Genomic DNA, 280842 nt, shown 5'->3' on the forward strand with positions numbered 1-280842 from the left:
GAGGAACACCCACCACAAAAAGGCCGACGTTGAATGACCTAACCAAATGGGTCATCCTGATGGAGATGTTGCTTCGAAATCTTGCAGAGTCAACAAAGCCGGTTCTCAAAGGGTGAGTGTGAGAACTGAGTTAAACATGTACGCAAGTGCTGACAGTAGTGCCTGGCTGAGAAGAAGGGCTCAAAAAATTAGTCTCTACTGCCTTCATCACCATCATCATCATCACCATAATCATCATCACCATAAACATCACCATTATTTTTAATCACCATCACCACCATCATCATTTTTAATCATCATCATCATCATCATCATCATCATCATCATCAATTTCCCCCTGTTGTTTCCTCCAGACGCCAGAAGAATGAACTCTTCCTGAACACAGAAGCTTGTATGGAAAGTCCTATATAATAAAGACATAATATGCAAATTGACCCTCACACCCTTGTGTCACAAGGTGGCCGGCAGGGGAGGGCAGTTGGGGGGAACCAGGCCTGCAGGGGATGGCAGTTGGTGGTGATTGGGCCAGCAGGGGAGCAGTTAGGGGGTGATCAGGCTGGCAGACAGAGTGATTAGGGGCAATCAGGCAGCCAGGCAGTTAGACATCCCCCAGGGGGTCCCAGATTGGAGAGGGTGCAGGTTGGGCTGAGGGACCCCCCCCCCCCCCGTGCATGAATTTTGTGAACCAGGTCTCTAGTAATAGAATAATTAATAACAATATAAGAATATACCCTGTGTTTCACTATAAACCTTCCTTTGCCTCATGCTATATTTAAGCTTAGAGAGGGTCACATCTTGGGCCTTTAGACCTGATGTCCCCCCTCCCCGTCCCCAGCCCCCGGCCCTGCTCTGCAGCTGGAGAGCTCAGTAGTGTGGACTTTACCCACGGGGACTCTCCCAGGCAGAGGGGGCCTTTATTAAGCACCAAGATGCCCAGAAACAGCGGCAGAACCCACTGAAGACGCGGCTGGGAGGCCGCACGTAGAAAGACGGGGCCACAGCGGGAGCCGGGCCGGACCCGGACCCCAGACCAGCACGACTCGGAACAGAGCACACAGGCAGGAGCCATGACGACACCCAGGGCGGTCACCCACGGAATTTTTCCTCCGATTCCCGGACCTCCAAGTGGGAGGGCGTGCACCGTGCCCGGAACAATGGCTCCTCTGAGCTGAAGGCCGAGCCGGAGCCGGCCTCCCAGCCACTCGGCCTCCTAGCTCGTCCGCTGAGCCAGAACAGAGGAGCGTGCGCTATATTTAAAGGAATAACATTACCGAGACGCCAGATCATCTGCCTCGCTTTTCCATACCCTCACCCCGTTGTGCAATCCTCACCACTGCGTTCAGAACCTCTCCATCCTCCAACGGAAAACTCCATGCCCTTAGCAAGCCCTCCCCTGGCAGCCAGGCCTGCCCCCTCTGCAGAGCCGTCTCTCCAGAGCATTTCACATCCACGGAATCGCACACGTGGCCTCTTCTGGCCGGCTCTCTCACTGAGCACGTTCCTCCGTGTGGTAACATGTATCTGTACTCCCTTTTCATTCTTCTTTTTACTTTAAAAATATTTTTATTGATTTCAGAGAGGAAGGGAGAGGGAGAGAGAGAAACATCCCTCCACCCTTGCAGTCTGTCTGACTGTTTGTGTGCAGGTTACTGACGCACGCGGACCCTCAGCGTGAGACCAGCGAGACCCGCTCAGCAGCCCCCACAACCCGCGTGTCCACCACCAGCCAGAGAAACACGACCAGAGCCGAGGCCACTCCACCCCCGGCCCTGACTCCACCCCCGGCCCTGACCTCCCACCCCCGGCCCTGACTCCACACCCGGCCCTGACTCCACCCCCGGCCCTGACCTCCACCCCCGGCCCTGACTCCACGCCCGGCCCTGACCTCCCACCCCCGGCCCTGACCTCCCACCCCCGGCCCTGACCTCCCACCCCCGGCCCTGACCTCCCACCCCCGGCCCTGACCTCCACACCCGGCCCTGACTCCATACCTGGCCCTGACTCCACGCCCGCAGGACTGCGCTGCCCGGAGCCTCACACAGGCTGACCGCGCCGTGGTGGGGTGGATGCTGAGATGTCACCCAGGCTCCCTCCAGGGAGGAGTGATTCCCCAGCTGCTGGGGCTGAAGGGCGGCCTGGCCTGAGGTCCTGTCTGCCTCCAGGGACAGCCTGCGCCCCTGACTCATCAATGGCTAACAGGCCCGCCCCTTGCGCAACTCTGCTGCCCTGCCGGCTCCAGGCCCACCATGGGGGCGCTCAGGGTACCCCTCCCAGCTGCGGGTCCTCTGACTCACTTCCTGCAAATGCCGGGAAGCACAGTTATCCGTGCCGGGGAGCTCCCCCAGCCGCAGCGAGTGCTGCCCCTTCATCCTCCCCCTTCATCCTCCGGCGGAATGCAAATGTAGCAGCCGTCCTGGGCCCTAAGGTGGGAGCCAGGACGGGGTGGGGGTGAGGTGGGGGGTGCAGCCACAGCTAACGGGAACCCTGCTCCCCGCGCGGTGGAGCTGCCACACCCGCCCGGCTGCCCGCCTCTCGGCTCCTGCGGCTTCTGCACAAGCGAGAGCCAAACTCCTGTCTGGTTAAAGCCACTCGTTCGCTGTTGTGGCTCTTTGCAGCTGACATGGATCCCGATGGACAGTCCTCACCATAAGTGGGGTCAGCACCAACCGGTCTGGGGCTGAGCCAGAGGCCAAAACAATGGAACCCGGCCCTCATCCATAAAGGATGTGAAGGGTGGTTTCGCAAAAGCCCGAGGGCACAGCGAGATGGGCCAGCAGTTTGTGTTTCTCCAAAATACTCTGCCAGCGCCGCCACTGTGAACTACAGAGGGGCCAGATGATGATGATCTCCGAACACATAATGATCTGGCCACTCTGTGTGTGTGTGTGTATACACATATGTATATGTACACACACACACACACACACACACACACACAAACATATTATATTTAATAGGCTTGGTGCATGAATTCGTGCATGGGTGGGGTCCGGCCAGCCTGCTGGTCGAATTCCTGGTCGAGGGGACAATTTGCACATTAGCCTTTTATTCTATAGGATAGACACTGAGTGGCCAGATTGTTATGCGTTCAGAGATCATCATCTGGCCACTCAGTGTAGTCCACAGATCTCAGTGCTGGTCTCAGAACGAGGCGGTCACAGGACGCCTGGGAAGGAGCTGTCCCTGGCTGGACCGGCAGCTCTGCAGGGACTGGCTGTGTGGCCTGCGGCAAGTCCCCGGCCTCCCTGAGCCGCTGTTTCCTCACATTTAAAGTGCAGACTGTCCCCGTCACAGGCCGGGGTGAGGGAAATCCTGGGCGGGAAAGATGGACCCTGGGCTGGGGCCGAGCAGGTGGGTAGAAAGTGCCAGTGGGCACAGGGGCTCCTTCCCCGCCGCCACCCCCATCCTCCTTCCGCTGCTGAAGGAAGCCTGGTTTCCTTCCCCCTCAGCTGAGCGTGTGCTGTCGAGGAAGTGGGCAATCGCAGCTCCTGAATCAGACCAACCTCAACTGGTGTAAACCAGACCCAGGAGTGCCATTCCCTCTGCTGGTCACTGAGTAAGAGTGGGCCAGCGAGTCAGGGAAGTGGTCTGAGCCAGGGGCTGCTCAGAAACTTCCCCCAGACACAGGGAGAAAGAAGCCTTCTCTTTCTGTCTTCGGCACGAGTGCAGGAGGGTGTGGTGGCGGGGCCGTGGCAGCCACCCTTAGGCCATGAGGAATAAGCCCAAGTCAACTCACTGGATCCCTGAAGATATAAAACTGTGGATGAGCCCTGGCTGGTTTGGCTCAATGGATAGAGCGTTGGCCTATGGACTGAGGGGTCCCGGGTTCTATTCCAGCCAGGGGCACGGACTCAATCCCCAGTGGGGGCATGCAGGAGGCAGCCGATCAATGGTTCTCTCTCATCATTGATGTTTCTAGTTCTCTCTCTCCCTATTCCTTCCTCTCAAAAATAAAAAAATAAAAATTTTTAAAAACTAAATAAAAATGTTGATGAGTGCTGAGTTAACTAACCCTGGAGGCCCCCTTCCCCCCCTTTATGTGTGGGAGACACTGTTCACAGTTCCCCAGTGCGCATGCTTCCTGTCACCCCCTTAGTGATGGAGCAGTGAGTTCTCCCTGGGTATTTGGCCCCCTAGACGCACACTATACTTCCCAACGTGCTTGGCAGCTGGCGGTGGCCACGTGACTCAGTCCAGGCCAATGGGATGTGAGCAGAAGTGAGGCTGGATGATCTTAAAAACATTTGCCTTGAACACCTCCTCCCCCCTTCAAACCTCCCATGAGCTGGGAAACAGCAACAGCTGGCGCCCGTGGGAAGCCCGTCTGGGGGTGAGGATGGCGGAGCGGCCCCAGGGACTGGAGCACTCACCTGGGGGCTGTGGGGGGGGAGTCTCCTCCCTGGTGGACGGGCTGTTTTGGAGTCTTTCCTTCCAGCAGTTTCCCCTGGGGCCTTGGCCGATAGTAACGTCCTCAAGGTTTCAGCCACCGAATGGTTTCTCTCCGCGGAGGCCTCTGGTCTTCTCTCTGTCCTTGGAAGCTGCTGGGGACTGGGGCTGGGTCCCAGTGTGGCTGGGCGGTGGGCGAAGGCCATGAGGAATGTCTTCCGATTGGGGCTGCCCCGCCCCCGCCCCAGGTGCAGTCTCACCCGCCACCTGGTTCCCCCCCCCCCCCCCGCCCCCCCGCTGCGGTCCTGGCCCGGCCAGCGGGTGCTCCCCCCACCCCCACCCCATCCCCGTAGCCCAGCTCAAACCTGAGTCCTCGACCAGCTGTCAGGCCCCCAAGCTGTGTCCAGGCCTGCCCCCCACCGCACAGCAGGACTCCCAGCATGCCTTGCACGGGCTGGCCTCGCAGAGACTCGGGAACAGTGAACGGTGAGGCCTGACTTCCAGGAACGCAGCCCGAGCTCCTCGCCCGGCCCGGCTCCCGGTGGGCACTCGGATGGAGGACGTCCCGTTTAATATTTAACAAGCTGAGTGTTGTTATAGCAACGAGGGACGGAGCCCCTTCCGCAGGGCGGCTGGGCCAGCTGGAGGGGTTGTTAAATGACTGAGCTTGCCCAGAGCTTGGGGCCTCATCCTCCTCAACCCCCAGACCAAAGCACCAGCCAGCACTGGGCGGGAGCCAGCCTGGGGCTCCGGGATCTGATTACTGTCCCCAGGGCAGCTTCCACCCAGGCCTGCCCTCCCTTCTCCTTCCGAGAACTAGGAGCTCCGCCTCCTACTCCAGGATGGAGGAGGTAGAGGGGGGGCTGAGGTTGCCGGGCACCAGGCACTGGGATGGGATGAGAGGGAACAAAGCCCAGGGCCTCCCTGGAATCAGAGCCAAGCAGGGGGTCTGCGGGGGGCGGGCTCTGGGCTGTTCCGTGGGTGCCCTCTCCAGCTCCGCCCCCTGGCCTCCCTGCCCGGAGCTAGCCCGCAGGATGGCCACGCCCTGGGCGCTAAGCCCAGTGCTGCCCCCTACCTGCTGAGCCTCAGTTTCCCCGCGCGGAGGGGAGGAGCGTTGTAACAAGGGGCTCCACGCCAGGGGCCGGCTCATTGGGTCTTCGCATCCATGCTGGGGGGCAGGCACCATCCGTCTCTGCAAAAGCCCCAGCGCTCCGGGCCGGCCCGCGGCCTCCCGGGAAAGGGGCTCTGGCTCCCCGACCTGCCCTGGGCACTGGGACGGCTGCCCGAAGCCCAGCGGAGGGTGAGGCCTAGTACTGGGGTGGGGGAGGCGGGGGCCCCCAGGCTGGCTGGCCAGGAGGGCCTGGACGAGCATGTCCTTTTCCTGTTACCTCGCCCGCCCACAAGCTCCGGGACGCTGCTGCTGTCCTGGCCAGCTGGCCCGGGGTCCCGGCGGGTGAATGGGGGCCTTCCTAGACCCCGGGAGGAAAACCAACCCAAACCTCTGAAGGCCACGCCCCTTTCTCAGAGAGGAGCGCGAGGAGCGAGGAGCAGGAGTCCTGCTTGGCCGCCTGGCAGGGCGGGAGGCCGGGCCAGGCTGCCTCCGGACCGCGTCTCCAGAACGCGCCTCCCCCCCCCCCCCCCGCCGTGAGGGCCCGGGAACTCGGGGGCTTGCATCCCGCAGAGCTGGCCCGGCCTGGCCCCGGGTCAGTGCCGGGCAGCTGAGGGCCCAAGGCTCTCCCTGACGCCCCCGGGGAAGTGGGGCCCAGAGCTGCTGCCTCGAGCCTCGGCTCTGCAGGGACGACAGGAACTTCTGGAGGCCCTGGCAAAGCGACACGCGAGTCCCCCACGGGGAGCCCGAGGCCGCCCCGGGAGTGACCCCGAGAGGGACTGGGCCCGGCTCTGCCCTTTGAGATGTTTGGTGGCGCGGCCGGTGTGGCTCCGTGGCTGAGCATCAGCCCATGAACCAGGAGGTTATCGGTTGTTTCCCAGGAGGGGGCAGTGGATTGATGATTCTCATCATTGACGCTTCTATTTCTCCCTCCCTCTCCCCGAAATCAATAAAAACATTAAAAAAGAAAAAAGAAAAAAAAGAAAGATGTTTAGCGGGACGGGCCCGGAGCCCCGCAGTCACGGAGGGTGCGGGCCGTGGGGCCTCCCGAGGGGGCAGCCGTCAGTCTTTGGGAAGGAACAAGAGTTTGAAGATGAAGACGTTGAGAAGGGCACTGCCGGCAGCAGCGAAGGCACAGAGCATCTACACGTGGACGTGAGGCGGGGACGGGGGTCAGGAATATCCAGTCCAGCCGAGACCGGTGTGGCTCAGTGGATGGAGCGTCGGCCTGTGGACTGAAAGGTCCCAGGTTCGATTCCGGTCAAGGGCATGTACCGTGGTTGCTGGCACATCCCCAGTAAGGGCAGCTGATCAATGTTTCTAACTATCCCCCTCTCTTCCTCTCTGTAAAAAATTCAATAAAATATATTTAAAAAAAAAGAAAAGAATATCCAGTTTAGTGTGGATGGAGGACAAAGCTCAGAGCTGGAGAGGGAGGCGGGGCCAGGCCAGGAGAGCCGTGACTGCTGGGCCAGGGGGTAGACACCCACTGCCTGACGACCAATGACTGACCAAACGGTGTGTGGCCCTCAGAGATCATTTCATTACGTGTGTGTGTGTGTGTGTGTGTGTGTGTGCGTGTGTGTGTAATTAAAGTAAAACCTACTTATTCTGAAGAAAATTAAGATAGGTGAAATGTGGTTGGAGAAATAACTGACAAGTAATCCACTGTTTGCATCAAAAACATCACCTGCTCTTGAATGCCCCTGGAGCCAGGGAACTCACCGCCTCACCAGGCTGCCCAAGAGTCTGCAGGCAGAACCCAGAGGCCTCTAAACACTCCCCCTCCGCTGGCAAAGAGCAGCACACGGAGACCCCGAGTTCCTGGCAGCACCCCCAGTCCCAGCGAGGCCGGTGCTGGGCCGCCCCAACACCGGCAGCTGCGGCCCGCCCTTCCGCCCGCCCAGAGCAGATTTCCCTCCGCAGGCCTCCGTCCAGGCAGGTTGCATGACCTCAGGGAAGTCTCCCCGCCCGGCGATCCTCCACTACAGAAGGGCAGCTGTGGGCCAGTCACGTGTGTTATGTTTATTATTTGCCTGTGTTTATGGCCACAGGGCGGGAGTGCTTCCTTTAAGATGCTTTTCCGGATCCAAAAATACTCCGCACCCCCAGGCCCTGGAGTGGACAGCTGCCATCCAGGCTACATCTGTGGAAAGAATCAAGGATGGGCGGCCGGCAGGGCCTCCCCCCGAATGCTCCTCAGGCCCCTCAGCCAGCCTCAGCCTCTCGGAAAACAAAACACAGAACCAGGAAGGGGCAGAGCGCCGCCCGCTTGGGGCTGGGGCCCGGGCTTGCACACGGCTCTCTGCCGGCCGCCTCTCCCTTCCCCTCCTCCCGCCTCCCTCTCCCCTGTCCCTGGGCTCCTGAGGCTGCGCCCTCACGCGCATCTGGGCCCAAACAGCCCATCTTCCCTGGGGTCTCGGGGAGGATCCTGTGACGTCCACGTGCCCACGAGCTGCCCAGCAGGCCTGGGGTGCCCCCTCCACCTGCTCACTCCAGCGGATTCTGGCTGGGGGCCCTCCCCCACCCCTTGTCGCCTGCACCCTGAGACAGCACTCCGGCCGAGGGAGGGGTGTCTCCCCAGCCCAGGGGTGCCCCCAGCCTCCCGCTGGCTTGGAGGGAGCACGCCCCAGGGCTTGCAGCCAGTCCTGCAATAGCACCTCCTCCCTGCCCTTCACCCCTCATCTCCCCGCTCCCCCGGGAAGGGAGACCAGCATACGGAGACCCCGAGTTCCTGGCAGCACCCCCAGTCCCAGCGAGGCCGGTGCTGGGCCGGGAAGGGAGCCCGGGCCCTCCTCCGGCCGGATGGGTGCGGGGCGCGGGCAGGCGGCCGGCCGGCCTCACAGGTACATCTTCATGGCCTGGTGCGTGGTGGGGCAGTAGCGGGCGTACAGCTGGGCCAGCAGCGCCCGGGACGTGGCCTCCAGCCGCGTGCCCTGGCTCTTCTTGTTCCACACGTGCACGGCGTAGGTGGCGTTGAGCAGCCGGGGCAGCTCGTCCGGGCGGACGTCCTCGAAGTACCTCTTCCAGTCCTGCCAGGGCACCGGGTAGAAGGCCTCGCGGGGCAGGGCGCGCACGCCGCGGCAGGCCCGGCGCTCGGCCAGGCTGCGGGTGCCGCACCAGCGCTTGAAGACGCGCGTGAGCAGCTGCGGGCCCTGGTGGCCCCACACCCAGCCGTTGTAGCGCGCCACGAAGTCCCGCATGCACAGCGCCAGGAAGGCGTGGCGGCGCTCGAAGGCCAGGAAGGCGCCGTTGAGCACGTAGCGGGACTGCGCGCCCAGCGCGTTGCTGAGGCTGCGCAGGCTGCGCAGCACGATGAAGTCCGTGTCCAGGTAGATGCCGCCGAGCTTCCAGAGCAGCGCCAGCCGCGCGGCGTCCGACAGCACGGGCAGCGGGTAGGGCTGCCAGCGGCCGCGCGTGGCGTCGTGCCAGGCGGCCAGCGGCGTGGCCCGGAACAGCGCGGCCAGGTCCAGCGGCCGCAGCCGCACGTTGGGGAAGCAGCGCAGCAGCGAGAGGCCCAGGCTGGGCGGGAGGGACGCGTTGGCGCCGCGGCCGAGCAGCCCCTTCATCAGCACGGCCACCCGCGCCTCGGGGTGCGCCCGCGCCGCCGACTCCACGGAGCACATGAACAGGAAGTTGGGGTCGGTGCGGTCCGAGGTCTCCAGGAAGAAGATGTTGGTGGGGGGCGGGGCGCCACCGGGGGGCGCCGCGGGGGGCTCCAGGCGGGGGCAGGGGATGTCGGCGGGCAGGTTAGAGAGCCGCGCCGGGCCCCCCGGCTCGCCCGCCACGTGCCAGTAGATCATGAGGGACACCAGGCACATGAAGTTGAAGCTGATGAGGAACAGGGTGCAGGCCCGCTGGCTCGGGGCGCCCCGGAGCAGCCCCAGCAGGCAGTCCGGGGGCCTGGGCATGGTCTCCCCCGCCCGGTGCCGCCAGGAGCCTCCGGCAGGAACTGGCTGGTCTGCAAGAGAGGACACCGCGTTCGGACGGGGCTGCGGGCAACCCCGACCCAAGAACACGCTTCCTTACACACAGCGGCCAAGGCCAAGGCCAAGGCCAAGGCCAGCTCTGGCTCCCGGAGCCCACAGGCCTGCCAGCCGCTCACTCCGGACACCCCGGTGCCATACCCCCTGTGGCCACAGCGGCCAGGGAGTTATCAGAAATCGTGCCTTTGCCTCAGGCCTCTGCCTGGCCCTGCCCAGCCCCTTGGCACGCCGGACTGGCAGCCTGTGAGGGGAGGCCCGGTGCCCGGACCCCTTGGCTCCGCAAGGCAGGCCTGGAGCTGGTCCAAGAGGGCAGGCTGCCAAGTAGCCTTGGCAAGAGCCTGGGCCTGGCCAAAACCGGTGTGGCTCAGTGGATAGAGCGTCGGCCTGCGACTGAAAGGTCCCGGGTTCGATTGCGGTCAAGGGCATGTACCTTGGTCGTGGGCACATCCCCAGTAGAGGGTGTGCAAGAGGCAGCTGGTCGATGTTTCTCTCTCATCGATGTTTCTCACTCTCTGTCCCTCTCTCTTCCTCTCGGTAAAAAAATCAATAAAATATATATTAAAAGTAAATAAAAGGGCCTGGGCCGGGGGGCCTGGTGCTGGCAGGCGAGCGAGCTCTCGGGCAGGACGGGTGAACCGCAGGCCCGGGGGTGCTCGCCAGGTCCTGAGGCCCCGGCTCAGGCTCAGACACGCAGGGTCTCCCGGCCCCTGGCTTCCCCGGGCGCAGGTCTGGAGAGGACGGGCCAGGGCAGTTCGCTGGCACTGCTGCCCGGGGCCCTCCCTGTCTGGGTCGCGCCCATGGGGCCAGCAGCCCAGGCCGGAGCATGCTGGGTGCCCCAGGTGGCTGGGAGGAACAGTCAGGCTTGGCCTCATCCCCCAGGGTGGGACTGCAAACGCCTGGGGTGCAGGGGACCCCACGTCTGTCTGAAGCAGCGGGGAGACCTGGGGCAAATCACTCAGCTGCCTGAGCCTCACCCTCCCCACCTGCAAGGCAGGAACACCAGCACCCACTCGTGGGTGAGTGCAGGTGTTTGTTCATTCGCCCGCCTCCTCAGGAGACACTGCCCGTCCGCCTGTGAGAGCCAGGCCACCTTCTCACACTGACATGTGTTCACTCACTCAGCCCTAACGCTGCCTCACCGGGTGGCAAGCATCACCCCACTTTACAGGTGCGGAATCGGAGGCACAGGGCAGACGGCTCATGCAGGGGGCAGGCTGGGTCTCTCAGCCCTGGCCGCCTGCTCCAGCGCCTGCGCTCTCACCACTGCGCCGTCCTGCCTGGGAGCGAGTCAGCGCAGCCAATACACACGTGCCTGGCGCTGGGGGGCGGGAGGGCCGAGCTCACAGGCCTGGACTCTGCTCCCCGTTAGCAGTTCCTCTGGGCCTGGGGCGCCCAGAGACAAAGCCACCCCCCCTTCACCTCCCCCTCAGCAACCCCAGGGGGCAGTTGCATCATTTCTATTCAGAGGCGTGGAAATGTGGGGACCCCGGGGGCCGGAGACAGCCCCTCCCGGGACAGTGGGTCTCACGGCCAGAGAGGGCGCCATGGCCAGCCTCCCCCAGGGCCCCAGCTGGGAACCGCACTGACCAGCCCGGGCGGCCCATGGCGGTGAGGCGGGGGTCGGCAGCCTGGCAGCCTCCTGCAGACACGCCTGGCTCAGCGGCCGGCCTCCTCCGCCAGGACGGACACGGCCCTTCCACCCGCGCTCCGTGCCCGCAGGTCCATCTGCAAAAGAGGAGGCGGGAGGTGGGCGCGGGCTCCTGTGTGCACCGGCTCTCCCCTCGCTCGGCCCCAGGGGGCAGTTAGGTGCAGCCTCCTCTGGGGGGCGCTCTGCCTGGGGGAGACCACTGGCCAAGAGCTGAGGACCATAAACGAGATGAGGGAGAAGTGCAGGCAGAGGCCCGGACTCCGGAGAAGGTGGCTCCCCAGGAAGGTGCATGCAGAAGGGAGCTGGCCGGATGGACCTCCCTGAGTCCACTGGCCCGCACACCGTCTCCCCGAGCCCAGCCCCGTGCCCCGTGCCCCGTGCAAATGGCCGTCTCGTCCACTCGCTCACTCGCTGCCGGACGGACACTGAGAGGACGCGGCGGCCAGTCACTCCTCCGCTCAGACCCTGATATGTGGGCGGCCCGCGGGGGCCTGGGTGTCCCCCAATCCATGACCGCACCCCCCACTTCTCTCCCCGTCACCTGCTCTGCCCCAGCCACACCCCGCCTCGTGGCCCTTTCCCAAACCCATCCCCCACGCCACCGCCTCGGGCCTTTGCAGCTGCTGTTCCCCCGCTGGAAACGGTTCCCTCCCCTCCCTCAGAGGCCACCTTCCCTAACACGTGGCTCCCCCGTCACTGCAGAGCCCCCGCCGAGGCCTGTTCCCCCCGGGGCTCAGGCGGCCATCCTGGGCTCTCTGTATGTGCCTGGGTAGTTATTTACTTGGAACAAACCCCGTGGGGCCAACGAACACTGTGCTTGGTGAGAAGAGAGTGGACGGAGCAATAGAGTGAGCAGATCAGTGGGTGATCAATGAGTGGATTAACAAGTGAGTGAGTGGGTGGGTCAGTGAGTTAGCACATCAGTGAGCAACCAAAGGAACCAGGTGAGTGAGGAGACGGGGTCAGACGTTGGGTGAGCTGCCCGGGAGACCCCCCCTGCCCGTGTCTCCCCCCCCCCCCCCCCCCGCTCCTGAATGGCAGAGCCCTGTGCTCCCCGCCCGATGTCCCCTGTGCTCCCCGCCCGATTTCCCCTGTGCTCCCCGCCCGGTGTCCCCTGTGCTCCCCGCCCGGTGTCCCCTGTGCTCCCCGCCCGGTGTCCCCTGTGCTCCCCGCCCGGTGTCCCCTGTGCTCCTCCCCTGGTGTCCCCTGTGCTCCCCGCCCGGTGTCCCCTGTGCTCCCCGCCCGGTGTCCCCTGTGCTCCCCGCCCGGTGTCCCCTGTGCTCCCCGCCCGGTGTCCCCTGTGCTCCCCGCCCCGTGTCCCCTGTGCTCCCCGCCCGGTGTCCCCTGTGCTCCCCGCCCGGTGTCCCCTGTGCTCCCCGCCCGGTGTCCCCTGTGCTCCCCGCCCGGTGTCCCCTGTGCTCCCCGCCCGGTGTCCCTGCAGGGCGAGGCTGTTCTGGTCCCGAGTCTTCTTAACCCGCAGTGAGCCATGCTGAGGAGTGGACTGAGGAGTGGGCGGACGGACAGAGGGATGGAGCGAGGCCCTGGCTGCTTGGTGGCCCGGGGCCCTGGGGGGATGGGGCTCTGCCAAGGTGTGGGGCAAGCCCTGGGCCTCCAGGGGAGGCGGGCTGTGCCACTGGAGCCAGGCCTGCCGTCGCCGAGGGCGCCAGAGGCAGGCAGCACCGTATTTGGTGCCTGAGCCCGGGACCCAGGAATAGAAACGGTGTGTGGGCCAAGCTGGCCACAGCCCAACACCGGTGTGACCTCAGGCCCCAAGCACGCTCCTGGCCCCCCAGACGGGCCTGGCAGCTGCGGCCGAAGCCCTGGGCCCCGTCAGACAAGCCTGGCACATCGCTGCCACCGCGCCTGCCCCCACCCCCCGCCCTCACCGGGAGGTGTTCCTGTTAGCAGTTCACGGGGGGGGGGGCACCCCTGTGGCCCCGTCGTCCCCCACACCCCATCGTTCTCAGGTGGGACGTGGGAGAAGGGGCGGCTGGCGGAGACAGAGGGCACGGGCCTGGCAGACCCCCTGGCCTCCCACCTCGGGGGCATCGGCATTAGGGTCCATTGGAAAGGCTCCCTCCGGGCACCTCATGGCCCACACCCAGCTCTGGCCCCGCAGGGGGCACCCCCCTGACCCTCTGGGGCTCCCGTGTCCCATCCAGCGCTGGCCGAGCAGGCCCCACCCGTACCCCACACCCGCCAGGCTGGTGCTGAACGCCAGGAGCCCGATGTTCAAAGGGGACAGAGGCCCAGAGAAGGGAGGGTCTCAGCCCAGGAGCCACAGCAGCGGAGGTGGCGCCTGCGCAGGCCTGGGGCGGCTCAGGGCCCCCAGGGTCCCCCGTCCCGCACCCACGGGGCTTCTGAGCAGCGCAGGAGGCAGGAGGCAGGAGGGAGGAGGCAGGAGGGAGGAGGGAGGAGGGAGGAGGGAGGCAGGAGGCAGGAGGGAGGCAGGAGGCAGGAGGCAGGAGGCAGGAGGGAGGCAGGAGGCAGGAGGGAGGAGGGAGGCAGGAGGCAGGAGGGAGGCAGGAGGGAGGAGGGAGGCAGGAGGGAGGCAGGAGGGAGGCAGGAGGCAGGAGGGAGGCAGGAGGGAGGCAGGAGGGAGGAGGCAGGAGGGAGGAGGCAGGAGGGAGGCAGGAGGGAGGCAGGAGGGAGGAGGCAGGCATCCAGAAGTCTCAGCCAGAAACCTGGGCCGCAGGGACCAGGCCCGGCGGGCTCGGGTTGGCTTCCGGCTGAGTCTGGGGCAAGCTCAGGCGCTGGTTTTTTCATCGCAGGACCCAGCCTGAGGTCAAGGTGTGGACGGGCCCTGTTCCCACTTCCTGTGTCAGGGGCTCTCGGCTCCTGAGCTCATATCACCTCGTCCCTCCGGCTTCGGCCTCTGTCTCTGCAGCCTCTCTGAGTCCCCGTCTCCCCTCTGTCTCTGTCTCTGTTGCTGGTGCCCACCTGGGCGACTGGCTCAGTCATATATATATATAATTTTATTTTATTTTAATTTATTTATTTTACAGAGAGGAAGGGAGAGAGCCAGAGAGCCAGAAACATCAATTAGAGAGAAACATCAATCAGCCGCCTCCTGCAACCCCCCCCCCCCCCCACTGAGGATGTGCCCTCAACGAAGGTACATGCCCTTGACTGGAATCGAACCCAGGACCCTTCAGTCCGCAGGCTGATACTCTATCCACTGAGCCAAACCGGTTTTGGCATAAAGATCTATTTTTTTAAATATATTTTTTTATTGATTTTTTACAGAGAGGAAGGGAGAGAACAGAGAGCTAGAAACGTGGATGAGAAAGAAACATCGACCAGCCGCCTCCCGCACACCACCTACCGGGGATGTGCCCGCAACCAATGTACATGCCCTTGACTGGAATCGAACCCAGGACCCTTCAGTCCGCAGGCTGATACTCTATCCACTGAGCCAAACCGGTTTTGGCATAAAGATCTATTTTTTTAAAATATATTTTTTTATTGATTTTTTACAGAGAGGAAGGGAGAGAACAGAGAGCTAGAAACGTGGATGAGAGAGAAACATCGACCAGCCGCCTCCCGCACACCACCTACTGGGGATGTGCCTGCAACCAATGTACATGCCCTTGACCAGAATCGAACCCGGGACCTTTCAGTCCGCAGACTGACGCTCTACCACTGAGCCAAACCGGCCTCGGCAAGATCTATTTTTTAAAATGAAAAAGAAGAGTCAGCCTGGAGAATCCAAGATGGCTGCATAGGTAAACACCTAGCCGCAGCCGCACACAACAATTTCAATAAACTACAACTAAAATATAAAATGGACATTACGCAAAACTACAGGAAAGTCGACTGACTGGAAATTCTACAACGAGAAGCAAGGAGAAAACCAGAAGGAAGTGCGGAGGAGCTGGAAAAGCCCAAGGTACGGAGACACGCGGCGCTCGGAGAGGACAGAGCCGGAGAGGAGGGCGGCCGAGTGCCTGGCTGGCGGTCCCAAGCGGGAAGGAGAGAAAAGCTCCGACTGTGCTGGCCCCAGTTCCGACTGCTCTGAACCCCAGTTCTAGGCCAGACCCTGGGGACCCAGGCTCACACAGAGGGAGCCGGGCTGTAAGGCGGAGCCCCAGGGGAGCGGCGAAAGGAGGTCCCGGGAGGCGCGCACATTGCGCGCAGAGAAGGGACGGTCGGCTGTGCCGCGGGATTGCCCCGGTGGGAAGGAGACTGGGGCTCCAGACTGCTCTGAACGCCACCTCCAACTCCACTTCCAGCTGAACTGAACCCCAGTTCCGGGCTCATTGGGGGAGAGCCTAGGCTGTTTGGTAGCCGGCAAAACTCGAGGGCACCTTTCTCTCAGAGGCGCTTGCAGCGAGTACTGAAGGACCCTGAGACCCAGGAGCCGCATAGGGCAGGGCTGACAGAAGCCAAGGCTGTAGGCTCCACCCTGAAACTCTGCCTCATCAGGGAAGCTGCGAAAATGTGACAACAAAATAGATCACAAACGAAAGAAATGGAGGATAAAAAGCGACTGGATATAGAGTTCAAATCTACACTTATAAGGTTTTTCAAGAATTTCCTAGAAAAGGTCGATAAGACCTATGAGGATATGAAAAGGGATCAACTAGAATTAATAAGGAATCAACGAGAAATGATAAGGGATCAACAAGAAATAAAGAATACATTGTCTGAAATAAAAAATATTATACAGAGTCCTAAAAACAGAATGGAAGATCGCAAGAATCAAGTCAAAGATTTGGAACATAAAGAGCCAGAAGACACTCCTCCACAGAAGCAAGAAGACAAGAGAATCCAGAAAATTGAAGATAAGGTAAGAAACTTCTGGGACAACTTCAAGCGAACCAACATCAGAATTATGGGGGTCCCAGAAGATGAGAGAGAGCAAGATATCGAAAACATACTCAAAGAAATAGTGAGAAAATTTCCCCCACCTGGTGAAAGAATTAGACTTACAAGTCCAGGAAGCGCACAGAACTCCAAACAAAAGGAATCCAAAAAAGACCACACCAAGACAAATCATAATTAAAATTCCAAGAGCAAAAGACAAAGAGAGAATATTAAAAGCAGCAAGAGCAAAGCAGGTAGTTACCTCTAAAGGAGCACCTATACGATTGTCAGCTGATTTCTCAACAGAAACCATGCAGGCCAGACAGGAATGGCAAGAAATATTCAAGGTGATGAATAGTAAGAACCTACAGCCAAAAATACTCTACCCAGCAAAGCTATCACTCAGAATCGAAGGCCAGATAAAGAGCTTCACAAATAAAAAAAAGCTAAAGGAGTTCATCACTGCCAAACCAGAATTATATGAACTGCTGAAGGGGGTTCTTTGGGAAAAGAAAGTAAATAAAGATAAAAATTATGAACAATAAATATGTAACTATCAACAAGTGAATGTAAAAAACCAAGGAAATTAAAAAAAAAAATCTGATGGAAAAAAGAAAAATGAAAAAGAAGGAAGCTTTGTCCTCAATCACAGCGAGGCCAGAGCAGTGCGTTTCCAGGTCCCGCCAGGGCGACAAGGAGTCCCGAGCGGAGCCTGGGCCCGGCCCGGGGCGGAGGCCCGCGGACGTGTGTGTGTGTGTGTGCGTGCGTGTGCACATGTGTGTGCGTGTGAGTGTGTGTGTGCACGTGTGTGTGTGAGTGTGTGCATGTGCGTGTGTGCGTGCGTGTACATGTGTGTGCGCGTGCGGTGTATGCGTGTGTGCGCGTGTGCACATGTGTGAGTGTGTGTGCGTGTGCACGCACGTGTGTGTGCACGTGTGTGAGTGAGTGTGCGTGTGATGTATGTGTGTGTGAGTGTGTGTGTGTGAGTGAGCGTGTGTGTGTGGTGTATGTGTATGTGTGTGTGTGTGAGTGTGTGTGTGTGCGCACGTGTGTGCGGTGTATGTGCGTGCGTGCATGTGTGTGTGTGCACGTGTGTGTGTGTGGTGTATGTGAGGTGTGTGCGCGTGCGTGCACGTGTGTGTGGTGTATGTGTGTGTGCATGTGTGTGTGCGTGTGCGTGTGCGCGTGTGTGTGAGTGTGTGTGCGTGTGCACGTGTGTGTGCGTGTGTGTGGTATATGTGTGTGTGTGATGTATGTGTGTGTGAGTGAGTGTGTGTGTGTGTGATGTGTGTGTGTGTGTGTGTGGTGTATGTGTGTGTGAGTGTGTGTGTGTGAGTGTGTGTGTGTGTGAGTGAGTGTGTGTATGTGTGGTGTATGTGTGTGTGAGTGTGTGTGTGTGAGTGAGTGTGTGTGTGAGTGTGTGGTGTATGTGTGTGTGAGTGTGTGTGCGTGTGTGTGGTCTTTAAGGGTCCCCTCTGCAGAGCGCCCCTCTGCGCCCATCCCTCTGGGTCACCCTGCCAGAGCTCCCGCCAGGGCCAGCACAGGCCCGGCCCCGGGGCTGTGACTTGGGGAGCCGCCTGCAAGGCCTGGGGGGGGGGACCCGGACCTGCCGGAGGAGCCGGTCCGGGAACCCTGGCGCCCGGCCTTCAGATGTCGGCTTCCCACCCTGACCCACCGGCCGGGGCTGTTCCCGGGACGGGGGCTGCATGGGGTGGGCCTCCTCCAGCCGAGGACAGTCCCCCCGCCCCTGGGGGACCAGTGCCCCCAGGAAGGTGCTCGCCCCACCAGGGAGACAGCGCCTGCCCCCGCCGGCAGGAGTGGGCACCGGGGAGCACACCGGGCGCCTTGTGTCCCCGCGCGGCTGGGGCTGCGGGCACAGGAGACAGTGGCATCCTCTGGGTTCAGGAACATATTTTTATTGATTTCAGAGAGGAAGGGAGAGGGAGAGGGAGAGAAACCTCAATGCGAGAGAGACACATCGATTGGTTGCCTCCCACACCCACCCCAACCAGGGCCAGTGTCTAAGCCCATAATCAAATCGGGGGCCCTTCAGTCCAGGGGCTCTGCCCACTGAGCCACACCGGCCAGGGCAGCCTGCCTTCTGAACCAGGTGGGGTTCTTTTTTTTTTTTTTTCCCCCTTAAGGGACTATAAGATGAGGTAGATAAGTAACAGGTTTCAAACTGATTGCTATCATGTAGAAGCTTGGTCTCTTGGAGCAAGACGATGGAGTCCAGTAGCCAATCTGCAATTAGTCGCTCAAATACTGCAATTAGTCGCTCTCCAGCGGGGGGCTCTTTCGGCTTCTCATCGGGTCCCACGGCGGCGTCACTCTCTGCACTCACCGTCCCACAAACGCGCTCGGACCTTCACGGTCACCGGTAACTTCTCGAAGGGCGGCTCCTGTGACGCAGCTTCGATTTCCTGCTCTGTCACTTTGGCGTTCAGTTCCTCGGTAGCTCTGTGATTCCTGGAGGTCCCTCCACGCTTTCCCTGGAACAGAAGAGAGGCTCTGAAAAGTTCGGGAATGCTTGTGGAGTAAAAGCAAGTCATGACCTTCAAGCTTGAGAATCCTGAGATACGGAAACGTGCCTTCAGCGTGCTGTTCCATAAGGCTCTTCTCTAGCTCGACAAACGACACCATCGGCGGTTACTGGCCGGATCCTCATAACTCGTGAGAGTCCATCGTTAGTAAGAGATTTAATTGCTAGCCGAAACCGGTTTGGCTCAGTGGTAGAGCGTTGGTCTACGGACTGAAAGGTCCCGGTTCGATTCCGGTCAAGGGCATGTACCTTGGTTGCGGGCACATCCCCAGTAGGGGGTGTGCAGGAGGCAGCTGATTGATGTTTCTCTCTCATTGATGTTTCTAACTCTATCCCTCTCTCTTCCTTTCTGTAAAAAAATCAATAAAATATATTAAAAAAAAAAAAGAGATTTAATTGCCAGGTATGGGGCCGTCTGAGCACACGACGAAAAGCGTTTGAGCTGAGTGACAAACGCTCTCGAAGCTGGACCTGGCAGGTCTCTAGCTTCGACGAAGAGAAGCTCATTCAGGACCTTCACACCAAGCTCCGCAGCACGTAACCATTCCGCAGACTCACGACGTGCAAGAGCTGGGCCCAAAGGAATTGCTGGCGCTGGAACTCCAGGAAGCACAGTCGCATGCCATGCGTTCAAACTCTCATTGACGGGCCGAGTGGGATTCTGCCGAGGTCTTTTATCCAGGTAACACGTTACCGCTCATGCTGCCTTCACGGCCTTCTTCTTCGCTACTGGCTGCTCCCTCTCAGCGCCGGCCCCCATTCGCCGGGCTCCGCGGTGATGTTGCTCACTCCTCTGTTATCATGGATAAACTTGTTCCGTGGTTTCCCTTCTAAGTCGTATCAGAGAGGAATGCTGCTGGGAGGCATGTGATACTAACGGAATCTCCACCGCCCACAGGCACCCGTTTTGAGAGGGCTACATCCTGGCAGTTCGCAGCTGCAGCTTGAGTACTGACTGCTTTGGAGGTAGATAAACCGTTACACCAGTACAACCCACCAACTCCACGTGAGAATACACTGTGTCCCACATGGGGTTCTGAGAGGCCAATGGGGAGTGGGTCCAGAGGGTCTTTTATTTATTTCTTTTTTTCCCTTTTTTCTTTCTTTCTTTCTTTTTTCTTTTTCTTTTTTTTTCTTTTAAGGGCAACCTTTTAAATTTATTCCCATAAAATCAGAGGAAGGATCCTTTCATCAGAGAGACCTCTCTCCCAGTTCCACAAAGACTTCCTGTTGATAGCTGATCCAGGGAAATTCAAATACAGGGGGGAAACCTGTTAAAGGAATAAACCCAGCAGCCATGCAAAGATGCCACACTGGCACACAGCAAATAAAAATTCTAATCCAGAATTATAACATGAATTAAAAAAACAAAACCCACAAACCTGAAGGAAGACCAAAGGGCAGGAATACAAGCGGAGAGGAAACGGAGAGGTAAGGTGAGACATGAGGCCGGCCGGGCGGGAGCGGACAGACCTCAGGGAAGAACCGAAAGAAAAAGACAAATGCATTTCAGAAGTGAAGACCGAGCTGTGAGAAACATAAGGGAGAGGCACTCCATACAAAGCAGAACAAGAAATAGATTAAAACAGAAAACTGAACAAAACTCGAGAGGCAACAGTCAAGGAGATCAAAGAATTCAAGAAGAAAAACAGATGGGAGATGCAATGATGGTATAACTGAAGTTTCTAAAGAAGAAAACTCTTTAAAAAATATTTTTACCTATTTCAGAGAGGAAGGGAGAGGGCTAGAGATAGAAACATCAATGATGAGAATCATTGATCGGCTACCTCCTGCACGCCCCCTACTGGGGATCAAGCCCGAAACCCGGGCATGCGCCCTGACCGGGAATTGAACCGTGACCTGGTTCATAGGTTGATGCTCAACCCCTGAGCCATGCCGGCCCGGCATAAAGAAGAAAACTCAAACAACTGAACCTAAGAAATGTTTAAAACTGTAATTCAGGAAAACTGTCCTGAAATGCAGAAGTCTTGATTTCAGGAATTGAAAAGGGACACTATGGCCCAGCGGGTGTGGCTCCAGGGCTGAGCATCGACCTGTGAGCCAGGAGGTCATGGTTTGATTCCCGGTCAGGGCACATGCTGGATTGTGGGCTTGGTCCCCGGTGGGGAGCGTGCAGGAGGCAGTCACTCAATGATTCTCTTTCATCATTGATGTTTCTATCTCTCTCTTCCTCTCCCTTCCCCTCTCTCTAAAAGTCAATAAAAATACCATATTTTCCGGCGTATAAGACGACACCCTAATTTTACAGTTAAAACATAGGTTTAGGCCTATATTCGCTGTATAAGACTACCCCCCACTTCCGAGGCAAATTAGTTCTTTTTTTTAATAGACCGCTCCCTGACTCTGGACAATCTGAGCAGGCTTTTTTTCATTTCAAAAGTCGTCTTATACGCCGGAAAATACGGTATTTAAAAGGCAGTATTGCCCTAACTGGTTTGGCTCAGTGGATAGAGTATTGGCCTGCAGACTGAGAGGTCCTGGGCTCGATTCCAGTCAAGGGCTTGTATCTTGGTTGTGGGCACATCCCCAGTAGGGGGTGTGCAGGAGGCAGCTGGTTGATGTTTCTCTCTCATCGATGTTTCTAACTTTTTTATCTCTCTCCCTTCCTCTTTGTAAAAATAAATTAAAACAACAACAACAACGTTTTCTTAAAAATCTAGGGCCATAGTCTTAAGGTCAGACAATGAGAATTCACGCCAAACATCACGAAGGGCCACTTAGAATCCAAATGGTACAGCTGAGAAGGCACGGAACCACACGGTGGCCGTGGTCAGGAAGACGTGGCAGAGTTCTAGGACAGACAGACAGAGCATGCTAATAAGAGACTTTAATTCACCTCTCAGCCCAAGGAACATAAAGTAGATCAAACATAAATACGAGTTCAAAAGACCTCAATAAAATGATCAGTGAAGTACAACATATCAAACCCTATGCTAATAATAATGTGCATTCTTTTTTCCCCTTTTTTATTTTTTATTAAGCTATTATATGTGTACATATCTTCCCATTGCCCCACCCAGCCCCACTCCCATACATGCCCTCCCTCCCCAGAGTTTGGCGGCCATTGGTTATGCTTATATGCATGCATACAAGTCCTTCGGTTGATCGCTTATCTCCCCCACCTCTCCCTAACCTTCCCGCTGTAATTGGACAGTCTGTTTGATGCTTTCCTGTCTCTGTATCTAACTTTCGTATATTCTTTTTTAAGAGCTGATAGAACATTCATGAAAACTGAAAAACCTCAAGAACATCCAAAAGTAACAGATTATTTTATGATCACAAGGCAGAATGGCTAGAAATTATTTTAAAAGTCCAGAAAATGGGCTGGGAGGGACAACACATACCTCTCTTGGACAATGCTCACATCAAAAGGGAAATACAAACGGAATTTGTGGGATTTCCACGAAATAATGGCAAAACAGCACGAGTCTTAATCGAAGGGAGGCCGCTGCGGCAGTCAGCAGTGTTTAGTTTCCAATACGTGTAATAATTACAACAGGACAGAGAAAATATTGGAAAAAGAATCATAAAGTAAACATGAAGAATGAAGGAAGCATTAGTAAAGATTAGAACAGAAATAAATTTGAAAAACAGAGAAGCCTACTAAGAAATATGGCAAAAAGCTGGCTCTCTGGGGAAAAGTCCAATAAAATATGAAAACCGCCATGAACCCTAATTAAGAAAACAAGGGGGCGGGGCGGGGAGCGGACCAAGAAATGCCACCTGGGAACACGGCCAAAGCAGGAGAACACTTCAATCATGATAGTACTTTTCAAATAAAACTTAAAACCTGGAGAGAAAAAAAACCATTTCTAGACAAATATCATAAATCAAGACCTTTCCTGGAAGAGATAGATCATCTAGACAGACAGACCAACGTCCACATGGAAAGAGAATGATAAGAGCATGAACACTGAAAGCGCCAGCCCTGCCTGCCATGGCTGAGTTGGCTGGGCATCATTCCATCCACCGAGAGGCCGCCGGTTCTACCCCTGGTCAGGGTGGGCGCCCGGGTTTGCAGTGTCAACCCCCAGTCAGGGGCAGGCAGGAGGCAGCTTGTTCTCTCCCTCTCTCTCTCTCTCTCTCTCTCTCTCTCTCTCTCTCTCTCCCTCCCTCCCTCTCTAAAATCAATAAAAACATTTTTAAAAAGCACCAGAGCAAGATATTTTTATTTTTTTATATAGCTTTTATTTTTTTTTTTACAGAGAGGAAGGGAGAGGGATAGAGAGTTAGAAACATTGATGAGAGAGAAACATCGATCAGCTGCCTCCTGCACACCCCCTACTGGGGATACGCCTGCAACCAAGGTACATGCCCTTGACCGGAATCGAACCTGGGACCCTTCGGTGCACAGGCTGCCGCTCTACCTACTAAGCCAAACCAGTGAGGGCTGGAGCAAGATATTTTTAGAGAAAATTTCTAGCAAACTCTTAAGTGACAGAAACCCAATGTTTTTTAGTGTTCAACAGCAAAACATGAGAGAAAACTTCAAAAAACTTTAAAGTGTAGTCTATGGCCATACCACCCTGAACGCGCCCGAAATCATCAAAAAACTTTGAAGTGTAACAGATATGAAAATCCAAAAAAGACTTCATAAGGTACCCTACTGCCCACTATCACTTATGAATATCTATACTAATAAAAGGGCAATATGCTAATTAGGCCAGAGACCTTCCAGGCTTCCTTCTGGACAAAGCCAGGGTGGCGGGGCTGAGGCAGAGGCGGTTAGGAGTGAGCAGACCGCAGAAGGGGGGCGCTGGGGGTGAGCAGGCCAGTGGGGGGGATGTTGGGGGCTAGCAGGTTGGCAAGGGGGGAGCAGTCAGGGGCAGTCAGGCTGGCAGAGGGGCAATTGGGGGCAATCAGGCCTGCAGGTGGGGCAGTTAGGGGTGACCAGACCAGAAGAGGGGTAGTTGGGGGTGATCAGGCCAGCAGGCAGAGTGGTTAGGGGCAATCAGGCAGGCAGGCAGGTGAGCGGTTAAGAGCCATCGGTCTCAGATTGCAAGAGAGATGTCCAACTGTCAGTTTAGGCCCGATCCCACAGGGCAGTTGGACATTCCCCCAAGGGGTCCAGACTGGAGAGGGACCCCACCCCCCATGCATGAATTTATGCACTGGGCCACTAGTTATTGTAATAATCCTAAATAAAACACAGCAAATAAAATTCAGCAGCATGTTACAAGAATAAAATATCAAAACTGCCCTGGCTGGTTTGGATCAGTGATAGAGCATCAGCCTGCAGACTGAAGGGTCACGGGTTTGATTCTGGTCAAGGGCACATGCAGGGGGTGGGGGCTCGATCCCCAGTAGGGGGCGTGCAGGAGGCAGCCGATCAATGATTCTCTCTCCTCATGGATGTTTCTCTCTCTCTCTCTCCCTTCTTCTCTGAAATCAATAAAAATACATTAAAAAAAAAAGGAATGCTGAAACGCGGACACACACACACACACACACACACACACTCACAAATGTAAACAAGCAGGTAGAAGCAGAAGTTGTAATGAAAGACCGACTCAGGCCAACCATCACCACGGTACTCAGGGGTCAGCGTAACCAAAGATGTTCGGAATCTGCGAGCCAGCGCGAGCAGCCCCCGGGAGGCACAGCCTGGGCTCGGACGAGTGGAAAGACCAGCCGTGGTTTCAGGACAGATGACTCGGCTTCACAGAGAAGCCCCCGTGTAAACTGTGTGTGATCCTGGAATGCGGCAAACCGATCCGAGAGCTCGCACAGAAAAGCAAACAAGCAAGAAGGAAAAATCTGAGCAGGAGGCGCCGACGAGGAAGGACTGGTCTTTCAGGTTGCGAAACGTCCCCCACAGCTTCAGTAATTGGAACAACATCATCCTATGAACCGTAAAACCAGCGACATCGCACAAGCCGTGCGGTACCGGCACAGCTGGCGAGGCGCCTCTCCCATCGGCGAGGCAGGCGGAGCTTTGCTCACAGATGCCAGCAATCGTTGTAGCTTTGAGAGCAAGCATGTCAAACCCGCGGCCCGAGAGAGGTATAGAAGCAACATTTTTAATAAAAATTCCATAACTTAATGTTTACTATATTCTGCTCGTCATAATTGTGAATAACGAACCCCGGCATTCACTGATGACTGATGACTATAAGCGTGTTGCATTCATTTCCCTTACGTGCAGACGCACCATTTCTCTCCACTAATACCAGCAGCAAATACGTTAGCAGCCACGTCATGAGTCCTTTAAAAAAAAAAAATTATTGATTTCAGAGAGGAAGAGGGGCAGTTGGGGGTGAGATAGAAACATCAATGATGAGAGAGAATCACTGACTGGCTGCCTCCTGCACACCCCCTACTGGAGATCAAGTCCACAACCTGGGCGTGTGCCCTTGGCTGGAATAGAACCCAGGACCCTTCAGTCCCCAGGCCAATGCACTATCCACTGAGCAACACCAGCCAGAGCATGTCATTCGTCTTGGACTGACTTGTTTGGTATGCACAACAGGAAATATTTCGCTTTCAGAGAACAAGAAAAATGGGCTTATTTGCGTTACGCTTATTAATTTGCGAAGTTATTCAGTGCCGGGTAAGTTAATGTTCAAGAAAAAATGTTAAGCTGAAACCGGTTTGGCTCAGTGAATAGAGCACCAGCCTGCGGACTGAAGGGTCCTAGATTCGATTCCAGTCAAGGGCATGTACCTTGGTTGTGGGCACATCCCTGACAGGGGTGTGCAGGAGGCAGCTGGTCGATGTTTCTCTCATCGATGTTTCTAGCTCTCCATCCCTCTCCTTTCCTCTCTGTTAAAAAAATCAATAAAATATATTTAAAAGAAAAGAAAAACTGTTAATTTTTATTAAAGTGTTCCAGTATCTTATGTTAAGGGTGACTCACGTATTTCAGCTTTAGTGCTTTTGCCGCCCACATAAACTGACGCCTTGTTTGCTTAGCCCGTGTTGGCCTTTTGTGTAACAGGCTTGTGCTGGAGGAAGAACACCTGAGTTCCTTGGCGGGCAGGAGGGAGGGTGGAGGGAGGTAACGAACCAAAGACCTTGTGCATGTAAACATTACCATGGACACGGCCGTGCGTGGGGCGGTGCAGGCCTGCGGCAGTGGGCTAGTGGGGGGCAATGGGAAGAAAAGGGGACCTATGTAATCCTCTCAGCAGTGCAGATTGTGAAAAATAATGAAAATAAAATTAGGAGCTCCATGATATGCCCCCCACAAAAAAGCATGCGCCACGTTCTCGCCTCAGAACACGCCCCAGGACAAAGCCCCAACGAAAACCCATAAAACTGGAGCACAAACCCGGTAAATTCCTTTATAACCCGAGAGCTGGCAACGGTTTCTGAATTATGCAGGGAACCCAGAAGCCGTGAAAGAAAACATGATTAAACTTGACTCCTTGAGAAAACAAACGTCTCCCCGTCCTCCCCCAAAAAATGCCGGCACGAAAAGCTCCCCCCGTCTGCCACACGGGACCCTGAAACCCGCCAGCCAGACGGGACCTTTCTGTGAGCGGAGAAAGGCATCTCCCGGGGCCGGCAGTCGGCCAGGACCTGGCCCCCGCCCCCGGGCTCACACGGCGGTGGACAGCTCCGGCCCGCTGGGGGGGCACGTGAACCCCACCCAGCGAGGTTCCGGGCAGCTGCCCTGCGTCATGCCATCCTGCGGTGACCTCGGCCGCAGAGAAGCGATGCTTGTCCAGGTCACAGATTATTTGTTTGCAACTGCAAGTGATTAGGAACCACCGTCAAGGTCTTTCCTGCGGGGACTGACTACACAGGCAGCGACATGCCTGGGACACAGTGTCAGCGGGCAGGGCCCGAGGCTGCTTTTCCTCACTGTCCAGTCCCACGTGGCCAGCAGACCCCAGCACACACACACACGCACGCGCACACACACACATGCACACGCATACGCACGCACACGCATCCATGCACGCACACATTTTGTCAGTCCTCACCTGAGGGTATTTTCCTATTGGTTTTTAGAGAAAGTGAAAGGGAGGGAGGGAGAGAGAGAAAAACATCGATGTGAGAGAGACACATGGATCGGTTGTCTCCTGCACATGCCCGACCAGGGCCAGGGATGTAGCCTGCAACTGAGGCATGTGCCCTGGACCGGAATCGAACCCGGGACCCTTCAGTTCGTGGGCCGACGCTCTACTCGCTGAGCCAAACCCACAGCTCACATACGTATTTTCTAAACGAAGAAGTAAATGACCAAAGCCAGGACCCAGGCAGTCCCTGGGCAACTGGGAACCGTGAGCCACCTGGGCTGCAGCGGGTCCCGGCCGGTCCTGCCTCGAGGTCCGAGGCTCCAGGTGGAGCCGCTCCCGGACCCTTCATATGGGAGCACCGGCGTGTCCACCGGCCCCACGACCGTCCGCCCTCCCCGCGCTGCACCCCGTTCCGCCTGCCCCCTCAGACCCTTCCCCTCCCCGAGGACAGCCCCTCCCCGGCTCACTCCGGCTCTGCCCCGAGGCTGGACTGACTTCGCTGCCTGGGGTGGGGCTGGTCCCGCTGCCTGGGGGGGCTGGTCCCGCTGCCTGGGGGGGGCTGGTCCCGCTGCCTGGGGGGGCTGGTCCCGCTGCCTGGGGGGGCTGGTCCCGCTGCCTGGGGGGGCTGGTCCCGCTGCCTGGGGGGGGCTGCTCGGGGTCAGCGTGACATCACCCCCCCCTGAGCTTCAGGCTGAGCTCAGGGAGCAGTAGGTCACCGTGAGCCCCACTCCCACCCGCTTGCTCTGGACACACACACACACACACACACACACACACACGCACGCACACACCGGGACCTCCTGGCGTGCCGGGTGGCCAGTGGGGCCGCGCTCCCTGTGCCGATCCCAGAGGCGTTCCAGCAGGGAAAGCTCCAGATCAGATAAACCGTGTTTGGCCAGTGAAATGCCGCGGCACCTGGACATTCTGGCCTGAACCAGGAGTCCCCGCTCACTCCCCGGGGGAGCAGTTCCCAGGCTGCCTCGCCCACCGTTTACCGCAGGCATCGGAGCAAAACATGCTGGGCAGCAGGAGGGCCCCCACCTTCACCCCAATCACACGCACAGCATGCCAATATGGGGCATTCACTAATATCTATATCTGTATCTGTATCTGTATCTGTATCTATATCTATATCTATATCTATATCTGTATCTATATCTATATCTATATCTATCTATCTATATTATTGTTTTCAGAGAGGAAGGGAGAGGGAGAGATAGGAACATCAATGATGAGAATCATGGATCGGCTGCCCCCGCACACGCCCCGCACACTGAGTCTGCAACCCGGGCCTGTGCCCTGATCGGAATCAAAGCAGTGACCTCCCGGTTCATAGGTAGATGCTCAACCTCTGAGCCACTCTGACCAGGTTCTTTTTAATTTTAATTTTTTTAATTTTAAACAACGATTTCTTGTTTCAGTGCTGACTGGTCTGCCCTGCAAACGGGGCGTGAGTGTCCGTGTGGCTGTCTCCGTGGCAAAGGGGGCTGTTCTTACTGTCTGGATCCAGCCCCCTTTGCTGCCCAGGATCCAGACAGTAAGAACAGCGAGCAGGGTGAGCGACCTAGTCTTGCTGACTGGATCCTGCCTGAGCGAGGGGCCTGCTTCTATCTGTCCACTCCGCTGTGACCTTGGAGTCTGACCCCTGCTCCCCGCGCTCCCATTCTGAGCCTCAAGTTCTCCTCTCAACATGAGGAGCTTGGAAGGACCGTGCCAACGGATCTGGGCTCCGGCCCGGCTCTGCCCACCCGCAGAGGCAGCCGTCACTGGACAGTCCCTCAGGGCCACCCGCCCGGGCCAGGCCCAGAGCAGACAGAGGACGGGCCAGAGGGACGGCTCGCAGGGGGCAGAGCATGACATAAAACCTCATCCCGGAAAGAAACTGCCCACGCCCTCAGCCTCACCCCCACGCCTCCGTCGTCCGTGCAACCCATGCTTGAGCACCTACTGCGTGCCGGCCCCACGCCCAGCCTGGGAGACACAGCGGTGCGCACGTCCGACAGAGGCCTCGGCTGCGTCCGCGGGGCTGACGTGGTGGTGGGAGAACAGGAACAGGAAAGAAATGTCTCAGGTGGTGAGACGTGCTACGGAGAAGGCAGCAGGGAACTGCGGGGGAGGACGTGGGGGGCAGAGGGGAGGTTTATAGTTAGGGATCCTCTCTGAAAAGCTGACATTTGTGCAGACCTCGGGGTGCCTGAGGGAGAGTCCCAGGAGGGAACGGTGAGTGCAGAGGCCCTGGGGCCATGCCCGGAGGGTGCTGGTGGAGCAGGGTGAGCAGGGCAGGGAGGGGGTACAGGAGGGTGCTAGTGGAGCAGGGTGAGCAGGGCAGGGAGGGGGTACAGGAAGGTGCTGGTGGAGCAGGGTGAGAGGGCAGGCTGGTGGAGCGGGTGAGCAGGGCAGGGAGGGGGTACAGGAGGGTGCTGGTGGAGCAGGGTGAGCAGGGCAGGGAGGGGGTACAGGAGGGTGCTGGTGGAGCAGGGTGAGCAGGGCAGGGAGGGGGTACAGGAGGGTGCTGGTGGAGCAGGGTGAGCAGGGCAGGGAGGGGGTACAGGAGGGTGCTGGTGGAGCAGGGTGAGTGGGCAGGGAGGGGGTACAGGAGGGTGCTGGTGGAGCAGGGTGAGCAGGGCAGGGAGGGGGTACAGGAGAGGAGGCAGAGGTACCGGGAGGCTGACCTGGGCGCTGGGACCAGGGAAGGACTTGCCTCTCTGGTTGGGAGGAGGTGCCGGGGGAGACCCTGAGGAGGGCAGGTTACGGTGACTTAGACCTCAGAGCTCTCTCCTGCTTGGCTGCATCTGAGACCGGACCACAGAGGACAGGTGGCAACAAGAAAGCGGTCAGAGGCCCCTGTGACAAACCAGAGGACAGCGAGGTGCAGGTGGGGATCAGGGGGGCCCTCTGGTCACACAGATCCCCCCACTCTCCCTCTCGCCAGCCCACGGCCCAGGTCTCTCCCTGTCTGTCTCGGAGCCCACCACCACAGCGGCCCTTCTAGCTTCCTGCCTCAGCCCACCGCGGGCCCCGGCTCCCAGACCAGCCACGCTGACCTCTGCTTCGCCGCTCAGACCAGGAGGCTCTGAGAATTGCAGGTTTTTTCAACAAGCTCTTTCCTCTTCCCCAAATACCCCTCCTCTCCACCCCCCGCCCCTGACAGGACCGTCCAACCACAGTCCAGAGGGAGAGCTTGCCGTCTGCCAAGAACAAAGCACGTGGCAGGCAACCTGGCCAGCCACACCGCCACCACTGCAGTCCCATTTTACAGAGGGGAAGACCGAGGTGCACAGAGGAAAGGGGCCTTCCCAGCTGAGTGGCTAGTCTGAGAGGAGGGTGTGTCTGCTCCCAAGCCTCAGGCCCTCCCCTTCTCTCCTGACCTGTGTGAGCAGAGCAGCCACCTCCAGGAAGCCACCTGGATTGCGGCACAGCTCCCACCAAGGCTGTGGCCTGGGGCCTGTGCCGTACACGGTAAGGTAGGAGCATGTGGCTCCTTCAAACTGAGTGTGATCCCTGGCCGGTTCGGCTCAGTGGATAGAGCAGCGGCCTGTGGACCAGAGGGTCCCAGGTTTGATTCTGGTCAAGGGCACATGCCCAACCCCCAGTAGGGGGCGTGCAGGAGGCAGCTTATTGACGATTCTCTCTCGTCATTGATGTTCCTCTCTGAGTTCAATAAAAATATATATTTTTTAAAATGGGTGGGTGAGTGAGCAGCGCGCCCCCACGCCCTGGGCCTCACCCACAGCCTAGGCCGGGGGTGGGCAAACCACGGCTCGCAAGCCACACTCGGCTCTGTGGCCCCGTGCATGCTGTAAGGCCACTTCTTCAAAACAGACTCGCCCAGGCCGAAAGCCGGCTTCTGCGCATGTTTCAATCGCACTGTACGTGCGCCCGCACGTGGCATTTTGTGGAAGAGCCACACTCAAGGGGCCGAAGAGCCGCATGTGGCTCGCGAGCCGTGGTTTGCCGACCCCTGGCCTAGCCCATGGCGGAGCCTCGGAGCCACGGGGGTGGGTCCCAAGGGGATGGCCGGTGACCTGGCCTCGGGTGAACGGGCAGCGCCGAGGACTGTCAGTGACGCCGAGCTGGGGAGGGCCTGGCACGGGCACCCCATGCCCGAGCGACGGGGCTGAAGGAAACCCGCCGGAGCCCTCGGTGCCCCTGACAGCGAAGGTGGAACATCGCTCCTCCGGCTCAGGCCTCCGGCTCAGGCCTCCGGCTTCGGGGAATTCTCCGCGCCGGCCCCCCTCCCCGCACCCCTCCCTCTGCCCGGCGGCCTCCGAGCCAGAAAGGTAAGAAGCGCTGCCGTTTGCCAAAAACCCACCAAAATGCCACGGCGGTTTCCTCCCGGCTGTTCGCACATGTGCGCACACGCCTAGCCTCAGCGGGCTGCCGTGCCAGCCTTACAGACGGGGCGTGCGGGCGGGGTGGGGGCGGGCACCACCCGAGGGGCACCTCCCGCTCCGTCTTCATCACGGAGGCCGGAGGGAGGCCTGAGACAGCCCGTCCGTCTTCCTGGGCCCTGGCTTTCCCGGCGCCTGACCCGGACCCGGACCCGCGCTCACCCAGCGCCCACTCGGGAGACCCACACAAGACGATCGGTACACATCCGTTCTACACCTGGATCGTGCTTCATTTATTTATTTTTAAAAAATATATTTTATTGATTTTTTACAGAGAGGAAGGGAGAGGGATAGAGAGCTAGAAACATCCATCAGCTGCCTCCTGCCCGCCCCCCTTGGGGATGTGCCAGCAACCAGGTACATGCCCCTGACCGGAATCGAACCTGGGACCCTTCAGTCCGCAGGCCGATGCTCTAGCCACTGAGCCAAACAGGGGAGGGAGGTGAATGTTTCATTTAAAAAGATGCTGGTGCCCTCGCCGCTGTGGCTCCGTGGACAGAGCGTCGGCCGGGGACTGAGGGCACTAGGGTTGAGTCCGGGCCGGGGCAGGCTCCTCCCGGCCGGGCACATGCAGGCCACCAGCGCGTTTCCGAGCAGCACCGGCCTGGCATCGCCTCCGCCCATCTCAGCGGCAGGAAACGTGCCGCGGCCGCTGGGCGTCTGCGGCCGCCACCGTGGTGCGCGCCTCGGCCACGTCCGCCCTCGCCTCTCCCCGAGGAGCCCCGCGCACAGGGGCCCTTCGGGGTTGACATGCCGGTCCGAGCGGGTCTCACCAGCCCACGCCCTCTCCCGTGCTGGGGCCCCGTCCTCCCACCCGGTGGGAGGCAGGCGGCCGAGTTCTCTCTCCCTCTCTCTCAGGCACGCACACACATGCACACACACACACGCACACACACGGGAAGCCCCCGCAGGCGTGGGGCTACGTGACCCAACAACGCCGTGTTCCCTGAGGGCTTCCCGCCGCGCTGGTCGCCGTGGTTTCACCGCAGCGCTCAGCGGGCCCGACCGCCCGGAAACCGAGGCGCCGCTGGGACTCGAACCCCTTTGCCAGGACAGAGGGTCTGCCTGGGCCCCCGCCTGGGCCCCCGGGGACCGCACCGGGCAGGCGCCCAGGGGCCCGTGACAAAGCAGAGCACTTACCCCGGGTCCCCGCTTTCTCACCTCCAACACGGGGTGTGTGTGTGTGTGTGTGTGTGTCTGTGTGTGTCTCTCTGTGTGTGTGTCTGTGTGTCTGTGTCTGTGTCTCTGTGTGTGTGTGTCTCTGTGTGTGTGTGTGAGCGTGAGTGTGTGTGTGTGTCTCTCTGGGTGTGTGTGTTTCTGTGTGTCTGTGTGTGTCTGTGTGTGTCTCTGTGTGTGTGTGAGCGTGTGTGAGTGTGTGTGTCTGTGTCTCTGTGTGTGTGTGAGCGTGTGAGTGTGTCTGTGTGTGTCTCTGTGTGTGTCTCTGTGTGTCTGTGTGTGTGTATCTGTGTGTGTGTGTGTCTGTGTGTGTGTGTCTGTGTGTGTCTCTGTGTGTCTGTGTGTGTGTGAGCGTGTGTGTGTGTGTGTGTGTGTGTGTCCCAAGTCTCCGCTTTCTCACCTCTAAAACGGGAACCGCAGCACAGAGCGGTGTGTGTGTGTGTGTGTGTGTGTGTGTGTGTCTGTGTGTGAGTGTGTGTCTGTGTGTGAGTGTGTGTGTGTCTGTGTGTGTGTGTGACTGTGTGTGAGTGTGTGTCTGTGTGTGAGTGTGTGTGTCTGTGTGTGAGTGTGTGTCTGTGTGTGAGTGTATGTGTGTGTGTGTGTGTGAGAGTGTGTGTGTGAGTGTGTGTGTGTGTGTGACTGTGTGTGAGTGTGAGTGTGTGTGTGTGTCTCTCTGTGTGTGTCTCTGTGTGTGAGCATGTGTGTGTGTGTGTCCCAAGTCTCCACTTTCTCACCTCTAAAACGGGAACCGCAGCACAGGGCGGTGTGTGTGTCTGTGTGTGTGTGTGAGCGTGTGAGTGAGTGTGTGTGTGTGTCCCAAGTCTCCACTTTCTCACCTCTAAAACGGGAACCGCAGCACAGAGCGGTGTGTGTGAGTGTGTGTGTGTGTGTGTGTGTAAGCCAGGCCAGGTGAGGAAGTGGGGTGTCCGGGCCTCACTGGGGCTCAGGGCGGGAGGCCTCCCTGCCCCAGGGGTTGCCTGGGGACGGTGGGAGGGAGCGACCTGTGTCCCCGTCAGGCCAGTGGCTCCTGCTCTTCCGAAGCCAGCGGCTCCCAGACGGAGACAGCTTCCCGTCTGACCGCGGCCTGCCCCCGGCTCCGTGTTGGCCGCTCGGACGGCGCAGGAGGGGGCGTGCGGCTCTGGAGCCACCGGCGGGGAGAGCGGGCGCCGGAGGGTGTGCGGGCGCCTGCCTGGGGAGGAAGGGGGCTCTCCCAGGCCCGGGTCCACTCGGCTTCTGCCGGATGCCCCTGCAGAAGGGGCGTCAGAAAGAAGACAAGGCCGAGGAGGGGAAGGGACAGGCTCGCCAGCGCAGGCAGGGAGGGCGGTGCGCGTCCCGTAGCCACAGGCGTGGAGGCGGGAGGACGGTTCTCAAGGGCGCCAGCCCTGCCACTCAGCAGCTGCCTGGCCCTGAACCAGGGCTCCCCCCCCCCCCCCAATCTGTCAAAGGGGCCGTAACACCTGCTGCTTCCCAGGGAGCAGGGAGGGCTCAGGGGACTGGGCCAGCAGGCAGCACAGGGAGCTGGGACTCGGTTCCAGAACCCTCTCTGATGCTTCCGCCTCCTCTCCAGGAAGATCAAAGCCATCTCATAAGGGGTCCTCCAGCCCCCCATTCATAAGGTGCCCTCCCAGCCCCGCCTCCTGTCCTCACCAGCTCAGGTCCCTCCAGACCAGGGCCCGCCCCTCCCACCTCCCCGCACGCCTGGGCCCTCGGTCTGTGTCCTGCCCTCCTCCTCAGCTGACCCCTCAGGCCCTTTCCCCTCAGCACCAGTGTCTCCTTTGTCACACAGCACACACCCAGATCACGTAAACCAAAGGCGAAACTGCTCCTTAAGCACACACCCGCGGCACAATAAAAGCTAAACCACATCCTGGGGGGAGCTGTCGGCTGGGGAGACAGAGGCAAGGACCTCGCTGACCACCCCAGCGAGGGGACCGGGACCCCCCGAGGCAGGGTCCTGCATGCCCAGAACTCCGTCCCTAGGAAGTGACGAGACGCACTCCGGCCCGAAGCACAGCCTCCGGAGCCAGTGGCTCCGGGCAGCCCTCCCAGGGGCTCCCGGGCCCGGAGGCCACACAGCCAGCAGCCTGAGCACTGGGCACCCTCAGTGCCAGCACCGACCTGAAAGCGCCACCCTAGCGGCCCTTAGCTGGATAGGGTGTAACGACAGGTAAGTGTTGGAAGATACAACCCTGTTGAGAGGTGAGGAGGTTGAAACATCTAAAGAGCCCATATTGGAGGATGTCAAAAAAGTATCCAGCAAAGGGGAGCATTGTAACCATCCTTCCCTCTGAGGGATGCAAACAAGGAGCGTCTTCCGCTGCTTCTGCTTCATTCCTTCGAGCACACAGGATGGCTGGGCTGGGCCGGCACCCCAGGCGCACACCGGGCGGGAGGAAGTGCATTCCAGACACAGGGCAGAGCTCCCGGGCAGGTCCCAGGAGGGCAGGTCCCAGGCGCAGCCCACCCCGCCCCGCCCCGCCCGCCCGCAGGAGACAGAACTGGAGGGACAGCAGCTGGGGGTAGGGTGAGGCTTTTTCACATCTCAAGCTTCCTTTTTAAAAGAATATATTTTTATTGGTTTCAGAGAGGAAGGGAGGAGAGGGAGAGGGAGAAAAGCGGGGGGAGGGGGGGACACACACAACACATCAGTATTGAGAGAGAATCACTGAGTGGCTTCCTCCTGCACACTCCCTACTGGGGATACAGCCTGCACCCGGACATGTGCCCTCGACCAGAATCGAACCCGGGGCCTTCTAGTCTGCAGGCCGACGCTCTATCCACTGGGCCACACCGGCTGGGGCCATGTTTCCGTCCCTTCTCCCAATCTGGCGGCAAATGTCCCAGGCAGCCACCTCCTCTCGCCCCGACAGGTCCCAGCACAGACCTGGGAGGCGGGGCACTTCCATCCTCTGAGGCCTGCGCACCTGGGCAGGGCTGCCAGGCAGGGCTGGTGTGGGGATGTGGGTCCGGACCTCCTGATGTTGCAAGTCACGTGAGAGACTCTGCACGCAGACCCTGCCACCCAAGGGGCTGGTCCCTCACACTCCTCCGGCTCAGCCCCGCAACCCAGGCGGCTACCCGTGTTTCCCCAAAATAAGACTTCCTCCGAAAATAAGACCCAGCGCATGGAAAGATAAGACATCCCCTGAAAATAAGACCTAGCACAACTTTGGGAGAAAAAATTAATATAAGACACTGTCTTATTTTCGGGGAGACAGGGTAGAAGGCTTCAAAACAAAACATGTTTCTAATAAGATTCACTGGGGCCCTAGCTGGTTTGGCTCAGTGGACAGAGCGTCAGCCTGCGGACTGAAGGGTCCCGGGTTCGATCCCAATCAAGGGCACGTGCCTGAGTTGTGGGCTCCATCCCCAGTAGGGGGTGTGCAGGAGGCAGCCAATCAGTGGTTCTCTCTCATCATTGATGTTTCTGACTCTCCTCTCCATTTTTCTCTGAAATCAATAAAAACATATTTAAAAAGAAAAGAAGAAGTTTCGTTTGGGAGTTTGTCCTCTGACGCAGACAAGCAGGGCAGGCGCTCAGGCTCCGGAGGACAGAACAGCAGTGAGGACTCCGTCCATCGGACGGCCCTTTCTTCCCTTTGTGTTGGGGCCTGACGGGGCTCCCTCTTGGGGGGGTCTCAGCAGTGGGAACCCTGAGTGCAGGCGTGAGCGCGGAGGGTGCAGGCCTGGCCAGCCTGGGCCCTGGTCCGTCAGCCGGCAGGGTGCTCCCCCTTCGGGAGGAGGGGAGCAGAGGGAGCCTGGGGCAGCCGGAGGCCAGGGCCGCCAGGTGGTGCTCCAGGCGGTGGTGGTGAGGGTGAGGCCCTGGGTGCCTGCGGGCCTGCGGGGGCCACCCCTCAGGGTCTGGGAAGGGGGAGGCGATGAGAGTCCCCTGGGAGCGGTGGGCGCCAGGGAGGTGGCTTTAACCCTCTCGGGGCCAGAGGCTCACTGAGGCTGGCAAGGCGGCGGGAGTGCCACCCCAGGGGTCAGAAGGGGAAACTGAGGCCAGGCCCTCCCCAGCAGTGAGGAGGGGGACTCCCCGCGCACACCCAGCGCCAGTCCCCGGACCTCCCTCCGGAGGCCGGAGCGGGAGAAGCCGCCCGGAGAAGGGTCCTCGCGGGTCCGGGTGGAGGCAGCGCCCAGGCCTGACTCCCGGCGGCCAGCTGCCCCCGGGCCGGCGCCCACCGGAGGCCGTTCTCCCAGCACCTCCCGCCCCGGGGGCCGCTGCCGCGCACGGGGGTCCGGCCTCCTGCGCCCCAGACCCCGGCCCCTCACCCCCACCCGCCTGCTCCCGCCGCGGTCCGCCGCGGGCTGGGGGGGGGGGCTCCCAGAGGGGCTGGGCTCCGGGCCCGCCAGCCGCGCTGAACTCGGGGCGCAGCGGGGGGCGCCCCCCGGTCCCCGGGGCAGGTGGCCGGCGGCGGCCGAGCCCTCGCGCCCCTCCCCGCCGGGCCGGGCGCGCCCAGGCGGCCCGGACCCCGGACGCTCCCCGCGCGGCCCCCGTACCTCCGGCTCCCGCGGCGGCAGGACTGCGAGCCCCGCCCGCGGCCCGAGCCGGGGCCGGAGCCCGAGCCGAGCCCGCCCCGCCCGGGGCGTGGTCAGCGCCGCCCCCGCGCCCGGCGCCGGGGCTGGACGGCCCGCGGGCAGCGGCGCCCGCTCCGCGGTGACCCTCTCCCCGCTCCGCCGGCGGGAACACGGGGACGGCGCGCGGCCGGAGGGGCCGTGTCCGTGGCGGAGGCCGGGCCGCCTGGCACCTGCGCCCGGGGTGCGTCCTGACCCCCGGACCCCGCCCGCGCCGCCGCCGGGACCCTGGGCGGCCGGTCCTTCCGCTCCCGCTCCTCCCGCCCCTCCTCCGGCCGCGGACACACGGACACACGGACACACGCCGTGGCCGTCCCCGCCCCAGAGTGGCCCGGTACTGGGGCGCCCGGGATCGCCCTTTGGATGAATGAACCGAAGAGAATCCCCCGGACCCGGCCGGCGTCCTGGCCCCTGCCCGGCACTCCCCGCCCTCCACCTGCTCCCTCTCCCACCTTAAAACCCAAACTGAGAAACAGACCCCTCTTCCCACCCCGCCCTCCCGCCAATAAAGAAAAGTTGTGATTGGTTTCAGAGAGGAAGAGAAACATCCATGCTGAGAATCCCTGATGGCTGCCTCCGGCTGGCCCGTCCTGGGGTTGGAGCCCGCAATCCCCGGGCCTGTGTCCGGACCAGGAATCAAACCCTGACCTTCGGGTTCCTAGATGGCGGCCCAGCCACTGGCCACGGCGCCTTCGCCTTTCGTTCTGGCCAGAGTCCCTCCGGAGCGGCCCTCCGCCCGCCTGCAGGCCCTCTCCTCCGCCTGCCTGCATCCCTCCCCCCAGCTGTCCGCCGCCCCCCCCCCACCAAACCGCCCTCTGCCCCAGCGGTGCCAGCACTGGGTGCGGGCGGTCTCCATCCCCTCGACGGACACCTCCAGGGACCTGCCCCGGGAGCCCCTTCCTCTGAGGCTTCAGAACACTGGCCCCTCCTCCTCCTCCTCCTCTTCCCCTCCTCTTCCTCCCCTCCTCCTCCTCCCCTCCTCCTCCTCCTCCTCCTCCCCTCCTCCTCCCCTCCTCCTCCTCCTCCTCCTCCTCTCCCTCTTCCCCTCCTCCTCCTCTTCCCCTCTTCCTCCTCCTCCTCTCCCTCTTCCCCTCCTCGTCCTCTCCCTCTTCCCCTCCTCCTCCTCTTCCCCTCTTCCTCCTCCTCCTCTCCCTCTTCCCCTCCTCCTCCTCTTCTTCCCCTCTTCCCCTCCTCCTCCTCCTCCTCTTCCTCCTCCTCCTCCTCTTCCCCTCCTCCTCCTCCCCTCCTCCTCCTCCTCCTCCTCCTCTCCCTCTTCCCCTCTTCCTCCTCCTCCTCTTCCCCTCCTCCTCCTCCCCTCCTCCTCCTCCTCCTCCTCCTCTTCCCCTCCTCTTCCTCCCCTCCTCCTCCTCCTCCCCTCCTCCTCCTCTTCCCCTCCTCCTCCTCCTCCTCCTCCTCCTCCTCTTCCCCTCCTCCTCCTCCTCCTCTTCCCCTCCTCCTCCTCCCCTCCTCCTCCTCCTCCTCCTCCTCTCCCTCTTCCCCTCCTCCTCCTCCCCTCCTCCTCCTCCTCCTCCTCCTCTCCCTCTTCCCCTCCTCCTCCTCCCCTCCTCCTCCTCCTCTTCCTCCTCCTCCTCTTCCCCTCCTCCTCCTCCCCTCCTCCTCCTCCTCCTCCTCCTCTCCCTCTTCCCCTCTTCCTCCTCCTCCTCTTCCCCTCTTCCTCCTCCTCCTCCTCCTCTTCCCCTCCTCCTCCTCCCCTCCTCCTCCTCCACTTCCTCCTCCTCCTCTCCCTCTTCCCCTCTTCCTCCTCCTCCTCTTCCCCTCTTCCTCCTCCTCCTCTCCCTCTTCCCCTCCTCCTCCTCTTCTTCCCCTCTTCCCCTCCTCCTCCTCTTCTTCCCCTCTTCCTCCTCCTCCTCCTCTTCCCCTCTTCCTCCTCCTCCTCTCCCTCTTCCCCTCTTCCTCCTCCTCCTCTTCCCCTCTTCCTCCTCCTCCTCTCCCTCTTCCCCTCCTCCTCCTCTCCCTCTTCCCCTCCTCCTCCTCTTCTTCCCCTCTTCCCCTCCTCCTCCTCTTCCCCTCTTCCTCCTCCTCCTTCTCTTCCCCTCCTCCTCCTCCTCTTCCCCTCTTCCTCCTCCTCCTTCTCCTCTTCCCCTCTTCCTCCTCCTCCTCCTCCTCTTTCCCTCCTCCTCCTCCTCCTCCTCTTCCCCTCCTCCTCCCCTTCCCTTCTTTCTCCTCCTCCTCCTCCTCCTCCCCTCCTCCTCCCTGGCTCCTCCCCTTCGAGCGCCCCCCCCTTGCTGTCGGGGTCCCCGGCTCTGGAGATGTGACCAGGAGATGCCACGCGTGTCCGGCAGCCACACCCCTCACTCCCCCCGTCCGCGCCTCACACCCTCCCCCGGCCGAGTGCAGGGAGCACTCTCGCGGGCAATCCTGCCTCTCCCGTGCCCCTGCCCCGTCCACACAGCACCAACCGGGGCGTGTGCGCCCAGGTCAGCTCCCTGCCCTCCGCGGCCCCGGCCCACCGGCTGCTCCTCCAGGAGCACAGAGCCCCGCTGCCTCCGACCCCTCCCTTCCTTCTCCTCCCGGCCGCCCTGCCGCCGACCGCCCGACCGTCCGACCGCCCGGCCTCCCGCCGCTGGTTCCGCTCAGCTCTCAGCCTCTCCGGGGCTCTCCCCGTGCCCGGCCTGGACAGCCCTGCCAGACACGGAGGGCTCCCTCCCTCCCGCCCTCACCTCCTCCAGCCGCAGGCGTCCATGTCAGCGCCTCTGGTCGCCCCATTTCAACCCGGACACACCCACCCTGCACTCCCCCGGCCGGCCTTCCCTCTGGGCCTTCCCTCCCCCTGCCCCCTGCCCCCTCCCATCCCCCCTCCCCACACCCATCCCCCCTCCCCACACCCATCACCCCTCCCCACACCCATCCCCCTCCCCACACCCATCCCCCCTCCCCACACCCATCGCCCCTCCACACACACCCATCGCCCTCCACACACCCATCCCCCCTCCCCACACCCCTCCCCCTCCCCACACCCATCACCCCTCCCCACACACCCCTCCCCCCTTCCCCCTCCCATCCCCCCTCCCCCCTCCCATCCCCCCTCCCCACACCCATCCCCCCTCCCCACACACCCCTCCCCCCTCCCCCACACCCATCCCCCTCCCACAACCCATCACCCTCCCCACACACCCTCCCCCCACACACCATCCCCCTCCCACACAACCCATCCCCCTCCACACACCCATCCCCCCTCCCCCACACCCATCCCCCTCCCCACACCCATCCCCCCTCCCCACACCCCTCCCCCTCCCCACACCCATCACCCCTCCCCACACACCCCTCCCCCCTCCCCCCTCCCATCCCCCCTCCCCCCTCCCATCCCCCCTCCCCACACCCATCCCCCCTCCCCACACACCCATCCCCCCTCCCCCACACCCATCCCCCTCCCCACACCCATCACCCCTCCCCACACACCCATCCCCCCTCCCCACACACCCATCCCCCTCCCACACACCCATCTCCCCTCCCCCACACCCATCCCCCCTCCCCACACACCCATCCCCCTCCCACACACCCATCCCCCCTCCCCACACCCATCACCCCTCCCCACACACCCATCCCCCTCCCACACACCCCTCCCCCCTCCCCCACAAAGCCCTCCCCCTCCCCACACCCCCCCCCCCCCCCCTCCCCCCCCCCCCCTCCCCCCTCCCATCCCCCCTCCCCACACCCATCCCCCCTCCCCACACACCCATCCCCCTCCCCACACCCATCACCCCTCCCCACACACCCATCCCTCCTCCACACACCCATCCCCCCTCCCCACACACCCATCCCCCTCCCACACACCCATCTCCCCTCCCCCACACCCATCCCCCCTCCCCACACACCCATCCCCCTCCCACACACCCATCCCCCTCCCCACACCCATCCCCCCTCCCCACACACCCTTCCCCCCTCCCCACACCCATCCCCCCTCCCCACACCCCTCCCCCTTCCCCACACCCATCGCCCCTCCACACACCCATCCCCCCTCCCACACACCCATCACCCCTCCCCACACCCATCGCCCCCTCCCCACACCCATCCCCCCCCCACACACACCCCTCCCCCTTCCCCACACCCATTGCCCCTCCACACACCCATCCCCCCTCCCACACACCCATCACCCCTCCCCACACCCATCACCCCCTCCCCACACCCATCTCCCCTCCCCACACCCATCCCCCCTCCCCACACCCCTCCCCCCTCCCCACACCCATCCCCCCACACACACACCCCTCCCCCTTCCCCACACCCATCGCCCCCAGACTGCTCCACGGCTCGGCCACGCATCTGTGAGCCTCGGGGCAGGGGCCGGCTGCGTGCTCACTCGGGGACTCGCTCCGGGAACAGGGTCTGGCGCGGAGCAGCGGCTCTCAGCAGACACGTGAGGCCCGAAGAAACGGAACAAACTGCGCTTTGGCGAGGCTCTACGGCGGCTTTTTCGCTCCGATGACCGCGTTTGAAAGGGAACTTTGCCTTACTGCCCCCGGGGAGCACCCAGCCACGACGCCAACGAAGAAGGCAACAGAGAGATGGCCCCACAGTGCCGGCGCCGCTCGGTGGCCGAGGTCACCTGCCGTGGGGCCCTTTCCCGTCCGCGTGGCTCAGGGTCCCGGCTCTGGAGGAGGCCGCACACATGAAGAGACCAGAAAAGCATTAACTTGGGAGCTGGGGGTCAGAGAGGACTGCACCCCGCTCTGGCCCGGCTGTCCTTCTATTAGATTATGGGATACACCCGAAGCCCCGAGGCAGGCGATTCCAATAATAGCCGATCTGCAAGGATCTACGGAAAACTGACAGGTGGAGGCTGCTTCAGCTGCCCAGTCCGCACTGGACCGTGGGTGACTGGCTCCGGCCGTTCAGAGCTGCCGAGGTGACCGGCCTTCCTGCTCCGCACCTTTCTGCTGGCGGGACAGTGATCGGTTCCCTATGAACCGGGCGGTCTAAGTGCGACTCCCAATCAGGCAGATGCCCAGTTTGGGGCTTGATCCCCAGTGTGGGGTGTGCAGGAGGCAGCCGATGATTCTCACTACGGATGTTTCTGTCTCTCTCCCCCTCTCTTTTCAATCAATTTTTTAATAAATTTTTAAAGAGGAGAAATGAGAACAGAGCGATGCTCTGGGGCTCTGGGGTTCCCGGCCCTGCCGGAGGCTGTGCCCCTCCTCCCTCTCCCGCTGTGAAGCCGGAGTCCCCGGCGGGGAGGAGGGCCACAGGTGGCCCCTGGACCTCCAGCCGTTCGGCCTGAGAAGGAGGCGCTTTCTCCTGGGGGCACCCGGGCTGTGCCAGCCCCACCAGCCCTTCCGGCTCTCCCAGCGGAACTGCCTCCCAGCCGGCCCCCCGCACAGGCTCTGAGGCCAGGCTGTCACCACTCCCGCTTTACAGGGAACGAACTGAGGCCACAGGGGGCTCGCCCAAGCCCCGGGCCGGGAATTCCAGTTTACCTGACCCTGAGTCCTCAGCAGACCCTGAGGCCAAACCCCTTCCAGTCAGACCTGGCCTGGCTGTTGGGGACGGTGTGGGGAAGGAAGGCATGAAGGAAGAGGCCTGCTCTGGCCTCAGTTTACCCATCTGTAAACTGGCCTTCCGTAGAAGCCTGGGGGACAGACGTGTCCTTCCTCCCATGGCATGGGCCCTGAGGAGTGGGGTGTGCACATTAGAGCTTCCGGGTTCTCGCCAGGAGCCTCTGTGCCTGAGGGGCCCTGGGCTCGGTTTAACCAGACGAACTAGATTCTTTGCCCTCAGAAGAGCCCTCCGGACACTTCCCGATGCCCGCATCCGGCCTCGCCCAAAAGAGCAAGCCCGCCCGCCTGCATAAGGAAGACAAAACAGGAAAAAGCACCCCACTCCCCCATCGTGACCTCTGACTCTCTCCTCCCTTCAGAAGGAGTCACCTCCTCTGCTGCTCTGATCCTTCTCTTCCCAGTACCCCCACCCCCGCTTCCTGCTCCTCCTGAGCCCCCAGACCTGGCCAGTGTCACAGTGACCTGCTCGCCGGCCCACATCCTGTCACTAATTGTTAATGACGGCATTGTTAACCTGTGTCACAAAACCACACGCTGAAAGAACTGCAAACTCCAGACCTTACCGACTCAGAGAGCTTCGTGGGGAGCGGCCCTCAAGCCAGTCACCTCGGCCCCACCTCCACCTCGAGGCTCTGAGCATCCAATGCCTTCTCCTTCCTCTGCCTTCTCCTTCCTCGAAAGGAGGATTCCTCGGAGCAAACGAGGAAAAGGAGGCCTGGAAGGGAGGCACCCTGGAACGTTTAGGGGAGCAGAGGAGAGTCAGGGGCCATGGGAAGTCCCCCAAGGCTGGCCAAGTAGGACGATGTGCGCTTCAAAAACCAGTCGTTGCAATAATGGCAGTTGATGTGAACAGATTCACTCGGTGAAAGGTGATGGCTATAAGGAAACTCAGAAAAGTGCTTGTGAAGCATTTGAAGAATTGTAATATAAGAAAGATGACTGTCATGTGACTCGTTTGAATTTTTATTGACCTTAAACCACGGGAGGGTGTGCTTTGCTTCTTTTATTAACAAAGTAGAGCCCTGGCTGGTATGGCTCAGTGATTAGAGTCACCCGAAGGGTCTCGGGTTCGATTCCTGGTCAAGGGCTGCGAGTGTCTCTCTCCCCCCCCTTCCCCCCCCACGTCTTGCATGGTTCAGGGTTCCGGCTCTGGAGGAGGCCGCACACAAATGAAAAAGAGACAAGAAAGTATGCATTTGGGAACGTTGGGGGCCTAGGGGAGCCTAACTCAAGGGGAAAGGACTCCACCCAGCTCTGGCCTTGCTACCCCTTTCATTAAGATTGTAGGATACACCCATAGCCCTCAGGCAGGCAATTCCAATGATAGCCAATCAGCAAGGGTTTACATAAACTAAAAGGTGGAGGCAGCTTCAGCTCCCGTCGTCGTCTCCACTAAACAGTGGGTGCAGACTCTGGCCTTTCAGAGCTTCAAGGTCTCCAGTCTTCCGGGTTCCTTGTCCGCACCTCTCACCGGGGAGGCCACCGGCGGCTTCCAGCTCAGGGCATGTACCTGGGTTGCAGGTTGGATCCTCGGCCCTGTTAGGCTAAGGCAATTTTCCCTTGCCTGGGACCAGGACCACAAGAGATTGATTCCCACTGACTCAGTAGCTTCAGGGATAGAAACTGTAGATAACCTTTAGAGACTAACTTCTGTGTTATCGCTATCGCAAGATAGGGCCACATTCCAATGTCCAGCAGGATGTGACTGGGAGCCGACCCTGCGGGCTGTCCCCAGTCTTTAGAATGTAGTCTTTAGGATTTAGAAGTTAGAACAAAGGAAAACTCCTGTGGTTGGAACCTACCCCTGAAACAGTGCAGTCCAATGGCGACCACCTGCGTGTGGTGCTCTCACCGCTGTCCTGGCCAGTAATTTCAATAAATCCTTGCCTGCTTTTTTAATTAATCATCAGCCTCTGGTGGTCTTATTTTGAACCCAGATTTCGACTCCACAACAGTATTTCTCTCCCGTGGATGCTTCTGTCTCTCTCCCTCTTCCCCCTCCCTTCCACTCTCTCTAAAATCAATGGAAACCATACTCTGGGGTGAGGATTAACAAACAAGCAAACACAAAGGCAGAGGCTGTTTGCCTTGCCTATGTAATCAAAGAGCTGAATTCGAGCAATGGGCTGGGGACTGAGGAGTGCTGAGGGCCTGGGGACGGGGTGTGCTCTGGAGCAGGACCTGTGTCTCGGAAAACAAGGACGGACTCATGGCCACTGATGGCTGCACCAAGCGGCCGGTGGCCCAGGCTCCTTCAGGCCCACAGAGCGGAGTCCCCTCGGCTGCCCAGCAGGAGGATTCACCAGGAAAGGCCCAACTGGACCACCTAGGAGGCGTCCCCCGGGGAGAGGCCTCCGCGCCCCGGCTCCCAGCAAGGCCGGAGGTCAAACATCCAGGCCGGTGACCTCAGCTCGTCTCGGGAGAGTATTTATCCCAAAAGAGAGGGGATCCGAATTCCAGCAGCCAAGCCCGGGGAGAAACCAAAACAAGCGCAGCGAATTCCTGAGCAGAAATAGAGCACTCAGGCTGAAAGGCATTCCAAGGAGTTTTGACAACAAAGATTCTGGCCGTATTTGTATTGTTCTCTCTTCAGCCCTTGAGAAACCTGTGATTACAGTTTATGTGCGGAAAGGAATTCACTTCCCGGTTTGGGATGGGGGTCGGAGCGCAGGGAAAGCTGGGTTCCTGAGGAGATGGAGGTGCTTCAGGGAAACCCCTGTCCCCTGGCTGCGCCCTCGGGGACCTCCATCTCCGGAGAGAAGCAGCGCTGTGGGTGCTCGCAGGCTGAGGCTCTGACTTCCCGGTGGCACTGGACAGCTGACCAGGAACACTCCGTGTCCTCAGGCTCCTGTTCCCACTGGTCAGCCTCAGGGGACTCTGGTTCTCAACCGGTCCCTCCCTCAGGGGGTCTCCAGGCCCTTCCCGGGGGTCCTCTCCCCGCGCCCAGCGGCACAGGCGGCCTCGGGCATGGTGGCCTGGCCTCCGTCCTGAGCGGAGCCTGGTGCAGCCGCCGGGAGCTGCTGGTTCCCACCGCGGCATCAGCCCTCTTGGGCCCTCGTCCCCCACATCCCCCCACCGGCCAGCAATCTTTCGGGTTTCACCTCTCCGCTCTCTCAGACACACCTTATCGTTTCAGTCTGCCCACGCCAGCCCTCAGCCCGTCAGTCCATCATTTGGTCATTGAAAAAATTAAAATACATTGCCCAAGCTGGTGTGGCTCAGTGGGTAGTGAGAGGGCAGGGCGGGGCGAGGATAAACTCAGACTCCACTGTGGGGCAGGGCGGAGTTATCCTCCATTAACTGGACCCTAGCCCTCACCCAACCAATCAGGGTCAGCAAAAGCAGTGACATCACCACCGGAGTAAACCCCAGGGCTTGCGAGCGCTCTCTTCCGCCATGCTGCCGGCGTGAGTCGGGGAGCCCATGCTAGCACGGAAAAGGCTCTTTTGTTTATTGCATCAGGCTCGGCTCCCTGGTGGTCCTTGGGGATCACGAAGTCTGGGCGTAACAGATAGAGCTTCGGTCTACGGACTGAAGGGTCCCCGGTTCGATTCTAGTCAAGGGCATGTACCGTGGTTGCGGGCACATCCCCAGTAGAGGGTGTGCAGAGGGCAGGTGGTCGGATGTTTCTCTCTCATTGATGTTTCTAGCTCTCTATCCCTCTCCTTTTCTCTCTGTAAAAAAATCAATAGCCGAAACCAGTTTGGCTCAGTGGATAGAGCATCGGCCTGCGGACTGAAAGGTCCCGGGTTCGATTCTGGACAAGGGCATGCAAAAGACAGGAGAAGGCTCAGTTAGGGCAAAGGTTGACCTAGGTCCGGGGAGAGATCATTACAAAACGATCATAAAGATTTATTGAAAAACAAAACAAGAACCACCTCCCCTTTGTTCCAAAGCTCGCAGTGACAGGAATGTTGTTAAAGGCACACGCCCCTGGGACGGGGGAAGCCGGAGAGGCGAGCGCTGACCGCTGACCGCTGGCCGCTGGCCGTGCGGGCGGAGTCCGGGGGCGGAGACCGGTGTGCCAGGTTGCGGGAGAGCACGAGGCCATGCACCCGCTTCTCTGCATCCGGCAAGGTAACTATGGATGTCCCGTCACTGGGACCTTCAGAACACTGCCCTCCACATCCTTAACTCCCGGGGGAGACTTGGCTGCATGTTGTGTGAGGAAAACCTCCCAGGTATATTGTTATATATTTTTAAATATATTTTATTGATTTTTTACAGAGAGAAAGAGAGAGAGACAGAGAATTAGAAACATCGACGAGAGAGAAACATCTATCAGCTGCCTCCTGCACAACCCCTACCGGGGATGTGCCCGCAACCACGGTGCATGCCCTTGACCGGAATCGAACCTGGGACCTTTCAGTCCACAGGCCGATGCTCTATCCACTGAGCCAAACCGGTTTCAGCCCAAGAATTGTTTGAGGGGGTGTAACACTTTCTGGGTGACAGTGTTTATGATCATTTTGTAAAATTAGCTTCTCTTTTTTAAATGTAATTTCACCTGCAGCCGGACATTCCTGAGCACTGAGCCCCCCATCAGCACCTGCCAAACATCCTGAGCCCCGATTCCCAAGTCCCTAGGTCCCTCCTCACAGGCCTTACAGGAAACCGCCAGTCAGTGTGTGCTGAGTGCCCTAAGCCCGGTCCCCTCTCCTCCCCTTAAAAGTACGTGGACCCCAGCCCTCGCTCTCTCCCTCTCTCTCTGGAAGCGGCCGGCAGTGGTACCCTTCTCTTCAATAAAGCCTGTGTCCTGGCACCCCGGTCTCCGCCTTCTCTATTTCATCTTTCAGAGAGGCGATGAGAGAACGGCTGCCCCCTGCACGCTCTCTATCAGGGATCGAGCCCAGAATCCAGGCATGTGCCGTTGACCGGAATTGAACCTGGGACCCTTTGGCCCACAGGAGAGGCTCCCTCCACTGGGCCACACCGGCTTGGGCTGTAAGTCTGTCATTGGAAGTATTACATATATTCCCCTCTCCCCTACCCCCCATCGATCCTCCCAGCCCGCCCCGCCCCCGCCCCGCCCCAGGCCTGCCCTGGAGGTGGGACAGAAAAGGAACTTTCTGCCTAGAAACAGGAAAGGCCCAAGGAGCTGTACAAACTGGGGGACTTTAGAGGCGGACGCTGGGGGAGGGAGGTGAGAAAGGTATCAGCCACAGAGAAGGAGGGCTGCCCAGGCAGGCACCGGTCTTGAGGGGGAGGGGAAAGGGTCTTAGGAAGATTACTGGGGGGGGGGGGGGGGGGGAGAGAGGCAAGGTAGTTGATCCAGAAATTCCAGGCTGATTGGTTTAGGGCAGCGGTGGGCAAACTCATTAGCCAACAGAGCCGAATATCCACAGGACAATTGAGATTTCTTTGGAGAGTCAAATTTTTAAAACCTAAACTTCTTTTAATGCCACTTCTTCAAACTAGACCCACCCAGGCCGTGGTGTTTGTGGAAGAGCCTCCCTCCAGGGGCCAAAGAGCCGCCTATGGCGTGCGAGCTGGTTTGCTGACCACGGGTTTAAGGTCAGTCCCGGGGGCGGAGAGCAGTCTGGTTGGCCGTTGGGGCCTGCATTTCCTTTCTCTTCGCACAGAATTTCTTAGATGTGTTTTCCCTGCGGGTTGGGCCCGGGGACGAGCGGGGCCTGAGGGTGACGTCGGAGCACCCAGGTGGTTCCTGAGCCCGTGGCCAGAAGCTGCCGGAGCGGGAACAGGAAGCGGGCGGGAGCAGAAGTAAGAAGGGGAACCCCAGGAGAAAGGGGAACCCCAGGAAGTCCGAGGGAAGTGCGGTCGAGGCCAGTGTGGCCTCCGCATGCTCTCTCCAGGAGGACCGAAGGCCACTGGCACAGCTGGCTCTCCATGGCAGAGGGCAGGGCAGAGGGGGGATCAGAGGCCTTGGCTGCTCAGGGCAAATCCAAGGCGAGGACCAGGAGCAGAACAACAGAGGCCATCGCATCCTTCCGAAAGACACCCCGGGAGCAGAGCCCGAGGCTGGGTCCTTGGGGAGGGGGGCCCCAGAACCCGTTGCCATGGGAGACGCTGCTCCTATTGCCCCCCTGACCAGCGGCAGCCAACCATGTGTCTCTCTCTCCCCCTCCGCTGTCCTCCCTTCCACTCTCTCTAGAAATCAATGGGAAAAATGTCCTCGGGTGAGAATTTTTTAAAAGTGCTAGCCCGGCCGCATGGCTCAGGGGTTGAGTGTCGACCCATGAACCAGGAGGTCACAGTTCGATTCCCAGACAGGGCACAGGCCTGGGCTCGATTCCCAGTCGGGGGCGTGCAGAAGGCAGCCGATGCCGATCCATGATTCTCTCTCATCACTGATGTGTGTGTGTCTCTCTCCCTCTCCCTCTCCCTTCCTCCCTGAACTCAATAAAAATACATTAAAATAGAAAAATAAACGGATGCCGCCTCCCTGGCCAGTGTTGACCACTGGGACAGGGACGGCTTAGCCTCACGCTCACCGACTCCCCAGGATCCAGTCAGGGGAGTATAGGTGAGCCATCCTTTTAATCTTTTATAGCACTTAATACCGTATTTTTCGGACCATAAGACACACTTTTTTCTCCCCAGCAGTGGGGGGAAAAAGTCCCTGCGTCTTATGGTCCAAATATAGCCTACACATATACTTAAAAAAAAAAGTTTTTTTACTTGCCCGGCTCTGTGTGGTCTCTGTGTGCTTGCCCGGCTCTAAAATGGTTCTAAATGCTGCTGTTTACAGCACATGTGTCAAACACAAGGCCCTCGGGCCAAATCCTTCCCGCCAGGCCTTTCAATGTGGCCCCCACCGCGCTGTCATCACTGCACTCCGCTGCGTTTCCATCACAATGACAGTTTATGACTGTTCAGTAAACCATTCGGCCCGCGATTTAGGCTGGATTTTAGATTTTGGCCCTTTCTCTGATTGAGTTCGACACCCCTGCTTTACAGGGTTAATTACATGTGTTTATGACTGTGATGTTGGATTTTAATGCACATAAAATATTTTAGGACACTATTTGTTTCAGAATCTTTTTTTCTTCATTTCCCTTCTCTAAAAACTGGTGCGTCTTATGGTCCGAAAAATACGGTGTGTGTGTGTGTGTGTGTGTGTGTGTGTGTGTGTGTGTATATATATATATATTTCAGAGAAGAAGGGAGAGGGGGAGAGAATCATTGATCGGCTGCCTCCTGCACGTCCCACACTGGGGATCAAGCCCGAAACCTGGGCATGTGCCCCGACCTTGAATTGAACCATGACCTCTTGGTTGATAGGTCTACGCTCGACCACTGAGCCACACTGGCCAGGCTAGTGCTTTTTAAAAATCCTCATCCGAGGACATTTTCCCCATTGGTCCCCAGAGACAGTGGGAGGAAGGAGGGGGAGAGAGACACATCCATGGTTGTCAGCCGCACGCACTTCTAATGGGGGACCTGCCAAGGAGGTACCGATCGGACCTGGGACCCTTCGGTCTGAGAGCGGCTGCTCTGACCACTGAGCGGCCGGCCAGGGCTTCGATGGCGTGTACTGTGCCCATCCTGTGCACAGGCACACAGGCAGTCACCGCTGTGTCACAGGTCCGCTCGGTCCCCACGGTAACTCGCCAAGCAGGCTGCAGCCTGGGAGCCGCACCTGAGGCCGCACCGCCTCTGCCAGAGCCCCCCTGCCTGGAGGGTGTGTGGCCGGGGCAGCGGCCGGAGGCTCCTGGGGCGGCAGAGGGCCTGCCTGCCTGCCCCTCCCGGCCACCTGGGACCCGATTTCACAGCGGGAACGTGGTCTGCTTTGCCCTCTTCTGGCCCCACTGACCAGAAGCTCCCGGAGGGTGGGCCCAGGTGTGGTCAAGCCCAGCACTGAACAAGGCAAGGAAGGAAGGAAGGAAAGAAGGTGAGAGGGCAGGGCGGGGCGAGGATGAGCTCCCGACTTCGCCCCGCAGGGCGGAGTTATCCCTAGCCCTCAAAACCCCTGGACGGGGAGAAATTCACTCTCTTCCGCCATGCTGCCGGCGTGGGTGGGAGGAGCACATGCTAGCATGGTGAAGGCTCTTTTGTTTATTGCATCGGACTCGGCTCCCTGGTGGTCCTTGGGGATCACGAAGTCTGGGCATAACATATGGGGGCTCATCCGGGATCCCCAGTCAGGACCATTAGGGAAACCCCGGTCCGGAGAGTCTGACTGGCCGCGGTAGGTGTGTGCGTGCTCTGGAGGGACGTAAAACCCCTCATGGAATTGGTGCCCGAAAACGCCTGGTGGACGCACCATGAAGGCCACGGGCAGGAGGATCAGACGTTCTGACCTCCCTGGAGGGCCCTAGAGGGACCCTCAAGGGGAGAAGAATGAATCCTCTCCAGGACGAGGTGAGCGGCATGAGCCGTTGCCTCACCTTCGGAAAGTGAGCCTTTCCCAGGTCTGAGTTTGGTATCTGTGGGCGACATGGCGCCCCAGGATGGAGCCGGCAAAGTGTGGCCGGCGTGGTGGTGCGGGGCCCCCTGGTGGCATTGGGTCGGAGGGGGGGCTCCCGTGGGGCTCAGTCTGCGCGGTGGAGCGCGGCTGGGCAGTGGTGGCCTCGCTCGGGGAGTAGGCACCTGGGTTAATTTGCTGGCTGCCTGGGGAAGGGGAGGCAGAGCCGGGAAGCCGCTGGGGCGACCCGCGCTTTCTCCTGGGGGCCGCCTGAGTAGCATGGCTGGGGCTGCGGCCGAAGCAGCCTCACTCAGGGGGCCTGGGCCCGAGGGGCCTGGGCAGGCGTGGAGGCATCTGGTCGCTGGCGACATCGGGTATGGGAGAAGAGCTCAAGGGCGAATCTCTGTGCTCAGTAAAGAGAAAAGGCCAGTTCAAAACGAGTGCGCATAGTTTTGGGCTGTGCTTAAAACTTTTCTGTGTTCAGAATGAGCTTTAAAAATGGTGAAGATAACCGGGAGATAAATTAAAACTAGTTTCCCAAATCATTGTAAGCAGCTTTTGAAATTCCCAGCCCTGAGGTAGAAACTAGATGGTAATGGCTGAGAGTCTTCAGGTAAAGAATGTGTTCATTTGCATTTGAATGCTGCTCCAGCAGCAGGGAGTGGCAGGTGATTGGTGGTGAAGCAGCCCACAATGGTTCGTCTTCCTTGTCATTGGTATCAGCTAAGCAGAGTCATATAGCTACTTAAGTATGAATTGTGATTGACCTATGATTTTCTGGCATTGTCTTAAATCCTAGTAAACTGCCTCTGGTGTGGAGAGGTCTAGGGGAGGCCAGAGAGCGCAAGACTATTAGCTCTCCTACAAAGAGATTATTCAGTGCTTTGTTTGAACTTCAGAAAAAAATTTTGAAATCTGAAAAAACTATATGATTAGATCTGTTGCTGAAACTTTACCCTAAATAAGCAGGATGTATTAGAAATGTAATGTTATTAATCTAAGAAGTGCCAAATTTATTTGACTTGCCAGCTTTAAAAGTTCAAAGTATAAATTGAATTAGGAAAAGTTAATTGCAGTAACTAGATGCCTAGAATATGGCAGGCTAAACTGTATTATATGTGTTTAGAATAAGCAGTAATGATCAAAGATCTCAAGGATTGATTTATTCTCATTTGTCAGATGAAAAAGTATGTAATGCTTACACTTAAAAAATTATTTTAAGTCAGTTTTTCTGAAGTAATGTTTAATGTAACATGAAACTTTTATATTTGATCTGTTTTGTTTTGCTTTGCATTGCTGTTGAATTTGGGCTTGTACCTGCATCTTGTATTTTGTTTAAACTTTGGGAATAATTTTTGGTTTCAGTCATGTGTATCTACTTTATAGGTTTAAGTAGACTTCATCACAAAGGTTTATAATTTATTTAGAATAGTGTTAAAACAATGTGAAAACAATTATTTGTATGATTTAACCCCCTGCGACTGCTTGGACAATTTTCACCGATGTTCTGCGGGGGGGTGGGGGGGAGTAGAGGGGGCTTAGAAATGCAGATAGATCTGTATCTGTAGGAAAAATGTGGCATTTTAAATTTCGAGAGGCCTGGGAACAGGTACTGGACCTGCTCCCTCCTCCCTTGCCTTTTCTTTAAAATTTGAGGCATGGTTATGTATTTTTGGAAGATAAGATTTTTATAAAAGTTATAAAGAGTATGTCCTGACAGGTTAGCTAGGAGAGGCAAGCCTGTTAGTTTCCTGATGGACATGGGGGCACCCTATTTAGTCTTGAGAGAGCCAATAGGACCCGTACATCAGCCCAGGAAGCCACCGGACAAACTGCCTGTTTTCCTTGGACATCAAGAAGGACTGTGGTCCTCGGAAGGAACACGTACTAGGGGAATGCAGTTGTTGAACTGGTCCAAAGTGGAACGACGGATCTTTGAGGAGCTAAAGAAGGCTCTCATCTCAGCAGCTGCCCTAGCCTTGCCGGATGTCGTGGAGCCCTTCCACCCCTACGTGAGTGAGGTAAGAGGCATTGCCAAAGGGGTTCTCACTAAGACTCTAGGTCCCTGGAAGAGACCTGTTGCCTATCTGTCTAAGAGACTGGACCCTGTGGCAGCAGGGTGGCTAGCGTGCTTCCAGGCAGTGGCCACCGCAGCATTGCTTGTACCTGCATAAGCAGACTCTGGGCCAGGAGCTAAGCTTTTCTCCGGGACCAGCCCTGTGTCTGGATACATAAGACTCTGGCCATCAACCCTGCCGGCCTGCTTCCAGATGATGATGGAACCCATTCATGACTGCACAGAGGTAACAGACGACAAGGTACTGTTCACGGATGGGAGCAGTTACGTTCAGGATGGGACCTGATATGCAGGGGCAGTGGTAGTCACCCTGGACCACACCATTTGGGCACAGTTCCAGAACTTTTGGCCTTAATCCAGGCCCTTTGATGGAGACACTGTGCCATCCACAGAGGAAAGAGGGTTACCAACTGCAGCCAGAAGGAATTGGCTGAACAGAAGCAAGCCACTGAAGGACCAGATGGTTGATGGACCCTCCAGATGACAAGACTATTGGTCCCAGAGGCTCTAGGTCAGAGTTGCCCGGTGACACCAGGTTAAGTGTCACCAAGACTTCTGAACTTCTGTGAGGCTGAGTTGCTAGAAGTACTGTCTGTGCACAGGTAAATGCTAAGCAAGGTAAGGGGGTCCCCCCTGGGAATTCAGGTCCCAGGGAACCTCCCCAGGAGAGCATTGGTAGGTGGATTTCAGAGATTAAACCACGAGCATTAAGGTCTAGTTTTTATAGACACTTCAGATTAGGTTGAGGTATACCCCACTATCAGATAACAGCCCCACCTTGGTAGCTAAGGTATCTCATAGCTCTAGCCTTAGGACAGGTAGGTGCGACTCGGGAGGAAGGGGGTTTAACTAAATGTGTCTTAGAATCGGTGAAAATTGGACCAACCCCCTGTCCTTTGCCCTCTTGAGGGCCAGGTGTACCCCTTACTGGGACAAGTTTCCCCTTTCTGGGAGGGGATCATGTATGGTAACCATTTCCTTGCTCAAGTCCTTACAGGCTCTGCAGTTTGCTTGTTCCAGATGCACTGCCAGTGCCCACCGCAGACCCTGTAGCCCCGGAACTCAATGTGGGTAAAGAAATTCGCTGCCCAAGGACTCAAAGGGATGCTGCACTGTTATCCTGAGCACGCCCACTGCTGTTGAAGTAGATGGCACCCAGACCTGACTACATGACTCCCAGCTCCGGCATGGCCTGGATCCTGGCAACTACAGGCCAGGAGGAGAACTGATGCCTGCAGGAGGGGAACTGGACTTCAGTGAGGACAATACTGATGGGAACTGTGGTACTAAGGGTCTTGATAACTGTATTTGTTGTTTATGCTGAAAGGAAGTAGGCTGAGTCAATGATTTGACTAGGCACATTAGACAAGGGGGGAATGAGAGGGCAGGGCGGGGCGAGGATGAGCTCCCGACTCCGCCCCGTAGGGCGGAGTTATCCCTAGCCCTCAAAACCCCTGGACCGGAAGAAATTCGCTCTTTTCCGCCATGCTGCCGGCGTGGGTGGGAGGAGCACATGCTAGCATGGTGAAGGCTCTCTTGCTTATTGCATCGGACTTGGCTCCCTGGTGGTCCTTGGGGATCACGAAGTCTGGGCATAACAGAAGGAAGGAAGGAAGGAAGGAAAGAAGGAAGGAAGGAAGGAAGGAAGGAAGGAAGGAAAGGAGGGAGGGAGGGAGGGAGGAAGGAAAAGAAAAGAGCCACAAGCTAACCTGACAAGCTCAGGGAAGGCCTGGGTGGCAGTCTTGCAAACCCAGAGACCTAAGATAACCACAAAAGATGGTTTGAAAATTAAATATCTAACAGGTTATAGTAGGTAGTCAGGTCCCAGATATTTTCCCAGACAAAGATCAACTTTGATCTTTTTACTGAGCCCATTTGCCTTTTTGCCTCTAAGATAACATATCTGTGAGATGTCTGGGTAACTTGTAACTTCCCTTTTTCCGGAGCCCCTGGGGAACAACCAAATGTGCTGGGCGCCAGGACAGATGCCTCAAATTCCTTCTTTATCATGTTAATTGTTCCTGCACTCACCTGAGTACAGGTCCATCATTTTACTTTTTATCCAATCCCAGGAGTTTCCCACCACTTTGCTTTCTCCCGCCTCCTTACTCCATCACCAATGGATTTCATGTAACCCACCTATGTCCCTCCTTTGATTTCAGTGTATAAATAGAGAAATGTAACCCGCCATTCTTTGGAGCATTATCTCAATCCCTTGAGGTTCTGCTTCCCGGCAATTGTCGACAATTTTGGCTCAAATAAACTCATTAAAAAATTCTTTACAGGTTTCAATGGTTTTTTCGTTAACAGAAGGAAGGAAGGAAGGAAGGAAGGAAGGAAGGAAGGAAGGAAGGAAGGAAGGAAGGAAGGAAGGAAGGCGGCTTCTCGGAAAGGGTCATGCCCAGGGCTTCCCGTGAGGAGGCGGTCTGGCCCGCTGCATGCCCTTCTGTCTCTGTGGGAAGGAACCCCAGCCTTCCTCCCGTGTACAGGGCCGGCCGGTCCTGCTCCTGCCGGTGGCCCGGGAGGCAGGTGCGATGGAAGGCAGGTGCGATGGAGGTTCCTGGCCCCGCTCCGCCAGGGAGAGGCTGGGCCGGGGTGCTGAGCCCCAGCCTGGGCTCCTGGCGGCCTCCTCGCCCCTGCTCCCCGCTCCCCCCTGCTCCCTGCCGCTCCCCCACTCCCCCCCTGCTCCCAGCTCCCCCCTGCTCCCCCACTCCCCCCCCTGCTCCCCGCTCCCCCCTGCTCCCCAGCCCCCCCTGCTCCCAGCCCTCCCCTGCTCCCAGCTCCCCCCCTGCTCCCAGCTCCCCCCTGCTCCCAGCTCCTCCCCTCTGCTCCCTGCTCCCCCCCTGCTCCCCAGCTCACCCCCTGCTCCCAGCTCCCCCCCTGCTCCCCAGCTCACCCCTCCTCCCAGCTCCCCCCCTGCTCCCAGCTCCCCTCCTGCTCCCAGCTCCCCCCTGCTCCCAGCTCCCCCCCTGCTCCCAGCTCTCCCCCTGCTCCCCGCTCCCCCCCTGCTCCCCGCTCCCCCCTGCTCCCCCCTGCTCCCCGTTCCCCCCTGCTCCCAGCTCCCCCCCTGCTCCCAGCTCCCCCCCTGCTCCCAGCTCCTCCCCTCTGCTCCCATCTCCCCCCCTGCTCCCAGCTCTGGCCCAGCACTGGGAGTTGCTGGTCAGGAGTCAGGAGTCGGAGCGCGCTGAAATCGGTGTCTGCCCCACCAAAGCCTTTGTGAGGTTCAGGGTGTCTGGGCCGCAGAGGGAGCAGGCCCAGAGGGCAGAGGCGGGGGCACGGCTGTGATGGCCACTCCGGAGGGGGCTGTGAGGGAGGAGCCCCTGAGCCTGAGGTCACAGAGCCCCCGGGGCTGGGCTGCCTACAGGGGCTGGGGACACACGGCCCTGGGAGGGGCGCGGGCAGAGAGGAGAGCCAGCCAGAGCCCCAGGCGGACCGCATTCCGGAACCGCCCGGCCGCAGGAGCCCTGGGGGAGGGGCCAGGAGGCTGATGAGAGAGACAGGAACTGTCCTCCGAAGACCCCCCCCCCCCCACACACACACACACACTGGCTCTGGCTGAAAACCAGCAGAGGCCAGCGCCATCCAGCGCGGTGACTAACCTCACCTGAAGGTCACCAGGCACCGGCTCAGGGAACGCACTATCAGGCGAAGGACACTCTGCGGAATCTAAATAAGGACACAGCCGAAACCGGCGTGGCTCAGTGGATAGAGCGTCGGCCTGCGGACTGAAGGGTCCCGGGTTCGATTCCGGTCAAGGACATGTGCCTTGGCTGCAGGAACATCCCTGGTCCGGGGTGTGCAGGAGGCAGCTGGTCGATGATTCTCTCTCATCGATGTTTCCAACTCTCTATCCCTCTCTCTTCCTCTCTGTAAAAATCAATAAAATATATTTAATAAATAAATAAGTAAGTAAGGACACAAAAGGCACACGAACTCCGCTGAGAAATCTCCACCCCTTTCCCAGGAAGGCCCCCCAGGCCCCCTCATTGAACAATCCCCCCTAAAATAAACCTCCAGAAGGAGGCACATTCTGCTCAGGGCCGCTCTGCCTCCGGCTCCACTAACCCACTCACCTCCGCTTCACAGGCTGCACTGGGCTGGCTGAGAACCACAGCGGTCTGGTCCTGGGACCCCACCGCCAGCGTGCCAGCCCCCTCCCCGCCAGCGTGCCAGCCCCCTCCCCGCCAGCGTGCCAGCCCCCTCCCCGCCGCCAACCCCCTCCCCGCCGCCAGCCCCCTCCCCGCCGCCAGCCCCCTCCCCGCCGCCAGGGTGCCAGCCCCCTCCCCGCCGCCAGCCCCCTCCCCGCCGCCAGCCCCCTCCCCGCCGCCAGGGTGCCAGCCCCCTCCCCGCCGCCAGCGTGCCACCCCCCCCCCCGCCGCCGGCCCCCCCCCCGCCGCCGGCCCCCCTCCCCGCCGCCAGCCCCCTCCCCGCCAGCGTGCCAGCCCCCTCCCCGCCGCCGGCCCCCTCCCCGCCAGCGTGCCAGCCCCCTGGGACCCCACCGCCAGCGTGCCAGCCCCCTCCCCGCCAGCGTGCCAGCCCCCTCCCCGCCGCCGGCCCCCTCCCCGCCAGCGTGCCAGCCCCCTCCCCGCCGCCGGCCCCCCCCCGCCAGCGTGCCAGCCCCCTGGGACCCCACCGCCAGCGTGCCAGCCCCCTCCCCGCCGCCAGCCCCCTCCCCGCCGCCAGCCCCCTCCCCGCCGCCAGCCCCCTCCCCGCCAGCGTGCCAGCCCCCTCCCCGCCGCCAGCCCCCTCCCCGCCGCCGGCCCCCTCCCCGCCGCCGGCCCCCTCCCCGCCGCCGGCCCCCTCCCCGCCAGCGTGCCAGCCCCCTGGGACCCCACCGCCAGCCCCCTCCCCGCCGCCAGCCCCCTCCCCGCCGCCAGCCCCCTCCCCGCCAGCGTGCCAGCCCCCTCCCCGCCGCCAGCCCCCTCCCCGCCGCCGGCCCCCTCCCCGCCGCCGGCCCCCTCCCCGCCAGCGTGCCAGCCCCCTCCCCGCCGCCAGCCCCCTCCCCGCCGCCAGCCCCCTCCCCGCCGCCAGCCCCCTCCCCGCCGCCAGGGTGCCAGCCCCCTCCCCGCCGCCAGCCCCCTCCCCGCCAGCGTGCCAGCCCCCTCCCCGCCGCCAGCCCCCTCCCCGCCAGCGTGCCAGCCCCCTCCCCGCCGCCTGCCCCCTCCCCGCCAGCGTGCCAGCCCCTGGGACCCCACCGCCAGCGTGCCAGCCCCCTCCCCGCCGCCAGCCCCCTCCCCGCCGCCAGCCCCCTCCCCGCCGCCAGCCCCCTCCCCGCCAGCGTGCCAGCCCCCTCCCCGCCGCCAGCCCCCTCCCCGCCGCCGGCCCCCTCCCCGCCGCCGGCCCCCTCCCCGCCGCCGGCCCCCTCCCCGCCAGCGTGCCAGCCCCCTGGGACCCACCGCCAGCCCCCTCCCCGCCGCCAGCCCCCTCCCCGCCGCCAGCCCCCTCCCCGCCAGCGTGCCAGCCCCCTCCCCGCCGCCAGCCCCCTCCCCGCCGCCGGCCCCCTCCCCTCCGCCGGCCCCCTCCCCGCCAGCGTGCCAGCCCCCTCCCCGCCGCCAGCCCCCTCCCCGCCGCCAGCCCCCTCCCCGCCGCCAGCCCCCTCCCCCTCCGCCAGGGTGCCAGCCCCCTCCCCGCCGCCAGCCCCCCCCCGCCAGCGTGCCAGCCCCCTCCCCGCCGCCAGCCCCCTCCCCGCCAGCGTGCCAGCCCCCTCCCCGCCGCCGGCCCCCTCCCCGCCAGCGTGCCAGCCCCCTCCCCGCCGCCGGTCCCCTCCCCGCCGCCGGCCCCCTCCCCGCCGCCGGCCCCCTCCCCGCCGCCGGCCCCCTCCCCGCCGCCGGCCCCCTCCCCGCCGGCGGCAGCGGCCGGGGGGCGGGCGGCTAACGGGGCCCTGAGCAGTCTGTGCGGAGGGGCCCCGGCAGGACCGGGCAGGGACGTGCTTTGGTTTCTGTGTGTTTGGGGGGGGGGGGGAGCCCTGGGGCCCCGAGGGCAGTGGTCCCCGTTTTCTCGTGGCTTCGCTTCCTGCCGTTACCCCCGCAGCCGAGAATAGTAAATGGAAAAATCAGGAAATAAGCAATTCACGTTTTAAATTGGGTGCCGCTCGAGGAGCAGGAAGAAGCCTTGTCAGTCCAGCTGCCAGTGCTCCCCTCCCCGCGGGGAGTCCTCCCTCGGTCCGGGGACCAGGCTGCAGACACCCGCCCGCCGGCCCCTGGCCGCCTCTGCCCGGTTTTACCGCCGTCACTGTCTGTGTAAACCTTAACACGACCCGCGTGATCAGGGCCCACTCAGGGTCCGGCTTCTGGAGGAGCCACACACTGAAATGAAGAGACTGGAAAAGAGTTAATTGGGGACAAATGGGGGGCCAGGCGGGAGTCCACCTCTAGTGGGAAGACTCTCTAGGCTCTGGCCTTGCCATCCCTTCTATTGAGGCTGCTGTGGGATACACCCAGTACCCTCAAGCAGCTTTGGGAAACACCCTTAGCCCTCAGGGTAATAAGCGGATCATCATATCAGTAGGGATTTACATGATTACAAGATGGGGAAGTTGCCTCAGTTACTGTTGTCTCTATTAGAGAGGGTGTGGTTGGCTCTGACCAGCCTCTTTCTATTAGTGAGACAATGATTGGTTTCGGGCAACTGTCATCTTCCGACTGGTTATAACCGGTTCTGGCTGCTGACCTCTTCCTGGGCCCGAACTGTAAGCTGCCCTTCCTCACACGCATGTGTGCACAGACACAGGCACAGCACACCCAGGCACAGGCACAGCACATGCAGGCACAGGCACAGCACAGACACAGCACACACAGACACAGACAGAGCACACACAGGCACAGGCACAGCACACAAAGGCACAGGCATAGCACATGCAGGCACAGGCACAGACACAGGCACAGCACACACAGGCACAGGCACAGCACACACAGGCACAGCACACACAGGCACAGCACACACAGACACAGACAGAGCACACACAGACACAGACACAACACACGCAGGAACAGGCACAGTACACACAGACACAGACACAGCACACACAGGCACAGGCACAGCACACACAGGCACAGGCACAGTACAGGCAGGAACAGACACAGCATACACAGACACAGACACAGCACACACAGGCACAGGCACAGCACACACAGGCACAGCACACACAGGCACAGGCACAGCACACACAGGCACAGGCACAGCACACACAGACACAGACACAGCACACACAGGCACAGGCACAGAGCACACACAGGCACAGGCACAGCACACACAGACACAGACACAGCACACGCAGGCACAGGCACAGACACAGCACACTCAGGGCTCAGGACCGTCACGGCTTCAGGCCCCTACAGGGTCTTGGAACGTGGAAGGGACCACGGCAATCAGGCGCCTTTTACTGTCAGCATGAGAACCTGCTCTGCCCGTGGCTCCAGGGCTGAGCATTGACCTGGGAACCAGGAGGTCACGGTTCGATTCCCGGTCAGGGCACCTGTCCTGGTTGCAGGCTGGATCCCGAGAGGGGCGTGCAGGAGGCAGCCCATCAGTGATTCTCTCTCATCATGGATGTTTCTCTCTCTTCCTCTCTGAAATCAATAAAATATTTTTAAAATATATTTTATTGATTTTGTACAGAGAGGAAGGGAGAGGGATAGAGAGCTAGAAACATCAATGAGAGAGAAACATCAATCAGCTGCCTCCTGCACACCCCCTACTGGGGATGTGCCTGCAACCAATGTACTGTACATGCCCTTGACCGGAATCGAACCCGGGACCTTTCAGTCCGCAGGCCGACGCTCTATCCACTGAGCCACACCGACTTCGGCAATAAAAATACATTTAAAAAAAGAAGGAAAAGGAGACCCGGTTCCCACGTGCCTGGACCCCGAGGGGACCCACTGGCTGGTGGACCTCGGGGGGTCCCGGCTGCAGGAGGAGCCGGGCCTCGGGGGCAGGCGGCACGGGAACAGGAGGCAGCACACGGGTCCCAGCCTCTCCTGTGCGCAGCGTCTTCTGCAGGAAGACACAGACCCGGGAGTGGGGCCCGAGCTCACTCCTTCTGCCCGGAGGGCAGCGCTCACGGGCCGTGACCGGCCAGGGGCGGGGACGGGTCGGGAGTTGGGGGACGATGACCAGGGCTGCCTGGGGGCAGTTTGCTGGGCGGCCCGCCTGGTCCTGACACGCAGCCCTGGCGACAAGAGCGCCCCTCCTGGTGCGGGAGGGCCTTCTCCGGGGGCCGGCACTGCCCACCTCAGGGCGAAGGGGGGCGAAGGGGGCGAAGGGGGCGGAGGGGGTGACAGAGCCCTCCTGCACCTGCTGCCCCCAGGGCCTTCGGCTCGGAGGGAGGCTGTGCTGACCCCCCACCGGGCCTCGGGTGCTCCCAGGGCGGCTGCGTGCCCAGCGGAGGCGAGGGCGGTCCTTCCCGGGGTGTCCTGGTCGCCTGCTGGCCGATTTCCTCGTCCCGCTCCCCCGTGGCGCCCGGGGACGGGGGCCTTGGCCGGCCACCCCTCCTCAGCTCCGGGTCTCCGTCCGGGCGGGGCTCCGGGCGCCGGGCGGGCCCTGATCCAGGGCCGGGCAGGCGCTCCCCGCTGCTCCGTGGCCTCCCCGGGAGGCTGCCGGCCGGCCCCGGTGAGGCAGGAAGGGGGAAGACGGACATGCGGGCCGGGCGGACCAGCGCGCCTCAGCCCGGGCCTCTCGCTGGCCTCCGGAGGACAGGCCGGGGGCTGCCGCCCTGCCAGTGCCCTGCCCGCCGCCTGCTGGGTCCCCACGGTCAGAGGGACACCTGGGGTCCCCACCTGGGCCCCCTCCCTGCCTCCTGGGCAGGAAGCCCTGGTTGGGGGGCGTGTGGGACCCCCTCAGCCCCTCAGGCTCGGAGGGGACGGCCCAGCAGGAGGCCGCCGGCCACAGCCTCTGTTCTTCGCTGTTTGGCCTTGTTTGTCCCCCGTCTCCTAGGAGATGTGCTCGGGGACGCCAGCTGGTTGGTCTCAGCCGAACGAGAGTGCGCACACCGCAGGGCTCCTGGTCCGCAGCCTATTCCCTGAGGAGCATCTGAGACCTGCTGGCCCTCCCCCCGTCTGGCTCAGTAAAGCTATCGGGAGGGTGCAGAACGGTGGCCACGGCCGGCCTGGGTGTGTGGGCGCCCCTGGCCGGGAGAGGGTGGGGAGGCCTCCCCTGAAGGGGGCTGTGGTGGCTCCGTGTCTGGCTCTGGCCCGGAGTTCTAGTTATTATTATTATTATTTTTAAAAATATATCTTATTAATTTTTTACAGGGAGAAAGGGAGAAGGATAGAGAGCTAGAAACGTCGACGAGAGAGAAACATCGACCAGCTGCCTCTTTCACATGCCCGCAACCAATGTACATGCCCTTGACTGGAATCGAACCCGGGACCTTTAGGTCCGAAGGCCGACGCTCTATCCACTGAGTCAAACCGGTTTCTGCTCTAGTTATTATTTAAAAACTGTGTCTTTATTGATTTCAGAGCGGAAGAGAGAGAGAAACATCCATGATGAGAGAGAATCGTTGATGGGCTGCTACCTGCACGCCCCCACTGGGGACTGAGCCCAGCACCCGGGCCTGTGCCCTGGCCTGACCGGGAGTCAAACCATGGCCTCCGGCTCACAGGCCAACGCCCACCCACTGAGGCGGGGGCTGGAGTGACCGTCTCAGTGTCTGACAGCTCCGGGGCGGTTGTTCCCATAATTCCCCTCCCTCAGAGCGATGGGCCGCCCTGCTCCCCGGAGGACGGCGGACACGGAGCCCTCCGCCCCCAGGAGAACAGTTACTGACAGACAGGAGGGACGTGAACGTAAGCCTCCTGCCCCCCGACAGCAAGACCAGCAAACGCTCGCTGGACATGGAGTGGGACCTGCGAGGCCAGAGCCTGCCCCAGGGCCCCTGGCCGCACACCTGCGTGCGCATCCCAGCCCCCTCCTCCCTCCCCCACAGCCCAGTGCGGCCCTGACCACCGCCCGCCGGCTCCTGGGCCTGGGCCTGCCACCATCACCCCACCCCCTGGGTCCCCACCCCCTTCCCTTCCCGCCAGTGAGTTCAATTCCCATCAGAAATAAACAAACAACACAGGAGGGCGGCTGGGGAGGGTGCCTGGCCCGGCTCGCCCTCCCCACTCTCCCCTGCCTCCGTGTAGGAGACCCGCTTCCCCCCCCTGAGCCCAAAGGAGCAGGCGTGTTGCTGACGTGTGGTGGGTGTGTGTATGCACAGAACCCAGTGCAGGGTAAAGGCTGACTTTTTCCTCCCCCTCCCCCTCCCTTCCCCTTCCCTGTCCCTCTCCACCATCCTTCCCGCCCTCCCTTCCTCCCTTCCTTCTTAGAGAATGTACCGCGTGGCACTGCTTTTAAGCTCAGATGGGATCATCCCGTTAAGTTGTCAAAGGGGCTGGAGGGGCCAGAGCTATGGGGGATGGGAGCGATGGGAACGATGGGGGATGGGGGATGGGGGCGATGGGGGATGGGGAGCCATGGGGGATGGGGGATGGGGGCAATGGGGGATGGGGAGCGATGGGGGCGATGGGGGATGGGGGCGATGGGGGATGGGGAGCCATGGGGGATGGGGGATGGGGGGCAATGGGGGGATGGGGAGCGATGGGGGCGATGGGGGATGGGGGCGATGGGGGATGGGGAGCCATGGGGGATGGGGAGCCATGGGGGATGGGGAGCCATGGGGGATGGGGGATGGGGGCAATGGGGAATGGGGAGCCATGGGGGATGGGGAGCCATGGGGGATGGGGAGCGATGGGGGCGATGGGGGATGGGGAGCCATGGGGGATGGGGAGCCATGGGGGATGGGGAGCCATGGGGGATGGGGGATGGGGGCAATGGGGAATGGGGAGCCATGGGGGATGGGGAGCCATGGGGGATGGGGAGCGATGGGGGCGATGGGGGATGGGGAGCCATGGGGGATGGGGAGCCATGGGGGATGGGGAGCCATGGGGGGTGGGGAGCCATGGGGGATGGGGAGCCATGGGGGATGGGGAGCCATGGGGGATGGAGGATGGGGGATGGGGAGCCATGGGGGATGGGGGATGGGGGCAATGGGGGATGGGGAGCCATGGGGGATGGGGAGCCATGGGGGATGGGGGATGGGGGCAATGGGGGATGGGGAGCCATGGGGGATGGGGGATGGGGGCAATGGGGGATGGGGAGCCATGGGGGATGGGGGATGGGGGCAATGGGGGATGGGGGATGGGGGATGGGGAGCCATGGGGGATGGGGGATGGGGCAATGGGGGATGGGGGATGGGGGCAATGGGGGATGGGGAGCCATGGGGGATGGGGGATGGGGGCATGGGGGATGGGGAGCCATGAGCGATGGGCGATGGGGGATGGGGAGCCATGGGGGATGGGGAACCCTGGGCGATGGGGGCGATGGGGGATGGGGAGTCTCTAGGCACCAAGTTGCTGCCCGCCCCCTCCAGCTGCCTTCTCTCCCCACAGACTCCTCTCTTCGGGGTGGTGAGTGTGTCCCCAGCTGTCCTTCCCCCCGTCACAGGCTGGCACACCCCCCGCCGGGCACCCCGTTGGAGTGCCAGCCTGAGGGTGAATCCACAGCCTGGCGCCCAGGGAGGTCCCATCGCTCTGAGCTGGGGTCCCGGTGCCCGGCCTCAGCCAGAGCCAGGCTCGGCCGTCATTCCCGGCTCCCAGCACCGGGCACCGGGCAGCTCAGCGCACGGCCTCTGGGCACCAGCAGACCGGCTCCGGGAGGCGAAGCCGGGAGCAGGCTCAGAGGGAGCAGCGGCCCAGGGGCTGGGCCCACTAGTTGCTCCGCGGAGCTGTGAGGCAAAGGAGGCGCGTTACTTCCTCCCACGGCAGGACCAGGACATAACTGTGAGAATAACGAAGGAAATTAAGAAAAGACGAGATAAGAAAGAAGGAGAAGGAAAGGAGAAGAAGAAAGAAGAAAGAAGGAGAGGAAAGGAGAAAGGATGAAAGGTAAGCATGGACGAAGACAAAGACAGAAAAAGACATATGAAAAGAAAGAGAGAGAAAGACGCACAGACAAGTAAGACAGGAGGGAGAGGAATGAAGAAAGAAAGAAAAGAAGAAGAATCCAGCAGCAGGCGAGAAGAAAGAAGAAGTCAGAAAGAAGCACGTAAGAAGGAGCGGAAAGCGAGCCGACAGAGCAACGAATAGAAGACGAAGATAAGGAAGAAGGAAGAAGAACCTCCTCCTCCCTCCTCCCCCTCGCCTCCTCCTCCCCCCCGCCTCTCCCTCCTTCTCTTCCCTTCTCCTCCTCCCTCCTCCTCCTCCCTCCTCCTCCTCCCTCCCCCCTCCTCCCTCCTTCTCTTCCCTCCTCCCCTCCCTCCTCCTCCTCTCTCTTCCTCCTCCCTCCTCCTCCTCCCCCTCCTCCTCTCTCTTCCCTTTCGCTCCTCCCTCCTCGCTCCTCCCTCCTCCTCCTCCCTCCTCCTCCTCCCTCCTCCCCTCCCCCTCCCTCCTCCTCCTCCCCCCTCCCTCCTCCAGTAGCTCTGATGCAGCTGGAAGTACAACCGAAGGCAGAGCTGCCTGCAAATCCTCTTAAAATGCTCTGCAGGAAGGGGGCGAAGGTCAAGCTGCCCAGATGCCGCCAACGCTTGGGAGCCAAGAGGGGACTTCCAGCTGCCCCTGAGCCGGCGGCCGGCCATGGAGGGGGTGACTGTGGGGGGGGTGGCCGTGGAGGGGGTGACTGTGGAGGGGGTGGCCATGGAGGGGGTGACTGTGGGGGGGGTGGCCGTGGAGGGGGTGACTGTGGAGGGGGTGGCCATGGAGGGGGTGACTGTGGGGGGGTGGCCGTGGAGGGGGTGGCCATGGAGGGGGTGACTGTGTGGGGGGTGGCCGTGGAGGGGGTGACTGTGGGGGGGGTGGCCGTGGAGGGGTGGCCATGGAGGGGGTGACTGTGGAGGGGGTGACTATGGGGGGGTGGCTGTGGCGGGGGTGACCGTGGAGGGGGTGGCCGTGGGGGGGGGTGACTATGGGGGGGGTGGCCGTGGAGGGGGTGACTGTGGGGGGTGGCCGTGGAGGGGGTGGCCGTGGCGGGGGTGACCGTGGAGGGGGTGGCCGTGGGGGGGGGTGACTATGAGGGGGGTGGCCGTGGAGGGGGTGACTGTGGGGGGTGGCTGTGGAGGGGGTGACTATGGGGGGGGTGACCGTGGAGGGGGTGGCCGTGGAGGGGGTGGCCGTGGAGGGGGTGGCCGTGGAGGGGGTGGCTGTGGAGGGGGGATGACCGTGGGGGGGGGTGGCCGTGGAGGGGGTGGCCGTGGAGGGGGTGGCCGTGGAGGGGGTGACCGTGGAGGGGGTGGCCGTGGAGGGGGTGGCCGTGGAGGGGGTGACCGTGGAGGGGGTGGCCGTGGAGGGGGTGGCCGTGGAGGGGGTGACCGTGGCAGGGGTGGCCGTGGCGGGGGTGGCCGTGGAGGGGGTGGCCGTGGAGGGAGTGGCTGTGGAGGGGGGTGACTATGGGGGGGGTGGCCGTGGGGGGTGTGACCGTGGGGGGGGTGGCCGTGGAGGGGGTGGCCGTGGAGGGGGTGGCTGTGCAGGGGGTGGCCGTGGAGGGGGACGGCCTGGGCTCAGTGTCACTCGGGCTGCGGGCCCTCGGAGCCCGAGCGGCGGGTGTCACACTCCCTCCCGGGAAGCGCTGGTGGGGCTGGTTACGTGGGGGCTGCAGGGCGGACGCGGGGCGGACGGGGGACCCAGCAGCCACGGCCTGTGGGCGCAGCCTGTGTGCCCCCCCAGGGCACCGGGCAGGCGGCGGGGACTAACCGTATTACCGGCCTCTGGCTCCGCTCGGCCCTCCCGGCCGCCCGCCTCCCCTCCGAGCGCTGGGCCGCGGATTGAGGACCAGTCATTTCCCGCCGGACCAGGCTTTCCCGGGGAGGAAGCAGAGGCGCCGGCCTCCGGGGGGCGTCCTGGGTCTGGGGAGCCCGGACGCTCCCCCAGGCCCCAGGCGCCTCCTGGGCTGAGCTCCGCCTGCAGCCGGGGCCTCTGTCCGGGCGCAGGGCTCTGCACCCAGCCCGCCCGGCCCCAGCCCTCCCTGCAGGCGGGGCCCTCCAGCCCGCCCGGCCCCAGCCCTCCCTGCAGGCGGGGCCCTCCAGCCCGCCCGGCCTCAGCCCTCCCTGCAGGCGGGCGCCCTCCAGCCCGCCCGGCCTCATCCCTCCCTGCAGGCGGGCGCCCTCCAGCCCTCCCGGCCCCAGCCCCTCCCTGCAGGCGGGCGCCCTCCAGCCCTCCCGGCCCCAGCCCCTCCCTGCAGGCGGGCACCCTCTGTCGGGGTGCAGCCCCAGGGGAGGAGGGGCCGGCTCCGGGAGCAGCCGGCCTGCTTCTGACCCCAGCGCCTCCACCCCCGTCCACCCCGCCCCCACACTCCATTCCCAGGGGCCGCGAGCGAACCCCAGCTCCGGAGGGAACGAGGGGTCACGCAGAGGCTGCAGACACCCCTCCCCGGAGGCGCCGGGCCTCGGCTCCGTGGGAAGGAGATCGCACTGAGCCCGGACCAGGTGTGTCTGCGGGCAGAGAACACCCGCTCCCTGAGACGAGGAGGAGGGAAAGCAGACAGGAGCCCGGCGGTGGCTCAGGCGTGGAGCGTCGACCTGGGAACCAGGTCACCTCCTGATTCCCGCTCAGGGTTGGGGGCTCAGTTGCCAGAGTGGGGCCTGCAGGAGGCGGCGATCCATGATTCCCTCTGGTCACTGATGCTCCTGTCTCTCCCTCTCCCTTCCTCTGAGATCAATACAAATATGTTTTATAAAAGGGAAAGTGGACAAATGACCTCACAAAACAGGGTCTGGAAATGGCCAACCAACAATGCGCACACGCATTTGTCATCGGGAACATGGGAATTAGACACACGATGCCCTCGCAACCCTGTATACCCCCTCCCCCACCCCGCCCCCGGGGCTCGGGGGAAAAGACGGTGCAGAGCTCAGGGGAAGGGGGTGGGTTGGAACACCTGCTGGGGTGCAAGTGGCTACAGCCTCCGGAGAACCTTCTGGCAATTATCTGCCAACCAACACACTCCGACCTGGCAATGCCGCCCCAGGTCTACACAACAGGAAGCGCACAGGTGCTCCCCAAAGCCTGGGACCTGAAGGTTCCAGCAGCTTCAAGCGTGATGGGCCCAGGCCAGAATCAACCGGAAGCTCTACAGGAGAAGGGAGACATTCAGGGGCGTTCACACAGTGGAGGGTGTTCACACAGTGGGGGCGTTCACACAGTGGGGGCGTTCACATTGTGGGGGCGTTCACACAGTGGGGTGTTCACACAGTGGGGTGTTCACACAGGGGGTGTTCACACAGCGGGGGCGTTCACACAGGGGGACTTTCACACTGGGGGGGTGTTCACACAGTGGTGCGTTCACACAGGGGGTGTTCACACAGTGGGGGGGCGTTCACACAGGGGGTGTTCACACAGTGGGGGGGCGTTCACACAGTGGGGGCGTTCACACAGGGGGGCGTTCACACAGTGGGGGTGTTCACACAGGGGTCGTTCACACAGTGGGGGAGTTCACACAGTGGGGGTGTTCACACAGGGGTCGTTCATACAGTGGGGGTGTTCACACAGGGGTCGTTCACACAGTGGGAGTTCACACAGTGGGGGCCTTCACACAGGGGGGCGTTCACACAGGGGGTGTTCACACAGTGGGGTGTTCACACAGGGGGCCGTTCACACAGTGGGGCATTCACACAGCGGGCCGCATTCGTGTTCACACAGTGGGCGGCAGTCGTGTTGAGAATACACAAACCACTCAGCCCCGTGGCCGAAGCCCGCGGACGGCGCGGTGAGCGAGGACAGCCGGGCCCAGGTCCCCGGCCGTGCGGACAGGGTTGTAGTCTGTGGTTGGGGAACATCTTAGTCGTTCAGAAGTAACAGTCGTCACCGAAAAGCCGAAAAGCCCTGGGCGCGTCCCCAGAGCCCGCTGACCGGAGGGCGGTTTCCCGGAGGCCCGGGCGGTCCCCGCAGCTCGGCCGCCGGAGGCCTGGGCTCCGGCGCCTCCTGCTGCCCAGCGGACAGCCCTGCGCTGCGGCCCCGGAGGCCAGGCTGTGCCCTGGGGCTCCGAGCCGGATCGGCCTAAAGCCACCCACGTGCTTGGCAGGAGCGATTGACCTCAAGCGGCCTTTTGTGGAGGAGCCGATCCTGGAGCCGTGGGCGGGCCGGGTCCTGCCGAGAAAGGCCTTCGAGCCAGACAGGGGTGTGCAGGCTGGGCCGCGGGGCGGCCTGCGCCCCTTCCTGGCGGCTCCCGCACAGTCCCCGCCCGAATTCCACTGGGCCCTCCGGGTGCCCAGGTCACATCTGGGCTCAGAGGAAGCGGGGCATCTCCCAGGAGACCATATGGAAGCCGCCCCCCCCCCCCCCCCGGACCCGGGTGTCCGCCTCTCCCGGCGTGCGGCTGTGGAGAGCCGCGGCCTGCAGGCACAGCTGGCAGGCGTCGTGGGTTACCCTGGCTGCAGGCGGAGGGGGTGGCGCTCCCGATGCAGAGGGGGCTCAGGGGCGCTGGCTGGGGCCCGGCTTCGCGGCTGTGGGCCGTGAGCAAGTCCCTGCCTGTGGCCGCACCTCCTCACCCGGAAACCGGACACCTGCCTCCCTCACACCCACACCCGGATTGAACGTGTGGAAATATGAGGAGCTCAGACAGCGCCCAGCACGTAGGAAAGAAGGCTTTGCTAAAAGTTAAAGGTATTGTTTAATATAGATATATATTTAAATATATTTTATTGATTTTTCACAGAGAAGAAGAGAGAGGGATAGAGAGTTAGAAACGTCGATGAGAGAGAAACATCAGTCATCTGCCTCTTGCACACCCCCTACTGGGGATGTGACCGCAACCAAGGTACATGCCCTTGACCAGAATCGAACCTGGGACCTTTGAGTCCACAGGCCGATGCTCTATCCACTGAGCCAAACCAGTTTCGACTGTTTAATATTTTATTTACTTATTTATTTATTTCCTTTTTTTATTAAATTATTATCTGTGTGCATATCTTACCATTGCCCCCCCCCCATACATACTCACCCTCCCCAGAGTTTTGTGTCCATTGGTTGTACTTATATGCATGTATACAAGTCCTTCCGTTGATCTATTATCTCCCCCAGATCTCCCTCCCCTCCCCGCTGTGATTTGACAGTCTGCTTGTTGCTTTACTGTCTCTGTATCTATCTTTTGGTTCATCAGTTTATAATGTCCTTTATTAAGCATAAATGAGTGAGGTCATGTGGTGTTTCTCTTTCATTGACTGGCTTATTTCACTCAGCATGATATTCTCCAATTCCATCCATGTTGCTTCAAATGATGAGACTTCCTTCTTTTTTATGGCAGCATAGTATTCCATTGTGTAGATGTAGCATAGTTTTTTGGTCCAATCATCTGCTGACAGGCACCTAGGCTGTTTCCAAATTCTAGCTATTGTGAATTGTGCTGCTATGAACATAGGGGTGCAAATATCCTTTCTGATTGGTGTTTCTAGTTTCTTGGGATATATTCCTAGGAGTGGGATTACTGGGTCGAATGGGAGTTCCATTTTCAGTTTTTTGAGGAAACTCCACACTGTTCTCCACAGTGGTTGCACCAGTCTGCATTCCACCAGCAGTGCACGAGGGTTCCTTTTTCTCCGCAACCTCGCCAACACTTGTCGTTTGTTGATTTGTTGATGCTAGCCATACTGACAGGTGTGAGATGGTACCGCATTGTTGTTTTGATTTGCATCTCTCTGATATATTTATTTTTTTAAAATATATTTTTTAAAAAATACATTTTATTGATTTTTAAGAGAGAGAAAGGGAGAGAGATAGAGGGCTAGAAACGTCGATGAGAGAGAAACATCAACCAGCTGCCTCTTGCACACCCCCTACCGGGGATGTGCCCGCAACCAATGTACATACCCTTGACCAGAATCAAACCTGGGACCTTTCAGTCCGCAGGCCGACGCTCTATCCACTGAGCCAAACCGGTTTCGGCTAAAAATATTTTTAAATTAATTTCAGAGAGGAAGGGAGGAGAGAGATAGAAACATCACTGATGAGAATCACTGATCCTCCTGCACGCCCCCTACTGGGGATGGAGCCCACAGCCTGGCATGTGCCTGGCAGGGAACCGAACCATAACCTCCCGGTCCACAGGCTGATGCTCAACCACTGAGCCGCGCCGGCGGCTCTAATCGCATTTTGAGGTCCTGGGGTCAGGATTTGGGGGGACACAGCTCGGCGCCTCACAGGCAGGCTCCGCTTTCTCAGCAGTGCTGGCCTGGGTTCGCCCCGCTGGCTACAAGGAGCGCGGCCCAACGTGTCTCCGCGGGTTGAACATCTTCTGCCTTTGGTGTCTGAGGGAGTCCGTTCTGTGCTGGAAAGAACTGTTTTGTTTGTTCTAGAAGCAACCTTACGGGTTCACCTGGGGAAGCTGGGGCCCCGCCTTTGCCCACGAGGTCCGGCCACTCGCCCCCGCTCGCCCTGGCACAGCCGCGGCCACTGCCCTGGGCCCCGGGCCCCGGGCCCACCCCTCGGCCTCACCCTTTGCCAGCGGCTTCGCGGAAGCAGTGCGCCTGCGGATTGGACAGGCTTCACTGGTTTGAGAGAGAGAGGGAGGGGAGGTGGGAGGGAGGAAAAGAGAGAGAGAAACATCGATGTGAGAGTGAAGCACCGATGGGCTGCCTCCTGACTGGGGAAGGAGCCCGCAGCCTGGGTGTGTGCCCTGACCGGGAATCGACCCACGACCTTCTGATGCCCAGAGGTCACTCCAACCACTGAGCCACAGCCGCCAGGCTCCCTGCCCGTGCACTTCTGTGCCTCCCGCGCCCTCACCGCCTGCCTGGGCGAGGCTGGCCACTGTCTGGGAGGATAATGCAACCCCACAGTAACAAAGAAAATGCAAATTCAACGCCCGGAGACACGACAGGCAAATGGCAGGGAAATCCACTGCGAGGGCCCTGGGACACAGCGATGACAGGAAGGTGTGGGGCGACGCCCTTGGCGGGCCCAGCACTGCCTCCTGCTGAACAGGGTTTGGACGGAGCGGACCCTGAACTACGGGCACCCCTCTTCCCGCCTCCTTCTTTCCTGGTTTCCCGTCACTGCCCTCTGAGCCATCGCCGCCACAGGCACCTGCGAGACCAGCCGAGAGCGCTTAAAAAAAAAAAAAAAAAAAAAAAAAATATATATATATATATATATATATATATATATATAATTGATTTTCCACAGAGAGGAAGAGAGAGGGAGAGAGTTAGAAACATCGATGAGAGAGAAACATCCATCAGCTGCCTCCTGCACCCCCCGCTGGGGATGTGCCCGCAACCAAGGTCCATGCCCTTGACCAGAATCGAACCTGGGACCTTTCAGATCTCTATCCACTGAGCCAAGCCGGTTTCGGCCTGACGGCGCTTTTTGAGCTTAACTCCTACTGCTGAGCAGCCATGGCCCCGCTCATCAGAATTCCCCGCGGAGGGGAGGGGAGTGCAGGCTCCACACCGGCTCTCCCAGGGCTGCTGTTTCTCCACCGGCTCGGCCCCGGAGGGCGTGGGCCCTGCCTGGCCAGCTGCCCAGGAGGAGCAGGAGGGCAGTGGCTTCTCGTAAAGATGCAGGCCGGGCGCCAGCCACGACCTCCCCCCGGACGGCAGGAGGCCCCCCCAATGAGTGGGTGAACGTCAGGGCGCCCGGAAGCCCTTGGTCCGGAGAGGAGCCGGACCAGGCCCTGCTGGACCTGCAGCTCTGGCTCTGCCCGCGCACCCTCGGCTCTGTGACGTCCTGCAGAGCCACAAGCCCCTGACCCACAGCAGGTGCTCAGGCACCCCCCACCTCCCTCTGGGGGGCCCCTCCCCTTTCCCCAGGAACACCCCACCCTACTGTGGTTCCACAGGAGCACATGCCTCGACCCTCAGGCTGCTCCTGATTGGTCAGGGCTGGGTCCTGCCTGGAGCGAAGCCAATCAGAGCCCTTTTCTGGGAGCCAGCGGGCTCCCGCAGAGGGAGACGCTGCTGGTGGTCCCGCCCTTGCCTGGGGTCTGGTGAGAGAATGAAGCCGGTGGCTGAGACCCAGGGAGGACGCTGCTGGCCCTAGAGATCCTGCTTCCAGCTGTTTCCGAGCCTCCCTCCCCCTGCTCCACTGCCCACCTCTTCCACGGCGTCTCTCACTCCCTCCCTTCCTCCCCCCCCCCCCCCCCGCTCCCAGGCCTCCTCCACTTCTGTCCCCCCCCCCCCCAACACAAACAAGCTCTGGGGAGAAGCCAGGTTCTCAGGAGACTCAGGTGAGATGTCGCCTGCCCTCGGCCCATTTCCTCTTTCTCTCCTTGCACCCCACACCCCCTCAGCCCCCTGTCCAAGTCTCTCCTCCGCCCCATTCCCCCCTGCACCCCTGCTCCCCCTGCACCACCTCCAGGGGCTCCTCCTGTCTGTCTGTGTCCACGTGCAGTAACTCAGCTGCACGAACGGCTGAGGCAAAACCGCAGCGACCCCTGACCCTGGAGACACTGGGGGCCCCACAGAGGCTGTGCGGGTTCCCGAGGCGGTCGGCACCCCCGCTCCCGTCACTAGGGCGATGCTTTCTGCGGGCCGGCTGGTCGGAAAGGGACCCTGCAGTGGGTTCTGTCGGGGTCAGTCTGCTCGGGCCTTTGGCTCCATGTCCCGGTGCTCAGGCCGCCCTGGCTCCTGGGAGGCGAGACGAGAGGGCCCAGCCCTGCACAGGAATGGACCCGCCTGCCTCCTGCCCCCACTGACTGCCTCCGCCTGCTGTGCCCTGGCTTGCCCCGCAGAAGGTCTCCGAGCGTCTGGTGGGTGGGGACCGCCCGCCCCAGGCCACCCAGGGGCCACGATTGTAACCGGAACTGGCTTTGTCCTCAGGCAGCGGCCAGCTGCCTCTGCGTCCTTTCCTGGTTTAGCCTCACGGACAAGAGAGGCGAGCGGGTGGGTGGCCTCCGGTCTCCATCAAGTCCTCACGTTCCTCCGAAGCTTCCCTCTGAGTTAAGGTGATCAGATGTCCCGACTTTTAACAATTTAAAGAGTGTTTTGGAAAAAATCGGGACTTCTTTAAAACGCCGCGGGACGCGGGACAAATTGTTAAAAGTCGGGGCTGTCCCGCCAAAAGCGGGACGTCTGGTCACCTCACTCTAAGTGCCGCCCGCACCTCCTGCCAGGCCGGCCCTCAGACCCGCTCCCCAGACCTGCTGTGGACTCCCCTCCTGGGCCCCCCGCTGATGTTCCTCTGGTCTGGACAGACCGTGAGCCAGAGCACTCTTCCCCGCCCCTTTCGAAGGCGTTGGGCCCGGGACCTGCGACTGAGCCCCGTGGACCCAGCCTCCTGGGGTCTGTCTGTCTCCAGTGCACCCCAGCCCTGTCCGGCGAAGACACCTCGGCAGCTCAGTTCCAACGGTGCCTCTGTGCCCCACCTCAGGCCACCGGGCATCCCGGGCTCCCGCCTGGACAGACTGCCCTGGGGTCACCACGGGGCGGGCCCCACGGGGCGGCCTGGGGCACCGGCCGGGCACCTGCTGCCGGCCGCTCGGCTGGAGGTCCGACACGGCATTGCTCTGCCTTACACACAGCCCAGGGCCTGATGGGAAAGCTGCTGCTTCTTTTTTGATTTTTATTTTATATATTTTATTGATTTTTTACAGAGAGGAAGAGAGAGGGATAGAGAGTTAGAAACATCAATGAGAGAGAAACATCAATCAGCTGCCTCTTGCACGCCCCCTACTGGGGATGTGCCCGCAACCAAGGCACATGCCCTTGACTGGAATCGAACCTGGGACCTTCACAGGCCAACGCTCTATCCACTGAGCCAAACCGGTTTCAGCTGCTTCTTTATTTTCCTTAGAAATATCCTTGTTACTTTCCTTTACTTTTTAAAAATGGATTTTAATTGATTTCAGACGGGAAAGGAGAGGGAGAGAGAGACAAAAACATCAATGATGAGAGAGAATCACTGATCAGCTGCCTCCTGCTCGCCCCACCCTGGGCATGGAGCCCACAGCCTGGGCACTTGCCCTGACCGGGAATTGAATTGTGGCCTCCTGGTTCACAGATCGATGCTCAACCACTGGGCCACACGAGGAGAAAGATTCTTGAACTTCTTTGACCAAGTGACCACAGCGCAGAGCCAGGGGGACAATGCCTACGGCTATTCAGGCGTTTGGCCAGCAGGAGGCAGTAACATGTAGATTGAAATGCCCTCAGCTGTCTGGCAGCAAGCAGTCATTTATGCATCCTTTTCAGGTTTGGGGAAAGGCCCTCAGCCATTTCCAGGCAATAACACAGGTCAGGGGTCGGCAAACTGCGGCTCGCGAACCACATGCGGCTCTTTGGCCCCTCGAGTGTGGCTCTTCCACAAAATACCACGGCCTGGGCGAGTCTATGTTGAAGAAGTGGCGTTAGAAGAAGTTAAGTTAAAAAAATTTGGCTCTCCAAAGAAATTCCAGTCATTGTCCTGTTGATATTTGGCTCTGTGGACTGATGAGTTTGCCGACCACTGACCTAGGTGATTCAGCTCTTGCTGAGTCCCCAAGTTCCATCAACCTTTCGATGAAATTGCGTGTATGACATGCTGCAATTAGCTTCCAGCAAGTTCCCACTGTCCCCTGGGGACGAGGGTGTGGGGACCTCCAGGGTCACCTGGACCTCCCTCTCCTTGGCAGTCACAGGGAGGGTTTGCTGGGGGCTCAGTGCCAAGGGGCTCGACTGAACCCACGGCAGGTGGGTGCTGCCCAGGGGAGGAGCCCTGCTGAGCCGCCCGCAGGAAGCGGGGAGAGTCACTGCGGGTCCCTCTGAGGCTCTCTAATGGCCTGGCCGTGAGCCTCTTCCCGTGCCTCGGTTTCCCCATTTGTAAAGGCAGCTGATAAGGTGCAACCACACAGAGCGGCTGTGAGGATGAAATGAATCAACAATGGCCCATGCCCTGCAAATCTGGTGAAAGCTCGATACATAAATGTGGGCACGTGTTCGCCACTCTCTCTGCTCTCGAAGGATCGACCCGTGGCTCTGAGCCTCGCAGGGACTTTTCGTGGGAAGGTGGGGGGAGAATCGCATCACCCTCCCCCACAGAAACTCCCGTCAGCACGCTCCTCAGCCATCTGTCCCCCTGCAAGTCTCCCTGCCCACCCTGATCTCCCTCCGCATCCCCCTCAGGGCGAGCCGGCGGGCACACTCGGCCCCACGCCAGCCCAGCCAGGTTCGGTGAGCCTGAGAGGGGCGTGAAGGACTGAGAAAAGACAGACGAGAAGAAAGCTGGGTCTGGGTGCGACGCTGTCCTCTGATGGAGAGCCAGCGACCGCGCCACGGACCACCAGCCGAGTCTTTATTTCACAGCACGTGCCACGAGGCAAAGTGGGGATGCGGTCAAGATGTTCACAACATCCAATCCTCCTCAACTACACGCACCTGGACTCTATCCCTCAGGCGGGGGCCCGTGTTCGGACCACAGGGTCACGCTGACAACCACAGCTGCTGGCTATCACGGTGCCGGGACGTGCACGTGGCTGTGAGAGGCGCCCTCTCACCAGTCCAAGGCTTGGACCTGTCCGAACACTGTAGCCTAGGGGTGTCGAACTCAACCAGAGAAGGGGCCAAAATCTAAAATCCAGCCTAAATCGCGGGCCGAATGGTTTACTGAACAGTCATAAACTGTCATTGTGATGGAAACGCAGCGGAGTGCAGTGATGACAGCGCGGTGCGGGCCACATTGAAAGGCCTGGCGGGACGGATTTGGCCCGTGGGCCTTGTGTTTGACACATGTGCTGTAGCCGCTCTCGGCACCCCCTCCCCCGAGGCCTCCTCATGCAGCGCCGTCCCCCCCTTAAGCCCCACCCTGGCCGCAGGCAGCTCCATTACTCACCACTCTGGCTTCCTGGCCCGGCCCCTCTGCCGGTCACATACAGGATGATCGGTTTCTCTCCCATGTTTCCTGCCCCACAGCCTGACCAGCTGGTTCTCGGGAAACCGTCTGCCGGGGTCGGCCTGGGGACCTGGGCCGTGCTTTTCTGGGCTTCAGTTTTGTGAAACAAGGTGGAGCGGGTCCTCGGATCCCTCCCAGTCCGCCAGGTGGGAGGGTGAACCCAGACGAGGTGGGGGCCCCGAGGTCTCGGCCTCTGCTGCCCCATCTCAGGTTTTCTGCATCCAACCCCACGCCCATCACCCAGGTCTGAGAGTGAAGACTGCGGAGAGCGCGCTGGGCCTTGGCCCGGACCCCGGGCCGCAGCTCAGGGGTGGGGGGAGGTGGTCCTGGCCGGGCTGGTTACGGAGGTCTGGGCAGGGCCCCGTGGTGGTGAACAAGCCCTTTAATACCTTGGTATCTCTGAACCTGTTTCCTCATCGCCTCACCTCGCCTAAGGGCCCAAGACTGTACACCTACTGTGTGCTGCGGCCCGCAGGTGAGCCCAGCTGTTTCCTGTGTGCTTCCCGCCCCGAGGAGGTGGCGGCACTGCTCTTCTCTCCATGGGAAGCGGTGTCTGCACCCTCATCCTGGTCACCCCCAGAACCAGCTCCTAACCCTCATGAGGGCTCCTGGCGGGCAGGGGTGTCTCGGGGACTGCTGGGCTGGGAGGGGCAGGTGGGGGGCGGCCCTGGGTTTGGGGGCCTTGCCGAGCGCCCAGGCTCTGGAGCAGGAGGAGGAGGGAGCAGGGTGTTGTCCCCGGCCCACTCGGGGCAGCTGGGGCCAGGCTGGATGGAGGAGGGAGACGCTGGGCCCAGGTCAGGTGAGGGGTGCGGATACTCAGGCAGTGCAGGCCACAGACCCACAGGCTGTTCCCATGGGCGGGAACGGGGGAGGGTGGGCGCACAGCAACTGGGCTGAGCAGCTGGGCAGGGGGTGGGGGTAGAGGGGTGCTCCAGGAGTAAGTGAGGGCTCGGGGCCCCACTGACCCAGTAGTGAGGCCGGTGCCCGGAGTGAGGACCTATCTCAGGCGGAGCCCTGGGTGCTGAGCTGGTCCCTGAGGGAGGCAGCAGCTGCCCACGGTGTGTGGTGACCGGGCACAGCCGCCAGGTGCTGAAAGGGCAGTGGGTGGAGAGAGGGAGTGGCTCAGGTGCAGGGTCGTGTCTGGAACAGGCGGCGCTGCAGGGACTGAGCAGTCTGACCGCCGTCCCCATGAAGAAGGGGAAAAGAGCCGTGTGCGGAGACTCCTGGGACACGGCCCGAGCCTGGCGCCCGCCAGCGCAGGACACCCCGTGGGAGGCCTCCTCACGGCACCGCGGGACTGAGCGCCTTTGATGCCCGCGCGGAGGCCCTGGCTTCCCGGTCTGTTTGCAGACTGGCCTCCCGATGGCACCTTGACCTTGGCCCTTTGGCCTCGGGGACGGGGGCACTGTTCATTCTGCTGTTGAAGCCCTGCCTGTGGGTCTTGTTATGACAGCACTTGTGGCTTGGAAGATGCCACTCTGCTCACCTCCTTTCAGCAGGGACAACGCACCTACTGTGCGCTGTTAGTGACATCAGGCCCCAGACGGACACCAAAAACAGAGCCAGGAGCCTGGCCCCGGGCACACGCCTGAGCTGCAGGTTCCACCCCAGCCCTGGCTGGGGCGTGTGGGAGGCAACCAATGGAGGTCTCTCTCTCATCGATGACTCTCTTCCTCCCTCCCTTAAAAAAAAAAAGGAAAGAATATCCTCAGATTAACAAAACAAGACACCAAATCCATCGGTAGTTTTATCATCATCCAAATGTACATCAATGTCAGACCGTGAGCCCTCACATACGATAACTCGTCTCATAAACTTTGGTAAAGAAAAAAGTCCCAACACACCTGCTGCAACTGTTTATTCAAAGTCTAGTCATCGGAGCTTTAAGAAAGATTCACAAAATATTCAGCTGAAACCATACTTCCGGTTCATCAAATTTCAAATACATTTTACTGTTCGGAACAATATGTTCTAATGCTGTCTAAAACACAGCCAAGTTATTTTTCTTTATACACATTCTGTAATTTTTAAAAAACAAATACTAAGATAAAAAATATTAACAAAACTACCCAATTACAACTACTATTTTCCCACATTCTGAAATGTTTTCCGTGAGTGTATCTTCTTATTTATTTTTAATTCTGTACACTATATCGATTTATAAATGCACTTAGGGAGTTCTTATATTTCTCAGAGATCAAACAGCCACACCTTGTCAAAAGATTAGTTGCCTCGGCAGCACAGAAACTTGTTTGTTAAAAGCACTCACTGAAATTATCTTTGAATTTATAGATCATAAAAATAAACAATTTAAAGGGGACAGGCGGCTTTAAACATTATTTTGAAGTCACCTGACTATGTGCAAATATAACAAAGTAATCCGTCAATGAGACACCATCTTGGTCTTTTGTTTTTATTTTTGCTCCATTTCTATTGAGATGTCTGTTGTGGTTTCGTTTCTCCGGCCCAGCTGGCGCCAGCTGACTCTGAGCCCTAGCCCCGGTGGCACACGCTGAGCCCCACACAAGGCTCTCTGTTCTCGGGGAGTGGGTGGGAGGGGCCGTGTCTCCAGGCCCCCAGCTGTCAGAACTAAAGATTCCAAAAAAATAAAGCGAGGATACGGAGGCCTGGCGGAGAGGGCATGTGCAGGAGGGAACACAAACAGAAATGACAGGAAGGCTCCTCCACAAAGGAAACGCGGAGTCAGCGTGTCTAAGACGGCGGGACAAGGAAGAGGGCCACCTGCAGATGGGCTGTCTGCGCTGCAGTCTGCGGAGCGGAGCGTGGTCCCTTAAGGAGGAACTTCTCCAGGAAGCAATGACGTCAGCATTAGGAACCATAGCGATCCTAGAGAGAGAGCCCGGATGAGTTACAAACACTCACCGCACTTCCTCATCCCGCCGCCTCTGCTGGGGCCTCTGCTGGGAGGTGTGGAGGGCGGCCTGCCGGCCGGCCGGCCGGGAAGCCCCAGAGGAGGTGTGCGGGACAGAGGAGAGAGGAGCGCGGGTGGAGTCTGAGCCTGACCTCTGGTTCGCTGGGGGGCGCACTCCAGCTCTCTGCCTCCACTGCTCACCTCCGGGGTGGGCGTGGCCGAGGATGGGATGCTCATCTGTCAGGACCAACAGGCTCCGCCCCCCAGGGACCTGAGCAGCTCTGACACTCCGGGCAGGGCCTCAGCAAGGGCCTCCGGAACTCTCTAGGGGCCCCTGCACCCACCTGGGGCCCCCACTAGGCCCTACTCCCAGGGGCCATGTCATACATTCATGACAGAATCCCCTGCAATACCCTGACATGATCAGAAGGTTCAGAGATAAGCCTTTCGCCCAATCAGAAGTGGCCTTCGGTTGTTATACAGGGTGGGCAAAAGGAGATATACAGGTGTGTGTATGAAAATACAATAATCTACACTAATAAAAGAGAAAGTTGCAAATTGTACCTTTGTGATGCCCACTAGCCAATCAGGAGTGGGTATGCAAATTAACCCAACAAAGACAGCAGGTTAATTTGCATACACAGGCACCCAGTAGCCAGGGACGGGGCTGGACGCTTGCATTGTTGCCATGGAGCAATGCAGGAGTTCCACACCACCCCAGCCACCCAGGGCCTCTGGGCAGTGTGGGTAGGCAGGGCTGGAGCGGAAAGGCATTGCAGGCAGCCAGGGAAAGGAAGGCTCATTCTGCACGAATCTTTGTGCATCGGGCTTCTAGTCTCCACATATAAAAGCCTAAGTGACCAGTCACTATGATGCACACTAACGACCAGGAGGCAGATGCTCCACGCAGGAGCTACCCGCCTGGTGGTCAGTGGGTTCTCAGAGTCAACCTCTCGCTGGCCCTTCCCCCCATTGGCCAACCTCCTGTGGTGCTGATCCGCCCAATCACCAGCCAGGCCAAAGGACCCCACCTGTGCATGAATTTGTGCACCGGGCTCTAGTTAATAAATAATAAGATAAGAATAAACTGTGAGCCTACTCTCCCCACCCTTATACAAGCTGGCCACCCTGGCCTCACTGAAGGTTAGAATACTCTCTCAAAAGCCAACCTGAAGAATTGTTACATAAATGACATGTATTTCCATTGGAAAGAATGTGGGTTTTGAAGAATTTTTACTTACATGGAAATGCTCATAACAAAATGTCATCTAAAAACAGGATTATATATACACAATGTAATCTTTTTTAATTTGGAAAAGATATGCATCGAATACCTTTATAAAGATCAAAGAATGTCATTTTTACTGTCTTCTTAGTATTTCTGTTCCAATGTAGGAAAGGAGTGGACAAGGACCACGATAATTCCTGTAACAATTCCCCTCCGGTCATAAGTTAGAAAATGTAAACAAGGAAGGAGTGGTCCTGGGCTACAGCAGCAAACATCTAAGTCACTGACATAATTTCCTAGCTACTGGAGAGTGGTCCCGGTCCCACTTTCACAACGAGAGCCCACCCTCCCCAGGCCCATCCCGCAGCCCCTGACCTGGATGGAGGTCATGACTCCGTTGGCGAAGACGGACAGCTTCCCGGCGACGGAGCGCACGCCCTCCTTCAGCTGCGCCATGTCGGGGGCGGTGGGCAGCACGCTCGAGAGGCTGTAGTTTCCTGCACACAGAGCGGGCGCTGGTCACCCCGCCCAGTGACGCCCCAATGATGACACACACACACACACACACACACACACACACGGCGGTCCCGCCCTCCCGCTTCCCAGGAGCAGGCGTGGGCAGGGCCAGGGCGCTGCATGGGCCAGGGCTTGGGTCCCAGCACCAGGTCCCCCCCTCCCGCGTCTATGACCAGCTGCACCACCCACACAGGAGGCCGTGTGGCCTGGTCTGAACCGTCCTGGGCCACTGCCCGCTGTTGTTTCTGCAGAGTCCCTCCCCGTCCGGCCCTCTTTCCTCCGGTGCCTCACGGGTCTGACAGGCCAGCGCCCAGGAAAGAACCGGTGGGTATTTGTGGGCCAGCACTCCCCCTTTGGGGGAGCCCTCCACCCTCCCTCGGGCGGCCTCTCCCCTTGACCCCATCCATCCATCCATCCATCCAGGGGTGGGCACCTGGCGCAGCCGGAACTGCGGAGCCGGCCCTGGTTAGCATGAGCGTGAGGAGCCCTCTGCGTGCTCTGGGGCCCGGGGGGGGGCTGAGGGCCCCTCCCACGCGCAGCTCACGCCCGGTGGGGAGCTGGATGGGGGGCTCTGAGCCGGAGCCCAGCACAGAGGCCCTGGCGCCCGGCCGCACTCACCTGCCGCCTGCTTCCGCTGCTCGTCAAACAGGTCGGCTGAGCTGATGGAGGAGCTTCCCGAGAGCCGCTCCAGCCGCGCCCGCGTTTCAAACTGGACGAGAGCGGGGAGAGGAACGTCAGCCCAACAGGCATCAGTCTTACAGCAAGAACCCGGGGCTGTCACTGCCCGTCCCCGGCTCCCCCCAGCGGATATGCACTCCTGGGGGCCCGGGGGATCCCCCACACAGAGGACAGAGGACGCCACGGCCACCCAGTGCGAGTGGGGACTGGGTGAGCTGTGGGCTTCAGAGCAGGGGTCCGGGGCTGGGGAAGCCTATGGCACGGGAACTGCTCTGACAATGCTGGAGGGAGCGTGCTGTCGCCACAACATAACCCGGGCTTCAGGGAGCGCTCCCTGACAGCCGAGGAGCTGCAATCCGCCCCCAGAGCTCCGCGCAGGCACACAGGCCTCCGCAGGAGGAGGCAGAAACCTCTGCGAGTCCCTATGCGTTTCACTGCTCAGCGAGATTCCACCGAGACCGGCAACAGCCGGAAATAAACACACCCGCCCTCCGAAACCTGCCCCACATCCATTTAACTCTGGTTAGAGAGCATTAAGTTACAGGTCTGTCAAAACGGCCTCAAGTTTATTCAAAAGCGATTGAATGGCTCTGGCTGGTTTGCTCAGTGGTTAGTGTGTCAGCCCTCAGGGTGGTGGGTTCAATTCCCAGTCAAGGGCATGTACCTCGGTTGCAGGTTTGATGCCCGGCCTTGGTCAGGGTGCATAGGGGAGGCAAACATCTCTCACATCGAAGTTTCTCTCTCTCTCTCCCCTTCTCTTTCTCTCCCCCCACTCCTTCCCTCCCTTTCACTCTCTCTAAAAATCAATGCAAACAATATCCTCAGGCGAGGATCAAATGATTGAATGGATGGCTATTGAGACACTGAGAAAGAGTGAGAGAAACAGACACAGTCCTGCCTTACGGTCGCCCCCAGGGGACAAGGTGTGGTGAGCAGCCCTCTCGCAGCCTGAGCCCATCCCACTCAGCGCCATCACCCGTTCCCCCGCCAGGCCCTCCCTCTGGCCCGCAGAACCCCCGGACGCTCACGTCGGCGTGGTCTTGTCTCCCAAAGTACATGTCGGAGGAAATGGCTTTGACATTGCCGAACTTCTTCTGGGCCTCGTCCGAGCTCCCGGCGAGCTCGCTGTCCGGCTTGCGGCGAGCAGGCGGCCTGCGGTCAGAAAGGGCGGAATCCGGCGACGTCAGCAGGAGGCGGAATCGGAGCTTCCCCATCCTGCTCCTCCAGGCCGTCTCCGCCCTGTGTTGGGTCCAGTCCAGCAGAGGTGCCAGCCCAGTGGGTTCAGAACCAAGAGGGGCACTGAAGGAGGTGGAGGCACAGTTTCCCTTGGCCCACGCTGTCCCTCTCCCAAGATGGCACAGCTCAGTGCCATGGGGACCCACAACTTCTCCCGTGGGGGAGGTGAGAGGGCAGTGAGGGTGCCTGTCTCCGGCTGTGGGGCACGGGCACGGCCACGGGCTGGGAGAGGCGGGCAGCACCAGGTCCTATAAACACCTGGCAGACTCCATGGGGAGCCCGGCCCACAGCCTGTCAACTGGCCCACAGGTGCCGTCCGTCCAAAGCTCTGCCCTCCCCCCACCACGGCTGGCACCCTGTATGTGCAGATGGTGGGTGCACGCCTTTGCAGACAGCCAGTGAGCAGGCGCAGAAATGCTCTCTTATATCTTACCAGAAGCCCGGTGCACGAATTCATGCACTGGGGGGGGGGGTTGTCCCTCAGCCTGGCCTGCACCCTCTCGCGCCCAGGGTCTCCGGGGATGTCTGGACCATCAGTCAGACACCCTCAGCGCTCTGCAGCCACGAGCCCGGCTTCTGTGGGAGCGCACTGACCACCGGTGTCTGCCCCTGGTGGTCAGTGAGCATCACAGTGACCGGTCATTCCGCCAATTGGTCATTTGCATATTAGCCTTTTGTTATATAGGACTAGAGGCCCGATACACGGAATTTGTGCAAGGGGCTTGGCCCTCGCAGCCACGGTGGCTGCCTTGGCGCTCGCAGCCCCGGCTTAGCCTGGAAGGTTGTCCGGACGGTCGCTCTGCTGTTTGGCCCAGTATAATTAGCATATTATGCTTTTATTATTATAGACTAGTAGTTGGTGTTGCTAAATGTCTTAATAATTTTGACTATTTTTGATCATATAATAGCACTTCTTTTTAATTTGCATTCCCATGATTACTAATGAAGATAAGCACATTTTTATGCAAGCTCATTAATCTTCCTTCTAATAAAAGGGTAACATGCAAATTGACCGTCACTTTAACACACAAGATGGCTGCCCACATGTGGACACAGTTGACCGCCACAACATGGCTGGCAGGGGAGGGTAGTTGGGAGAGACAAGGCCTGCAAGGGAGGGCAGTTGGGGGGGGACCAGGCCTGCAAGGGAGGGCAGTTGGGGGGACCAGGCCTGCAAGGGAGGGCAGTTGGGGGGACCAGGCCTGCAAGGGAGGGCAGTTGGGGGTGACCAGGCCTGCAAGGGAGGGCAGTTGGGGGGGACCAGGCCTGCAAGGGAGTGCAGTTGGGGGGGACCAGGCCTGCAAGGGAGGGCAGTTGGGGGTGACCAGGCCTGCAAGGGAGGGCAGTTGGGGGGGACCAGGCCTGCAAGGGAGTGCAGTTGGGGGGGACCAGGCCAGCAGGGGAGGGCAGTTGGGAGGAAATCAGGCCAGAAAAGGAGGGCAATTAGAGGCAATCAGGCTGGCAGGGAAAAGGTTAGGAGTGATCAGGTTGGCAGGCAGAAGCAGTTAGGGGCAATCAGGCAGGCAGGCAGGCAGGCAGGCAGGCGAGCGGTTGGGAGCTAGCAGTCATGGATTGTGAGAAGGGTCCCAGATTTAAGACGATGCAGGATGGGCTGAGGGACACCCCCACCCACCCGTGCACGAATTTCATGCACTGGCCTCTAGTCCAGTGGTTGGCAAACTCATTAGTCAACAGAACCAAATATCAACAGTACAACGATTGAAATTTCTTTTGAGAGCCAAATTTTTAAAACTTAAACTTCTTCTAATGCCACTTCAAAATAGACTCACTCAGGCTGTGGTATTTTGTGGAAGAGCCACACTCAAGGGGCCAAAGAGCCACATGTGGCTCATGAGCCACAGTTTGCCGACCACGGCTCTAGTCTATTAAATAAAGAGGAAGTATATGCTGAAAACAACAGCAAACAAACAAACAACTGCTGAAAGAGACCTGGCCGATGTGGCTCAGGTGGTTGAGCCATCCTCCCCTGCACCAACAGGCTGCCCGTTCAGTTCTCAGCGGGGCACATGCTCAAGTTCCAGGCTTGGTCCCCAGCAGGGGGTGTGCAGGAGGCAGCCGATCGATGTTTCTCTCTCACATCAATGTCCCTCTCTCTCTAAAAAAATCAATTAAAGCATTTAAAGAAAAAACAAACAAAAACAATAAGACACAGCTACAGGCTGCCTTCATTCTTAAGGATACACATAGGCTGGAAGTTAAGAGACAAAGGTGCCATGATGGTAAGGAGGTCCGGTCATCACGAGCAATAACAACTGTAAATACGTGTGCACCCAACGGAGCGGACAGAACAGACAGTGTGGTAGCACTGACAGACTTCACTGCCCCCTCTCAGCATGGACCCTCACCCAGACAGAAAGCCAGTGGGGGAAGCTGCACTTGAACTGTATGTTAGGCCAAATGGACCGACGGACACACTCAGGGCATTCCATCAGACAGCAAAGCAGCGTCCTGAGAGCACACAGAACATCCTCCGGTGCGTCCCGTTAGGTCACAGAGCAAGTTAAATCACATGTGAGGCCTCACAAATGTAAGACTGAAATCACATTAAGTGTCTTTTCCAACCACAATGGTTATGAAAGCAGAAGTCAACGACGCAGTTAAAGTGGAAAATTCACTAATATGTGGAGACTAACACATTCTTGAGCAACCACAGGGTCAGAGGAGAAATAAAAAAATGTCTTGAAACAAATGAAAATGGAAACACAACATACCAACACTAAGCAAGCGCAGTCTAAGAGGAAAGCTCACAGCCAACATGCAGGCACATGAGAAGGTCACTAATCATCTGGGAGGTGCAAGCCAAACCCAATGAGGCTTCATCGCTAAAAAGACAAGCGGTGAGCCCTGGCCAGCGGGGCCCAGCAGTCAGAGACCTGGTCCTTCACTCGAGGCCAAGGGCTCCATTCCCTGGGGTGCAGGTTCAATCCCAGCTCCATCGGGCTGCATGTGGGAGGCAACCAGGCAACGTGTCTCACATGGATGTCCGTCCGTCCGTCCGTCCGTCCGTCCCTCCCTCTCTCCCTCCCTCCCTCCTCTCTTTTCTTCTACTCCCTTCCACCCTCTCTAAAAATCAGTGGAAAAATATCCTCCAGCGAGGATTAACAAGAAAACAACAGAAAGAAGACAAGAGATAAGACTTGGTGAGGACGGGAAAGGGAACCCCTGCACACTGCTGGTGGGAAGGTACATTAATGCAGCTTCCGTGGGAAACAGTATGACAGTTCCTCAAAAATAACAGAAACATCACATGATCGAGTCATCTCACTCCTGGTGTGTGTTTACAGGAGACAAAGACAACGTCCTGAAGAGTGAGCTGCAATGCCATGTTCACTGAAGCTCTCACAAAGCCAAGATGTGGAGACCACCTCAGCCTCTGTGGGGTGAGAGGGCAGGACGATGTGGTGTGTACAGAATGGGACAGGATTCCGCCATAAACAAGGACACCGTGCCATTGTGACAACATGGATGAGTCTGGAGGGCGTTATGTTAAGTAAAATAAACCAGACGAATACTGTGTGATCTCATTTACAAATGGAATCAAAACTTCTTTAAAAAGGTAAAACTCAGAGAAACAGTGGAATGGTGGGAGAGGGGTTGGGAAACGATCAGATGAGTAAGTTCTGGGGACCGAATATGGGAGCTAGAGTTAGCAATGCCGCAGTGTATGCCTGACATTTGCTGGGTACAGCTTGTGTTCTCAGCACAAAAAAAACAACAAAAACCCCAGCAAAGTAGGTTAAACTAATTTGAGGTGAGGCAAATGTGTTTCTTATTTATAATGTATACACATGCCATTTTGTTTTTAAAGCCAACAGCAATAATTTTGTAAAAGGATTTCAGGCAACTTTTAAAAAGCCTGAAAATTCTAGTAAAAAAAGTCAGTACAAACCACACACCACTGGAAGGAATTTTCCATTCAAACAGGCTGTCCCCCCGCAGTCCTGCAGATCCCTCAGTAAACACAGACCCCACAGCGCACAGGGCGCCGCTCCCCGCCACGCGGACACAGGTGAGCAGGCTGAGCCAGTTCGTCACCGGACAGCCTGGGCATGCCTGCTGGCCAGCGTGCTGGCTGTGTCACCTTGCACCGCCAGCGTCCCCTGGTTTGGACAATAAACAAAGCAGCCCTTCCCTCACAGTCCCCACACTGGAGACGGCTCCGGCAGGTGCGTGGGTAACAGCTCAGCCATGCAGAGGAAGGAACTAAGAACACGGAAGTAAACCAGTCTACACAGGCGGTTACTGCACAATCCCGCTCAAACCACCTTCTGGGGAAGGTGAGGCCAGAACACCGGATGCCAAGAATATTCTAGAAATAGAACAAAACCACTTACTGTCCCGAGACTTCCCTTACACTCCGGTCAGTCCCACCGCTCTGTCCTCATACCTGTCAGAATAGCCTGTGGCTTTCGGAACCGTGTCGGTCTCTTTGATGCTCTTCTTTTTCCAGTAGAAATCGGAGCTGTCATCCCAGCTAGAGAAGGAGCTGCTCCGTAGCTCCATCGGCTCGTCGAAGTACCTGCTGAGAGAGGACAGTGCCGTGGAGGCTGCCTCAGTGACGTCGGGGGCCGGGGACTGGCCTCCGGGCTCCCTTCGGGTGGCGGGCAGCCCCGTGGCCTGACCGTGAGCAGGAGCAGACACGAGGGGAGTCATTTCCAGGACTTTGCTCAGCTCGCCCAGCCCTCCTCCCTGCTGCCAGAGGTGCCCCAGGCAGCCACTCAGACAGACAGACAGACAGCCAGCCTGGGCTGTGAGAGGGGCCTGCGATCAGAGATGAATAGAAAACAACAGGCAGAGACCAGTGAGCCAGGACTTGGGCGGGGGAGAGCTAAGAACACGCCAGAAAGGAGGGGGGGGTAAGCCGCGGCCTGAGCCGGGGTGGAGTTTACGTGGACACGGGAGGAAGCAGGACTCCGGGGTGGTCGGCCTCCTCCAGGCGGTCTCTAGGGGCCGACGGCGTCCCGCTCGCCGCTCTCGGGCAGGAACACACCGTTCGAAGCGCTCGGGCTCCGAGCTGACCAGCCCTCGCTGTGCTGTCAGCGGGAGCCCGGAGCCAGGGGGAGACCAGACGACGGAGTGACCTGACGTCACACCGGAGAAAAGGTCTGGAAGGCGGGAGAGTCCTGGGTCCGAGGCCCTGGTCTGTAAGGCCCGGGAAAGAACTGGCCTGTCAACTGAGGAATGTCAGGCCCCGTGAGCTGTGAGGTGAGGGTGCGGGCTGGCTGACTTGAGCTGGGAAGCCCAGGGAGATGGGAGTCTGAATGGCCTGAGGAGGGTGCTGCACGGCCCCCGGAGGGTGCTGGGTGGCCGGGGCACTGGCCCCGGGGTGGCTGGAATTTCCAGGCTCTCCACAACTCTGAGGCTGTGAACGTAGATTTTGCAGATTTTAATCGCTGTAAGGAAATACTCATTTATATAAACCAAAGTGCTGTACCATTGGGGCATCAGATTTTAAGAAAATGACTGAACTGTTCAAAAACAGGAGAGAGAAGCCACTCTGCTGGGATCTTACTGACTAGCAAGAGCTGGGCTGGGGGGACTCTGCTACAGGCGCGCAGCAGCTCACGCGGGACAGGCAGAGTCTGGCCAGGCCCCCACTGCTGCTGGGGGGATGGGCGACAGGATGACCATGGCCATTCCTCCAGATCTCACTGCCACATCGTTAGCGACCTTCCTTTTTGGTTTCTAGATCCTAGAGTTCAATGCTTCTTACTTTTTTTTTTTTTTTTTTAGTATTTTTATTGATTTCAGAGAGGAAGGGTAAGGGAGTGAGAAAAACATCCATGATGAGAGAGAATCATTGATGGGCTGCCTCCTGCACGCTCCCCCACTGGGGATCAAGCCCACAATCTGGGCATGTGCCCTGACTGGGACTTGAACTGTGACCTTCTGGTTCATAGGTCGATGCTCAACCCCTGAGCCAGGCCAGCAAGGCTCAATGCTTTTACTTTAATTCTGTCCTCCCACTCGGTCCTTCTCAGCCTGGAAACCTCCCTCAGGCCTCGCTGAGCGACCCGAGCATCCTGTCTGGGTTACGGCTGCAGACACTGCGCCCCCTGCAGGCCACGCTGACATTGTGAGGCTGAGCAAACTGCTCTGTCTCCTCCCTCTGTGCTCGGTATATAATTACATTGTCCCTGTCCTGGAAATAATGGACTCAATAAAAACAAAGAGATGGCTGACCTTATTTTTAATAGAAACAGCACTCTTTCATAATTCATAATATCCAAGTTCTAATGGGCTAATGAATAATTTGGAAGCAATGAGAGCTCTTCATGGAACTAATCTCTGGCTTTCCGAAGCCCTGACCGCCCAGAGGGGAGAGAGGGCGGCAGCTCCTCGCGGTGGGAAGCCAGCAAGTGTGGTCCCTGTGATAACACCACCTGCTCCCGTTCCAACCAGAAACAATGTGTCCTGGCAGCCGGGCTGCAGGCTGGCCCCCCGGCCAAGCTTGGGCAAGTGCGGGCGGTGGAGCTGTGCAGGGCCGGGCGGGCGATGCTCCCGGGTCTCTAGGGCCCTGTCCTTCCCAAGCGGCTACCGGCTGCCGGGCAGCGGCGCCCACGGGACCTCAAACAGACTCGCCGCGTCCCTGTGCTCTCCTCTGTGGGAGCGGCGCGCGAGCAGGGCAGTCACCAAAGGTTCGGGGAGCAGAGGCACGTGCAGAGCCGCGTGCCCAGGCCGGGGAGCCGCCCGCCGTCCCTCCGTCACACCAGCCGACGTGACCTGGCTGCCTGCGGCTTCCAAAGCAGGTTAACATCTCTCTTACCTCAGGGGTCCACAAACTCATTAGTCAACAGAGCCAAACATCAACAGCACAACGACTGGCATTTCTTTTGAGAGCCGAAAACCGGCTTCTGCGCATGGGCCACGAAGTTTCAATCGCACTGTACGTGCGCGCCTGCACGTGGTATTTTGTGGAAGAGCCACACTCAAGGGGCCAAAGAGCTACATGTGGCTCTCGAGCTGCAGTTTGCCAACCACTGCCTTACCTTGTAGGAAGGGATTGATTTAAATTCTCTCAAGAGGCATGACAGGGTGTTCCCTCTGAGTCAGTCTGGTGTGGTAACCAGGTGACTCGCAGGCAAAGAGGAAGCCGCCGGGTCGCTGAGTTCTGACTGGGGACACTACTGAGCGGAACCTCACAAGTGAGATGATTCAAGTTCAGACTTGCTCCCCGCTCCTGTGCCTCCCCCTGATCCTTCCCCTGCCCTGCCCCTGCCCTGCCCCTGCCCCTGCCCCTGCCCCGCAGGCCGCTGGAACCTGAGCCAGGGCCATCTCCAGGGTCAGCTTCACACCAGATGGTGGCGCTCAGGGGCAGGGAGCGGCTTGACCTGGGAGCCTTCAGGGTGCAGCAGTAATTATTAATAAACACGCAGAGCATTGGTTTATGCCTTGCCGACTGGAGACCCCTGAGCTGGGCTCAGAGTGAAACGTTCCAGCTCTGGGAATAAGGCTGTAACTGAATGTGCTCCTTCAGGAGTCTGCACATTCTCCACTTCCAATTTCCCTCCTTATTATCAAACATCTTTTTTTAATAAATATATTTTTATTGATTTCCGAGAAGAGGGGAGAGGGAGAGATAGAAACATAATGATGAGAGAGAATAATTGATTGGCTGCCTCCTTCACGACCCATACTGAGGAGCGTGGAGGTCGGGGCACAACCCAGGCCTGTGCCCTGACCGGGAATCAAACCATGACCTCCTGGTGCATAGGCTGAGACTGAGCCATACGGGCCAGGCCAAACATCTGAATGTCAGCAGACATTGTCTTCTTACAAATAGTTCCCCAGCTTTTTTCAAAGGACCCTGACTCCAGCCAAAGTGTTTAAAAACAGAGAAATGCCCAGCCGGGTGTGGCTCGGTGATTGAGCGTCAACCCAGGAACCAGGAGGTCACCAGTTCGATTCCCGGTCAAGGAACATGCCTGGATCGTGAGCTAGATCCCTAGTAGGGGCCATGCAGAAGGCAGCCGATCAATGATTCTCTCTCTCCCTCTCCCTTCCTCTCTGAAGTCGATAAAAAAATATTAAAAGCAAAACAAAACAAGAAGCAGGGAAGTAAACAAGTAAGTTCATTCTAGTCACTGCTTTTCAAAACAACACTGTAAGGACGATTTCTCACACACTACCTGGAGCTGGAGGTAAAGTATGAGTCATCGCTGTCATCGCTGTACTTTTTCCGCGGTTTGGCTGTGACTGGTGTTTCCTGTTCAATGGTCTGCATATCTGAGGTTGCTGAATGTGAAATGCCACTTGAGAAAACAGAGAATGAAATGGAAAAAAAAAGACTAGTTAGTTCATAAAGATACTATATTCACCAATGAGTGTCTTCATCTATCCTCTCAACAAAAATACATTGGTTGGTGGGATTAAAGACAGGAACAATGAAAACCATTTTGTTGGTATAAGCATTGAAAACCACTGGACCATAGTGAGGACTGGAACCAGTTACACACACACGGCTCTGCCGGGGGCATCCACTGAGGGACAAGCCAGACAGATTTCCGTTCTCTAGGAACCAGGTCTGGGAGTTCCCGTGCTGTCACCCACACAGCACACGGCACTCAGAGAGAGGAAGGGAGAGATGCTGCTGCCGGTGAGGGAACAGGAAGCTCAGGATGACACCGGCTGGCGTTCCGCCCAGAAAGCAGGCTCTGGCTCCGTACCTCCTGCAGTTCCCGAAGCCCATGCCCAGCCGCTCCGACTCCGCCTTCGTCTTCCCGCTCACCGTCATCTTCTCCTCCTTCTTCATCTGAAGCTCAAGGTCCTTGTAGGCCAGCCGTAAGGAGGAGACACTGCAAAAACAAGTGCTCCTCCACTCAGGTTAACTGCTCAGATCAAACACTGAGCAAAATGAAACATGCCACTCATACTTGTAGCTTTGTGCTCCTCTCCACGATTAACAATTCTGAGGGCAAGCTGGCACTTTTTAAGGTAGGTGCTCAAGAAAATGTGAGTGAGTTTATAGCCACCTTTTGGTTGCTGCTGAGCCTACATTCCTGTCCTGGTGTATATGACCTATTACCACATAGTAAGAATTTATATTACCTACTATGCACCACAATGCACACCAGAATTATTTCCATACAGAGCAGTAAAAAGCAGTTTCTTACTTGGACTGATATTATACTTCCACATTACACATCAAAAGTAAGAGGTTACTCTCACTGGTTTCCTTTGGTTTATGATAAAAAATATATATATATAACTTGATTTTACAAATAGACAAATTAAGAAAAAGATGCTTCAATTTACAAAAGCGTTCCCTGTCCTCTCTATGTAGTCAGGCCTCTGAGAGCGTTTCAAACGGAACAGGCCTCTGCCGCAGACTTCCTGCCTTCCAGTCAGTCAGAACCCCAGCATCTACTTTCCAAACGCCTGGGAAGAGCAAGGAACCAAAGGGGCAAAAAGGCCGAAATCGGTTTGGCTCAGTGGATGGAGCGTCAGCCTGTGGACTGAAGGGTCCCGTGTTCGATCCCGGTCAAGGGCATGTACCCTGGTTGCGGGCACACCCCCAGTGGGGGGTGTGCAGGAGGCAGCTGGTCGATGATTCTCTCGAATCGATGTTTCTAACTCTCCATCCCTCTCTCTTCCTCTCTGTAAAAAATCAATAATATATTATTTTTAAAAAGGGGGAGGCAAAAAGACGGACAGAGCACTGCCCTTACTCTGATTTCTAAAGCCGCTATAAATACTTAACTTCCACAAAGAAAACGATGCCCATGTCAGCAGTAGCCAGAGTCCGCACATCAGGAAGAGAGCAACACACTCGGCCTGAAACGGGAATGCTGCCACATGGTCTCACGCTCAGCGCTTACAGAGCTGCCAGAGGGCATGGCCCAGCGAGCGCCCGCCCCGCCCCGCGCACACGCTCCTGTGCGGGCAGAGCTTCTCCCGAAGGAAAGGCAGTCTCCTCTCCCTGCCTCCTTCCCCCGGGAGTCAGGCCGGCTTCTGTTTGTGTGTAGCTGGCAGACTGCCTCCTGACTATTTATTGGCCCTACAGCGCGGGCTGTGGCCACGTACCCGATGGGTGACTCAGAAGAGCAGCCTCTGTCAAGCGCATTTGGAAGGAAACATGGATCTGTTTGGAATCATGCATGGACGTCACCGGCACAGAGGCTGCTGGAGAAGGTAGCGGCTGGATGCAAGCCGAGTCCTTCTCTGAGGACCGCGGCGGTGGCGGCTGTCACTGACAGCGGGCACTGCACGGGGCTCGCTGAGCCATGCCCGCTGCTCAGAACTGCCGGCGCCTTCCCGTGCCAGCTCCAGGGGGCCTGCCAGACCCTCAGATGGGGGCAGGGGCACCTGCCGCTCTCCCTCTTCCTGCTGCCTGCGCACAGGCACCTCAGGGGGCCGGGGTGAGGCTGCGGCACGGGCAGTTCAGGTCACGGTCTGGGGGTCTGGGGTACAGGAGACAGCACTGCTCCTGGCAGCTGCTGGACCGAGCTCTATTTACTTAATCAAATGAGTAACTTCATTAACTGCAGAACAGCAGCGCATGTCCTGGGATAACACAGCGGCCAGGCCTGGACCAAGCCGAGCGCGATGGGCGGAGGCGGGAGTGAGGCGGGCACGGTGGGGCGGCTGTCCTGACCGGCCAAGGAAGCTGCCAAAGCGATGGGCTCTCGAACCAAATCCATACGCACCCCACACCCATCTTTCCTCCACAGTCCCTGGGCTGGTGCTGAAGAGAGACAACCACCCGGGTCCGAGCCCGGGCCCGCAGGAAGGAGCGTGCTGCCTACCCCGGGCTGCGCCCTCCTGGGCACAGGCTGGCCCATGCTCTGGAGCGCCGGACAGAGCCCCCTCCCCAGGTCTGAAAGCAGCGCACTCAGAGAGATCACAGTGAAGCCAGCAACCACAATTTTACATGAACCTTTTCAAACCACACGCAACCTAAATGCGGTGCAGTGCTGCCCCCTACGTTCCACCAGTTAAATGACAATCCCAAGTCTCCTGAGTTCACCACATAAGCTCCAGTTAGCGGAGGGTGAGTATGAGCAGTAAGAAATCAGGATGACTGAGCATTTACTATGTCCCAGGCGCGGCCTAATTACTTTAGTGAGCGGTAACTAAGTTGACCCTCAAAATAACTCATAAAATAATTATGATCGTCTGCATCACGCAGTCTGCAACCCCTCGAGCTAAGCCTGGTAAAACACAAAAACAACAGAGAACAGGCCTGAGCTGCCTTTCCTGTCAGTCACAACGTCACTCCCAGACGCCCGTGTTTCTCGTTTTCACACGAAGGAAACAGCCCTGAGTTCCCCTCACACGGGCCTCCTGGCTGGCCTCCTGGTTTCGTCTCCTCCCCATGCTGCCTGGAGTGCACCTCCCTGACAAACCCCCCGCCCAAATGCCACCGCAGCTCCGCCTCCTCAGACAGCACTGATCTACTCACCATCCTGCCGTCCCCACGCACCTGCTGCTCAGTTCCCTCCTCATCCCCGCAGACTCTCCCTGGCCCTTTCCTCTGTGCTGTGTGACTCACACCCACCGCTCAGGCCCTCTGAGCCCATAGCCGCCATCATACATTCAGAATTCAGCCTCCATGGAGCTGCACACGACACTTCCTCACTGCGGAGCTGTCATTCACACACCATACATGCAGCCCTTACAGTCCATAACCCACCATTACCTCATTCCAGAACATTCCATCCTGGCACAGCCAACCCCACACCGAGGAGCAACCAGCCCTTCCCCTCCCCGGCCCCAACTGCGAGCACCGGACTGCTCCCATCGCTCCGCGTCTGCCCGTTCCGGACATTCCCACCAACGGGATCCCACAGCGTGGTCCCAGCGACTGGCTTCCCAGCGAACTTTTCAAGGCCCCCCGGGCTGTGGTAGCGTGTGTCAGCACCGCACGCCTCTCTGGGCTGGACAATATTCCCGTGATGGGCCCACCACGCCCATCCCTCCCGCAGCAGATGGACATCTGGCCGTTTCTCCCGTCGGCCATCGGCACCAATGCTGCCATGGACACTTACGCACAGGTTTGTGTGGCCTAGTGGTTACCGTCTCGTAGGAGTGACGGCTGGGCACACTATAGCTACAGTTTAACTTGTACATGCCCACCAGCTCGTGTGAGGGACTCATTTCTCTCCATTCCCGCCGGGCTTGCGGCTGTCTTCTCGATCAGCCTCCTAGTGAGGGGGGGTCTCCGTGCCTTTCCCTCGTCACTGACGGTGCTGAGCATCTGCCCTGCATGACCCCACCCAGCACGGTCTTCCCCTCCCGCCCTCACTCCCTGGGGCGGGACCTGCCACTGCTCTCCTCGCCCGGCCTCCCTCCCTCCCGGCTGCCCCTCCTGCCACCCTGTCTGCACGGACTCAGCCTCGCACCGCCCTCCTCGCACAGGGAAAGGCAATGGCATCAGCGAGGTACACTGGGCGCGGGCAGCTCCGTCCGCTGAGTCACCGCGGCTGCCTTAACTCACATCGAGTCTTCCTTGGGCGCCGTCCTGGCCAGGTCTTCCTGCTCCTTCATCTTGTCCACAGCCTGGGCTTGCTTCTCCATCTCATTGAAGCATGTGCTCGTCAGCTTCTGGGCTCCCAGGCAGCCTTTTTTGGCCCCAAGCTGGAAGACACGCAAGATTACACGCTGCCCACCTGTTGACACGTTTTGTGCCAACAGCTAGCACTTGCGGGAGGCCCCGCGACAGCCCTGGACCCGTTCTCCTCCCTGGCCCTCACAACTCTAAGAAGTGGACGTGTGCACGCACGCGCAAGCGCGCGCGCGCGCGCGCGCGCGCGCACACACACACACACACACACATACCCCGTGTACAGAGGAGGAGCTGAAGCTCATGCAGGATAGCAGCCATTAGTGCGGTGCCTACAGACCCAGCCAGGACAGACACTCAGGGAGCCTGCGCTGCTGTGTTTTAAGAATTTCGTCACCGACAGAAGACACGTTAAACACCCATTCCAGAAAACCTTCCCTCGGCACAACAGTCCCGCACTGAGCAGAACCTGGAGTTTCACCCAGGCTGTACTCGTTATACTAGGGGTGTCGAACTCAATCAGAGAAGGGGCCAAAATCTAAAATCCAGCCTAAATCGCGGGCCGAATGGTTTACTGAACAGTCATAAACTGTCATTGTGATGGAAACGCAGCGGAGTGCAGTGATGACAGCGCAGTGCGGGCCACATTGCAAGGCCTGGCGGGACGGATTTGGCCCGCGGGCCTTGTGTTTGACACATGTGCGTTATACAGAAAATGGCTCAGAGTCGAAAGAACGCAGCGGCAGCGGCTGTCTGGAGGGCAGAGGCTGTTTCAGAACGGAACTACCGTATTTCCCACGCCATACTCACGCCTCGTTTGGCTGGGTTTGGTTTCTTTTTTATGATAGAGGAAACCTCTGTAAAAAAAACACAAAGGAGAAAGTCAGACCAACAGAAACACACACTTTTTCTATTTTAATTGTGTGTTGTTGTTGTTTTTTTAAACTCTGTGGTATTGTAAATTATTATTTAGGAGATGATAATACAATATTTCCCACATTAGTCTGTCATCCAGAAGAATCTCGTTCTCTAAATCAGAACATTACCTAGACCTGCCTTGGTCGGTACATTAAGACCTTCCACACTTGGTCCTTGCTCCGGTCCACCTGCAAGTTAAAAATATAATATTAAAACAGAAAATATACTCATCAAACTTGCTTTTGAGTAAGAAATATATTTAACTTGCTTAGTACTACATTTCTTACCCAATTTTGTCAATGATTCACTTTCTTTTTCTTTTTTTAAAATATATTTTATTGAGTTTTTACAGAGAAGAAGGGAGAGAGCTAGAGAGCTAGAAACATCGATGAGAGAGAAACATCAACCAGCTGCCTCTTGCACACCCCCTACTGGGAATGTGCCCGCAACCAATGTACATGCCCCTGACTGGAATCAAACCTGGGACCTTTCAGTCCGCAGACCGACGCTCTACCACTGAGCCAAACCGGTTTCGGCTCACTTTCTTTTTAGCTCCATATTCCATTGTAAGAATTTTTACTAAGCCCTGGCTGGTGTGCTCAGTGGTTGGAGCATTGGGCTACGAACCACAGTCTCGGGTTTGATTCCTGGTCCAGGGCACGTCCCTCGGTTGTGGGTTTGCTCCCCACCTCCAGAGTGCAGGAGGCGGCCAGTTGCTGTGTCTCTCTCACATCAATGTTTCTCTCTCTCTTCCTTCTTTCCCTGCTTCTACTCTCTCTGAAAAGCATTGCAAAAACAAAACAAAACAAAACAAACCCAGGTGAGGATTAAAAAAGAAAAAAATAACTTTGATTTAAAAAGTGCATTAAAATAGAAGTATGTTTTCTGTCAAGTTGCTTTATTGAATAAGATGGCAGGGGCCTCCCTAATTAATGTCATTCAGAATTCTGCCTATGACCTGGTGTTTCAAAGTAAACTGTTCGAGATACCTAGTCCATACGTGGATTATATACCCAACATATGTTAATATTTGGAAATTCTAACACCAATCACATCAATGATAGAAACCTAAATTTCCAGTTGCCAAGAAATCTGCCGTTTTCTAAGTGACCTAAAAAATGATTCTGGTTAGAACTCTTATTAAGCCTTTACTTAAAAACTTCTTGTTATTTTATTACTTAAAAAACGAGTAAACAAAATGTAGTATATCCACACAATGGAACGTTATTTGGCCATAAAAAATGAAATACTGGCACATAGAAATACTACAACATGGACGCTCCTTTAAAATATTGTGCTGAGCCAAAACCGGTTTGGCTCAATGGATAGAGCGTCGGCTTGGGACTGAAGGGTCCCGGGTTCGATTCAGGTCAAGGGCATGTACCTTGGTTGAGGGCATATCCCCAGTAGGGGATGTGCAAGAGGCAGCTGATCGATGACTCTCTCTCATATCGATGTTTCTAACTCTCTATCTCTCTCCCTTTCTCTCTGTACAAAATCAATAAAATATAAAATAAATAAATAAATAAATAAAATATTGTGCTGAGCACAACACATTGAGCCTACTTCAGGAAATGGCCCGAAGAGACAAAGCCTTAGAGACAGAAAGCAAACTGCTGGTTGCAGGGACTGAGGGAGGTAGGAGAGAAGGGGGAGGGGCTATCAGGGGTACGGGTTTCTCTGGAGGTGATGGGAATGTTCTGGAATGAGTGGGGATGGCGGTACAACATTGTGAATACACTAACCACCACTGGACTGCATACTTCAAAGGCTGAATTTTATGGTATGTGAATTATACGTCAATAAAGTTGTTATTAAAAAGTAGCAGGCCCAACAGAAGAAACCCAACCGTTTTCTTTTTATAATATTTAACAGGTAAACGCTAGTTAAGGCCTTTACATAGGCAAAGCAGGAGGAGTAGAACAATGCCGTTTTGTAGAAAAAGCGCTGACCACGTGCACAGATCCCCCAGGCCGGCCGGAACTGCCCTGGGCGGGGAGAGCAGCAGGCAGTAAGGCCCAGGAGCAGAGTATTCCAGGCCTGCTGTTCTCGTTAAAATTCTTTGTTCTCTCCTTTCTATCATGCAGTCCTTACATTTACTCCAGACTGCACCTGGTCGCCAGTGCCCACAAACGCAATTCCCGGTTAGGCCTTGAGACAGTGTCCCTCACCACCAGCTGCGTAAGAAAACTCTGGACGGGGAAGAGGCAGGAGGGTGCGGCTGCAGGCTGAGGAGAAGCTCCTCAGCGAACACGGAGTGAAAACAGATTTAAAGGCTGAGGTCTTGCTGTGCATTTAGCTACCTCAGTGTTCAGTCAGTGAAAAGGGCTGAGTGGCGGGACTGAGCGGCCACGGGGACCTCCCTGAGGCGCCTGCAGTCACAGCGGCCTCTGTGCTGGGCATTGTAAGGGTAGTGATGCTCACGTGACCACCTGACTTCCAGAAGTACAATCCCCACCTTTTCTGTTAGTGAGGTGAGTGTGGGAATTAGTTTTTCTCTTCTCTCTTATGGACAATGACAAACCAGTCACTGGCGCAGGAGATTTCTTCTCTTCAAAAGAATGTCTCCCTGGAGTTCACAGCCAGCGGAAGGAACACACATGGACATGGAAGCTCCGGGACACGTTAGTGCCCAGAACGGAGGTGTGCTGTGCATGAGGAAGACAGGCTGTGGCTGGAGTGCTGGGGTGTGGGGGTGGGAGCTAAGGGTGCTTCTCTGGGGAGAGGACTTGGAGCTGAGGCTCTGATAAGGAGGTGACCGCATGGTGACCAGGGTCAGAGTCCGAACAGAAGCAAGCACAGGGAAGGCGGGCAGACCAGCATGACTGCAGCGCAGTGGAAGGCGAAGAAACCGAAAAGCTCAGTGCCACTGGGGGATGTGTCAGTGTCTCCTATGCCAGCATTTAGGGTCACGTGCACGCGCGCGCGCACACACACACACAATCACAGGCTGCAAATCATACAAAACCAGTCCTGTCCGAGTTCTTTGCATATTAAGGAACCAAGCTTCAGGTCTAAAATGAATTGCAAATTTATATCGTCTTTGAAGCACTTCTTCAGACCCCGTGTTACATCGCCGGTGGTCAGACTCACTCATCTTTCCTTGCAAGAGGCGTGGATGTGCCCAGAAGGGCTTCCCACTCCAGGTGGCAGCAAAGCCTCCCCCGTTTCTCTAGCACCCTCATATTTTCATTTTTTAAATAAATATATATTTTACTGATTTCAGAGAGGAAGGAGAGGGCGAGAGAGGTAAAATCACCAGTGATGATAGGGAATCATTGATCGGCTGTCTCCTGCACTCCCCACACTGGGGATCGAGCCCGCAACCCAGGCACGAGCCCTGACTGGTAATCGAACCATGACCTCCTGGCTCATAGGTCAACACCCAACCACTGAGCCACACCAGCTGGGTCTCATATTTTCATTTTTATTTTTAAATCTTTGGTCCATTTCAATTTAGAATAAAGAAGTAATTTTGCTTTATTATTTTCCCCAAAAATGTTAGACATTTGTCCCACATTGATATTTCTCTCTCTCTTCCTCTCTCTGAAATAAATAAAAATCATTTTTTTAAAAAAGAACCAGCCAATGAATATATAAATAAGAGGAATAACAGATGAACGTTTTTCTTTCTCTGGAAATCAATGAATAAAATTTAAAAACCACCTTCATTGTTTGCTGGGGGGACGTCCACATTCCTGGTTGTCAGAGACGGCTCCGGGTGTGCAGAGGCCCATTCTGTGCCGCTCACCTGGAGCAAAGCGAGAAAAGTCATAAAAAACAAATCAAAGCAGGGGAAAACCGACTCACCTAAATAGTCATCTCTTCATACCTGGATTAGTGGGGAGGAAGGGTAATATTTAAACATCTATAATATTAAGTCTCTGTTTCAATGCTCAAATTCCGTATTTTTCCTTTAAAAAATATTTTATTGATTTCAGAGAGGAGAGCAGGAGAGAAAGAATCATTGATTGACTGCTTCCTGCACGCCCCCTACTGGGGAATGAGCCTGTGAGCATGTGCTCTGACTGGGAAATGCTCAACCATTGAGAACACCAGCCAGGCTTTCCTCCTTTTTAAAAATAAAACCTAAACTATGCAATAATTTCAGGTTTACAGAGAAGTTGCTAAGACAGTAGAGGTTTTTACTTTTCACCCAGCTTCCTTTAATGTTCAAATATCCATGGTGCATCTGTGAAAACACAGAGTTATGTGGCCCATTCCTAAGCTCCAGACCTGACCTGGATTTCACCAGCTTTTCCTCCAGGGCTTCTTTTCTGTCCCGGGACCACTCTGCATGCCTTCTCCTTCGTCTCCCTGCTCTGTCCGTTTCTCAGTCTGTCCTTGAACCTCTGAGGATACTGATCATGTATTGTGTAGAATGTGTCTCAGTTTGGGTCTATCTGATGTTTCCTCATGATTGGATTAGAGTTCGGGTAAGAAAGCCATGGAGGTGCGGCGCCTTCTCACCGCCTCATGTCAACATGGCTGACCTGGTGATGCCAACCCTGGGCACCGGTCAGGCAGTGCCTGCCAGGCTTTTCTCGGTAAGCTTCTGTGCTTCCCTTTCCACCGTCTAGTCTTGGGAGGCTGGTCACTGAGTCTGGCCCACGTTCAAGGGGAGGAGGATAAACTCTCCCTCCTGAGGGGGGTAACTATTATACATGATCTGGAATTTTTCTCTAAGGAGTAGTGTCCCTGTCCCCATTTATTCAATCATCCATTTATATCAGTATGATTATTGGAAAAGAGGAGAACAGGACATGGCTATTGATTTTATTCTTTGGACTGTAATTCAATATGTTCATTGTTTTTTAAAAAAATATATTTTATTGATTTTTCACAGAGAGGAAGAGAGAGGGATAGAGAATTAGAAACATCAATGAGAGAGAATCATCGACCAGCTGCTTCTTGCACACCCCCTACTGGGGATGTGCCCGCAACCAAGGTGCATGCCCTTGACCGGAATCGAACCCGGGACCTTTCAGTCCACAGGCCAACGCTCTATCCACTGAGCCAAACCGGTGCCGGCACGTTCGTTGTTTGTTTTGTTCAAATTGTTCCAGCTCTGACCACTGGGAGCTCTTTCAGGTGGTTCCTGGGTCCTTCAGACCCTGGCCCCCAGTTCCCGCGCCCGCCCCTCCTTCCTTCCTCTCAGCAGGGCTCCAGGCTCCCCGCCCCAGCGGCCCAGTCCTCCAGCCTGCACTTCTCCCCAGGCAGCCTGGCTCCTTTCCGTGGAGGAATGGTATTAGCCACCAGGACCCGGCTGCTGGTGTGCTTGCCATGTGCCCTCTCCGTGGACAGAGTCAGGCAGCGCTATCCCACCAGTGCACACATCTACAATTAGTTCTCCATCGTGTCTGTGTGTGTGTGGATGCAGAGACAGTAAAATGAACATGAGTTCATACTAACGTCTCCAACTCTAACCCGCACCAAACTAGCCATTGCTCTCCTTTTTAGCCCATCATTTCCATTCCAAACATTTCTCAGCTACTAATTATGGATATTCTGTATCCAGTTCTAAACTAAATAATAGCAAAGCTCACAACAGAACACATCCTGTTTTAAATTGTTTTCTGTTCTTTTGTTTGATAGTTATTTCTGGTAACTATTGATTGCATCAATGATTAACATGTATATGCAAGTTGTAATAGCAAAAAATCAAGGTTTAGCAATTTATAAAACACTGCACATTTTTTATTTGAAAATTAAATAAAGAATGTATTGAGCCCTGGCTGGTTTGGGTCAATGGTTTGAGTGTCTGTGGACTGAAAGGTCCCAGGTTCGATTCTGGTCAAGGGCACATGCCCAGGTTTGGGGCTTTATCCCCAGCAGGGGGCGTGCAGGAGGCAGCCAATCAGTGATTCTTGTATTTGATGTTTCTTTCTCTCCCTCTCCTTTCCTCTCTGAGGCTTTAAATCTATTTAAAAAAACAACTGTCTTCATTCTTTGTCAGTCCTGGAGCTCTGAACTGAACTGTGGCAGACGACTGGTTGTCACACTCCGCTTCACTGGAGCTGGGAAAAGACATGAGCTAAACCAGCCAACAGGACCTGGGCAGTGACTGGCGCCACCTCCAGTTGTGCCTGTACGAGGATGGGCATTGTTTCCTGGGGTCTGTCCTCTTCCCATGAGGACCCTGCGGGAGAGCCGCACACGAGAAGAACAGAATCCCTCTGTCCCCTGGACGGCTCCTCAGAACTGCTGATGAGAAACTAATTTCCCTCTTGGTTAAGCGGCTGTATTTCAGAGTTGTCACAGCAGCTTGGCCTGTACCCTAACTGGAACATTCTACGTACACACCCTTTCTAAATGTCAGAGTGAGCACACGGCACAGCCACGCAAGCACCGCACTCACCTCAGGAAAGGCATGAGAGGCAAAGAAGTCGTCCTCCTTGGGCGCAGGGGACGAAGGCGGCGACACACAGCCATCGAGCCACAGCTGGAACAACACGAGGTGCGCGTTAGCATCCCCTGGCTCTGAGGGTGCTACCCAATACTCGCCACTGCCTTTCTAGACCTGTTTGCCCGACACTGGCATTCCTGTTATTATAAAGTTAGCAACAGGCCTTTGGGGCCCCTGAGCGCATCTCAGTCAGGTGTCAGGCCAGTGGCACGTTTCCAGACTGAGGCTGTCACCCCGTCTGAAAAGGAGAGTTCGGGACCCAGACCTCAGAGCAGGCCCGGAAGGACAGTGAGCCTCCTGTGGGCTCCTCTGCAAACCCACACCCTGGCCACCCGCCTGTGGGCCACACCGGCTGGCGCTCCTGTCCTTCGCGGACGGACGTGCGCGGAGCGGCCAGGGCCCGGGTGGCCCCGGGCAGGTTCCCAGCTGCGGGGAGAGGCCTCCGCCGCCCTTTCCGGCTCCGCTGTGAACGGGGTCCTTTCGCGGTTCACTCAGTGCCCCGTGCCCACAGTTGTGCTCTGTGTCGGTGACTTTTGGTTTCAGATGGCCCTGCGCAGGCGGAGGGGGAGGCCGCTGGAGGAAAGTCCCACCGGGAGGGTACAGGGCCGCCGGCCCGGATCCATGTCCGCCAACAGCACGGAGCAAAGAAGGCGCCTCCGAACGGAAACACGGAAGGAAGCCCCGTATGGGCCCGGGCCTCACTGTTTGGGGCAAAAAGCACCTTTCCTTCTGAAACAGCTTGTTGCACTTACGTCAGTGCCGTGCTTACGTCATGCCGCACTTACGTCAGTGCCGTGCTTACATCATGCCGCACTTAACAGCACATGCTTGCGACAGTGCCACGCTTACGTCAGTGTCGTCCTTACGTCATGCCGTGCTTACGTCATGCCGCACTTACGTCAGTGCCGTGCTTCCGCGCAGCCTGGGCGGCCAGCGACTTGATCTTGTCCCGGTAGAGCTGCGCCGCGCGGCTGTTGTACTTGGCCTTGGTGTCGCTGGTGGCGCAACCGTGCTGGTCGAAGAAGGACGCCTGCAGAGGAAGCAGCGGTTACTGAAACGGCACTTCATATTGTGAAGGGTTTTTGAAAATACAGTGAAAACCAAAACTGTGTAAACCACGAAAAACTGTTAATAATCTTATCTTATAAAAAGGGAATACCCTCCACAGATGTGACAGTGCTATTTTGGTAAAACTGGACATGAGATGAATTACAAAATGGAATTACTGGCCCTTTGTTTCTTCATTAAACACCTCCATCACTCTGAATCTTATTCGGGGGATGCTTTCCACTCTGGACTACTTTTAATTCATGAGAAATCCATTTCAAGTTGGATTCCACTAAATCAGAAATTTTACAAAATCGGGTAGGAGCACCGCTAACCTTCACCTTGTCCAGCACTATTTACTCATTAACAAAAGAGCACAAGCAAGGTGACAAAATTAAACAGAGGGAACTGTTTCCAACCACCGTATAAGGGTCGGTGTGTAGACATGAATTACAGGATTCATATCTAACTAAAGCAGGCGTTCCAAAAACCTGTGCGAGCAATGCTTTCATTAGCCCAATCTGACTAATAATGGTCTAAGGCACCCACATGTACCAGAGCATCACTCTGGGAGGCCATGTTACCGGCTCCACTTTGCAGGGGGAACTCTGTCACCCAGGTGAGTGAGAGGCCGAGCTGGCATTCAGCCTCAGCAGGGCAGTTCCAACTCCACTGCTTCAGTGGAATGGCCTGACCTTCCCCCGCCCCCCACTGGGACCACCTCTGGCTGGAGACAGAAAGCTGCTCTCGGGAGGTGGCGGGGCACTCTGCCACCCTGGGAGGGCTTAGCAATAAGGACAGATAAAACCAAACTCTCAGTATTAAGTTTTGGAACAAGTGTGTGAAAATCATGATAATGGGCACGGGTTTCTCATAAGATGCTTGAAATAAAGGCATGTGTTCTTAACAGGGCAACTGTTTCTTAGAAAGCGAAAAAATCAGTTATTACAGTGGTTTGTGGCCCTCCAATGTTCATCCCTATGCCACAGAATCATATTCCTTAGTATTTCATTTCTCTCACTGGGGAAATATTAAAGCCAATTTAAAGTTAAGATAATCTAATTTAAATTTAATTATTCTACTTAAGGAACAATAATGAAAAAAGGTTGAGAAACACTAATTCAGGTAATCTGATATTTTAAAAACTACTATTTTAGATTTATAATTTTAAATATCAAATTGATACCAGATACAACTTTTATTTGAAATGTATACAAATTTGACTTTTTATACTTTGAATGTGTAATGGCGTCTATGGGACTTCTACTTACTAAACCTATACCATTTGGCATAATAAGGTACCAGTGCTTTGGGTGATTTTGCTGGTTAGACTTATAAGACTGCCAGTTTATTTTATTTATTTGTTTATTTTAATATATTTTTACTGATTTCAGAAAGGAAGGGAGAGACAGAAACATCAATGATGAGAGAGAATCATTATTTGACTGCCTCCTACACCCCGCCCCCCACTGGGGATCGCACCCACAACCCAGGCATATGCCCTTGACTGGAATCAAACCTGGGACCTTTCAGTCCCCAGGCCAACGCTCTATCCGCTGAACAAAACCAGCGAGACCAGGCTGCCAATTTAGAGTTTGAGGAGTCAGATATATTCAATTTGTAAATGAAATTTAGAATGTTTGAGGATCCTTAGTTAGGTTGGAAAGTAGGGTTACAAAAATCTGCTGGTTTAAATTAAGTGACCACTTAATTGGTTATTAATTTTGTATAGAAATTATTAAGTTTATAAGTGAATATATATCTTTATATACTGTACTTGAAAACTTGGAGAATAGGTTTTATTAAAACTTTGTAGGTTTCACAAATTAAACAAAATTCAGATGTAAGCAGCTGTAATCATTCATTCCATCCTAAGCACAAAAGTCACCGCACATATTAAAAAACTATATTATCATAAAGAAGCCTCCCAACCCTCTCTACCACCTCTTCCGGTTTTAATTTTCTTCCAAAGAACTCTCTCTGCCTGCTAGGTTCTTGTTTACTTGCTTCTTACTGACTCTGTCTGTGCCTCTCAGAGGGCTCTCATGTGTCTTGTTCACTGTCCCAGCACCCAGCCCAAAGCTTCACGTGGATCAGGTGCTCTGGATAAACAGCAGTCCAACTCCACAGCCCCTCCTGACTTCCTGTTAAAAGGGGCCCCACAGCAGAGCACACGTTCACACAGGACAACAATCCGAGAGAACTCACTGCGTTAGCGTTTCCTCCGACTTGCATGCAGCGCAACTGGAACCAAGACCAGTTAGAATCCAGCTCTGTAGATCTAAATGGAAAGAACATCCTAAATGTTAATACTTTTCTTCCCCAAAATCAAGCCACTAAACTTTGAGAACAAGCTTCCCTTGCTGTCAGAACCCTGAAGAATTCTGAGTGTGTTAGCCGGCACTCCGAAGTGCAGGACCCCTGGCACAGCGACTCCGGCCCCTCTCATCCTCCGTGGAAGCCAAGGCGCTGATGGCTCCAATCACCTGCTCCCCTCCACGCCGACCACAGACAGGCCACGCACGCCAGGCCATACCATGCCAGCCACACTTGCGCTGCCCACGCTCCAGCCAGCCACGCCCTCTGGGAGCAGAGATGACGGCCTGTGGGCTGTGGAACTCGGCCCCTGCCTCACACCCGTGGTGGGTCCTAACCTAAAGGTGGCCATGAGTCTCTGCTCAGCACAGATGGCCTGTTTGGACTTTTTCAGGGGCCCAGTTTAACACCTAGTAGGACCCCTGGAGGATGCTCATCATTTCACCATCAAATGGGAAGCACCCGCCATCACACAAGAGCAGGAGAACACTCAGGACGGAATGCTCCTGCAGTGACAGCTGCCTCCTCCCGTCGCACCTGTGCCTGTTTCCCTGAACCCTGAGGTCACCGCGGAGCCAGGTAAAGGCAGTATTTCCCAACAATAAAATTCCACCAGTGCTCAGCGTAAAGCAAGACAGGACAGCTCAACAATGCTGGAGCCCATAGAGCAAAAGCAGGCTCTCCGGGTCCACAGCGGCCCTCCTGCCCAGCTGGAAGGACTGTGGATGTGCGGGAACGGTGCAGGTGGCCTTTCCTTCACAGAAGGGCATTAACCTTTGTGAATGTTAAGATATTATTTTGCAGCTGAAACCGGTTTGGCTCAGTGGATAGAGCGTCAGTCTGCGGACTGAAAGGTCCCAGGTTCGATCTCGGTCAAGGGCATGTACCTTGGTTGCGGGCACATCCCTGGTAGGGGGTGTGCGGGAGGCAGCTCATTGATGATTCTCATCGATGTTTCTAACTCTCTATCCCTCTCTCTTCCTCTCTGTTAAAAATCAATAAAATTTATTTTAAAAAGATATTATTTTGCAGCCAATAGCTTCCTTAAGGTTAATAATGATACTAATACATGTCATTATTACATCTACATATATCTACTTCACGATGATATAAAAAGCAAATACTAACCCAAATACTAATAATTTCCCAAAGACAAAAGGAAATCTCCTTTTGAATTTAATTACCGAGTGAGGTGATGAAACGACACGTGTTGCTCTGAAATTCTCTTTCTGAGCGATCCCGCTTAGTCACACACCGTATGACCTGCCCAGACTGCGTGGGGTGCCACCCTCCCCACCTGTCACCGGTGGCTGTAACAGCAGTCTCTGGGCAGGCTGAGGGGACCCCCACTCTGCCATGACGAGCTGCGTGACCTTGGGGAGGTGGCTTAACCTCTGCGCTCGCTCTCCTCGTTGGAAAGAACCAGAGGCTATCTATGTCACTCCTGCAGAAAGTAAACACCATATGGCTAACGTTCTCACCGTCACCATCACCATCGTCATGGCGACCCTGTCACACCGTGGGATAAACACAAGCTCCGGAGGGCAGGCATAAAGCAGGTGCCTGACTTAAACTAATTCCAAAAACTGATGCTACAAGCCTCAGACTTACTCACCTGCCTAAACCTTTTAGTCCTGAAGTGTCTTTTAAAAAACAAAGCCAGACATTTGTTATATATTTCTTAGAAATAAAGATAACAAACACTGTTCTTTAGTCAAGCTGACAGAGATTCTCTCTCTCACTGGAATCTGAAACAAAAGGTGGTGATGACCATGAATAAGTCAGCCGTAAGAAGAAACCTGATCTGCTCAGCAGTGCCGCCCCACGAGAAGGGGACTCACTAAGTCACTTCCTGTCTTTAATTAGATGAAGACATGGTGAAGGTAAGGGCCTGAGCGAGGAGAAGAGAGTGAGCCGCGCAGGGAAGAAGAGCTGAAGAACGAGTGTCCCTTTAACAAAAGCTCCTGCTGACCAGCCGCTGGACAGGAGAAAGCGGTCCCTCCACCTCCACATCCTCCTGAGGGAATCCAACATTCCCCCAGTACGCTGGGGTCTGTGATTGTTCAAATCAGTGCACAAATGTTCAAAGAACAGCCTCCCACCTCTTTAAAAACAAAAGGCCACCAAGTGCCCTGTCATCCTTGACTTTGCCCAAATCCTAGACTATGCCCTCGAACAGGAGTGGTAGCGGTTGTTTTGAATAATTTATGACCTGTGATTCATACAGTTATATTTATCTGTAAATAGTTATATTTATCTGACTGCTAGAAGGCTAGTGACTCAACCTGCGAGAGCCCAGAGACTGCTGTCCAGCATGCCAGGCTCCGGTCTGTCCTCCCTCAACCTGGGGCGCCAGAAAACCACCTCATTTCCGGGAATGGTTTAAGCTTCCTTCAGTGGAGGAAAGGGAGGACCAGAGGAGAAGGGCGGGCGTGGCGGCGAAGAGGAAAGAACACAGCAGAGGGAGCAGACAGACAAGCAGCTGCGTGCTGCCTCGAGTCCAGCCCTCCGGGGCTCTGGGCAGGTTACCGGGTCACAGCTGATCTGTGTGAGGGAAGCACATTAAAGACAAAACGGTGGGGGTGGGAGGGGAGAGAGGACTCGGGGAATTCACATGCATATACGCAGAGCCCATGGACACAGAGCAGTGTGGTGACGGCCTGGGAGGGCGAGTGCTGGGTGGAGGGGGTCAATGGGAAAAAAGGGGATATCTGTAATACTTCCAACAATAAAAACAAATTTAAAAGAAGACATGAACAAACCCATCATAAAAACAAACAAACTCCCTCGCAACTAAATCCCTCAATATTTAAAGAGACAAGGACAGGATGTGAATTCAAACTATTCTGACAGCAGCAAAGAAAAAAGAAGACAGGAGACTGACAGGTTGTCCAAAGCCAATAAGAACAGAGAACTCCCTTTCCAAGGTGATCACCTTGGTGTTACATGGCCATACGTATTTAGCACGTCAGGCCTGTGCAAATCACTTTCTAAAAAGAGAACTCAGGAAAGTGCATCAGCAAAGTTTTTAAAAAAGATTATATTGCTATTATTACTATTTCTGTGCTATCATACAGAAATCTCGTTCTGAATTATAAGACTTTATCCTTTAGGAACAAATGCTTTTTATAGTCATTGCATTGTATCAATAGTCCTTAAGTCGACGTGAGATAAAATCGCTTGTCACAGTTACAGACAGCCGGCCTGCCTCTGGCTGCCTCCCTGGGGAAGACGGGCGGGAAGCAGGTTCGTGGTGGAGGTGGCAGTGACCACAGCAATGCCCAGGGCTGCAGAGGGGCCTGGCCAAGCCAGGGCTGCTGAAGCTCAGGCCTCCTCGATTACAAGCCCTGAGCCCATGTTCTTTCTTTTTTAAAATATATGTGTTTATTGATTTCAGAGAGGAAGGGAGAGAGAGAGACAGAAACATCGATGAGAGAGAATCATTGATCGGCTGCCTCCTGCATATCCCTACTGGGGATCAAGCCCGAAACTCAGGCATGTCCTTGACCGGGATCGAACCTGGGACCCTTTAGTCTGCAGGCCGATGTTCTGTTCACTGAGCCAAACCAGCCAGGGCTATTTTATTATTTCTTATATTCTTCTGTTTCTTTACCTCACACAGGGCCGAGCCACCTCCCATTGGACTGGGGGGCTGTGTGTGTCCAGAGGGGGCGCCGTTCTCTCTCGCACACAAAGGCCCCTTCCATATGGTGTGAGTGGAAGATAGCAACTTGTCAGAGGAGCCAACGCAGCTCACGACTTAAGATGACAAGAGAAGATGTTCATAGTGTAAGCATCGGAAGCTGCCACAAAACTCAAACAGAACCATCACTCAGGCTCTGCGGAGTCAGTGCCCTGGAGCCACAGCTGTACGACTGCTGGAACCCTGACGTTAGCTCTCCCTGACGGGGTGCAGGGTGGACCCACTGCACCTGAACCCCTCCTACAGGGAGTGCTCAGCGGGCCCTCTAAGAGAGGCCACGGTACCCCACTCACTCAGCGGACACTGTGCATGTGACTGGCGCACACAGAGTGGGCGCGTCCGGAGCCCACAGACTGGCAGTCCAGTCAGCAAGCAAGGACAGGATGAAACCTTTCCTGGACGGGACCAAGAGGCACTGAGATCTCAAGAAGAGTCTAGAAGGGCAGTCAGTGGCCAGAGCATGTGCAGAAATGGCCTGTGGACGGAGGTGGCGGCAGAGACCAGGTGTGCACGGCCCAGCGCAGGCCAGTCTGAGAGCATCCCGAGGCGGCCAAAGCCGGGCTCCGGGGAGAACGGTCTCTAACTGCTGTCACCGGAAGATCGTAAGGGAAAGGAAATACCGTCTCAAGCCCTCCATCCCGACAGTCCACGCCACGGCCATGCTCCGACACAGGACTCTATGTGCAGAAACTCGCTCACTGGCCCAGTGTTCTCCATACGGCACTTAATCTCCACAATCATAGCCCATCCCATTCCACTGGCGCCAAAGGAAACAGCAGGAAGAAGGGAGAGCGCTCCCTGTGACATGAACGCCCCACCCCCGGGACAGTCACTCACCGAATGAAGCTCAGGTGAACGCCCAGCGACCGGTGCGACCCCGAGCAGTCGATGCAGAGGAACACCCCGTAGGTGATGCTTGCCCAGCTGGGGTTTTTGGCGCCACAATCAAAACACACCTGAAAGGAAAGGTGAAAAGTCGACTTTAATTCCTTGATAGTGGCCCAGGGAGCCCTCCCACAGGACACAATACATGATTTAGCTTGAAAGCTGCTTAACTTTTACAGTTTAAACTGGGTAATAGAAACTACCTCATCTAGATATTTAAAAGCTGAAATTTCACCCTGGCCAGGTAGCTAAGGTGGTTAGAACCCAATATGCCAAGGTTGTGGGGTCAACCGCCAGTGGGCACATACGAGAATCAGCCAATGAACGCACAACCCCGTGGAACAACAAGTCCATCTCTCACTCTCTCACTACGCAAAGTTAATCCTACTTAATAATAGAGTAATATGCAAATTAACCACCACTCTGCTACACCCACAAGCCATGCCCACAAGCCAAGTAGGTCTTATTTTCGGAGGATGTCTTATTTTGGGGGAAACACGGTAGGTGGCATCACTGATCCCACAAACACGTGCTGAGCTGCTCTCCACTGCCAGGCGCGTGCTGGCCTCTGGGGGAGAAGGGGATGGAACTTCAGACACCCCATGGTACAAGCTCTTAGGGTACGGCCTCCCCTTCCGTGGGACTGGTCGTGCCAAAGGCACTGTCTTTCTACGAGAGGCCATGGTACCCCTCACTCACTCAGCGGACACTGTGCATGTGCCTGGCGCACAGAGTGGGTGCATCCGGAGCCCACAGACTGGCAGTCCAGTGGGCAGGCCGGTTAGTGACCAGGCTGAATCTCAGCAAGCAAGGACAGGATGAAACGTTTCCTGGACGGGACCAAGAGGCACTGAGATCTCAAGAAGAGTCTAGAAGGGCAGTCAGTGGCCACAGCATGTTCAGGACATGGCCTGTGGGCAGAAGTGACGTCAGAGATGAGGTGTGCAGAGCCCAGCGCAGGCCAGTCCGAGAGCATCCCGAGGCGGGCTCCGGAGGAGAACGGGTTTCTAACTAGGTGACTTCAGTATCCTCCTGCCCCGGCTCCCCTCCCTCCCACCCCTCCCCCCGCCACCTGAGAGGAGGAATTGCTAGAATGCAGTTCCACGAGGGGGCGCCCAGGCTGTCTTGGTCAGCTGAGCCGAGCACCGGCCAGCACAAAGTGGCATTAAACACAAATGCAGGGAGTGGGACGGGTTGGGTGGAAGGCAAGGAGCTGGGGCTGGGCTGGGGCCTGAGGCCTGGCAGGCGGGAGGCAGGTGGAAATCAGTCTGGTTCTCGCGATGTCGCCTGATTCCTGGCTTTGAGCACAGGGCTGTGCTGGGTTCTGATACCAGTCCCCACTCAGAGCTGAGACATGCTTATCTAAGCAGAAGATTCACATGCTTATCTGAACAGCTCTGTGGTGAGGACCAGAAAGTTTTGACTAGCCATTTGTTTTGCCTCCTGATGAGAACAGTTGCCATAGAAATAATAACTAATGTTGAGTGTTTGCTCCTGCCAGGCTCTGCCGGTGGCCAGCTGAACTTCCCAGCAACGCCGTGGGAAGGCGCACTGTGACCCCGGGCCTTAAGGCGGTGCCCCCGGTGCATCCCACAGGCCCGCAGGCAGCGGCTGTGGTGGTTAGTGCTCTGCTGTCTTCTCTCAAAAGTCTTACTTTCAAACGAGGCCCCCATTCTCATTCTGCACCCCCAGACTACGTAGCACGGTTCTGATTCCCATTTTAGGGAAAAGGAAGGAATTATGAAGTATCACAGCTAAGAATGGCACCTTGGGGACTGGGCCCAGCAGTCTGCACGGACTCTCCCCCCTCCCCCCCAGAGGCCGAAGCCGCTCGGTGAGACCACCAGTGCACCTCTGTGCCCAGCTGTGCCCAATGGCTGTTTGTTGGGTGAGTCACTCAAGCCATCAATGCCGGCCCAGGAACATACAGCTTCCAGGAAGGAGCCACAGACCAGGAGGCTGACCCTGGAGCTAAAACCCTGGTCCGCACACAAGGGAGAAACGGGACACTGCATTCTGAGAGCAAACCGAGCTGGTTTTCGGTCTCGTGTATCTCAGAGCTGCTTTTCAGAACCCGCTTTGAAAATGCTTATTGTCACCCAACTCATCCGCATCATGAAAACTGGCTTTCATCTTTGTTTAGGTCACTGTTTCTCACTGACGATCAAATAGGTGACCAGCAGGTGTGTTTGCTCGGCTCTCTGAGCAGTCCCGTTAGGGAATGGACCAGGGGTCCTCAAACTTTTTAAAGTGGGGGCCAGGTCACGGTCCCCCAGAGAGCTGGAGGGCCGGACTATATGAACTACTAATTCCTACTGTAACACCTCGGCTGCGCTCACTGCCCAAAAAACCTGGCGGGCCGGATCAGACTCCTCTGCGGGCCACATGTGGCCCGCGGGCCGTAGTTTGAAGACGCCTGGAATGGACGGTGCCCCGCAGGTGTGTTGTTCATACAAAAACAATCACACAGCTGGCACGTGGTGAAGACAGTCCATGCAGGCACTGCTCCCACTGTCTTTCTGGGATGGTCTCACTCAGTCCTCACAACAACCCCGCTAGGTCCCGTCCCGTGTTCAGAGGAGGAAGACAGAGCACAGGTAAGCATTCCAGTAGCCTGCCCGGGGCGACAGCTGCAAAGCAGCAGGCCTGCCCTCAGCGCCCAGGAGTGCCAGCTGCGCCCCTCCAAGTGCGTGCGTCTCGGGAGGGAGTCTTATTTTTAAAGGGGGCCTTCCCTCTGACGGCTTCCACCGAAGAGAACACACATCACGTTCTGGGGTGCCGCGGACCAAAGATAGCTGCCTGCAGACCCGGAGGCTGTCTGGATCCACAGGAGCCACTCTGTTCTCAGGTGACTCTGAACTGGAAAAGCAAGGAAAACAGCCAAGACACTGGCACCGGCGGCTTCCTCCTCCCCACCGCCCTGCCCCGGACACGGCTTCCAATACACGGTGTCCTTTCCCGCTCCTGGGAAGGCGGTGGAATCATGGAGATGGGAAACAAAGATCCGTGTAGTGAGGAACTGGGGGACTTCCTAGGCCCTCCTGCCGGGGCTCCTGCCTGGGCGCCTGACAGCTGCTTAGGCTGGAGGGGCCCGTGGGGCCCGGGCAGGGCTGTCACAGGAGGAGGCGAGAGTCCAGGCTGACGGGACAGCCCTTTGCACTCTCCAGGTTCCACTCCGACCCGTGATCGGCCCCTGACCCGGCCCCTGATCCTCAGGAGAGGGAGTCACCTCAGCCCCGTGCGTCATCGCACCTCCAGCCGCTTCCAAAGCTGCAAAGGGCGCGGGGGCCGGGAGGGGGCGCCGCCGGCGGCGGGAGGAAAGGAAAACCCCGGCCTCGGAGCCGCGGAGGGAGGAAGGGCAGGAGGCAGGGAGGGCTGCGCCGGGCTTTCTTAGAAAGAAGACAGAGCGGGAAGCCCGCACAGACCACTGGGCCGCATCGGACAGGAGCGCGGCAGCCGCCGGCCTGGCCCCGGGGAGCAGCCCCGAGGAACTTGAAGGTCCGTTCGAGGGAGGAGGGGGCGAGCCGAGCTCCCCCAAACGCCCGGGGCCACCAGCTGGAGTTCCGACCGGGTGCGCGCTCCCCAGCGGGGTCACAGGTGGCTGCGGTGCCCGCCCCACTCCCAGGACCCCGGTGCCCTCCCAGCCCTCTCCCGGGACCCCCAAGCTTGTCCCGGCCCTCGGGGACTCAGTGTCCACTCGGCAGCCCCGGTAGGCTCCTCCGCCCGGTGTCAGGAACCCATGTGTCTGCCCGGCCCCTAGGACCGCACCCCTCACCACCCCCGCCGCCGGCACCCGCTGCCGCCCGCCCGCGGCCTCCGTGCCCCTCCCCGCTGCTCCCCTGCCCGGCTGGGGGGCGGCGCGCGGGCCGGGGGCCCAGCAGAGGCCCAGCTGCCACGGCCGCAAGTGCGACGTGTCACAGGCCGGGCCGGCTCCTCCTCCCGCGGCCGCGGACACGGGCGTCGCAGGGGCCGCCCGCGGGGCCGGGCCGGGATGCCGAGCGAGCCGACCGCGCCGGCGGCCGTTACCTTGTTGGTGGGCACCGAGCGGAGGCGCTTGAGGACGGTCAGGATGTCCTGCTTGCTGGGGTCCCCCATGGTCGCCGGAGAACCGAGGCGCAGCTGCCCCGGCCGAGCGGGAAGGGCTGATCTGGAGCGGTTGCCGCCTCCCGGAGCCTGACTACGGCCCGGGGGGCGGGGCTGCGCGTGACGGCCAGGCCCCGCCCACCACCGGGGCGCACGCGCCGCTGCCCTCTAGGGCCCCGCCCACCCAGGCCCGCCCTAGGCCCCGCCCACAACCGGGCGCACGCGCGCCGCTGCCCTCTAGGGCCCCGCTAAGCTGTCCCACCGACCCCGCCCACCCGGGCCCCGCCCCTGACGCTACGCGCGCATGCGCAGGAGGCGCGCGCGCCTTTTCCAGGGCGGCGTCGTCAGCAGCGCCGGGCAGCGGGCTGAGCCTGGCCTGGGTGAGGGTGGGGTTCGCGCCCAGGCGCACGGCCTTCGGAACCCCCGCCTTTCCGGCGGGCGGACTGCTGCTTTCTTGGCCAAGGCCTTCTCACCTCGCCCCGTGATTGCGGCAGCGCCAGTCACTCGCAGCGGCAAAGCGGGAAACGTGAGGGGAAAGGGCCGACCCGCCATTGCCGACGCCCGGTTTCTGTCAGTCCCTCACTTGAATGCCGTGCGGGGGACGCTCTCCACACGGACATGGATTTTCTAAGGTGTCGGTTTAGGCCTGGGGTCAGGGAGAGAAGTTCTGATGGGCAGAATGGAGGCGAACAGCATGGTCCCCGGCCTCTCCCGGGCCGCTCCCGCCCTCCGGCTGACAGACCGCGAGAACGGCATGAACTGGACGAAGTCGCCTCTTTCACACCCGGGAATGTTTGGGAGTCAAATGCAATGCCGCCTCCCTGGCCCGAGGCCTGGGCGCCTCTGCTCCGGAGCCGCTCCCTCCTCCGCTCCGGGGCCAGAGCTGAGCAGCAGGAGGGCGGCTCCGGGGAGAGCCTGGCCGCCGGCTTCTCCTCTTGGGCTAGGATCGCGCCCTCCCCCGCCTGTCAGACACCCTGGGGGCCCTGGGGACTGGCCAGGAGCGGGGGGGCCTTCCCCACGAAGGGGCGCCATCACCTCTGGAACAGGGGCGCCTGTATTTTTGCAGGCAGCCGTGACTATTGGAACGTTCTTTAGATTGAATCCAAATAGGCACCCCTGTCCTGTGTTCTGTGTCTGTCCGTACTAGTTCGGCTTTAAACAGAACACCTGGCATGTTCCTGAGACACAGTCATGTCCTTTCTGTTGGGCACGATGGTCCCTCTTAGTTTGGAGCTGAAATCTTACCAAGTTATGTGTCAGATTAGGGCGCGGTGTGTTCACTCAGCTCTCCCACAGGGTCCCTGAGAAGGAAGATAGTACAGGGAAGGGTAGCAGTGTAGGCAGGCAGAAGCGAAGGGGCAGATGCTATTATTGTCCTTTAGCTCATCTGCTTAAGTGTTCTTCGGAGAACTTATTCCCCCCGACACTATAATATGTAAATAAATCTGCCTCCCTTCCGCTGAATATAGATTTCATGAGCTCAGATCTGTTTGGTCCACACCCCTAACCCCAGCTTCTAGAACGATGCCAGGCATGTAGTATGGATTCAGTGAAGACTTTTGGTGTGGGCTTAGAATGTATAAATACAGAGGTCGTCAATCATGCCAACATCATAAGGAGAAAAGGCTGGATAATCTACAAAATCACACCTTCTCCTGAGCCCCTCAGAGAGCTGAGGTTGCAAAGCAACCAAGCAAACAATTCCAAGAAAGACAAGACTCTCCAAAAGGATGGAGCGTAAGAACCCACTCACCTTCGGCAGAGCTCGGAGAAAGAAGTGGCTGCCATTCAAGTGGGCGCGAGGAAATCACCTAAGATTTTAAGGAATTCTTAAAGGCCATATGTGAGCTAGCGTGTCAGTTTGGAGTCGTCGGGGGCCTCAGATACAAAGGGACTTGCATTCACTCACAAGCTTTTTTCCATAAACCTTCACCAGAATTCTTTCTTCACGAGACAGATGGAGACAGAAGATGGAGAAAAGCCCCTGTGGGGCAGGCATGCAGCCGTCGGGGGAAGGCACAAACCCCCACCCACTTGCTTTCTCTCCTGAAAAGCAAACTCTCCCTCCAGGTACCGGCAAAGATCCATTTCTTCCAGGAAAGGAAGAGAAACGAACTCCAGTAATACCAAGTCCACAAGCGGATAGGAAATCCGCTAGCTTTAAAAGGGTAAACAGAATGTCATGGCTGCAGGGGGAAGGCTAGAAGGAAATCCCTCTGTTGCTGGGAGCGGGGAGGGCGGGGTTTTGTGGGGAGGGAAGGTCAGGAACACTTGGGCTCAGATTCTAATTCATAACAAACAGGTTTGCTGCCACTGGAGGAGAGAGGAAAGTCCCAATCACAATAAACACAGGCACCACACCGAGGTTTGCTGTCACCAGGAGGAGGGTGGAAATGTCATCAGGAGGCCTTAGACTGAAGCTGACCCAGGTCAACAGAGAACCTCCACCGACACGTCCACGAGCCTGGTGCTAAGCAGCAGCAGCAGGCTACCACAAAGGAAGGACAGGCACGGCGGTAGACAACTCTGGTACCCCAGCCCTCACGCTAAGCACAAGGTTACCCCAGCCCACCGCTAACGCAGCTTTAACACCAAGGTGCGCTGGAGATAAGAGCAATGGCAAAACCAGGCTTGACTGCTACCTAGGTTGACTCAATCCCTAACCAATGAGCTGACAGAAGCATGCCCACTTTCAAGGGTGACTGCTGTTAACTTCAGTCTGTTCCTCTGCGTTAGGGGGATGATGGGGCAGTTGTGTGTCTTGACTGTGGTAGCGGTTACACAGCTGTCTGCATTAAAACTTGTAGCACTGTACATGCAATGGAGTGCCCTTTGCTGAGTGTGAATTATACCTTCAAAGCTGAGAAAAGAAGTGGGAAGGAAGCAAATGCTCAGCGTCTTTAGGGTCAGGAGAAAAGGCTTGCGATGAAATATCAAGAGAAGCAGGATACCAAACTGCAGTTACAACATGACCATATTTTTAAAACACACATAAATGACAATGGCAACAAAACGTCTGCCCGTGGGTATGGAATAGAAAAAAAGACAAGAAAAACTGCAGTCCCCCAGAATGTCAGCAGCGTTACCCCTGGAAGCAGCATCATGGGTGACTAAAGTTTTTCTGAATACTTTTGCTTGGTTTCTAAACACTCATCTGAATTTTTGTTCCTTTTACAATTGAGGGGCCTGGCTATTTTTTTCTTCTTTGAATTATGGATCCATTTATTAAAGGCCGGCGGCATCCAAGGGGCTGAAGCTCCAAATCTTGCAACCCCCACAGCTTGCCTCGTCTGGCTTACATGGCAGAACATCACAAAGGTATCAATTACATCTTTGGGGGCCTGGCTATCTTGACTGAAGTGGCCAATGAGCCACACAGTTTGCTTGCAGTCCTTGTCGCTTTGACTGAATGCCACTGGGCTCCAGGCTTTTTGCCTTCCTGCCTCTTGGCTGGGCACTCAGGTTTCTGGGACTGTGGTCATGGCATCAGATGCCAAACTGTATCCTTCGCTCATCGGAGGTTGGCCCCTTGGCCGTGGGCGTTAGTTATCCTTTGCTTAAAAGGAGTGATGCTCTCTCTGTAGGTCCTATGTCCATCTGCTCCTTCAGCTCTCCCTTCATTTCCCAGCCCTTTCCACAAAGGATTTGAAGAAGCTCAAACCAATATATCATCAATATATGATGTTTGACTTAAAATTTTTCAACTTTCTGACTTCAAGATGGTGCGAAAGTAATAGGTACTCAGTAGAAATCAGCCGGGCTAAGCTGTAATGGTCAGTAGATTAGGTGTATGAAATGCATTTTCTTTAACTTCTATGTAACATTTTTCTTTTACATTCCATATTTTTTTTTATTAGTTTCAGGTGTACAGCATAATGGTTAGACAATCATATAATCTCTATATAATACAAAAGCCTAAGTGACTGTCCTACCATTCAACTCCCATTGGTAGCTATGATGGGCAATGACCACCAGGGGGCAGACACTCAATGCAGGAGCTGCTGAGCTGCAGTGACTTGGTAGCTGTGGTTCTCGGAACCAGAGAGGGAGCCTGATTCCTGGGTGCATCACCCAAGAACTGCCCTCTCACAATCCGGGACCCCTTAGGGCAGGCGTCTTCAAACTTTTTAAAGTGGGGGCCAGATCACGGTCCCTCAGAGAGCTGGAGGGCCGGACTATATGAACTACTAATTCCTACTGTAACACCTCGGCTGCGCTCACTGCCCCAAAAACCTGGCGTGCCGGATCAGACTCCTCTGTGGGCCGCATGTGGCCCGCAGGCCGTAGTTTGAAGACACCTGCCTTAGGGGATGTGAGATCTGGTTTTGGCCTGATTCCTGCAGGTCAGGCCAAGGGACCTCACTGTTGCATGCCTCTAGTTTACAATAATTGCATTTTTTACTTAGGATATTTTCAACTTGCGATGGGTTTATCAGGATATAAGTCAAGGAGCATATGTAATCTGAGTTTCATTGATTGGTCTGAAATTGATCTCATTTTTTCTTCTTAGTTTGGACTGGAGAGACAAGGTTGCTAGTCAGTGGGGGAGACAGACATACCAGCAGCTGCAAGAGGCAGGGAGAGTGTGTGATGAGGCGCCAGAGCACGGAGGAAGGCTCAGGTCAGGCAGCTCCCGCCTTGGTTGGCACCCCTTAAAAGAGCACCACCGGGGGGCAGGCACCTCCTTGTCCTCTGAGGCCTGTGCCCTCTTCATCCAACAGCACAGCCTAGTGGGCAGGCCCTGCACTGCACTGCCTGACTCTGAATCTAGACTGGCAAGTTATCCAACTTCTAGATAGCTCAGCTTCCTTGTCTAAAAAATAATAGCCCTGACCTGTATGTTCAGTGGTTAGAGCATCACCCCAGGCACTAGAAGGGCCAAGGGTTTGATTCCTGGTCAAGGGTACGTACCTGGCAGGGAGTGGCCAGGCCCGGAACAGCGGCTGCCAGGCTGGGAGCGGCCAGGCCCGGAGCAGCCGGGTCGGGTGTGGCCAAGCCCGGAGCAGCGGCTGCCAGGCTGGGAGCGGCCAGGCCTGGAGCAGCGGCTGCCAGGCTGGGAACGGCCAGGCCCTGAGTGGCCGGGCCCGGAGCAGCTGGGCCCAGAGCAGCCGGGTCGAGTGTGGCCAGGCCCGGAGCAGCAGCAGCCAAGTCCAGAGCAACTAGGTCGGGAGCGGTAGTGACAAGACCCGGAGCAGCTGGTTGTGGAAAGAACCAGAGCAACAGAGGCCAGGCCCGGAGCAGCCAGGCCTGGAACAGCTCACTCCTCGCCTGCCCCTGCCCCACGGCTGCCTCTCAGACATGGCTGGAAACTTTTGTGGGAACTTGAGGGTCTGCTGAATCAAGTGATGAAGGCTTAGATCTGAATGTGTTGAGTTAGTATAGGGCTGGGGTGTTGATCTGTGAGTGCCTTGGGTGGGGCCTGGATGAGGCTGCTTGACCTATTTGGAAATGTCTTTTGTGTGAAGTGTATCATTGGGCATGTAGAGGTATTATTGATATGAGAAAATGCTAAGTAACTGATTTACTATCTGAAAAGGGATTTACTATCGGGGAAAGGGAGGGAGGAAGAGACTGAACATAAACTGTGCACCTATGGATGAGGACAATGGGGGATGGGGAGGGGGCGGAGGGTGGGGTGGGAACCTGGTGAAGGAGGGAAGAAATGAGGAACCTTTGTAATAATATGAACAATAAAGATTGATTAAAAAAAAAAAAAAAGGGTACGTACCTGGGTTGCAGATTCCATCCTCAGCCCCGATCAGAGTGCCTGTGGGAGGCAACCAATTGATGTGACTCTCACAGTGATGTTTCTCCCCATCCCTCCTTCTCCCTCCCTCCCACTTTCTCCAAAAATTAAATAAGTGGGGGAAAAGTATCCTTGGATAGGGATTAACAAAAATAGGAATAATATTTACCTAGTTCATGGGACTGCTGTGGTGAGGACTGAACAAGTTAATAAATGTTACAGTTTAGAACAGGGCCTGCCACCAAGTGAAATATGAATGCTTACTACTATTCCCATTTTATAGTTGAGCAAACCCAGGCTTAGAGAAATTAAGTATGCTCAAGGTCACACAGCTACTTATGGTCACACAGTTGGAACCAAGTTTAAGTGAAGGAAATATGACCTCACAGTCCATGCTCTTAATTATTGACCTCCTCTTTATGCCTTTGTAAGACTGTCATTGAGTTTCAGTGAAGAAACAAAATGTTTTGTCAGATTTCGGTATGGAAAATCCAGCCTTCTTACATACCGTTTCACACATGGCTGCATCTCTGGCTTGTAGGAAGCATTCATGCGCAGGTACTGGTTGAGGAAGTTGTGGCGTCTCCACCTGGGTCTGTACACTTTGGTTATCATCAGCCTGAGCTGGGATGGCGTTGGGGTTGAGGCGACCTCCATAACAAGCACTTTTATACCCTTGACCTCAGGGGGAGGCAGGAGTCATTTTCCAGACGAGGAAACAAGGTCAGGGAGATGAAGGGACTTGCCTGGGTACAGGCATCTCATCAGTGACACAAGGTGCCCCTGATGCTGGTGGGACACCTCTCTCTAGCTGCCCGCTAACTCCCCCTGGTCATCTGGACAAATCCAGGAGCACGTAGGTGGCTGGCATTTTGGCACCTCTGACTTGCTATTTGGATCAGTGGTTTTAAAGTGTGGTCCTGACTCAGCATCTCCTGGGACTTGTTAGATTTGCAAACTCTGGGCCCCACTGAAGCTAGTGACTCAGAGACTCTGGGGTTCAGCCTAGCAAGCGGGGTTGTAACAGGCCTTCCAGATGTTTGAGAGCCAGTGCTTTAGACAGCAGCCCCTGAGATTGGGAGCTGGGCACCAGAGTTCAAACCCCCACCCGCCCAGTCTGCGGAGAGGCCTGAGGCAGGTCGCTCAGTCCCTCTGGTTTGTTTGCTGGTAATTCCGGGAAGTGGCCCAGGCTGCGGCTGTAGGGAGGGAAGGGCTGAGTGGGAGAGGGCTTGACGTGGTGGCCCTGTAGGGAGGGTGGCCCAGGGTGGCTGTAGGGAGGGGAATGGGGTGTCACTCACAACGCACTAATGTTACCACCTCCCAAGTTCCTGTGGCCTTTCCCTCCTTACTCTACCCCTCCCCCCACCTCCCGGGAAGGCAGGCCCCACTCTTTCCTGGGGAAACTGAGGCCCAGAGGGGGGATTCAGGGCCAGGACAGGAGTGGGCAGGTGGGCCGTGAGGGCCCTTCCTTGCAGGGGCTCTGGGAACGACAGGAGCCTGAGAAGAGGGCCTGGCTGAGCAGAGGTGGTTCTGTCCGGCTTTTGAGGGTCCCTCTGCTCGCCCCCTGGCTCTTTATCAGTCAGCGGAGGACCAGGAAGGGCCGCCCTGAAGAACCTGCAGATGGGGTTTGAGTTAGTGCCATCGGGACAGTGGGGATTCACTGGGCTGGAGTTCCCGGACCTGTGTCTTCTCCCACTCCCCATGGGTGGGCTGGCGTACAGGGCACAGTGCTCAGTGTCCCAGCCTGCTCTGGGCCCTCCCTGCAGCCTGCCCCCCGTCTCTCCGTGGCAGTGGGCAGTTCCAGGGGCTCCCACTCCTCCTCAGAAGTGGAGAGCAGGAGCCCCGTCACCATCAGACCAGGCGGCAGAGATCCAGCATGAGCTGGGCGCTGACTGCAGTGGCAGCTGCTACCTCACTCCTGGCTCTGAGCGCCCGGTGCCCCGGTGGGCGCTTTCCGGGCGGCTTCACCAGGTTTGCTGATTGTGGCTACGGCAGCCGTCTCATCTTTCTCATCTCACTCAGGCCGTTCTCCCCCGTGAGTGTGGAGGGTCTGGGGGGATGTAACTTGGGGTGCACTCTGCTGGGCCTCCTCTGGTGAGTCTGCCCTTGGAGCCTCTTCCTTGAAACTCACCCACACCCAGGCATTGGGAGGGGCACGCTCTGTGCAGAAGGTGCACGAGCAGACAGGGCCCAGCGCAAAGTAGGTGCTCAGGAAACGGCTCAGGGAAGCCCCTCCAGGTGTGGACTCTGGTCTGGCCCACAGGGGAAGCCCAGGCCACACCGGGGCAGGTTTGGGGAAAGAGAAAGCCCAGGGGCGCAGGCCTCAGATCCCACCGCCTCGGAGGTAGCAGGGGCAGTGGGGCGGGGACGGCCCTTGGACAGCAGCCTGCGTGGCTCTCACCCGGCCCCGAAGCTGTAAGTGCCACAGACACGTGCGTGTGCTAATGTGAGCATGAGGCACACGCACAGAGACATCACACTCACGAGATCAATGGTTTATTGATTCTTTTCCCTAAAATACTATACATTTAAAGAAACTTCTGAACCGAAAAGACGTGACAATTTTTGGTAATCTGTAGCAAAGGAATGAGGATTTCTGCTGGTAAGTCTTCAAGATAAACACGTACACACATCCACTTCCAAACAAGACAGTTGCGCTCACTGGAACATGAGTAAATGCATAGCTTATATGGCGGCAGCCATTTCTCTGTCTGATACACAAAATAAAAGCTTTCCCCCCCTCCCCACCTGATTACAGTGTGGCGTCTTGCCGCGGCACGTCTGCTCCCTGATGACTGAGGACACTCCGAGGAGACCCTGGCGCTATGGGTGAGCCCCAGCTGCGGGCTCCGGAGGGACACGGGGACGGGAACCCGCAATGCTGCGGCCGGAGCTTACCGTGCTCTGCCCCGGAGGGACGCAGGCGAGTGAGCAGCGGACTGCAGCTGGCCTGTGGCACGTATGTCCCTCCGGCAGTGTCCACTCAGGGGCCCGAGGCCCTGGCCCGCATCCGAGCCTGGAGAAGGCCCGCCCAGCCCACCAGCCAGGCCTGGGCCCGAAGGCCACAGTCTAAAGCAGTTTACAAATTAAATCCACTGTCAAGAGCCTTTAAAATCTCATGGAAACAGTAGACAAGCTCTTTAGATTCTCTGAATATCAAATAAAATATATAGATACACCAGGACAAGACTGCCCAACGTAAAGGGTTTTGTCTTGGTCTACAGGTGCCTGTGTCTGAAAAGCGAGTCTTTTCAGGTTCGCCTTCCACATCACTGACAGATTATTCATTTGCAAGAGTCAAGCTTTCAGCATGAAGAGAGTGGAGATAGTTTTTAAATATGGAGCCTCGGGGAGCGCTACAGTTATTCCCGACACCCATGCTCGCGGGAGGAACCCAACCACACGCGCGCCCACCTCCACCGTGGTCTCCGCCTCAGCCCTGTCTGAATGGGCCCGGAGGCCCGGGCAGTGGTGGGCAAGTAACAGCACAGCACGGAAGCAGGATGCACTTCTCATGCCTGGTATACGGCAATCTGTGCTTAACTTACGCCTAAGTGAATGGATGAACAGGTACCACAAAGTACAGCTGTACACGGCCTACGTAAAGACCTCAGAAAATGGCATTTTGTTCACTTAAGCTGCGGGTGAGAAGCGCATCGGAGGAAGAAGTCGGTGGAACAAGAATCGGGGTAACCCAGCAGACGCGGAGGTGGCGGAAAGACAGGCCGGGAATACTGAGATCCATGATAGCCACATGCACACTGAGCAGGGAGCGGGCGGCAAGGGCGGATGTCGTGTGCTGTCTTCCGGTGCTCAGATCCCTCCATCGGCACTGTGGAAAGGCTGCCAAGTCCCAGGTGAAATGACCGGCTCGTCTGTCTTCAAGAGACACCATGAAGCCAAAGCAATGGAACCATCGTCTTCTGCAGGAAAGGGAGTGGACGCCACGGCCGGCTGGAGCTGCCGGAGTGCTGCCCAGGCCGAAGGCTAAGGGAGCTCCTGGGACCGCACCCTCCGCCAGCCAGCCCGCTGGGCTGTCACTGGATCGCTTCGACATAATTCGCCGGGTACAGGCCGACCTGCCCATTGTCCAAGCGCCCCTTGCACCAGCCCTGCTCATCTTCGTCCTCGATCTTGGTCAGCTCATCCCCTGCAGGGCAAGACGGAGGGCCGTGGTGAGCAGCACGTGACACCCTGACCACCGTCAGTCTCCCTCACATCTTAGCCCCCACTCTGGGCCCAACTCACATGTGGAATCTAATGAACAAAACAGACTGATGAATGGAGTGGGCCCAGAGACGTGGGAGCATGGGTCAGAGTGTGGGATCCGGAGGGGAGGTGCGGGAGGGCGGGTGGGAGTAATCACCAAAGCCCTTGTACGCGTACATGCATAACCCACGGACTCAGACAGTGGGGTGGTGAGGGCTTGGCTGGGGGTGGTGGGGCTGGAGGGAGCCGATAGGGGGGAAAAGCGGACATATGTAATACTTTCAACAATAAAGATTTTTAAAAACAATGAAAATAAAAGAGAAGAAAAAAGTCACAGGCCAGAAAATGCACGCAGGGCCCTGAGGTCAGGACGCAGGCTGTGCCATAAAACCGAGGCTTCGGCTCCTCGCAACAGAGCTGTGTTGGTGATGAACGTGGACACAGCAAGGCTACAGGGAGAGTGTGAGAGGTGCCACCCTACGGTGGGCCTCTGCTGCCCAGGGCACACCAAAAGCCACCCGGGTCCGCTGGGCCATGGAAAAAGGCTTTTCCTCAGGGGACCTGCAGGCCGGTGCGCAAGATGTTTGGGGCCAGGTGGTCCTGGCGACCAGCATCTCCTGCGCCGGTGCCCTGTGGTGCCAGGCCTCGCCCAGCGAGAGGCACCATTCTAGGCAAAGGCACAGGCACCTCACTACCTGCTAAGCTCTGGCATTGGGCATCTGCTATATTAAAGAAAAAAATTTATATATATATATATATATATAAATTTATATAAAAATTTATATATATATGATTGGCTGCCTCCTAAACGCCCCTACTGGGGATCAAGCCCGCAACCCGAGCATCTGACCAGGAATCAAACTGTGACCTCTCGGGTTCATAGATCATGCTCAACCACTGAGCCGGGCAAGCATCCGCTACTCTGGAAGTGGGGGACCCAACACTGAAGCAGCCGGGATGTAGCGGCCCTGCAGTGAAACAGCTCCCCCAGGCGGCAGCATTCTCCCAGGGCCCCGGGAGCCACCTACCAGCCTTGAAGCTCAGCTCGTCGTGCTCCTGCCCCTCGTAGTCGTAAAGGGCCCGGACCCGCACCTCCGAGCCCGAGGTGGCGTCCTCCTCAAACGGATTGGAGTCCCCATTGGCGTCCGTGGAGGAGAACGGGTTGTTGGACTCATCATCGGACCAGTCGGTGGGGTAGCTCTGCGTCTTGTCGTAGCTGCTCACGCTGCAAGAAAGGGGGCGCCAGGGCCCTGAGCACGGGGCTGCCAGGGGCGGGAGGCTCCTTCCGCAGGAGCACGGCCCCCAGCTTCACGGCCCCTCGGCATCACCGCACGGCAGGCCACCTGCCGGACCGCACCAGCTCCTGGCAGAGGCAGGGCCGGCGGCTCCAGCGCGCCACCCCGCGGCCTGTCTTCCTGTGCAGAGGCTTGGACCAGGTTAATGGGGGACAGAGGAAAGCAACACAGGCTGTTAACGGTGCCCCCCGCCCTGCGGAATGGAAAAGCCAGAGACCGTCCAGCTGGCAGCCGGCCGCCGCCTGCAGGCCTCATGCTGCTGTCAGTGCCAAGGGGCCGAGACCCTGGACAGAGAGAAGAGAAAGACAGAGCGAGCGAGGTGAAGACCAGAGGGAAACGTCTGTTCACCAACTTTTTGGCCTTAATGTCCTCCTTCTCACTGACGGTGCTCCCTGTGTCGTCCTCATCCTCGAAGGGGTTGTAGCTGGACAGTGACTGCGCTGACCGTGAGGGGACGCTCGGGACACTAAGGTCGCTATGGGGAGAGAGAGAGCTTTCAGGGGACCCCAGCTGGGCAGCCCCTGCGGTCCTGGGTGCTCCCAGCTGCAGGGTCACAGGGTCAGGGCTAAAGGCACAGTCAGATGGGAGGAATATGTTGTATGAGCAGAAAGTTGTTTCAGCAAAACACGTGGCAATACTTTGGCTGTAAACACACCAAGTGTCTGTCTTAGAAGGCAGACTTGCACTTCCATCGGGCATCAGAGCTCCGGGGGAGGACATGGGGATTCTATCCTGTGAGCTGGCCGGCAGACAGCTGGGGCTCAGCCTGTGGGGCCCAGAGCCCGAGGAGAGGAGGAGGCACCAGAGCTCTGTGGACCCCACGGCACAGCGCACCCCTCTGGCTGCTAAGGGTCTTCTGGGCCCGGAGTCCAAATTCAGTCCGGGAGCCGCTGAACAGCCCTGTCTAGGCAGGAAGGACCCCTTTTGTGCTGCAGAGAGCAAACCCGTCTGTCCAACTATGTCAACTGCCTACTGTTCCCGGCCTGGAGGACCAGAAACCAGACCCCAGCCTGGCCTGAGGGCTGGCAGCCAGAGCCACGGGCTGCAGGGCTGCAGTGCTGAGCGCAGGACAGATGGTAGAGAAGAGAGGCCCGAGAGCCCGCGCCCCAAGTAACTGCGCTGCCGGCCAGACACCAAGCCCAGGGCAGGCTCCGGGGCCAGCACCACCTCTCACCAAGTCCAGGCTGCGTGAGCAGACACTCCGAGCTCCGGGGGGACGGCTCAGAGACGGAGAGGGGTGGGGAAGAAATGCTTCAAATGCCACCGGAGTGACCCATGATCTTACCGACTTCAGGCCTGGTGAAGGGCACCGGACCACAGCCTGCCCGCTGCCTCCACCGGGGCCACATGTCTGGGAGCCCAGGCCCTCCTCCCTCCTCCGCACCTTCCTCTGACTTTGAGAGGGGACTGGTCCTGGGCGGCTGGCCCAGGCACTCCCCGGGGTGGTAGTCATCCTCCCCACCCCACCCATCACACAGGTGCAGCACGACCCTGGGACGGTGCTTACTGCGCCGCTCACTTGGCCACGCCTACCAGCCAGATGTGACAAAGCAGCTGAAAGCGGACAGCCATGTCTGCCTGGCGGGGGGAGGTGGGGGGGAGCTTTGGGCGGGACTTCGGTGTCTGGGGCTACAGAAAGGCCCGGAACCTGTGCTGGCCCTTCCTCGGAAGCCACTGTCATGAGTGACGCTTCTCTCGGCGTGATGGAGGCCTCGGCCAGCGGGCACGGCTCCCAGGGAGGGCCGCACGCAGCCAGCTCTGCGAGGGACGGTGCTTATCTGATGGGCACCCTGGGTGAGGACAGGCCTTGTCTACATGCACTATCCAGAGAGCCTCGTGACCTCAGGGCCCTTCTCCTCTCCAAACAGTGAGAAATAACCACGGCTCTCAGCAAAGGTGATTGCAGAGGGGACACCTGACAACCCGTCCCCCTCCCCCCCCGCCCTCCCAGCATCCGCATACAGCCTGGGGGAAGTGCGAACTGGCCCGGACACCCAAGCAGCCTGGAGGAAACGGTCAGTGACCTCCACCTGCCCATGTGACCAGCACCGGATCAGCGTCTCCCTTCTCTCGGGGCCAGAGGTGTGTGGCATGTGCTCTCTGGATCTTTCTGCAGCTCCAGCTGGGGGACAGAGGTCCTCCAGAAGAGCTCATATGCCCATGGGGGACCCTGTGAAGCCCACTGGGGACACGCCCAGGTGTCCAGGCTGCGGGCGGTGTCCTGGCCCAGCAGAGGGCCCAGGATGGAGGTGCCCACACCCACCTGCTGGGCTTCTGCAGAGCCTGGTCGCCCGTCTGGTTGATGCCGGTCAGGGTGACGCCGTCAGTGGGCTTCTTCTTCTCTCTCCGGCTGAGGGTGCGATTCATGTCTGCAGACCATTCCTGGTTCCCGGCACCGGAGGAGAGAGTCAGAGTTCGCTGGGAGGCCACACCAGGCTAAAGCCTGGCCGGGGGCTGGGCCCTCAGAGCGGACTGTGCCCTGAACTGGCCCTGAGCGAGTCTGTGATGGGAAACAAGGCCCTGGGGTGCAAATCTCATCGGGGCCGGGCCTGCACCACCGAAGGGCAGGTAAGCTAAGTGACCACTCAAGCCTCCAAGGAGGGCACCCTGCCCGGCGCACTGTCTTTTCCTGTGCCAGGCACGCCTCTCCGAAGGTCCGCTCTGCCCGGCAAGTGGCCAGCTTTACCAGGTCCCGGGGAGCACCGAAGCGGGAGGGGAAGGGCTGTACAGGATTCCCAGAAACGCACGTGCACATGGCTGACGCCTGGCACTTGGTGCCATCTTGTCCTCGCTGTGCTCACTGCGCTTACAGGACCTTAAGGCTCAATGCCTTCTTAGCAATCCCAAGTCTAACAACTGCTCAGATGAGGAAACTGAGACCCAGAAAGAAAACGTTACTTTCCACATTTGGGGGAGCTCAGGCCAGCACCTGTCTATCACTTCCCAGGTGAAAGAACATGGTGAGACCTCAGCGGGAGCCTGAGTGCCCTCGGGGACCTTTGGAATGGGAATCTGTCCTGCCTGGTGGCTGCGGCCCCTGTGCTCAAGCCCAGCCTGACGGACAGGAAGGGTCGCTGTGGACCCACACAGAACCCAGGAGCTGCACACACCAGGGTTTGGGATTCAATAAGTTAGCCATAAACAGTAACTTACTTCATCCTTGTGGCATGGAAAACAAAACAAATCAGTTCATTAGAGAAAGACAAGCATGATCCGCCCCATGTGGGCGCTGGTCCCGGACCCACAGAGAGAGGGGCCACCCAGGGGCTCCCGCCCAGACACCCAGCCCAGGAGACAGCCTTCAAATCTTCCTTGCCAGGCCACTCTGCCGTTCGGGTACTGCCTACCGACAGGCCACCCGAGGAGAAGGGGCAGGATGGGGACGGGCTGTGTGCACAAGACACGTCTTCACCCGCTTCTTCCCTGAGTCACGTGGGGTAGGAGGGGGCTGGCGCCTTCTCCTCCAGGTCCACTCCCACTGGAAGGGCCCGGGCCTGCGGCAGGGCACAGCCTGCGCTCGGCTTCCTGTTGGGAATGTCCCACAAACGGGGCGGGAGGGCGCTCAGTGCAGGCCCACGCTGTCATCTGAAGCAGCTTCCTGAGAGGCCCCGGAGAACTCAGGCACACATGGAGGCCTAGCAATTGCAGCTAAAATGGGGCCAAGAAAGGCTTCTGTGTGGTCGGCCTGCGGCCAAAACCCAGTCTGGCCCAGGTCCCTGAACCCGACACCGAGGAGACAGCTACTGTCCGCACATGTTAGACATGGGGAAACTGAGTCACAACAGGGCAAATGACTTGCTCATCACCCCTCAGCTGGTGAGTGGTGAGGCGGGACCGCACTGCACCTGGGCTCCGGCTGCACTGAACCGGGGGAAGCCGCTCGGCCTGAGTCCAAGGCAGAGTCGCTTCCAACATCCTCCCGGGAGAGGCCCTGCTCCACCGCGAGGAGGAGATCCCCGCCTCGGAGAGCGGGAGCAGGACCGAGCCCTCGCTTCTCTGCTGCCATCCAGCGGGGCAGGCGGGCAGGGGTCTGGCGGCCCAATCCTAGGGCAGGCAGAGCTGAGATCCCGGGCATTTTGCAGGTAAAGACACTGGGAGGCTCAGACCCATGGAAATGGCACCAGAGGAGAGTTAACCCTGAACCCAAGCGACTGTCTGAAACAAGGACAGCCTGAAGGGGAAGAAGAGCCGCACTGAGCCACGCTCCCCCCGGCTGGCCCGGAGGGGCTGAGCTGGGGCCGCCCCTCCCGGACATCCAGGGGGCAGGGAACTGGGGGGCGGGGGCCTGCATGCCTGCGGCTCCTGGGACTCGCCCTGAGGAAGTGCCAGTGGTCAGCAGGTGACCACAGCTCCTAACGGGAAAGGACATGGCTGAACCTTCCCTAGAGACTCGGCCTTCAGGGTGCCGGGGCCCACAAATTAGACAGCGGCTTGTCTTCGAGCGTCGCTGGGGGAAACAGCTCTCGCGAACAGGGCAAAGGCCGACGTGGAGTTGGAACGAGAGACAGTGCGTGACTCGACCCGTGGGCGCGGCCCCGGTCAGGCCACGGGGTCCCGGGTGAGCCGCCTCCTACCTCAAACTGCGGCCAGTTCATGGACATGCCGGGCCCGTGGTTGGCTCTGAACCACCGCAGGTCCTCCACGGCGTCGGCAGCTTTGAGGCTCTGCTCCAGTTCCCGGTAAATGTTTTTGTAGCTGAATCAGAGAGAAGCGTGACTGTTGGACGGCAGGGGCGGCCACGCTCACCCAGCCCGGTGCTGCCACGTGGCACCTAGTGTGCAGCCACCACAGCCGGCTGCACACGGACCAGGACACCCGCCCCGGCTCGGCCGGCGGCCCTCTGGCCTCAGTGGCACAGGTGACCACCGATGGTGCAGCCACAGCTCTGGCTTCTAACCAGCCCGCTTTCAGTCACCAGGGCAGCGTGGCTTTGTCTGTAACAGTAATACAGAAAACACCGCATCCGGCCACACAGGCGCCAGTGCCGTGTCCCGCCTAGCCAGCTCCAGAGCCCAGTGTTGGGAACGTTCCTCCTCCTCCCTTCAGAGGTGGAGCACCTCCTGCTGGACAGCTCGCAGCAGCTCTTTCCGAAGAAGCTGACCACGTGGAACAGCAGCATGTGTCCCTGTGGGTCCTTGTACTTTTCACTCCCAATCTTTGTGGCCGGAAGTCATTTACCCTCCCAGTCCTCAGCTGCCTCCGTGGAGTGGGCACGATACCATCTATCACTGTGCTAACCCCAGCACCTCAGTACTCCCTTCCTCGGACACGGGGTCTCTCCAGAGGAAATCAGTTAGAGTTAGGCCGTTAGGGTGGGCCCTAATCTACGGGCATCTTTTTATAAAAAGAGGGGTTTGGACACAGACACGGACAGGGAGGATGGCCATGTGACCGAGGTGAGGGTCTGTGCCTGGGAGGGCAAGGCTGACAGCAGACGCCACAGCTGGCCCCGCAGGAAGACTCCGCCAGGCTGCTGAGGAGTGTGCCCTGCCCACACCAGGCTGCAGACTGCAGCTCCGGGAGAGAGGGAAGCACCAGGCTGTGATTTTGTTACAGCAGCCCTCACACACTACCACCCCATCTACTGGGCTTGGAGGGCTGAGCAAGGCCAGACTGCGACCGAGGACAAGCACTCCCATGGGGGACTATTCCACAGAGAGAGAGGAGCCCAGCCCGGCCCCAGCCAGCTGGGTGGCCTCAGGCAGTGACTGAGCCTCACCCAGCCTCAGGCACCTCACTAGTTAGTAAGACAATGCCACCTACTTTATAGACTGTCATAAGATGAATTAAATGGTGGCAGGGACTGTTGCTTTTGCTTTAACAGAAGGAGACATAGGGGATGTAATTTCCTGGTAACAAGCCCTGCTCTGTGGCTGGCAGGAGTCTATGTCCAGGGTTGCCCAGACCTCTGCCCTGAACCAAGGCATCATGGGACCAGAGACAGAGAAGAGCAGAAAAAGCTTCCCAGGCTCCCAGCACAACTCAGATCTGAGTCTCCGAGGGTCTGTGCTGCCCGGGCCCGGGCCCACTGAGAAGTCTAGGACTGAGCTGGCGGCCAGCTAGTCTGGACAGAGGACTTTTAAGGGGCCGCAAGGTCAGACGTCATGGGGGCAGGGCATGCCAGCCCGGAAATGCTGTACTGGCACCAGGTGACTTCAAATCCACCAACGTAGCCAGCCCGAGCTGCAGCCGGCTCGAGCGTGGACCCAGCGCTGCACACAGAGCTGGCAGAGCAGCCCGCTGGCCTGCGGAACGGGGCCGGGGCTCAGGCCAGTGACCAGCTGCTGCGAGCAGCGGCGACGGCTCAGCAGAGGGCCTCGCCCTGGGCAGGGGAACTTCACCACAAGAAGACCTGGCCAGCACTGCACCCCGAGTCCGGAGACAGTGACCGAGCCTCGCTCAAAAGCACCTTCCGCTGCCTGGCCCCTGACACGCGCTGTGGCTAGAAGGACACCTACCTGGACACATTGGACAGGTCTAGGTGCTTCTGGACCTCGAGCAGAACTTCCCGGAAGAAGCGCAGGCGCTTCTCCTCGAACTGCTGGCACTGCTCGAACACCTGCTCCATGTTCTCCATGTACTGCGGGGTGCTCTGGTCCAGCTCCTTCAGGGACTTCTCGTACTTCTCCTTGGTCTGCAAGACAACGCAGACACCGCGGAGGAAGGTCACCGCCAAGAGAGGGCAAGCCAGGCTCTGTGCCACGCGGGCCCTCAGGCCTGAGCCCCTTTCCACCACTTCTGAGTTACTTATTAAGTGGCAATGTTACACCAGCCGCCGTGGGGGACTTTTATAAGGAATAAGCACAGTGAGGAGCTGTGACTTGCATCTCAGAAGCACCCCGATCTATTTCCTTTGCACCAGTAGCAACCTCTCTCTCCTCCAGAGCAAAGCAGACAGGGCTGGAAGCTGGAGGCAGGCCCAGGCCCAGCCCACTTCCTGGGAACTGATCGATCACTGGTGCTGGCTCGTGGTTAAGTCCCGGGAACCAGACCTCCCAGGCGGAAGGCCGCCTGCATCTGGGAGCCCTCAAAAACATCCTGTTTGATCTTCTCCCTAATCCACGGCAGGGGGAGGAGGGGGACCATTCACAGTGAAGACACAGATGGCCGGAAGCCACACTACCTGTCTCACCGTCTCTTCCTGACAGAGAGCACCTGTCCCACCACCAGGCTCCTGCCGCTCTGCCCAGCCCGCGCTGGGACCTCACGCTGAGGCTGCAGAAGAACCCTCCGGCTCCAGGCCCTCGGCTCCCTGCGGCCAGTGCCCAGCCCCACCCGCCATGGGACTCGCTTCCACCTCAGAGCAATCGCTCTGAACCGCCTGGTCCGCCACCTTTGCCCTCCCTTCTTGCAGAGGTTCCGTCTGCAGCATCGCAAACGCCTTACTTTGCCTGACTCTCAAGGGCACTGGCAATGTGGTCCTCAAAACCTCCCATGTCGCCAAAACCGGTTTGGCTCAGTGGATAGAGCATCGGTCTTTGGACTGAAAAGTCCCAGGTTCGATTCCGGTCAAGGGCATGTACATTGGTTGCGGGCACATCCCTGGTGTGGAGTGTGCAAGAGGCAACTGGTCGATGTCTCTCTCTCATCAATGTTTCTAGCTCTCTATCTCTCTCCTCTTCCCTTCCTCTCTATAAAAAAATCAATAAAATATTAAAAAAAGAAAAGAAAAAGAAAAAAAAGATCCATACAAAAAAAAAAAAAAAAAAAAAAAACCTAAAAAAAAAAACCCGTGTCAGCTCATACATCAGCTCCCCTGGGACATTCACACCCCCGAGTCCTGCACAAGCTTTCTTTCCCCCTCTCTGCCCACAGCCACCCAGCTGCCCGCACCTTCCCGAGCACGGGAACCCTGAGGCGGGCACAGCGGGCTCTGGAGAGGCCCTGAGGGCAGGAGTGCGGGTGACTGTCCCTCTCCACCCGGGCCGCCACGCTGCCGGATACACGGCGGAGAGGCAGGCGCGTCACACGGGGAGCGCGCGTGATTTACCTTGAGAACGTCCTGCTTGCACTTTTCCACTTTGTCTTGCAGTTTCTTAAGCTGCTCGGGGTTCAGGGATGGGTCCACTTTGCTGTTACTTTCTCGTGAAATGGCCAGCTTCTCCTCTTTGCATGCGGCGTGGTAGGCTTTCTTGGCTGCTTCTACCTGCAGTGAGAGGAGCTGCTGAACCTCGGGGTTCTGAAAGGTCAGAACCCTCACCCAACGCAGAGACCCTGGGAAGTGCCTGTGCTCTCAGGAGGCGAGGGAAGCGCGGGTGCAGAGCTGTGCTGAGCCACCACACGCGGTAATGACAGAGGCCCATTCACGACCCTGCCCGGTGCTGCTGTGAGCCAGGCGCCGTCCTGGCACCAGAATGAGGTATGGCACCAACCAAGGACCTGGGCATTCACGGGGCTTTTGGTCTAGCGGGGGAGGCAACTATAAGAAATAGTTCAGGTTCAGGGTAAATTAGAAGTGGTAAGTGCCAAGGAGGAGAGGAAAGCAAGGAAAAGAGTCGGGAAGCCGGTGGTGGAGCTGGGCCTGGAGAAAGCTCCCAGATGACATGGAGCAAGAATCAGGAGGCGGCAGGGCGGGGGAGGGGTGCCACCTGAGGGAAGAGCACGCCAAGCAGCGAAAACAGCAAACGCAGAGAGAGCCGCACAAGAGACACCTGACACAGAGGGAAGATTCCAAAAGGCGGGCCACAGGCCACACCTTCCACTGGCCACTCAGCCACACACGCAGACAGGTTGGGCGTGTGTCTGATTATTTAACGGAGCTTCCTTACTTTGGCCAGTCACGGGTTTCATTTGGGAGATGAGCTTGTAACCATGGCCACATGAGGGGGGTAGTGTCATTGCACAGAGGCCAGGGACAGAGGAAGCGACAAAAGCTGCCACAGTTCCCACCAGAAGGCAGGCATGAGGGAGTGATTCTGAGGAGGAGCCAGGGGGGCGGGAGGCGGGGAAGGGGCTGGCCTGGCGCAGGCGGGGCCTCAAGTGCTGAGGCGGGAAGGGCGTGTGTCTGACTGAAAGCCTCCAGCAGCCAAGGCTGGACAAGACTCAGTGGCTTCGATCCCTCCTTTCAGAAAACAAATCTCAGTATCATTTATAAACTTGAGAGAGAGAAGTTTTAAACTACCCCTTTCTCCTCGCCAAAGGGACTTTAAATCTCTCCAGCAGACAAGTCCCAGGCTGGGGAGGCACTGCTAGTGGCTAAGAGACTGGGTTTTGAGCTCCATCACAGTATCTGACCCCAGAGTCCTGACTAAAATGGGTCCATAAGGATCCCACTGAAGTCTGGGACTCGGGGAAATGTGAGCCGCTAGGTGTATGGCCTGTGGGTGGCCCTTTATTTCTGATGCTAACAGGCAGGAATTCCTGAGAGTGGGGAGCGCTGCTGGGGAGGACCAGGCACAGGTCCCCAGCCGGGAGCACAGTCTGCAGGGCGGGGAGGGACCTGCAGGGGAAGGGCCTGCGGGAGGGTCACCTCTTTCAGCTTCTTGGCCCAGGGCTTCTGCGCCTTCCGGAAGCCGTCCTCGGCCTCCTTGGTCTCCTTGAAGCCGCCCATCATCTGCTTGTGGAAGGCCTCCTTCTGCCAGTTCTTGATCTTCTCGAAGTCCTCGTTCATCAGGGAGGCCTTCACCTCCAGGTGCAGCTCGCTCACCTTCTCCGCCTCGGCCATGACGGCCGTCCAGGCCTTCTCCACCGTCCCGTACTGAGGCCCTGCACAGAGAAGCTGCCGTCACCATCCCTGCGGGGCAGCCCCGGGACTTCCCTGTGGTTGTTTCAGATACTTCCCTCTCAGCGCTGTCCCCTTTTCAGTTCCTGGGACGATAGAAGAATAAGGAACTGAAGCTGAATCAGCTCGGCCGTTCTTTTGCTAGGGACTTGAGAGTTACATAAATTTCCTTTTTTGAAGTCGCTGGGCTCTTTAAAAACTCAGATTCCTGCCGTTTTAGTTTGGGTAAGGCTGGCTGTTGGGGGAGGGGCCTTGGGAAGAGCTGACCGCTCTCCCAGGACCCTTCCCTCGGGGGGCTCCTCAGCACTCTGGCCTGCCTCCTGGGCCACACGCTCCCTCCCAGGGCTGAGCCAGGCCTGTCACTCGCTCCCAGGAAGAGCCGGCTGGAGAGCCCCTGTGGGAGGGCGGGCTGTGCCCCTTGCAGAGTCCTCTGTCCTGGGGAGGAAGGAGTTGGAGGCAGGAACCTGCTCTGGGCCAGATGGAAATCTCTAGATCGTGGGGCGGGGTGCCTGAGTCACTCACTCACGTTCTCAGGAAGGACACGCACAGCGGCCTGTCATTGAGGATGTGGGGTGGCAGGAGGTGAGGGAGGGACAAAGGCAGAGCTGGGGACGAACATGGAAGCCCAGGTCCTGTCTCAGGGGACAATCACTGTTGAGCTGATGACACAGAGGCACTGGGGAGGGCAGGTGAGCCCCTCGGCCTTTCATAGTCCCCAGCGTCTATGAAACCCGCACTCCCTGTCCTGCCTGGACCCACAACGCCGGGCAGGACCCACAAGGCGAGGGGCAAGTGCGCTGAGCCTCAAGCTCCGAGCGGACAGGGACTGTGTCCACAGCTGGATCCCGAGAGGCAGAATGAACAGCAGCAGCCACCATTCACTGAGGGACTGGCCCATGCCTGGCTGCCCCTCATCATGAATCCGCTCCTGGCCCAGACCCTGGGAGCCCTGCCCTCAGAACCCCTGGCCTCCAGGACCTGACCAGTCCCCCCTGGCTGGCACCTTCGAGGACAGCGGTCACAGGAGAACCTGAGAAACACACCGAGAAACTCCAACCACCCGCTGTCCCAGGACACCCAGGCCGTCAGGGCCCCCACTGCTGGAAGGGCGTCGGGCACCATCCATGCCCACAGCAGCCTCTGTCTCTAGGCTCCGGAATCGTCTGTTGGGCCACGCGGGAGAGGCAAACCCGTTGTTCCATTAAAATCCAGAACGGAAGCCCTGCTGGATGTCCTATGCAGTCCCGCCTGGCTCCTACACGCGAGCTCACACCTCCGCGGCTCTCAGGCCGGCACCTCGGGGCTGCGTGCCAGGCTTCCGCTCGGCGGGGGCTCTCCCGAGGTGGCCCCGGGAGCTGTTCTGCGATAAACTGGCAAGCGCAGCCTCCGTGGGAGACTCAGGCTGTCCCCAGGGTGGGGAGAGGAAATCGCACGCAGCCTGTGTGGCTGGGTGGCCGCGCCCCTCTCTCCCAGTGAATCCCGGCCCGAGCTGAGGACGCACTCCTGCCCACGCCCTCGGAGAGGCACCGGGCAGAGCAGCGCCGGCAGGGCTGCCTACCCTTCTCCACCAGCTGCCGCCAGCGCCGGGCCCACTCGGTGAGCTGCTGCGCGTACGCCTTCTCGATGCGCGCCCGCTCGTGCAGGCAGTTCATGAGGTCGCTGCACAGGCGGTGGCCATCGTCGATCCGCTTCACGGTCCGCTTGTAGTTCCCGACCTAGGAGACAGGGCCGCGCTGGGAGGGGGGCTCTGGGCAGCAGCCCACCTGCCAGACCCCCCGGCCTCATTGCTGTCCAACAGCCACGCCGGCCGGCTCCTCACGGCTCATCCCTCTCCCATTGGAAGGCATCCCACGTCATTGGTGACAAGCCCCGCCTTCTCTCAGCAGCAGGAACCACAGAACCACTGGGCGCCACTGGAAGCTTCTCGGTGTCCACCTGGCCAGTGTCCACTGTGGCCTGGGCGTCAGGGAGGGAGACAGACCAGCTCAGGGGCAGTACCATGGAGGGAAGTGAGGGGCTTAGGGCACCCAGGGGGCATCTCACGCAGACTGAGGAGCCAGGGTCAGCTCTCCAGAGGAGGTGATGCCTAACTAGAGAGATTAAAAAAATAAAATAATAATAATAATAATAATAATAATAATAATGTTTTAGAAAGGATCTTACATTACAGACTTTTGGCTAAAGGCCTTTGATCATGTGTATAAGCAGGTGTCTTCTGCCTTGAAGTAATCACTTGCCTCCCAATCATAGCAATCAACACTATTTCCCCCTTACTGAGCAGTACTATGTGCCAAGCACCACAATGGTGCACCACCTCCAGACACTGCTGCCCCCGGAACGGCAGGAGTGGCTGTCCGTCTAAGACGAAGAGACCAGGCTGTTTGCCAGGAGCCCACAGGTCAGACCCTTCTCTGCTGTGACAAGGACCGAGGTGAGTCTGGGCCACTTTTTCTCACATATGAAAGGAGAGACTAGCTCTTCCAAATTGTACATAACGAGGGACAATTGAGAAGATCCTAGTGGCTAATTTGGAGGGATAACCAAGCGTTCAGTGGTTCATTCGAAGCTGCTGACCTGAAAGGACGCCAAACACAGCTGGTTCCGGAGGAAACGGGGCAGAAAAGCCACCTATTGTATTCTCAGCCCCTTTCTCCCTGTCTTCAAACACCCCAGCCACCTTCTGCCAGTGCCACCGTCCCTGAGTCTGCCGGCTGAGCATGCTCCTGCTTCACCCCTGCCGAGAGGGACGCTGGAAGCTCCTGCCACGGCACTGCGGTGCCTTCTGATTTCCCGTCTCTCTCCCTGAGCCCCGCTCACCGGGGAAGCGGGTTCTGAGGAGCGGGGGGAGGAGCCGGGAAGGCAGGCCTGCAGGGAGATGGGCAATGGGGGAGGGACTGAGGTGGCGCTCCCGTGGGGACAAAGCCCTGGAAGTCAGGTGGCCTGGCAGCCTTCCCCAGAGGCCACCGGGGTTTGCAGCAGCAGCAGCAGCAGCAGCTCACAAACACCAGCACTTGTATTACCATTTATTACTGTGTTCTCTTCCCTCCGCAGTCCCCGCCAGGCCTGGCCTCGCTGTTAGCCCCAGCCAGGGAAGCGGGTGAGCCGCTCACCAGCACACTCAGGCTGGACCCGAGCTTCCAGCCCTCCCCTTCAGCAGCCCCTTCCTGAGAAGGCGAGAGCGAGCACGTCACAACCAGTTGGAAGAGACGTCCCTGCTCACTTCCCATTTAAAATAGGGCCTTGCTGTCATTTTGAAATTTACAGCAAGATGAAAAAAATCACCAACAAAACCCAAGGCAGGCTCTAGCTGGTGTGGCTCAGTGGGTAGAGCGTCAGCCTGCGGACTGAGGGGTCCCAGGTTCGATTCTGACCAGGGGCACATGCCTGGGTTGTGGGCTCGGTCTCCGATAGGGGGCATGTGGGAGGCAATCAATGATTCTCTCCCATCATTGATGTTTCTCTCTCTCCCCCTCTCCCTTCCTCTCTAAAATCAATAAAATCTATTTAAAAAACAAAACAAAACAAAACCCAAGCTAGTGTTGCTGAGCTGGTGGCAGGAGAGCTGAGGTCACCACAGCCCATTCACACCTGGCAGTGCCCAGGCAGCCGCCACGTGAGCTGGCTTTCATCCCAGTCACCAACAATATTCAAAACATGCTGGCCCCCCCGCAACCTGCCACCTCTGACTTTCCAGACCCGGAAGGAAAGATTTACAGAAAAGAAAAGCATTTTTCTTAACAAGGTTCATGTTGGTACAACCATCAGCTCACACGTGAGCAAAAGTAGGTTTACAGTTGTGAGTATGTGAAATCCAGCTTATTTCTGTATTATTATTTTTAATTATTGTATTATTTTCCATTCAAACAACTGTAAGCCTTCCTCTGCCCCACTTATATTTAAATAACTACTCTTGAGAAGCATGAAGGCGTACAGACAGGAAGGATGTTGTACGTTGAAGTGTCGGCACCGTGACCGTGCTGGCCACGGGGAGACAGGACTCAAGGTGACCGGCACCGCAAAGCCGCCTGTGTGCCCACCCTCACCTACCTCCGGGCTCACCCCTCGGACGGAAGACGCTAAGACAGGCGCTCAGCACGCGTGTGCCTGGGCACAGGCCATGATGCTAGTCCTCCCTCCAGGACTGCCTGGCTGAAGGAGGGGCGGGGTGGGGAGGTATACTGAAGGCAACATCCCAGCTGGACTTCCAAGGAGGCTGGCACATTAGAGGGCAAGTCGGAGCTGGCCACAGTAATGGAGAGGCGAGGGGAAGGCTTCCAGGCAGGGAACAGCGCTGGCAAAGCGAAGCAGTGTGGCAGCATGGAGACCTGGGGGCACTGTGAATCGCCCACCAGGAATGGAACACAGAACACAGAACGCAGGGCAATGAGCAGAGACCTGGCCAGAGTCAGGTGGGGTCAGACAGGGAGAAATCTCAGGGCCAGGGGTCAGGTGCAGGGGGTGGGACGGGAGGCGGGATCAGACAGGGAGAAATTGCAGGGGCGGGCCTTCACCCTGAAGGCGCTGTGCGCAGGCCCTGGTGGGCCTTGGGTGGTGAAGCTCCTGAGGAAGGTGTGAGCCGGGGCCCAGCTGGGAGAGGAGAGCTAGCTAGCACAAGGATGACGCCAGAGAGGGGAGGGGACTGAGTGTCCAAGGCAGGGCGGAAAGGGAGCGGACGGGCTGATGAAGTGCTCCATCCTACCTGCCAGAATTCCAGCGCTCTGAGGCTCGGCTTGGCTTCCCCAGGGCGGCTTCCCTGCCACCTGCCGCCCCAGTGGGACCACCAGCGCAGAGCACCCGGATCGCCTGCACTGGAGGACAGGCGACACCAGTCCCCCAGCCCAGACTCCTGCTGGCTGGCCCACCCGGGGGCCAGGAGGGCCCTTCCGAACGCTGTCCCCATGCCCCGCAGTCGCAGCTGGTCCCGCACAGGTGACGATGGTGCATGTTAGCTCCCTGCCCATGCTGGGCTGCAGGCTCCTGGCAGCAGGTGCACACGGTGCTTCCCCAGCAGCTGCAGCAGCAGCATCATAATAGAGCATGTCCGCATGCTGTTACCCAGCACTGGCCGGGCGGTGTGCTGACAGCTCCACCCGGGCCACACCACCGAGTCTGTCACAATCCTAGGCAGGGGTGCTGCTCAGGCTTCCGCTTTACAGAAAAGGAAAACAGCTGTGAAGAAGCCAAGTCCCCCATGACCATCAGGCAGGAGGCAGAGCCACCTTCCAGAGCGTTCCTCAGGCCCGAACAGAGACACAGAGCCCAGACTGAAGGGGCTGTATCAGGTGACTGTGCGCTGCCAGGATCCAGGGAAGGCCACGGAGGTCAGGCCTGGCAGGGAGCATGCAGGCCCTGTCCCTGGTCCCGCCATGTGCTGGCAAGGCTCTCAGGAGCCCCAAACCTGAAGACTATAAAACCGCTCGCTCACGATGACCTTTATGTTAGCCTCAGAACACGCGTGCCCTTAACCTGCAGCCCTGGCCTGAGCACTCTGCTGCCTCCACGTTCCAGGGCGAGCGAGCGGGGTGCACGGAGCCTGCCTAGACAATGAACTCTCTTCAGGCAAAAGCAGATGTTCTTGTCTCCCGACAGCATGACAGCTAAGAACGTAGATGGGCACTAAGAGCTTAATCATGGCTTGTTAAAGCCACTGGATTTAACATATGCTGATAGCATATTGATTTAATATATGCTGATGGCATGTTCTGGCAACTCCACCTTTTTTTTTTTAACCAGGCAGCTGTAGACTCTGTACGCACTCCATTCAGCTGCTTCATTTCCCAGGCGGCTGTCACCAATGGCTCATCACACGCGTGCGCGCCGAGACCCACCGCCACAGCCAGAGCCCGTCCCCACACCTCCCACAGCTGTACACTCATTCCCTTCGCCCCACAGTGCTGGGATGTGGGTCCAGCACCCCTCCCCCTCCACAGATTGGGAAATGGAGGCAAAGGCAAATGAGCAACATGCCCAAAGCCACACACATGTGAAGTGACAAGCCTGGGAGTCAAACCCAGGTCACCTGCTCCAAAGCACGCGTCTGGACCTGCCCGCTGCCGTGTCGTCTGTCTCCTGAAGGCCTGTGTGCCCTGGCCCCTCCGCACTGCCTCCTGCTCAGGGCGGTGCTGATACTACGGGATGCAAGGTCACTGCGTTGGGGAAAAATTCCCCGAGACTCTGAAGCACTCCACCTGGGGTTTGGCTCAGGGGTGAGATCACGAGAACCTGGTTTCTAAGGCCACCCCCAGAGCTCCCAGAAGCTGCCCCGCCACCGCCGGCTGCTGAGCGTCCTTCAGAGCGCACAGCCTTCCTGGGGCCGGCAGCAGGCCTGCCTGTGCGAACGGGGCAGAGGGACAGTCTGAATCCCAGCACCAGTTCTAACAGCTCCATCCAGCTTCACCACCAACATGCCCTACGCAGGGCGAGTGCCCCTGACAATGCCAGGAAGCCGCCACTGCCCACAGGCGGGACACGCCCCTGGCTGTCGCTGCCCCTGTCACTCTTGTGGACATGCTCCATCACGATGCTGCTGCTGCTGCCTTCTAAGAAATGTTCCCTCAGACAGTGTGTCCCTCTGGCTACTGAAATTGGAGCTCCGGCCGATACCCACCAGGAAGGTGCGACCAGCCAGGGGGCAGGGGCAGAGGGCACTGGCACCCCCTGTGCTATTTCCTTTACTCTGATCCCACGGAAGCAGCCACCCGCCTGGAGGGCAGGACTCAGACGGCCACTTTCCTTGGGGCCTCACAGGGCCTATCACACAGGAGGTGATGAACACACACATACTTTTAATAAAATGGAGTGTTCAGTTAGAAGTTAATATTGGGCTTTCCCCCAGTGCAGAGGAAAGAGAAGTGAGGATAGAAGTCTCAGCTCCTGGCCCATCTTTTCTAAACTTGGCCACCTGTGATCACTTGTCTGTTAGTCTATGATATCAGGTGGTGTTTGATGTCAGACAAAATCATACTCTTGATTATTCCAAGTTTATACCACTCCTTTGCGCTCATCCCCAGTGAGGCCAGCCACCAGGAAAGCACCGTGTGGGAGTTGTGTCTGCGTTCTCACTCCATCCTGGCTGCCTCCCTCACAGGCCAGCACCACTCTCTTCACAGAGGAAAAGCCTAAGGCTCCTATCAGCCAAGCAACTTGCCCAAGTCACTCAGCTAGTAAGGGCACAGCTGGGATAAGAACCTAGATCTTTTTTAAAAAAATATACACACTTTTAAAATATATTTTTATTGATTTCAGAAAGGCAGGGAGAGGGAGAGAGAGCGAAACATCCATCAATGATGAGAGAGAATCATTGATCAGCTGCCTCCTCCTGCACATCCCCCTACTGGGGATTGAACCCACAACCCAGGCATGTGCCCTTGACCAGGATCAAACCAGGACCCTTCGGTCCACAGGCTGACACTCTATCCACTGAGCCAAAGCAGCTAGGGCAGAACCTAGATCTTTTCAACAACAAAGCCAGTGCTCTTTCCATGAAACCCATGGCTACTGGGAAAGTCACAGGGGTTTTACCATGAGAATAAAATGGATAAAAAAGGACTTTCCTTTAACCAGGAGGAAGGAAGAGTGGGGCCAGGAAGAATGACTACCCAAACCACAAAATAATCTGATCAGGAAGGGAGTTCCTCACGGGCTCAGAGGGACAGGAAGTGCTCCCACCAGCTCTGGGCAGTGTGTTAGCCGCTGGCCGTCTGCCTGCACTGCTGCACTGGCTGCACATCACATCTCCGCCATCTGCTTTTCCACACACACTGCCCTTGAGGCGAAGCCCAGTGAGTTGTGCTTCACTCCGAGTCACACAGGGGTGAGCAGGAAAAGGAAAATCGGAGAATGGACAAACTGACAAGACTTCTAAAGCACCTCTAAGCGGTTATGTACCTGACTTTTCTAGCAAGGCGGCTTCCCTGACAGCTTAGTCACCCTGCTGCCATCCGGATCTGACCACCAATCTGGCTGGTTTGGGGGTATGCTCACCTCCCGCTCCCCCCCACCAACCCTCACACAGTCATGGCAGGCAGCAGGCATCAGCCTGATCTTGTGTCCTGGGGAAAAGCCTGACATTACCTCCCAGAAGCTGTCGCTGGACACTTCTACTCCAACGGAATCATCGTAAGTGACAGACATCTCTCTGAAGGGCGGGGGAGCAGCCGGTCAGCTGCGGACACTCCAAACCACAGGCAAGCCTACAAGAGAAACATATCATTGTGATTTTTAATTCCCAACGTAAAAGCGAGGCCCCCATTGACAATGTCCATTCCCATCACTGCCTGTGTGCAAAACAGTCAAAACGTTTCCTTTAGTTGGGAGAAGGTCAATAAACTCTAAACATGACACATGCACGGATGTTATATGCATGCACATGTGTATTTCACATTAACAAGTAAACCTCCTCACCATCCACTGAAGAGCTAGAAGACTTTCAGAACAGTGTGTGTTCTGAGATCAGCAGATTGATGCCTTCATTCAACGCTCCTGCTCGTCCCTGGAGGACGAGACACAGAGCACGTGCGGAGCCGGCAAATGAAGGCAGAGCCCTGAGCCCTGGGCTCCCTGCCCGGCCTGTCCGAGCCGTCCAGCGGGAGAGGATTGGGGGGAATGTGGGTGGGAAAAATCCCACCTTCGACAGAGTCTCCACCCTCCACAGGGTTCCAGCACATTCTGACTGTGCCGGGCACTGTCCTCCCCCACCCATGGCTGACTCATCTCAGCCACAGAAACGCCTAATTCAGACCAATTTATTCGGACACCATTTGTGTGAGGGTCAGCTACACAGAGTAGAGACGAGCACGCGAAAGTGACCGTTTCTGAGCGCAGGCGCAGTGTTCTCAACCCAACAAGGGTCCAGGGGCAGTTGCTGCCCTGCCGGAGGAGGAAGCTGAAGCATGTTCGGAAGCACAGATCACGAAGGTGGCATGACCTGTCCACAGGGATGGGACTCCACCCTCCTTCCCAGCAGCCTGTGTTCAGATCACACAGCCAGACCAAACCTCTCCTGACCACAGAGCCAGGAGTCAAAGCCTCAGCTTAGTGCCAGCAGGGCGCAGAGGGGCGGGCAGGCAGAATGACCTTCACCGCTACACCTGCAGTGCCAGGCGTGGTTTGTTCTAGGTCCTTTCCTCCTGTTATCACATCTAATCCTTACGATTCCCTGTGAGACCGTCTAGAGTAGGGGTGTCGAACTCAATCAGAGAAGGGGCTAAAATCTAAAATCCAGCCTAAATCGCGGGCCGAATGGTTTACTGAACAGTCATAAACTGTCATTGTGATGGAAACGCAGCGGAGTGCAGTGATGACAGCGAGGTGCGGGCCACATTGCAAGGCCTGGCGGGATGGATTTGGCCCGCGGGCCTTGTGTTTGACACATGTGGTCTAGAGCCATAGTAAGGAAGACAGGCTCTGGAGCCAGGCTTCCTGGGCTCCAATCCTCAATCCACTACTCACTGTCTGGGCAATAGACGGCAAGTGACCTGACCTCTCTGTGCCCCAAGGGCTTCTCTGTAAAAGACAGCAGCAAGGAAATCAACTGCTGAGAGGGTCAAATGAGGCAATACATACAGGAGCTTACAACAATACATGGCTCGCAGTAAGAGCTGTTACATTATTTGCGATGTCCACAGTAAGAGCTATTATTATTCACTATGGGCCATGCATTGTTCTAAGAGGTCCAGTGCAGGAATTGGACTAGAGGCCCCGTGGGAGAATTCATGCGCGGTGGGGTCCAGCAGGTGGGGAGAAGGGGATGTGGGAGGTTGGCCGGCAGGCCCTGCCCCCTTGGTCAAACTCCTGGTCAGCATATTAGCCTTTTATTCTATAGAATAGTAACCACTGTTAGTACTACTAGCATTACTTTGGTCTACACTTTATAGCTAAGAAAACTGATGCTTGAAGAAGTAACTTGCCCAAGGTTCGCCCAAGTAATGAGTGGCAGAGACCAGCATTTGACACCAGCTCTGCCTGTCTGCTAAGGTACCGTCATGTCTCCAATGTAATTAAGATCCATAACCTCAGATCTATTGCTAGTTACGAGGATTAATCTGGTGGAGCTTCCCAAGGTAAACACGCGCTGTGTGCCCAATGAACTCAAAGCAAAGACAGATATGGCACTCCACAGGCACAGCTCTAACGCACACAAGTATAACCAGGCGGTCGCATGGGTACCACCCACACCCTCCTGACAAAGCTGACTAACCCTCTGCCCCATCATCACAGGGGCGTGTGTCATTGGCCACAGGCCTAGCACGAAGCCTGACAGGCATCGGTGGGCCCTGGTACCGCCCTGGTGCACAGCAGCCCCTTTCCCACAGGACCCTGCGCAGGACACGGCCTGACCAGCCCCAAGTCACCCCCAGACCCGGGAACCCTGCTTGGCTGGAGGCTGCTCCCACAGGGAAGGGGCTGGCTCTCAGGGCTGTCTTAGTAACATCACCGCTCAAATACCCAAGGCCCCGGCCTGTCAGGGAATATCACTCAGCATTTTTCCATGCAGAGATGTGATCTGGCTTTTGTACCCACTGATAAGGTGGGGGAACCAAGGCCTCTGAGGGGAACAGAACTTTCAGGTCCGTCCCTTCCAAAGGAGATCTGGCCGGGTCAACTTCCTGGTCCTGCTTCCCTCGCTCTGCTAGGGTCTGAGCCAAACCCACCCCTCACCAAGCTGTGCCAGGCTGTGAACCTAGCTGGCTGTACTGCCAAATGGTACTGAGTGTTCCTGAGATGTGCTTATCAAAGCCAGCCCATAAACGTGCATTTAATAATTAACTGGTCCTGCTCGGCGGGAGGTGAAGTTCCTGGGAAGACAGTGGTATCCGGATTCCACCCTGCGGCCGTCGCCAGCCGTCCGGAGAGCCTGTCCCTGAGGCACGGCCATCACCGGCTCCCTCCCTCCGGCTGTGAGTGGCTCGGGGACGATAAGGGCAGGTGAGTCAGTGCTGCTCTTTCCGAGGGCAGTGTATTTCACTGTCCACTGCCCAGTAGGTGACTGGTTGTTCTTCCCAGAGAAACTGAAACCCGGTGCTCAGACAGATGCTGAGTGAGCGCCACAAACGCTAATGCCACACACAGGGAATGAGACTCCTGCCCAGGCCCGGCCCCTGCAGACCTAAGTTCAGTTGCCCGAGGGACAGGGACAAGGTGCTTCCGTCTGAACCTGTCTGCCCATCAGAGGCTGCAGAAGCAGCAAGCTTCACAGCGACACAACCAAAGTACAATGATGCACCAACCACCACCTCTCGCCTCCCACTCCTGAAAGCAACCGGCGTGCTCCACACGATCCCGCGGCCAGCAGGCCCCCTCCCGGCTGCTGGATGCACATCCCGAGGCTGGAGCCGGTCCGGCTCTGGAAACGCTGGTGAGTCAGAGCCGCTCCTCAATGACTCACTGGGTCTCGGAGGTTGCCGGAGGTTGCCGGGGTGCCCTTGGCCCGGGCTGGGAGCCGCAGCACCTCCTTCCTCCCCTCTGAGCCTGATAACAGGCACCCGGGCAACAAAGGTACCGATTACATAAGCACCTCTAGCTCCTCGGAATGCCCTTAATTTGTTCCCAAAAGAAAAACAACAGCACAGGCTGGGGTCAAAGGCTATCGCTGTGAGGCAAGGACATTGTGGGCGAGGGCGCCCGTGGCTCGCTCCCGTCAGCCTCCGGGGAAGGCCTGTCACCGCAGAGGCAGCCGGCGGGAAGGCGTCCTGGAAGCGGCCCCCACACAGCCACACAGGCTCGCCTGCTCCAGGTCTTCCCCAGGGAGCCCAGCAGGAGGCAGGCCCGGGCCCTCAGGCCTGCACCAGCCCCAGCTCAGGCAGGTCTTTCCCTCCTCTCCCCCTCCGGGCACTCCCAGGCCCCTTCTCTGTCTCTGCTCTCTCTCCTGAGCACACGCTTCCTTCCAACAAGCTGCTGTCCACTTAGCGGTGCTGCCCACTGACTGCCTCGCACGGCACACAGCTCTGGGCGGGCAGGGCTTTGTCATGTTCGCTGCTCTAGTCCATGTGTGACATGTGGCAATCACCTGAGAAAGACCTGGAAGCATTCAGGATGGGAGAAGCTGAACTGAAAAGTCTGGGTCACTTTTATTTATACAGACTGGTTCCACAGATAGAAAGTAACGGGAGCATTAATGTGAAGATGTTTTAACTCTGGTGATGAGGATTCTTTTATAAATACTACTGCACACGCTGAACTAGAGCACAAAGGGGTTCAGCAGCCATAGTGTGGCTCAGGCCAGCTGTGGCCCAGGTCCTGGGCCCGCTCTGCCTCCAGCCTCGGCCTGGAGCCGCCTCCCCAGCTGGGTGCTCAGGGAGTGAGGCCGAGGTGATAGCGGAACAGGACACTTTTCCTACTGGCCCGCGTACCTGGCACAGCTATTCTGTTCCAGTGACTTCATCTGGAAAAGCGAGCTCCTCAGAGGAAGCGATCGCAATCAGCAAATCCAGTGACGTGTGTCTGGAAAATTGTGCGCTGTGTTGACTTCAACAACGGCAAACAGGTTGTTCTCTGCAAAGTGCTTGGTTGTTTGTTTTGTTTTGTTTTTCCTGATGAGTGAGTCTTCATTGTTTTACTTTCAATTAGTTTACAATAAATATTATTTAGTATTAGTTTCAGGCGCTCAGTGCTGTTTTTAAGTCCTTACCTGAGGATGTGCTCATTCGTTTTAGAGAGAGGGGAAAGGAGGGAAGGAGGGAGGGAGGGAGGACACCGACCAGCTGCCCCCCATACATGCCCCAATTGTGGATCAAACTGGCAACCTACTTTTTTTTCATCTGTGGAATCACTCTGTATATGTCTTAACCAGGAATCGAACCCACAACCTTTTGGTGCACAGGATTCGGTGCTGGTTTTAAAGGCTGCCTCCTGCCGAAACCGGTTTGGCTCAGTGGTAGAGCGTCAGCCTGCGGACTGAAAGGCCCCGGGTTCGATTCCGGTCAGGGGCATGTGCGTTGGTTGCGGGCACATCCCCGGTGTGGGGTGTGCAGGAGGCAGCTGGTCGATGTTTCTCTCTCATCGATGTTTCTAGCTCTCTATCTCTCTCCCTTCCTCTCTGTAAAAAATCAATAAAATATATTAAAAAATAAATAAATAAAGTCTGCCTCCTTAGGGAAGGTCCTCTAGCAGCATCCATCAGGATGGGCAGTGGGCACACTCAAGTGCTTCCAGAGACTGAAAACCAGTCAGCATCTCTGTGTAGAAAGAGCTTGGGGCTGCCATGGAAACCATCTCCTGAAACTACCAGTCTCAGTGATTCCAAGCACTCGGTGGAACAGAACCACCTGCTGCAAACTGGAGGAGGAGCTGGTGAGAGGAGACTTTAGGAACTCTGTTAGGACATAACCACATGGCTCAGGCTTTTGAACATGACAGAAAGAAAAGAGAAAAAGAGTGGGGAAAAGAATATCTGATTTTATTGATCAACTAGAGGCCCAGTGCACAAATTCATGCACAGGTGGGGGTCTGTCTGGCCCGGCCCAGACTGAGGTCCAATCAGGGTTGGTCTGGCCATGGGAGGGGCTGTGGGTCAGCCAGCCTTGCCCTCAACTGGTGTGGGGGGAGGGAGGACGAATGGAGCACCAGGCCAGCCAGGTGGAGGGGCCGCAGTGGTTGGCCGCCAGCCCTGCCCCTGATTGGAGTGGGGGGCCAATCAGGGGCAGAGCTGGCTGGAGTGGGGAGCCAATCAGGGGTAGAGCTGGCTGGGGGCCGATCAGGGTGGTGGGAGCTGACTGGGGATGGGGCCAGCCATGGGGAGGGGCTGTGGGTGTTGGGCAAATCGGCCCTGCCCCCAACTGATATGGGGGAGGGGGGCAATTGGGGGCAGACCTGCCAGGCGGAGGAGCCGCGGGAAGTTACCTGCTGGCCCCACCATCCCCTTCGGTCAGTATGTTGGCTGCAGTGGGCGTCATAGCGACCCGTAGTTCTGTTTGTTACAGCTGGCTTTATATAGATAGATGACAGACAGACAGACAGACAGACAGATAGATAGATAGATAGATAGATAGATAGATAGATAGAGATAGGTAGGTAGGTAGGTAGGTAGGTAGATAGTACAGAGCAACCCTCTTCCTCCAGCAGGAAAAACAACTGTGCTGGGGAAAGTTAAAGAAAAACAAATTCTTCTAAACCACATGTGTCAAACACAAGGCCCGCGGGCCAAATCCGTCCCGCCAGGCCTTGCAATGTGGCCCGCACCGCGCTGTCATCACTGCACTCCGCTGCGTTTCCATCACAATGACAGTTTATGACTGTTCAGTAAACCATTTGGCCTGCGATTTAGGCTGGATTTTAGATTTTGGCCCCTTCTCTGATTGAGTTCGACACCCCTATTCTAAACAGACCAGTCCAGAGAAGCTGCTCCTCAGTATCAAACGCGGCCCAGCAGCGGTTCTGAAGCAGGTGTGTGCCCACTCACGGTGACACCTCCATTCTCAGCTTCGCTCCTTCAACCCCTTTGGACAGTCCAAGTCCAAATGTCTCCACTTCTGGGTCACAAGGGCTGTCAAAACCACGAGGTTCTGTCCCACCAACCTGCGCTCTCACTCCTCTGCCAGGCCCAGTCTGTCCTTACAGCACACAGCCATGTGGGGGCTGCTTTGTCCAACCGCAGAAGCAGTGCCCCTGTCCCGTCTCCCTGCCGCTTCTGATGGCCGTAAAGCATCAGACTGGGCCAGGGCTCAGGGGTCAGGTCCTTCCCAGGCAGTCAGGCCACGGCTCACCCAGCGTCCCAGTTTCTGTCCTGCTACTTCGTGGGGGCTCTAGGCACATGCATTCTAAAGACAGCTGTGAGTCTCTAAGTTCAAAAAGCACGATTCTGAACTGGCATTCTCACTCTGCATTTGAGGGCAGGTTACACACCATGAGAAAGGATGGGAATATACCCTTGGAGGCGCGGGAGAAAAATGACCCCAAAAACACGTAGGCAGAAAACTGCTGCTGCCTTTGGGGTCCTGCTTGTTTCACATGACAAATCAGAACGTGCACATGCAGATTACACAGAACAAGAAGTGGGAGGAAAGGGGAAAGCAAGGAACAGGTTCCATGGAGGGAGACCGGGGCCTCACCTCAGCTCCCAAGTTCTCCCGTGGAAGGTCCAGAAATCAGGGGCTGCTTTGTTTGTTTTTAAGAAGCTTCAAGTGAATAAACATCTATAGTTTTTTTAAATACAAAGTTCCTTTAATGTGTAAGTGTTCAGAGTATTCGGACTCAATCCATTCAACCCTACCTGGCACTAGCTATCCACACCTGGACATCCCGGTGGACGAATGTCCTTTAAACTTCCTGGGATGGTGTGGTTGTCGAAACACAATTAATTCCCCCAAGAGACAAGAACGGTGATAGTCAATCAGTCTGGCTTAGGGAACCACTGGTATCCCTGCTGGGAATACAATTAGAAAACAAACACACGCTGAAACCGGTTTGGCTCAGTGGATAGAGCATCGGTCGCATGTACATTGGTTGCAGGCACATCCCCAGAAGGGGCTGTGCAGGAGGCAGCTGGTCGATGTTTCTCTCTCATCGACGTTTCTATCTCTCTCCCTCTCCCTTCCTCCCTGTGGAAAATCAATAAAATATATTTTAAAAAACACACACACACAAACAACAGACACTCACACACCACAAACAAACAAAGCCAGTAAAGCTACAGGGAACCAACTTTAATTTGTGATGACCCAGAGGTCAGTTTTACTCTTGTAAGGGGCTCTCAGGGCCACAATTTGGAGCTGGTCCCAGATTGGCCAGTAAGGAGCTCCGGGGCCTTGGCATCCTCCCAGCACCCTGCTATCTTTACTTGAAAACAGAGTGTGGGATCAAACAAACTCTTAGATTTCTGAGCTCAAAATGCTTTAAAAGAGCCTCCTACGGGCAAGCGGCTACGGGAGGACTGAGTGGGTTACAGCCAGGTCGTTCTAAGCGCTGTGCACTGGCAGTGACCTTCACGGTGCAAAGTGCCTTCCGACGTGAGCCTCACGGCCACCCTGCGAGCCTGACCTCACTCCCAGAGGCCCACTGAAGCAAGCCCCTGCGTCTGAGCACATCCACACCCCAGAAAGTACGTCCAGTGCTGGTGACACAGGATGTCACCTGGGGTACAAGTCCCACACATGCAAACCCAAGGCTTAAAGGGAAAGTCAGCAATTAGCATGCACATTTTGTAAAACGAGTAAAAAGAAGCATGACTGTCAGTAACCACGGCCTCAAGCATCTGATCCTGGGTCCCGGGGCTTCTCACTGAAGGATACTCCCTGCCCTCTCCCCCCCACCCCCCTTTTTTGTTAATCCTCACTCGAGGGTATTTTTTTCATTGATTTTTAGAGAGAGTGAAGGGAGGGGGAGTGACAGAGAGAGAGAAACATTGATGTGAAAGACACATCAATTGGTTGCCTCCCACACACGCCCCAACTGGCACAGGGAATTGAGCCTGCACCCAAGATCCGTGCCTTTGACCATAATCAAAGCCACGACCTTTTAGTAAAAGGGCCAACACTCTACCAACTGACAAAACCGCAAGGGCTGCTGGGAGGTCAGGCATGGGACAACACGGGTGCAGTGAGCTGTGACCTATGGGGTGAGAGCAGTGCACCTGCAAATGGCCGAGCCCTGCCTCCAAAGGTGGGCAGATTATCTCTGACCCCACAAACCAGGCGTCTTCAAACTACGGCCCACGGGCCACATGCGGCCCGCAGAGGAGTCTGATCCGGCCCGCCAGGTTTTTTGGGCAGTGAGCGCAGCCGAGGTGTTACAGTAGGAATTAGTAGTTCATATAGTCCGGCCCTCCAGCTCTCTGAGGGACCGTGATCTGGCCCCCACTTTAAAAAGTTTGAGGACCCCTGCCACAAACGATCCCTCCAAACTCTTCCTCAGGGGCAGTTTGTCCACCAGGGTGCTGAGCAAGCCTGTAGGACCCCAGGCTGACTTCTGAGGGATGAGGGGATCAGGCAGGGGAGAGGGGTGCAGGGCATCCCAGAAAGAACAGTCTTAGGGAAGAGTGGGGTCAGAGAGGGCGCAGGCCAGTGTCAGTGGGACCACACAGGATTCAGAGGGCTACACAGCAGGGCTGGGTGTCCACCCCAAAACAGGAAGTGAGGAAGAAAGGAGGAAGTGGTGCCCCATTTCTGCACAGAAACCCCCATGAGGTTTAAACTTGAAGAATTTCTCATAGCTAGTCATCTCCAGCTGCTGGCTAGGCTGAGATCTATGGTGCACACCATGATTAGGTATATTTTTAACTGCCAGGATCACGCAGAGATCATTCTGTTATTATTGTTATTAATAACCAGTTATTTATTTACACATACAATCCTCTCTTCCAAGAGCCCAGAAAACTTCCCAGAATCCCAAATCCCAGGGATGCAGGTGGTGTTAATAACTAACACTTCAAAGCTAAGATGTCAATAAGCTGCCTTAAAAAATCCGCACGTGAGGTAGAACAGAAAGCCCACCTCACTCCCGACCTCTGGTCCCCACAGGGCCACCTTTTTCAATACTTACATTGGGTCACTTTCTGCTCCGAGTCCTGCACTCAGAGCTACGCCTACCTCCTGCCCTTGGCGGCAAGTCCCACCATGACCGGCCCCCGCTGCCCTGACCTGTCCAGCCACGTGGTCCCCCACTGTTTCTGGAACACACTAACCTCGTTTCTGCCTCGGGATTTGCACATGCTGTCCCTCTCCCTGGAAAGTCTCCTCTGAGGTAAGCGCAGGGCCAGCTCCCTGCCGGCGTCCGGCCCACGGCCAAGCGGTCTTCAGAGAAGCCTCTGACCAGCCTCTGGCATCCAGCTCCCCCCCGCCTCCCCACCCCCCCTCTACCTGCCACTGTCGACTCTCTCTGCATATTCCTTTGACACATACGTGGCTGCCTGCACTTCTTTTTACCCAAGTAGTTTGCTCCCCCCTCTAAAAGGAAACTCCACTGGGGGATCTCACCCACAACAGGCCCTCTTTAACTTGTAGCAAGTGACAGTACACGCTGAGAGCTTTACAAAAGCAATGATGGCGAAGAAATGCAATCTCACAGGAAGGTTTTGTCAGCAACTGCACTTCGGAAGCCGCACCCTGACATCTCCTGGATCACCCAGGGAGAAAACAGACTGCTCCGATGAGAGCAAAGATAATTTTTCAGTGATTCTTAAAAAGGCAGGTCTACAGTGATCAGCTTCGCCGTCATTGGCCGAAGACATTCCCCCTGGAGCCTCCAGAGCACCCAGAACCACGCTTTACTTTGTGTTTGTTGGTCAAAGGGGGTCCTGTCAGTAGAAGCAACTGTCAGTAGTCAGAAGGTCCGGTCCGTTACACCATACTGAAATCTCCAAGTATTAGCAATGCTCTGTCACGGCTCAGTCAGCACTTATATTTATAGTGGAATGTGGAAACCTTTGGCCAAGACGAGTCCCCTGTGGTAGCCCCAAGCACACACCCAGACTCTAGTCTGATATTACATTTATGTGTCAGAGGAGAACCCAGTTTCCCCTGAAAAATGGAGAGGTCGCGTAAGCCACTGGAAACGAGTCCATATTGCTCTGGGACTTCCTTTAAGTCCTGGACATTCCGAGCCTGAAAGGCACACACATTCCCCACAGCAGCAAAAGGCAGAGGAACAGCTCCCCGAAGGCCCGGATGCCAGGAGGGAGCACAGGCAGCTCCCCCTGCCGCCAGGACTGACTGCTCTGCTTTTCACTGATTCCTGAAACAGGAGACCGTCCCCAAGTGGAAGTCTCGGTCAAGTCCAGAAATAAAGGAATAAATAAATGAGTGAGAACAAAAACATGCGCACACTTGAGACAACCAAGAACCCAGGGTCTGTGGATGTCTGGACCAAACCAACCAATGCCAGCATTCCAAACGGGCAGCCTGCCACCCCTGCCTTCAACTGTGGCATCTGAAGGAGACTCAGCTCCACACAGGGGACACGAGTCTTCTCTAAGACCCCGAGGAGAGCCCCAAATAGCCCACCCCCCCCCTCACTGCACCTGTCTGCACAGAGCCCAACACTCCCTTCCCAGCATCTGTAGTGGGAAAAGCAACTTTGGAGAAAATGCACTTTGGAGAAGATGCTACTGCAGCTGGACAAACATTCTTGGATATCATGAATACGATACACTGAATCGAAGGAATTGTGAAGTTGATGCCGGAGTGTGTGAAAGTATGAATAAGCAGATTAGGGGAAATATTATGGAGCCATGGTAACAGAAACTGTGGAAGAAACTCCAGTGGCACAGAACTGTTTAAAAATAAACCGGATACTAAAATACCAGCAAAAAGCTACAATGACTCACCCTGTTCTCCTCAAAGACTTATGAGAACAGCAAGTTCTTTGACAGCCTTCCAGGCTTCTTCCCTATCGGAGAAACGTGAGACAAAGAAAGTAGAAGGAAGGAAAAGACGCTTTGAAATTTCTCTCTAATTTTGCCAGCAACCTAATATGAATAAGACCTTGTATGCTTTAGAGTTTGGTGGAAGTATGGAAACATACACTCATGCAACAAGAATTGTTTTGAGACTTTTCATAAAAGCCAAACTGATTCAAAAAGTGTAACGCTGAAACCGGTTTGGCTCAGTGGATAGAGCATTGGCTTGGGGACTGAAAAGTCCCAGGTTTGATTCCAGTCAAGGGCATGTGCCTTGGTTGCGGGCACATCCCCAGTAGGGGATGTGCAAGAGGCAGCTGATCCATGATTCTCTCTCATCAATGTTTCTAACTCTCTGTCCCTCTCTCTTCCTCTCTGTAAAAAAAAAAAAAATCAATAAATTACATACACACACACATATATATATGAAGTGTAAGTGAGGCCCCAGAGTGCCCTGCACTGACTGCATTCTCAGTGTGGGACAGGCGGGAAAGAACCACAGCATCATTTCCATCATTAACATACAACCTTTTCCGGCATTTTGTAGGTATGTGACCATCTTTCCCCTTTGTTCACTCAAGTACGCCCCACCATCCTCCCTGGAACCTTGTTTCTACTGCACGTCCTCTAACTACACCAACTGGCCAGATGATGATGATCTCTGAACACATAATAATCTGGCCAGTCAGTGTCTATCCTATATAATAAAAGGCTAATATGCAAATTGTCCCCTCAACCAGGAGTTCGACCAGCAGGCAGGCTGGAACTCACCCATGCATGAATTCATGCACTGGGCCTCTAATACATACACACACACACACACACACACACACACACTGTGAAGCCAGATTATTATACGTTCAGAGATCATAATCTGGCCAGTCAGTGTATATCCTATATAATAAAAGGCTAATATGCAAATTGTCCCCTCAACCAGGAGTTTGACCAGCAGGCAGGTCGGACCATGCCTCTAACACACACACACACACACACACACACACACACACACACACACTGGTCAGATTATTATGCATTCAGAGATAATAACCTGGCCACTCAGTGTATACTTACAGAAGACCCTTAACTCACAGGTTTCAGCCCTGGGACTCCCCTCTGGCTGCCCTGCGTGCCTAGCCAGCCTCAGCCTCCTACCAGGACCTGAACAACCACACATGCTGTGTGCTACTACCAGAGACTGCCCTTCCTTGTCAACTCCTACCCATCCTGCAAGGCCCATCCTGCAAGGCCCAGTTTAAGTTCACCTCCTCTGAGGAGCCTCCCCTACCCCCCACCATGCTAGTGACCTTCTGCCCCCTGTCTCCTTTGAGTTCCTCTATGGTGCCGTATTAGAGGAACTCTATTAACCCAGTGAAGCTGTTAGCTCCTGGAAACCCTGGTGCCCATCACAGTACCTGCAGCTGCTCGGTGTCAGCTGCTGAAGGAAGAAATGGAGCCAGGGAATGAGTTTCTCAGGAAACCTCCAAGTCCCAGGCATCCTCATCAGATGAGGAGGTGCCTCCTCCGTTCCCCTGCCTTGCCCTGCTCACTGCATCTCCTCTCCTCTCCCCACGAAGTAATCATCCTCCTGGGCAGAAGGCACACTTCCTCACGCCCGGGGACTGGTTTGGACATACTCATCCTCACCTCCAGTCTGTCTGGAGTCAGAGCATCAGGAAAGCTTGTTTGCGAAATGCTTTGCTGGCAGTCGGACAGTTTCGATAAAGTGATGGTACTTAAGCAACCCCTTAACATTTACTCTGAGGCTTAACTTTTTAATCTTTTGCAACATAAATTATTCAAATCCCATAATCACTGAGATTTCAGTTTGAGAATCACTCAGTACACAGTGGTGCTGGGCAGGGAAAGCGCTGCCCACGCAGACAAAGGTCAGCCCGGGGAGGGACTCGGGCAGGAAAACTCATTACTTGGCCATCACCGGCTCCCTCCCTCTCAGCAGCATCTTCCAAAAGCACAAGGCCAGGCCGCATAGCTCAGTGGTTGGGGACTGACTTATGCACCAGGAGGTCAGGGTTCGATTCCCGGTCAGGGCACATGCCCGGGTTGTGGGCTCCACTCCAGTGTAGGGCATGCAGGAGACAATGATTCCCTCATCAATAATGTTTCTCTCTCTTTCTCTCCTCTCTCTCCTCTCCCCTCCCCTCCCCTCCCCTCCCCTCCTCCCTCCCTCTCTCTCTCTCTCTCTCCCTCCCCCCCCTTCCTTCCTCTTTGAAATCAATAAAATAAAAAAAAGTTTAAAGACACAAGATGTGGAAGCTTACTGCAGACACCCCTACCACGTGGAGGAGGAGATTCCCATGTACCTGGGAGGGGCCACACGGTGTTCCGAGAGTGCTGGCCAGGAACGGAACCCGATGGGACTGACTCAGCACTTGGGTCTTACAAGCCATGTGCCAGGCAGACCCCATTACCGCTCCGTCCTCCTGGTTCCCCACTCAGGAAACGGGAAAGCGAAGCCCACCGGCCCATGCTGGGCAGTAACTGTGGCGGTGGCGGCGGAGAAAGGATGAGACCCACAGTCCCCAGGTCTCAGGCCGGAGCAGCCTCCGCTCATGTCCCTCACATGTCTCACATAGAAACTGACAGTCCACGTCTGTGACTGATTTTCACAGCGATACGTTTAGACCTCTGGCTGGCAAGCACCTGGGAATGTGGGCACTTGGGCTGGAGGTTTCCCCGAGCTAAATATTGACTTGATGCTCCACAGGTTTAAAAATAGGAGTTACTGTAAAAGGGACAGAAATGACACACTTTCCAACTGATGTTACTGTGAGAATGCTAACAATGCAAGAAAATGTACAGGAAGAGTTCCAAGCTTTGAAAGAAAACCTGAGAGAGGCCTCGCCAACCCAGAAACTCTAGTTATTCCCTGTCCCCAAAACCTTCAGAGGGGGCAGCCCGCAGTGGGAATGGAGCATGCTCCGCAGGGCAGTAACTTTACGAGACATATGACCACATATGTTTCCAAGGTTGGGGTGGGACGACGGAGCCAGGAGACTTGAGTCTAGAGCTGCCTCTGCACAGCCACTTCCTCACCCCGTGGTCAGCCCCTCTAGTCACTCACTCACTCGCTCAGGCACGCACCGGAGCGCCTCCATGGTGCAGGTGTGGAAGACACAGCGAACAGATACAGTGCCGGCCTCCCGTAGCTGAGTGCGGGCACGCTCTCCCTAGCACCAGGCACAACGACCAGCTTTCTCCAGCTGGACTCTCTCCTGGCCAATCTGAAGACCAGCGTGGACTGCAGCCTGCTGCAGGGAAGGTGGTGATGGCGACACTCGAATAAGACGGTGCTGTGACCAGCCTAACAAATGTCACCTGTTATAATTATTACATAGTCAGCCATTAAAGAATGGGAATTGAAACAAAATGGAAAGAAATAGCACTGGCATTAAAAACTCCACTTCCTTCTTTACTCAGTAATTAGGACAGCATTTATTCCAAAAGTAGATCTGTGTGTTCTAGCAATGAGAGGACAGACATGCGCTGCAGAGTAAGTTATCGGACTGCGCGCGGCTCAAGAGCAAGCTCACATCCTCTTCATCTCAGCCTCGGAGCTCGCACAGGCGGCTGGCTGAGTGGCGTCGGGTACCGGGGCTGTCACACCTACACCAAGGCCAGCATGCACAGGAGTGCCCCCTCCTCTTTAATACCCACTCCCCTGTGCACAGGTCACCAGTCTCCGAGGTCAGGAGGTAGGAAGTAGTGCCCTGCACTGCGGACAGGGAGACCAGCATGGCCTGGAGATGGGCACCTGCCGACTCTCGGACTCCCCAATTCCACCCTCTACTGCCCACGCCTCCTCCAACTCCCCGTTCATCCTTTGAAGTATTAACTTTTATAAAGTCCAGCTTATCCACTGATCGATCGATTGATTGATTTTGTTAATCCTCATCTGAGATATGCTGGAGGGCGGGGGAGAAACACTGATGTGAGGAACATTGACCAGTTGTTTGCCATTCAAGCCCTGACCAGGATCAAACCGGAAACCCAGGTGAGTGCCCGGACCAGAATCAGCTGGCAATCTTCCAGCGCACTGGACGTAGCCTCAGACCGACTGAGCCGTTGGCCGAGTTTCTTTCTTTGTTGTTTGTTTTGGTGTCACAGCTAAGAAACCATTGCCTAATCCCAGGTACTGAACATTTACGCCTGTTTTCCTCTAAAAGTTTTATAGATTTAGCTCTCACACTTAGCCTCTGATTCATTCAGAGCTCAGCTTTGTGTGTGGGGTGGGGCGAAGGTCCAAATCATTCTTTTACAGTAGATAGCAGGTAGTCCCTGCACTAATGGTTCAAAACACTATTCTTTATTCTTCAGCTTGACACTCCTGTCTAAAATCCACTGACTATAAATGTTAGGGATCATTCTGTTCTCTTGGTTCTCTCCTCATGCCAGTCTTGAACACTTAGAGACCTTTTAGAAGTTGGAAAGTTCTGCTTTTTCCAAACTGTTTTGACTATCCTGGATGGATGCTTTGCATTTCCATATGACTTTTAGAATCAGCTTGATGACTTCCACAGAAGTTGCTAGGCTTCTGATAGGGGTTGCACCGAATCTGTCTGTCAATTTAGGGGGTACTGCCAACTTAACAATGTTAAGTCTTCCCATGCATGGATGTGGGACATCTTTCAATTTATTGAGGTTACCTTTAACCTCTTTCTACAATGTTTTATGGTTTTCAGTGTATGTCTTGTATTTCAAATTTATTCCTATATATTTTATTATTATTCATGCTATTATACAAAATTGTTTTCTAAACTTTATTTTTGGATTACCCAGTGTTAGTATTATATATTAGTTCTAACAGGTTTTTTTGTTTTGTTTTGTTTTGTTTTTTTGTGGATTCCTTAGAAGTATTACATATGAGATCACATCATCTGTGAACTGAGACAGCTTTACGTTTTGCTTTCTGATCTGTATGCCTTTCATTTACCTGTCCTGCCTCACCGCCCTGGCTCCGCCCCAGCGCGCGGTGAGCAGCAGTGAGTGCAGACACCCTGACCCGGTCCTCCTCACCAGCCATGGGAGGTGTCATCACGCCCTCCATCAGGCCGAGGACGGCCCTGCCTGGAGGAGTGTTTTCATCATGCAGGGCTGTTGCATTGAAGGGATGTGCTCAGGTTTTCATGTCACAGAACAAACATATCACCAAAAACCTAAGTTAACTTAGATTAAAACCCCCTGACATTACATTATATATTTGGATCAGTGTCAGATGGAGCCACATAAAAATCTATTTTAAGCAACTCACAGAAAAGAGTTTACTCTCCGGCTCTGGGAAAGATAAACTGTGATGCTGCCGAAACAAGAGACTGCTGGAGCCTGGAGCCTGCCCCCTGGCCTTTCTGCTTGAACATGAGCATCGGCACCCGCTCTGGCTTCTTTCTCCACAGACTCCGAGCCCTGGGCCCCGCGGTCCCCCAGCCCGAGCCCAGCCGCCAGCCGCCGGCAGCGTTTACCCAGAGGCTGTGGCTCAGGCTCCCGGATCTCCATATCCTGCTCCACCAGCGTCAAGGTGGCAGGGCCGGGGCCCTGACTGTGAGGATGGCGGGGGTCTGGCAGCATCCGGAGTAAGCAGCAGAGTAAGCAATGCCTGCCTGACCGCCTGCCTCCTGCTTGGAGAGGGTGAGGAGCCTGAAAGCTGATACTCGGAGACTGGAGAAGGGACCCCAGGTCAGGGACGGGGGCATTATTTCAAGACCATGGCAGACCGGAGGGCTCAGATCTTCGCGAGTTCTGTGGACAATGCCAGCATCGTTCTGCAGATGGACAATGCATGTCTTGCTGCTGATGACTTCAAAGTATGAGACAGGGTCAGCCATGCACCGACTATAGAGCGACATCACTGGGCTCCGAGAGTGTCACTTGGCTGCAGCTGGAGACAGATCACAGCCCTCAAGGAGAAGCTGCTCTTCATGAAGAACCACAAGGAGGAAGCAAATGGCCTACAAAACCAGACTGCCAATTCTGGGCTGACTGTGGAGTTGGATGCTCCCAACCTCAGGACCTCAGCAAGATAGCGGGCCTCGTATGGCAAGCTGGTGCAGGAGAATCGAGCGGAGTCAGACAGGCACTGTTCCCACCAGACTGAGGAGCACCACCGGGGTCACCTCACAGACCGCTAAGAGAGGCGCTTCTGAGATGACACTCCTGGAGCTGAGACAAAGGGTTCATCCTTGGAGATGGACCTGGGCTTGATGAGACTTCTGAAGACCAGCCTGGAGAATAGCCAGCGGGAGGTGGAGACATGCTATGCCGGGCAGATGGAACAGCAGGCGGGGGCCTGCTCTACCTGGAGGCAGAGCTGGCCCAGACCTGGGCAGAGGGGGAGTACAAGGCCCGGCTGAACATCAAGGTCACGATGGAGGCTGAGATCACCACCTACCCCCCTGCTGGAAGCAGGGGGGGCTTCGGTTTTGGTGACGCCCTGGACAACAGCAGCCCTGCCCTAAAGCCCGCCATGGCAGGGCGTCTAGCAAAGCGGTGCCTGAGGTCAGTGACACCAAAGTTCTGACGTGCTAAGGCGGCAGCAGAAGCGGAGCACCCTTGGGGGGCAGGAGGCCAATAAAAAGTTCAGAGGTCATTGGGAGTAAAAAAACACACACAAAAACACAAAACAAAAAACAGAGAAAAAGATGTGGAAAGCAAATAAAGAAAAATGGATTCAACACAACTGACAAAATCTTATTACCTAAACCCCATTCAGGGCTGAAATGAGGACTGAGGGCCAAAGCAGCTGCCCAGGGCGCACACTGGAGCAGAGACATGGCACAGGCAGGAAGGCTCCCTGAAGCTCACCTGCCCAGCCAGGCCACGGGCCCAGGGGAGCCTCGCCCAGTCCTGGCCCTCCTCTGCCCGTCACCCACCGAGAAGCACCACTGCAGCCACAGGACAGAGGTCTCAGCCAGCCTGGCCCGGAGCAGCTGTGTGAGCTATCCCCCGGGACAGGCGCAGTGAGGAAGAAAGATATTTTTGTTATCTTAAGCCTCTGAGATTTGGGGCTCGCTTATTACTGCAAACTAACCTAGCCAAGACTAACAGCAAATTCCCGTGTGAGGAAAATAGCTTACCCTCCTTTAAAACTGGAAATAACTTGCCCTGGCCAAATACCTGGTCGTAGGCTCCTCCCCGGCCGGAACCCTGGTCAGGGCACATGCAGGAGGCAACCAATCGATGTGTCTCTCTGTCTTTCCCTCTCTCTTCCTCTCTCCCTAAAAATCAATGGAAAATATCCTAAGGTGAGGATTAACAACAAAAAAAGGCAGTAACTTATAAAAATAAGAAACATTAAAATGACAATGCCAGTTTTAGTGGGGTATCGGAAAATAGGAATGTATTTTAACACTGCTAATAGGCTTCATGGAAAAATCTGGAAATACGGAAGAAGGCTGATAATAGTTACCGACCTCTGACCTGGCAGTCCCGTTTTGGGGAATATGCCTCAAGCAAATAAACTCAAAGAAAAATAGCCTGAACAAAATGTTCCTCTCAGTAATATTTATAACAGCAAAGACTGGAGACGAGTCAAATGTTCGTGAACTGAGAAAGCATGGTGAGCTGACAGAATGGACGTCACCTGGCCATTGTAAAGGACCAGCAGGTGAGTCGTTTTATATGCGAAACTGGGTACAAGCAGAGAAAGGCAGAATGTAACGGCATATACACATTCACTGCACAGACTTTAAAGGCCTGGACTGTGTGTGTTCATTTTTGTAGCGCACGGAGGTAGACGCTCAAATATTTGCTAAGTGACTGAACGTCTGAACCAACAAATGACCAACTGTGTGAGTGAGCAGGGAGGAGGAATACAGGCTGGGGAAGACCGAGCTGATGAGGGAGCCTCCTCAGCCTCATTTCTGGAGAGTGGTGTCAGCGGTCCATTTTCAGATGCCTATATTTGCACCAGGCAATGGGAAAGCATACTCTTTCTTCACATAACAAAGCTGGATTCATGTTCAAGAGAACGGGACCTATATGACTTTACACAAAGAAAAACTCACTGAACTCAAGCTCTCCAATACCAGGTAGGAGTCCTCGGCAGGTGGTGCCCCTGAAGTTCAAGGAGAGGCTGGCAGGCCGCCTGTCAGTGATAGGCAGAGACGGAGTGGGATCAGGCCCCAGGAGGCTGTGCCGGAAGAGGGTGGACACACAAGATTCATCATTCAGACGCCTGGACACTTTCCGTAACCAGGGAACCTCCTTCCATACCATGAACGCCACGTGTCTTCCTTCGGACTAGTAGTTACATTAATGGGAAAACTTCGCCAGAAATGTAAAGAGCAGTCATACCAAGTTGTCTTTCACCAGACACTAACCACCTTTTTAAATCATCTATCTTTATTGATTTCAGAGAGGTAGGGAGAGAGAGAAATCTCAATGACGAGAGAGAATCACCTATCGGCTGCCTCCCACACATCCATCACTGGGGGCCGAGCCCCCAACCCAGGCATGTGCCCTTGACCAGAATCGAACCTGGGATCCTTCAGTCCACAAGCCAATGCTCTATCCACTGAGCCAAACCAGCCAGGGCTAAGCCACCTTTGAGTAACATCACATAAATGGGGAGGGGGCTGGAGTCATCCTCAGATCTGTTCCTACCCGCACCCCTGATACTCACTTCCCCTCCTCCACAATGTGAGGGGCAGGCTGGATGAAAAGGGTCTTTGCAGCTCTGATTCCCACCATTCTGAGTACGGAAAAGGATATGACCTCTGGTTACCAAACCTAAAGAGCATTTATGAGCCACAATTAAACACATTCAACAGATGTGACTGCTCTGTCCCACATACGCAAGCATTCTACACTGACTGCCCAGGCACACAGAAAACGTCATGTTCAACAAAGACTCACTTCATGGCTCGACAGAACAAATGTACATTGATTGCCACATGTCACCCAGGAGGAGTCCCAACACGTAAAGCTGCCTGCCAAGGACAGAAGGAGTGTTACTCCAACATAACTTTAGAATCCCTTCATACAAGCAGCTTTATACACATTCTCTCTCCTCTCTCTTCTATCCTCTCTTCCCTCTCCTCTCTTCTCCTCTCTCCTCTCTCCTCTCTCCTCTCTGTCTGTCTCTCTCTCCTCCCCTCCCTCTCGGAGTTGCTGCTCAGGGTTGGGAAGCACGTGAGGACGTCAGCTCAGCACCACCACCACCTCCCGTTCACTTCCGGGTGTCCTGCATCCTATCCATGCCTAACCAGTGCCCGCCGATGGCCACAGACACGACAGTATGTGATGAAGTTGCGGGGAACTGGGCTGTCGATCCGGGCCCCTTCATTTCACCTTGTTCCCAAGCTCCACCACTGCCAGATCTTAAGCTACATCAAACACTTCCCAGCACGCCTTCTCTGGGGCAGAAGCACGTGTCCAGTGGGATACTTGTTTGAGCTGCAAGCTTTCCAACTTAAGACCCACACTTAAAGCCTAAAAAGGAAAGCCACGGAGGCCCGGATGAGACAGATTCTCTGGCAAAAGCAGAAAGAAAACCATAGGAAGGATCGGGAGGAGGCTGTCCTTTGTTCAGGAAGAAAACGGGGGCATTCACAAGGACAGACGTGACAGGAGAAATGCCGACCTGAGGCTGGCGGGTAGGAGGCCACCGCCGAGCCGCTGAAGCAGGTTCCCAAGATGCACAAAGGGCGGTAGTAACAACAGCGTGAGTCAGAGTGGCCTCAGGTCAACCGCTCCAGCTGCTTCCAGCCCCTCCACTCTGAGGCGGTCCTTCCAGACAGGACTTCCTGTCACACAAAGGGCCTCTGTGGGCAGCTCCAGCTCCCGCTGCCTCTTTTCCTGCAGAGCGAGGCACTCCCAGGGTCCTTCCCTCCCTCAGCCTGAGCGCACCGCCCTGCCGAATCCTTGGGAAAGGACTGCAGGCCGAGAGGGCCCCACCTTATGCCAGAAGCAGCAAGAGAGCGTAATGCCAAGGGTAATCAGGCCGTCTCTGCAATGTGCATCTGTGATTCCTTAACAAGACACACTGGTGTGCCTGCTGAGTGGCCCAGTCACCTCACGCAAACTACTTAAGAGGTCTGTGATTGATACTGCTTATCTGTAAAATGGAATCCAAGCTGCCTTAGAGGTCCTGAGGATCCAATAGCATCTATCCGAGGCCTGGCACAGTGCCAGTGTGGGGCCTTCCACCATCGGTCACAGCGCCAGGCTGCTGGTGGTGACCACGGGCCAGATTCCGTCAAACAAGCCAGGCGCCAACACTGAGCATTTCCCCTCCCACAGGGACAGACACAGACACCACCTCCTCCAAGAGAAGGCAGGTACCGGAGAGCATTCTGCACACGATGCTACAGGAGCGGTCCAGAAAGGGTACCCGGGACCGACACTCAGTGGGAACTCAGGAGCTGGAGGGACGGGTACCTCAGGTAGAGGGTCCTCCATGGCAAAGAGGAGGAGTTCACACCAGCTCAGTGCAGGGTCACACAGGTCTTGGAGGCAGGTCCCAGGAAGTGGCTCTGGCTTCTAAGCAAAGGGGAGAGAGTTTACAAAGGGCAGGGTGCCCATGGGCACAGGGCTGGTTGCCAGCCCGAGTCACTCATTACACTGCAAGAGAGCCCTCTGCTCCGCCCACACCAGCACGTCCTGCCCTGCCGCCCACCACAGGGAGGCTGGGAACCGCCGATGGAACTCACCCCTCAGAGCCCTGTCAGGAAGTGGAGTGCTGTGGATATGTGCCTCTGAGTTTTAAAAAAAGCCATACAAACCACAGAAAGATTTGGTTTTTAAGTAGGTGTCTCTGCACTCAACTGTGGTTCTACTTCCTCCTCAAGAAACTATTCCATTTCATTCAAGTGTACAAGCCGGAGCCGTGTCTTCTGTTCTAAAGAAGGACATGGGGCCAGTTTGGACCTGGTGTGACAAACTGACAACTAGTTCTAACCTGGCAGTGACTTTATTCTCTTAAAAGTTCGTATAACATGAAGGTCTATCCAATAATTTGAAAAAAAAAATAAACAAGCAACGATCTAAAACTGATGAGCTAAAACCAAGCATAATACAGCAAAAGTTTCCCTTAAAGAAGGAGGAGAGAGAGAGCCCATGGTTTGAACTAGCTGTGACAGCTACAAGTTTTGACTTGTAAGCCTCATTCTCTTCATCTATAAAATGGGGATAACCATGGCTGACTTACTTCTTGGGGAAGTTAGAAGTAATTTAAATGGCACATTATATGTAAATGCCTAAACACGAGGCACTCAGCAAATGTCCGTCCATACCTGCTTGTCCCCATCACACTCCTCTCAGTCTCTCTGCCATGGCTCACCCCACAGGGCACATGTCACTTCAGCAACAAGACTTACAGCTCATTCCTCAGTGGTGCCACTGAAAACTCCAGGAATACAAAACAAACACCTCAATGTTAAGCTCCTATATTTTTTTCATGGTGCTACCTCCTAATATACATTTCCAGTTGCCAGGTTACAAAGGAGAAAATTTTATGCTATTTCTATTATATTTATGATACAACTAGAGACCCAGTGCATGAATTCGTGCACCTTGAAAGGAACTGTGGGCCGTGAGGTTGTGATGGCACAGGGGTGGGTCTTGGCCCATCCTCCGTGCCCCTGCCCAACCCCTCCTGCTGTGTGTGGCTGCCAATGTCCTGTCTGCCAGCAGCCCACTATCCCTGCCACTGCTCCCACTCGCTCCCGCTGGCGGTAAACAAACTGAAGAGTGGTGCGAATGGCAGCTGCTGCCCCAATCGCCCCCAGGAGCAGGGGGAGGTGAAGAAGCCCTCAGGGGCGATCGGGCCAGCAGCTGCTGCTCACACCCACTGATGGCACCAAGCGATCGGACTAGCTGTGGGTACAGCAGGGCTGTCACCAGCAGCAGGTGAGAGAGGCAGCTGCCAGCCCCAATTACCCCTCAGGAGCAGGGAGAGGTGGAGAAGTCTTGAGGGGCTGGCAGCTGCCTCTTGCACCCGCTGTCAGCGCCAAGCAATAGGTGGCAGCACCAAGTGGCAGCAGTGGGTGCCAGCAGTGAGTGCGAGTGATGGCTCCAGTGCCAGCAGCAGGTGCAAATGGGGCCAGCGCCAAGAGCACATACAAGTGCCAGGCGGAACCACAGCGTGTGGGAGCAAAAAATTTTCAGTAACCACCAGAGGCTCACCCCAGTGACAGCAACCAGCACCCCACCTTGGTCTGGTGTCCCCTCTCACCACCTCCACCATCCTGCCATGGCCAACGCCCACCATGGTCCACACGGGTGCCTCTGGTGGTCAGCACAAGTCATAGCGACCAGTTGTTCTGCCAGTCTATTTGCATGTTAGGGCTTTATATATATATAAATATAGAGATGCCCAACTAACATAAATAAGTATTACCTGAGAAGCCCTGAAAATGGCTTGGTTACTATATTAACTTCAATTATAATACCAAACACAGACATAAATGTACAATCACATACAAGTACATGCACAGACACCACCCATGCCTCCCACATCCTCTCTCTTTCTCCTTATCTCCTTATACACATCTACCTCCTTTCCTTGCGCGCGCGCGCGCTCCCTCTCTCTCTCTCTCTCTCTCTCTCTCTCTCTCTCTCACACACACACACACACACACACACACACACACACACACAGAGCCTTTCCTTAATAAAACAGTTGTCAATTTGGCTGTTATAATTAAAAAATAGCCTGTGTCCCAAATTTTTTAACATTTCCAATAAAATATATAATTTATTCTGAAAAACTGGGTAAAATGCTAAGTCAAAACAATGTTTTATCATTTAATGTATATTTTAGCCAATATTCTAAAAACATTTACTTTCTGAGTGCCAGAAACCTTGCTAAGAGCTGGGAGAAGGGAGTGAAATAAATCCATAATAAGACAGGGCTCTGCAGTCCAGGAGCGCACAGTACAGCAACAGGAAAGATAAGTCAAGGTCACATGTGACTAGCTGAGAGGGAGGGAGTGGAGGGAGGGAAGGAGGAGGAAGGAGAGGCCTGCTGCCCGCAGCCCAGTGAGTGTGAGTTTGAGGTGCTCCCGCTGAAAAGACAGACTGAATACACAGAACCTGAATCACCAAACACTTCCATTTAATAAAAAATGCATGTTTGAGAGTGTGCCTGCCCAGAAGAGAAGTCTGGAAGGCATAGCCAAAGCGTGTGAATTGTTTCACTCGACAAAATGTAATGAAGGCGTGTGATACGCCAGGCACAGGGGTCCGGGGTGCAGGAGAGTGGGAAAGGTGCCCAGAGACCCGCACACATCCTGCAAGGAATGTCGTGGCAGGTGCGGGGAGGGGAGGGGCATAGAGGTCAGGAAGGTTTTCCTGAGATGGGGACATCCGAGCAAATACTTGAATAAATGTTAACTTTTCCCCTTCTCTGGTGGTGGAATATGTGAGTTTTGGGTTTTTCTTTGTGCATGCCTGTATTTTTTATTTTTCTACCCTAAGAATGCATTAGTGAAGTTTTTAAAAATATATTTTTATTGATTTCAGAGAGGAAAAGAAAGGGAGAGAGAGATAGAAACATCAATGATGAGAGAGAATCACTGCACACCCACACTGGATATCGAGCCTGCACCCCAGGCCTGTGCCCTGACTGGGAACTGAACTGTGACCTCCGGGTTCATAGGTGACATTCAACCCCTGAGCCACACCAGCCAGGCCTAGCTGAGTTATTTTGAAAACCTAAAAGGAAATACGGCACCACTGGGCACCTTCCATGACTTCCAAAGTGTGAAATTCAAGCTTTTCCGGTAAAGGAATTCAAGTGCCTTATCTATAAGTCACAGCTAACTGGCCTGGGTATCACTCACCTTCACTCAGAGCCCACATGCCTTTCAGTCTGTCCTGCCAAGTCCCCAGGCAACACCTTCCCGGCTGTGTGCAGACTGGGAGGGCCCAGGGCTCCGGGTATGCACATGGGCTTCCTAGGCGACCCCCTACTGCCTGACTTTACTTCCCTGGAGCTCCGACTCCACACAACCTGGCCCCTGGCTCAGGCCCTGCTCCTGGGCATGTGAGAGACCCTTCAGAGCCACTGCCCACCATTCACCTTCTGCTCCCCCACCCACCCCCTCCTGGGCTCCTCCCCTGCTCTTTCTCCTTCAGTGAACAGCTCTATCGTCTGCGCTGCTGCCCAGGCCTCTGCCCAGGCCTCTGCCCTGGCATCATCCCTGACTCCTCTGCTTTCCTCACACCCCACCCGCCATCAGCTCCACCTTGGAACAGGGCAGAATGTGGCACCTCACACTGCCTCTGTTCAGCTACCTGGTTCAAGCCACCACACTCTAAACTTGCCAAGAGCTGTCTGTCATACTTACCTACCTTCCCTCCCTGACCTACAAGATCCCATGCTATCTGGCCCCACTTCCAACTTCAGTCTCAGCTCCTTCGAATCTCGCTCCTGACTCCTCCAGCTGCCGTGACCTTTCTGTGGGTCACCAAATACACCAGGCTTAGCACTGGCTGCCCCTGTGCCAGGAACACCCTTCCTCCAGCGTCTGCAGGCTGTGCTGCCTTCCATCACCAGACATCTGCTTCCACTCACCTTCTTCTGAAGAAACCTCCCCTAATCCATGCCCATTCCTAACACTCAGCCCAACTCTGCTTCATTTTCTTAATAACCCTTAGCCCCATAGGCCAACTTACATACTGTCTCTTTCCACTTACCAGGATGCACCTCCTGAAAAACCAAGTCTTTGTTCAACTTGTATCCTTAGCATTGATGTATAACAGGCATACAATAAACATGTCTGGAATGAATGAGTCAAGACATGTGCTAGGCTCTGGAGCAAACACCCACTGTGATAGAACAAACTTCTGTTCTCAGCAGCAAGGAAAAGCAGGGATCTTTATGACTCTCCTCTGCAAAATTTAAACAGCTGAACAAAATATATTTACATCGCTGAGTTGGCCTAAAATAAAGGGAGATGAAGACACTAAAAACACAAATTTAAAGAAGCAACCACAGAATAAAAGTGGATAAATCAGATTTCTTTCTGAAATAACAAGAAAATATAAAAGAAAAATTAATAGACTTGGAGAAAAAGTGGACAGAACATAACATTAAGAATAGGGAAGAAGCAATATCTAAAGATAATTTTTCAGACTAAACCACAAATCAAGAAAGCCCAATGGTCTGGTGCGACCAGGCCCGGAGCAGCAGCTGCCAGGCTGGGAATGGCCAGGCCCGGAGCAGCGGCTGCCAGGCTGGGAGCGGCCAGGCCCGGAGCAGCCGGGCCCGGAGCAGCTGGGCCCAGAGCAGCCGGGTCGGGTGCGGCCAGGCCCGGAGCAGCAGCAGCCAGGTCCAGAGCAACTAGGTCGGGAGCGGCGGTGACCAGACCCGGAGCAGCTGGTTGTGGAACGAACCAGAGCAACAGAGGCCAGGCCCGGAGCAGCCAGGCCCGAAACAGCTTGCTCCTTGCCTGCCCCTGCCCCACGGCTGCCTCTCAGACATGGCTGGAAACTTTTGTGGGAACTTGAGGGTCTGCTGAATCAAGTGATGAAGGCTTAGATCTGAATGTGTTGAATTAGTATAGGGCTGGGGTGTTGATCTGTGAGTGCCTTGGGTGGGGCCTGGATGAGGCTGGTTGACCTATTTGGAAATGTCTTTTGTGTGAAATGTATCATTGGGCATGTGGTGGTATTACTGATATGAGAAAATGCTAAGTAACTAATTTACTATCTGAAAAGGGATTTACTATCGGGGAAAGGGAGGGAGGAAGAGACTGAACATAAACTGCACCTATGAATGAGGACAATGGGGGATGGGGAGGGGGCGGAGGGTGGGGTGGGAACCTGGTGGAGGGGGGAAGAAATGAGGAACCTTTGTAATAATATGAACAATAAAGATTGATTTTTTTAAAAAAAGAAAAAGAAAAAGAAAAAAAGAAAGCCCAATGAATTCAAGCAAGATTTTAAAGAGAGAGAGAGAGATCCATACCACCACAATTAAAGCGAAACTGTAAAACCTCAAAGTTATAGAACAGATCATAAAAGCAGTCAGCAGAAAGATCACAAAGAATGGCAACTGAACTAAAAGCAAAAGTGAAAGCCAGGAGACAATGGAATAATACATACTACATGCTGAGTAACAATGGCTGCCAACTATGAATTCCATACCCAGCAAAACTAGTTTTTAAGAACAAAGCATTAGGTATTTTTAAGACAGATAAAATATATATCACACCAAAAAACCTTCACAGAAAAGGAAAATTTAAAGAATATACTTTAGGAAAATGAAATAATCTGAGGTGAAAAACTTGAAGCACAAGAAAGATGGTAGTAAGTAAATATACTAGTGAATATATGGATAAATCTAAACAGCACTGACTGCATGAAACACAGCATCAAATTTTCAGAATTAAACAATTCAGGAGAGAAATACTGGACAAGTTGGAAGGGGGTGTGAAGTTAAAAGGATTTAAATCCTTTAATCAGTGAAGGGCAAAGTAAAGACATTACATTTTGTTAAGTGCGTTAAAATATCTAGAACAGCTACTAAAGGACTAGACAGAATTTAATTCTAACCTTAGCAAAAGAAAATGCAATGAAAGGGGTGAGAGGTAACAACAGGACTCAAAACAAAAGGCGGCAAAAACATTTCTTAAGTTACATAAATATCTAACCACTATGGTGTACACCTGAATCTAATATAATATTGTATGTCAACTGTAATAAAAAAATAAAGAAGAAAGAAAACATCATTATTATAGCTGATAGGGTTTTAGCAAGCCTGGCAGACACTGCTGGGATTCCAGAGCTACGGTGCTGGGGGCTCTGTGCAGTGGGTCTCATTGACCACGAGGGAAATACCATTTAATCCTCGTTTGACAAATAAAGAAACTGAGGCTCAGCCTGGTGAGATGTCTTGACCAAAGCCACCTGGCAAGTAAATGACTGCTTTCGGAATTACATCCATCTGTCCCCAAAGCTTACCCACTATGCCTGCCACAGAGGGAGAGACAAATGGTGAGGACACCACCTATACTCTCCCAAACGCAAGAATGGCGGTGATTACAAGCGCAGTGGCATCTGGGGCGGCCTTGCCCTGAAGGGAGCCAGGGAGGAGAGCCAGGGCCAGAGCCGAAGCTTGCGGGGATGGGTTTCTCCAGCTCTCTGACTTCTCTAACAAAGACATCGTGGGGCGGGTAAACAGGTTGGCAAAGCTCTTCCATGCCTCTTCCAATGCTAGCTGGAATTCATTTATTGACTACATCTTTCAAATCACTGTCTGCACCTCTCGGCTCATGACATCCATCACCTTCTCCTGGATTTGGTGGACCTGCTGATGCTGAGCAAAGAAGTCTCCCGGATCTGATTGCTGCTTTTTCCAGTAAAACAACACAGAGCAGAGGAAGCCAAAAGCCACCGTGGTCCTGACATCAATCTGAGCTTCAGCCGTGGTCTGCCATTTTTTTTACCGTGGAGCACGTTCTGTCACGAGTAAGATCCATGCCATGGAAATTAGGCAGGGTTTGCCTTAACATCCTCAGTAATTGGCTTAAATTGTCTAAATGCCACTTCATAGTTCTGCAGATCAGCTAGACTCACTTCAAAAATACAACCCTTTTCCTGCTGGCGGGCTCAGTGACTGAGCACTGAACCAGGAGGTCACAGTTCAGTGCCGGGTGGGGGCATATGGCTGGGTTGCAGCTCGATCAGAGAGCCACCAGGCTGCAATATGCCATATTCTCTCTGACCTCCTTGCCTCTGCATATATTGTTTCCTCCATCGACTGAAAACCGCCTCCAAAACACAGCGCCAAACCGTGATGTCTTCCCAGCCTCCCCCACTCTTCACGGCAGAAGGAGGCCCCTATAACTCTAGATGACTCGTCACCACATCTACCCACTGGACTGCGAGCTTCAGAGGCAAGAATTCAACAATCATGGATCTCAGGGCCGAGTAAGTGCCTGGCGAGGACCCACAAAACCCAACTCTTTTTTATTCTTTTTTTTTTAGGAAGGAAGTACCCATATGTCTAAACAAACATATACTGCAGTTAAGAGGCAGTAAGACTCTTCCCATTCCTTTTTCTTCTTTCTCATAACGTGCAGCAGCAGGTAGAAAGATCTCTCCAAGGCTGCTCCAAAGCCCACAGGAGCGAATGTTCTGGTAGACCTGGGGCTCTGCTGATGGGGCCCGGCCTCATGGGAGCAATGCTGGCCCAGGTCCAGGCCCGTCACATCCATGGTCTGGCTGGTGATGGCCAGTTGGAGAGCAAAGCACAGGAAAACACCCAGGAGGTAGCGTGTACAAACCCAGAATGAAGAGAGTCCTGGAAGGTCAGGAAAGTACTGACAAAGATGGCGTCAATAACGTGGAAGTATCCAACATCATCAACATTACGTCTCCAGGTTCAAGTCTGACACCACACCAACTAGACTAGAAACAGTGCACACGACGACCACGGCGGCAGCCGAGGCCTTCAACGTCAAGAGGTAGACGAGGAAGGACCTGGCACCCAGGCCCCGAGGCAGCTGCTCACCCAAACACAGTGACGGTACGAACGGTGCCCCACTGGGCCCCACTGCAGGGTGTGGACTGCGCTGGCCCCTCAATAACAGGCCGGGCACCTCGTGTTCTCTGGGAGCAGCACTTCATGGAATTCATAACGCGAAGAAACCACCATTTGTTTGCTTTTGTGGTGGTACCAGGGTCAGTTACACAACTCAGGCTGAAAAAAGCCAGGTCTACAACCAGCAGCAGACAGGGTAGGAGGAGGTAACACAGAGAGAAGCCCAGCTCTTGGCAGCAGCCAAATGTTTTCCGTGTGTTCAGTATAAGCCATTCCTTGCAAGATTGTGAGTGAGTGTGTGTGTGTGTGTGTGTGTGTGTGTGTGTCCACATCCTGCGTGGCCCAGGGTTCAGGTTCAGGTTCGGGCACTGGAGGAGGAGCACACAAAGGAAAGAGACTAGACAAGAAAATATAAATTTGGGAATTGGGGGCCAGATGGGAGCCCAGCTCAAGGGGAAGGACTGCGCTTTGCTCTGGCCTTGCTATTGCTTTTATTCAGGTTTTGGAATACACCCATAACCCTCAGGCAGGCAATTCCAACAATAGCCAATCAGCAAGGGTTTACATAAAACTAAAAGGTGAAAGTTGCTTCAGCTACCATTGTCTCAACAGTGGGTGCAGAGCTCTGACTTTTCAGAGTTCAAGGGCTCCAGCCTTCCGGTTTCTTGTCCACACCTCTCACCGGTGAGGGCAGCAGGTGGCTTCCAGCACCAGACCAGGTGCAGGTTAATGCAGGGGTTCCATGGACGGGAGAGGTGACGAGCAATCTCAGCGCGGCTGTCCGGAGGCATTCCGGAATTACACAGGAGAATACCTGTGTCTTCCCTGACCGGCCTCTCAGGTAACGGGTTTTTGGGCAGATGGAGATCCTAACACCACCCCTCGGCACCAAAGCCAGGCAGAACAAGAAGAGAAGCAGTCCATCCTGGGGATTTTCTCCTGTTTAGGTCATTTTCAGCAGCCACCCTGGCACTCTCCCTCCCAACAGCTATGGAGAAATCAAACAGTGCCTCCTGTGCAGTGGCACGTGCCTGGCACCACAGCTGACACCCAAAGCTGCAGCAATCCTGGCTGTTCCAGGAGGCTGAGTCTGGCTCCAGGAGCGACCAGCTGTGCCATGCTAGTGCCTCCTCAGCACACCCAGAACTCCATTTTTAAGGAAAATCTCTCTCCAAAGCTCTTGTGCTTGAGGTAACATTATACACCTCTGCCAAATGGTACTCACTTCGTTGAGAAGTTAAATGAAAAGAATGAATGCGCCCAAGCAGAAAGGAACAATGGATCCAGCCAGCCGGCAGCCAGAAGGACCGCCTCCTGGGCTGTGACCTAATGGAAAGCAGCCCGAAGCCGCTCAGGTGCCCGCATGCCCATGGTGAGAGCAGTCAGGGGGTGGGATGAGGATAGCGCATGTAAACCTCACACGATGATTTTCATCAGGACGACAGCCTCTGCCATCCCAAATGCAAACTTTCAACGTTAGCAGTTCACCGGATGCACCAAAGAATAAGTGAAATGCCTTACGTTCAACATGCAATACACAGATTTCTCCTCCCAACGTGATCCTGCTGCTTGCCTGCATGGCCTCTGGTCTCATACGTACATTCTCAGAGGCGGGAAATTAACAAAGTCGATAGGTATTTCATTATTAGTTCACTGTGCCCTGTGTTCTTTTTTTCTTTATGTGTCTTTTCTTTTTGGAAAAGAACCATAAGGAGCCGAAACCAGTTTGGCTCAGTGGATAGAGCATCGGTCTGCGGACTGAAAGGTCCCAGGTTCGATTCCGGTCAAGGGCATGTACCTTGGTTGCGGGCACATCCCCAGTGGGGGGGGGTGCAAGAGGCAGCTGATTGATGATTCTCTTTCATCGATGTTTCTAACTCTCTATCCCTCTCCCTTCCTCTCTGTAAAAAATCAATAAAAATATGTTTTAAAAAAAAAGAACCATAAAGAGAGCAATTCGTTGTTCCTAAATTGCCATGTGCGATTTACTCTGCTAAACTAGCAGCAACAATACGTGTCAGACTTGCGAATCAGAGAGAATTCCTAACTGGGAAGTGCAACATTTAGCCTGTCAACTACACCAACAACATCATGTCAAGCAAGCATTTCTCAGCAAAACCATTCTCCCCTGCTCTCCCTCAAGGACTCTGCTGCAGAACAAAGCCGATGGGAAGCAAGACTGAATATGAAATTTAGTCTTCACGTTAACAGAAAGAAATTTTAAATCCTGTACTACTGCGGAGGCCTTTGGCAAACATTTCAAATTCAGAATATGTCCTGTCCGGTCTGTAAGCTGTCCAGAAATAGCATGTGCTTTGTGAGACCACATCAAGATTCATGTCTTTGGGTCATGAGTGACAGAGTCTAATGAGAAAAATTTAGGCCAGATTCCCAGGGCTGGAGGGCAAGTTACATAGACAGCTACTCTGTCATTCGGTATCAAGGCAGAACTGAGAGATGCAAATGCCTGTAGACCAGCGTGGGGACACACCACTGTGGTGCCTTGGAAGGCAATCTCTACAGAGAGAGACCATTGCAACTCACCCACTCACTCACTCACCTCTTCACCCAGCTCTAGGGCCTAGGATCTACCTGGGATACGGGGAGGCGTTTCTTCAACTAGGGGAGGGTCTCAGGGCACCCCTACAGGCCCGGAGAGAAGGAAGACCCAGATGACACCACCAGCACAGACTCTGGTCCAATAGCAACCCGGCCTGCAGCAGTCGGCACCACTTCCCCCTCAGATCTTTACATTCCACAGGCATGCCAGGATATACACAATGTGGGCAGAAGCGAGGGGCAAGGAGGAATATCAAATACCACTTACTGACTGGGACAATTATATATCAATGACATATTTATATATATAATACATATTTATGCGTATATGTTAAGAAGGCCAATATATTAAGAAAAGAAAGTCAGTTAAAATATTCTATTCTTAACATGTACTAAAAAATAGGGTGCCCTGCAAAAAAAAGGTATACACACTTTAACAGCTATTAATTCATTTAATTTTCACTCCTTAAATCAGGTTTAACTGATCTGAAATAATGGGATAAGACAGACTAAAGCTTTGTACAAATAAAACTTATTCTAAAGTGCCACTAGACTTTTTTTTTTTAATGGAAATACATAAAAGATAAAGTTTAAGGCACAAACCCAGCAACAATCAATGAACTGAGGGCACACGAATGCCGAACGAAATTAATTCTTGATGTTTGCGATTCCATTGTTTCACATTATCAGCAGCACCTGGACCAGAATGGTTTGATAACAGGCATGGACAAAAAAAAGTATTCATTTCTGTAGGTTCTTTTACATTTTGAAAAAGAACTGTGTATTAAAACCACTGACTTTATAATCACTTAAAGTGTGTATATTTGGGGGGACACCCTGTATATAAGAATGACTGGGAACGAAGGCTGTGGGAGCAGTGAACTTCCTCCCTCCCTGACGCGGACTCCTCACCTTCCGTAGCCAGTGGGTCCTCTGGTTCTCCCAGTGAAAGCGGCTTCTCCCAGGACGATGCCAACACGGCCGGCCAGCACACCAGGAGGGCAGACAGCTCCAACCTACTGCACAGAAACAGCGCTCAGTTCCTCCTTCAGTCTCAGGTCTTGCACACTCACATAGGTATAAAGTTATTGACCGCATCTTCAAGTACAATGACAATACTTAAGAAGATGCCTGTTTTCCTATAGAACATTGTTTCAGAAATTCTTCAAGGCATGTATACTCTCTACACTTCAGAAAATACAAATAAGTGCTTTTCCAGGACCTTCCCGCTCCCCCCCGCCCCCCCAGGCATTTTGAGGTGACTGGGCAGACAGAGGGAGCCGCACTCAGGTCTAAGAACAGTCACCCACTGTTCTCAGACGCCTCTATTTGCTTCTAATCCCCATACTTGAATTTCAGAAAGATTCCAATTAGATTTTTAGGAGAGACTATTTTTAACTGATTCTGGAAAGTGGTGGATAAATTCCGTTTTTTATACATTTAAATAATTCCCTCCTTTATTTGTATCATAATGTACTGTTTTATAGCTTGAACACGTGGGTTGGTGTAGACTTAGGGTTAGCAAGACTCAGAGCTGCGGTATTCCCTAACGGGGGCCGAAATGACCCCAGAGTGCAGGGTCTTCCCTTCACACCCTGAGAAATCCTCTTCCAAAGGAGAATCCAACGCCTTTGTCTGTTTCTTTTAATAGCTGTGATTTTATTAAGTTTGGGTTTCTCATCTAACAGTTAATCACATAACGAGGTTCATTTATAACAATAACGGTTAAACCTAGTTTACTGGGGAGAAGCAAGACGCGAAGACATTCCATTGCTCTTTGTGGCTTGAGATAATTCAAGCACACCTATGCCACTTAAGAAAATTATTAAATAAAAGCTGAGTATTTGAAAATGAAACAAATTAAATGGACTCCTCAGAAGAAAAAGCCATTCTTAACCTAGTCCTATTTATCTGAGATAAGTGAAGAAGGGCAATACAGGAAAGGCCAATGACTCAGGCGTCAGGAGACTGGGGTTCTAGGCTATCTCAGCTACCGAGTTGTGTGACCTTGGACAAGTCAACAAGGCTTTTGGCTCTTGGTCTTAATTCTTTTGTTTGGAGAAGGAAAAAAAAAAAAAAGGACTGAATATATCGACTCCAAGAGCCATCATAACTTTAAGTATCATGTCCCCACCTTTTTAATTATGCCACCAAATAAATAATACAGGTATGTAGCTGGGAACACAGAACACTACCAATGTATAAAAAGAAAGGGGCTAGTATTTACCACTGGCATAAATCTCAGACTGCAAGACATGCTTTGGTTCGAAGTTATACTACGTCTTTGTTATTTTCATAAATGCAACGGTTAAAGTTCATCTAGAATTCAATAAGATATCGAATTAAGTAAGAAAGGATTGAAAGAAATGTTCAGAATTCCAAGAGCAAGGGCAAAACTGATGGACATGATTAAGGTCTGAGAGAAGCATATATTTGGGGGAGAGCTAGGAAACAGAAAACATGCAGCCCTAAAAGCATGAATCTATGCACACCACGCTCGGGAATGACCTACAGGAGAACACGCTGCCCTGCGGCACAGACCGCACCGCATGGCACTTTCTGGAGAAGAGAGGAGACCGCCTTCCTAACGTTCCCAGCAATCAGTAACCCAATAACGCGTCCGCTCAGCAATGGTCACTCAGGTATCAGGACCAGAGAAAAGCCCTCACTGCAGTGACAGCGCTACATAAACACAGGGGGGTGGGGGAGGGGGCCATACCCTTCAATTCTAGAATAAGACTTCCAAGATAAGAAACAAATGTTACTGAAGCAGTAAAACTTTTACATGTTTGCCATCTAATAAAAATAAAAACACGGTCTGGTGACAGCAGTCGGATGGGGACGAGGGCACAGGGTCCCACGGAGGAGGAAGGCGGGGGCTGCAGCCACGAGGCTGCAGTTCTGGCCGGCAGTCCGGTCGGGAGCAGACTGGCATAAAACAGCAATTACAGCCAACAGGAAAAGCTAATTTATCCCTTTTCTCTCACAGTTCCACTTACACGCCATAGATTAGATCAGGCTGTTAAGAGAGAAAATGGCAGCATGCAATGACCAAAATGCTGAAAGTAGGGGGTAACAGTCACCTCAAGTAACTCATTTAGCGACCCCGTAAGAAAAAAACAGCTAGAAACAGGGAAGCTGGCCTAAAACATGCCCAAGTTTCTAATTTATCCCATCTATATTGAAAAGAAACATGCACATATGTTCTAAAAGCAGAGTAAAAATTATAAAGCACAATCTTTCACTTGTTTAGGCCAAAATCTACACCGAGAAAATCAAAGCATTCTGCATAAAACATTCCACACTGCGTAGTTAAAATTGAACTGCCTAAACATTTCTTTAGAAGCTCTCGAACTAGGTGAGCTAAAAAGGCAAGATTTCTGTGAAAACAATCACTCAGGAAAAAAACACAATGAAAGAACATTTACTTTCAAAAAGGTCTACCTTAAAGGAAATGTCCACCTTAAATAGCACACTTACGTTCCTCTGTCCAGTGCCGACTTCCACTGCCTAACCTGGCGGCTCAGCCTCGGCCTCGGTACCTGCCTCCTGGCCACCCTGGTCCGTCTGACCTCCCTGCGGAATCCCAGCCCATTTCATCATTTCCTGTGGCTCCGCTCCTGCTGCCGAGAGAAGGCAGAGAAGGCCAGGCCCCCGGCTGCTGCATTCGCCCTCCAGCACCAGCTTCTGCCTGCAGCCCTCTGGGGCCCTCACAAAAGAGCTTTCTTTTCAGAAAGTGGCCAAATAGAAATGCTGGTAAGCCGTGGACAGAGAGACTCGAGGTCAAAGAACAAAAGTCATATTACCCCCAAGATCAACCGGGAGCGTCTACATTAACTGACACCATATGTGATAGGCTCCGAATCTCTTCTTGCATTTGGGATTCTTCTACTAAAAGAGAGAGACTTGCTCTGTATCTAGGAGCCAGGTGGCACAGGAGTTAACGTGACAGGGACTTACTGCATGAGATAATCTTACATTGTCCCTACTTTTCTCTGAGCCCACACACCGAAGCAAAGCAGCCTGCCGGTGGGAACGCAGGCTTACTGCTGCAGACAGGCAGGCGCGGACCCTTCTCCCGGAGCCCGACCGTCTCCCAAGACACTCACTCACACAAATGTGATCACCTAGAAGTAAACACCAAACACAACAACTCCTCACTTCCTAGAGTCTTACAAAGAATTGAAAGTGGAGGGGGGGGAAATGAAATAATAAATAATAATAATAATAATATAATTTTAGGTGAGGAAGAAGAGATCCTGTATCTGCTCATTTTCAAATGTACATGCCCAGGAGAATACCATATACTTAGCGGTCCTTCCCTCTTGCTACAGTGAAGAGGAGGCACAATCCACGCTGCTTGAAGCCACAACAGGACAAGTGGAGGGGGGGCCCCCACAGGGCAGGAAGAGGTCAGAGGGCACTTTTAGAGCAGGGTCCTGTCTCTTGAGCTATTACAGTGTGCTGTGTTGGTGACAATGTATTGGTACTTATAATATGTGCACTTTTATGGATATTATGCAACAATATAAAAAATATAAACACTACTGGAGAGAGCAGATATTGAAACTAATCTGTGAAAACAGACAAGACACAAATATTCCAAGGGCTCAATGTCTCCAAAGTGCCTCCCGGAAGATCTATGTTCAACCCCAGCCCATGGCAACCTGACCTGGTGCGGCCAGAACAGGATCAACCATTCCCTCCTTACAACCTGGGCGAAGGAAGTCTGTGGCCAAGAGAAAATGCATAACTGACAAAAGAATGTACTGCAAGAGGAAAGGGGAACTTAGCTAAGTAGATATATCGATACTTGCTACCCAAATTTACTCAAATTTTAAAAAACAGCCAGCTAGTCTGACCTTACAACTGTAAACAGAAGTTAAAAATCTTTCTATTAATATAATCTGTGTTTAGAAAACTGTTAATGGAAAAACACCAATAAAGCAAAGACCTTATCAATTCAAGGCTTGATTACTTGACATATGAGAATATGATAATAATTCACCTTCCCTCTCTCTAAAACAACAGTAACAAAGAGTCTGACCCAGGGCAGATTCCACTGTGGCTAAGTCATGAGTCCCTTCCGTCCGCACCCCACGGCGTCCTCTGGTCTGCGGGGCCACACATCTTCCCGGGCAGCACATCTGCCCGCTGCGCTACACAGCGTCCTCAACCTGTGGGTCGGGACCGCTAGCAGGGTCACCTAAGACCATCGGAAAACACAGGTACTTACATTACAATTCATAACAGTAGCAAAATCACAGCTATGAAGAAGAAGGAAAATAATGTTATGGTAGGGGGTCACCACAACATGAGGAGCTGTATTCGAGGGCTGCGGCATTAGGAAGGTTGAGAACCACTGTTCTCGGGGTCTGCTGTGGGACAGACAGGATCAGGAGCTGGGGGTCTAAATTGCCCTAAATAACACTCATTTGTCCAGAGATGGACACTAAGGCTGGAAAAGGCTGAGTTTCAGATCAAATAATGTTTCTAGACATTACTTCAGTGTACTTGAGCACAGCACATGGGCAGTCTTTCTAAAACAAATGATCTAGTGGTTATATTTCAAAGTACTTAAACTAAATTTCAGCAGCACATTAAAAAACGGTATTTTCTTCCACTAAGAAAAAAACTGGTTGTCTGCCTTCCCTTTTATCGAGTCTCCCTTAGGGCGCCTGGTTATGGGGAAGGGACATCACAGCAACCATGGGAGGTAGATGTATTCCTTCTGTCGTCTAGCACCTCATTCTCACTGTTTTTAATCCAACAAACAGGCTGCTTATAAACACACATCAATGCTGCCTTCATTCAGGGTTAGCTTGGCCCCTGAGCCTGAGTACTGCTACCTCCTCCACTCCAGCTGAGAAGGCGGAAGTACGGAGAGGTTATGGTACTTGCCCAGTATCCCAGAGCTAACGTGTCGAGGAGCCAGGATTTGAACCCAAGCCGTGAGCCTCCAGAGTCCGACTGCTAACCATCACAGCGCACTGTCTCTCCACCTTGGCTTCCCTGAAGGATCACACTAGGTCTTGGTAAAATTTTTATATGAACTAAATTAAGAATGCAGGTTGCAGTGGGACTGTGAAATGATGAGACCAGCTTTGCAGAGTGGCCGGTACCTGCCCACACCTCTCAGCGGCAGCGGCAGAGGCAGCTCTCCCTCCTGAGCTGCTGCTGGGACAGAAGGACTGCTCCAGGGAAACCCATCTGCTAACCTTGAGGGTGCAGTGACTAAACTGGTATTTCCAGTTCCAGTCTGGTTTCTGTCACCAGACTTGGAACCTCTGGGCATTCATTCAACAAACATCAGTGCCAAGCAGAGAGCTTAGGGCCTCAGGGTCCGTACCCGGGCTGCTCACAGGGCACGGGCAGGCGCCGGAGTAATAAGTAAAGCTGGCTTGGCTGATCACTGCTAGAACCAGGTGCAGAGGGACCGCTGAGAAGAGCAATGGCCCATGCGGGAAGCAGGGTCAGGGAAGGCTTCACGGAGGAGGGGACACAGGTGGTTCTCTGAGAGCTGGCCACTGACCCACTCAGAGCAGTGGATTAAGGCAAAAAACAATTTTCAGAAAGAGCTGAAACCAGTGTGGCTCAGTGGATAGAGCATCAGCCTGAAGACTGAAGGATCCCAGGTTCAATTCCGGTCAAGGGCATGTGCCTTGGTTGTGGGCACATCCCTGGTGGGGGGGTGCAGGAGGCAGCTGATCGATGTTTCTCTCTCAGTAATGTTTCTATTTGGTTTCTAACCCTCTCTCTTCCTTTCTGTAAAAAAATCAATAAAACATATATTTTTTTAAAAAATTTTCAGAAAGAGTCCAGCAAGTCAGCTGAAGACTACTAGTGCCACCCATTACCTCGGCCACGGCACACGTCAGCGAGGGTTCGAGTGAAGTATTTCCCTGGCCTACCTCACAGACATCAGGACAGCATCTGGCATGGCAGCCTGCTCCGATAGCTCTGTTACACGGCTGTCACACGTGGAAAATGGCTGCCTGTACTGAGCTCTTTTTTTCTTTTATTTTCTTTTTTAATTTTGTTTTTGCTAGAGGCCTGATACACCAAATTCATGCAAGGGGCAGAAGCCACCTCTGCCTCAGCTTTGTTCAGAAGGACACCTTTTGTTATTATAGATTGATATCGGAGAGAGGAAGGGAGAGGGAGAAAGAGATAGAAACATTAAGGATGAGAATTACTGATCGGCTGCCCCCTGCACGCCTCCTTACCAGGAATCAAGCCCACAACCCAGGCATGTGCCCTGACCTGGAATCAAACTGTGACCTCCTGGCCGAGTTATTGAACTCTTTTTTAAAAACTCCATAAAATAAGTACTGTCAGCCCCACTTTACAGAAGGGAAACGACCCCAGAGAAGGTAAGAACCTGCCGCAGTCACCCAGCACAGCAGAATGGGATTGTAACTCAGGTCCACCTGATGCTGTCAAAGCTCATCCTCTTCCTACCACACTGCGATGCCTCCCACGGAACCACACACGTGGGAAAAATCAGGCTCTCTGGCAACAGGTCAAGTCATGTGGAGAAAAAATGAAATTTCTTTGCCATGATTTTCCCCATCCTCTACTGGTCTGTCCTTGCTTTATTGGCATATGATTCACACAGCATACAATTCAGCCATTTAATGTGCACAACGCAAGGTTTCTATTATATTCACAGCTATGTGCAATCATCCCCCAGTCCATTTGAGGACATTCCGCTACCTAGAAAGAAGCCCGTACTCTTTAGCTATCACTCTCTCTCCTCCATCCCTCTCCCTGGCCTGAGAGACCACGCCTCTGACAGGGTGATTCTCCAGAGGATGGGCATGCCGTACTGACCAGGATGTTAACGAGCAGTGCAAATGACAGCTGTGGGCCCCGGTCCTCCCTGCTGGGCTAAAGCGAACAGCTGGGCTGGGCCAAGGCGAGGGAAAAGCAGGCAACTCAGGGGCAGGTGCTGGGGGAGAGGGGGGTACCTGGCAGCACCCCCAAGTTAGATGGGCTCAATGGTTAAATGTCCCTGATCTCCACAACCCTAAATACAGAGCCAGGTGGTTACCATCGGCAGGGAGGGCAGTCATGCAAACGCCCAAGGTCACAAAGCCTTCCACCACGTGGCCTGTTCCATCTGACTGCCCATCGGCAGAAAGGCAGAGACCAAGATGGTGCGGGGTCATCAGAATGGAGTTGTGCTGAGAAGCCAAGCTGTTCAAGGACCAGCAGGACTCGTGGCGCTGAGGGAAAAGGGGACTCCTTCGGGTAGGTTTGTTTATGTGCTCTCAGCCCTCAGAGGCTGGGGCAGGGAGAACTACACACAGACCATGCTCACACCCCTGCAGAGCCCCGATTTCTCTCCACTCTGCTCCACACAGGACATCACACCGCCTGCACACGGCTTCCCACACGTGGAAACGACTCAGCACTGATGGGAGCCACTGGGTAATCACAGATCATGTGAGCACAGTACACACTGCGGACCTTGGTTATTTGAAATTCTAAACCAGGCGACACTCACCTGGTGACAGAGCTGCGTCCAGGAAATGGGGGGGGGGGGGGGTGTTTGACCACATAGGGACACAGGAACTTCTCAAGTGATGGAAATGGTCGGTACCTTGATTAGGGACAGGTCTACTCAGCCTGCCCATCTGTCAATGTCCCTAAACGGTGCATTCAGTTGTATGTAAATCTCAATAAAGAGAAAAGGGAGAGGAAGGGGAGGAAGGAGTCAGGGAAAGGAGGGCAGAAGACATGAGAAAGGAGGGAGGGAGGGAGGGAGGGAGGGAGGGAGGGAGGGAGGGAGGGAGGGAGGGAGGGAAGAAAGGAAGGAAGGAAGGAAGGAAGGAAGGAAGGAAGGAAGGAAGGAAGGAAGGAAGGAAAAGAGGGGGAAAGGGAGAAAAGGCCTCTTTGAAAAGGACTGTAGTCTATTTCCAAAGACTGAAGTCAGTTCTGTGTAATGTTAGCACTGAGTGCATTTCGTTGGGTCTCAATTCTTGGAATAACTTACCTCTGACATACACAAATGATTCTGAGAACCAGAATGTCTACATGCTAAAACCATGTTAACTCCGTTCTCTCCACTAGTAAGTAAAAAAGTGTGATAATAGCCGAAACCCGTTTGGCTCAGTGGATAGAGCATTGGTCTGTGAACTGAAAGGTCCCGGGTTTGATTCCGGTCAAGGGCATGGACATTGGTTGCGGGCACATCCCCAGTGGGGGGTGTGCAAGAGGCAGCTGGTCGATGTATCTCTCTCATCGACGTTTCTAGCTCTCTATCCCTCTCCCTTCCTCCCTGTGGAAAATCAATAAAAAATATATATATATATATTTTTTTTTAAAGTGCGATAATACCAGTCAGCGGCTTAGAAATGGCGGCTTTCAGTGAGTGGTAAGTTTCAATGGCTGACAGTTTGTAAATATGTAAAATCTAGTATGATAATTATAAGTATTAGCTTTTCTTTGTCTTAAATAAATCTTAAATTCCAGAAACCTACCATATTCATACACAGGTTATATAAAAACATTCTGATGTGATAGGTCAAGCTTTTTTTGGAGGGGAGAGAGGAGGGAAGAGGCTATGTTTAAATCCTATTTGTTACCTTTCATAATTTTCATAAACCAAGACAAAAATAGAGCCATCCTGCTTTGACTCTTCCCATATATACATAAACAGGAATAAAGCAAGCCAAATTTCTAACATTCTCTTTAAAGAAGGTGCCAGGACAAGCTGAGCTAAGTACCATTCTATCTTTGGCAAAGTGAAAAAAAAATAAAACCCTTTATATAAGCTTCTTTGCTTTTCTGGCACTTGTCCAAAGCTGAAAACAAAAAAAGAAGCAGCAGCCAGACTAATTAAAGCGGAAAGACCAATGGGGAAAGACTTCAAAGCACCAATGTGATAGAAACATGTTAATTTTTCTCGTGCATTTTATAAAAGCCCATCACGAGAAGGAGCACCTGAACTTCTGCCACAGCTTGGGGTGAAGACGTCACACAGCGCCCGTCCTGGAAACACTGAGCTTCTTTGGGGACACACCGAAGATGAGAAGTGGCTCCAGGAGGCAGGTCTGAATTCAAAAAGGAGTGCTAGCCCAGCTGGTGTGGCTCAGTGGTTGAACATCAACCTCTGAACAAGGAGGTCAGGGTTCAAGTCCCAGCTGTGGCCCGGGCCCGGGTTGGGTTCAGGGTAGGAGGTTGCGGGAGGTGGCCGATCAATGGTTCTCTCTCATCACTGATGTTTCTCTCTCCCTTCCTCTCTGATATCAATTAAAAAAACTGTTTTAAAAAGGAATGTTCGACAAGGCTTGTGGTGAGGGTGAGATATGTATGCTCTGTTAACATTTCATTGGCGGTTACTTAGAGTAATGTTTCCCCCACTGATTGATATGTACTCTGCTAGGCTCTGGCAGTTACAAGCTAAGTAATGCACCACATTGTCCTTACGTAGCTCAGAGTCTAGTAGGATAGACTGCTCCAGGACACACAGTGTGACAAGTGCCACATAGTAGGACTAAGCAGAGGGTGCTGAAGGGGGCGTGGAAGGGGGGCTGAGCAGAGATGTGGGAAAACTCCCAGGAAAGTGAGGCTCTCGGCTCAGTCAGGCAGAGGGGGCGTCACTCCGACCTGTGACCGTTACCTCCCTCTCTGGCTGTGGCTTCCTCCTCCTGCAGGGCCAGCAGGGGAGCAGAGAGCCTCACTTCCCTGGCCAGCGGCTGGTATTAGGGCACCAACACAAGGCTTTACTCTGCCCACTAAGGACATTAAAACAAACAAAACCACCACCACCTCCCAGTGTTTCATTCCCAAAGCATTTTAACACCAGAAAGCAAGTCCTACAACCTGAGAGTAAATGAAAAGCCTCAAACTGATATCTTTAGCTTTATAAAAGAGTAACTATTGTTGATAGTATGGCTGCATGACAGCAAAAATACCACCATGACTGGTGTTTAGAAACCCTGCAAATAGATAATAAGATTATACTATTTTATGACACATTAGATACTATTTTATACACATGTGCCAGGGCCTTTACACACAACAAAAACCCTGCCGGGTGAGAATGCCATATTTTTCCGATGAAAACACTATCGCTGGGGGAAGCGGCTGGCCATGTCACACAGTGCTTCGCTCAGACCGCAGCCACAGACACACTGTGAGGCCTGGGGGCTCCGGTGACTGAGGTCCTCGTCAGAACTACACATGCCCTTTATGGTTGGTGCTTTGGGGATAGCGAAAGAAAAATTCAGTTCTGCCACCACTGTCTTTTCTTTGTAGCCCCAAGCAGCCAACTTAAAGCCTCTGCGAAACCAGATGTATAACCTGGGAAATAAATGAAATGGCGATCTCAAGCATTCCAGAATGCCCCCATTACGTACCCCATTTCTCCTCCATTCTGGGCCAGTGCCAGAAAAATCAGATGGGAAGATGAACAAGAATCAAGTACGCCTTATGTATCAAGAAATAAAACACATTTGAACTCTTATTAAAGTTTCAATATCAGCCGAAACCTGTTTGGCTCAATGGATAGAGCATCAGTCTGAGGACTGAAGGGTCCCAGGTTCGATTCCGGTCAAGGGCATGTACATTGGTTGCGGGCACATCCCCGGTAAGGGGTGTGCAGGAGGCAGTTGGTCGATGTTTCTCTCTCATCAGTGCTTCTATTGGGTCTAGTAATAATTAATGTCGTTTTTTAACATTCGTTTAAAATCTTGCTTGGCATTGACTTGTATTGACATAACCTTCAAACACGTGGTATCTACAAAACGTGTGAAGTGCAATTAACAAGTTTTGCTTGAAAAAGTTTGTGTTTGGTTTGGTTTTTGTTGCAAAACTAGGGCTAAGAAGATGGCGGATGAAGAGCATATTCGGCACTGCATGCTTTACGAGTTCCAATTAGGAAGAAAAGCAAGTGAGGCTGCAAAAAACATCTGTAGTGCTCTTGGTCAAGATGCAGTTAGCGCCAGAAAATGCCAGCATTGGTTTGAGAAATTTCGCGAGGGAAATTTTTCGTTAGATGACAAGAGTGGTCGAGGCCGTGTGTCCAATTTTGATCAAGAAGCTCTTCAAGCTCTTTTGGTGCAAAATCCTCAAATTACCCAACAAGAGCTTGCGACTTTAAATTGTTCACAAAAAACAATTTCCAATCAATTGCATGCACTTGGCAAAGTCCAAAAGTTTGGAAAATGGGTTCCTCATGAGTTGACCGACAACAACCGTAATCAAAGAGTCACAATTTGCAGTTCGCTCCTCTCTCGTCAAAACCGTTTGCCGTTTTTAGAGCAAATTGTTACCGGAGATGAAGAATGGGTGCTGTATGTTAATTTGAAAAGGCGGCCTCAATGGTTGGACAAAAATGAGGCTCCGCAGCCCATGCCAAAACCTGACTTGCATGCGAAAAAAGTGATGTTGTGTGTTTGGTGGAATTTTAAAGGAATTCTTCATTATGAACTTTTACCATCTAACCAAACCATTACAAGTGCAGTGTATAGTGCCCAATTGGAAAGGTTAGCCCAAGCTTTAAGAGAAAAAGAACCCGCGCTGATTAATCGGAAGGGCGTAATTCTTCACCACGATAACGCACGACCGCATACTGCAAGAATCACTGCTGAAAAACTGCGCCAGTTGGAATGGGAAGTTCTCCCTCAACCTGCATATTCTCCTGATATTGCCCCTTCCGATTACCATTTGTTTCGTTCTTTGCAAAACTTTCTTCTTGGAAAAAAATTTAATAATGAAGAATGCCTCAAAAATGCATTGACCGAATTTTTTGCATCAAAATCACAAGAATTTTACAGCAGAGGGATTAAAATGCTTCCTGAGCGTTGGGCACAAGTGGTAGAAAACAACGGCAACTATATTGTTGATTAAATTTTGTTGTATTGTTTAAATAAATTCGATTTTAAAAAAGTATTAGAAAACATTAATTATTACTAGACCTATAGTTCTCTCTCTCTCTTCCTCTCTATAAAAAATCAATAACTATATCTTTAAAAAAAAAAAAAAACACAAAGTTTCGATATCATACCCAATGTGCCATGTGATAAGAATGCATTGGGTGTTGGATGAATGAGTGAATCTAAATTCTGTAACACTGCTGTGTGTTATATAAAGTCAACTTAGAAGACATGGTCTCTAACCTCCAAAAGCTTCCACTCTAGGCCCAACATATGGAGCTGATTAAAAACAGGATACCAACTACAAACTTAACTATATTTCTCACTTTACGAATGTTTTGCTTGTTTTCTACCTTTACCATTTAAATGAAAGTTGTAATATTTAAGCAATATCTTAATACAATGATCCCAGTCGTACTTCAGCATGGGATGAGAGCCTGCTGTGTGAGGACATGAGCCAGGTAATGGCTACAGCCTGGTCCCTCCCGGGCCTTCCACAGACACCTGCCTGGACAAGCAGAGCTGAGTGGGTGGAGCAAGCCCGCAGGGAGCAGGTGCAGGCCCTTGGCAAATTCCTAATCATCAGTTTCCCTACCATGAGGACAGCCTCAGGAGCCGCCTGAGGAGTGTGAAGATGAAGCGAGATAACATCCACACATGCCGTTTCTAATGGCAGCATGTGACCACATGATGACAGCAATGGAAGCTCCAATGATGCTGATCACATCTCAGCCACAGAAGGGCCAAGGTGTGAAGCACAGGAGGACACTTACTTAGGTGGCAGCAGCGTAAGGTTAACCAGGAAACTCAGACAGCAGGCAATCAATAAACATTGGAAAATCAATGAACCAATGCCACGGCAATCACAACGGAAGTGACTGTCGGAACTCACAACGATCACATGTGAGGTATGGATAAGGACGGGGCTGGGGCAGAGGCCTTGTGCAGGGAAACAGGGTGAGGGACTTTGCCCAGAGGCCGGCTGGGCCGAGCACCAGAGAGTGCCAAGTCCAACGACTCTCAGGCGCCTGCTGGGAAGGGCAGGGTGCTGGGAGCCACCTGGCAGGAGTCTCAGGGGAAAGCAGGGCGCTCAGCCTTGTAGTGTCCTGCTTGTTACAGGACAGGTGACTCGGCCTAAGATGCTGTGTTGACGAAGGGCATGCAGTTCTCACGTGTGACGCCAGCTAAAGGTGGACAGGGCACAAAGCAGCTTAAGTGGAATGCTCCCATCTGGTTTTCACATAAGGTGTGGACAGTGATTTTCTCCTTTAGAATATGTGTATTTTACAAAGTGCATGAATTAATTTTATCATGAAGGAATAAACTGAATTCCTTAATGAGTCTGGAAACTTGATGGACCCTGTGGGAGTCAGTGGAAGGGCTGTGAGCGCCCGCTGCCGAACAGAGGGGCCCACGGCACTCGCAAGTCCTCTAAACCGCCAGACACAGGAGATCATGGCACAAAGCCGCCTGCAGAGCTTTGTAAAAATCCCTTCTGGACAAGCCCAAGAACAAATGGCTGTCAACCAACATCCGCCTTTCCAGCGCCTCCCGCTCCGGAGGCGGCTGTCACCTGCCTCTGGCTTTACCGATTCCACACCATCCCGCGTGGGAAAGAGGAGGGTGATTCCTGGGTGCCCCGCACAATCTGGTCCCTGAAGCCTGAGATGTGACGCGCCGTTTCTGTAAAGAAACAATCCCAGGAAGAGTCAGGCCTCCAGCAGCAGCCCAGAGCGGCAGGTGCTGGTGCTGGGCCGGCCTGAGCCCAGCCGTCTCTGCCCCCGTGAGCAGGTCCCTGAAAACTCACCGCACAGTTATCCCAGCAGAGGCCCGGGTGAGGGGGACATGCACAGTTATCCCAGCAGAGGCCCGGGTGAGGAGACATGCACAGTTATCCCAGCAGAGGCCCGGGTGAGGAGACATGCACAGTTATCCCAGCAGAGGCCGGGTGAGGGGGACATGCACAGTTATCCCAGCAGAGGCCGGGTGAGGGGGACATGCACAGTTATCCCAGCAGAGGCCCGGGTGAGGGGGACATGCACAGTTATCCCAGCAGAGGCCCGGGTGAGGAGACATGCACAGTTATCCCAGCAGAGGCCGGGTGAGGGGGACATGCACAGTTATCCCAGCAGAGGCCCGGGTGAGGGGGACATGCAGAGTTATCCCAGCAGAGGCCGGGTGAGGAGACATGCACAGTTATCCCAGCAGAGGCCCGGGTGAGGGGGACATGCACAGTTATCCCAGCAGAGGCCCGGGTGAGGGAGACATGCAGAGTTATCCCAGCAGAGGCCCGGGTGAGGAGACATGCACAGTTATCCCAGCAGAGGCCCGGGTGAGGGGGACATGCACAGTTATCCCAGCAGAGGCCCGGGTGAGGGGGACATGCACAGTTATCCCAGCAGAGGCCCGGGTGAGGGGGACATGCACAGTTATCCCAGCAGAGGCCCGGGTGAGGGGACATGCACAGTTATCCCAGCAGAGGCCGGGTGAGGAGACATGCACAGTTATCCCAGCAGAGGCCCGGGTGAGGAGACATGCACAGTTATCCCAGCAGAGGCCCGGGTGAGGAGACATGCACAGTTATCCCAGCAGAGGCCGGGGTGAGGGGGACATGCACAGTTATCCCAGCAGAGGCCCAGGTGAGGGGGACATGCACAGTTATCCCAGCAGAGGCCCGGGTGAGGGAGACATGCACAGTTATCCCAGCAGAGGCCCGGGTGAGGAGACATGCACAGTTATCCCAGCAGAGGCCCAGGTGAGGGGGACATGCACAGTTATCCCAGCAGAGGCCCGGGTGAGGGAGACATGCACAGTTATCCCAGCAGAGGCCGGGTGAGGGGACATGCACAGTTATCCCAGCAGAGGCCGGGTGAGGGGGACATGCACAGTTATCCCAGCAGAGGCCGGGGTGAGGGGGACATGCACAGCTATCCCAGCAGAGGCCCGGGTGAGGGGGACATGCACAGTTATCCCAGCAGAGGCCCGGGTGAGGGGGACATGCACAGTTATCCCAGCAGAGGCCCGGGTGAGGGGGACATGCACAGCTATCCCAGCAGAGGCCCGGGTGAGGGGGACATGCACAGTTATCCCAGCAGAGGCCGGGTGAGGGGACATGCACAGTTATCCCAGCAGAGGCCGGGTGAGGGGGACATGCACAGTTATCCCAGCAGAGGCCGGGGTGAGGGGGACATGCACAGTTATCCCAGCAGAGGCCGGGTGAGGGGGACATGCACAGTTATCCCAGCAGAGGCCGGGGTGAGGGGACATGCGGGCGAGCAAACAGTCCTGGTTCTCTGGGTGAGCAGAGCCTAATGAGGGGCCCAACCCCAGCGCCACCCAGCGCCACCCACACAGGCAGGCAGGGGACGCCTCTGGCTCACAACCAGGCCCTCCTGGCGGCCACCCTGAGCAAGGGGAGTCAGCAGCCAGACAGTCCCCTCCCAAAGAGGACACAAAGATCCCCCATGACCACCCAACTCAGTGACCCAAACCCCAACTCAGTGACCATGCACCCACAGCTGTTAGCAAGGCTGCGCAGGGAAGAGGAGCCAGACTGCACCCACGGAGTGGGGCTGGGCATTTATAAACCACCGAGAGCTCGTCTGACCTCCGGGGACAAGGCCTTCTTAAAATGTGACACCACCGGGGCCCTCATTACATTTACAGCTCGTAACGCCGTGGAGGCGGTAGTGTGCCTGCAGGTGAGGGGGAACCCACACACTCAATTACAGTCAGTTTTCACTCCCCGCCTCTTAGAAGCCGTCTGGGGCTCAGGAGGGCAGACTGGGATCTTTACGAGGTATCAGTATTACTCTGCTCCATTTGCTGAAAGACCAGAATCGCAGTTTGTAATATCAAAGTACAGATTACATTCACTAGATTCAGATGTTCTTTACAACAAATTAGGGTGACAATTAAGTGGTAAAGATTTTCTTCCTATTCTGTAAGTGTATCCCAACTAATCTGTAACCTGATTTTAATTGAAATTCTTTTTTTAAAATACATTTTATTGGGGTTTTTTACAGAGAGGAAGGAAGAGAGATAGTTAGAAACAACGATGAGAGACAAACATGGATCAGCTGCCTCCTGCACACCCCCTATTGAGGATGTGCCCGCAACAAAGGTACATGCCCTTGACCGGAATCGAACCTGGGACCCTTCAGTCCACAGGCCAACGCTCTATCCACTGAGCCAAACTGGTTAGAACTAATTGAAATTCTTTTCTGATTGCACATCAATGGTTTTTCCCTCAAAGATGTTAAGGGCCCTGGCCGATAGCTCACTTGGTTGGAGTATCATCCCGCACACGCAAAGGTTCGATTCCTGCTTAGGGCACATACCTACATTGCAGGTTTGATCCCCAGTTGGAGAGCATACAGGAGGCAACTGATCAATGTTTCTCTCACCTCAATGTTTCTTTCTCCCTCTCCCTTCCTCTCTCCAAAATCAATAAACAAAACATATCCCCAGGTGAGAATTAAAAAAAAAGATATTAAAGAATATTATTGTTCCACAGTTACTAGCAATACCACTTAACATTGGTTTAGATGTAAGTTTTCTTTCCCTGGGGAGGCCTTAAGGAAAAAAAAACAAATATAGCAACAACCAACATCATAACACCTTCTCTATCAAACAATCTGGGATTCATTACATTGGTATACTGGAAATGTTTTTCTCTTCATTTTTTTATGGGGAATGTCAAACATATAAAAAGTAGAGACTAGAATAACCTCAAGTTTCAACAATTAGCAGCACATGGCCAATCTTGCTCCATCTGTGACTGTGAAAACTTAAATGCTCACTGAAGCACGTGACCAAAATGTCTCTCCATGACCTGATAGGTCCACCTTGACCCTGGCATCCACAGCACAAAGCAGGCAGAACAGGGGTCATGTCCCGAAGGGACAAGCTAATTTATGGGGGACCAGAGCCCTTAAACCTGTATAAAGCCACGGAATGGAAACACTGCAAGGTCAAAGCAGCCGGGACTCGTCAGGCTGGCGCCCTGCACTCGGATGGGATGTGATAGGACAGCTCTGCCTACTCTCCCCCCAAACTCATAAGCCCAGCCTACTAATATGGGGGAGGGGGGTCAGGCCATTCTGCAAATTATCCAACCAATAAGCAGGCTTTAAACCGTCAAGGTCATGAAAAATAGACAGAAACAATCACAGACTGAGACTCAGGAGCCGTGAGACGGAAGGCAATGTGATCTCCTGGGCTGGATCCTGGGCCAGAGGAACACTGACATCGGAGCCACGTCTGTAGTTTAGTTAACAGTAATGCACCAACGATCATTTCTTAATTCTGACAAGTGGCTGTGGTTGTGCAAGGCGTTAACGTCAGAGGAAACGGGTGAGAGGCATATGGGAACTCTTACCTCTGCAACTTTCCTATATATCTGCAGATCTAAAGTTTTTCCAAAATGAAACTTTATTACAGAAATCTATACTAATAAAAGGGTAATATGCTCATTAGACCAGATCGACTGGACATCCTTCCTGACAAAGCTGGGGGCGTGCAATCCACCAGCACCCCAACGGGGACCCCCACCTCAATGGGGGTGTGGCCAGCCTGCAAACTGCCCAAGGCCCCCAGCCCAGGCCGGCCCTGCCCTCCAGCGGGGACCTCCCCACCCCAATCCGGGCCCCCTTCAGGGCAGGCCAGCCCGCCTCCCCCCTCGCCCCCCCTTCTCGTGCACCTGTATAATAAAAAGGTAATATGCAAATTGACCCTAACAGCAGAATGACCCCTGAACCAGTCACTATGAAGTGCACTGACCACTTCCTGGACCCTCTCCCCGGACGGCAGGCTCTGATCGCCTGATGGCTACCCAAGGTGGGGGCACGGCCGGCAAGCAGGCGGGAACAGCCAATCTCTCCGTCCCTTCTCCAGGCCTTCCAGCCCCATCACCCGATGGCGAACGGGGAATCCAGGGGTGGTGGAGGGGGGAGCGGGGCAGCTGCAGGCAGCTGGGGAAGAAGGTCCTGGTCACTGGCCAGGCCTAGGGACCGCACCGCACACGGATTTCATGTTCCAGGCCTCTAGTGATAACAAACATTTTAACTGGCTAGTGACCATTCATTACATTCTTCACAAGAAGGCGTTAGTGACAATGTGGTTTTCATTTAAAAATTAAGCCAGGAAAGAAAAACACTAAGGAAATAATTTGTTTTTTAAAATCTCAAAGAAAGTAAGCACCTTGAAATGAAGGTGGGCCTGTCTGTACGGTAAAGGACACCCACACAGGCATGGACAGCAGTCCGCCACTGGACACAGAGCATCTGACTGTGGGAATGAACTGTGCTGACAGCGAGAACCGACTTCCAAACCACAAACAGCGCTGCCTGGTCTCCGCACGCATCACCGTGCTGCAGGTGCAGCTGCACTCCCGCTGCCCGCCCTGCCCTCTGCAGCCCTCCCCTCCAGGCCACCCTGCGGCCATTGGGCAGGAGGGCGGGCTGGAAGCAGCAGAACACATGCCCCTCAGTCTCTCTGACCTGGGGACGGTGCTCGGAGCTGCAGTGATGAAGGAATCACTCATGCGTTAAATGGCTTTGTAGGCGCTTCTTCAAACTGTCCCTCCTGCACTTTAAATAGAACGCAGATCTAGAAATAACGTACACACCTGCACTGTCCAATTATGAACAGCATGTGGGACTGAGTTCCCTCGGAACCGGCTTCAGGCAGTCCTCTGCGGCTGAGGTTAGAGCAAAGCAAGCAGCTTCGAGGAGCAGCCGGCCGTCTGCCTCCGCGCTGCAGCACACACGTCTTACTCTTACCCGTAAGTGTCCGTCACAGGGGACATGTAAAAATTCCCCAAAATGCCCTGCAACAACTACCGAACACCAACACAGAAACACAGCAGATGTTTTTGAAATAAAATCAATCTCTTTTATAAAAGACAGGAGACATTCTTTTTCTTTTTTCACCCCTCACCCGAGGATACTTTCCCACTGACTTTTAGAGAGAGTGGGAGAGAAAGGGAAAGACACAGAGAAGCATCCATGAGGGAGAAACACATCAGCTGGGTGCATCCTGCACGAGCCCTGACCAGGGCCTGGGCCGGAGAGGAGCCTGCAACCCAGGTACATGCCTTTGACCGGACTCAAACCCGGGCCCCCTTGGGCCGCAGGCTCCTCTCTCCACCGAGTGACACCGGCCAGGGCCAGAGACACTCTAAAAAAGATCACTCTGTTCTCCAGAATAACAATTTGCAAATGGCAGACTCTGCCATGCTTGCTTCTCATCAAAGAGGCAATCGCTCCCGAGCAGCTTCTTCCTTTCCATTGACCAGTCACTGGGAAGTGTCCGCAAAGCGCAGGTCAGAGCGTCCAGCACTCTCAGCCGCTCCACTGGGATCCACCGGGTAGTGTCACTGCCCAGCAGCCCCACTGAGGCCTCATCCTGTAACTTCACCTGGAGAAAAGGCTCCGTCTGCTTTTCCCACTCATTTTTAAATGTTTTATTACACTAGTCACCTCCTTGGACTTGGCACATCTGACAGCTGCCAAGTCCATGGACAAGCTCTCGGCCACGTGCCTGTGCTCCGCAGGTTTGGCGAGCCCACAACCGGGCCAGGCACCGCCCCTCCCCAGACCCCAGCGGAGTGGCTGCTCCTGCTCTGAGCTGCCACAGCAGCAGGCCTGTGCCGGACCCAGGCCCGGCCCATCATGCCTCACGGCGCCTGGTCCTTGGGAAGCACCAGCACAGAGCTGAGCACCAGGGCACGACATGTGCTGAAAAAAAGGAAAAACCCACGAAAGAAATGGCAGCCTCACCCCTGGACACGCAAGGCTCGGTGTCAATGCCAAGTCTCAGAAATAAGCGCACGGCTTCAACTCGCAGCCTACCAGCCGTGGAATCACAATCTGGTTCCCTCCGGCCTCAGTTTCCTGGACTGTATAAAGACCAGCCTCCCCGCTCCTTTCCGCCTTTCTCTCCCCAAACCAGTGCCAGGCAGCCATCAAGAGCAGGAATATGTGCTCTGCAGACTCAGCCGCGGCTGTGCCAGAGCCTAAAGGGTGCAGGTCCCCTTGGCCAGCGGCCCATGAGCTGCCCCGCAGCCTCTGTGCCCGTTACTTAGGTGGCATTTCGGTCACACTCTGACTCTCCGATCGCTCACAGGTCTGAACCCGAGTTTAACTCATTACCTCTCCAAACCCAGTGCCATGCTCCATCATCAGCATTTATGAAGCTCCCACCGTTCACTCACCACAAAGCGAGTGCTTTGGGGAGACACAGAGCCCCGTTAAGACAAAGTCCTCGTCCTTGAGGTTTACTGAGAAGGAAGATAAAACTAAAACTCCGCTACGAAAAGGACGGATGGAGGAAGGGAGGGTTGTCTCTGCGGGTGGCATGTGACCATCTGCCCCCCAGAAACTGGCCTCAAGCTGGAAGGAAGGGAACAGGGCTGTGCTTGCTGGGTACAGAGACGCAGTCGGGAAGATGAAAAAGTTCTGGAGATGGTGGTGGTGGCGGCTGCACAACAATGTCAATGTATTCAATGCCACGGAATTTTATACTTAAAAAGGGCTAAAGTGATCCATTTTATGGCATGTATATTTTACTGCAATAAAGAATAAATTTTGATTTAGAAAAGAAGAAACAGGCCGCACCTACCTCTAAACACCTGTGACAGAGGTATGTCCCAAACACAGAAGCCCAGTAGTAATGCAGACTCAATTAATCCTCCACTTGGAAGAAAATAAACCTGGATACCTTTCACACCAAACACAAAAACCAACTACAAGAGTCGATGCCAGATATACTCAGGCTTAACTTGAAAAGCAAAACTTTAAAACAACAGCCCAGGCTGAAACTGGTTTGGCTCAGTAGTAGAGCGTCGGTCTGCGGACTAAAAGGTCCCGGGTTCGATTCCGGTCAAGGGCATGTACATTGGTTGCGGGCACATCCCCAGTAGGGGGTGTGCAAGAGGCAGCTGGTCGATGTTTCTCTTTCATCGACTTTTCTATTGTAGCTCTCTATCCCTCTCTCCTCCTCTCTGTAAAAAATCAATAAAATATATTTTTAAAAATAATAAAATAATAATAAATAAAACAACAGCCCAGGCCAGTGTGGCTCAGTGGCTGGCATTGTCCTGTGCACTGAAAGACTGGCAGACGGGGTCCTGGTCAGGACTCCTGCCGGGGTTGTGGGCTTAATCCCCTGGTTGGGGGACGTGCAGGAAGCAGCCAACTGACGTTCCACTCTCACACATTGATGTTTCTTTCTCCCTTCCCCGCTTCCTTCCTCTCTCTCTAAAAATCAAAACATATTTTTAAAAAATAAAGTAAAAAATAAAATTCTTAAAACAAGTATATCTTTACTAGAGGCCCAGTGCACGAAATTCATGCACAGGTAGTGTTCCTAGCACCTGCCAGCTGGGGGCCTCCCATCCCCCGGCTGCCTGCTGGTGGGGACAATATGCATATTAGGCTTTTATTATATATAATAGGATGACCTCAGGTGGGGGAGGGTTTCCTTTACAAAGCATTAAAAATACTTATAAGAGAAAAGATTAATATAGTCAACTATACTACATTGAAATTTGAAGACAACATAATGAAAATGAAAAGACATGCACAAACTTAGAGACAATATCTGTACCTCATATAACCAGAAATTGACTGGTATTCAGAATGTATTTAAAAAACAAACAATAATACAAACCTAAGAAAAATACAGACAACCCAAGAGAAAATGCGGAGAGACCTGGTCAGGCATGTCCCAGAGAGAGCCCATGCATTGCTAATGCCCGTGTGAAACAATGCTCACCTCCCCAGGAACCAGGACGGATAAATCACGGCCAGAAGGAGACACTGGACCTCCAGGACATGGTACAATGAAGAAATCTAACAACAGCCAGTGTGGGACCTGCATACCTGGCAGATGGAGTGAACTGGCACGGTCACTTGGGTGTGGCATCTGTGCATGTTGCCCACACAAGACCCCAGGGGCCAGCAAGTCTGCTCCAGTGTAACCCTCAGAGGAGTGAGCACACAGGAGACGGTATAAAGAAGGCTAAGAGTCGCAGTACCCCCAATGGTCAGCACACAGGAGCAAACCAGTGCCTGCCCACAGGAGGATGATAAATCTGGGCCTATGTAGATGATGGTTAATTTTGTGTGTCAACTTGACTGGGCCCCAAATGCCCAGGTATTAAGTCAAACATTGTTCCCGGTGTTTCCGTGAGCATGTTTTCAGGTAAGATTAACTTTTAATTAGTTAAGTAGATTGCCCTCCATATGTGGGTAGGCCTGATCTAATCAGAGAAGCTCGAACAGAACAGCCTCCAGACATGTAACATAGACTCTCCCACACCCCTCGGCTGCCAGCCCTGGCTCTCCCGGGCTGCAGGTTAGGCTGACTGGTCTCCAGAGTCAGGTGAGCCAATTCCTTAAAGCAAACTGCTTTCTATATACACATCCATCCTAGTGGGGAACCCTGCCTAATACAATACACGTAGAGGACCACTATTCAGCAGTGAAAATGGAGGAAAACCCCAATTTGCAAATGTCCTGATTCTCTTTTTATAAAGCTCATAAACAAGTGCTGAATGTATCAGTTAAAGATATACATAACTAAGTATTCTTTAAAAAAAAAAAAAAAAAACACACAAAAAAAAGCCCACAAGGGAATAGGGAACAATAAAATTTCCTGGAACCCCTTACCCTGGCAGGAACTGCCCACCAGGAGTTCTCCTGCGATACATGATGGTGTCAAGCTAGGAGGCTGGCTTTGAGGTTTTTATAATTATGCTTCAAAACTCACATACCCAGCACCCATTTACATGAATTTTAAGGTATCATAAAACATTTCTAAGCTAGAGGTAGGCAGGAAAGTGCCCTAAGAAAGGCACAGGAGAGAAATGCGTGTTCACCAAACGCCAGGCCAAAAGCGAGGTTCCCACCCCCCAAGAAAGGCGTTCCAGGCCCGCGCGGAAGGTCTCCTCTGCCTGAGCCTCCGGGCCGTGGAGTATCGGCCTTCCCTCCCTCTCTCTCCTGAGAGCGCTGTGCATTCGTCCTCCGGGTGGGAAAGGAGAGGGGGCAGACACTATGACTGTAATTCTCCTCAGAGAATGTCTGGAGCCCGGGCACCTGCCTAGCCCGCCTGCCGCTGGCCCTCCGCACTCCGCGTCACACTGGGTTCCCAGGCCTCCTCGCCCATGAAAGTGGCTCGTTCCTTTCACAATCCTCTCCCCACCCACCCCCAGGAATTCACGCCTGGTTTCTGCAGGGCGAGTCCAGGAGGCCTTCACCCACGGAGTGACAGGCCAATGGGAAGTGCAGGCTCAGGAGCAAAGTGGTCATGTGCTCCAGGCAGCGGGAGAGAAACACGGAGCGAGAAACACGGAGCCAACTCAGGCTGGACACTGTCACAGCCACTTCTCTGACTCCTCTCCCACCAGCCTGCGCACTGGACCGCCTGGGGGTTCACAGTGCTCCACGCGGGCCTCCCTGGCGTGCCTGGAGCCTAACGAAATGGCCATTTCATGTGCTTGTTCTGGGCGACACGTCTGTATTTGTGTAGATTACTACTGAGGTCGTTTTACTTAGATTTGTATTGAATTAGCTGTAGAACTCTATCATATGCCTTTCAAACATGTGTTGATATCTATCAGCCTAGGCTTTCTTTTAGTGTTATGCAGTGAACTGTTCGCATGGCACTAACTGAACACTTCCTATGGCCAAGTCCTGCTCCAACCACCCGTCCTGACGTGGACCCTATACAATGACGCTATTCTTGTCTGTTCCTTTCAGATGAGGAAAGGAAAGCTCAGGACATTAAATCGTTTGGCCAAAGTCGGAGTTAGCAGATGGCAGGACTGTGACACATCGTGCTTAAAGCTCTGAGCCAGAACTCCCTCCAGCCAACCAACTCCTTACCTGAGGTAATCCTTGTCTTCTGGACTAAACCTCACCTGGTCATGGAGAATTAATCTTTTAACACACACACACTACTCCAAATTATTATTTAGAAATGTTGCAAATACACACACACCTACAGGGTGGGGCAAAAGTAGGCTTATAGTTGTTCATATGGAAAGTAATACAATGATTAATAAATAATAACACAAGAAAAAACTGTTTCATGTACTCATATTATAAACCTAATTTTGCCATACCCTGTGTGCATTTATATAAACATATCTGCATATACACAAGCAGTTAGGGGTGAGATCAGGCTGGCATGAGGGAGGGCAGCTGGGGGTGATCAGGCCAGCAGTGGAGAGGTTAGGGGGCAATCAGGCAAGCAGGCAGGCAGGCAAGTGGTTAGCAGCCAGTGGTCCCAGATTTTGAGAGGGATGTCCGAGGGGTCCCAGACTGGAGAGGGTGCAGACTGGGCTGAGGGACTCCCCCCCACCCTCGTGCACAAATTTCATGTACTGGGCCTTTAGTATGGATATAGAATTCAAAGAAAAAGAAATACACATGGCCAATAAACATGTGAAATGATGCTCAACCTCACAGGTACTCAGGAAAATACAAATTAAAACAACAATGAAATAGTATTTCACCCATCACATTAGCAAAAAAGAACATCTGGGGTTGGTGGAAATGCCCAGAAAAGGGAGTACTCAGACACTGCTGATCAAAGCATGACCCGCAACAGGGCTGAAGCAGTAAGATCTGGGGCAACTAACCGAAACTACTAACCTGGAGAGCTATCTAGAATACAGCATTCATTCTTTTTTTCATTCTTTTATTCATTCATTCAACAGTAACCACCAACAACAGACAGAGCACTCTGTTAAATCCCTATTCTCAGAGTGCTTCAGATCAGGGGATTGTGAGCAAAGGGAAGTGAAAACAGCAAGTTGCTGAGCGATGCCTTCAGGACGCTCTTCCTTCTGTTCAAACACGCGCTGGAGAAAGTGTGGAAGGCTCGTCTAAGCCAGCGCAGTGTTGGACGGGAGGTTATCATCACTGTGCTGTGTGTACATACATCTTCTTGTTTCACTTGGTGGGAGCACATAGAACAAATGCAGTCCTGTCACTCTGAGAATCTAGCAAAAAATATTGCCAACAGCTTTGGTTTACACACAACAGAAGAACACAAGAACCACGGCAAACTGGTGGCAGAGCCAAGAGTCTACGCGCTGTGCGGCTGGATGAGTGCAGAGCTGGGCTCTTCGCTCGCAGATCCCAGTTCCCCACACTGAGCTCCCACACCCACACAGGGCAGAGCACAGGAAGGCTTCTGTGCTCACATGGACAGTGAGTTTCAGGAGGCAGTTTAGCAACATTTCTTGAATTCCTACGAACCCTCGTTCCTCCTGACTCCCTCCGGAGGGCGTGCGATGCTTCTCGCTTCTAAAGTTCAGGTGGGCTCACTGCAGAGACAAAGTCTGTTTGCGCCTGGATGCCGCCTGGCTCCTGGTTAATGCATCACCCCGTTTCACGGGGAGCGCTACGAAGCGCATCGGAAAGGGCTGCTCCTTGCCCGGTACCTCTCTCTCCTCTCCCCTCCTCCCCCTCCTCCTCCTCCCTGTAACAGCATTCCAACTGGGTTTTGGGGCATCCTCCCCACCCCACCCCTCTGCAGCCTTCGTCCCTCGCCTGGCTCCTATTCAGGCTCCCTCTGAGTCCGGGCCACCCTCTCACTGTCCCAGGAAGTGCCTTTCCGCCCAGGGTGGCTTAGGACACAGGGCCGTGCCTGGCCGCTGTGTCCTCCTGAAGGGAACCCCCTCCCTGTGACTGCCCCTGCAGCAGAGCGCACACAGGGAGAGCCGAAGCTCTGTCAGGAGAAACAGCACGTGCCTCCACGACAGGCTGACACAGAACTTCAGACACCGCCAGATGTCCGTGCCACTGCCCGAGGCTCTCAGAGCTACCTGCCTCTGTTTACACCGCTCCTTACGGAAACACATTCGCCTAACACAGACAGAAATGAACAGCCCGGTCAAAGGCCTGCTCCTCCATGAGTTAGTTCTCTGACCCCTTCCCGCTCCGCTGGGAGTCCTTGCTCTGAAGGCATCTGCCACTTTTTAACCTGGGTTCTAGTCACTGAAACACAGACACTGCCCCCGCTCGGCTGGACGCTTCCCGAGAGCAGAATCACTCTGGGATTTACCCCTTGGCACAGTAAGCACATGTGGCATGCAGACCGACACATTCCAGGCGTGCTGAACAATTATTTGTCCCTAAACCCACTATGCCAATTGTACATATAAACACAAATGTACTTAGAAATTATATATGGACATATATGTAGATATATACACATGCACATACTAACTATAAAAACCTGTGGAATAAGTGCACAGTTGTTTCTATAAAAACTACAACTTGCTAAAACTTTTTACATTTTTAAAAAATCCTAACTAAGCCCTGACCAGTTTGGCTCAGTGGATAGAGTGTCCGAATGAAGGGTCCCGGGTTCAATTCTAGTCAAGGGCACGTTGCAGGTTGCAGGGTCCTCCCCAACCCAGGCCCTGGTCAAGGATCATGCAGGAGGCAACCAATCAATGTGTTTCTCTCACATCGATATTTCTGTCTTTCTCTCTCTTTCACTCTGCTCAAAATCAATGGAAAAATAGCCTCAGGTGAGGATTATATATATTAGTGTCTATGCCCAGCTGGTGTGGCTCAGCAGTTGAGTGTGGACCCAGGAACCAAGAGATCATTGGACCCTAGCCAGGTTGGCTCAGTGGATAGTGTGTCAGCCTGTGGACTGAAGGGTTCCAAGTTCAATTCTGATCAAGAGCACATGCTTGGGTTGAGGGCTTGATCCCATTGTGGGCCATGCAGGAGGCAGCCAATCAATGATTCTTTCTCATCATTAATGTTTCTCTCTCTCTCCCTCTCTGAAATCAATAAAAATATTTTTAAATCAATGAAAACATATATATATAAAACACTAATATGCAAAGTGTCCCCTCGGGAGTTCGACCAAGTGACCAGGAGTTCGATCACTCGCTATGATGTGCACTGACCACCAGGGGGAGGCATGGAAAGAAGACCCCGCCAGCAGCCAAAAGGCCCCAATAGGCCCTGATCACCAGCCAGGCCTACGGACCCTACCTGTGCATGAATTTCGTGCACCGAGCCTGTAGTATTTAAAGGAGAAAAAAAGAAAAAGTGTCCAATTCAGAATTCTCAATTTCTAATCTAAAAGCCCAGGCATCCCTGAAAGTATGCTGATGTTGATAAGTGAACCTCACACAACTCTGCTCCCACCTCCCCTCTCTCCAAACTGAATCTGGAGCTAACATGAAAACTCACCAGCTAGGGGGGAAGCCTGGTAACTGTGACCATCTGTACCTGGCCTACCACAGCTGGTTAGCTACACCTGATGCAAAGATGGCTCCGAGTGGAAAAACCACTCCCTTCCCCTGGTGCTTCAGAGGTCTGGGAAGGAGCAAAGAAAACCAGAGGAAAAGGAAATTAAACTCCTCTGTGCCAACAGGTCACAAAGCCTATTTGACTGTCACAAGACTAACTTACCCCGGGGCGGGCTGAGCACCTCCCCAATTACCGACACAGGTCTCTTCCCCTTGGCACACCAACAATGCCACAACTTTAATAACGAACAGATTGTCAAGCCAAGCAATGGCGACTACTTCAAAAGAGGCAACTGCTTGCCCAAAAAAAGCAAGGGAGGGCGGTGGCTGAAAAACCAAAGTGGGCTGGTGCTTGTTATTATTCTGAATTAAACCTAGAGGTGACTATGCTGGTCTGTTTGCTCTGTGTGGGGATCAAAGGTCAGCTGGCCCTCTCCTGTCAGGGGATGGGGTGCTCACGCCCAGTGCTGGCTAGCTGCCCACTGCACGGTCTGGCCCAAAGCAAATGTCCAGAGCCAGGTAGCTGAGCTTTAATTTCCACATGGACAATTCCCCTGCTCTGTAGTCTTGGTTAAGCAATTGCAAGTTGATTTCCCTTTTTCCAGAATTAATACAGAAACACGGAATGGAATACCAGGAGCTATGCTGGGAAACTGGAAAAAAGGAAATGATAGCTAGCAAAAGAGCATTTTCCCATCAGAAAAGCAAAGGAGAGCCAAACTAAGCAAAATCATGGCAGTCAGAATGGTCAGCGAGTCTGGCAAACGCCTCAGCTGTTTAGGAAAGAGCAGGGGCCACCCATCTGAAACACCACCAGTGTCAATCAAGGGCAGCACTCAGCTGATTACATGAAATTAAAAAGAATGGCCTGGCATTCTTCTCCCCTTCCCGCTTGGGCTCTTGAACCTCAGCTGTGCTTTCACACCACAGGACCCAACGCTGTTCTGAGAGGACAGGAGACAGACAGACATGTGATGGTGACTGTCTAGCTGAGGGGTGCAGGTAACACACTGAGATCGTGTGGAAGCTCAGCGCCTTCAGACATTCAATGGGCACCAAGGGGCAGGGAGCAACATCAGACTGAGTGCTAGGGCTGGTGACCCGAACGATAAGAAGTAGCCAGCCAGGGTTTGGCTCAGTGGATAGAGCATCGGCCTGTGGACTGAAAGGTCCCAGGTTCGATTCCGATCAAGGGCATGTACCTTGGTTGCGGGCACATCCCCAGTAGGGAGTGTGCAGGAGGCAGTTGATCGATGTTTCTCTCCCATCAATGTTTCTGACTCTCTATCCCTCTCCCTTCCTCTCTGTAAAAAACCAATAAAAATATATTTTAAAAAAGAAGCAGCAGCAGCAGCAGCTGCCAGCCAGGCACAGAACAGTCTAGGAAGTGGGAACCATATATGCAAAGACCCTAAAAAGGGCATTTGCTACTGCCATCAAACAGTTCCTCTCTACAAACTATCCTTCATCCTTTCCTACCAATGTCAGAAAACCTATCTGAAACCCAGATCTCAGCTCACTTTACTCTTCTGCTTAAAAACTTTGTTAATTCCCACTGCCTATCTAACAGTCCCTGAGTACCAAACTTTTCAGTGAATTTTATTGTATGAAAATTCTATACACCCAGAGATACACACATCTCCACTTCCTCCATGAAGCCTTCCCAGACTACCACCCCCAGCTGTCCCCACAGCCCTGTCCCCTCACACCACTCTGACAGCTGAGTCCACTTCCCCCTCAATACTTGGTTAAGGAGAGAGGACGTTTCTTGCAACATCTCCACCCACACACAGACCAAGCGGCTGTGCACATCACAGCATCCAGATGAGCCTCAGTGTAAAACCTTACACTGGACTGTGCAAAGATGAGGGATAGGGGGCAATGAATGTTATTCTCTCCCTCTCTGAAAGCCGAAAGGGTGTGTATCCTTGGGTGAGGATGAGGAGGGGGGAAACTACCAGACCAGCTCTCACCACCAATACTGAAAAATAAGGACACATTAAAACTACAAGATACAGAGCTCGCGTTTACACTAAAATCAGCTCTTCCCAAGAAAAGGCAGTTCCGACCTTCACACGTAAAAGCTTACATGTCCTCAGTTTCCTCACTTTGGCGGCAGTACCACTGCAGACCAGCTCCGTGACCCTCCGGGCTGGGGACAGGCTGAAGCTCCACGACCTCAGCTGTCCTGCGTCTCCGTCTCCCCCTGGCAGCTCCTCCGAGGGCGGCCCCAGCCCCAGCAGCTGCCGGAAGCTGTGCCCTGTGGAACACCGGGACTGGGCAGTGACCACAGACACGCCCTCCCCCGAAGGACACGCAGTCACAGGAATGTGCTGCTGAAGAAGTGACCTGACCAGTTTCTGGAAGAGCCGTTCCCCTGAGAGCCAGGGGCCTGTGCTTCGCTGCAGGGAGAAGCTTCACGTGTCAACGTTAAAACTGCTTACCGGAGCCTTCCAGGCTAAAGTCCGTGGGATGAAGCGGAAATAAAATATGAGCTCTAGAACGTCCACACTGTGGACTGGAGTCCTTCTGATGCGGTGCCAGATGCTCACAAAACCCAAGACCTCAGGCCGCCAAGTGGTCCTCCGAGCGGCGGGGCTGGCGGGAGAACAGCCGGGCAGGGACAGGCCTGGAGCTCCCCGGCTGTCAGGCCGGGAGGGACATCAGGGTACCATGAGCAGCAGGGAGGGCATGGGACAAACACACTCAAGAAAGCACATAGACAGTGACTCCAGAGCTGTACCCGCCCTGCACACAGAGCTGCACACAGAGCTGCCCACAGCCACACTGGCCCCCGCTCAGGCTGAGGCGTGTGCACAGGCGGCACAGTCAACCCCAGCAGGACCACAGGTCTTGAAGTGGCCCAGGGGGCACAGGGACAGGGGCTGGAGGAGGAGGCACAGCTCCCGCCGCTCAGACGCTCCCCACGGGGAGAGTGGCATCAGAAGAGGACCCGGGGCAGGAGCCATGGGGCACCCCCAGCCTGAGCACAGCCCGCCAGGACAGAAGCCACCAGAGCTCCCCCTCACACTCACACTCAGAAAACCCACAGGCTCGCTCTTGTCAGCTACCATCCTCCCATCCCCATCTCATCTCATCGGACTTCAAACCCGACCTCCCCAACCCTGCCTCACCCTTCAGACCAGAAACGGCGCTTAGAACTCCTCCCCCGCCACAAGTCCCTGGTCACATAACGAAAGAACGCCCCCTTCCCAGCCCTGGGGCTTCCCCGGACCCAGGCCCGGGAAGAATGAGGGCACTGCGACGTTTCTATCACCCTGAGCTACACAGGCCAACCGCGCGTCCATGGTGCAAGCTGGCATTCAGTCCGGTTTCAAAGTAACTCCAAAAGTGCAGTTTGTGCTTCACACGAAGCTGTGGCAAGCCTTAGAATTCTGGAAGCAGAGCCATTAAGTTATTAAATGTAAACAAACAGTGAATGAACGAGCAGTGGATGCCAGGAGAATGAATGGTCGCTTGCAAACTTCCGGTCAGAATAAGGATTCTGTTGTCAGGGACTGAGTCAAGATCACAAATGCTATTTCATTCCACCTCCTACAGAGGACACAGTTTCTTAAAGCAACTTTTCAGGAAGTTACTATGTTCACTGGGCAGTGCCTGAAAAATTAAAACAAGAAAACAACTGTCTGGTGTGGAAAAACTGGCATGCATATAAATGCCCTCAGCCAAGTACTAAATAATGTACATTTCAAATGCCATTCACAAGGCAACTGGTTGGGACTGAGGACGGCAGTATGCAATCTGTGACAGTAAATACATATAGAGTATCTACAATATAATATAATGGCTGCCACATCCAGGCTGAACGCATGTTCCACTCAGGCTCCCATCCTTGACAAGGCAATCTGGTGTGACCTGCCAACGGGTTCCGTTGGCAGCCAGGATGAGATCTCTGGCTGCCAAAGGAACCCGTCTGAGGACAGAGATGGCTAATTTTTGTTGGCATTTCTGACGACGTCTTCAGGCCTGGCTTGCTGAATTCAGCACCAGACGGCATGCTGACCCGAAGAGCACACGACCCTTCCTAGCTAGAGGCCTGTCACCAAGCATCTCTGCCCAGCTTCCACCTGCAAAACAAAGCTGTCATACATGTAATCATGCAAGGAAAAGCAGGGCAACTGCACAAAATAAGCCTCTGCACATATTAAAATTTTTAAATCATTATGATAATGATGTAATCACAAACCAGTTCAAGAAGGTAAAAGCTGGAAGGAAACTGGGAGGTTGGCAGTGAGCCCAGCCCCAAGCAGGCGGATGGGGGCGGGCCACTCCAGCCCACCAAGGCTGGCCTTCTCTGCCTCTGGGACAGGGGCTGGCTATCATGCTCTGTCCACACCCTCCCTCTCCCCCTGGCACTGGGCCCCCTGTGTTCCTGCTACAACCCCACTACCCAGAGCCATGCTTGCACGTAACATTCAAATGTTTGCCGAATAAATGATTGGGATTTATGAACCTGTCAGAATTTCATGGGGAAAAAATTGTGTCCAGTATGTAAGAAAGAGAATCTATTTTCGTGAAATTCTGAAGGAGATCCGAGACCCAAATACAAGTCGAGAAGCATGGCTGGGTCCACCCATGTGTCTCAGAGCACCAATGACCAAGGGTAGGAGGATAAGCAGAAAAATTACGGAACCAAATCTACCAAAGAGAAGAGCTTTCCTAGGAAAGGGGCTTCCTGGGCTGGCCGCCATGGAACCACCAACTTCTCCACGGCAGGCCCAGCCTGAGGTCTGTGGTTTGGACTCAGGAATATGCTCTGCAATTAGAGCCCCAGGTTAAGGAGGGAGCTGGCTTTGAATTAAAACAAAATAAAATCACGCTGCACCATGAAGGGCAGACAGGTGAGCCAGGACCAATGCTTCCAGAGAACAAGCACCCAGCAGAACTCCCTCCAGGCCCCTTGGATGTAACCACCTTCTCTGCTCCCACAGGCACTCAGACACTCCTGCTTCTTGAACCTGGCATGGACTCTGAACTCCCAACCTGCTTCCAGTTCACAACTCAGCCCAGCCACTCTCTGCCTGCCTGCCTGATCACCCCTAACTACCCTTCCCTGCCGACCTAATCTTGCCCCCAACTGCCTCTGCCTGCCTGATCACCCCTAACTGCCCTCTCCTTGCTGGCCTGATCTTGCCCCCATCGGCCCACCCCTGCTGGCCCATGTGGTTCTGATAGGTTATAGTTTCTATGCCAGTCAGCGTCAAAAGCTCTGCCTTCTAGGCAGCCATTGGCTCCTCACAGTTCACCCAGATTTGGTTCTGATTTGTTGGTTTCTATGCCAGTCAGTGTCTCGGACCTATCTCCGGGCCTTATCAGAGAGGTGGGGCTGATCAACAGCCCCCTCAGAGGCCTGGAGAGAAACAGAGGTGTGGCTGCTGATGAAGCCCGGAGAGAAAGAGAGAGGCAACAGCTGATCAACAGCTGCCACAGAGGCTGCAGATCAGACCCTGCCTCTCTCTTCAGGCCTCTCTCCGGGCCTGATCCGCAGCCCCCTCAGCAGTCAGTGCTGGGTCACCACAGCAACCCAGCACTGTCTGCAGGACTCACTTCCATGTTCGATTGAGCCTTCAGTCGGTTGTTACGGACCCTGGGTTTTTATATATTTTGGGATGGCTGGCTGCATTCTCCTGCAGCACGGGGTACAGGTATGCAGCAGAGGCTTGTTCTTGTCCCACTGCTCCAAAAAGGGCCTCCTAAGGTGAAAGCAACCTGGGCCCCAGCTCAGAGCCCCAAAAGGCAGTCCCCTAGACAAACCAAGGGACTAGGGAGCAGGCTTCACAGTCCTTATGGATACAGGCAATTTGCCACCTCCTCCCGGGGAGCGAAAGCCCCCTCCTGCCTGCCATGAGTCTAAGTGAGCAGACAGTCTTCCAGGAATGAGGCCACATCTCCAGTCATTCTGCTAACATTAACTTTTTACAAGGCATGAATTTGAAGCGTTATTTTTTCCCCTTTCTCTTTAATTATTAGCAAGAGAGCATGCTATTTTCAACTGCTTCTATTGTAGATTTCATGAACCTGCAAGTTTCTGGTAGAATTTGTAGACCAAAAAGCACTGGTCCAAAATAGCAATTCTGAAGATGATCACCAACTTCAAAACCACACCTTCGGAGAACAAAAAGGAAAGAAATCAAAACGAAAATAAAAGCAGCATTAAAGATAAGGTAACAAAAGATAGCCTGGAATTTTCTCTATCAACTATTTCACTCAGTTTCATGAAAGGAGCACCCCAATGCCCAATCAATTTTCCCCATGACTTCGGAGTGGAAAGGGCGAAGGGAAGCTAAGAGCCTGTACCTCCGGGGTGGGTGGTTACCACCCAGCGGCTGAGAAGCCTATGGATGACTTGGGCCTTCTGTCCAACCCCTGTCCAAGCTTCACCACACACACAACCAACAGCTCTGCCAGTTGCCTAGGCAACAGCCAACCTAGCCATGTTTAGGCATCTGTGGAAACCAGGGCAAAGCACACTTTCCATACTTGTGATAAAAACAGACTGCCAAGCACAGAGCATAGCATTACTCTGAAATTTGGACTTATTGACAGAATAAATACAGCTAGAGAGGAAAAGCAGGAAGCTAGGCAACACCCAGCCGAGCCAACGCAGTGAGGCTAGCCCTGCGGCGCTGGCACCAAAAGCCGACTTGTGCCTGGGAAACAGAACTCTTATTATGCCTCTGTGTTGTTCGTGATTATTTCTTCTTATTTCTGCCTCCTATGTAATAATGTCTTCCGTTTTGTTGTGAAGTCAGCCCTCCTTAGCTAGCTCGTGTAAGAGGAACCAAAAGGAGAGTTTCTGTTCTGGTGAGGCCGGAGAACTAAAGGGAAGTAGCCCCGAAGGAAGCAGGGACCGGGGCCTGACAGAGAAACAGAACCCAGGGTGAGAGCTGAGCCCTTCCTTGTCCCTGCGAAGCTCGTTTCCCTGTGCAGATCCTGGAAAACGAGCCACCAGGACGCCACTCACTGGAGGTGAACACCTAGTGACAGGAGGAGGTGAGTGAGCCAGCCTACAGTGCAAGAACAAGGTGAAGGACACAGTGACTTCGGAACAAAAAACAACCACACACCACGATAAACTCCCACTATGTTCTCTGAGTTGTGTGAACCGAGCTAGGGACACCCCTGAGAGCAGCATCTACAGGCAGTCAGGCAAAAGCAGAAGAAGGCCTGGGTCCCGCTCGGCCATCCCAGCTGCTGAAGGGTGCGGGAGAAACCACCTCGCACAGCCTTCCTAGCACGCAGACTGGGAGTGAAGAGGAGATGCTGCAGTTGACTATACGGTGACTGAGTGCTGGGGGCAGGCAGCCACGCACATTTACGTCCTGGGAAGGGAGAATCAGAGCTCCGGTGATTAAACAATAAAGTAGAGCCCAGCTGGGTGTGGCTCAGTGGATGCGTGTCATCCTATGAACCAAGAGGTCACAGTTTCATTTCCTGTCAGGGTACATGCCCAGGTTGCGAGCTCAGTCCCTAGGATGGGAGTGCAGGAAGCAGCCCATCAATGATTCGCTATCATTGATATTTCTCTCTCTCTCCCTCTCCCTTCACCTCTGAAATCAACAAAAACATATATAATAAATAAAGTAGGAAGACTTTCCCAAAAACTTTCTTAAAAAGTAAAGCATCCAATTCAAGTAAAATGATATCCAGAAACTTAAGAAGAAAATGTGACTCATGTAAGAAACTCTCACAAAAGTTTCTTATCTCCCAGCTACTTGGATGTTCTAAAGTCCAAGGTATTTTAAAGAGAAAGAATCCCTTCACCAGAAAAATAAACCCACAAACAGAAGAGGTTTTTAAAACCCTCTAAAGATGTGCAGATCCTTTAAACCAGCACTTCTGTTTCTGGGAATTTATCCCCAAAATTCCCAGGAACTTATTACACAGATGAAAAATGAAATTATAAACTGCAAATTCATCTATTATAGCAAAAAAAAAAAAAAAAAAGGTAGAAATAACCTAAAATGTCCAGCATTAGGGGAATATAGTAATCTTATGACATCAACAGGATTATGCAACCATTAAGTCTTTTTTTTTTTTTTTTACTTATCTTTATGTTGAAAGTATTAGAGATGTCTGCCCCCCCCTTTTTTCCCACTGACCCCCTCCACCAAGCATCAGCCCCTCCCAGGCCTTCGCCACACTACTCCCTGTGTCTGTGAGTTATGCATATATGCCTTTAAGTTCCCCATTAATCTCTCCCCACCCACTCACCCATCTAACCCCACACCCCTATACCATGTACTGTTAAAAACATGAAAAATAGCCCGGCTGGCATGGCTCAGTGGCTCAGTGTCGGCCTATGAACCAGGAGGTCACAGTTGGATTCCTAGTCAGGCACATGCCCGGGTTGCAGGCTCCATCCCCCAGTGTGGGGAGTGCAGGAGCAGTCAGTCAATGATTCTCTTATCATTGATGTTTCTAGTTCTCTTCCTTCCTCTCTGAAACCAATAAAAAAATTTAATATGAAAAAATATTTAAGCAAACCTGAATAACACATTAGTATCAATATTGATCGGTAAAAAAGAGAAGAGCACATGTGGTGAGACCCGGCTTCAAAGCCTCTCTCCGGTCCCAACCTGGATGCCCTTGGACTGAGCACAGATTTCAGGCCGGCAGCACCCTGGCCTTCACACTAGTAACCCGGAGGTCACAGAGGCATGCGCTTGTCTTGCCTCTTCTGAAGCCTGGACAAGGGAGACGATGTGGCAGCTATTGCTTCCCTGTGCGGAAGGTAAAACACAGAGTTCTTCAGTCAAAAACTCTGTTTTCTATGTTGTGTCTTCAACATTTGAAAGACCAAAAGCCCAGAAAGGAAGGGAATCCTGTGACACAAAAATGAACACTATCACAAGCACAAAAACAAACATTTGCTCCAATACACCTGCACACAGATCTTAATTTGGTATCACAATGTCAGCAAAGTATGAAGATCTTACACAATCTTACCAAGTGCAATGCAAACTCAGTGCTCTACAGAAATGTAATGCCTCCTCTCCTGATTGGCTTTAGTCCCATATGACACCTCTCCAAAGGCAGCCGGCGGAAGGGGAGACGACAGGACCTGAGCCAGCTCCGAACCCGGGCACGCTGCTTCCACGCACCAGGCAGGAGCGGACAGCACACGGACGGAAAGGAAGACAGGCAGGCGGACAGGTAAACGGGCGGACGAGCAGAGGCTGCCTGGCCTCACGCCCAGCAGTGAGGCTGTTTAGAAGCCTCTCCCTTTCTTCCCTTTATCTCCAAACTGTGTAATTACTGCAAACTTTCAGATTATCTAAGCAAGTTAGTTGCAGGCATAGATACCATCTTAAACAAAACGAAAGACCACATAACTGGTCTTGTTTCTATTTCTGAGAGGTGGGGAAAGATTCACTTTTAAAGATCACTTTCCTCTTTGCAGGTGAGTAAGTCAGAATTCACTTATTCAAGGCAGCAAGATAAGGGAAATGATAGTGATCCTGTGAAGGTCAGGCCATCTCTCAGAGCTTCCGTTTCCGCATAAGGACAGTGGATAAATGCCATCTTGTGCAAGAATTAAATGACCAGAATGTAAAGCTTCTTGTATGGTCCCTCAGAAACCTCTGAATCCGGAGGTCTGTCTCAGACGGTGACCCCCACCCATGATCTGCCCCTCCCCTCGCCCAACCCCCTCATTGGCACCTGCCCAGACTCCTCAGCCAATAAAACCTTCGCTGGTGCAGAGGTCGCAATGGCTTCCTTAACTTAAGCAATGTCATACCCACATTACAGGGCACGGGCAGCTCCCTAACCCACTAACAGCAGGCTGGGAAGTCGGGAGGGGAGCGGAGCCCGCTCTTGTGGTTTCTCTGAGACCACAACTCACAGACTTGGCGCTCTCGGCTGGCGACAATGTAATTGGGTACAATGGAACACAAATGTAGTTTAAAACATGAAAATGTTCACCAACAATGGTTTGGGCATCACTGGATGATAATAAAATGTCATTCAGTGGAACGGGAAACTTCAAACACTAGCCAGTTTATTCTGTATGTCGAAGGCAGGACCCAGCAGACCCCATAACCAGGCTCCCTGGGAGCTCTGGACTTGGGGCGAGGCCTGTGTGGGGCCTTGGCCCACTGACCTCAGGCAAAACCACCAACCCTCCAGTCCTCCCTCTTTTTCTCCTCTGAGTACGGAAGAGGGAGCAAAGCAACAAGGCTGCTCTGAAAACAGAATGAGGGCTTTGGAAGATTCCTGGTAAACGGCAAATACCAAGCTGTTTTATATATGTTTTTAATTACAAAGCCAAGCTGTGTGTATATATTTTTAATTACAAAGCCAAGTTGTTACTTAAATATTCACTCTAAAAGTAAAAGGGCAGCTGAAACCAGTTTGGCTCAGTGGATAGAGCATCGGTCTGCAGACTGAGGGGTCCCAGGTTTGATTCCGGTCGGGGGCATGTGCACTGGTTGCGGATAGGGGCTGTGCAGGAGGCAGCTGGTCGATGTTTCTCTTTCATTGATGTTTCTAACTCTCTGGCCCTCTCCCTTCCTCTCTGAAAGAAATCAACAAAATATATAAATAAATAAATAAATATATATATATATATATATATATATATATATAAAGTAAAAGGGCATTGGTACAGTTTGGAAAATAAGAAACTTTCTAGACTTCTACAACCTTAACCTCACTGCAGTATATTATTTTAGTATTTTACCTATCTAATCAGTGTGCATGAAGCTTACAATCTGCTTTCCAATTCTCTATTTTTCATCACCTAAGTATGAGTTATTGTCACCATCACACACACGCCCTTCCAATCCTGAGTCACTGAGAGTCGTCACAGGGGCATCCCATCATCACAGGGGCAGGCTTCCTATAACCTGTGACGTTCAACCCAGGCCCAAAACTGCCGACCTCCAGGGAGCAGGGCCTTTAGGTGGTAAGAGAACATGACCCCCCTCAGCCCGCAGCCCAGCCAAGAGGAGAAGCCCAGAGGCGGAGAGGAGAGAGGAAGCAGGCTGGTAAGTGCTGGGTGGGAGGGTACTGGTTGCAGGGCTACAGGCCTCGCCCACATCAACAGCCCTGACGCATCCCTGGGACCCTGAGTCACCACGGAAAGGTCCAAATACACTACGCCTTGGCTGGAGAACAGAGGAACACATTTTAGAAGAATTTTCAGTAGAATTGGCTAACGTAACATCAGTGTTGGGGCTTTAAAAATAGTATATTGCCTACTGTGGCTCAGCTGATGAGCATCAAACCTATGAAACCAGGAGAGCAGGGTCTGATTCCTGGTCAGGCATGCTGCCCCAGTCGTGGGCTCGATCCCCAGTGGGGAGCGTGCAGGAGGGAGCAATCAATGATTCTCTCTCAGCATTGATGTTTCTCTCTCTTCCTCTCCTTTCCTCTCTGAAATCAATAAAAAATATATTTTAAAAATAAATTTTAAAAACACACCAAAGAAAGCAAAACCACTCCGCAGTCACCTCCCTCAGAGGCAGCTCTCTGCAGTGCCCTGAGGGCAGTCAGAACCGCCTTCTTCAATCCCCTCCTTGGTACTATTTGCTCCTGTCCCAGTGAAACGTGAGTGCTCTAGGCCGGCTCCTGGCAGCTGTCTCTGCAGAGTGCAAAAGTCTCAGAATCCCAGCCAATGCCAGGGGCACCGAACACTCAGTGACTAGGTAATCCCTTCAACCCGACCCGCCTATTTCCCTTCACCCACATACACTCCTCCAAACTCTCTCAGCTCAGAGTGAAATTAAAATAAAAAGCCCTTACTTCAAGCAGCCTCACTAAAGGCGTTCGGAGCGCACTACTAACAACCCTGCCCCTCTATCAGCTTTTAAGTCCCAGGCAGAGGCCCCTGGCAGAGAAGGGCTGACCTATAGGATGCAAGTGTCCCGGTCAGAGCAGATGCTCCTGAGCACTAGCAGAGCTAACGAAGGTTAACGGGCACGGTCCCGGCACAGCGGCGGCAGCCTGAGCTTACACTTCATCCTGGGCCTTGCTCTCTGACAGCCTCATTTCCTCACCAGCCTCTGCTTTTGGTGATTTTCTCCTGCTTGATGTTCAGCATTCACCGACTGCCTTTCACCTCCACCAATCCCTCTCCAGTGAGCAAGTCGCTTCGGGAAGCTGACACAGGACACCAAGCTTTATGCAGTGTCAGTGAGCAGTGCGTGTCTGCCTCCTCCTCTCCCAGCCTAGAAATGCACCCGAAATGAACAAAGACCTTTTTCCATGCTGGACAGTGAATGCTGTCAGCCCGTCTCCTCACAGGTGTCAGACATAACTGACAAGACAGGGACACACACACACACACACACACACACACACGTGATACCTACTGTATACCATCCTATCACCGCCTGGTCTGAGTATTCCAAACCTCTTTATGATGGGTAATTCTTTTCATCAATAATAAGCCATCTAACACCTATGAGGCTTTAGTGTTCTTTTGCATACATGAGCTCTTTATGTAGCTGAGACTCTAGTAATAAGCTTTAAAAAAAAAAAAATCAGTCCTTAAAATATTCAGAATTGACCAGAGGCCACAAGAAGCCACTGCTGGCCAATCACGGTCACTGGCACAACCACACCTGCTCTCAGCCACCCAGCGGCTCTCAGCCCGGGGTCTCCAGGCCACGAGGAGCATCTCTGCTGTGAGAACATACTTGGACGGAACAAGTCAAATATTGGGAATTTTCACTTAACATTTACTTCACAAGTTTCTCAAGTGCTAAGCAATACTGAGAGGTAATTGTTTTGATGTAGTCTTTAATCAATAAAATATTAAGCACGTCTGCTCAAAACACCCAAGTCCTACAAATGTGCCCCTATGGAAAATATGGCAAGAAAAAATCACAAAAACAAAGTAAGTAACCTTTTGAAGGTCAGGCAGAAAGGTGTTCAGTGATCCCAAGTGAGACAAGAAAACAGGTCTTTCAGCAGATGAACAACAGTTTCCTCTGCAAGTGACACATTCTGGAACACTCGCACTGCCAAACATAACTCGTAAAGACAGCCACCGAGGAACTAAACTCATGGAAAAACCCAAGCCCGGTTCTGACCCCGGTGGGCCTCTGGCTGTGTGACCCACCAGAGTGGGTGGCCAGAGTGGCACCCTCTCGTCGTCACGAAAAGGAATATCCCTCTACCACACCACTCAGAAACGTTTTAAGGACAAAAGAATGAGGTGAAAGGCTTTGGAATGTCTCCTCGGTAAACACAAGTCACCTTTATTACTAGCTCAGAGATGACCAGGACAACAGGATCACAGAAGAGCAGAGGGAGTGGGGCTTAGAGGGGGGATGATCGGGTTCTTACTCTGGCTCCAGGCCTCTGAAGCTGCCCCCGTGTGTGTTCCCCGGGGAAAAGTCCATAGTTGTTATCAGTTTCTCAAAAAGTTAACCTCTACGCCCCTGATTCTACCAATGAAAACTGAGACCCAAGAGAAGGTGACTTTCCTGGGCCTCAGGGTGTCGTGGAAAGGCTGGACCAGCCCAGGGCTTCAGTCTCCATCCATGCCCCCCCCTCCCACTCACAGGTCCAGGAGGAAAATGGTCACATAACCCTCATAGCCACAGAGTCTGCTACACAAACCACTGGACAGCGCTTTCCAGTCACTGCAAAGATCCTTTTTTTTTCTTTTTTCTTTTTTTGAAGTTCTACTAGATTTATTAAGAGCGTATACTGCCGAAACCGGTTTGGCTCAGTGGACAGAGCGTCAGCCTGTGGACTGAAAGGTCCCAGGTTTGATTCCGGTCAAGGGCATGTACCTTGGCTGCGGGCACATCCCCAGTAGGGGGTGTGCAAGAGGCAGCTGATTGATGTCTCTCTCTCATCGATGTTTCTAGCTCTCTATCCCTCTCTCTTCCTCTCTGTACAAAATCAATAAAATATATATTTAAAGAGAAAGAGAATACTACTCTTCCTTCCATTAAAAAATAATGATCTTATTAAACAAAATTTAGAAAATACAGAAGTACCCAAGCCCATGTAGATTAACAAAATAATTATACTAGTTTTATTCATCTTTGCACTTGTTTTCTTTCTAAGCATCATTTTTTAAATATATTTTTATTGATTTCAGAGAGGGAGAGGAAGAGAGAGAGAGCAACATCAATCATGCCCTAGCTGGTTTGGCTCAGTGGATAGATCGTCAGCCTTCGGACTAAAGGGTCCCGGGTTCGATTCTAGACAAGGCACATGCCCGGGGTGCAGGCTCAATCCCCAGTAGGGGGTGCAGGAGGCAGCCAATCAGTGATTCTCCCATCATTGATGTTCCTATCTCTCTCTCCCTCTCCCCATCTGAAATCAATAAAAATATTAAATAAATAAAAAAGCAGCAGCATCAATCATGAGAGAAAATCATCAATCGGCTGCCTCCTGCACGCCCCCTACTGTGGATCAAGCCACAACCCAGGCGTGTGCCCTGAAAGGAAATCAAACCCTCACTCCTGGTTCATAGGCTGAAGCTCAACCACTGAAGGACACCAGCCTGGCTCTTTCTAAGCATCATAATAATATATATTATTATATAATGCTGAAACATGCTTTCTACCTAAAAATATAATAAAGCTTATTTTTCAATTACAGTTGACATTCAATATTATTTTATATTACCTTGGCCGGATAGCTCAGTTGGTTAGAGCTATCATCCCAACACACCGGTCCCCGGTCAAGGCACAGGCAAGAATAACTGGCACTACAAATTCATGTTTCTTCCCCCACCCAATTCCCTTCCTTTCCATTAGTTTCAAGTTATAACCAAGTTTCTATCATTTTCCTTCTTAAGGCTTCTTTCTGAGGTTTTTGCTAGTTGAGTCTGTACTTTATTCATTTCTATATTCTCATTCTGTCTAGTTCAGTGCCTGGAGACAGGAAATACTCAGATGAACTTTTAATATTGAAAATTTTAACACATTAAGTTTATACAATGTTACATGTCAAGTATTTTTCAATTTTCATATTTTTTTGTTAATCCTCACCCAATGATATTTTTCCCATTGATTTTTAAAGAGAATAGAAGGGAGGAGGGGAGAGAGGAACATCGAGGTGAGAGAGATATATCAATGGGTTGCTTCCCGGGGCCAGGGATCCAGCCCTCAAATGAGATATGTGACCCTTAGACAGAATCAAACCCGAGACGACCCTTCAGTCCTCAGGCCGGTGCTCTATCCACTGAGCCAAACCAAGTAGGGCTCAATTTCTTAAAAAATATGTTTTTATTTAGTTTAGAGTAGGGGTGTCGAACTCAATCAGAGAAGGGGCCAAAATCTAAAATCCAGCCTAAATCGCGGGCCGAATGGTTTACTGAACAGTCATAAACTGTCATTGTGATGGAAATGCAGCGGAGTGCAGTGATGACAGTGCGGTGCGGGCCACATTGCAAGGCCTGGCGGGATGGATTTGGCCCGCGGGCCTTGTGTTTGATACATGTGCTCTAGTTACTGACAGAGGCACAATATGATACAGAGTTAAGGGGGATAGTGGCAGGTGAAGTAAAAGGAAACAGATTATTGGGGGGCTTGAAGGCTACTTTATTTTCCATATAATGGATAGTCATTTTATTTTTATTTTTTATTTTATTTTATTTTTTATTATTATTTTTTAATAAGTTTTTATTGTTCATATTATTACAAATGTTCCTTTTTCCCCCCCACCATTGCTCTCCTCCACCAGGTTCCCACCCCACCCTCTGCCCTTTCCCCACTCCCCATTGTCCTCATCCATAGGTGCACAGTTTATGTTCAGTCTCTTCCCATGCCCCCCTCTCCCTTTTCCCCCAAGAATCGGGCCTTGTGTTTGACACATGTGGTTTAGAGAGAGGAAGGGAAAGGGGGAGAAAGATAGCACATTGATGAAACATGAACATTGTTCAGTTACCTCCTGCTGAGGATCGAGACCACAACCTGGGCATGAGCCCTGACCAGGAAAAGAACTGGGACCTCCTGATGTGCAACCACTGAACCACACTGGCTGGGCTACTTTTCAATTTTTAAAAATAAAGATTTTATTCTAGGAAACAAAATAAAAAGGCTACATGGTGCTCTCTGTTTTATTAAGCAAACATAAATGTGCAATTATGAAAATAGATGCAAGCCATTACATAATTAAAGGAGGTTTTTATTCTTAAGTGTTTTTTTATCAAAATACCAAAAAAACTTATGCTCCTAAATGGCAACTGTTCTTCAAATAGTTACCTTCATTACTACCCAGATGCCAAGAATGCTGCACCACACAGAATATGAGACTACTTTTGAGACTGTCTCCAATCACCAGACAGAGCCTCATTATCTGCAGGAATTCCTTAGTCCCAGTAATAAATACTAAAGAAATTCCTACAAAGCCATCCCCGGGCCACTGGACCAATCAGGAGACAGGATTGGGGCACTGAAGGTGCTTCCAGGTACGTGAAGGATCACTGCGCTACCTGTGGAATGCAGACTGACGTCAGAAGTGAGGCATTACTGCCTTCAGGTATGCAGCTGCAGGCCCACACCGTCTAATCGGAAAAAAACTGAACCAGCACTCTCACTCCTGAGAGGGGGGTCATTACCCCCACAGCCTACAGGGCAGCCTCCACAATTCACCTACAGCCTGATGGCAGATAAGGCAGGCCCAGTGAGCTGGGCGTTCACGGGAGGGTGGCCAGAGAGCATCTGGTAAATGCCAGCAGGATCTCCAAGCACAAGGTGCCATTATTACCATCATTAAGGAATCTATGCAATCTTTTTGATATTCCATAGCATCCTGCAACAGCAGATGACCCCACCAGAAGCAGGAATCCTGAACATCTTGCTTCTTAACTCAGTCTGTACAGAACTTAAAGAGAATAGAGAAGAAACAAAAGATTAAAAGATTAAGGACAAAGGAACCTCAGGTCCCACCCAAAAAGTGGCCAGGCCATCGGAGATCGGGACTTGGCATCCAGGACTAGGAAAAGCCAGAAGGAGAATGTGTTCAAAACCCAGACACTGTCGTTTACAAATGCATACTTTTTAGATGATTATTTCAGTATGAAGACCTCTTACACATTTGAGTCTAAAAGGAATGAAGTCCCAGTTCCCAAACAGCGTGAGCTAAGAGGATGCCATTTCCATTCAAATGAGTGTTTCTACTTTTCAAAAAAGCCAGCAGAGTGCAGATCTAATCAACGCACCTCCTCCTTTGGGTTACTTTCCCAAGGAATAAATATCACCGGCCCAGGGGCCAGTTTCTTAAGATTCCAGACAACTGTCCAAAGAAAAACACGCTCCAGCAAAGTGTGTTTCTGCTGCAGCGGCCTCGCTCAGCGGGCACAGCCTCACCAAGGAGATGGCCGAACGCTGACATTAAATTGAGATGAGTTTCCCGTTTGAGTCCAGAGAAACCCAACTTGCCATGCCCGCCGCCACCCACTTCGGTGCAGGGAGGCTGCAGGCAGGTGTGTGGTCAAGCGGAATAAGAACGATTGGGGCGAGAAGGGGAGGGCTGCCACTCCGGGCACCCACCTCGCCCCGGGCTGCGGCCCCTCCGGCCCAGGAGGGTTCCCGCGGAGCGTCCGCACGCGGGGCTGGCTGCGGGGGAACCAGCGGCAGGAGGAGGGGGGGAGGGGGGAGCCGGCCCCTCGACGCTCACCGGGACGGCCAGGGCGTGTTTGTGAACAGCCATGGGGATTCGGAGCAGCCTCCCCTCCGGAGCCACAGAACGCAGGGCGGTTCCGGGGGAGGGAAAGACCCGGGAACGGCGCGCGCACCTGGAGGCCCCGGCCCGCCCTCCGCCCGCCCGGCCCGCGAGCCGCGTCCTCCCCGGCTGCCGCCGCGGGGCCCCCGGGAGCCGCGCCGCCGGCCGCCCGGACCCGCCGCGTCTTCCAAGAAAACCGGTGCCGCGGAACCCCAATGAGCCCCAATGAGCCCCAATGAGCCGCGCGAACCCCAAACTCTCCCACCGCCGGCCTCCCCGGGCCGGGCCGGCTCCGGACCCTCCGCGGGAGGAGGGCTCTCCGGCGCCCCGGAGCCCGCGGACCGGGAACGAGGAAGGGCCGGCCCCCGCCCCGCTAAGAGCCGGGAGGGGACGGGGGGGGGGAGGAAACGAGGCCGGTCCTCCCCGCGCCCGAAGGAGCGCATCCGCATATGTGTCCCGCCGGCCCTCCGCCCCTCCCTCCGGCCCCGCGGACCGCGCCGGGCCCCGCCGGGGCTCCGGCCACGCCTCTCCGCCGCGGCTCCCGACCCGGCGCCTCCGCCGCGAACCGACGGACCGGCTTCCCTCCCTCCCGCCGCGGCCCCTCCGCCCAGCCTCCCTCCCCGCCGCCCCGGACCCGCGGGCTCCGCTCCCCGGCCGGCCGCCCGCGCCCCGGGCCCCCCACTCCTCCGGCCCCAGACTCCGCTCCGGCCCGAACACACCCTCCGCCGGCAGGCAGCCCCGCGCGGAGGTGCGGGCGGCGACCCCCGAGGCTGCCCGCGGCGCGCGGCGCGGGCCTGACAGGCGAGGGCCCGGCGCCGACCAGCGCCCGCGCCCGCCCGCGCCGCCCCAACCGCCGGCGCGCGCCCTCACCTCGGCCGCCGCTCGCCTCTCGACCGGCCGCGCGCCCGCTCCGGCAGCGACGGCGTCTCCGCTGCGGCTCCGCTGCGGCTGCGGCTGCGGCTCCGGCTCCGCTGCGGCCAGGACCCCGCCCGCGCTCCCGCTGCGCTGCCCGGCCCAGCCCCGACCCGCCGCCGCCGCTTCAGCCGCCCGCGCCGAGCGCACCTCCTTCTCCGCGGCCGCTGTGCTCGTCCCATTGGCTGCTGGGCGCCGGGCCCCACCCCGCAGCCCCTCAGGAGCACCTGATTGGTCCAGGGGCGAGCCGCGGAGGCACGCCCCCTCACGCGCAAAAGGGACCTCCCCTGGGCGCCTTTGGCGGCTTCCGCTGTCAATCAAAGGAGCAGGGCTACTTAGGCGGCTGGGAAGGTTGCTGGGGTCATTCTAGCCCAGGGGCTCCCAGGATGCGGCCCGCGGAGCTCCCTGGTGGAGCCCGAGTTTTACGGGTTTGGGGAGGCCACCAGGGTTTTGGGGGGGCAACACCGGATCTGACTGGGAGTTCAGGGATGTCTTTTTGAAAGTTTCCTAAGGCACTTACAGAAGCCAATGTCATCAGCGCTCCCTCACTCACACTACCAGAGTTTATTCCACTTTAACCGGCTTACTAGAGCTTGGGGGGTGGGGGGGACTCAGAGGGGGCTGGAGGGAGAAGGTGGTATATAAAGCCCAAGGGCGGGTTTCGGATACTGACACCAGGTAACTTTGTGGGGGAGCAGCCCCAACCACCCTGCCCCCTGCCACCGCACCCGCACCCGGAGTGTGACAGAGAGTAAGTGACAGAGCCAGGATTAGAACCCCAGGTCCACTTGACGCCAGGCCGGCACTGGTCCCACATAACCACCTTGAAAATAATCATGAGGACAGCGTAGCAAACTATGGGGAAATGCTAAACAAAAACGTCCAAAGGAAACGCCGGTACCAAATGCAGAACGGCGGGAGCTCTAAAACTGCTACTCCTAGGCCTCCGGACAGGGACTGGACGAGAGGCCAAGAGACAGTGGCCGTTCCCTTTCTAAACTGTTCTGTGCCTGTGATAATATTTGAGAAAGAAGGTGGGGGGGGAGGCACCCCCATGCTGTCCCAGGGCGAGCCAAAGGCCAAGGAGTCCCTGCCATTCTCCAGGACTCAGCCCAAAGGGACCGACTGCCACCCAAAACTCCTCCGGGGCATGAGTGCGAACCCCAGCCATCGCAGAGTCTCCCAGCCCGCGGGGATCAGGGTGAGGCCCACGCGCACGGCCAGCCCACGCCTCCTGAAGGTCTAGTCCTTCCCGAGGTCTCTGCACAATGTCCCCACCTCCTCAGCGCTCCTGCGCCTGCGCCTCCCCGCACGCTCACGGGTCCTGGGCATCGTCACCTTCTCCATGTGCCACACCTCACACCAACCCTCCCCACCCCCTGCCTGGAACTGCCAGCTCCCAGAGGTCCCTGCAGACCAGATGCAGCAGGGAGGCATCCAGCCCGGCCTGGCACTGCCCCCCAGCACATGGCACCTCCGGAGCCCATTGGCCTCCTGGCCCAGGAGGTCACCATCTAGTCAATGCTCCCGTGTGTCCATCGGTGACACGGGGATAGCCCTCCTCGCAGGGTTGGGGTGGGGAGCCAGGGGGGACGCAGGTGAGAGCGGGGAGGGCCCCTCTGGGGCCACAGGCCCAGCAGGCGCATGCTCATTATCCGGGCGGTTACCCCGAGGCCACACTCTGCCAACCGCCATTCTGCGCCTCGTTCCCACAAAAGGTGCCCATTTCCTGGTCTGGAACCAAGGCTGCCTGCATAGTCTTCTATTAGCCATTTTATTAGCCATTTCCCACTAACCGGCCAGAATAAGCAACCAGGTTAGAACATACTTTCACAGGGAACAAAACATTCTCAAAAAATAAAAACATCCAGACACAGTTGTGCTGCTGGTAAATATCCTTGTACAGGGGTGTGCATGCTTCTTTCAAGAAAACAAAGATCTGCCCTAGCTGGTTTGGCTCAGTGGATAGAGCGTCGGCCTGCAGACTGAGGGCCCTGGGTTCGATTCGGGTCAAGGGCACGTGCCCGGGTTGCAGGCTCAATCCCCAGTAGGGGCATCAGGAGGCAGCTGGTCAATGATTCTCTCTCATCATAGATGTTTCTATCTCTCTGAAATCAATAGAAATATATTTTAAGGAGAAAGAGAGAGAGAAAAAAATAAATAAAACGAAGATCTAAGTTTGTTCCAGACATCCACTCGATAAATTCCTATGCACAAGGCAGGGGGTGGCAGGAGGATTCAGGGAGGGATGACCCGGGTCCTGCTTGTGCTCCTGGGAAAACCTTCGGGGCACATTCTAGAAGAAACACAGGAGGGGCCCCCGGGGTTGTGGTCCCGGAGGAGGAGAAACCGTCCAGTGGGCGGGCAGCAACATTGAAGGCGGTGAAATCGAACCTCGCCAAGGCGGGTGGGAGTCAGGAGAGCGAAGGCCCAGAGGCCAGAAATCCCGCTCCGAGGAGAGGGGAGGCTTCTGCTTGGCCAGCGTACTGCAGACTCCGGGGCAGTGAGGGACACACGTGGGGAAGGCAGCTGAGCAGCAAGCAGCTGAGCCATGCTGGCAAGTTGCTTCACCCTCAGGCCTCAATCCTTTCACCTGTAAAATGGGAATAATCACAGAACCTAGTGCAGAGGGAAAATATGCGGATTCTGGAGGTCACAGGCCCAGTCTGAGAGCTCATACACATTTTGTAAAAGTGCTTTAAAAAAACTGTAATTAGCCCTGGCTGGTTTGGCTCAATGGCTAGAGCATCGGCTTGGGGACTGGAGGGTCCCAGGTTCGGTTCCAGTCAAGGGCACAGGCCCGGGTTGCTGGCTGGATCCCCAGTGGGAGATGTGCAGGGGGCAGCAGATTGATGCTTCTCTCTCATCATTGATGTTTCTACCTCTCTCTCCCTCTCCCTTCCTCTCTGAAATCAATAAAAATGTGTTTTTAAATTGTGATTAAAAAAAGGAGAAAGACCAAAGACATGTGCTGCGCACCTTGGACATTTCACGGGCACCGTGAAATAGGTTTTATAGCCTTAACCGCAGACCGGTCCTCTCCTCTGGGGGGGAAGGTCGTCCTCCTCCACCGAGCGCGCAGCTTCGGGAGGGACGCACGTGGATCAGGGAGGAAGGAGGGGACACCCGCCTGGCCAGCCAGATCCGCCAACCCAACCCTGGCGACCGACGGGGTGACCGAGGTCGCAGCCTGATGGCCCTCACCCCTCTCCGGCATTCTGGAAGCAGCACGTTCCTCACAGACACTTCCGGTCACTCTGACTGAGTGGGCGAGCTGCCTCCGTGTTACAATGTTGCCCTGGGTCCCCGAGTGGCCCACGTGTCAACAAGGAAAGCGATACATTGAAGCGAGAGTTTGACACTTGGAGTGGAGACTCCCAGTGCCCAGCCTGGGTGTGACACACTGTAAAGTGTTTTCTATCAGTGACCACAGACGCTTCCTTGGGAACTTCTCCCTGGTCCCCCTGAGAGCCAGGAGGACCTGCAGGCCACCCCCTGGCCCCCCGGGTTCCATTCTGAGGCGAAGTCTCACCTCCCCCTTTGTCGGCTCCCGGGTCGGATAAGCTGAAGGTCATCCTGTGATGATCCAAAAACGAGATATTTGTTATCTTAGGTGACTAGTCCTGGGAATCCAGATTTCCTTGATACAAAGTAATATTAGATGCTGAAACTAATTTAAAAAAACAGCCTCAAAATGTACATTCATCAGGAAAGTGGGACTGCGCTGACTGGTTCATTTTATAGTAAAGGAATGCTAACGAGCTTGAACTTGTAAAAGAAGCTGTGCACCAGTACTTACATTGCACCCATACAGCGCTGCTGTTGGTCGCATGTAAGATGTCACGGAAAGTGTCCCGCAGCTAAAAAGACAAAGAGGCCCTAACCGGTATGGCTCAGTGGATAGAGCTTCGGTCTGTGGACTGAAAGGTCCCGGGTTCGATTCTGGTCAAGGGCATGTACCTTGGTTGCCGGCACATCCCCGGGGTGTGTGCAGGAGGCAGCTGATTGATGTTTCTCTCTCATCGATGTTTCTAACTCTCCTTCCCTCTCTCTTCCTCTCTGTAATAAATCAATAAAATATATTTTTAAAAAAAGAAAGAAAAAAGATAAGCAGCACAGCCCAGCTAGCATAGTTCATAGGTTGAGTATCAACCTATGAACCAGGAGGTCAGGGTTCGATTCCCGGTCGGGGATGTGCAGGAGGCAGCGATCCATGGTTCTCTCTCATCACAGATATCTCTCTCTCTCCCTCTCCCTCTTCCTGCACTCCCCACCCTCAGAAGGGCAGAGGTAAGGTGCTCTGAGGATGAGTTTCAGGGCGCTGGACTTCAGCTCCCTGGCAGCATCACCCACGGAGGAATGTGGGCACCATCTCTCCACCTCACAGGCCACCCGCCCTGCTCCCTGTGTTCCCACTCCCACAGCCTCTGCCCCTCCCAGGCCATCCATGCCTGCCTCCCTCCCTGTCCCCGCCCTCTGCAGGAGCCTCCAACCAGGTCTGAGACCCATCAGACCCGCCCGCCAATCAAACAGCCCACCGCAGCGTCGAGCAGCTGGTGTGGCTCAGTGGATAGAGTGTCAGCCTGCGGACTGAAAGGTCCCAGGTTCGATTTTGGTCAAGGGCCCGGACCTCAGTTGTAGGCTCAGTCCCTGGCTCTGGTCGGGAAGTGTGCAGGAGGCAGCCAATTGATGTTCCTCTCTCTCTGTCTCTCCCCCTCCCTCCCACTATCTCCAAAACAAATGGATGGAGAAATATCCTTGGGTGAGATTAACAAAAATCAAGCAGATAAAAGTTCAAGCAACTCCTCTGCCCGTGACTGCCCGTGGCCACCCACTTTCTCCCCCTCTGGGCCCGGTCAGCAGACACAGGCCCAGCCAGAACTGCCGGCGGCAGGTTAACACGCACCGGGCACAGGCCTGGGCTGTGGGCTCCATCCCCAGTGAGGGCCGCGCAGGAGGCAGCGGATCAGTGATTCTCTCATCATTGATGTCTCTCTCTCTCTCTCTCTCTCTCTCTCTCTCTCTCTCTTCATCTCTGAAATCAATGAAAATATATTAAAAAGAAGAAGAAGCTAAGGAGTGGGAAGGCCACATTGGGGGGCGGTGCTGGTGCCTGAGGGGGAGCACAGGCAGATCCCAAAGGCCGTGTGTGAACAGCCCCCTCACCGGGCAAGCCCGAGGCCAGGGCAGCAGCCAGGGCCGAGTCCAACAGCCCAAGGCCCTGCCCCGGTGCCCAGCCCCCAGGCTCCGGGTCCCTGTGGCTCCGGTCCCGGCAGCTCCGGGAGCCGGTGCAGGAGCAGGCCCGGCCTCCGCTGTCCCTCCTGAACCCGCCCGTCCTGTGTGGCAGCTCTGCTCTCTGCACAACTGGTTCCGGCCGTGGCCGGTTTCAGGTTGCGCACGGACATCATCGAGGCTGGTGAGTATCATGTGGGCACCGGGAGCCGCCTGCCCACCCGCCCGCCCGGCTGGGTAATTACAGGTCATGGCACGTGTGCCCGGACAGCCGGCACCCGAGCCAGGCCTCCCGGGACAGGACCTGGGCGCCAGCCACTGCGTGCTCATTTGTGCTGCGCTAGGCCAGCCTTCCCGGAGCCCCGGCGGGGGGGGGGGGCAGACCGCAGGCTGGGCTCCGGGGAGTGGGGGGCAGGAGGGGGAGACTCACAGGGTCGAGCTGGCCCGGGCTTCTCTGGCCCCCAGGTAAGCATGGCTGTCACCCAGTGACTCCTGCCATGGCGACAGGCCCCGTGATGATGCCGAGACAGAGCAGCTCCCACTTCCTCACAGCCCACCTGGCACTGGGGAAACTGAGGCTCAGAGAGAGGAAGTGACTTCTCCACGGTCACCCAGCCTTTGGCTCCGAAGCCATGCCCTGGGCACCACCCACGCCCACTGAGTCCCATGGGCGCCCGGAGAGCAGCCTGCACCGCGCCGAGCAGGGCCTCGGACGGCCGGGGAGCTGGAGGCTGTTGCCAGGCACCTGCTCCGTGACGCCCTCGCCCATCGAGCCCCGGGCTCCCTCCCGCCTCCTGGCCTTGGCTCCCGCATCCTCCTCTCCTCCCCTCCCCCTGCAGACATGAGCCATCCTCCGCCTGGAGCCCCCTCTGCCTCTCTCAGGAGGGCCTCTCAGACCCGCCCCTCAGCGAATGCAGGCCTGGCCGGGCCTCCCAGCGCCCCCACGGCCCCCACCCGCAGCTTAAACCGACCGAATCCTCCACGGGCAAGCTCCTCGGCCAGCTCACCCGGCACGCAGCACCCGGCCCCCGCACCCGGAATCCGGCCCCCTGCCACCGCACCCACACCTGCACCCGGCACCCGCACCCGCTCCCGGAACCCGGCCCCCTGCCCCCAAACCCGCACTCGCACCCGGAACCCGGCCCCCTGCCCCCAAACCCGCACTCGCACCCGGCACCCGCACCCGGAACCCGGCCCCCTGCCCCCAAACCCGCACTCGCACCCGGAACCCGGCCCCCTGCCCCCAAACCCGCATTCGCACCCGGCACCCGCACCCAGCCCCTGCACCTGCACCCGCACCCGCATCCGGCACCCAGAACCCTGCCCCCTGCCACCGCACCCGCACCCGGAACCCGGCCCCCTGCCACCGCACCCGCACCCGCACCCGGAACCCGGCCTTGCCCCCGAACCCGCACTCGCACCCGGCACCCTGCCCCCGAACCCGCACCCGCACCCGCACCCGGAACCCGGCCTTGCCCCCGAACCCGCACTCGCACCCGGCACCCTGCCCCCGAACCCGCACCTGCACCCCCACCCGCACCCGGCCCCCTGGCACCGAACCCTCACCCGCACCCGGCCCCTGCACCCGCACCCCCACCCCCACCCGCACCCGGCACGTGGGAAATGCCTTGGCAGAGACCTCTCGTCCTCCCGGGGGCAGGCCTCGGGGAGAGAGGTCGCGATGAGAGAGGACAGAGACAGTCTCCAAAGGAGCACTCAGTGCGGCCAGAAGAAGGGGTGGATCTTTTTAGAGCAGTTTTAGGTTTACAAACAATTCACCAGAAAATACAGAAAGTCCCCACCTGCCTCCGCGCCTCTCCTCCCTCCAAATAGCTCCTGGTCTGTCTACCTACGTTACACCGTCTGTTACAGCTGGTGCGCCCACATTACACAGCATTATCATCATCATCATCATCATCCTATCGAATAAAGACAGAATACGCAAATGGACCGTAACTCCCTGACAAGGAGGGGATATGCAGATTGATGTGACAAGGCCAGAGGCAGAAAGAGGCGCTGGCGGAGGGAAGGCGGTGCCATCAGCCATGGGAAGGAAGGCCTTTTTTTCACGAATCTTTGTGCATCGGGCCTCTAGTCTCTCTACATAAGAGGCTAATAGGCTAAGTGCCCGCCCATCCGACCAGTCGCTATGATGTACAGTGACCACCAGGGGCCAGATGCTGCCGGGACATGCACTCGCCATTTACAGAGAAATGGCACCTCGGGCTTGGTGCCCCTAGAGCGACACTCAGCCTCCCCCGGGTGGAACACAGGCCCCGCCACCACCCCGAGCGACACCCACCAAATCACAGCCTGTGCCGCCGAGACTCTGTGGCACAAATGCAGCCCATCCCGGAGATGGGCGCTGTGGCTGTGAGTGCCAGGTGACGACATCACAGAGCAACGCCCACTTCCTCCCCCCAGCGGCCAGCCTCCTCGCCGTTTCCTCAGCCTAGGAACACGACTGCTTTACAGCCAGGTGCAAACACTTCACACTGTAGCCAAAACCGGTTTGGCTCAATGGATAGAGCGTCGGCTTGGGGACTGAAAGGTCCCAGGTTCAATTCCGGTCAAGGGCATGTACCTTGGTTGCGGGCACATCCTCAGTGGGAGGTGCGCAGGAGGCAGCTGATCAATGACTCTCTCTCATCGATGTTTCTAACTCTCTATCTCTCTCCCTTCCTCTCTGTACAAAATCAATAAAATATATATATATATAAAAAAAAACACTTCACACTGTAACCAAATGTCTGTGAAGCATTTTCCCGTGCCTCATCTCATTGATCCTCACAGAAGTCCTGGAGTTAGTAGATAGGAGACTCGGTGGAATCCTATTTTCTTTTCATTAGCCGGAAACTTGACCCTACTGGAAAGAAGAAATGGTGGACCTTGAAAACGACTTCAGGTTTTCTCAGTGCACAGAATATAGTCAGACACGGCTGCCGTGAAATACTTTACCCTTCTTCTCCCTGCGTGACCTACAATAATAATCTGCTTCTTGTTGACGTTGACTGCTGTGCTGCTCACAGGTACCTGGCAGAGAAGTTGGGGTGCCTCACTGGGCTGGGAAAAGTTTAGCCACGTCAGAAAGCAGGTCTAATGAAGCAAGTGTACTCCATATCCAAAAAAGGCTAAACTGACTCGCTCATGTGTGATGCATATAAAGCTCTCACCGGCACCAATCACATGAGTGTGTTTCGATCTGTCATTGTTGATTGTGAATTGGGTTGACGCTTCTATTATAGAGAAAGGGTGAATATCGATATTAAAATATTTCTTCTAATTTTCTTTCAATGTGCACAGATCCGTGGGCCACTAGTTTTAATATATTTTTATTGATTTCAGAGAGGAAGGGAGAGATAGAAACATCAATGATGAGAATCATTGATCGGCTGCCTCCTGTACGCCCCACACTGGGAATCAAGCCCGGAACCCCAGCATGTGCCCTGACTGGGAATTGAACTGTGACCTCCTGGTTCATAGGTCAACACCCAACCACTGAGCCACGCCGGCCGGGCTTATTATTAATTGGAGTCCATGGTTTGCCTTGGGTTCCATTCTCTGTGTTGTACATTCTGTGGATTTTGACCAGTGCATTATGGCATGTGTCTGTCTTACTGTCACTCAGATGGTTTCCCTGCCCTAAAAATCCTCCGTGCTCCGCCTACTCGTCCTTCTCCCCCCCTCACCCCTGGCCGGCCCCGACCTCTTTCCTGCCTCCAGGCCTTTGCCTGTTCCAGAATGTGCAACGTGGGAATCCTAGGGAATGCAGCCTCCTCGGAGCAGCCTCTTCCACTGAGAGATACGCACTTCAGGCTGCCCATGTCTTTCCGTAACGCAATACCTCATTCCTCCCGATCTCTGATAACACGCCGCGGCCTGGACCTGCCCCAGTGCAGTATCTGTCAGCCATCGAGAACATCGTGGTGGCTTCCTGGTGCTGGCAATGATACATACACTATAGACACTCCTGGCAGGCTGCTGTGTGCATGCAGGCTCTCAGCTCGCCAGGGCACACGCCCAGGAGGGTGCCAGCTCTGCCCACCAGCAGTGGTTGGTGGAAAGGCCCCCCCAGCCACCAGTTCTGCCCTTCCTCCTCATGACGTCCCCCCACCCCCCGGGAGGGGCCGCTCCTGGGCAGGGGCTCACTGCCCCCCACGGTGACCCACTCCGCAAGTGGAGAGTGCACCAAGCCCCCCCAGACCGCCGTGCGCCCGTCTCCTCTGCCCCTGCTCCTGGTCCTGCCCCCGGACACCCCATTGCCCGTCCCCGTCCTCCCGCGGCCGCCGGTCCCCCTCAGCCTTCCCTCTGGGAATGAATGTCCTCGCCTTCCACCCCCCGGCCTGCCCTGCCGGTCAGTGCCCGGCAGTGCCTGCCGCTCTAACGCCGGGCCGAGTGGCCATCCGGGCCCCGGGGAGTGGACAGAAGCCGCCTGACCTTCGGTGCTTCCATCCCAGCCGGGGCGGAGGGCAGAGGGCAGGCAGCGGGACCCCACGGGGAGGCGGGGCGGCCACAGGCCAGCAGACGCCCCGGCTCCCCCCGTCGGTCACTCAGCTCAGCGTCCTCCCTCTGGGGCCACTCACGCGGGCAGTGCCAGGCGGCGCCAGGAGGCTCTGTGGGGAAGGAAGGAAGAAAAGCAGGGAACACCTACCAAAGGGCATTTCCGGCAGCGGCGGCGCTTTGAAGAAAGCAGGAGTTTATAGAAACCAACAGCAACTCACCCCACAGAGATCACTGGAAGAGAACTCCGGTGGAGGCCAGGCCAGCGCCAAGGCCCTGAGGCAGCGAGGCCCCACGCGGAGGCGGAGGCGGAGGCGGAGGCGGAGGCAGAGGAAGCCCGGGCTGAGGGAGGGTGTGTGTTGGGGGGGGAACGGGGCTGGAGAGGCGGGGGCTTGAGCTTACTCTGCGATTCCAGGGCGAGTTCCCTGGAGGGTCAGACCTCAGCCCCGCACTGAGAGCAGGGAGGGGCCGTGTGGACCAGCGCTGCCGGGAAAGGCTTCAGGAGCCCAGGAAACCTTCTCCCCGAATTAGAAAAGTCACCATCGAGGAGCCGTGGAAGACTGACACCCTTAAAATTATTCTAAAATATATTTTTATTGCCGAAACTGGTGTGGCTCAGTGGATAGAGCGTCGGCCTGTGGACTGAAGGGTCCCAGGTTCGATTCCGGTCAAGGGCATGTACCTTGGTTTCAAGCACATCCCCAGTGGGGAGTGTGCAGGAGGCAGCTGATCAATGATTCTCTCTCATCGATGTTCTCTCTATCCCTCTCTCTCCTTCTCTGTGAAAAATCAATAAAATATATTAAAAAAAAAAAAAGTAAAATGATGGACGTGTACTCAGGTGGGTGCAGGAACAATGAACATGATAAAGAAGGAATCTGAGGCATCTGTGCTGCACATTAGGTTGTGCCCCAGGGGCTCCAGAAAAAAGGAAGTGACAAGTTACCCAGACATTTCAGGGGGGTGTTATCCTAGGTGAAAAAAAGACAGACAGGCTCAGCTAAGGCAAAAGTTGACCTTGTCAGGGAAGATACCAGCCTAGGAGGTGACTGCCCACCATCACTGCTTTTTTTTTTAATATATTTTATTGATTTTTTACAGAGAGGAAGAGAGAGGGATAGAGAGTTAGAAACATCGATGATAGAGAAACATCGATCAGCTGCCTCTTGCACACCCCCTACTGGGGATGTGCCTGCAACCCAGGTACATGCCCTTGACCGGAATCGAACCCGGGACCTTTCAGTCCGCAGGCCGACGCTCTATCCACAGAGCCAAACCGGTTTCGGCACCATCACTGCTTTAAAGTTGAATTTCAGACCCTCCTTTGCGGTGACTTTGGGTCTCTGAGTTTGCAAGACCGCATGCAGGCCTCCCCTGAGCTGTCAGGTCAGCCCATGGCCCCTTCCGTCCACCATGGAAACATCCATGGTGAGAGAGAATCATGGGTCGGCCGCCTCCTGCCCGCCCCACACTGGGAATCAAGCCCGCAACCTGGGCGCGTGCCCTGACTGGGAATGGAACCGTGACCTCCTGGTTCATAGGTTGACACCAACCACTGAGCCACCCTGGCTGGCGGGCTGGGCAGATGCACTCCTTTCCAGGGAGAAGCACTAAGGCCCGCGCACGCCCAGCAGCGGGCGGGAGTGCAGGCGGGTCAGCCGATGCGAGGCCGCCCGCACGGGGAAATTGGAGGCGGCAGGCGCAGCTGCTTTGGGAAATATCGGCGGCTTCTGTGAACGTGAGCGGATATGCACCTACCCGCGGGAACGGGACCTTTCCCACGTAAACTGGGCACGGCGCTCGCGCCCGCTCCTCGCTGCTGGATGGCGGCCGGGCCGCTGCCCCGACAGCTTCTGAGCCGGACATGGTTACACGCTTTCCCACGGCTGGGGACAGGCCAGCGCCTGCAGAAGCAAGAGGCCCCCCACCCCCCTGCCCTGTGCACCCCACACACCTCTGCTTGACCCACTGGGGCGCCCACATCCTGACCCTGACGGCCTGCTCCTCCCTCTACAGAGAACCGGCCCCCTCGGTGACACCCACACACAGTCCCGCCGCTGAGAGAAGGAACCCCATTTCCTGCCTCACCACGGCTCTCGCCTGGCTCCTGTCCGCACGGACCCGGCCCTCACAGCGGCCGGTACGAGAAACCACGCACATGTCATCCGTGTCATCACCGTGGAGCTGGCGATCGCACACGCTGTGTCACCGAGACGCTGACACAGGCCGCGGCCGGTGAGGGCCCCACCACCGCGATGCTGGTGCGAGGAGTTACGTGGGAAGAAGTCCCACCCGTGTGGCAGGTCCCACCGGTGTGAACCGGCCACGGCCAGCCCCGCGGGGACAGACAGGAGACGGCGGCTGCAGGGTGAGGGGAGGGGGCAGTCACTGCGGACGGGCCGGGGCCGCTTCCTGCGGGTGGACCCGGTCTGAGAGCAGCCGGCGATGGTTGTGCAACTCGACATCTGCTCAAGCCAGCGAGCCACACGCTGAGCTGCGCCCAGCCAGCATGGGGCTTCCTTAAGCGCAGCATCAGTCTGACACAACCCTGGGGGCGGCTACCCGCTGGGTCAGCTCCCCAGGCCTTTCCGGCCGGAGGGCCACCTGCAGGAGGGGGGCTGTCCCCCAGGCCACAGGGTCCTGCCCGGGCACAGAGGGGGGAGGGGGGCTGGCCTGTATGCCAGCTTTCCCGCAGATATCTTTAAATTAAGGTGACCAGACGTCCCGCTTTCTTTCCAAAAATCGGGACTATTTTAAAACGCCGTGGGACGCGGGACAAATTGTTGAAAATCGGGACTGTCCCGCCAAAAGCGGGATGTCTAGTCGCCTTATTTTAACCTCGTTGTGAAGTTCTGATTTCAGGTTAATGAGTACAAGATTCTGGAACGGAGGTAAGCCGGCGACGCTCTGGCTGTTTGTCATTCCACGTCCATAACCTGCGCTCACAGGGGCCCGAACAGCTCCCGGAGGTGCTTCCGGGAAGGCCACTCGGCCACGTGCACTTCATTCTGCCTCTGAGGCTGGAACGCTTCTGCAGCCCGCCCCCTGCTGGGCGCCTGAGAATTGCTCTGGGCTCTGAGGCTCTCCCTCTCCAGGTGCTCGAAGCCACACCGCACCCCACTCCACCCCACATATCACCTGCCCCCTCAGTCCACACCCTCCCCTCGTCACTGCTGTGCTTCCCTCCAGCCTCCGCCGCCTCGTCCAGCCTCTGAACACCCCCCCCCCGTCACATCTCTGCGAACCCCCTCTTATCACTCTGAGCTCCTAACACCCTCCATGGCTCCCTAGTGCCTGTGGAACTGGCCCAAATTATTATTATTTTTTTTATTTTTAACATATTTTATTGACTTTTTTTACTGAGAGGAAGGGAGATGGATAGAGAGTTAGAAACATCCATCAGCTGCCTATTGCACACCTCCCACTGGGGATGTGCCCACAACCTAGTTACCTTACCGGAATCGAACCCTTCAGTCCACAGGCCGACGCTCTATCCACTGAGCCACACCTGTCAAGGCTGGCCCAAATTCTTTAGCCTGGCACCTGAGGTCCTTCCTAACCTGGCCCTGAGCCATCTTTCCGAAATGACCCCACCACTCCCTGCCTCTCCTGCAGTTTCCACTCGCTCTTGAAGACAGAACTCGGGGAAGCACCCCAGATCCCCCCCGCCAGCCCCCAGGAGGGGTGAGCCCTGTGTGTCCAGGCCGCCTCAGCACCGAGCTTACGCTGCCTCTTTCATCACTCTTGTGTCCGGTCTTCACAAGGAGCCGTTTCTAATCTGAGGACAGGCACCGGGTCTAAAAACAACGTTATTATGCCCGGCCAGCGTGGCTCGGTGGTTGAGTGTGGAGCTAGGAACCAGGCGGTCTCGGTTCGATTCCCGGTCAGGGCACACGCCCGGGTTGTGGGCTCCAGCCCCAGTGTGGAGGCTGCAGGAGGCAGCTGATAGATGATTTTCTATCATCATTGATGTTTCTCTCTCTCTCCCCCTCCCTTCCTCTCTGAAATTAAAAAATATATATTAAAATGGAAAAAAATATTGCAAAAATTGTCATACTGGTTGGGCACTTTCGCAGTTATTATCTTTCCCTCCTCATGATGGCATGTGGAGCGGGTATAAGCCCGCCTGGCAGAGAGAAGCCAAACGCGGTCACAGCCAGCAGCGGGGCCGGGAGGGCCGGGCTGCCGCCTGAGGCTGACCTCGTCCCCTTGGCCCTGCCGTCACCCTGTGCGCTTCCTGTTTCCCAAGCCTCAGCCACGGCCAGTGACGGCCGTGTTTGTCCATCGGACAATCTCTCCCTTCCATCTCTGACAGAGGCCGGTTGCCATAGTGACCTGGTGTTTCCCTGCAGATCCAGCCTCCATCTCTGCCTGTTCCGGAGGCGGCCACGCCCTGCGCCGGACAGACCGGCTGGGGGGTCCCATGCACGGGGTCGCCAGATCCCAATGCAGCTGCTGCCCTTTAACCCCTGTGTGACCTCCAGGAGCCCCCCTCTGTCCCTCATGAGGGACCGGGCAGCATGCCAGGGCTCTCCAGTCAGGTGCTGGGAGCGGTTTGTGTTTTGAATTAGTAAGCCCTTAAGGCATTGTGGGAAATGTGATTTGCAAAAGTTTAAAAACTGCCCCCAGCACCGCCCAGGCCCGCTGGTTCTCCCCAACGACCGGCCTTAAGAGGAGTGAGTGTCCTGATGCCCGGTGCCAGCCCCACCCGGGCATGCCTGCAGCACCGGCCAAAGAGGAAAGCGTGTTTACCTGTGATCCACGGTTAAACAGGGCCTCAGACTGAAGGGTCCCGGGTTCGATTCTGATCCAGGGCATGCACCTCAATTGCAGGTTCCCTGGCCCTGGTCAGTGCGTGCAGGAGGCAACCAACCAACGTGTCTCTCACATCGATGTTTCTCTGTCTCTCCCCCTCCCTCCCACTCTCTCTAAGAATCAATGGAAGCCCTGGCCAGTTTGGCTGGGAGAGCAGCAGAGCCTGGCCTGCGGCTTGGGGACGCTGGGCCGGGAGGGAGGGCGGTGAGGAAGATCCCTTCTCTCCCGGCTGGAGCGCCCCTCTAGGAATCCAGGGGAGCAGCAGATACTCAGGGGCAAGTCAGAGAAATCAAACCAGCCAAAACCGGTTTGGCTCAGAGGATAGAGCGTCGGCCTGTGGACTGAAGGGTCCCGGGTTTGATTCTGGTCAAGGGCATGGACCTTGGTTGCGGGCACATCCCCAGTGGGGAGTATGCAGGAGGCAGCTGATTGATGATCCTCTCTCATTGATGTTTCTGACTCTCTATCCCTCTTTCTCCCTTCCTCTCCGTAAAAAATATCAATAAAATAAAAATTTTAAAAAAAACATTCAAAAAAGAAAAGAAGGAGAGCTGATGAGGAAACAAACCCTCACCCTGGCCCAGCCTGAGCCACGGCCACGGGGAGGGACGCGTGTCCACCCACAGCCCACGCCCCCCGGCCTCTCTGCCCCCCGCCTCTCCTGCCTGCACACTTCCTCCCGGCCGCCGTGCAGTGCGGGAGGAAGCATCTGCCCGGAGGTGACATCGCTAATGTGACCATCAGCACGCGACACTAATCCATTTAGCAGACACTTGTCTGCACCTGGCAACCTGGTCCTCAGCAAACAGCCTCCTCTGCTCTCCACGCTCAGACCACGGCAGCCTCCCCAGGGCCCCCCTCCCAGGGCACAGCCAGGAGGAGCAACATAACACAGCCCAGCCGGAGCTTGTGTTGTCAGACTGGAGAGTGACAGAGGGTGGAGGCCTCAGCCGCCGGGACGACGCCCCCTCCTGGTGAGACGCAGAGCGGTGACGGGCCGGGTGGGGCAGGCAGTGTCCTCCGTGACTTCCCAGGCCACCGTCACGCTCTTTCATCCACGGAGGAAGCCACGGGCCATGGAGCCACTGGCGCCTGGGGACCCGCAAAGCCAGGCCTGACTCAGGCTCAGAGCCACAGCCGCGTCGTCCAGTGCGCTGGAACAAGCTGAGGCTCAGCGTGAATAAAGCAGACAACTTCCTCCCCATGTTTGACTTATTTGGTTTTGGTGTGGCTCAGTGGCTGAGTGTTGACCCGTGCACCAAGAGGTCGCTGGGTTAATTCCCAGTCAGGGCATGTGCCCAGGTTGTGGGTTCAATCCCCAGAAAGGGGTGTGTGGGAGGCAGCAATCAGCAATCTCTCTCTCTCTCTCTCTCCCTTCCCCCTCTCTAAAATTTTTTCTTTAAAAAGGACCTTTTCTGTCAGTGAAGCATTAAGCCATATGTAAGCACATATGCACACACGATATGACATGCAAATGTGACATGTGTTCACACACAGGTAGGGGAAAGACCTCTGTCTGCAGTATGGTCTCAGCGTAAGGATTTGAGAATAAAACCCATTACTGACATCATCACAGAAAAACAGACGGTCTGCCCAGCCAGTGTGGCTCAGTGGTTGAGCGTCAGCCTATTGAACCAGGTCTCAGTTGGATTCCCAGAGCATCCGCCCAGTTTGAGGGCTCCACCCCCAGATGGGGGCAAGTAAGAGGCAGCCAACTAATTATTTCTCATCATTGATTTTTTTTCTCTCTCCCTTCCTCCCTGAAATTAATAAAAATGTATTTTTTGACAATCAGTCAGGAAGTAGAACTTCTAGACATGAATGAGCTCAGTCCGCGGGGTCAGTGTGAACTCAGTGAGGGCTCTGCCTGAGGCTCACGCCGTCTCGGTTACTGGGGTGCACCGGTCACTCTGTCCGGCCAACAGGGGCTCCTCCCGTGTTCTTCTGCAGGTCACCGCCGCAGGCTTCGTGGAAACACACATCCAGAGCGTGTCGCTGCGGCCCTCGCCAGTCTGACTCAGTGGAGAGAGCATCGGCCTGTGGACCGAAGGGTCCCGGGTTCGATTCCGGTCGAGGGCACACACCTCGGTTGCAGGCTCCTCCCTGGCCCCGGCCCTGGTCAGGGCTGTGTAAGAGGCAACCAGTCGATGTGTTTCTCTCTCATCGATGTTTCTGTCTTTCCCTCTTCCCTCTCTCTAAAATCCATGGGAAAACATCTTTGGGTGAGGATTAAAGAAAAAAAGAGCCGTCGCCACAGATGGCTGTCCACGGCGCCTACTCCTCTGCAGCAAGCCGGGCGCTGCGGCACGTAAGCCGCGCGGAGCGGTCCGGCTCCGGCCAGCGGTGCCCAGAGCGGAGGCCACAGGCCCGCTGCCTCCCGCCAGCACCCGGGCAGAGGCCTCTGCAGACAGTCTGCGCGAATCACAGCTCTGTCTCCCCTGGAGCCAAAGGCAAAGGGCACGGAACCAAACAGCCGTCAGGTTAGAAAGCTCGCCTCCCGCAGCAGCAGGGCTGTGAGACGCGCAGGCTTCAGCTCTGTTTTTAATTCAGTGCAAATTGTTTAAAACGGGAGGGCGTTGCAATAAGCTACGTCACACCTGAGCCATCGCTGCCTGTGGAAGGAGCTAGTACATCGGAGTCACCTCTTCCAGCCCCAGTGAAATGCAGATGCTGTGACTTAAAGGAAGAGACACACGTTTGCTCGTCACCCCCATCCGGGCCGTGGCCCTAACAGCTGTCACCTCCTCCTCGGAGCCCGGAGCCATCGTGGTGGTGATTTTGCTCCTGGTTCGCGGAGGTGGGCCGGGGTCTGGCACCAGGACAAGCTCCTGTCACCCGCAAGGCGTGCGCTAATCAATGACGAGTGGGGGCTCAGGACAGCCTCACGCTGGAGGGAGGGGAAGCTAGTTGCCAGGGAAACCAACCATGTGGTGAAGGGGTTGGCACTTTTGGGGGGGGGAATAGAGGCAGACTCGATCACCAATGCCCAGCGAGGCATCGACAGTACATAGCAAGGCCTCTGTATGTAACCCGAACCTCAGGACCGGAACAGTGGGCTCAGAGAGCTCCTGGCACCGAGCACGGCGAGGGCCTGGCATGGTGCCCGGGAGGCCTGGACGCCCATGCCTCTCCATCCCTTGCTCTTGGCATCTCTGCCACCCACGGTTCCCGAGCTGCTTCATGACAGTGGTTCTCACCTTCCTGACGCCGCCACCCTTTCACCCAGCTCCTCAGGGTGTGGAGACCCCAGCCATGACATTATCCGCGTTGCTGCTTCATGGCTGTGGTTTTGCTACTGTTATAAATCGCGATGTAAACATGTTTTCCGATGGGCTTAGGCTCTACAGCAGCGGTTCTCAGCCTGTGGGTCGCGACATCCTCACAGCTTGAGAACCGCTAACAGGGTCGCCTGAGACCATGGGAAAGGCCGAGAACCGCTGCTTTGTAACCACCAGCTGTCCCTGCGCTCCGGAAGCTCTGACGGAGTAACCCCGCCTCGGAGGGTCCGAAGCACAGGTGACAGCCTGCGGGGGGACTGGCCTCTGAAGGCAGAGGGGGCGGCGCTGTGGGGCTGTGGGGCTGTGTGCCCTGGCGCCACTGCAGACGGACAGGGTCAGCACGGAATCCCATGCAGGACCAGGGCCCCAGGGAACAGACTGCTCAGAGGCTGGTGTGAGAGCAAAGGAGAATGGAGTGTTTTCTAGGAGCAGACTCCTTAACCTTCCAAAGAAACGTCTTTATTCAGAAGCATTCACAGGCCCGGGAAAGGAAAAAAGCTCTAGAAAAAGGAAATTTCAGAGTAGGTTTTGGTGGGGCCGGGGGCCGGGAGCCGGTCGGGCTGGGTCTCCCCTGACCGTGGTCACTTCCAGGTGGTAAGGACGGACCTCCCCGAGTCTCTCGACCGGATCCCGCGGGGCCCCGGCAGCGGGCCCGAGCGGCTCCTCAGCTCGCGCTCCGCCCCGTCGCCCTGCGCCAGCTCCTCGTCGTACCTGCGCGGGGAGGGAGACGCTCAGGGCAGGGCCGCTGGGCTGCAGCCGGGCACGCCCCAGCCGCCCGGGGACCAGCCCGCCCTCCCCGGGTCTGGCAGCCCGGAGGCCCCGGCACAGGGCGCAGCCTTCCTGGCTCGCTGCAGCGGCCGGCCTGCAGCTGACGTGACCCAGGCCACCGATGGAATTCCCAGGGGGAACAGGACCACATCGCCGACCAACGCAGACGGCCCACGCAGAGCCACGCAATCCGAGCTGGCCCCGGCGGCCCTCGGTCTGAGACCCCAGGACGAAGGCACGGGCACCGGCACACTCACAGGACTTCGTAATTGCCCAGCACCTCCTTGGGCGGGCACTTGTTCCATTTGCAGTCCGGGATCTCGCCGTTGGGGACGGCGATGTTGAGGGTGTCGTTGATCAGGTTGTACTTAAGGATCCGGTCGTTGGCGGTGCTGGAGGTGAGAGACGGAGACGCGTTAACCTGCGAGAGGAGAGAAGCCGTGTCCCTCACCGCGCACCTCCTTCGGGCAGGGCGGCAGGGAGCACTGCTGCCACGTCTCCAGGCGCCTTCAGAGGAAGTGCTGTGTGCTCTGCTTCTTGTGTTAGTACACACCCAAGGACACTTCCTCCATTGCTTTTCAGACAGAGTGGAGGGGGGAGTAAGAGGGGAACATCAATGTGAGAGGCGCACATCTTTCTACTGCCTCCCGCATGCACACCCTTGACCTGTGACCCTTTGGTGTGCGGGCTGATACGCTAACCACTAAGCACACCAGCCAGGGCTGTTATCTACCTTTTTTTTTTAATAATATATTTTATTGATTTTTAACAGAGAGAAAGGGAGAGAGATAGAGAGCTAGAAATGTCGATGAGAGAGAAACATCGACCAGCTGCCTCTTGCACACCCCCTACTGGGGATGTGCCCACAACTAAGGTACATGCCCTTGACCAGAATCGAACCTGGGACCTTTCAGTCCACAGACCGAGGCTCTACCACTGAGCCAAACCGGCTTTGGCTGTTATCTACCTCGATCAGCTGTTAGATGAAACATAAATGACCGTTAAAGGCAGGATTAGGATTCTGATCTACAAATCAGTCATCACACAAATAAGACTTGAAAGTCAGCAGGTACCACGAAGACCTGTGAGCTGCGCTGTCCTCAGTGCCGAGCCGCCCAGAGCTTGGCCGGGTCATGAACCAAATGACCGTGAACAAGCCGCGTTGTGGGGTTCAGTCCATGGCAAGGCCCCGCTTTGCTAACAGAGTGAACCTCACAAAACAACATTCTGGCCCAAACAGGAACCCCTCCGACAGATGGGAGGTCAGTCCCACAGGCCTCTGAGGAGCTGAGCAACATCACAAAACCCCATAGGCCCTCAGTCACCCCGACTCTCATGGCAGGCACAGCTGTGGTGACCTTGGGGAGAAGTCATGGTGACCTTGGGGAGCAGAGGTCGCAATGACCTTGGGGAGCAGGGGTCACTGTGACCTTGGGGAGCAGGGGCAGCAGGCACACAAGCTGTTCAGGTGACTCCCAACCTGTGCTGCCAGCAGGGCACCAGAGTGCGTGGGAGGAGGGGGTGTCCGGTGCTCGGGAACCGCTGTCGGCACAGCATGGCACCGTGACTACCGGGAACATGCCAGGATGAGCATGCTGCTGCTCGAGTGCTCCTCTCAGCGAGGGTCCCAGCTCACCCAGGGAGCGACTGCCACTCCGTCCCTCCGTGTGAGACGGAAGCAGGCCCTGCTGGGGGGCTCAGCCGGTGAGCGGGCCCTGCACCCCATGGCCGTGGTGCGATGCCTGGGCAGGGCACACACCCAGGCTGCAGGTGTGACCCCGGTCGGGATGTGTATGGGAGGCCACCGATCCATGTCTCTCTCTCCACTCCTCTCTAAAATCAGTAAAAAGCACATCCTCATCTCTGAACGGTGTGCCGCCCCTTCCCCAAGGCTCCGGTTCCTTTCCAGTAGGGGGCGCTGTCCCCCAGGAGGGCGGGCGGGGCTTCTGAGCGATGGTGGGGCCATACCGGCACTGAGCCCGTCTGTGAGCTGGCGCCCCCCCCCCCCCCCCCCGGAAAGCAGACCCAGACGGGCTCATCCCCACCATCAGCAAACAGACACACCTGGTCACCTGTCCCCGTTACGCTCACAACCTCCTCAGACGCCCCAGCCCTGCCAGTGGCCTGGCCGTCAGGCTGGGTCAGCGGAGCCGGAGGCGGGCAGCGGGGTGTGTGTGTGTGTGTGTGTGTGTGTGTGTGTGTGTGAAGGGGGGTAACGGGGGAGGGGGGCGGGGGGGGGGGGGAAGCAGGCTCCCTCCCGCCCACGTTACCTCGATCAGCCAGGGCTTCAGCCGGCCGTCGATGATGATGTCGTAGCCGTAGCACTCGAAGCAGTGCTTGTCGTTGTTCATCACGGGCTGCAGAGAGAGCAGGGTGGGCGCTGACCTATGAACCTGGAGGTCAGGGTTCATCCCCGGTCAGGGCACGTGCTGGGTGTGGGCTCAACCCCTCCTGTGGGGGGCGTGCAGGAGGCAGCCGATCAACGGTTCTCTCATCACTGATGTTTCCATCTCTTCCTCCCTCTCCCCTCCTCTCTGGAAAAAAAAGGAAAGGGAAGAAAAGGGAAGACAGCGGTCGGCTCCCTACAGCCCTAAGCATCTGTGAAATGGCAAAGCAAACGCCTAAGAACAAGGAGTTTGCTGGAAGCCCCTCCAGAACCTCAGCTTCTGCCGACATCCCTCTGGACTCAGCGGCCAGGAGAGCTGGTGACACCGGGACACTGGCCAGGCCCACGGCCACGGCCGAGCCGCTCCAGGCACACGTGGGCAGCCCAACGGAGGTGCCCCTTCCTGAGCCTGCCTCAGCCCCGAGCAGGTGAGGAGGCAGCGAGACCCTAAAAACAGGTGTTTGTAGCAGAGCACAAGCGCCACCAGCTCCCGGGCGCCCCCCCAGCCGCCCCCGGCCCCCTCACCGCCACGGCCTTCAGCGACTGCACGATGACCCAGTGGATCTCGTCGAACAGCTTGCCGGTCACCTCCTTGCCCCGGGTGCTCTCCAGGTACAGCCGCAGGTTGCTCACGGTCCACTTGCCCCCGTGGATGTGGTTGTAGTCCTCCTGCCACGGGAGGGGGCGGAGCCTCAGGCCCTGCCTCCCCCCGGCGGCCCTGCCCCGGGACCTGGGCCTCCTGTGTGCACGCTTTTGAAATACTCCGCTCTGAGTTGGTCCGAAGGTTGTGGGTTATTGTTAAGCTGATTAACAGTGAAATACTCCGCTCTGGGACGTCCTTACAATTAACCACTTACACCTTGTGGTACATACCCCCCCCCCCCAGACCAAGGCACCTCTCACCTCGCCACCCACGCCGGGGGCTCCCCCTCCCACAACGCTCCCTCCTGCCACAGGGCCTTGGCACATGCCGTGCCCGCTGCTCTGAGGCTCTTTGCCCACCTCCCCCTGGGCCGCCTCCGCACCACCCCCACACGGGAGCCTCTCTGACCGCAGGGACAGGGAAGCCGCCACCCACGCTCTCCCCAGAGCACGCTGCACGCCCCGCGGTGACGCCATCTGAGGACTGCCCCCCGACAGGCCCCGGCCCCACGAGGAGGGACCAGGGTGGGACTGCCCCGCACTGAGCATGGACCAGCCAGATGGCGCGCAGCAGGTATGTGTTGAACAGGTGAACGGCTGAGGGTGGGTGCTCTCGTGTGATTCTCCCGAAGACCCTCCAAGGCAAGCATGCCAAACTCGCTGCTGGCGGGCCGCGGGCCGCCCACATGAATATTTTTGCAGCGCAGCCAATGTAACAGTGTGTAGGAAAACACGGATTTCCTCATGGCTCTTGTTCTACTTTACACCATACTTTCCGAAATAAACCTACTTTTCTATGAACACTGAAGCTTGTGTTTTGTTTTTTTGTAGCCCACTTAAACTTAAACCTTGTTTATTGGCCTGTGCTAGCCTTTACAACTGGAGAAACCAAGGCTGAGAGTCCCACTGCCTGAGGTCACAGAACTGACACTGGCTTCCTGAGTCCCTGTGCCCCTCCCCCACCGCGGCTGATGGCAGGACGGCCACACCAGGAACTCAAGGCTCCCACCTGTGTCGATGCCAGGGCACCTCGCCAGGGCCCCATACCCACCCCTCCCTCTCCTGCTGAAACAGGGAAAGAAAGAGCCCTCAGCCCTGGCTGGTGTGGCCCAGTGGACAGAGCATCGGCCTGCGGACTGAAGGGTCCCGGGTTCGATTCCGGTCAAGGGCACATGCCCGGGTTGCGGGCTGGATCCCCAGTGGGGGCATGCGGGAGGCAGGCGATCAATGATTCTCTCTCATTGATGTGTGTGTCTCTCTCTCCCTCTCCCTTCCTCTCTGAAGTCAATAAAAAAATATTATATTTTTTGGTGGGAAAAACAAACGCACAGAATCGCTCTGCTTCCTCCGGCTGGAGGGAAAGGACACTCACCCCGTGCTTCTGGATGGCCACGTTGGTGAGGTGGACGAACATGTTGTCCAGCTCGCTGGTGCTGGGCGTGTACTTGACCGTGCAGAAGCGGCAGAAGCCGAGCTTGTACCTGCGCGGGGTGCGGGTCCGTCAGGGCTCGGAGGAGAACTCAGAAACGCGACACGAGCTCTACACACCGAGCTGTGGGTCTTGCTTTCCACCTTTAAAGCAGTGTGTTGGCCCTGGCAGGTGTGGCTCCGTGGATGGAGCGACAGCCTGCCGACTAAAAGGTCCCGGGTTCGATTCCAGTCAAGGGCATGTGCCCCGGATGTAGGCACATCCCCAGTGGGGGGTGTGCAGAAGGCAGCTGATCGATGATTCTCTCATCGATGTTTCTAGCTCTCTATCCCTCTTCCTTCCTCTCTGTAAAAAATCAATAAAATATATCTTAAAAAATAAAATAAAAGCAGTGTGTTGCTTTAATGCTTCGTTTTTTAAAACAGCTTTATCGACATGTCGGTCACATATTCATCTACCTCACCCCAATAAGAATTGGATTCCAGGGCTCTGGCAGATCCAGAGTGTGTGACCCTCGCCGCAATCCACTCCACAACATTCGCATCCCCCCAAACGGACACCCCGTGACCCCTGGCAGCCCCCCATTCTGTGCTGGGCAAACACCCTCTACGTTCCGTCCGAAGATCTGCCCACTCTGGGCACTTCCCGTGAACAGAGCGATACGGCTCGGCCTGCGCCTGGCTTCTCCCCAAGGCACCATGAGCTGCTTTTTATCCGGGGGCCTCGCGTGGCATCGAGGGCCATCACTGCCCTCGACGCGCACCCTCGCCGGCGCCGGGCGCCTCACCAGCCCTCACCACGGCGCCGGGGAGCACGCGCCCACGGCTCCCCCCGGAGGCGGGCGGGCAGCCTTACATGTAGCAGCGCAGCGGGCGGTAGGTGGACACGAGGACGTACAGGCGCAGGTCGAACTTCCTGCCGCCGATCAGCAGCGGGTTGCTGATGTAGAGGGAGATCACGTAGGCCTCCTTCGTGGACTGGGACACGAACCTGCCGTGGCGGAGGAGGCCGGATTAGACGCAGGGGCCGAAGGCGCGCTCAGTGGGCAGGTAGCCAGCCCCGCCGCCCCTTAGTGAGGATGGGGAGATGCTGTCCGCTGTCCGAGGAGCCCGGGCCCGGCCAGGGGCGGCGGCAGCTGCGGGAGCCCAGGGCAGCGCTCCGGGGCTGGCCCTCCGGGGCTGGCCCTCCGGGGCTGGCACGTCACAGACGTAAGCGCCGGTCCTGGGGTCTCCCCGGAAAGGCTCACAGGACAACAGTAGAGGGCCTCCCGGAGGCAGAGCAAGCCCGGGACCACATGCCCTGGACTCTGTTCCCAGGAGACCCCCTCCCAGGGAGGAGGCTGGGCCTGACCTCAGACAGCCCCTCGCACCGACGGCGCTCCGGTTCAGGTGCAGACTAGCCACCCCCCCCCCCCCGCCCACCTGTGAGGGAGGCCGTCGGAGCCCTCAGCTGACCCGGGGGAGGAGCCTACGGGTCTGCACACACTATGTGCTGGACAGCAGGTGTCAGTCCGTCAGTCCCAGGCCCTGAGCAGAGGCTCTGCTGCCTCAGAAACCCTGTGACTGGCCCGGCCGGCGTGGCGCAGAGGGTGAGCATCAACCTATGAGCCAGGAGGTCAGGGTTCCATTCCCGGTCAGGGCACATGCCTGGTTGTGGGCTCAATTTCCACTGTGGGGCGCGCAGGAGGCAGCCCATCATCAACGATTCTCTCTCGAGATGGATGTTTCTATCTCTCTCCCTCTCCCTTCCTCTCTGAAGTCAACAAAAATATACATTTTTAAAAAACACCCTAGTCCAGTGGTCGGCAAACCTCGGATCTCGAGCCACATGCAGCTCAAGAGCCACGGTTTGCGGCTCTGTTGACTAATGAGTTTGCCGACCACTGTCATAATCTACCTTTTAGCCGAGACCGGTTTGGCTCAATGGATAGAGCGTCGGCTTGGGGACTGAAGGGACCCAGGTTCGATTCCGGTCAAGGGCATGTACCTTAGCTGCGGGCATATCCCCAGTACGGGGTGTGCAAGAGGCAGCTGATCGATGTCTCTCTCTCATTGATGTTTCTAGCTCTCTATCTCTCTCCCTTCCTCTCTGTACAAAATTAATAAAATATATTAAAAAAATAATAATAATAATCTACCCTTTACCTCTTTGCACACAATGTGCCACGACTGCCTAATCCTCACAGCTCCCAACTACACGGTACCATTTAGTCCAGTCCAACCGTCGGCAAACTCATTAGTCAACAGAGCGGCAAACCGAGGCTTGAGAGCTGCGGTTTGCCGACCACTGTCCTCGCCGACTGGCTCAATGGATAGAGCTTGGCCCGCGAACTGAAGGGTCCCAAGTTCGATTCCCATCAAGGGCACAGGCCCAGGTTGCAGGCTCGATCCTCAATGATTCTCGATCATGGATGTTCCTCCCTCTCTCTCCTTCTCCCTTCCTCTCTGACATCAATAAAAATGTATTATAAAAACATACACACTGTGACTGGGCAGGTCTCCCAACCTCGGGAACACAGGCTCCGGCTCTGTGGCTCCCGCTGGGCTCACACCGTTCCCTCCGCACACACCCCCACTCCCCCACCCGGGGAGAGTCTACGCTGAATGACGCCCCGGACAAAGGATGCCCTCCCGCAACAGCCAGCCCGTGGCCGACGGACGGACGGACGGACGGACGGCGGGACGCTGCCCACTCACGAGGACGTCTTGCTGTCCCGCGACCACTTCTTGATCTGCGAGAGCTTGTTGATGAGGAAGATGCCCTTGCCCTGGGCCTTGCCGCACGGCTTCATGATCCACGTGCTGGACGGGCTCTTCCGGAACTCCTCCACGAACAGGTTGTAGTCGGCGGGCAGCATGAAGGTGACCGGGACGAAGTCTGGGGAGGGCAGAGGGGGCCGTGAGCCAGCCCGCAGCGGCCACTGCCTTCCCGCGGCCTGTGTCCCGCCCCCGCCCGCCCAGCCCGGCACCCGCAGACCGAGGGCGCTGCGCTCAGAGCACACAGTAACACGCGCCGCTGCACCCGTGCGCTAAGCGTGTTATAAGCCTGTGCCATCTGCTAGCGTTCACCACGGCACCCTGAGCTAGGGACCACGGCGTTCCCATTTATCAGATGAGGAGACTGAGGCCCAGAGGACACCTACATGATGGAGCCCAGACTGCTGTGGACGATCCCCCAGCCCAGCTTCACCCCCAGACAGGACAGGCCGTGTGCTCTCCTGGTGTCACTGGGGGTGGCGTTTGTAGCTCAGGAAGTGGTCACGCGTGCCGAGCACCACGGACATTCCCTCCCTCACACACAGCCCTCCCCAGGCCTCACTCAGAGGCGAAACTGAGCACACCCCCCACCTCCAGAAACACCGGATCCAAAGAGGTGCCCGGCGCAACTTGCACCCATCTCCCCACCGCCGTCAGAGCAGCAGGTCACCGCGGTGCCTGTGCAGGGCAGTGCGCAGACCCCACTGTCCACATGTGACCTGAGGCCGGGGAGGCGCACACCCAGGTAGAGGTATTTCCCGTTCTCGTCCTTCTCGGCCAGGGGGCTCCCCTCCTTCTCCAGCTCCTTCCGGTATCGCTTAATGTTCTTCACCATCAGGTCCTTCCGCGTCAGCTCGTAGTGGTTGGGAAAGTGGTTGACTATCTGGTCGTCGGAGAGCCGGTAGCCCGTTTCCACGCTGAACACGTTTCGGATGGTCTGCACGCTCATCCTAAGGGGGGAGCGTGAAGGGCGTGTGGAGAGGAGCTCACGCCTGTCCACGCGGGGGTGGTCTCAGTGAAGCCCTTACCCGCCCCCCCCCCCCGGAGCGCCAGAGCCAGGCCACGGCCACGGCCACGGCCACAGCGGACAGGGAGCGTGCCCAGTGACTGGCTGTGGCATGACCTGTGTGAGGCAGGAGCTGTTTAGACTGTGCCCTGAACGGTGTCATTCTCTGGAACACAGTAGGTGCTCCATAATTGCTTACTGGTTAAAGATAACATTGATTATTGATCACAGTAATCAGCTCTGTAGTCAGAAAAGTCATCTACACGATATTTGCACCCACAGTCAGAAGGACAGGGAGCCCTTAGACCCAACCCCAGGGGTTATTCCAGGCCAAGTCAGCACTCACCCAGGCCGCCCCCTCGGAGGGAGAGGAGGAGGGAGAGGAGGAGGGAGAGGAGGAGGGAGAGGAGGCGGCCAGGGTCCTGCCACCCTCCGCGCCCTCACCAGCCCCAGGCAGGGAAAGAGCAGGAAGGACGGGAGGCCGGCACCCACAAGGGGTCCAGAGTCACAAAAAGGCAGCTGGTGGCCTCTCGCTGTGTGGTCCCTGCCCCCGCCCCCACCCCAGGGCACCACCTGAGAGGGGACTGGAGCACCCAAGATCATTAGAATAAGTAGATTTTTTTTTTTAACTTTTTATTACAGTAACAGTCAACAGTCTACAAACGCAGAGAGAGAAATGTGTAACAGAACCCCACGACCCAGCCCACGGCTGTCACCACCCGCCAGCCTGGTTTCGTCTGCGACCCACCCACACCCCACATGCACCTGCTGTTCTGTTTTCTCAATTTATTTTCTAATCATAGTTGACAGCACTGGCTTGTTCTGCAGCAATTCCCAGACATCATAACATTTCATCCCAAATGCTCCTGCAGCCCTAGCTGGTGTGGCTCAGTGGATAGAGCGTCGGCCTGTGGACTGAAGGGTCCCAGGTTCGATTCCAGTCAAGGGCACATGGCCGGGTTGCGGGCTCAAACCCCAGGAGGAGGTGTGCAGAAGGCAGCCAAACAATGATTCTCTCTCTCCCTCTCCCTTCCTCTCTAAAATCAATAAAAATATGTAAAACAAACAAAAACAACCAAAATGCTCCTGCAGGAACCTCTGGCAGCCAAGGACTCCCTTTTCTATTACCCAATGTCCTATGTTATTCTGTTACCACAACTGGAAAAAGCAGCAGTAATTCCCAAATATCACCAAATATCAAACCAGCGTCCCAACTTCCCGAATCGTCCGATATATTTTTACAGCTCGTGCAAATAAAGGCCGGGCCTTCTGATCAGTTGTTCTCCTTCTCACGTCTCTCTCTTTCTCTCTCTCTCTCTCTCTCTCTCTCTCTCTCTCTCTCTCTCTTTATGTAGGAGAAATATACTACTACTCAACCTCTCCTGTAAGGCTGGCAGCCCTGAGAACTCCTCTCATGTAGCATGTTATGGAGCTGTTCCTGCTCCCAAAGGAAGGAGGAGCAGACATATTTCCACATGCAAACGTCTCTCTCTTTTTTAAAAATTGATTTGAGAGAGAGAGAGGGAGAAGGAGAGGGAGGGGGGGGAGAGAGAGAAACGTTGACGTGAGGAACACTGATCGGCTGCCTCCTACAAGGCCCTCAGGGGTTCGAGCCCGCACCCTGGGCAGGTGCCCGGGCCGGGAACTGAACCGGCGACCCTTCGGTGCGGGGGACGATGCTCCACAGCCCGGGCCACCCGAGGGGGCCGAGGGCACAGCGCGCAGGCGCAGCAGCAGAATGACGGACAACGTGCCGCCCACGCACGGGGTGGAGGACCGAGGAGAAGGGAAGAGGCTGACAGAACAGGCAGCAGCAGGGAGAGGGGGTCCTGAGGAGGTGGGGGTGCAGGGTGAAAAGCCCCAGGGACCCTGGGGAGCCCCCACCTCAGGGACTCACGGGCTCTGGACCGGGTGTGCCGAGGGTGACCTGCCAGAGGGGCTGTCCGAGAGGGAGCTGCCACCGCTGAGGGGGAGCAGGCCCGGACCGAGGGGGGCAGGGCCTCAGCCGAGGAGGCGGAGGAGGGGGGATACAGGACGGCGCCCAGGCCCCCAGGCCCCGGGTTGGGGAGGGTGGAGGAGGGGAGAGGCCAGGACAGCGCCCAGGCCCCCAGGCCCCCGGCTGGGGAGGCGGAGGAGGGGAGAGGCCAGGACAGCGCCCAGGCCCCCGGCTGGGGAGGGTGGAGGAGGGGAGAGGCCAGGACAGCGCCCAGGCTCCGGGTTGGGGAGGGCGGAGGAGGGGAGATCCAGGACAGCGCCCAGGCTCCGGCTGGGGAGGGCGGAGGAGGGGAGATCCAGGACAGCGCCCAGGCCCCCGGTTGGGGAGGCGGAGGAGGGGAGAGGCCAGGACAGTGCCCAGGCCCCCGGTTGGGGAGGGCGGAGGAGGGGAGAGGCCAGGACAGCGCCCAGGCCCCGGGTTGGGGGGAGCAGCGTCCAGGAGGCGATGCCATACCCTGGGACTAACTCACCTTGGGGCAGGGAGTAACCTAGGCCAGTAGCGCCCTCTCGCCATCCGAGAGGGAAGCAGATGGAAGTCCGGGACGGCTCCCACAGGGCCCTCCTGTGACCCCCACCCCACCCCTGGGCGCTGGGCAGGAAGGCGCTGACTGTGAGAAACTACTCAGAGAGGGGAGGGCTCTGGGCTTTTATTTTTGTTTAAGTATATATTTTCTTAAATTTTTATTTTATTTATTTATTTTTGTTTTAGAGAGAAAAGGTAAGGGATAGAGATAGAAACATCAATGATGAGACAGAAACATTGATTGGCTGCCGCCCATACGCCCCACACTGAGGATCAAATGCACAACCTGGGCGTGTGCCCTTGGCCGGAATCGAACCTGGGACCCCTTAGTCCACAGGCCGACACTATCCACTGAGCCACACCAGCCAGGGCAGGGCTCTGGTTTTCCACCCAAACCCCCGCAGTGGGGACCCCCCTCTGCTGCCTGGCAAGCAGGACCGTGGGCCCTGAAGTGCCTGGTGAGGAGGCCGGGACGGACAGACAGCTCTACCGGACGCAGGGCCCCCGGCTGGGACCGGGCCTCCCGGCTGGGACACGGGCCCAGAACCTGCGCTGGCCGCCGGGCCCCGCTCCGCACTCACCAGTAGAAGTTCCAGTCCTCGCTCTCCGTCACCTGCACCCATCCTCTCTTCTCAAAGTTATTGATCAGCACGGACTTCTCGATGTCGGTGACCCACTTCACCTTTCCCGCCATGATCCTGCCGGAGAGGACGCCTCAGGGCTGCGGGCCGGCGCCATCCCCGCCGCCCGGAGGAGCCCAGACCCCGGACCTGAGACGGCCCGGTTCAGCCCCCGGTTCAGCCCCCCGCTGCGGGCCCAGCCGGGGCCTGCAGCCCCGCGGAGTGTCCAGAGGCGTTTGGTTTGTCACAACTGGGGACGGGAAGGCTTCCGGCATCGAGTGAGAGAGCCGGATGCTGCCCTCACCCCACAACGTACAGGACGGCCCCCACAACCAGCTCTCCCACTCACATGTCAACTGTTGCCAAAACGGAGAAATCCCGGTCGAGTAGGAAATAAAGGCAGCAATTAGCCATCAATCAATGCTCAGCTGCAGCTGCAGCAGGGTTTCAGGTGAGAATCTCTCCATCCCGGTCCACCCCCGCCCCCAGGCAGCACACACATCCCAGCCACGTTGGTGAGGGCGCCAACGGGATCACCAAGGCGAGTGCTGTGCTTCAGCAGCAGGAAACGGGCCTCCGAGAAGGTGGGTGTCTTCCCGGCCCCCTGGTCCCGCTATAGAGGAGGACACTGGCTGGACTCACCATCGGTTCTCACGGAGCCAACCGGACTGTTTCTCGTCACTCTCCGAGCCCCTCCCGGGGTTCTGGCCTAAGAGAGGTGAACACGCAGTGAGAGGCGCACAGCACAGACCGAGGGGCACCCCGGCTGCTCTGAGCGCAGAGGACTGGCCCTGCCGCAGGCCAGCGGGAGCATCCTGTGCTGACAGGTCACAGAGGGCGACTCCGCAGCCCTCGTATGGCCGCTGTTCAATGCGGTGCCAACTCCACGCACAGCTCAGGGACCCGCAGGGGGCGTGCCAGGAGCTCGTTAGAAATGCACATCCTTGACGCCCCGCCACCCCATGATGCACCGGGTCAGACTTTGGGGAAGGGACCCAGCAATGGGTCCTAAGCGCTCAGGAGGTGCTTGGGCACGCTGGAGCCCCTTGTTTAAAGGGAACGGGTCTAGCCCTAGCCGGTTTGGCTCAGTGGAGAGAGCATTAGTCTGCGGACTAAAGGGTCCCGGGTTCGATTCAGGTCAAGGGCATATGTCCAAGTTGTAAGCTCCATCCCCAGTACAATCCCCAGGAGAGGGTGTGCAGGAGGCAGCCGATCAAGGATTCTCTCTCATCATTGATGTTTCTCTCTCTCTCTCCCTCTCCCTCTCCCTTCCTCTCTGAAATCAATAAAAATATATCTTTTTTAAAAAAGGGAACAGGGGAAACTTGTGCACAATCACTCACGACATGCCACAGCTTTGCCAGCCTGAAGCAGGGACCAAGAGGTGAGCTGGTCTCCACTGAGTGCCGCAAGCCCCACCTCCCTCTTCTGGTCCAGCCTTCCAAACCAGAGCCTGGCCCTCACCCCACTCCCCCGACCTCACTGACTGTCCCTCAGGTCCCAGCGGGGCCAGGGCTCCAGAGCATCTGGATTCGTTTCCAGCTGGCCTTCTTCAACAAGGAAAAAGCACCATCTTTCCTTATTACTTAAAAATTGTTTTACTAATTTTAGAGAAAGAGGAAGGTAGAGAGAGACATATACTGTACATGGATTGGTTGCCTCCTGTAGGAGCCCTGACCCACGATCACCACCACCACCCCCCCAACCTGGACATGTGCCCGGAGCAGGAATCTAATTAGCAACCTCTGGGTGCACCGGAGGACTCTGACCCACTGAACCACACCGGCAAGGGCCAAAAGCGCCATCTTAAAGACGATAATAAATAACAACGTAAATGGCAGCTGTTTCCTCTATCCACCTCCTGCGGCACGGGAGCCAGGGCCACGCTCCAGGAAGCTGTTGACGTGCCTGGGATTCTGGGTGCAGGGCAGGGCGGCTGGTTTGCGCCCCACAGCCTCGCGCTGAAATGTGCTCAGTAAGTTTCCCGAACAAAGAACCGCTTTGCACACCCAAGACAGACGGCTCACAACGACTCCATGCTTTTCCCTCTAGGATGCACCCCCTGGAAAGCCCCAGCTGCTCTATGAGGTGGGCGCCGCCCTCGCACTGACAGGGAAACCGGAGAGGAGGTGCCCCGGTCCGGACCCCACAGAGGCGGGCAGCGCGGGAGCCGCCTCCTGAGCCCTCGCCCAGGCGCGCCGCGCTCAGCAGGATGCCGCCTGCAGCCACGGAGGCAGCCGCGCGAGCCGAGGAGCCAGAAGCCTGCGGAACTGCCACCGGAGGACCGTCACCGGGCCAGCCTCGCCGGGCGCCGCAGGAGGAGGGAGGGCGCGGCCGGCGGAGCATCGTCCCCGGAGGGCGCGGCAGACCGGCATCCCCCGAGCATCCCCCCCGCCCCGAGCATCCCCCCCGAGCATCCCCCCCCCCGAGCATCCCCCCCGAGCATCCCCCCGAGCATCCCCCCCCGAGCATCCCCCCCGAGCATCCCCCCGAGCATCCCCCCCCGAGCATCCCCCCCGAGCATCCCCCCGAGCATCCCCCCCGAGCATCCCCCCTCCAGCATCCCCCCGAGCATCCCCCCCCGAGCATCCCCCCCCAGCATCCCCCCCGAGCATCCCCCCCCTCCCCCCCCGAGCATCCCCCCCCCCCCAGCATCCCCCGGCGGCGGAGGGGGCGGCGGCCGCACCGGCACCGCTCGCGCATGCGCACTCACACCGCGCCCGCCACGCCCGCGGTCCCGGGGCCTCACCTGCGGGCGGCGCCGGGGGCGCCGGGGGCGCGGAGCAGGGCGGCCGCACGGTGCCAGGCCCGCCTCAGCCCGCTCCGGGGCCGGAGAGGACGCCGCCGCCGCTCCGAGGGTCCAGCCGCCGCCGCCGCCGCCCCGCGGGTCCAGCCGCCGCCCACTACTTCCGGGGCGGCGCCCTGGCAACCGAAGACGCTACCGCCGGCGCTACAACCGCTTCCGGGGTCAGGCTTTCCAGGCGCGTCTGAGCCCTGGGCTGAGAGCTCGGGGAGAGCCAGCGGTGAACCGCCCCCTATGGCCCCAACCCCAATCCCACCCACACCCCATCCCACCCAACACCCCCATCCCCACCCCCACCCCCCATCCCCACCCCAACACCCCATCCCCACCCCCCCCCACCCCCATCCCCCCCCCCACCACCCCCATCCCCACCCCACCACCCCCATCCCCACCCCAACACCCCCATCCCCACCCCCCACCCCCATCCCACCCCAACACCCCCATCCCCACCCCCCCATCCCCATCCCACCCCACCACCCCCATCCCACCCCAAACACCCCATCCCCACCCAACACCCCCATCCCCACCCCCCCACCCCCATCCCCCACCCCCAACACCCCCATCCCCACCCCCCCATCCCCATCCCCCACCCACCACCCCCATCCCCACCCCAACACCCCCTATCCCCACCCCCAACACCCCCATCCCCACCCCACCACCCCCATCCCCACCCCCAACACCCCCATCCCACCCCCCACCCCCAGGCCTCCGAGCCTCGGGGCCCAGAGTGCGGTGGAGGAGGGTGTGTGCGCGAGGCCGAGCGGCGCGGTGACTGTGGCGCCGAGGCCAGTCCGCTCCTACCCTCTGCGGCTCAGCTTCTGTGTCTGCAGAATCGGACTGCCGTAGCGCCTGCCGGGGAGACTTAGTTACAAGGATACATGACAAGTTGAATCCTGCATATGGCAATCCATAAATGCCATGCTCAGCCGTGGCCGGGCAGCTCAATTGGTTAGAGCACATGTGTCAAACACAAGGCCCGCGGGCCAAATCCGTCCCGCCAGGCCTTGCAATGTGGCCCGCACCGCGCTGTCATCACTGCACTCCGCTGCGTTTCCATCACAATGACAGTTTATGACTGTTCAGTAAACCATTCGGCCCGCGATTTAGGCTGGATTTTAGATTTTGGCCCCTTCTCTGATTGAGTTCGACACCCCTAGGTTAGAGCATTCTCCCCATTTGTCAAGGTTGCAGGTTCGATCCCGGTCAGGGCACATATAAGAAGCAACCAATGAATGCACAAGTAAGTGCAACAACACATCGATGTTTCTCTCGCTTCTTCTCTAAAACCAAATTTTAAAAAATATGTTTATTGATTTTAGAGAGGGAGGGAAGGAAGAGAAAAATAGAAACATCAGTGATGGGAGAGAATCATTGATCGGCTGCCTCCTGCACATTCCCTGCTGGGGTTTGAGCCAGCAACAGGGGATGTACCCTTGGTCGGAATTGAATCTGGGACCCTTCTGTCTACAGGCCAACGCTCTATCCACCGAGCCCAAACCAACTAGGGTTAAAATCAATAAATTTTTTTAAAAATAAATGGCCTACTCAAAGTTCAGCTTATTCGTGAAGTGTTCCCTTGAGTATGAGATAGGTCTACTTTTTCAAACTATATATATATATATATTATACATTTTTTTTTTATTGATTTTTTACAGAGAGGAAGGGAGAGAGATAGAGAGCTAGAAACATCGATGAGAGAGAAACATCGACCAGCTGTCTCTTGCACACCCCCTACTGGGGATGTGCCCGCAACCCAGGTACATGCCCTTGACCGGAATTGAACCTGGGACCTTTCAGTCTACAGACCAACGCCCACCACTGAGCCAAACCGGTTTCGGCCAAACTATATATTTTCAAACTCTCTGTGAGGAAGAAGCAGCCTGGTTTAGTGAGAAGCCAGACCTGAACTGAATCCTTATTGTGGCATTTAAGCTGAAGCCATGTGTCTTAGTCTATTCCAGCTGCTATAACAAGGGGTGCCTTCTAAACACCACAAGTTAATTTCTCACAATTCTGGCCCCAGCAATTTGGTCAGTGGTGAGGGCCTGCTTCCTGGTCATAAATGGTTGGTTATCTTACTTTGTCCCCCCCATGGCAGGAGTGAGGACACTCCTTTGGGGTGTCTTTTTTTAGGGCACTAATCCCATTTATGAGAGCCCCACCCTCATGATCTATTCACCTTCCAAAGGCCCCACCTCCTGATGCCACCACATTGGGGCTCAGAATTCCAGCACGTGACTTTGAGGGGACATAAACACACCATTCCTGGTGCTATGAGAGCAGTTCATGAAAGAGAGTTATACTCAACCAAAAATATTGAAGACCCACAACATTCAAAAAGGCACAAAAATCAGCCAAGATGAACTGAACGCCAAGGAAACGTCTAGACCAGCAGTGAGCAAACCGCTGGCCACATCCAGCCTCCCACCTGGTTTTTATCTTTTTTCTTATTGTTCCACTTGGTTTTTATAGCTCAAAGCTAAGGATGGTCTATACCCATGACCCCAACTACGTGAAATTTAATTTATCCCTCCTCCTCTTAAAAACAAAACAAAACAAAACAAAACAAAAATTTGCTCATTAGCAGACCTGTATTACTAAAAAGTTATACTCCATTATTATTTTATTTTGTATTTCATCAATGAAAAAGTTGTACAATTTTATGGAACTTGTCAGTGGCAGAGCCTGGATTTGAACCCAGAAAACCTGACCACTCACGCTACTGCTTCCTCAGGAAATAGAGAGCAGCCTCGGGGAAGATGGTGTTTTTCTGGGGGAGGTTCTGAGCTCTGCTTCCAGGGATTCCTGAAACCTCCACAGCCTCTCCCAGGCTGTTTCCATTCACCTCCACTTGCCGTGAGCACCATCTAGTGGAACCAGCGCTCAGCTGGTGCCGGACAGGCCAAGTTCACACCCACCGCACAGCTGCCACTGACCCTCCACGTCAGGGGTCCTCAAACTTTTTAAAGTGGGGGCCAGGTCACGGTCCCTCAGAGAGCTGGAGGGCCGGACTATATGAACTACTAATTCCTACTGTAACACCTCGGCTGCGCTCACTGCCCAAAAAACCTGGCGGGCCGGGTCAGACTCCTCTGCGGGCCGCATGTGGCCCGCGGGCCGTAGTTTGAAGACGCCTGCTCCACGTGCTCAGCCTCAGCGTTCTCTGTCTTCTTACTGAGAACCACCAGTTTCACAGTGGCTGATGGTCAGAGCCAGCCACATAGTTTGAGGGGCCCCATGCAAAAAAAAAATAAAAAAAAAAATACATGCTTTCTTGTTCAAAAATTATTAGGACTTTTAACTGAAGGCCCTGGCAGAGTAGCCCAGTGGGCTAGAGCATCCTCCCGATACACCAAGGTTGCAGGTTTGATCCCCCAATCAGGGCACATGCAAGAATCAACCAATGAGCCCTGGCTGGTTTGGCTCAGTGGATAGAGCATCAGCCTGTGGACTGAAGGGTCCCAGGTTCGAATCTGGTCAAGGGCAGGTACCTTGGTTGGGGGCACATGCCCTGGGGGGGGGGGGGGTGCAGCAGGAAGCTGATTGAAGTTTCTCCCTCATCGATGTTTCTAACTCTCTATCCCTCTCCCTTCTTTTCTGTGAAAAATCAATAAATTATATTGAAAAAAAAAATCAACCAATGAATGTATAAATAAGTGGAGTAACAAATTGTTACTCTCTTTCTCTCCCCCCCGCCCCCCCCCCCCCGACCCTCAGACTATCTGTCTGTCATCTCTCTCCCTTCCTCTCTTTCTCCGCCCACTCAGCCCTCACAAGAACCCTGCCCAGTGAGTGTGTTATCCCACTTTTTAAAAACAGAGTTTTAATATGTTTTCATTGATTTTAGAGACAGGACGGGAGTGCTAGAAAGATAAAAACATCAATGATAGAGAATCATCGATGGGCTGCCTGTGTACACCCCCTACTTGGGATGGAGCCCACAACCCAGGCATGTGCCCTGTCTGGGACTCGAACCGGGGATCTCTTTGGTTCATGGACCGACACTCCACCACTGAGCAACACCGGCCCAGCTTTTATTGACTTTTGGGGAGAGAGAAACATATATTTGTTGTTCCATTTATTTATGCATTTATTGGTTTATTCTTTTTTCTTTTCTTTTCTTTTTTAAACAACCTCCCTTTCCTTCAGGTGTTTATTTCATTATTTTTATATATATACATTTTTATTGATTTCAGAGAGTAAGAGAGAGAGATAGAAACATCAATGATGAGAAACATTGATTGGCTGTCTCCTGCATGCCCCATACTAGAGGAGCAGGGGCAAGGGGGGGAAGATGGAGCCCACAACCTGGGCCTGTGCCCTTGGCCAGAATCAAACCTGGGACCCTTTAGTCTGCAAGCTGACATTCTATCCGCTGAACCAAACCGGTGAGGGGTATTGGTTGATTTTTTTTTAATTTTAATTTTTTAATATATTTTATTGAGTTTTTACAGAGAAGAGGAGAGAGGGAAAGAGAGCTAGAAACGTCGATGAGAGAGAAACCAGTCGCCTCTTGCACACTCCCTACCAGGGATGTGCCCGCAACCAATGCACATGACCCTGATCGGAATCAAACCCGGGACCTTTCAGTCTGCAGACCGATGCTCTACCACTGAGCCAAACCGGTTTCAGCTGATTCTTGTATTGGCCCTGACTGAGGCTTGAACCCACAAACTTAGCGTATTGGGACGTTGCTCTCACCACTGGGCTCCCCTGCCGGGCCTGTGTGATTTCTGAGGAACTGCCTGCTGTTCTCCACAGTGACTGCAGCATTTCACACTCCCACCCCAGCACACAGGGCCCTTTCTCTGCGACCTCACCCACACTGTTATTTTCTGTTTTATTTTGTTGTTGTTGTTAACCCTCACCTGAGGAGATTTTTCCATTGATTTTTTAGAGAGTGGAAGAGAGAGGGAAAGACAGAGAAACATCCATGTGCATGAGCCCCAGCCAGGGTCCGGGCAGTGAGGAGCCTGCAACCAAGGTACAAGCCCTTGACCGGAATCAAACCTGGGACCCTTTAGTCCACAGGCAGGCGGACGCTCTGGCCACTGAGCCAGGCCAGCAGGGCCCCTGTCTGTTTGGGTTTGGGTTTGACAGCAGCCAGCCTAATGGGGTTGCTATCTCCACTTTTTAAATAAGCAAATGAGTTGCCTGAGACCATGCAGCCATGAAGGTTATCAGTTCAGCTGTGACCTACTGAATGCCCTGCCCAACTCAGCTGCCACTCAGAACTCAGATGGAGCCCCAACCCATTGCTCCCTGAGGCTGTTACTGTACTAATCCCAGGAGTGCCCCCTGCTGGACAGAACCGGTGCCCAGCCCACCCAATCCACTCTGTGCTCCACCCAGGCGCTGTGTAGGGACCCTGTGCTGCCCCACCTCAGGCCTGCACCACCTCAGTGTCTACTGAGGGGCCCAGCAGTGGGTGCAAGGGAGTGAGATTGCACAAGGGACCCGCCCTCTGGGGGTCATGGCCAGGTCCTCCTGGGGCGCCCCACCCCCAGAGCAGCGGTGTGGACAGCAGCGGCGCTGACACCACGCTGGCTGTGTGAGCTGCTGGGGCGGCAGCTGTTATTGCTCAGAACCAATCTGTCACCACGCTGATAACCCGTCGTCAGAGGGAGTTATTTCGGGATAGAGGGAGGCTCTGCAGGCGGGGCTCCTTCCTGCCGGCACCCGCAGGGCCTGCTCCCCCGCTCGATAACCTGGGGTCTCGAGCCTGTCCCTCAGGGGGGCCCGCCCCCCGCCGGCCGCCCAGGCCGTGCCGGCCGCCACCGAGCTCGGAGCAGACACCTTCCCCCTGACCCGGGTTCCTGGCATTGTCCGCGGGAGGGAGGCCTGGTCTCTGTCTGCCTGACAGGCCGCGTGAGATTCCGTTATTTCAGTCACATGGGCCTCTTGGCTTTTGTCCTGAACGCGTGTCTATGGCAGTGGTCGGCAAACTCATTAGCCAGCAGAGCCAAATATCAACAGCACAACGATTGAAATTTCTCTGGAGAGCCACATTTTTTAAACGTAAACTTACAATATAACGCCACTTCTTCAACATAGATTCACCCAGGCCGTGGTATTTTGTGGAAGAGCCACACTCAAGGGGCCAAAGAGCCGCCTGTGGCTCGCGAGCCGCAGTTTGCCGACCACGGGTGTAGGGCATCGTCATGGCCCTGAGCTGAGCCAGGCCGGTTGAGCCTCCGCCATCCGCCCTGCAATGCGCGGGTCCTGCGTCCAGCTGTCACCTCCCCTGTCACCAGCCGCGTGGCCTCCCCGTGACGCCACGCACCCCTGGCTGCGGCCGTAAACCGGGGTCTCCATTAGAGCTAGTTCAAGTCTGGTTCTCGGTGCCTCGCTTAATTTTATCCCGTAGCATCGAGTTGAGTTTTAATTTGCCGATAATGCACAGATCGTAAGCCCTCCGCTCAGTGCACGCTTACAGGCGTACAGACGCCATCCATGTCACCCCATGTCATCCCTCCTGCCCCTCCCCGCCCAGGCCCACCCACCGCAGAGGCAGCCACGGTCCCACCTCCATCGCCAGAGATCCGCCCTGCTGGTCTTGAACTGCACACAAATGGAACCACCCAGCATGTTCTCTCTGGCGCTGGCTTCTTTCACGGAATATAACATCTATAAAACAGCTATTGTTATGACCGGAAACATAATCCACACTCATTGCAAAAACTGCAAATAATTTACAAGAGAAAGAAAAGACCATTTAAACCCCGTGGCAGTGATCAGTGATGGAGCATCGACCTGGGAACCAGGAGGTCACAGTTCGATTCCCGGTCAAGGGCACAGGCCAGCATTGCAGGCTCAACCCCCGGTGGGGGGCACGCAGGAGGCAGCCAACCCAGGATTCCCTCTCATCATTGATGTTTCTATCTCTCTAGCCCTCTCCCTTCCTCTCTAAAATCAGTATATATATTGTGTATATATATAGATATATTTTTGTTTGTTTTGTTTTGTTTTTTTGTTTTTTTAAAGAAGCAGACTATTGTGTGTGTGTCTGAGAGGTACTAATGCAGGGAGGTGGGTACAGAACTCCAGGGGCCGAGGACTCAGAGGTAAAGGGGGTTGTCAGAGGATGCCTCCCTGGAAAAGGGGCAGCTGAGCCAAGACAAACAGCAGGCATCCAATGGAAGAGCCATCGGGGAGAAAACAGCAGGTGCAAAGGCCCTGAGGCCGCCAGGAACCTGTACCTGAGGAACAGCGAGGAGGCCAGTGCCGGGAGAGAGTGAGCAGCAGCAGCTATAGAAAATGGGCCTGGCGGTACTTAGGCTGGATTAGGCGGGGCCTTGGCTTTCACGCCGTGTTGGCCGGAAAACCCTGGCAGCATGTGAGCAAGGGAGGAACCAATCACAATTTTATTTTATTTTATTTCTGTTAGTCCTCACCTGAGGATTTGTTGTTGTTGTTGTTGTTAATCCTTGCCTGAGGATATTTTCATCCTTTACTTTTCCGAGAGTGGAATGGAGGGCGGGAGGGAGGGAGGGAGGGGGAGAGGGAGAGAAACATCCATGTGAGAGACACAGGGACTAGTTGCCTCCTGGATGAACGTGCCTGGACTGGAAACGGGGAGCAAACCTGAAGCCCAGGCGTGTGTCTGTGGCCGGGAACCGAGCCCGCAGGCGGACGTTTTAACCACGGAGTCACACCGGCCGGAGCTTCATTTAACCATCACTCAGGCTGCTATGCTGAGTGCAGACCTGAGAGGGGCCGGTGGTGTAGAAGCAGGGAGACCGATGAGGAGAATCACACCACTCAGGTGGGAACGGACACAGTTCACAGGTAACACCAAGAGGATTGCTGAAGAGTCAAGAACCAGGGTCTTCGTTTCTGTCTAACAAACCATGGCAGCCCAGTGCCTCTGAGCGACCGTGGACATCTGTTATCCTCACTGTGGAGGGAGCCAGGAGCTGAGGGCTGGGTGGCTCAGGGTTTCCGTGAGGCTGGTGTCAGCTGAAGGCTTGACTGGGGCCGGAAGACGCACTGCCAGGACGGAGCCCTCAGTGGTGCCGGCTGTACCTCTCCCGAGGGTCCCTCCATGGCCGCCCGCTATCCCCAGGGTGGGCGAGTCAAACCAGATCGGGAGCCCGGCCAGAGCCACCCCCTGGCATCGGCTGCCAGAGCACCCCTCTGCCACATTATGTCCATGGGACATGAGTGCCGGCCCCCACCTGTGCAGGGTTAGGGCCTACACCGGACCACAACTCCCAGCCGAGCTCGCCCAGCCTGGCCTCAGCAGCCAGGACCTGGGCACAAAGCTCAGCCCTCACCCTGCCCTCCCTGCCCAGCCCTCGTCCTGCCCTCCCTGCCCAGCCCTCACCCTGCCCTCCCTGCCCAGCCCTCGCCCTGCCCTCCCTGCCCAGCCCTTGCTCTGCCCTCAGAGTGAAGGAGGGGACGCAGAGGCCCCCATCCTGAGTGACCTCGGACAGAAGTGACGACCGCTAGGCGCTGTCTGCCACCCTCACAACCATTTAAAAAATATATATTTTATCGATATTTTACAGAGAAGGGAGAGGGATAGAGAGTTAGAAACATCCATCAGCTGCCTCCTGCACACCTACTGGGGATGTGCCCGCAACCAAGGTGCATGCCCTTGACCAGAATCGAACCTGGGACCTTTGAGTCCGCAGGCCGATGCTCTATCCACTGAGCCCTGTCCAGGAGTCCTGGGCGCCATCTCTCCAATACCCACCCACATGGTTCCTGAGATCTGGCTCCTGGCCTGTGCCAGCCCTGCCACGGCTCCCTCGGCACCCTCCTGCCGAGCCTTTCCTGGTTGGGCGTGGCCTCCTCAGGGCTGGCTCTGCTGTCCTCTCCTGGAAGCCCTCACCTGTCCCCTTCCGGGCATTCCCACTGCTCCGGACCAGACCAGACCTGCTTTTCTTCCTCTTCTTCTACTTCTGCTTTTTTTAATCCTCCCCCGAGGATATTTTTTCTATTGATTTTTAAAGAGAGTGGAAGGGAGGGAGGAGGGGGAGAGAGAGATAGGAGAGATAGAGAAAGAGAAAGACTAAGAGAGAGATGTCTGTGTGAGAGACACAGCAATAAGTTGCCCCGACCAGGGCTGGGGATCAAGCCTGCAACCCGGATACGCACCCTTATCGGGATTCGAACCTGAAACCCTCCCAGGCACAGACTGACACTCGAACCACTGGGCAACGCTGGTCGGGGCTCTTCCTCTTTGAAAAGAAATCGGTATTTTTCTGATTAGCAGGTTAATACGCTCAGATACAGAAGATTTTGGGAAAACAAAAGGAGAAACACTGACCCACCACGCCTTCACGGCTCAGAGACCACCACCACTGCTCACTCACCTTTCCTTCCGGAGCGCCGGGCCATCTAACCTGGTTCTCCGACGCCATCAGCCGTGTCTGTGTGTAAGGAAGGTCACGGCAGGGAGTCGTGCGTGGCTCGGTGGTTGAGCTTCCACTCAGGAGCCACGAGGTCACACGTTCGACTCCAGGTCAGGCCACGCGCAGGAGGCAGCCTGTCAGTGAGGTTTCTCTCTCTCCGTGTTTCTGTCTCCCCATCCCTCCCCCTGCCTCTCAGGAACAGCCCTCCGGAACAAACGAAGTTCGAGAAACGAGGTTCCACTTTGTTTCCTTCCAAGCTTTACAGATACAAATCAAACAAAAACAAAAACAAACAAACAACAAAACCTGGGATGGAACTGGGCATACTGATTGTGAAATGTCTTATTTCACTTACTAGTCAGCGGTCGGCAAACTCATCAGAGCCAAATACCAACAGCACAACGACTGAAATTTCTTCTGAGAGCCACATTTTTTAAACTTAAACTTCTTCTAACGCCACTTCTTCAACATAGACTCGCCCAGGCCGTGGCATTTTGTGGAAGAGCCGCATGTGGCTCACAAGTCGAGGTTTGCCGACCATGGTGCTAGGCTATGCATCTCTGAGATACAGTTTCTTTGGTGAAGCTGTCAGACTCCTCCGCAGTTCCTACTGGGACCCCTTGCTGGCAGCCCCTGGTTGACTCACCACCTGCTGAGTGCCAGGCCCCGCGCTGGACGCCTGGCCCGTCCTTACCGCTGCCCTGGGCCCTGCTCCCCGCCAGGCTGCAGCTTTCCTCCCCAGAAAAGGCTATGGGCCGGAGAGACCCGGGTTCAAGCCTCCGCCCTCCAGTTTCCGGGCTGTGTAGCCTCAGAGAGAAAACATCACCCCCGTTCTACCCCGGGCCTGCTTTGGGGTGACAGGAAGCCGGCCCAACTGTATGTCACAGGGAGGAGGGCATCAGGGTTTTAGAGGTGCAATGGGAGCGGGTGGGGGGGGGGAGACCTACCCTGCAGGGGCCAGCAGGGGCACGTGGGGCCACCCAGGTGACCCCTGGGGGTGCTCTGGTGCTCAGTGGGGGGAGGGGGATGGCCAGCTCCAGGCAGCAGTGATAAGGATTCCAGGTCAGAAAAGGTGCTTAGTCCTGAGATTGGGGACCTGAATAGGTGGTGGCCATCATTGCTGTTATTGCCACTCACCTGCCCCGAGGCCTGCTGTGGACTGGGGAGAATCCCGCAGTCCAATTCTTTTTTAAAATTATTTTTAATGTTTTTATTGATTTTTTTTAAAAGGGAGGAAGAGAGAGGGCTAGAGGGCTAGAAACATCAATGAGAGAGAAACATCGATCAGCCGCCTCCTGCACAATCCCCACGACGGATGTGCCCGCAAACCGGAGGCTGATGCTCCATCCACTGAGCCAAACCGGTTTCAGCCCACAGGGGCCAATTCTTATTCAAAAGTGGTTTTCCTCCTCCTGTCCAGGGTCAGCATATCATCTCAAGGATCATCTCACCTACCCCTCCCTGGGCCTTCCTACCCCCTGCCCTTCCCCAACTGTCCTCCCCCCTCCACCAGTTATGCTAATGTTTACTGACCACCTACTATGTGCCTGGCACTGTGCCTTCCGCGAACAGACCCTCTGGAGGCGTTCTCACACACAGGCCCCCCCCCCCCAAGCTCTGACACCCTGGGCCCCTGACACCCTGGGGCCCTAAGACCCTGGGGCCCTGAGAGCCTGGGCCCCTGAGACGGTGTCATGGCCTCCCCGTCCGCTTGCCCATCGGCACTGAATGTGCAGAGAGGCCCTATTTTTAGGCGTCTGGCTCCTGCAGGGAGGACTCCGTGGTTATTGGGGAGGGGAGTGCCACCCAGACTCTGTGGGGCCGGGAGACAATGAGATTGGGGGCGGGGGATCAAAGAAAGGATCACAAAGTCTTAGGAGCCCCCAGGGAGCGGGAGGCCTAGGAGCTGGAACGCTGCAGTGTAGGAAACATTTTAGGATGATCTCCTCTCACCCCCCCCCCCCCCAGCCTGGGGATCCAGGGTGCGGATGCTATCCTCCCATTTCTCAGGTGAGGACCCAGAGGGAAAAGCGGGTAACACCGCTCACTACAGAGGCGGGAAGGGGCAGGGGGTCCCCACAGGCAGCCAGTGAGAGAATTGGGAGCAGGGAGCCCCCCACCCCCACCCCCACCCCCGCTGCTCCGGGTCCTGAGGCCGCAGGACTGAGGTAAACAGCCTTGTTGTTGTGCTCCCGGGACAATGGTTACTTTGTCATTCCAGCCCCGCTCCCCTCCGACAGACCCCGCGCCCCTCCCCCTGGATACCTCCCCCCAGGCTCACCCCCCTGGACCCCTCCTCTGGGGCCCACCCTCCCAGGGCCCACCCCCCCAGGGCCCACCCCCAGGAGCCTCTCCCATTGCTCTTCCCTCTCAGGGCCTTGGGGGGCCGTCTCTGTCCCCCATTTCCCCCTGGGTCCAGGGCCCCCGGAGCAGGGCGGGCAGACCCCGCTGTGGGGGGCCGGAGAAGGGGGTGCAGTGAGCGGTGCAGGGCCCCCGGGGCAGGGCGGGCAGACCCCGCTGTGGGGGGCCGGAGAAGGGGGTGCAGTGAGCGGTGCAGGGCCCCCGGGGCAGGGCGGGCAGACCCCGCTGTGGGGGGCCGGAGAAGGGGGTGCAGTGAGCGGTGCAGGGCCCCCGGGGCAGGGCGGGCAGACCCCGCTGTGGGGGGCCGGAGAAGGGGGTGCAGTGAGCGGTGCAGGGCCCCCGGGGCAGGGCGGGCAGACCCCTTTGTGGGGGGCCGGAGAAGGGGGTGCAGTGAGCGGTGCAGGGCCCCCGGGGCAGGGCGGGCAGACCCCGCTGTGGGGGGCCGGAGAAGGGGGTGCAGTGAGCGGTGCAGCAGGAAGGGCGGGCGGGGGACCCAGGGCGGGTGGCTGCGGCTCCGGGGCTCTCCCCGGTGGGCAGTGAGGGGATGGAAGGTGGAGGCCGCGCCTTCGGGGTGTGCTTCAGCCGCCGAGCAGCCGCTTCACACTGGTCAGGAAGGTGCATTGACGGGTATTTTACCGCAATAAAGACATGGAAAACCGAAACAGAACGGGGTCACTCCTGTCCCCCCGCCCTGGGCGCGGGTGCCGGAGCGCCGGCTTCTGTTTTTGGTGAGAAGCCGGGGTCCTCGGCCTCGGTGTCCGGGGAGGAAACGGGGTGAAAAGGGCCCCGAGCTCCGGGGCCGCTCTGAGGACGGAGGGGCGTTTCTGCGAGGAAGCGGGGTTCGCCCGCGGGCGGCCCGGGGTGCGCAGAGCCGGGGACACAGCGGAGCCGAGGCCAAAGCGAAGCAGAGGCGCCGGCGGAGCGGCTCCTCCCGGCCCGGCCCGGACCCGGGGGCGGCGCCAGGGCGGGGCGGGGCGGGGCCGGGCTCAGACGGAGCCGAGCGCGGGCGCCGGCTGCACCCACCGCCTCCCGGCCGCGGGCACCGCACCAGGGCACCCCCGCCCCGGCACCCGCCCCCGCCCCGGCACCCTCGCCCGGACACCCCCACCCGGGGCACCCGCCCCCGGGCACCGCCGCCCCCGCCCCGGGCACCGCCGCCGCGAGGTGAGTCCCCGCGGTCCCGCCGGAGCCCGCGCCCCGCAGCGGCCCCGGAGCGGCCGGAGGCGGGAGTGTCCGGAGCTCCTGCCCGCAGCCGTCGGGGTGTCACTCGCGGGGCCCCGGCTTCCAAACAGCCTCCCCGGCGGGCTCCGGGGTCCCCGCCGCCTGAGCGCCCCCCGGGGGACGGGCACCGCCGTCCGCTCCGCCCCGCGCGGCCCGGGGGCCGGGCCCGTCCCCTCCGCGCGCCGGGCCGGGCCCTCCGTGCGCGCCGGGCCGGGACCTCCGCGCGCGCCGGGCCGGGACGCGGGGCGCAGCCGGCGGGCGGCCCCGGGGAAGGGAACATGGCGTCGGGCCCCGGCCCCGCGCACCTGCCGGGGGTTCCGCCGGGCCCGGCAGGGCCGGGGAAGTCCGAGCGGAACCGGGCGGGCGCGGCCGCTCACCTGCCGGTCCCGGGGGGGGGGGGGGGCGGCGGGGCCCGACGGGCGGACCCGGGGGGGCGGCGGGCGGACGGGGGGGGGTCCGGGGGGCGGACGGGGGGTTCCGGGGGGGCGGCGGGGCCCGGCGGGCGGACCCGGGGGGGCGGCGGGCGGACGGGGGGAGGGTCGGGGGGCGGCGGGGCCCGGCGGGCGGACCCGGGGGGGCGGCGGGCGGACGGGGGGGGCCCGGGGGGCGGACGGGGGGTTCCGGGGGGGCGGCGGGGCCCGGCGGGCGGCCGAGGGGGCTCCGGGGGGGCGGCGGGGCCCGGCGGGCGGACCCGGGGGGCGGCGGGCGGGGCCCGGGGGGCGGCGGGCGGACCCGGGGGGCGGCGGGCGGACCCGGGGGGGCGGCGGGCGGACGGGGGGTTCCGGGGGGGCGGCGGGGCCCGGCGGGCGGACCCGGGGGGCGGCGGGCGGGGCCCGGGGGGCGGCGGGCGGGGCCCGGGGGGCGGCGGGCGGACCCGGGGGGCGGCGGGCGGACCCGGGGGGGCGGCGGGCGGACGGGGGGTTCCGGGGGGGCGGCGGGGCCCGGCGGGCGGACCCGGGGGGCGGCGGGCGGACCGGGGCGGCCTGCTCCCGGGACCCGGAGCCGGTCCGCCTGCCCCGGTGACCGCAGGGCCCGCCGCGGCCCGCGGGGCCTCGGGGCGGATCGGTCTGTGAGCCGATCGGGGCGCCGATGGTTCTGTGACTGTGCAGCCGGAGCCCGGCGGACGCGCCGCCGCTGCTGTAACTGCGCGCACCTGGCGTCGGGGCCGGGGTTTCTCCGCCGCTGGGCCCCCGCCCCGCTCCCCGCACAGGCGCTCAGCCCGGTCCGCCCTCATCAGGAGGCGGCGGCCTGTGGCGCCCCCCACCCCCGCGGCCTAGGAGGGCCCGTTACAGATGGAGAAACTGAGGTTCCGGAGGGCGGTGAAATGCTGCCTAAAGCAAAGCCCTCCGCTCAGTGTCATCTTCCATGGGCTATTCCCCGGCGCGGCCTCAGTTTGCCCATTCTGTGAAATGGGTCCATGAGGTTTCCAAACCGGGCGTGGAGAACGCCTGCCCAAGCGTTCACTGCCAGCGACGCTTTAGCCTCATTCTGCCTCCCCTGGGCGCCCTGAGGAACAGGTTTCAGGAGCCGCGCGTTTCTGTGTGATCGGTACCGCTAATGTGTGATCGGTACCGCGTTGCCCTGCTCCCTCCTGGTCTGCCTGAGGCCGCGGCTGGGCCTGGATCTGGCGCTGGCTGCTGAGCGTGCTCTTCTATTGTTCCACAGCTCCTCCACTCCTCCCGCCACCTCACTCCAGGATTTGGGGGTTTCCCACCATCTTCTGGACCTCAAGGTCACAGGCCTTTAGCTGTGGTTCTCCAGTCTCACCAACCCACCTTAGGCTGTGCAAGCTCAGTGTTGCTAGTTGGGGTGTGTGTGTGTGTGTGTGTGTGTGTGTTTTGTTTTGTTTTAATTTGTCTTAAGTATCTAGGAAGACTGACTTTCCGCCAGTGCCTCAGAATGCCTTCCTGGGCAGGGCATATACATTATATTTACAATGATTCCAGAGAGAAGAAGGGAAAGGGAGGGAGGGAGAGAGAAACATAATGATGAGAGAATAATTGATTGGGTGCCTCCGGCACACCCCGCCCCCTCGCCTGCGTGTGCCCTGACGGGGAACGGAAGCGTGACCTCCAGGTGTATAGGTCGTCATTCAGCCACTGAGCCACGGCAGCGGGCGGAAGCGTTTAATAAACCTTCTGAGTTGGCGGCCAGTTGGTCTCGGTTTCGGTGGGACCTGTCTGGGCAGGGATAGTCCTCCCGGCACCGGGGTCCCCAGAGGCCTCCGTGGGGCGATGTGAGGCTTAAAACAAGGGGAGCCATATGCCCCCTATGGGTGTCACTCCCATCATGCTTTGCCATCTGCTCCACTGCCACCTCCTCCGAGAAGCCTTCTCGGACTGCCTCCCTCCCTCCGCCGCCTCTGTCCTGGAGCCTGTGTGGCTCATCGGTGTGACTTAGCCCGCCTGGGTGCACGAGAGCGGAGCCCCAGCCCCGCCTGGGCCCTGGGCGGAGCGGGCAGGCCAGGTGCGTGCCAGCTGTGGGCAGTGTCAGGTGGGCAGCAGGGGAAAAGCTGGGAGGAGCAGGGAGCAGTGTCGGCGCATTTGCAGTTGTGAGGTCTCTGGTAAACGGAAGGGGTGGGGAGGGGTCCATTCCGTGTCCTGAGCCGGCCCGGAGGCCTCCGCCCTGGGAAGTGTCCTGTTGGAGGCCCCGCTAAGTTTGTGGGTGAGGAGTGGCCTCGGACAGTGGAGCCCAGGAGAGACCGGCTGTTTGTCCCTCTGCTCAGACCCATTCCGAGGAAGTCCCGGTGGGCGCCCCCGGTTTGCTGGCCGCACCGGGAAGCCTGCCGCCCGCAGAGGATGCCCCCTCGTCCCTTTGTCCCGCCCAGGGGGGCTGGGCCGGGCTCCAGGCCGCCTACCTGTCTTTGTTGGCCCCGAGGCCAGGGCGGCCAGGGCGGGCGGCTGATTCTCCTACAGTCAACATCAGGGTGTGACAACACAAAACACTGGCCGGTGGCACCTCGGGAAACCTGTTTTTCTGGCGGCAGGAGAAGACACCGGGTCACCAGCCTCAGAGGAAGTGCCTGTTCTAGGGCGAAGACCAGCCACCCGGCCGGTCTGGCTCAGTGGATAGAGCGCCTGCCTGCAGACCAAATTGTCCCGGGTTCGATTCCGATCAAGGGCACATGCCTGGGCTGCAGGCTCCTCCCTGGCTCGAGCCCTGTGGAGGCCCATGCAGGAGGCAGCCCATCGATGTGTGTCTGTCTTTCCCTCCGTCTCCCACTCTCCCTAAAATCAGAGGGAAGTGTCCTCAGCTGAGGATCAGCCGCAGCACCAAGATGCAAAGGGAAGCCCGCCGGCTGTGGGAGCCTCGCTGGCACGGAGGTTTGGGCTGAGGTGACTGTGTGGTTGGGAGCTCAGGAGGGGCCCCCGGAGGCAGAGCGAGCTGCGGACGCCATGGACGACCGGGTGTGACCTGGGTGCCCAGAGCTCAGGCTGCGGGACGCTGGCTCCCCGTCGGTGGGCATTGCTGTGTGCCCTGCAGCGGCTGCCCCCTCACAGCTCCTTCCCCGGTTCTCCGCCTGCAGAAGAGCGTGTGCCCAGTCCGGGGTCCCCAGCCAGGCCTGCCCGGCACCTGAGCCCGGCTCCCACAGCGTGAGTGCTGCCGGCTCCCATGCTGTCCGTGCCCCCCGGGCCCTGCGCTGAGCCGGGCAGACGGACCAGGAAACACTGAATGGGCCGAATGCCCGTAGTGCCCGTCCGGGTCTGTTTACCCAAGTGCTGGGCGAGGACGATGAGGAGCCTTTGATTGGTTCTGAGGCCTGCCTGGAGGAGGGGGCAGCTCCCCGGTCCCCATCCCTGTCCCCGTCCCCCGTCCCCGGTCCCCCATCCCCCATGCCAGCCTGCGGGGGCAGAGGAGGGTGGAAAGATGGGGCTGAGGCTGCAGGAGGGCTGGGGTGAGCCTGGGCGGGAGGGGTGGGCCGTGGGGGTGTCAGGATCTGGTGAGTGAGCGAGGCCCTCAGAAGGCCCTGCAGGGGGCCCCCAGCATGGGAGGAGGACCCCGAGGGCCGCCTGCCTGTGGGCCCTGCAGGGACAGCCCCTCGGCCGCCGTGACTTACCCGCAGACCAGGGGGCACCGCCCGGACACCTGCCCCTCCCATGGCGCTGGGAGGCACGGGCCGCTGGCTGGCGTCCGGGGTCCTGGTTGACTGGGACCCCTGTGACTCCGAGAACGTGACCCCTGGGTTTTTCTTGCCCTGCCCCCCCCCCCCCTTTCTCTCATCTCATTGCCGTCTTTATCGTAACAGACTGGGTGGCTCATGAGGAACAGGACTTATTTCCCGCCCTCTGGGCGCTGGGAGGCCAAGGTCAGGGCCCTGGAGGACGGGGCGGGCCCCTTTCGGAAAAGCACGAACCCTATTGGCTGAACCTCCCGAGGGCCCGTCTCCCAAAGCCCCCTGGCCCGTTAGGTTTTCAGCATAGAAATAGGGGGGGGGGCACCTTCAGACCAAGCACAGCGAACCGACTTCACGTGACCTTCCAGCCCTGGGCCAGGGCTCGGCCAACCGCGGCTCTTTGGCCCCGTGCGTGTCCTAACGCCACTTCTTCCACACAGACTCGCCCAGGCCGAAAGCCGGCTTCTGCGTGGGCCACGGGGTTCCCGTCGCACTGTACGTGCCCCCGCACGGCATTTTGTGGAAGAGCCACGCTCAAGGGGCCGAAGAGCCGCATGTGGCTCGAGAGCCGCGGTTTGCCGACCCCTGGTCTAGGCTGTTTGGCTCCGTGGATAGAGCATTGGCTTGCAGACTGAAGGGTCCTGGGTTCGATTCCAGTCAAGGGCACAGTCCCAGGTTGTGGACTCCGTCCCCAGCAGAAGGGAGCTGATTGATGATTCTCTTTCATCTTTGATGTTTCTGTCTCTCTCCCTCTTCTTTCCTCCCTGAAGTCAATAAAAAAACATTTTTAAAAAGTTACTCTCAAAACCTGTTGTCGAGAGGATTATGAATGTTACACTTCTGCTACGGTTTTCAGTATTTTTATAGATAATCCAGAAGGAAGAGACAGAAAAGAATCTCCCAAACGCTTGTTTTACCTTCAGGGAATTCGTCCAGAGTCTGAGGGGCCGGTGAACGTGCCCGTGTCCCATGGCCCAGCACCCCGGCCCCCGGCCAGGTCTCCCAGGCCGGGCCCTGGCGCAGCTCCGCCGGCCTGCTGGGCCCCGCCGGCCTGGGGCCGAGGCGGCCCTCTCCGGTGGGGAGACCCCCGGGTCGTGGGCCGTGTGTCCTCCCATCACCCCACACACACGGAAGCCGCTCTGTCCCCGGCAGGTGTGAAGGCGGCTCGCACACATCTGTGTCTCACGCTCCTGGGGGTTACCACGCAACCTGAAACCACGCAGGAACCATTGCTTCTCTCTCGCAGAGGGTTTCAGGTCACCCGAGGGCATTTCCCCGTGGGTGTTAGAGAGAGGGAGGGTGAGGGAGACGCAGCAACCGGCTGCCTCCTGCATGCACCCGGCCAGGGCCAGCGCATGTGCAGCCAAGGTCCCCTTGTCCTTGACCAGAATCGAACCTGGGACTCTTCCATCCGCAGGCAGGAGCTCTAGCCACCGAGCCACAGGTGATGGCGGTGGTGGGAGTCCTCAGTCCGTCCCCCGGCTGAGGGAGTCCTCCTCTCTGCACGGAGCCACAGTAGCGATGGCGGTGGTGGGAGTCCTCAGTCCGTCCCCCGGCTGAGGGAGTCCTCCTCTCTGCACGGAGCCACAGTAGCGATGGCGGTGGTGGGAGTCCTCAGTCCGTCCCCCGGCTGAGGGAGTCCTCCTCTCTGCACGGAGCCACAGTAGCGATGGCGGTGGTGGGAGTCCTCAGTCCGTCCCCCGGCTGAGGGAGTCCTCCTTGCTGTGCCTTTGAGGGAACACTGACCGGAGAGGCGGTCCCATGTCCGGGCACACCGGACAAAGGCCCACGTGAACAGCTGAGTTTGGGGAGAGGGTGATGTGTCAGTTGCAGAAGTAATTATATAGTCACTAGAGGCCGGTGCATGAAATTCGTGTGTGTGTGTGTGGGGGGGGGGAGGCCAGTGTCCCTCGGCCCAGCCAGAACTCTCTCCAATCTGAGACCCCTTGAGGGATCCCGGGTAGAATCAGGCCTAAACGGGCAGTTAGACATCCCTCTCACAATCCAGGACTGCTGGCTCCCAACGGCTCGCCTGCCTGCCTTCCTGATTGCCCCTAACCGCTTCTGCCTGCCAGCCTGATCACTTCCTAACCACTCCCCTGCCAGTCTGATTGATGCCTAACTGCTCCCCTGCCAGCCTGATCGCCCCCAGCTGCCCTCCCTTGCAGGCCTGATCCCTCTCAACTGCCCTCCCCTGCTGGCCATCTTGTGGTGGCCATCTTGTGTCCACACGGGGGCAGCCATCTTGTGTGTCGGAGTGATGGTTTGAATATTCTTTTATTAGATAGGATTAGAACACTGAAGCCTTCCCCCATCCCTGGCCAGCCACCCAAGGCATTCCGTGAGCCAATCCAGAGGCAGCTGCTACGAGACACTTCCTTCCAGGTCTTCTGTGTTTCCATGTGTACTATTGCATGTGACCAGCCTGGCCGGTGTGGCGCAGTGGTCGGCTATGAACCAGGAGGGCAGGGTTCAATGCCAGGGGGTGTATAGGAGGCAGCCATGATTCTCTCTCATTGATGTTTCCATCTCCCTCCCTCTCCCTATAAATAAGTTAAAAAATATTTTTAAAAATGCCTGTAACCAGTGACATGTACACATTTGCATAAATGGAGCCACAGCTGGCTCTTCACTGTGTCACTCGCCAAGCCCTCTTTCCGTCTCCTACGGAGACCCCCCCAGACCCGCCGCCTCCTGTCTTCCCGGGCCACTGCCGCTGCGCTGGGACTCGGGGAGGAAGGGGTGCGGCTCAGGTCCCTGAGCTTCGGTCGCCCGGTCTCCAGGGCAGCCTGGGGCCCGGCCATGAGTCTGGCTGCAACAGCTCCTGCCAGTTTTTTTTAAAAATATATTTTTATTGATTTTACATAGAGAGGAATTGAGAGGGACAGAGAGTTAGAAACGTCGATGAGAGAGAAACACCGACCAGCTGCCTCTTGCACACCCCCCACTGGGGATGTGCCCGCAACCAAGGTACATGCCCTTGACCGGAATCAAACCCGGGACCTTTCAGTCCGCAGGCCGACGCTCTATCCACTGAGCCAAACCGGTCCCGAATCTCCTGCCGATTTTTAAAATATATATATATTATTAATTTTTTACAGAGAGGAAGGGAGAGAGTTAGAAACACTAATCAACTGCCTCCTGCACCCCCCCCACTGGGGATGTGCCCGCAACCAAAGTACATGCCCTTGACCAGAATCGAACCTGGGACCTTCCAGTCCGCAGACCGACGCTCTATCCACTTAGCCAAACTGGTTTTAGCTCCAAAACTTTCTTTTTGCTTGAAATGCCTTTCTCTTTCCTTACCTCTCCCTCCCTTTCCCCATGGTTTCTCCATCCCTCGGAAGTGAACCGAGAACCGCCCACCGAGACAGGCTGTTTGAACATCTGCAGGCTCAGGGTGGCGGGGCTGGAGCCTGGACTTCCCCTCCAGGTGGGGGGAGTGGGAGGAGGGGGGAGTGGGAGGAGGGGGGAGTGGGGGTGGGTACTTGGTAACTGAAATAGACCTTTAAGACGAACAGCTCTTCCCCCGGAGGCCGGTCAGGGCACATACCAGCATCCACAATAAGTGCATTAGGGGAGTGGAACAACATATCCGTGTTCCTCTCTGAAACCAACAAAAGTAAATAAAAATGACAAAAGACAAACAGCTCCCTTTCAGATCAAGACAAGCAATTGACTTGAAAGAGTTTATTTTTTTTTACTGTTCATCAGATTTTTTATTCCCTTGGTTTTTATTTAAAAAAAAATTTTTAATTGACTTCAGAGAGGAAAGAGAAATAAAAACATCAATGATGAGAGAGAATCATTGATCGGCTGCCTTTGCACGCCCCCCACTGGGAATCGAGCCCACAACCTGGGCATATGCCCCGACTGGAATTGAACCCGGAACCCTTCAGTCCGCAGGCCAACACTCCATCCACTGAGCCAAACTGGCTAGGACTTGAAACAGTTATTTTTACTTTAGTTTTTTGAAAAAGGAATTTCAGAGAGGGAAAGAGAGAAACATCGATGATGAGAGTCATTAATCGGATGCCCAGCCCTGGCTTGTGCCCTGACCGGGAATCGAACCGTGACCATCTTGTTCACATGTCGATGTTCAAGCCCTGAGCTGCCGGCCGGGTGTCGCTTTAGTTTTGAGTCAGTGGTGGCCGCAGCCTGTGGAAGTGAAGGCCCCAGAGCACAGAAGCATCTTCTCTGATGAAGATGTCATATGCAAATGGCTGTTACGCTGGGAAGCATGGGCGCAGGGCAGCCGGCTGTGGAGGGGCGGGCAGGGCAGCGGGCAGAGGGCGGCCACGAGCTCCTGGCACTCGGATTCGGGCTCAGGGCTACTGGTCTGTGATAAAAACCAGGTCTCCCCTCCCCTTCCCAGAGACACGTCTCCTGACAGATCTGTGCCGAGAGCAGCGTCTGTTCACTCGGGCAGCAGCGCAGTTAGACGCACTGCCCGGCCCGCTGTGCCCCGCAGCCGCTCGGCACCGGGACCTCCAGCCCCGCGGTGTCCTCCCGCGGCTGCCGGGACGGGTGGTCTCTGTCGGACGCGGCTCTGGAAGTCAGAGGTCACGTATGACTGTGACTCTGGCAGATGCTGCTGAGGGACCCGCTGCTGCCGCCTCGCCCCTCCTGACTGTCCCCTTCCACCCGTGGGCTCCTTAGCGGCTGCGTTTGGCACCTGCCTGGCACCCTGAGGGCCGCAGTGGAGGCTTTTCCTCCTGGGCAGCCTGTGTGTGTGTGTGTGTGTGTGTGCGTGTGCACGTGTGCGCGTGCGCGTGTGTGAGGTGGGGCGTGCTGTTTGCCGCAGAGGGCCCTGTCCCGGCGGCTCAGGTTAGTCCCCGTTGCACTGCACGGGCAGAGCTGGGAGGGGACCCAGGCCCTCCTGCTGAGGTCAAGGCCGTTCTGCTCGAGCACGTGCCCGATGCTGTGGGCACTGGGTGCTCCACCCACCGGGGCATCACCGCTCACGGGTGGGGTGGAAGCCCTCCCAGAAAAGACAGGACCAGGGTCCCCAGTCAGGCCTCCCCGCAGCCTCCGGCCTGGCCCCGGGACCGGTGACCAGGTGGCATTGCCCGCCGCAACCTGTTCCTGGGTTGCTGGCATGTGGCAAGGCTGGGCTTAGGAGGCAGCGGGTCCACACGCCGAGAAGGGGCCAGCTGTTAGCGTCTGTGTGCGTGTGCACGTGTGTGTGTGCGCGCGTGTGTCCGTGTCCATGTGCGTGTGTGTGTGTGTGTGTGTGTGTGTGTGCGTGTGCGTGTGCGTGTGGGCACAGCCTATGAACCTGCCGCCTGTTGGAAGGAGCATCTTCCTCCACTGACCTCCCTGGGACCCCTCTGGCCCCTCCCGCCCTCTGACCTTGGCCTGCCAGTTTTGAAATGGAACGAGTCAGCCTCCTGCCTGGGTCTGTGGGTCCCCCACCAGGAGGTGGCACCCCTCCCCCACTTGTGCCACCCCGGCCTCTCGGTCTCTGGCAGAGCACCTGGCGGAGCCGGCGTGCGCCCATTTCCCAGGCTTGTACACCGAGGCCAGGCCGGAGCTGGCGGCCCAGGGCAGACTGTTTGCCCAGAGCAGGCCGGCCGTGCGCTCCGCCTGCAGGTGCCCCAGGCCCACGGGCGGCTGTCCTCTGCGCAGGCGCTGATTTGCATCCTGACCTCGGGGCCAGGCGGGGCTCCTGGCTGCTTTCCACTGAGTCTGAGGGAGGGCAGGTGCGGGCTGTCCGGGTGGGTGGGGGCGCCGCCTCTGTTCACCAGAGAAGGGCTTTAACCACACGTTTGCAAACCTGTGGGAAAATAGATGCCGACAGCCAGGCCGGCTCCGGGCTCCGCACAGCCTTTGCTCAGTCCTGCGACACGCACTGCTCGCTCACAGCACGGACCCACCCTGGCCCCACAGCAGCCGCGGGGCAGCACTGCTGGTGGCAGCGAGGCGGGCGGGCCCTCAGCCTGGCTCCGAGTCCCCACTCTAAGCTACAGGCGCGGACCCGCAGCGCCAGGGACAGGGGGCAGAGGCTGTGGGAGCCCTGTGCTCCCCCCTTCCCCTGGCTCTGGGATCTGGGAAGGGGCCGCTGGAGCCGAGCTCTTTAGGGGCAAAGAGGCGTGACACATCGGGCATAGTTACAGCCTCTTTAGTGTGGGGCCTGGGGTGAGGGAGGCAGGCGGAGCTGGCGAGGCGACCTGGGTGAGGAGAGGGCCCTGGTCTCGGGGTGGCACGGCTCCCGGGGGGACGAGGAGCCGAGTGGACCCGTGATGGGGTCAGTACGCGGACTGCTGTCTAGGAATCAGGTCAGAGAGAGCCTGGGGCAGGCAAGGCAGGGCAGCGGGCCGGGCGGAGGGGCCCGGACCAGCACGGCCTGTGCCGGGTGCTGGGGCCGCGGGAGGGCCGGGCTGAGGCTGTGTGGGACCTGCCCAGGTCCCAGCCACACTCCCCTCCCCCGGAGCTAGAGCCCAGGCCCGCCAGCCGGTGGGGCGATCAATGGGCCCACGCCCAGCGCCGGCTCAGGCCGGACAGTGGTGGACGCTCGGACACCCGCCAGGATTGTAACGGTGCTGCTGGCCCCTGCCCGGAACAGGAGCCAGTTTGGGGGGGCACCTTGCCCGGAACAGGAGCTGGTTTGGGGGGGCACCTTGTCCGGAACAGGAGCCCGGTTTGGGGGAGCACTTTGCCTGGAACAGGAGCCGGTTTGGGGGGGCACCTTGCCCGGAACAGGAGCTGGTTTGGGGGAGCACTTTGCCTGGAACAGGAGCCGGTTTGGGGGAGCACTTTGCCTGGAACAGGAGCCGGTTTTGGGGGGCACTTTGCCTGGAACAGGAGCCGGTTTTGGGGGGCACCTTGCCCGGAACAGGAGCTGGTTTGGGGGGGCACCTTGCCCGGAACAGGAGCCGGTTTGGGGAGCACCTTGCCCGGAACAGGAGCTGGTTTGGGGGGGCACCTTGCCTGGAACAGGAGCCGGTTTGGGGAGCGTTCTCTGTTTTACAGTGTCTCCACCAGCTCACACTGCAGGTGACAGGCTGAGTGAGGATGTTACCCAGGACCCCCGTCTGGAGTGGCCGCAGTGGGACTCAGGGAGGAAGGCGGGCCCACAGGAAGGTGTGGACTCAGGCCCCGCCCCGAAGCGGTTCAGTCCACGGGGCGGCCCCACCCACGGCTCACCCAGGCTAGCTCTGCTCGGACCTGCAGGCCTCAGCCCGGCCTGGCCCAGCTGCCCGTGGTCACCGTCCCCGGTCAGGCCCCTGCCCCGTAGGACTGGTGCTGCCCCGTTTGTTGCCAGAGGCTGCCGGGATTGTCAGGGCGGGGTGACGGGGTGACGGGGTGAGGGGAGGCGAGGGATGTGGGGACAGTGGGTCAGGGTGAGGCTCCGAGACCTGGGCCTGGTGAAGTCCCCTCGAGGGCCCAGCAGGGGGGGTTGAGGGGGCACCCAGCAGCCTCAGCCTGCAGAGGGAGGTGGGGGGCGGTGGAGGGAGGGGACCTGGAGGCCGATGCAAATGAGGGCTGGGGCTGCTTTCCCAGGGAAATGGCCATTTCCATAGACACCAGCCCTGGGCCTGGGCAGGCCGCGCTCCGGTCACAATGCCTCAACCACCGCTTACACCGCTCCAGTGCTTACACCGGCGCCAGTGCTTACACCGGCGCCAGTGCCAGCTCCAGTGCTTACACCGCTCCAGTGCCGTGCGCGCTCACTGTCAGCAACCTCCCCTGGAGCTGCCTCCTTCGTCCGGATCTGTCCTGTCTTTAACAAAGTGTTAAAGTGTTCAGATCGCTGACAGCATGGAGGGTCTTAGGAAGGTCACCGTGCCCTTCCCTGGACACATGTGCAGGCCGAGGGGCTGGGGAGCCCCCGTGTCTTGGCCCCAAAGCCTTTCACACGCTGCAGGCCCCTCCCCCGTTGGGCGCGGGTGCTGGGCCTGAGCTGCCAGCTCCCTGGGGCGGGGCTGTGCTGGCAGGTGCGCTGGCATATGCCAGGCCGCGGGCCCCAGGCCATTGTGGCTGTGTTTACCTGACTCCCCGCCCGCCCCACCCGCTCCCTCACTGCCTCTCCGTGGGCTCCATCTGGAAGGGACAGAAACGCAAACACCGCCCCTCTGCGAGCAGTTCTTCTCGAGAACAAGGGGTCCTGTGCGCCCCGCCCTCCTCAGGCC

General features: G+C 56.2%; 5 protein-coding genes, 1 non-coding gene and 2 pseudogenes across 16 annotated transcripts in view; 2 read left to right on the forward strand and 6 right to left on the reverse strand.

Moving 5' to 3' along the window:
- Positions 1–8224: 8224 nt before the first annotated feature.
- Positions 8225–36596, reverse strand: A4GALT (alpha 1,4-galactosyltransferase (P blood group)). The gene is made up of 3 exons (XM_036425458.2): positions 36529–36596; positions 11068–11205; positions 8225–9455 (listed from the first exon to the last, which is right to left on the reverse strand). Exon 3 carries the CDS (start codon positions 9403–9405, stop codon positions 8335–8337), a length of 1071 nt encoding a protein of 356 aa, XP_036281351.1. The 5' UTR covers positions 9406–9455; positions 11068–11205; positions 36529–36596; the 3' UTR covers positions 8225–8334.
- Positions 36597–78230: 41634 nt separating this feature from the next.
- Positions 78231–114900, reverse strand: ARFGAP3 (ADP ribosylation factor GTPase activating protein 3). 3 transcript variants are annotated; one of them, XM_036425450.1, is made up of 16 exons: positions 114744–114900; positions 110670–110788; positions 106022–106094; positions 103665–103796; positions 102719–102802; positions 100027–100111; positions 96489–96548; positions 96253–96299; positions 95377–95516; positions 91607–91735; positions 91070–91192; positions 87328–87459; positions 82712–82835; positions 81624–81714; positions 80865–80986; positions 78231–79236 (listed from the first exon to the last, which is right to left on the reverse strand). In XM_036425450.1, the coding sequence occupies exons 1-16, from the start codon at positions 114810–114812 to the stop codon at positions 79219–79221; spliced, it is 1548 nt and encodes a 515-aa protein (XP_036281343.1). In that variant the 5' UTR covers positions 114813–114900; the 3' UTR covers positions 78231–79218. The 3 variants fall into 3 exon arrangements, with proteins under 3 accessions (XP_036281343.1, XP_036281342.1, XP_036281344.1); XM_036425449.1 differs by having other exon boundaries at positions 87328–87462; XM_036425451.2 differs by lacking the exon at positions 110670–110788 and having other exon boundaries at positions 87328–87462; positions 114744–114847.
- Positions 114901–123026: 8126 nt separating this feature from the next.
- PACSIN2 (protein kinase C and casein kinase substrate in neurons 2) lies at positions 123027–223030 on the reverse strand. 6 transcript variants are annotated; one of them, XM_045577079.1, is made up of 13 exons: positions 222861–223030; positions 177075–177178; positions 143845–143963; positions 137330–137486; positions 135520–135755; positions 134041–134196; positions 132509–132684; positions 130625–130745; positions 129204–129209; positions 128314–128432; positions 126403–126525; positions 125784–125980; positions 123027–124696 (listed from the first exon to the last, which is right to left on the reverse strand). In XM_045577079.1, the coding sequence occupies exons 3-13, from the start codon at positions 143902–143904 to the stop codon at positions 124584–124586; spliced, it is 1464 nt and encodes a 487-aa protein (XP_045433035.1). In that variant the 5' UTR covers positions 143905–143963; positions 177075–177178; positions 222861–223030; the 3' UTR covers positions 123027–124583. The 6 variants fall into 6 exon arrangements, with proteins under 6 accessions (XP_045433035.1, XP_045433034.1, XP_036281346.1 ...); XM_045577078.1 differs by having other exon boundaries at positions 177075–177181; XM_036425453.2 differs by lacking the exon at positions 177075–177178.
- On the forward strand, positions 160475–161633 carry LOC118712067 (annotated as a pseudogene).
- LOC118712068 lies at positions 170988–226477 on the reverse strand (annotated as a pseudogene).
- Positions 226478–241164: 14687 nt separating this feature from the next.
- Positions 241165–255755, reverse strand: TTLL1 (TTL family tubulin polyglutamylase complex subunit L1). 3 transcript variants are annotated; one of them, XM_036425503.2, is made up of 11 exons: positions 255602–255747; positions 253495–253561; positions 252814–252930; positions 249450–249658; positions 248649–248829; positions 246808–246942; positions 245896–246004; positions 244407–244550; positions 243766–243852; positions 241753–241916; positions 241165–241438 (listed from the first exon to the last, which is right to left on the reverse strand). In XM_036425503.2, exons 3-11 carry the CDS (start codon positions 252924–252926, stop codon positions 241309–241311), a joined length of 1272 nt encoding a protein of 423 aa, XP_036281396.1. In that variant the 5' UTR covers positions 252927–252930; positions 253495–253561; positions 255602–255747; the 3' UTR covers positions 241165–241308. The 3 variants fall into 3 exon arrangements, 1 of the variants encoding a protein (XP_036281396.1); XR_006740755.1 differs by having other exon boundaries at positions 241297–241438; positions 241753–241887; positions 243766–243880; positions 255602–255755; XR_006740756.1 differs by having other exon boundaries at positions 241297–241438; positions 241753–241887; positions 249428–249658; positions 255602–255754.
- Positions 251062–251195, reverse strand: LOC118712085. Its single transcript, XR_004985959.1, has one exon. It is a non-coding gene; the product is annotated as a small nucleolar RNA U109 (small nucleolar RNA).
- A 12731-nt stretch (positions 255756–268486) lies between the features above and the next one.
- BIK (BCL2 interacting killer) overlaps positions 268487–280842 on the forward strand; it is an 18675-nt gene continuing 6319 nt past the window's right edge. Inside the window, exons 1-2 of one of the 2 annotated variants that reach the window (XM_036425492.1) lie at positions 268503–268534; positions 275936–275942. The gene's annotated coding sequence lies outside the window, so the exon portion shown is untranslated. Of the gene's footprint in view, positions 268540–275935; positions 275943–280842 lie in introns of both variants that reach the window. The other variant, XM_045577038.1, reaches the window with a different exon arrangement.

The sequence above is a fragment of the Pipistrellus kuhlii genome, unplaced genomic scaffold (assembly GCF_014108245.1).
Source record: "Pipistrellus kuhlii isolate mPipKuh1 unplaced genomic scaffold, mPipKuh1.p scaffold_m20_p_81, whole genome shotgun sequence".
Lineage (NCBI taxonomy): Eukaryota > Metazoa > Chordata > Mammalia > Chiroptera > Vespertilionidae > Pipistrellus > Pipistrellus kuhlii.

Excerpts from the sequence above, each read along its gene's own strand:
- A4GALT (XM_036425458.2), bottom strand. The coding sequence starts at position 9,405 with ATGCCCAGGCCCCCGGACTGCCTGCTGGGGCTGCTCCGGGGCGCCCCG.
- ARFGAP3 (XM_036425449.1), bottom strand. The coding sequence starts at position 114,812 with ATGGGGGACCCCAGCAAGCAGGACATCCTGACCGTCCTCAAGCGCCTC. Across the intron at positions 96,549-100,026 it reads CCCCCCAGCAAACAATGAAG|GTGGACCGGAGCAAGGACCA; the intron begins GTGGTTTTTAAA and ends TTTAACTTGCAG. Across the intron at positions 91,736-95,376 it reads GCGCCCAAGGAAGACTCGAT|TGTCTCCTCCTTACGGCTGG; the intron begins GTGAGTTAAGGC and ends TTGTTTTTGCAG.
- PACSIN2 (XM_036425453.2), bottom strand. The coding sequence starts at position 143,904 with ATGTCTGTCACTTACGATGATTCCGTTGGAGTAGAAGTGTCCAGCGAC. Across the intron at positions 135,756-137,329 it reads GCGGCAGCTGGTGGAGAAGG|GGCCTCAGTACGGGACGGTG; the intron begins GTAGGCAGCCCT and ends TTCTCTGTGCAG. Across the intron at positions 125,981-126,402 it reads GAGGACATTAAGGCCAAAAA|CGTGAGCAGCTACGACAAGA; the intron begins GTTGGTGAACAG and ends CCTTTCTTGCAG.
- TTLL1 (XM_036425503.2), bottom strand. The coding sequence starts at position 252,926 with ATGGCGGGAAAGGTGAAGTGGGTCACCGACATCGAGAAGTCCGTGCTG. Across the intron at positions 249,659-252,813 it reads GAGGACTGGAACTTCTACTG|GATGAGCGTGCAGACCATCC; the intron begins GTGAGTGCGGAG and ends CTCCCCCCTTAG. Across the intron at positions 243,853-244,406 it reads AGTCGCTGAAGGCCGTGGCG|CCCGTGATGAACAACGACAA; the intron begins GTGAGGGGGCCG and ends CTCTCTCTGCAG.